Genomic DNA, 288,358 nt, shown 5'->3' on the forward strand with positions numbered 1-288,358 from the left:
AATTTATCTTTATTAATACTGTTGAAACTGCTGAAACAGAGACAAAAATTAGCAAGACATGAGTATGACCTGTTCTGAAACCCTGAACCTTTTTTTTAACCCTTGTGCCATCCTATGACATTGACGTGTTCTCCCTACCATGACAAAGGTGGATAAAGGTGGAGATGATTTCATGTAATCCATGGACATCAGTGAAGATCACAAATCACTGAAGAAAAAGGTTCAGAGCACTGTCTAGTGGGTCTAGATGACCCAACTCCCAATGTTAAAGTGCCTAGGATAGCACAAGGGTTACACATGATACACCTCTGCAGTGTAATTTTAGCTTGTCTTGTTAACTGCTTATTCTCAATACAGGCAGATTCTGTTTGGCCTTCTGTTTTACTTCCTTGACTTGCTAAACTAATGCAAATAACTTAAGGAGGCAACAATGAACTATGACTGTCTCACATGCATACCTAGGAAACCTGATCATAGCTCAGGAATAGAATGAGCCATTTCAGGACTTTTTTGAAATTCAGTGTCAACTTTTATTGGTTAAAGAGAACCTTTTTGAAAACATTCATGGTCATTAACAGATATAATAATCATTTAAATACAAAACAATTAGATAACTAATTAACACATTTTGATTACAAACCAGCTAAAATGCAGGAGCAGCAAGTGTTTGCTTTACAGTTTGCAATGTAAGGTGCTTGATTTATTGAGTAATGAATTCCCCTTTAGAGGTATAACATTGCAGAAATGCCAAAGTGTATGCTTTTTTTTTTTGAAATCCTGACCTTAGATAGACTGAACCTGCAGGTCCCAGAGGTTCTAGACACCAAAACTACATAAAAAATGCATCTCAAAACTACTGCATGTGTATTTAAAAAAAAAATCATATTTACCTTTATTAGTACCCTATGGCACTTTTCACAATAGCCCAATTGGTTCACATTGGAGGTTGTTTTGCAGGTCTGAGGGCTCATATTACCTCAGGTGAGGACCAAACTAGTGAGTGCAGTTCTAGCTGTAAATTCAGCTTCAAGAGTGAGTGAACCTTGTGCAGTGTGAATACAGACAGAGAATTCGGTGAACCAAAAATTATTCAAAGGAAATAATTGCTGTGCAACATCAATCAAAAAAACCCAACATGAAAAGGAATTAAATCAAATAGATCTGAAAATGTCATGGGGTGCTTGATGATTTTTGTCACAGTAAAAGGACTAGTTAGAGGAAGAGACCAGGCTTGAGTAAGGAATTTGAATGTCAGATAAATAAGCTTAAACAAACTGTAAAACAAGGTGGAAATAATAAAAAGTGTGACAAAGCTGTTGACATTGCAATGATGAAGTGACAGCCATACATGTAAAAGCACTGAGGATAATTAACTTAAATGAAGACAGCAGAGGATAATTAACAACTTAAATCTGGTGTAACTGTGAAGGAGAAAAGACAGAACCGGAAAACAGAACATGACAAAATCCAAGAAAACATATTTGAAATCAAACAAGGCAAACAAAAGGGCTTAAGCCTTGGACATGATGCTAAATCCACTCACGTATAAAATCAGACCATTTAACCATTTAACAAACCATTCCTTTTTTAAAAACATTAGCATGCCTCCTCCAATCTAACAGGGCTCTTTTAGTGTGAAAAATTCCTTTCATGTGATTGGCTAATTAGAAATTTGCGTTAACAAACAGTTGGACAGTTGTGTCTAGAAAAGCCAGTGAGCGTATATCTCTTTTGTTTAGCCTCTTTAGTATTTTGATTGATTCCAAATCCTATTAAAATATTCTAGTTCATTTCACCTGGTAGATCCAATTTCAAATAAATTTCAACATACATATTGGCTTTATGCGGTAACTGATGGAAAATAAAAATGAGATTTCATCACCCAAAACAAGGAAATTATCACAGTTTCGGTCACTGATTATGTTTTCCTAATGGCAACAGGTTCTACAAAGTGTTTGTGCTTTGGTTTCACAATGACTAGTGAAAACAGAAATCCATTGTCCTCCAAGATCCTTATCGCTGTAATGCATCCTGTAATGTTGACTTCAATATGGTTGGAGCACTTCTAATCAGATGTGAATCCTGCCAAACTGAAAGAAGCTGATGTAGGCATCAGGACCACCACTGAAGGCAGCTGTGTCTAAAACAAATCCTGAAACCTTGCACATGGACACAGAGCAAGACTAAGTAAAATAAATAAATAAAATAACTGGCCTGATAATGCAGTGAGCTCAATTAAAATCAAAACAACTGGTTTAAAGTATCTCTTCACAGTTTTTATAAATTATAAATTTTTAAAATGATAGTCAATGCTCCTTTTTGGGACCATCCTCGAGTGGTCATTTGAAGAACAGCAACACTTGAAACTTGAGAATGGAACTCTAAGGGTTTGGGGTTTGTTTATTTTTCTGCTCAATCGTCTTTAACCTTTGTGCTATCCTAGGCACTTTAACATTGGGAGTTGGGTCATCTAGACCCACTAGCCAGTGCGCTGAACCTTTTTTCTTCAATGATTTGTGATCTTCACTGGTGTCCATGGATTACATAAAATCTTTCCACCTTTAACCACCTTTGTCATGGTAGGGAGAACACGTCAATGTAAGGGTAGGGTCATCTAAGATAGCACAAGGGTTAATCAGAAAGACGGTTGAGCGATGTAAACTCTAGTCAGGATGGCCATCTCACTTCAGACTGCAGTACTGCCACTCAGAATCTACGAGTGACCATCTGCCTATTTGATCCATGTCTGTGTTTTTACACGTTATTCCCCACCTGCAGCATCTTTATCCTCCCTTTAGCTGGCAAAAATAAGCTGGGTTTTTTTGTTGAGAAATTGACTAAATATTTTACATGCATAAGCTATTGTTGTGAATCACATATCTGGTACAGTCTTCTTTGTGTGTTTGGTTAGGTCCATCAAGGTTTTTGTTTGTCCTTTTAGTCATGCCCTGCTCAATTAAGGTTACAGTGAGAATTTGCTGCACTTTCTTTGAATTCATGCCATTTAACCCCATTAAAACATTTTTAATGTCATTGTTTCTATTTTTATTTTATTTTTTGAATTAACAATGCCAAAACGTAAAGTTTAATGTGTTGGTAATCATTTGTGTTGTAATTGAGTTGCACACAGATCCCAGAAAATTTGATTTACACATAAAAGGATTTCTCTATGTGACTGCAAACAGCAACCTGTGCAAGCTTTTTTGTGCTTTCAGGGGGACAGAATAAACATAAACCTTTCAGTGCTGCACACAATCAACTTCTCTTTCAATTCTAGAGGAACATACCGTAAAATTTGATGAGACACTTCACATAAAATCAAACAGGAAGATTTTTACAAGGAAGACGTGTTTGTTTACCAATGCTTAGAACCATATCCTTTGCTCCAAGAAAATTTGCATGGCAGTTAAAGGCAAAGCTTTCCAAGATGCCAACAGTGATCCATGGAAATCTTAATTTTAACAATGACAGCAGGTGTCCCTACTTAAAACAAATATCAGTGACCTGCCTGTTGGGTCTTAGCAGTGTAAATAAATGCTCATAAATACCTCAATGTGATCTTTTGGAATTATTCGTTCTCATTGTAATCTTGACAGCTCATCCAACGGTTTCAGGGGTAATAGCAGTTGCAGCCAAACTCAACTGACTGAAACTTAGATTTTAAACTGTTGAATGAGATAAATCTCATATCTTATTACAGTCAGCTGCAGACTAGATGTAATTTCCAGAAATACAGTAAAAAAAGGTTGTAATGGTAATGCAAGACTTTTTTATATTAAAAACTTCAATGCTGCACTTTTTTAGACAGTGTGATGTATCTCCTATGCTTTTTCAGCTTTTTTCCCTTCCTGGCATTTAGGCAAATGGCCCAATCATGACTCAGCCTGTGAAGCAGTTGGTGCACCAGCCACATGCCTCAGCTTGCAGATGATCAGAAAAAAGCAGATTTTAGTTGAAAGCACTAAGACAGCATTTAATTGTAAACCCAGAAAAGCTTCAGATGACAAAGAAACAACTTCAACAAGATTGTGTTGAGGTATTTGCATGATTGACATTATTCATGTCACATTTTTCTGTCAACAATCAATGTGGCTTAATGTTTATTCTGGCAGATTGTATCTAAAACGCAACAATTTGGGGCTAAATATCAATTTATTAGGCACACTTTGAAAGGGGTTTGACCTTATACAGTTCCTTTTGCATGGTTTTAGCAGGTATTAAAAACATTCTTACGCATTTTGATGTGTATCCAAACTAAAGTTGTTTAGAATATGTTGGCTGCACATCTGTGATGTATATCTACTGTTCCACCAAGGTGCTGATGAACTGACCCGCGGTGACGGTGCAGGACTTTGAAGTTCAGGTATCTCTCATGCTCAAAAAAACAGTTTGAGATCATTTGTCAAGTAGAGCATTATCCTTCTGGAAGTAACAATGAAGTACACTCAATCTTGTGATATCTCCAAAAAATCATTTATTCTGTCATTTTATAACCCTTGCAGCACCTCGTGTTCAAATCTGTCTGCAGAATATAGAAAAGATCCTGTTTTCTTAAATGTATTCCATTAAAAGGTTCCATCAGCTATGATCTGCCAAAAACAATGATATGCATCTCACTGGAAGCATTTCAAACTTCAGATAAAATCACGTTTGACTGGGACATTAAAAAAATGAAACCAGAGGGAAATACCTAAACCATAAATGTGGTTTTTCGGTTGGTTTGAGAACAGCAACTCCTGTGGTTCAAAAAAATAAAAAGTACACAGAAAAAAGAGAAACATTCAAACATCAAATAGCATAGATAGAAATAGTATGTTTTTGTTGTGCTTATCAGTGTCACCCTCAATATACCCTTCCCTAATCTGTCTCAGGTTGCCTGGGACTCTCAATACAATGAAGTGGGTTTTGAGTAAATGAATGCAAAAACAGGCTTTCAGGTCAGTTTAGTATGTATCACTTTAAAATAAGATGAAGCTTAAAATCTGAAAACATCTCTCAGCAGAGACTGGCCTGGTACATTTCCTATGTGTTTAACCCCTCTGTGAAGAAATGATTTGTCATGAAAGCAATTGCTGAGGATCCAAAAGTAGGAGACTGAAAACCTGGTGTCAAAATATAAAAAACTGTGAGAACTAAAGTAGGACATTACCGAACGGAAACTCCCCCAAACTGACAAAACAGAAGCTCTGATGAAGACCAAATAATTATTAATTGAGTCACAGAAAACCAGATATTTCGAAACAGAAACATGGTGCAATCTCTAACCAGAGTCATGTTTTAGCTAGAACTGCTCTAATGGTGGATACGGGCGAAAAATAGGCAAACCTGTACAGGGCACTCAAGTGGTCCACACGAAATATCAAGATTGTAAAACACTCTGAAAACCTGTAGGACGTAAATGTTCATGCACATTTTTTTCTACAGACATGCTGCAAGCGACAGGTCGTTGCTAACACATAACACATAGGGTAAGTAAAGGTGATGTAGGTGAGATACAGGCATATCGTACAAATTTTCATATTTTTTCAACCTTAAGCACTGAGCAGGGAGCCGGTTAGTGCTGTTCAAGTGAGAGGTGTACCCACCTTCAGCGCCTCGTGTCCTTTGGGCGCTCTGTGCTTGCACTCTGGCTGTGACAAATGTGGAAATTACATGACCAGACTGTTTGTGTAAGCATCCTGCAGGCATCTTACAAGGCGCTTGCGTATCACCTGCACACTCTGTGCTTGCAGCAATTGTGCACGGCCAGTCTGGAGCCAGAACTCGTACTTCATTGATGAAAGGAGTGCTGTGTACAAGGCACTGTACAACAGCATCACTTGTATGCATAACTGCATGCAACTTACTTTATCCTTAAAAAACATAGCACAATAGATTTGCCACATAGTTGGCAACTGTACGTTCCATTTTCATGACGTCCCACAAAGTGGCCACATGAGCCTGAAGGGAACTGCAAGACACACCTGTGCTTCCTTTAAGATGCAACCGCTCCTGTGTACGACTTTCAAAAATCCACAGCACATGTCAACCCCACTTGTGCATGGGAATAACCCATGCTATTTTAGGCACTTCAACATTGGGAGTTGGGTCATCTAGACCCACTAGACAGTGAACCTTTTTTCTTCAATGATTTGTGATCTTCACTGGTGTCCATGGATTACATGAAACCTTCTTCACCTTTATCCACCTTTGTCATGGTAGGGGGAACACGTCAATGTAAGGGTGGGGTCATCCAAGATAGCACAAGGGTTAAGGCGTAAGGTAAAAACAAAACTTAAACACTATCAGCACAGTGATTTTTAAAAAAAGGAAAAAGCAAAAATAATTGAATCACTACTGGTTCATAAATAATCCCATTAGCAAAACAAAATCTTTAAAAAGTGATCATAGCTAGTCTATGGCGCGTGCAAGTAATATTGACGATAAACATTTTCAACATCATAAAACGTTTTAGTCAAGTTTTATCTCACTAACTATGCAGGACTTTAGCATTCAGAGATTGCTTTCATTTGAAAAGAAATAAAATGGGAACAGCATTTTTGTCATAGTCTTTTGCAAATAAAGTAACTCTCCTGTTTGCTGACTCACCATAAAGATCAAGATTACCATTTCTTATGAACTTTTATTTAAGTGCAATATGGGAGTAGAAACTGGCCCATTAGGAAATGACCTTTCACTGTTTATTTGTACTATGAGATCCTAAAGCTATAAGCAATTTCCTCATACAAAAAAGTTGGCTCCTGCAGCCCATCATATACCTGCAGAGCTCCCCACCCAGACAAATAAAATCTCTAATCTAATCGTATTGACTTCTGTACACCACAAGATCCTCTATCAACCAGATGGTGTATAAAAACACACAGCTTCTTCCTGTGTTCTTTTTTTTTATTACAGTGCTCATTAAAAAGAGGGAAAATTTCTGAATCTACAATGAAGTAAAAATTATATTAAAGAAAAACTGTTTGTGTCACTGATGGGTCATGTTGCAATCTTGTGACAAAGACAAGACTTTCTTGTCTCAGATCAAGAAACTCAGAAATGAGTTTCTTGATCTGCTTTGTGGGTCCAATTGACTTAGCATTTACATAAAGCAAAAAATCTGATTTGTTTTTTCAATATATTTCTGCATTCATAATGACAAATAGTTTTATTTTTTTTCTCATTTTTATCCCACAAAGCCTAGAACAAAACTTAAACCCTCCAGCTCTATTACACATAAAGAATAAGTTCAAGTTTGGGTTACAACTAAAAGGTTGTTGGAGGCACCTGTGCGCATTTGATTCCTTCACTTGAACTTTCCTGAAGCCCTTAAGCTAAAACCTTGTTTGACTTGACAAAGATGATGGGCAGTTATCAAATACAAAACTATTGACTCAACTGTTGTGGGAGATAGCAGATATGATTCAGGTTTTGCAGAATTCATGCAGAGACAAAAGTCAATATTTGTCTTCAGTTACCCTGTCACTCTGTCTGCACAAGCCTCATTCAAATAAGTGCTGGAGGCCACCCACAAGCTCAGAAATGGTCTGTACTAAAAAAAAAAACAAGCCATGTGGTCGATTTGGTTATTAAAAGTGGACTTTTCTTTGATGGACCTACATATCATTTTAAGTACCAAGTTTTGTATTTGATTCAAATCTTTCAAATAATCTGCAGCTTGTAGCAGACAATTTTCTTTTAGAATCTGCTACAGAAGTAGAGCTCATCTAAAAAACAGAAGAAAAAACTAAAAACTGGAGTGTTTGTTTAAGTGCCTGCCAACAGTTCTATGGAAGCGGCTGCCTGTGTTGTGGTGTGTTTCTATCTGATGAACTGATAAAGATAAAAATGACTCAGGATATTGAAAAAAATGGTTTTGTTGTTGTTTCCTGTTATCTTAAAAGCCATTCAAATAAAACCCTGGACTAAAAGCACATATATTTTGTTTAAAAATGAGATGTTCCTGTGAATTTCTCTTTGCCTGCTTTTTGTTTTCTATTGCTAACTTATCTCTTCTGTTCTACAACAAATGTTCCTGGGATTTTTAGTTTGTGCAGTTTTCTGTATTAGAACACATGCTCTGAGAATGTGTGCGCATTTTATTCCTAGTTTCTTGCAGCAGCTGTTCCTTACTTTTTTTCTCCATCTTATAACAAATGTTCCAGGATTTTTTGTTTCCTCACCGGCTTACTTTTTCTCATTGCTGCTCCATCTTTTTGTCTTAAAAATGGATTTTCCAGTAACTTCTGCGCCACTCTTTTCTTTCCTGTCTTCTCAGAACCTAATTAGTCATGGCAGATGGTCAACCCGTATAGAACCTGGTTCTGCTGGAGTGTTCTCCTCATCTTTCATTTTGAGAGAGTTTTTTTAAACGTTTGCTCACTACAGGAGGAAACAAGCGCTTTATACGTATTTTTATTTGACCAGAATAAACAATCTGGGGGAAATTAAAAATTTGACACATTTCTTGTGGGTTTAATAAAATAAAGAATGAACGTTCCTCGACTGTGCTGCTCATCAGAAAAGGTAGATCCACTGAACATCAAAAGTGTGGAAGGTTTAGTTGATCCGTGTGTAAATAAAAACAAAGAAAAAAGACATTAGGTGTGACATTTCCTGTCATTAAACTACAAGTTGATGGGTCTTTCAACTAGACAAGGACCACAGCACACCTCGATGACAATGTGACTCAAAAAAAGAAAGAATATTCACATTAAAAAATCCATCACAAAGCTACTCTCTGACACTTTAAGATGTTTGTGAACACTACATTAGTTCAGTCAAAAAGAATGGAACACACTTCCAAAATCTTATACTGCACAGCAATACACACATTTTAATTCAACGTTTACCAAAATGAATGAAACAATGAGTCTAACATATTTGTGACTAAAATAAAATTAAACGTTTTGAAATTTTACCAAAAAGATTGAGGAAATCTGAGCAGGCATACAGTAAATCAAGGCCAAGTCAAATGTATACACCGGCACACAATGCATTTTTGAAAGAAAGAGTTATACATGGTTGAAATTGTATTTCACAAACACAGCGCTGTTTAAGCCTGTAACATATGAGTCCCAAAAATCAAAAATATGGCTAAAAATGTCTAAATGTTCACATCCTGGCTCATCCTTTCCCACAATTCTTTGTTGTAAACTTAAGGTGCTTAAAGCTTTATTGTTATAATCAGACATTCAGTATTCATCTCGCTCTTTGCCCTAAGACCTGCATTACACTAAAGCGCAGGCTCTTGTGGGGTGGCCGTGGTGCAGAGGTGGTTCGGTTGACCTCTGATCAGAAAATTGCTGGTTTGGTTCCTCCGCTTTCCTTGGGCAACAAACTGAATCCCACGTTGCTCCTGGTGGTTACAGGTTGGCACTAGTGCCATGCAGCAGAGCTTCCATCAGTGTGTGATCTTGTAAGAAGATTAAAAAAGCACTATATGAGTATTCACCACTTTCAGCTGCAAATCATTAAAACAGTTGTTTTTTTTCTTAGATTGTTAACATGTCATACTAAAATAATATGTTGGAGTTTTGCAGAACAGAATGATCAAAAACATCTTTTAGATTGGAAGAATTTGCAAATCAATCCACTTGTGTCTGTTGCTTTTTGACTTAAAAGATATAAATCAAATTCTAATCTCTGGCGAGTATATAAAAACCCATATAGGAAATGACACACAACCGAATCATAGTTTCAGTGATAATTTATTCATACAAATCCTTAATCATCATTAACGAAAAAAAAAAGAAGCTTTATGCTAACCATTTCTCCTCAGACAAATGTGCTATCTTAAGACTAAACTTTCATTTCATCAACTCACAACCCGCACATCACAGGTCCACACATCAAACCACCCAAAACAAAACCGATCGAGCAATATCTAGACTTCTTTACCGCTCGTCTTTCTCTCACAGGATAACATTTTCACAGAGGGTACCACACCAACGATTAAAAAAAATATATCTGGTCGTGACCAAGAGGCAACAAAGAACAGTGCATCCTGTTTAGGAAAAAACGCTCAGATGATTCTCTCTACAAACAACAGAGCAAAACAATGCCGGTCAGTTTTACAAATGAGCACACGATGAGGCAACAGACTACAAATTATTTGAAAGACATTTTTGATGCTGCAGAAAGATACGTTTGAAAGACATGACATACAAAAGTATTTTAAAGTTCCATAACTTGCTTTTAAATTTATTTCCAAACAAATGATACATGAAAAACACAATAAGACTTCATGAAAAAATGACAAAGTTATGGTAAAACTTTATGTCACAGCTGGCAACGTCAAAATAAAAGGTCCTTTTGATTGTTTACAATCTACATTTGTGAGCAATTTGCTTACAACCTGTCATTTTGTGTGGTTCTTTTGGAAAAATGCTGGTATTACAAGCTACACAAAAAAACAATTTTTCTTAAAAGCAGAGTGCAAATAGTTGTTACCGGTACACCAGTGTTACTGATGCAAATGGGTAAGTCTCTGATTCCGATGCTGGAACTGCAGCTTCTTATCAGTGAATATTATTTACTTATCCGATTATTAGCTCCACCTACTGGCTGCTTCTGGGATCTTTTCATTCTGCAGTGCACAAAATGAGACGAATAAATAACATCAGGGTTCATGACGAATGAGTTCATTCTAATGGTGCAAAAATCATTCAAAAAATACTTTTGAGGTACAAACCTATTAAAGCTTTCAATAACGATGCTGTGTGTTTCAAGTCATCCCTCATCCAGACAGTATACATCACTTTTGTGGTCAATTCAGAGAAAGCAACAACGTACATGCACACGCGCCTCACATTTACATTTAACGCACATACTGAAAACAGGAACTCAGGCAAATACAGTCGTTCAACAGGCAAAACTGATTTTAATGGCTTTTTCGACCCTTCTTTAGAATTCCCTCAAACTCACTCATATCCTTTTTGAGCGTCAGCATCGTCAGAAAACAAGACCCTCCCTCCCTCCCCCCAAGATGCTTCCCCCATGCAAGTTTGACATGAAGACCTGCAGGGTGGGAAGCTTCAGGATTGCACAGATTAGTGTTTTGGTCTTTTGCTTGGAAACACTTTGGGTTCCTGCACAAGGCTGCACATAAGGATATCTTCTGATAAAAACAGTTTGAGGGGGCAAATGGCATGATTCTTAATAAAAAGGTTCAGTTGTGACCAAGTTGCTTTGAAAATTATGATATTTACTGATCTATTCCCCTCAGAAGAGCCATATTAGACCGTATTTGATGAAAGCAACAACTCTTAATAAACCTAAAATCAAATGTCTGGCTGTTTTCTACTGTAACTCTTCTGTCAGAATGTGTCAATCAACACAGATGTACAAATGATAATTTAGGGAGAAATAGCACGTGCATGGTAAACTTTGATTTGACCCTCTCCCATTTGTGTTTAGACTTCATGAAGAACTTTCCAGAAGCCAGCCCACACATATATGGAGGTAACACAGATTTCAGTTCAGAATTGAAGAAGAAAACGTGTCGGAACCTAAAAACCAGCTGAATTTGCAGCTACTTGTTCTTAATGAGATGAATATATTCCAGACTTGTGTAGGAACCCCAGAGAGAAGATATCCAGTTGTCTATTGTCAGCATTTAGGCAGAGAGTTTGCGGGCGGGCGGGGTTCCCTTTAAAGACAACATAAGAAAGAGAAAAAAGTGAACATGTCCTCAGGGATTCGTAGCTTTCACACATTCAGATCCAGGCGTTGACATCAGGTGGGCTGCGTTCCAGCGCCTCACTGTTGTTTGTGTTTCTGCAGAAGGAGGTGGCGTGGGGGGTTTCAGGGAGAGTTGTTATGAGTCATTAGAAAACAACTGTTGCTCCCCTCTCCAGCTCCTTCACACCTTTATGTGGCCAGAAAGTTAAGCTCCGCGTTGGTCTCAGGGAAGGAAGGGGGCAGCTCTGTCAGTCTAACTCTGTCCAAAGGGATAAGGACCGTGAATACCCTAGAAGACAGAAAAAACAAAAACAGGGGGTGTCATTCATAATATTGAGGGGTGCATTTAAAGAGTAACTGATATTGTGTGATTGGATAGCAGCTTCACACACATTTTCTACAAAGTTGAGAAACCTCTGGTATTTAAAAGGGATACTATAGTTCTCCATTGAAAACCTGCTGCATGCCAATGTCTTTACCTTGAAAGTGTCAAACAATGGTGCTAAATGTACAAAGGATTTATTGTTTTATTACATGACACCAGCTTAGTATCAGCCAACCGAAAGATTCTTTTTCATTCTTACTTGCTTATTGCAAATTAAAATGAGGATTTTTCAGTATTTTCAGTTTTTTTGCTGTTGAACCGAAACAAAACCATGACCCAAAAATTGAGGTTTAATTGAATCGTGGGGAAAGTGACATCCCTAGGATTTAAAAGGAACCATAAGGAGAAAACTTTCCTACACAGACAATAAGATTTCCTAAAAGCCTTTTTAAATGCTAAAAGAATAGATTTTGTTATCCTGTTGTCACCATGCGCCACTACAGAAACAGAACTTCATCCTCAGATCTTTCTGTGTTTCAGGGCTCCATGTATTTTACTTATTCTTTATTTTACTTTAACATTTGATTTCGTCTTTTTGTTTTTTTAGTTGCATCTAAATAAATGTTGTTCACCTTTCTGCCAATCCATTCAGGGGTTGCCAGAGTGAATCAGCTTTCACTGATTGGTGGTTTGGAAGAGATTTTTACGCCGGATGCCTTTCCTGTCAGAACCCTGGATTTTATCCGGGCTGGGGACCGGCACAGGGAGACCCACACTTGTGCTCCCTTCGCATTCTTGATGCAATGAGCATTTTCATGTGACAGTCCTGCCATTTCCTAACTGAACCTTACAGCCGCAAGTTGTGTCTAAATAAATGAACTAAAGAAAGATCTAAATCAAATTGGACTGTTTGAGTCCTTTGACAACAAATCCGAAATCTACGTTGTTTGTTTGTTTGTTTTTTGAAATCAGGTGACCTGATCCAACCTTTGCAAACGTGCCCATTAACCACATCAGAAGTAACAATGGCGTTGATATTTGGGTCGACATACCTGGCCGTAGGTCACCATGGAAAGATTGGTTTGGAGACCGTTCGGCGCTCTATTTACAGCACTATGAGACAGTCCGTTCTGAGCCTGCGGGATCGGCTCTTGCGTGTGATCCCAGGCTCCAGCGGGATCTCTGAAACTACTGTCAGCTGCGTCGTGCTTGTTTTTCTGCGGCGAAGCAAAGGGGTTGAAGTCTCCCTCCACGCTGCGCTGCGGTTGTGTGTTGAATTCTGTCTCAAAGGAAGAAAGCTGTTGGGTCACTCCAAGGAGACCACCCACTTCTACGCTAAGAATAACCCAGATTACGTCTGTGAAAGAAAAAGACACAAGTTTATCATTGAAAACTACATCCTTTTTTATTATCTTTCAAGAAAACGTTCTGCTTTGTTAGGTTTTGTGAAACTTTTCACCCTTTAATTTTTTTTAAATAAAAAATACCAAAAATAATCATGAAAATTGATTCTGAAACTGACTCTCCATGAACTTCTGACGCCTGAGAAAGAAGTTTGGCCGTTAAACAAAGTTTCAGAAATATTATATGTATTCTGTTTCTTTTCTGCTATAAACTGTTTGGACTTGTTTATCCATGATAAAGATGTAGATTCTGATTCTTCATAGATAGAATGGGAGATGCCACACAGAACGAAATGATGTCACTCGGGCCACAACAAAACAGCATCTAGACATCACATGAAATAAAATCGATGGTGAAAACCAAAGTGTAGAATTACAACTACAAAAACTCTAACAGAGGGGTGAGTCAGCTAAAGTTAATCATTTTAAGCCCATTTATAAACCCCAAATAATCTGTAGACCAGTGTTTTTCAGCCGTTTTTAGAGCCAAGGTTACTTTTTCATTGGCAAAAATCACAAGGCACACAAGCAACCATAAATGTAAAAAAAAAAAAAAAAAAGAAGAGAATCTCTGTAGTCTGTAGAATGATTGGTGGAGACAGTTTAAGGGGTTGGACTTTTCCAAAATTGGAGCTATGGGCTAAAGTTGTGTCTCAATCGCAGTCCAGTCATTCTGACAGGAGTCTTGAGTGAAAATCAAATAAACACAAATGATCTTTCATATTTTTAAATACCCAGTTTTATGCCTGTTTGGATGAACAAAGAACGGATATATTCAGCCAATGGTAAATGTTTTTTAGTCCCACAGAACACCAGACTGTCTCTCATAGCACGTTAGTCTGGTTTTAAACACTGATGTAGACATTCTGGAACTGTTGCTAAATCTGATACAGGGACCTGATTCTACTAAAAATGTATATATTTTAGATTTTTATTCAACTATAGAACAACAATTTTTTTATTCAGAGCAATGTACCAATAAACCTTTTCAGTTACATCTATAAATGGCTAAAATCTGAACCCCGTTAATGCTCAGCAAGCATTCATGTTCACAGCCTCTCTGTTATCCACTTTGCATGTTTTGCTCTGTGAAATCAAAATTTCCTGTTTTTGGTGTTTTTAACATGTTCTTGTAGCATTTTTCTCATGATGAAACATATGTACAGAGAAAAGTACAATTAAATTTGCAAAGTTGCTGTTTGACAAAGAGCTTTTTTTTGACAATCGGCATGCTACAAGCTCCACTATCTTCTATTGCATCCAGTTGACAAATCAATTAATGTATGTCTTTGTTTTCCTCGACCGAACTGGCATCTGGCTCCAAACTGTACGGCTGAATGGCTCCAATATTGCTCACCATTTTTGTTTCACTGTTAATGTTAGTTTTGGGTTGTGAGGGGCTGTAAGCTAGCAGGAGAGAGTGAAAACAGATGGATGACGGGAAGTGGAGCAGGCTTACTCCACACCAGCAGTTCCTCCCACAACTAAGAAATGAGTTTCTAATAAACTATTGCCACTCTGGAGGAACAATGTGTGAAAATAACATCACAATTGTTTTTATTTTTGCTAAAAACAGCTCAATCTAAATTAAAATTTCTGTTTCAAGTTAAAAAAACTTTTCTTGTGTGTTCTTGATGTAAATGTGGGAGAATTAGAGGAAAAATATTGCTCTTTAAAACACAGCACAAGCACCAATACTATAGTTGACTCATTTCACAATGCAAACAATTTAAGAGCATCCATTCTATAGTACACATAATCCAGAAAAATACTTTAAAAACAAACAATAAAGTGACTCCTACCTCCATAGAATAATCCTGTGGCCGTGCACATTCTCCACTGGCCCTGGTACATACCAGGATTTGTGGGACTTCGCATTTGCACACTCACATCTGTCATTTCCTGTGGGTCTAAAGACTTCACCACTACTGTGCTTATGTGCCCAAACTGATCCCCACCAATGTACTTTAGACAAACTCCAGGTGGCCACAGTTCTGAACCTGAACAAAACATAAAGTAGAAACAGATGAGGAAACAATTTATAGCGCTCTCTCTGCGTGTGACATCACAAGAACCATGAACCCCAGATGCCTTCAGATCAGGAGTGTGTACCTGTGTTCTGTATCCTCCATGTTTTTGTGAACGGTGTGTCGGGAGGAACAGACTCCCCTTCCCCGATCGTTACATCTCCAACAAAGGACATGGCCGGTGTGTTGACATTAGGGCTCTCAAAGTCGTAATATGCACCAATAGCAGCCTGCAAGTTCCTGTTGCAAGACAAAAAATGCAAATTTAATCATTTAAACACCTAACAGCCCATGTATGCTCCCTAATACTGTCCAACTCTTTAAAGTCCCACTCCGATCATATTTTGATTCATTGTAAAAGCGTACCCAGTGGTCTTTCAACTACAAATATATAGATGTTTTCTAGGACTTAGTTTCTGCAGAGTGGCAGGACTTTATTAGAAATTTGCCTCCAAGTTGTTGGTGGGGCCGTTGGCGTGGAGTAAGTCTAACCCTACTTCCCCTCCATCCATCCGTTTAACTTTACACTCTCTCCGGCTACCTTGAAGCCCATCACAACCCTAGTCTAACATCACAGATGTAACAGAAATGGCGAGCAAGCTTGGAGCTATCCAGCCGTACAATTAGGAGCCAGATGTCAGCTCAGGCAAGGAAAACAAAGACGTACATGGATCTATTTGTCTGCAAGTGGATGTATCAGAATGGAGCTGAGCAGAGAGCTTGTGGCCTGCCATTAGCTTCTTCATCACAACTATGAGCTTCATCCAACACCATATTGGTTCACAGCGATCTGAGTGAATAAAGAAATACTCAGAAATGCAATATTAACCTTTATTTTCTTTCTAAGTACGGTAACACCAAACACCAAAGACACTTTTCATAGGAGTGGGTCTTTCAATTCTGCCCCATAAAGAGGAGCCAGCCTGGCATGCCATCGGTCACTGCTAAAGCCTTCCCTCCATACGTTCATCGTCTTTTGTTGTCCACCATTGATCTATCACGACTGTTTACGTCACCGACCAGCGTGCGGGACGCGGCGCTGCCTTCAGCAGAGGCTCGTCTTAACTGGCTCCTCGCGCTGTTATGTAACACGGCTCACACCATCTAAACGAGAGTTTCCTGCTAGCCTACGGGCCCCTTTATGAACGGACTCCTTATTTTCAATTGTTGCTTTGATCTAAACTGCAGCTCTAGAAAACTTTATCTTTCTGCTTACGGTTGCCATTGTTTTATCGTAAATTAGTTGTCGCTCACCATAACAGTTTGTTATTTAACAGTGTCTAGGTGCTCGTGAACTTAGCATCCTGTAAAATTGCCTCAAAAATGGATTATTTTCGATTGTTTTCTACATTTCTCGTAAGCTACTAAGCTAATTGTGCAGCTAGCCGACTTGGGGCCCTTGCCTCCCCGCACTCACCAGTTGGTCATGTCCAGGAAGAAGGCGCAGCCGGCTGGGTTCAGCTGGAAGCCCAGCAGCCTCTGAAACTCCGAGATGAGGACGTCCTTGTCCGTGGTGCCCATGCAGCTGAATTTCTGCATGAGCTCCGCGTCCACGTCCATGTCCGTGCCCTCCATGGGTGGCGGGAGTCCCGTGGCGGAGACGGGTTCGTACGGGAGGGAGGGAGGGAGGGAGGGGGGTCCTCTCTCAGTTAACTCCGAGGCCTTATCCAGCCATAACAACCCAACAACAACAATCGCCAGTGCGCATGGCACAACAAGGGGGACGATGTTTGACGTTACAACATCGTGAGTGTCATCTCCGGACGTCATCTGTTGCTATTTGGCGGCATCTTTTTCATTGGTTTATCAATGGAATTTGTATTTCTCATTGTGGGGCTCACTTCTTTGATTTGGCATTAAAAACTTTATTAATTTCTGGGAAATTCTTCATCCATAAGAGCAGATTTTTAAAAATCAAACCATTAGTCAATGCATTTCATAAACAGATAATCTGTATTTTAAATCGCTGAAATTCATGAAAAACAAAAATGCAATAAAACTGTCACAAAAAGATCACGTTATAAGACAACAATCCCTTATATTGTGAGCTACAATTATGATGCTATGTATTTATTTTTTCTTTGTATCTTATTCTTTTTTCTTTAGTTATGTCCTTCTATTGTAGTTATCCGAATGTGTAATCCTTTGAAGTTCAATGAAAAAAACTATGATTTAGATATTTTGTTGACCCCCCATCAAGTTCCAATTGTAAATAAATGTACACTTGTGAGATAATCTGGGAGAAAATGAATTTCTACAACATTTTGTAATGCAGTAGTGGATTATAATAAATGACTTCATATCTCACTTTTTTCCTACCACACAAAAGCACTATTAGGTATTATTTAATGTTTATATTCTTCAATACGACTTGAACTTCTCTTCAAAACTTCACTACAATAGAGATTAATTGTAAACTATTAAAATATTTGGCTGCTTCAATGAGTTTAACATTTTGTTTGAAACCATTTTTTAGTTTTATTGTTTCAATATTCATTTCATAATCCATATTAATTGGATTAGATCAAAGATGGGTCGCTAGAGCGGATTCCAGCTGTTTTCCTGCAAAGGAAAGGTGTAGTCTGGACAGATTTTCTATCAATCACAGGACCAAATAAGAAGGCATTTAAGCACACACACACACTCAAATTCAGCCTTTGGGGGGAGCTAATAATAATAATAATGTTTTTAACATGTGATGGGGAGAAGGGGGTGCCTAAAGAAAACCACCGTATAGACATATATGTGTCAAGTGCACAAATATAGGACTAGTGCCAACAACCACTCATGTAGTTTTTTATTATAACATTAAATTAAATAGTTTGGTGCAAAACGAACGTCAGCAATAACAATAAACCCCTGCTGAATACAATGCAACATTGTTTGCTTTTGTTATAAATAAACAGGCATTATTAAAAAATAATGTGGAAAACAATACATGTATATTTTGTTGTGTAGGTAGATCATCCCTTCTTTTTGCATCACTTTAGGTTTTAGGGATCTGTGACTGGATTAAAAAAAGATAATTATTTAAGACAAAATTAAACTGGCCTGGTTTAAATTTATCGTACATTTTTGAGCAAAATATAATTTGCCATTTATAGCAAAGATATTGGATTCCGTTAATTGGCTATTGGTAAAACACATGGCGGTTTAATGCAGCGGAACTATCTACATCTAGTTCAAGGACTCCTCGGGAGAGTTTAAGAGAGCACCACAATTGTACCGTCGAGGGAGGTTGTTGGGAAACATGCCTAAGTAAGTTTGTGTTAATTGTGATTCTTTTGAAAATTTTAGATCTTTTAATAACATTTACTTAAAGAAACAGTCATCATACAATCGCTGATGCTACAAGTTCTGAAGTAACTAATAGTTTTTAGCGAAAACCGGTATCAATCCTGACGGGATCTGTCTATTTTCTGGAGCGAATCTCGGATGTTGTCGAATGACTAAACATTCAGACACATACCGTTGTGTTAAATGTTTAATTTTACATAATTACAAGTTTAAACAAATCGTTTTTCAAAATGCGAAATATATCAAATAAACTAGATTCGATGGTAGTTTGCCCGCGTGTGTTTTCAGTCACAGCTCGTTCTTTTGTGAACATTTCTTTCAGTTACACAGACAAAGCTAGCGCTACAGCTCCGTCTGTCGTTAACCCATTTGTCTTTACCATTTAATTCTGTTTGTGTTTGAGGGCTTTTATTGTTTCCTAACAAACGAATTACCTCGTAAGAAAATACTACTGGGCATCATGTACTTTTTCCCCCCTCCCTTTTTATTCAAATACTTTCGATTTATTTTAAAGCAACGTTCCTGGTGTCACCCCCAGATTAGCCTTTAGGACTTGTATTTATGGATTGCACACTCTAATTTAAATTAAACAAAATCTTTAGTACAGATGGATGTTTTTTCACGTTACCTTAATCTTTACATGGTTTTTCTTTTCTCTTGACAGGTTTTACTGTGACTATTGTGATACCTACCTGACACATGATTCGGTAAGTTTTGCTGAAATCTACTTCCATTGATGAAAAGCTTTAAAATATCAATACGGGGAAATGCTTGATCATTTCCTATTTCTTCTAGATTAATCACATTCCTCTGTTTATTTCAGCCCTCGGTTAGAAAGACTCACTGCAGTGGTCGAAAACATAAAGAAAATGTGAAGGACTATTACCAGAAATGGATGGAGGAGCAAGCACAGAGCCTAATTGATAAAACAAGTAAGACTTTTGGATTATCTTGTGCAATTAGGACCATTTCTTTTCATTTATTATTTATCCTCAGTTATTTGTTTAAAAAAAACAATAACATTTTTGGATTTATTGTTGCTAGATTTATGCGAGTAGAGCAAGTTTAGGGACATTTCGTCATGGAACTCAATGTATTTGATCATATTTTAATGCTAAGCTTTAACAAGTTTCCCAAGAAGATGGTAATTTCAATGTGAAAGGATCGTTTGGCTTAGCGACCATTAGTGCGTAGTATGAAGAATATTGGCGCAAGGACAAGTGTTATAAATTACATGTTCATTTTTGGATAGTGACCTTTGCTTGGCCTCCTGGACGATTGTGGTTTTATCGACGCACAAACTCCACAGGAACCAACAATAAGCAGGGATACTATTTTGTGGCGTCTTTGATTTTAAATAACAGAACAGATTTTTGTAGTAGGTTTTTGTAAGCTTCCTAATCGTTGATTGGATGCTCGAGCTCCCTTCTTAGTCTCTACATCAGATTACTTTGGCCCCCTTTGAGATTGTAAACCACTAATCCACATAAATAATGCAAAGCTGCCGGGTAAAGTGGTTTTCCGAAGAGATGTGATGTTTTTACACGCAAAATGCTTCTTGGCCACACAAAGCTAATTGTTTGCAATAAAGGTAACCTCAATAAATTGCTTTTTTTTTTCCACAACTTTTTTTAGATTTAGCTGGATTTACATCTGAAATTTGGAGCCAGTTTGCATTTTTCTTTACAAGTTTGCATCCATTCATTTTCTGCATTTGATTTTTGCTCGTCAAGAATATTTGTCTGATAGTTTTTGTCTGTGGACATTTTTCCTTTCTTTTCCCCAAAAGCGGCTGCATTTCAGCAGGGCAAGATTCCTCCCACCCCCTTCCCTGGTGGTCCTCCTCCAGGTGAGTAATCTGCTCTTTACCTTGAAAAAGGCTGGAATTCTTTTAAATTTTTAAGAAAAGGAATGTGAAAAGTTTTCATTTAATAAACACCTAAAAGTTTAGTGTCATAATCGAAGCTTGGAGAAAAAGTTAAAGGCTGCAGATGGTTTTCTTTTTTTGTATTGCCTGAGAATTAAATTTAGTGTAAGAAATCTCCCCTGATAGCTTTAATGAAATCTGCCGGCATTGGTGATCACACAGTGTTTACTGTCTGTAACCCAGCTGGACCTCCACGTCCAGGTATGCTGCCCACCCCCCCGATGGGAGGCCCTCCTATGATGCCCATGATGGGACCCCCTCCTCATGGGATGATGCCAGGTGGGCCTGGTAAGAAAAGTTAAAAGCTCGTTTGTGCAGTGGAACTTTTTTTTTTTTTTTTTTTGGTAAAAAGTATGCTTTTGAAAATGTAAACTGAAAAATATAAATCTTTGCTGCCCTCTCCCAATTTTAAAAAAGTTTTTGAAATTTATTTCAGTTAATTGGGAACTACCTATGATTGACAGTGTTTTGTGTTCTAAAGTTAGAAATAATCTGGAGGGAAATGAAACAATATTTTCCAATTGTAACTTGAAGTGAGGTGTTTTTACAGCAGAACTGATGCTCATACATACGTGACACTTTCTGCTACATGGGACTTGAACGCGCTTTATCTTGTCTCGTCTCCGTTCAATTGTAGGGGGAATGAGGCCGCCGATGGGAGCGCCCATGCCGATGATGCCAGGACCGCCTCACATGATGCGTCCTCCTCGTCCGATGATGATGCCAGTTCGGCCAGGCATGGCTTGACCCCACAGATACACAAGCAGAGTAGACCTTTGATGTTTACTAAAACTTTTCTGTTTTATTTTCCTTCAGGAACACACACGGTCTAGTAAAAGGCTCATCTGGATTAGGATCAGATATCTATTAATAACCAGAATTCTCAGATTTGTAATGATGCCATTTCTACATAATTGTTCATTTACTGGTATTTATTGCTGTTCAGCCTTTTGACATGATTTAGAAAACCCCTCTAGCCATCATTTTTGCTTTTTGTTTTTTAAATATATCATCGGTTTTAGTCTTGACTGGAATGTTCTTTTCACTCTCATCCTATTGAAACAACAAGTTGATTAGTTAACCTGACCTGTCATTTCAGCTTTGGGTTTCACGTGTTTTTATACTTTGGAAAAATAAAGGAATGCTTCCGTTTCAGTGCTTCTGCCTTTGCTTGTTGACCTTTTAAACATAATTAAGATTTTATAAAGTCAAAGAATTTTGATCTGAGTGGAGCTCTGGCTTTACCTTTAGGCTCAGTTTTGTGAAGAGAAGGGCTGAAGGTTAAATACCGCCTTAAAGTCCCACTCAGACCATCTTTTGATCTGTTGCGAGAACGTTCAAAGAGGTTGTTTTTAGTATGTCGCCAACATCAAAAAACATGTCACTTTCTAGAACATATTTTCAGCAGTGCAGCAGGAGTTCATCAGAAATTCACCACTTATTTGTAAGTGGGATTTTGGCTCGAATCAACCCTGCTCCACTTCTGGTCATCAGTCTGTTTACACTCCCGCTAGCTTACTGCCCCCCCCCCCACAACCCAAAGCTAACATTACCAGTGGAACAAAACGGTTTTGAGCAGCTGCCTGCTCGGACGAAGAACACAGAGACTTACATGGATCTATTAATTGCAGCAGAATGGAGTAGAGTAGGGAGCTTCTGTGTCACGCCTACTAGCCAATGGTATTTTTTTCCTCTGCTGCTGATCCACAATAATTTTTAAATAAAGAAATCAGAAACTTTTATCGTCATTGTAATTAATAAAACAACAAAATTGTAGCTGCCTTGGAGTGGTAAATACTATAAATCGAATTAAAAAAATGTACAATAGATGTAATGTAGAATAGAATGCACTGAAATGCTATTTTAAGCATAATTCTCTTCATATAAATGTCCATGTGAAAAATGCCACAAGAACATGTTAAACAATTTTCATTGGTAAGTTTTTTTGCTCTTAGAATGAAGTTTTTGCAGAAGCTCCTTAAAACAAAACTTTTGAATCGAAGCTGAGGATCAATATTTGCAGCAGAAATGTTCATGGGATCATTTCTATTCAACACTAATCAGTTCTAACTTTAAACCTATTACAGTTGGAAGCAGTTCTGTCTGTTGTCAAATACACTATAATTGAAACTGAAGCATCACAAGTTAAAAAACTAAACTTTTAATCCAAGAGAAACTTCAAATAGTTTTTTTTTCCTGATCAAGAACGAAAATATACTTTTTTTTATTTTAATTTGAAGCTTAGTCTCTGCCAAATAGTAGACCTATGTTCGGGTGACATTTCAATCTAGACCTAATAAACACGAGACGGAGGATGTGATGCAGGCTTGTTCAGCTGGTTTTGAACCCAACTTTCCACTCAAAATTCTCCTAAATCCTCTCAGATGTGACTCAGAGCTTTAAACCCTCATCTGCGCTAAGCTTTGCCCCACAGAGTTCTAACAAACAGAGAAGATGCAAATTTGTCAGATTGTTGTTTTCCTCCAGACAAATGAGAAAGTTGACCTAGCCCTCATTAGTTTACTCATTCAAGCGTGATGGAGGAATTACAGGTCATTACATAATAATCACCTACAGCCAGTAAGTCATTATCTCAGCTGACATTTGTATCTGCAACGCCTCACGATAACTCCTCGCTCTTCGACTGGGGGGTTGCAGCTTCAGTCTAAGAGAGTCTCAACAGATGGAGCTAGAGAGTTGTAACGCTTTGCAGCAGGAGCCAAGGCTCTGGAATGATGTGGAGTGACTGATTTTTGTGCTTCCATGCACTGTCAAAGTTCTTTGTATCTCACGGTCCCAGAGGACATTTTTGTGGTTCTCTGGTTTTGGAAATTTCTAGGCCACGTATAAAAAAGAAAAGAAAAAAAAAAAAAAAACGCAGAACAAATGTGTCGGGGGCAATAGCCATATGTTTCATGCTGTCTTTGCCAACTTCTGTACTCACATAGGACATGAACAGACTAAAGGAAAAGCTCTGCAAAGGCTGCCCTCAGTATTACATAGCAGTGCACCCTATCAGATAAGTCCAAGAGACTTTGATAGCTTACATGCGGCCTTTTGTCCCTCTATGAGAAAGCTTCCATGAAATGTCCCGTAAACATCCACTCTCAGCATCAGTGAGACAGAAATGAAACCACGTTAATGCACATTTTATGCATATAAGAGGCATAGGCAGATGCCCATGTGTCATCTTAAATCGGCTGAGTCTTTATGAATATTCAGGCTGGCCATGAAATAGAGTGTTGCCCTAAGGGGAATGAAGTGAAGTGGTTGAACGTGAGTGTGATTAGGGCTCAGGAATTAGAGGAAATTATAAGAAATCAGGATTGCAAGCCAGTTACTTCTGTGCCGGTCCCAAGCCCGGATAAATAGAGAGGGTTGCGTCAGGAAGGGCATCCGGCGTAAAAATTACCAAAATAACCATGCGAATCATCCACAACACTTTAGACATACCGGATCGGTCGAGGCCCGGGTTAACAACGACCGCCACCGATGCTGTTAACCTACAGGGTGTCGGTGGAAATTTGACTACTGTTGGTCGAAGAAAGAGGGGAGGCAGAAGGGTCCGTGGCCAGAGAGAGAAGGGAAAAGGCAGGAACATAGGTTTGAGAATAGGGACTCTTAACGTTGGCACAATGACAGGGAAAGGCAGAGAGCTGGCAGACATGATGGAGAGAAGGAAGGTAGATGTACTGTGTGTGCAGGAGACAAGGTGGAAGGGCAGCAAGGCACGTAGTATTGGAGGAGGATACAAACTGTTCTATCATGGTGTTGATAGGAAGAGAAACGGTGTAGGAGTGATTCTGAAGGGGGAGTTTGTAAACAGTGTTCTAGAGGTGAAAAGAGTCTCAGACAGGATGATGAGCCTAAAGTTAGAAATTGAAGGGGTGATGGTGAATGTAGTCAGTGGGTATGCGCCACAGGTTGGCTGTGAGTTAGAAGTGAAGGAGAGATTCTGGAGTGAGTTGGATGAGGTCATAGAGAGTTTTCCCAGAGGAGAGAGAGTTGTTATTGGAGCAGACTTTAATGGGCATGTTGGTGAGGGCAATAGAGGTGATGAGGAGGTGATGGGCAGGTTTGGTGTGAAGGAAAGGAATCTGGAGGGACAGATGGTGGTGGACTTTGCGAAGAGGATGGAAATGGCTGTAGTCAACACTTACTTCCAGAAGAGAGAGGAACATAGAGTGACATACAGAAGTGGAGGTAGGAGTACTCAGGTGGACTACATCCTATGTAGACGAGGTCATTTGAGAGAGGTTAATGACTGCAAAGTGGTGGTAGGAGAGAGTGTAGCCAGACAGCACCGCATGGTGGTGTGTAAGATGACTCTGGAGGTCAGGAAGAAGAAGAGAGGGAAAACAGAAAAGAAGACCAAGTGGTGGAAGCTACAGAATGAAGAAACTTGTGAGGAATTTAGGCAGAAGTTGAGACAGGTCCTGGGTGGTCAGGATGAGCTTCCAGAGGACTGGGAAACTACAGCAGAGATTATCAGGGAAACAGGTAGGAAGGTGCTAGGTGTGTCATCTGGAAAGAGGAAAGACGGTAAAGAGACTTGGTGGTGGAATGAGGAAGTACAGGAATGCGTCCAGAGGAAGAGGTTGGCTAAAAGGAAGTGGGATGTAGAAAGGACTGAGGAAGGTAGACAGGAGTACAAGGAAGCGCAGCGTAGAGTGAAGAGAGAGGTGGCAAAGGCCAAACAGAAAGCTTACGATGAGCTATATGACAGGTTAGACACAAAGGAAGGAGAGAAGGACTTGTACAGGCTAGCCAGACAGAGAGACAGAGATGGGAAGGACGTGCAACAGATAAGGGTGATTAAGGACAGAGATGGAAAGGTGCTAACAACCCAAGAGAGTGTACAGAAAAGATGGAAGGAGTATTTTGAGGAGCTGATGAACGAGGAAAATGACAGGGAAAGAAGGGAGGAAGATGTGGTTGTTGTGGAGCAGGAAGTAGCAGAGATTGGAAAGGATGAGGTTAGGAAGGCTCTGAAAAGGATGAAGAGCGGAAAGGCCGTTGGTCCTGATGACCTACCTGTGGAGGTATGGAAGTGCTTAGGAGAGACAGCAGTGGAATTTCTAACAAGGTTGTTCAATAGGATTTTAGAGAGTGAGAAGATGCCTGAGGAATGGAGGAGAAGCGTCCTGGTTCCGATCTTTAAGAACAAGGGTGACACGCAGAACTGCAGCAACTATAGAGGAATAAAGTTGATGAGCCACACAATGAAGCTGTGGGAAAGAGTAGTGGAAGCCAGGCTTAGGAAGAAGGTGGAGATCTGTGAGCAGCAGTATGGTTTCATGCCCCGTAAGAGCACCACTGATGCCATTTTTGCTTTGAGAATGTTGATGGAAAAGTACAGAGATGGTCAGAAGGAGCTGCATTGTGTGTTCGTAGATTTAGAGAAGGCGTATGACAGGGTGCCGAGGGAGGAGCTGTGGTACTGTATGAGGTTGTCTGGAGTGGCAGAGAAGTATGTCAGAGTAGTTCAGGACATGTATGAGAGAAGTATGACGGTGGTGAGATGTGCTGTAGGTCAGACAGAGGAGTTCAAGGTGGAGGTGGGACTACACCAAGGATCAGCTTTGAGTCCCTTTTTGTTTGCTATGCTGATGGACAGGCTGACAGACGAGGTAAGACAGGAATCTCCCTGGACAATGATGTTTGCGGATGACATTGTAATTTGCAGTGAGAGTAGAGAGCAGGTGGAGGAACAGCTAGAGAGGTGGAGGTTTGCTCTGGAAAGAAGAGGCATGAAGGTCAGTCGTAGTAAGACAGAATACATGTGTCTGAACGAGAGGGATCAAGGTAGAAGCGTTAGGTTACAGGGAGCTGAGGTGAAGAAGGTGCAGGAGTTTAAGTACTTGGGGTCAACAGTTCAGTGTGATGGGGAGTGTGGAAAAGAGGTGAAGAGGCGAGTGCAGGCAGGTTGGAGCGGTTGGAGGAAAGTGTCAGGAGTGTTGTGTGACAGAAGAGTGTCAGCAAGACTCAAACGAAAGGTGTACAAGACAGTGGTGAGACCAGCTCTGCTCTATGGGTTAGAGACGGTAGCAGTGAGACAGAGACAAGAGGCTGAGATGGAGGTAGCGGAGATGAAGATGTTGAGGTTCTCCTTAGGAGTGACCAGGTTAGACAGGATAAGGAACGAGTACATCAGAGGGACGGCTCATGTTGCCTGTGTTAGCGACAAAGTCAGAGAAGCCAGACTGAGATGGTTTGGACATGTTCAGAGGAGGGATAGTGGATATATTGGTAGAAGGATGTTGGAGATGGAGCTGCCTGGCCGGAGGGCAAGAGGACGGCCAAAGAGGAGATATATGGATGTCTTAACAGAGGACATGAAGTTGGCTAACGTTAGAGTAGAAGATGTTCATGATAGAGTGAGGTGGAAAAGGATGATTCGCTGTGGCGACCCCTGATGGGAAAAGCCGAAAGAGAAAGAAGAAGGAGGATTACAGGAGTCTTAACAGAGGGAATAAAAGACACTTGTGAAAATCTATGTTTCATAGTTTGCATGAAGACCATAAAATAAAAGTAAGTTCAAGCAAAAACTATGTTCTTTGAATGAATTTTGGTTAAAATTCAAAGATATTTTAAGAATTTAAATAGAAAAAAAAAAAAAACATATGCACAGTGGGAGTGCCCCCCACCCCCAAAACAATTTTCCCTCAGATAAAAATGTGAGGATTGTTTTAGTCAGTTTCCTAATTGATCATCTGCACTTTAACCCATTAAAAACTGTACGGATGGCTAGCTCCGATATTGTTCGCCATTTTAGTTGCACCTGTAATGTTAGGTTGGGGTTGTGAGGGGCTGTAAGCTAGCGGGAGTGTGAGTAAACAGATAGTTCTCAGCTATGGCTGACGGGAAGAGGAGGTGGGATTGCTTCATGGTAACAGTCCTGCCCACAGCTCAAAGGCACATTTTTAATGAAATCCCGCCGCTCTGTAGAAACAATGTCCTAGAAAATGACAATTTTCTTGATGTAGGCTAAAAACTGCATGATCATAATAAAAAGACCACTGGGAACGCTTCAATGAAAAGATGATTGAGTGGGACTTTTAAATTACTAAAAAGGACAAAAACTCCTAGGTGGTTTTAGAATGAAATCTTGGCTCTCAGTTTGAACTTTTTCCCTAAGTTCTTTTTTGTTTTCTGTAAGGAAATTGTTTTAATTTAATTAAACTTAATTTGATAATTTTCACTGTAAGATTAGTAAGATTTTAGAAATACAGTGTCAAATGTAATAATAATAATAACAATAAGCTTTATTGCAGACTCAAGGTTCATTTTCACACTCAAAGAAGTATAAGAACAATGATACAAAAAGTGTGAAAAAAACAGTGTCATAAAACTATAAAACTCAATGACATAGAAATATAAAAACAATGACATAAAAGTATAAGAACAGTAAAATAACCAAGTATCATTGAACTTAATAAAAACACTAAAAGTGAATAAATCAACAGTTTTTCTCTCTCCATAGGATGAAATTAGCAGGCGTACATTAAACTCGAAATTAAGCAGAGCAACAGATACTAATCTTCTGACGATGAAGTCTCACTTTCAACTCAACATCTATCCATCACTGAATCTGCTCGGTCCCCACTGAATCCTGGGAGCAGAAACTTGGAAGTTTAACCGTCCAGGCCTCCAGCAGCACTTTTCCTGCTTGTCTGAAGTCCTAGGCCTGTTACCAGACCGGCTGGGGGACATAATCCCTCCTCTGCCAAGATAAAGTTCTCTGCTGAAGCTCTAAAGGGAGAGGACTTGTGGGAGTATTATTGGGTTCGGTCTGTTCTTAACTACATCAACCAGCTCCTTTCCTAATGTAGGAGCAGGACAATAGGAATATTTTTTTTTCTTTTCATCTAGTCATTTTTAAGGAGCATTTGCATTCCCTTTAACTGTGGGCAAATTTTGTTTTACAAGTTTTGCATTCTCTTTTAGATTCTGAAAAGGTTGATGTGCCGTTAACATGAATGGTTATACAAAAATAAAGAGCTGAAGGCTTAACATTGTGAAAAAAAATGTAAAATGAAGTTTTGTTGCAGGACTGAATGAATCCTAAATCCACAAATATCCCCCAAAATCTAAATAAAATGCATCACTGAAGGTCTCTGCATCTTTTTTTTTAATTTCATCACAGTCTCTTAAATGATTTATTTTTCAGCAAATTGTCCTTGAAACTGTAAAATGTTTCTGTGGATTATTGAAGTATGATAGTTTTATTGAAAACAACTGGATTGGCTAGTCTTCAGTTATATGCCGATGCACGCTGCATCAGAAATACACGTTTTTCACAGGTGTTTTCATTGTGGCGGCGTGGCTTACGTTCACCTGGTTGATATTCTTGTCACAGGTCAACTTATTAATGTCAGGACTATCAGAGACGACAGGAGAGGCTCTCACAAAGCGATTCCCTGCAGCCCCAGGACCCATCAACAAGGCTGTGCACCATGGAGGCTTAAGAAGGGCCGCCGATTGATAAACTGTCTGTGCCAAGCAAGGTTGACTGACTGACGGCCAGCCGGATTTGCTCAGGTCCACGCTCTCTGCAGGATTATTCTGCTTTACATTCAGGATGGTCCATCCTTTTTTTTTCTTTTTAGTAAACCAAACAAAAAAAATCCTCTGACTCTTTAAAACCAATTGGCAAATAAATGCACGAAGATTGAAAAGATGCTCAGGCATTTGGCATGTAAGGATGATTACAGAAAGCACAAAAGAACAAGGAACCCATCTGCAAAACCAGGATTTTAGAAAGCTCTACCAATCTGCCTCATTCTTTTTGTCCCTCCCCTTTGTCTTTCTCTATCTTCATCTCGTTCTTCTGCTCCTCCTCCCTCTTGTCTCGTTTTCTCTGCTGCCCTGCTACCAACACTACTCTGTAATTTAATCCATTTAGTCATGGCTCCAGATCAATATCCATTTTCTGTGGCCGCAGGGAGAGCTGCTTGAATATGCTTGTTCCAGACAGCGGTTGTGTTGGCCAGCAGGAGCTCCCATGGACCCGAGGGCTGATAAAGATGTACTGCACCAGGGAATCCGAGGAATTAAGCAACGCTTGATTCTAATCTCTCATCAACAGTATAAAAGGGATCAGTAAATTTGCAGATGCTTTGATTAAAAAAGTTCCTCTCAAAAATATGATCTTTTATGGAGGTTCTGGGATGAAAATGACAGAAACACAAGATCATTTCAGGCTAATTGGAGTAGCAAGTATGGGTTGAGTTTGAACTGCAAGTTGGTAACAGTGGAGTTCGTAGCAGCATTTCTGTTATTCTTCACCTTCCAGGATTGATTTACAGTGAGGGCACTGCTGGGATACTTGTTAGTTTACTCCAAACATTTCTGTGCCAAGCTTTTATCGTCAAGCTTTTTAATAAATATCTAAATATGCCTGTAAAAACCAAACACAGTTTTGGGGACATGAAAATGTCTCACTTCAGCATAAAACTGCGACTGCAGCCGCTTGCCAACGGGCAGCTGCAAGCACTGTGGACACTGACAGTGACTCTCCTCTATCTGTTCCACTCTGCTGTGCCTGGCTTTAAAAATAACCATGTTAAATATTCATCTGAAAGCATTTGCATGCAACGTAATTTGAGGTTGAGTTTCATGAAGTCAAAAGGACGAGCAAACACTTTGTAGAGAAAATGTCCAAAAATAAAAATAAAAGGTTAAATTTGTCCGAATAATTTATAAAGGTTTCCACAGAAAAAAAGTTTAAACCTGAAAAAGATTATTGAAAATTAAAATTTGTTAGCAATTATCCAACATTTGAGAATTTGCAATAAGAAGATGTAGTGTGCTAATCAAGGATACAGAAACATTTCAGAACGTTGACAACAATTTGTAAAATTAGAATATTAAGACAAATTAGGTGAAAGGTTTTTTGGGGAAAAAGGATTTTCTAATTGATTTGACACGACCAAAAGCTGTGGATATTAAATTCCCCCTCCAATCATCTTTTAATCCATTGCAAAAGTGTTCTTGGTGGTATGATTGTGCTGTTCTATTGGCAAAATCTCAAAACCTGTGTCGTTTTCTAGGACGTAGTTTCTGCAGAGCTTCAGGAGGTCATTAGAAAATGGCCTCAGAGTTGTGAGCGGGAACGTTGCCTGCTCATATTTCCCATGAGTCTTTTGTTTATACTACCTCCTGCTATCTGACAGCCATTTACAACCTCAAGCTAACATTAGCGGTGCAACAAAAATGACGAGCAGTATGAGAGCCATCCAGACGTGTACAGTTTTGAGGCAGATGCCAGCTCAGATAAGGAAACAAAGACGTACATGGATCTATTTGTCTGCAAGTGGATGTATTGGATTGGAGCCAGGCGCTTGTGTCTTGGCATAGTAGCTTCTACTTTACACCTACAAGCTTTCTCAAAAACCATTTTTTCATCTCCGCCCGATTTACCATGATTTGAATAAACAAATACTCAGAAAATGAATTTAGAATTTAATTGTCTGTATATATGTCCTCCTTAAGAACGTATTAAAAACACCAAAAGTACAAATTTGAGTACTTTAGGACCTAAGTACCTACTTTAGTACTTAAATTGTACCCAGATCATTATTAACCCTGTAAATTTAGTGTAATTGGTTTGTATTCTTCAGTCTTATCATAAAGGGAGAAATACGTAGCTTCATGAAATGAAATAAACCAAACTGTATGAAGCTTGTGAGTGAGTTCCTGCAGAACAACACACAGGGTGTGTGGATGAACATTAGTATTGGGTTTTACGATGCTCATACTCATGAAAGCCTGCATCAAGGCCGTGAGCTGAACTTGTTTTTACAACAGGTTCTGCTATGGAAGGAGCTTAAAGTCCTCTTCTCTCTGTACCAGCCACACAGACCTTTACCTAAATATGTAGGGTCCCCATCTGTGCAACATTTCCCTGCCATTGAATCATTTATTGTCATCTCCTCTTTTTTCTAGCCTGGTTATATCCAACATTTAGCTTGAAAGTTAACTCAAAAACTGGACCTAAACAAAGCTACAGACCCAAATGCTGTCAAAGGTTCATGCATCATGGAAGACTTTGCTTTGTTTAGTGTAAACCCTCTCGGGATTCTTTTCAGTTTTCTGACTTCTGGTCTGATTGTAGGACATGTTTCAGTCCATCTGCTGCAAAAAGCCCGTTCAGATCTGGACCAATCATTGCAAGGTTCTCTTCTCTTTCATTTTTCAGTGAATACAAGACAATCCGGTCTGCTCTGCTGGCATTGAAGTTCCAAGAAGTGCAGGTGGATAATTCCATGAACGGCTGGATTTGTTTAAGATGATGGCCAGCAACAAATAGTTTCTTTTTGTCCTTTTTCATATTATCATATTATATTACACTACAGTGGTACTGTACTTAACGTTAGCTTGATTCAAATGATATAATACTGCCATGGTGATTTCCAACTTTTTCTTTTTAAAGGAAGATGATCAACCTCTCTGACATGAAGACAAATGGAAACTTCAGTCACATGAAGTGCAAACTTCTAGAGTATTTTTGTTTCATCCAATTCAAAAAGTCTAAATTTGGAACAACATCCCTTTATAAATGTTTCATATACCCTTACCTCCAACTTGAGGAGTTAAATATTTTATCAGTGTCCTCATCATCTCAAACATATGGTTTTTATCCATACATGCATATGAAAGTAGCTGCAGATGTAAGCCTCTCTGGACTTTCTATGGTTTGGAGGCCATGTTCCGTCACAAGACTTTTTCAATCCTCTTTTTACTCCACGTTCCTCTACTACTCTAATGTGACGCATCCATTTGTATGGAGCTCTTCCGTTACCCATACGTTCTTTTTTCTTTTTACACTAGTAGCTCAGTTGTTAAAAGCTGAAATAGTTAACAAGTTTAACCTCATTGGTCAGGTGAGGTCTTCTTTCTGGAAGTTTCAGTCAGTGGGAGTTTCTACATGATTGTGGAGCAGTTTGCCTGAAATGGATTTCTGCTGTCACAATACAAACAGATTCAAAGCCTTGAAAGCCTCCAGGAAATTCCAGTATGTTGGGAACATGCATCTAATGACCATCATAGTGGACACCCCCCTCTCTCTGGACGCTTTTTGAAGTTATATTTGTATCTGCAGCAAAAGTCACACAAAACAGAAACTTTTAAGCATCTCTGACCAACACTGACTCACCTGTGTGCAAAGTTAGACCATAAAATCACAGACAAAACTGAAATGAACCAAACTTTATATTTCTTGTAACTTCAGACTCAACTGCCGTGTTTTATGAGAAGACAAGTGCTCCTTCTTTATAGGGATGTTCTCACACTACTTTAAATCTGGTTGGGCTTTGTTTTAGTTTGAATTTGTTGGACAAGAAGGCAGATGAAGCACCCAAAAAGGACTTATTAGATGAACTTCGATTAAAAAAAAGAATTTGACAAATTGATTTGTAAGGTTCTACAAAATTATTTTTTTAGGACATGCACTAAGTTTGATTTATTTATCAATTTTAAGGTTAGCTTAAAAAAACAGGACTCTGATCAAAATAAATCAGATTTGACTATGGGTGTAAATTCTGAAGCAGGAAAAACAATCCTGTTGTCGAAATGGATTGTCTTTTATTTTAAGAAAATGTAGCCTTAAAGCAAAGGGCAAAATACATTTTGGCATTGTTGTTTTGGTTCTCATCAAAAGCTTGAGATCCTCCCACCGGTTGGTTACTTTCATTTTCATATGAAAGCAGATGAGAACACATCCACAAGAAAGTTTAAGATAAGCAGGTACAACCAGCGTGACTGGAGCTTACCTGCAGAAGATGGGGGTTTTACAAATAGTTTTCCAGCCTCTCATATTCATTGAAAACTGCCTGAAGGATGCCACAGTTTCTCCCTGGAAGCCGTATGTGCAGTTACCTTGGCTTATCTTCTATGCTGAAATGCTGCTCGATCCCTCTGCCAGTCAATTTGCACCCCAAGGTGAAGCTGAAAAACCCATTACCATCTCAGTCACTCATGTAAAAAGGTGTTTAAAGAAGAACAGAGCTTCTGGAAATTAGTACAACTTTTATCTAAATACAATTGACGTCTTTCTAGAGTAACGCCTTGTCCTTGCATTTCACTTCTTGGAGTGTGTCACAGATTTGAGTGAGATAGCAATGCAGCAAATTACTCTCTTTAGTTTTAAGATGCATGAAGGAGCCTTTGTCAGCAGAAACTGCTTTCATTTTACAAGTGCTAATCTCACCTTCTCTGAGGAAGCCAGTTGGAATTTTGCAGCTGTAGTTTTACTGTTTTACAAGAAGAGGACATAAAACAAGAAGATAAAAAAAACAAAACAAGTTAAACTGTTAACAAAAGAAAATGTTGCAATGATCACTTATCTTCTTCCTCTTTCGGCTTTTCCCATCAGGGGTCGCCACAGCGAAACAACCTCTCCTTCAAGGATGAGTCGCATGGTTAACTTGGCAATGTTTTACACCGGATGCCCTTCCTGACGCAACCCTCTCCAGATATCCGGGCTTGGGACGGCACAGAAGCAGAGAAGGGAATAGGGAGCAGCCCGGATTCGAACCCTGGTTTCACAGACGGAAGGCGCCGCAAACCAGCACGAGTTAAACCGAGCAATGAGCACTTATATATCTGGAAAATGTCAAAGGTAATAATAAATAAAAAGGAATTGAAAATGAATTAATAAAATGTAGTCATTACTTTTGAACTCTTGTTCAACAGAACCAATATTGTAACCAGGTCTTCACAAAAATGATGGAATTGTGAAAACAAAACACCAAAAATAATGAAACCACATAGACACTAAACTATAGTGGCTATGTTGAAATTCCTTTACTACTCACTGCATAGTGCAGTAAATGCATTCGCCAACTTGTAGTGCTGTCCGAATCTACAATTTTAATTTCGAGTGCCCCAAAAATTACCCAGAAGTGCTCACTAGACGAATATAGACAATCCATTGCGATTGTACAATTTTTGTGATTTTTTTTTATTTGAATTTACTTTTTTTAATAAACAATCAACATTTTCATCTTCAGAACACATTGGATTTATAAATAGTTATCGTCAAATGCTTGTATTTATTAGATTTTTACTTCCTGAAATCTGTGATGTCATATTCTTCATTGTAGTGAGCAAAGTGTCCAGATTGCTGTTAAAATCCAGGGCACTAGATAGTTTAGTGGTTAGGGATTAGTGTGGTAATTCGGATACACCCTATCTTTCCTCCAGTTAGCACCACAGGTACAGGTGCAATTTAATGTCTAATCAGTCTATCTGCCTGAAGAAGAGTGACAGTAGTATGATGTTTGATGGTAAAGGCTTCTGGACCATTTTGAAGCAGTCATGTGACGGCAGCTGGTTTTTGTAGCTGAAGACCCACAGGGCTGTGGCTTACCTCCACAGATGTTGCTGCAAGAAGACTGGTGAAAACCAGGGGAATAATTCATATTTATGGTTGTCCAAAAACCTATAAGAACCTCCGAGCCAAATTGGACTTCATTGACGACACCTCTATTGAAACTGATCACATGAGAACACATTTTGACAAGCTGCAAAGCATCTGTCAGTAAGTCCTGTGGACAAATGACAATTTAGTTAAGGAACAGCTTTATGTTCAGGAACAAAAAAAAAAAAAAACACCATAAAAATAAAACAGTCCCATTTATGAAACATGGAGGAGGCTCTGTTATGGTGTGATCACTTCCACCTGATTTACTGCATCTGGTTGAGTATCTGTATAGCCTGCAATAAAAACTCGTGATCTAAATCCAAAAAAACATCTCTAGAAGTTTTGGAAATATGCTGTCAGGAGAAAGTACTCTTCAAACTGAGACTCACAAGAAGTGGCCCAGAATACCTGTTTACACAAATCTTATTAACAGTTACAGATTCTTTCTTTGCAACAATTATGTTAACAAACTAGAGGGTTTGGGGAACCATCCTTTTTATCTATGTCTGCTACATTCAATTGTTTTTAAAAATGACAATGTACAAAAATACAAATGCAGCACTGTTTGATTTTGTAGTACTTTTGTATCTATTGAATTGCATTGTACTTTATCTCACTGGGGGAAATTCACTCATTATGGGAGGTGATATTATAATTACAGCTCACTAGATATTGAATCAAACAAACAAGTAAATATATATATTTAATTGCGCATAATGAAAATAATAATAATAATAATAAAAGGGTCTTCATGCACCAGATTATCATGACTTTTGCGACTTTCATGTTATTTCAGTGACTGTTTTTTCAGGAATAGAGGGCTATAAAAGTTGTCTGTTTCTTTGTATCTGCACGGAAAAGCACATCACTTTGACTTTTCAAACACAAACTTCAGAGTTTGCAAATGGGTTTATACCATTTGATGGCAGGGCTCTTTCCAGACTGGCCCAAGAATACGAGCAGCTCGGGTGGAACTCTCCCGAGACTCCTGAATAGCTTCTTGGTTCTGGTACCGAGTTGCCCTTTACTCCAACAACAAGCCAAATTGTTTCTAAAATTGGTTTCCGCAGAATGTATTTTTAAAAGCACGGGATCCCCACTTTAAACCGTATAGTGCTCAGAGGCTAAAATAGCTAAAAGCTTTCTGGTTGGACACTGAGTGTTGGAGGATGGAGACAGATTTATGTTGGGCAATGAACCTCATTTAGGCAGATTTGTGCCACTTTGAGAAACAAACAGCTCAGTATGACAGTAATTTTTGTTGCTGACGTTCTTATTTTAGAAATTCTTCCTCCGTTAATGGGTTTTTTAGCTTTATATTAATGATTAATGTCTTCATAGTCAAAATTAATCTGTGTAAAAGTGCTGGGTCATAAAAAAAATGAGCTGCCTTGGTCGGGCATTAATTTCCTGACTCACAGCTGAGCGTATCGAACCTGTTTGATTGATTTATGACTGCTAATATCATTACTATCATTTTTGATGTACATATCAAGAACTAGCTAGATATGGAGCTTGTCAAGGGCAGCTATTATGGTGATGTCACACTGGAAGTGACCTGGCTGTGAACCGTCAGCATTATCTGCAGATGAATTACCCCGCCTCTTCTTCTCTGCCCTCCGCTGCGTCTTCACATCTCTTTTCCCTTGCTCTTCTCCTAATTTAAATGTCCATTCTTCATTCCCGTACAAGGCAGACTCAGTTCATCGTTGCATGTTATACTCGGATGAACACTTAATCCAGTTTTCTTACATTGAAATTCCAAAAGAACTGAATATATTTCATCTGTCACTGGTCAATCTTCATCATCCTCTCCACTCCTGCTATGGAGGCAAGTTCAGCCACATTGCTTTCACTGAGCACACGGACCGTGAACGCAACACTGTCGTGTTGTGTGCCGCTGGCTTTGACACAAAATTGTAGCCCTGCATGCCACATACACATGCAATCATGAGCTCATGCATCCATACATGAGTGGTGAAGGTGAAAGCACAGCTGTGTCTTCTCCCATTCGTTTCTTGCTTTGATCCTGATCCTTTAGGCATGTTAAAATGGTCAGATGATTCATGCTATGGGCAGAATTTCTGGCAACATGCAATTCTAAGCTGCAACACCAAAACACTTCGACAAAAAATTAAATTACATAGCTAAGATTCAGTTTTCTTAAGGGAGAAATGATTTGCATGAATGATGAACGTTCTTGTTGTTTAAAAACTCTGCTGGTTCTAAAAGCTTTCAAATCAGACTTCTGTTGGTTCTCTGACTATTTGTGACAGAATGGCAGAAGTGTCTGTGCTAAAGTGACCAGTCTGGGTCTTGGTTTGTTTGTAGTTAAAGGGTTTTATTTTTCACAGTCCAACATTTTTCTCAATATCAAACTCCATCCACAACTCCTCTCCTCTTAGCAAACACCTCTGCTTATATAGCCTCAACCCAATTGGTTCAAACCATTTTATAAGGAATGCAGGGGTTAACAACTAAACACCTCTTTCAAAAATGGATTCAACTGGACATTCAAAATGTCCGCCAAGCAGCTTAACAAACCTTTTGTCCAAAACATGCCCTGGTGAGGAAGTTGGTAAGCAATGAAACAGGTAAACTTAGATGGACACAAGTACACACAAGTAACAAATACTACTTTGTTTCTGGTTCTGCCATAAACTGGCCTTTCTTCAGACAGTAAGGATCTATCACACCAATTTTTTGTGATTTTTGATGATAGATTGTGAGATCTGCTGGCCGTGACGGCCATTGATATTCCCCAATTACACGTTTGTTTACACGTACTTCCACCATTGGCCTCTAGCATTCACCTCAAATATGGCAGGTGGGCGGTGCTGGTGACTAATGATGTAATTGCCACCCCTCGATGTGTGAGCAATCTGAAGCCCCACCCCTTTGTGCGTTAAACCAGTGCCAGCTCTGTTGCATTGAAAGTAAAGAATAGAAAAAGAAGGGAGAAAACGGATATGGTCAAGAAAAAAAAAAAGCGTAAAACATTTTTTTAAGTGAAAAAAAAAAAAAATTACCGGTAATCAACTATGCAATTTAAAATTTGCATTTTATTCATGCATCTTCTAAACCCACTTTGTCCCTTTCGGGGTCACGGGGCTGCTGGAGCCTATCCCTCAACAAAATGTTGTTGGTGTTTTTTTCGCTCATATCACTGAAGTAGATTCATGTGTTTGTTAGGGCCCGAGCACGGAGTGCAAGGACCCTATTGTAATTCGAATGTTTATTATTATTATTAGGGCCCGAGCACGGAGTGCAAGGACCCTATTGTAATTCGAATGTTTATTATTAGGGCCCGAGCACGGAGTGCAAGGACCCTATTGTATCTGTAAGAGTTATTATTATTATTATTATTATTATTAGGGCCCGAGCACGGAGTGCAAGGACCCTATTGTATCTGTTAGGTTTATTATTATTAGGGCCCGAGCACGGAGTGCAAGGACCCTATTGTATCTGTTAGGTTTATTATTATTAGGGCCCGAGCACGGAGTGCAAGGACCCTATTGTATCTGTTAGGTTTATTAGGGCCCGAGCACGGAGTGCAAGGACCCTATTGTATCTGTTAGGTTTATTAGGGCCCGAGCACGGAGTGCAAGGACCCTATTGTATCTGTAAGAGTTATTATTATTATTCTTTTTCTTCCGACGGAAGAGTCGCCTTTTTGAGGCCTTTAACATACCCCAAAACTCACCAAATTTGGCACACACATCAGGAGTCGCGAAAAATTTCGTATTTTACAGGAGATTGGCATGGGCGCAAAAAAACGGCTCGACAGCGCCACCTACAGTGACATTTGTCCCGAGCCCCCGCATATGCTTTGACATACAAGCTTGATCTTTTCAGGACATGTTCATCAGATAGAAACCTACAAAAAAGTCTCTTGGTACCAAGCTGTCAGTCGCACAGGAAGTCTGCTATATTGGTGTCAATATGTCATTTTTGCTCTATTTTGGACATTTGTAGGCCTCCTTCTAGAACGAACTCCTCCTAGAGATTTATGAATAATGACTCCAAACTTTAATTTTGTAAACTAGACCCATGTCCGATGTTAAATTGCGAAGCTTTAAAGGTATTACGGATGTTTGTGACCGTGGCGGCGCGTCGAACTTGGAGGTCATTTTGAAAACACGCCATGAAAAAGAAAAATGGCCATTACTCAGCCATGCAAAATCCAATCTGATCCAAAGTTGATATGCATGATTGTAGTCTGACTCTGAACACATCAGCAGTGAAAAAATCTGGAAAAGGTGTAGCGCCACCTGCTGGCAAGAGGAAATGACATGTTTTACTTGGAGCATCACTGCTCCGAGTAGGATGAGCCGACACACCTGAAAATGACGTCCACCTGTTGAAAAGCCATTGAAGTTTACCCTGACAAAAAACCATAACTTTCAATGCGGGGGTGTGGTCGTGACAGAGCGGCAAAGTTGGGCGTCTCGCCATGCACACAAAAGTTGCTCTCACGTGCACATTCCTTGTCCAATCTCACTGAAATTCAATGGATATGATGAGGCTTCTATTCTGAACCCATGGATATGACAATCTTGGACGAGCTCTATAGCGCCACCTAGTTATTGCATTGGGCACATTCTGCCCTGTATTTTCTCTTTGCTTTGTCCGATGTGCATGAAATTAAAACTGGAGATACTCAGAAGGGTCCTCTCTCATAATCTGAAGTTTCATGGGTGTACACCTGACGGTGCCTGCGTAACAGGAAGTGGTCGATTATGTGCACCCAAATAATAGAAATTTATTATAAATCAGCCGTTTGTCTCAGGAAGCTGAGATTTCAGAATTAGATGCCTTTAATAACCTCCAGCTTTGATATGTAACACAATAGGGTCTATGAGAAACTTCATACCTCTTTTTTTCCTATGCAATTTTGGACTGAACAAAGATTTTTAGCATAAATTCTGTTTAGGTTATCAGCACCAAAGACTACACTAGAATAGGCATTTATGTGCTACTGCTTCCTAATTTTTTTCAGAATGATTGAAGTTACAGGTGACATCTTAGAGAGCATTACATCCAAAAAGGTCCGAAAACGTCTTTTTAGGCAAAACTACAAACACCTATTTTTTTTCATAACTTAATCATCATATATCAACACCATTTATTTTTTTAAATGTAGGGATCTGTGTTTGCTGCCTTCCATATTTTTTTCAGAAGTCCAGGTGAAACAGATGATTTAAAAAAAATCCTGATTCATCCCAAAACCTGTGCTTTTTCCGTCTGGACTCCAAACAAGTGTGTTTTAAAATTACTTATGCTTCAAATATCCACACCAAGTTTCACACGCATATAGCTGAACATGTCTAAATGCTTCTTGAATATTCTTTACAGATATAAAATGAACTGGTCAACTGTAGGATGTCATTTCCTCTTACATGCATCAGTCTTTTCCTCATGCTGCAGCCTGCTCCTCAATCTGCCCTGTTGCTGGAGTCAAATTCCCCCCCCCCCCACACACACACACACAAACACCAGCTGCCTCTTCATATGCTAACTAACCCAGAAGTGAGGTGACAATAGTTTAGACACAAGAGGGAGGGCAGACTGCTTTTTCATTTGTTTTGTATGTCTTTCATAGATTTTTATGAATAATCATTGCTTTTCTAGTCATGTAAAATGCAATTAACTTAATATTTTATCTTTTTTTTTTTACAAACAAAACATATGAATGTGCTCCAAAACAAAACCCAACTCTCAGTACAGTTCTACAGATGTAACATAAGACTTAGACAGTAAATGTCTCTTTTATCCTTTTTTAATCAATGCTGCAACTTCTTTTCCTTAATATAAATCCAATGAAATTAAACTACAAAACCAAAAAACACAACCTATAGCAAATTTCTCTAAATAAATTATGTGTATATACAATATGTAGCACTTTTAAACAAAATAATAACAAATCCTTCCAATACAAGCACAGAAAAATGGAACACAAAATTTAAAACCCAAATTTGAAATGGCAATTTTAAAAAGATAATTTTTTCAGCCTGCTAAAAGTGCACAATTGTAAAAGCTCTTTTATATAGACAACTGTTTGGTTGCTTAGAGCTCTAAATATAAAAACAATGCCTTTATGGACGTGGCACGGATGGCACGGATGTTCAGCAAGGTAAACCCCAGGAAAGCGGCGGGACCTGATGGAGTTCCCGGAAAGGTTCTGCGGGCCTGGGTGACGTGATGCTGTAGTATCGCGAGACCCAGCGAGACGAGTGTGGTGAGTCGACTCGGCGGCGCGTAAGCATTTGAACAAACATTTTCGATCTTGTTTTCATTTTTTCCGCCATATTAAAATATTTCCGGCAAATTAACATAACCTGTTAAGAGTATTAAGCTTCTGTCAGCCTGGAGGACCTGGAGAAATACATCGACGAGTGCTACAATACCTGCGTCATGGTGAAACCCAAAACCGCCACCACCACCCCCTCCTCCAAGCGTGGACGGCCTGAGGACTCTCCCGGGGCTGCGTCCTCTCCAGGCAGCGGCGTGAGCGATATCCTGGACTCGATTGATAAAAAGCTCTCCAGCTTTGATTGCCGCCTCAACTTGCTGGAGATCCTCCATAGAGAATTTCAAGGTCTGCGGGAGTCTCTGGAATTCAGCCAGCAGCAGGTGCGGGAGCTCGCAGAGGAGAACCAGGCCCTCAGAGAGACCGTCAAGACTCTGAGCAGCGACACCGCTCGTCTCTCCGAGGAGAACCGATCAATCAAGGAAACCCTCCTGGATCTTCAGTCAAGGAGCATGAGGGACAATCTAGTAATCTCCGGGGTTCCAGAGGAGGCAGGAGAAGTCCCCGAGGCCATGGTGAGGTCCTTTTTGGAAGACCATCTGAAGATCCCCAAGGAGGAAGTCCAGAAGATCTCCTTCCACAGGGTTCACCGGCTCGGAGGGAAAAGGCCGGACAATCAGCGTCCCCGTCCTATTGTTGCTAAATTTGAACATTATAAACAAAAGGAGCAGGTAAAAAGCAGAGGACGCGAGCTGAAAGGCACACATTACAGCGTGAATGATCAGTTTCCAGGCGAGATCCTCCGCCGGCGGAAAATCCTCTTCCCGCTGAGGAGGAAGCACCTGTCTGCTGGAGCACGCGCGGTGGTTGCCGTTGATAAACTTTTTGTGAATGGCAAGCTGTTCCGGGACCCAGAGGTAACACCCTGGCTGTGCTGAAGGCTTTCAGAGGTGCACTGACATCTGCGCCGCCCAGAAGAAACCCGCAAACTTATTTAATTGAATAGGAAATAATCGGATCATCAATAATCCACACCTCTCAGGAAAAGTGTTTTTTCTTTCTCTCACATTCATGTTTCTGTTGTTGTTTCGTTGTTTTTGTTTTTTGTTCTTTCTCTTTTCCTCTCTCTTTTCTCTTGTCCCCCCCCCTTCCCATGTCCTCATATGTGAATCAGGTAAAGTCAACGCAACCACGGTGAGTATTTATTTATGCACGGAACGGGCGCGCGCGCATACTAGCGCGCATAAGAGCATGCACACGCGATCCAGCACACACACGTTGACAAACTGCAAAAACCTCACTTAGGCTCACACAGGACGCACGCAACATGCAGCTCACAGCCAAGACACGTTCACCCACAACGCACAGCGCTTGTCAGTGTAGCAGGTACGCACAGCGGGCACGCGCACACGGACGGGCACACGCACTATTTAGCCTTGCACTCTCCCGGTTAGAACAGCTATGAACAGTCTTAACATCGTTAGCTGGAATGTGCGTGGACTTGGCGCTGGACCAAAGAGATTGAAAGTGTTAAATCACCTGAATGATCTTAAAGCAGATATAGCTCTGCTGCAGGAGACCCATTTATCTTTATCAGCTGGTAATCTCCTGTGCTGTTCCCAGTATCCAGTTATGTATTCTGCCAGTTTCAACTCCAAACAAAGAGGGGTTGCAGTTTTGATTAAGAAAAATGTTACATTTACTCATAAGGACACAGTAACTGACCCAGAAGGCAGATTTGTAATCATTAATATATCCATTCAGAATAAAGACTTTTGCATCGCCAGCATCTATGGTCCGAATGTTGACGACTCTTCCTTCTTTCACAGATTCTTCACCTCACTCTCAGTTCACTCTGACTCCACAATCATTATAGGAGGAGACGTCAACCTTGTTTTGGACCCTGAACTTGACAGACTCAGCACAGCAGCAAACCAGCGTACATGGCGGTCTGCAAGTATTCTAAAGCAGTACATGAATGATCTGGGTCTCTGCGACGCTTGGCGCTCATGTCACCCAAACACTAAGGGGTTCACCTTTTTCTCTCCAGTTCATCATTCACACTCTCGTTTAGATTATTTATTAGTCAGTAACTCCCTTTTGAAAGAAATTAAAAGTTCCAACATTCATCCAATTATTATCAGTGACCATGCACCAGTTTCTGTTACTATTTCAAGGGAAGTACCCACACCCTCAGGTTCAACCTGGAGGTTTAATACGTCTCTGTTAAAAGACCAGGAATTTATTGAATTCTTTAAAAAAGAGTGGGAAACCTTCTTAGAATTCAACAATACTTCTGAAATATCACCAAGTATTCTTTGGGAAACAGCAAAAGCAGTCATGAGAGGGAAAATCATCTCTTATTCAACGCATAAAAAACGCAAAGAGAAAGCAGATTTATTAGAATTAGAAAATAAAATCAAAACCCTGGAGACTGCTTATGCTGCTTCTGCACAGGAACACATACTGGGCGACCTGAAAAATTTAAAGCTGCAGTTTAATGACATCATCAATAAACAAACACAATTCCAGATACAAAGGCTTCGACTGGAAAGATATGAAAACTCGAATAAATCTGGCAAATTTCTAGCTAATCAGCTTAAAATTAATAAAGAAAAATCAACAATCGCTTCTATTATGGACAAAACAGGGAATGTCACCCATGACCCGGTAAAAATTAATAATGCGTTTAAAGACTTTTATCAAAACTTATACACTCCACAGATCAATCCATCAGAACAAAGCATCAACTCATTTCTTAACAATATAAACCTGCCCAAGTTAAACGAAGATCAAATCACAAATTTAGACTCTCCGCTCTCGTTGTCTGAGCTTCATGAAGCTCTGTTACTTATGCCTAACAGCAAAGCACCAGGACCCGACGGCTTTCCAGCAGAGTTTTATAAGGAATTCTGGGAACAACTGGCACCAACGTTTTATAAAACGGTAAAATTTATCAATGAAAGCCAATCTCTACCACCTAACATGAACTCTGCCAACATTATCCTTCTTCTAAAACCAGACAAAGACCCCACGAGTCCTTCAAGCTATCGCCCCATTTCTTTAATTAATGCAGATGTAAAAATTATCTGCAAAGCACTAGCACAGAGAATAGAAAAAGTCACTCCTCACATAATTCACCTTGATCAAACTGGATTCATCAAAGGCAGACACTCGGATGACAATGTCCGCAGACTCGTTAACATAATAGACTTTGCCACCATCAAAAACCAGGAAATGACTATACTATCACTGGATGCTGAAAAAGCCTTTGATAGAGTAAATTGGAAGTTCCTCATTGCTGCCCTCCATAAGTTTGGGTTTGGAGAATCATTCATCAATTGGATCAAAATATTATATCACAACCCCAATGCATCAGTTAGAACTAATAAACAGACTTCCAACAGGTTTTTTCTTGGAAGAGGAACTAGACAGGGTTGCCCACTCTCCCCCTCTCTTTTTGCAATATTTATCGAGCCTCTAGCTGCAGCAATAAGACAGAATGAGAGTATCAAAGGAATTAAAACCAAACACAGCCATCATAAAATTAGTCTCTATGCAGATGACATATTACTGTTTTTAAGTAATATACATTCTGTAAATGAAACGGCAACAATCATTAATGAATTCTCTTCTATATCAGACTATTCCATTAATTGGAATAAATCTGTTTTATTACCACTGAACAGTAATGCGGAGCAAGGACCCACAATACCAGTTAAATCAGGCAATATAAAATATCTAGGTATTTATTTTCCCCCCAAAATATCAGAACTGGTGCAGCTAAACTACACCCCATTACTGAAAAACATACAGGACGATCTAACACGCTGGACCAACCTGCCTCTGTCCCTTATGGGCAAGGTAGCCACGGTAAAAATGAAAATCTTACCCAAAGTTAATTATCTCTTCTCAATGATTCCCACACAACCGCCATTAAAATGGTTCAAAACATTAGACTCATCCATATCAAGCTTTCTATGGAACAATAAACCTGCAAGAATTAGTCTAAAAACTTTAAAATCTGCAAAAAGCTGTGGAGGATTAGAATTACCTAACTTCCACAATTACTTTCTTGCAAATAGATTACAATATATCTTAAAATGGTTAAAAAATAATCCAGAAACCAACTCATGGTTAGACTTGGAACAGGCGTTATGTGGAAAGATCAACCTGTCAGATCTTCCATTTATCAGCCAAATAGTTAAAAGACAGGATTGTTTCAAAAGTACCAATATAAATGCCACCTTAACAGCCTGGTGGGAATTTCTCAAAATATCAAAATCATCAATTCAACCGTGCAAAATGACACCCATCTGGAACAACCCAGACATCCTCATAAACAAAAAGATTATCCACTTCCCAGCTTGGCAAGCAGGGGGCATAAAACAACTAGAGCACATAATTATTGATAGAAGATTCATAACTCCCCAGGAACTTCAAGACAAACATGGAATATATAACTTCTTGGAATATCAGCAACTTAAATCAATTATTACTAAAAAGTTTAAATACAGAGACAACGATTTAAAGCTACCAGATGTAGTTACCACTCTGATCAATTTCACAATGAATAAAACTCTCTCCAAAATATACAAACTTTTATGTAACTTAGATAATAATATTTCACTTCCGACAACAAAATGGGATGCGGATTTGAGCATCAGCACAGATGAAAGCTTTTGGTCAGAACTTTGTCTAAACACCTTTAAACTGACAAAAAGTCCAAATCTGCAGCTAATCCATTTCAAAACTCTTCACAGAATTTACTACACTGGACAGAGGATGTTCAAGATGGGTCTCAGTAACTCAGACATTTGTCAGCACTGTGACAGTAATCTACCCGACAATTACATGCATGCACTGTGGTTCTGCACGCCTGTCCAGGCTCTCTGGCAGCAGGTATGTGCCGATCTATCAGTCTGGCTTAAGGTTTCAATCACAGCTTCACCGTCACTTTGTGTGCTTGGTGACATGAGTGCCATCGATGTAGAAGGAGGATTAGGCTCTATCATTTTCATAACTCTTTGCATTGCTAAAAAAACTATTTTAATAAATTGGAAAAGCAAGAAAAATATAAATATAAGTCAACACAGAAATCTGCTGCTTGATCATATCAGCTTGGAAAAAATGTCAGCCCAAGGTTCAAGTAACTTTGAAAGAACTCAGTCTCTCTGGTCTCCCATAGCTAACTCCGTGACTTAGGGGGTGGGGGGGGCCTGGTCGTCGCCGCTCCTTGCCCTTCTGCCGTGGGCTGGGGTGGGGGTCGGGGCCTCCGGTGCCTGGCGGGGGGTGGTGGGGGCTCCGTTGGTCGGGGGGTCGGGTCCGGCGCCTGGGTTGGGCGGGCTGGGGCGCTGCGTGGTCCTCTGGGCTTGGGTGTGGGGGTGCGTGGTGGGGGGGTGGGGTGGTGGTCTGGCTTGGCTTGGGGGGGTGGTCCCTTTGCCTGTGCTGGGGGGGGTTGGCGGGGGGCGCTGCTCGGGGGGGGGCCCAGCGGCGCTGGATGGGCTTCCCACCTACACCTGGGGCTGGGATCGGCCCTTCCCTGGCTCTGGGGCGGGACGGGACAGCCCTCTTGGGGCCCCCGGTCGCTCTGGGTGTCATCCGCTTTGGCTGCGGGGTCTGGGGGGTGGTGGGGTGGGGGGTCTTGTCGGCCCTGCCTTGTGGGGGGGCATTCTGGGGGAGGGGGGGGGGGCTCTATTGGTACGGGGCAGGGGGGGTTGACGGGTCGGGGTCTCCGCTGAGGCCATCGGCGGTTTCCCCGGCCGGTCGGCTGCCTCGGTCCCGTCGAGGCCTGACCAGAGCTCTTCCAGGGCCGGCGTTTGGGGGTGGGGGCCTGGGCTTGCTCCTGGGGGGGGCCGACGCTTTCTGGCTCCTCTCTCTCTGTGTGGGGGGGGGTGGTGCTGGGCCTGGGGTGTCGGCGCCTCCGGGGGTGGGGCCCCTGGGCTGGGTGGGCCTGGCCCCCTTGCTGGGGGGGGGGGGGGGGGCAGCTGTCTGACCACCGGGGGACAGTCTACCAGCTGTCCCCAACTTACCCCCTTCCTCATATAACCTCATAATAGGGTGAGGGGGTGGGGGGCTTAGCCTGCGATGAGCCTTGGGGGGGGGGGTTTACTAGGCAGTGGCCCCCCTCCCATGGTTGCCGTATGGAGTGGGCCCCCCCTCTTTCGGTTTTATTTGCACCTTAGACATGTAGGGCCCTTGGTAGGGGGGGTGCTTGGACATCACTGCCAGCAAGCAGCGGATGTCCTCCTGGCACCCTACCCGCCAATTTTAACCACACCTTAGACATTTAGGGTCCCTTGGTGGGGAGGGTGAGGGGACGTCACTGTGAGTAATCAGGAGATGTCCCCTCAGTGCCCTACCCGCCAATTTTAACTGCACCCCCCTTAGCACACACACCCCTCCCCCCTCAATATATACATTCCAACATAAACACACACACATGCACACACACACCCTCTCAAACACACATACACGCACACACATTTTGCAAGGAAGGTGGGACCTAGGACCATCTGTCCCCTGCCTCTTCCCTGGTGGGGGGTACGGGCCCCTTTGCAACGGCGGCCGTGTCCCCGGGGTGCCGGCTTCCTGTGCCCGGCGGTGCTCTCTCCGCGCGGCGGGGGGGTTCACATTACATCTGAGCCGGGAGTGTTCGTGTCCCTGGGGGGTGGGTTCTGGTCCTTGCTCCTGGGCGCTGGGCCCCGCCATATTTCCAACTGTGGCCGAGCCTGGTCGGGCCATATTTACAACACCCCTTGTGGGCCCTCTTTTTTTTCCCCGGGGTTCCCCCCCTCTTGGGCGGGGGCGGCGGGCCCCTGCCCCGCTCCTCCCTGGACCGGCCGCGGGCCGGGCGGATGGCTGCCTGGAGCGCGGAGCGGGTCTCCCTTGGGGGGTCCTGGCTCGTACCTGGGGTTGGGGCGGGGGGATGCCCGGAACTCCTGGGTGGTGGTGGGGTGCCCGTCTGGGGCTGTGGGCGTCCGTCTCCGGTGGGGCCCTGCGTTGGGTTCTCCCGGCGCGGCGGGGGGGCTGCTCTCCTGGTTGGGCTGGGGCGGCGCTCTCTCTCCCTCCGTGCTTCCCTGCTCTCTGGCTCTGGGGGCCTTGCGGCGGTCCTGCTGGCCCTGGCCTGGGTGGCGGGCTTGGTCGCCCGGGCGGCGGTTGTTCCCTGCCGGTTCCCGTGTGGCGTTGGGGGGATTCCGGCTGCCGCTGCTGCTGCGGTGGGGGTCTTGGGGTGGGGATGGCTGGGCACTCTCCCTCCTTCTTTCCACGTTCCACCATCCATTTTAGAAGAACATAAACACTCACCTGAGCACAGGTGTTAGCTCACCCTTGCACTTACAGTTTGCATGACTGAATGACTGAAATATTTCACACTAGTTGGTTTTAAGGCATAAGTATGCGTGTGAACACTATCTGTTTTGTATATATGTCGACAGGTGGACATTTTTTGCAGCTAGCAGGTGTGTTTATAACATTTGAGTGTGTGTGTGGACAGGCTCCGCCCTTATTGTACTACATTTGAACGTTACCATAATGATTAACAACCAGTAAACTTGTTGCTTTATGCTGCTTCATGGTCTTATCCCCCTTCCCCTCCTATTATCACCCCCTACCCCCCCTCTCTCTATCGTCCCTCTCTCTTCTTCCCCTCTTTCCTTTTCCGTCCGGTCCAACACCAAAGATTTTCAGACATGATTGAAATTAATAAAGTCTGGCCTCAATTACAAAAGGGGTTTATCCAGACATACCTTTGGTTTGTCTGAAGATTAATAACCCCTCTTGTTAAAGTAAAATCTGTTCAACACAAGAGGCCCTCAGCTCTCATCTGTCTGCCCAGCTGTTGGACAGGACAAGTTAGAAAAAAAAAAAAAAAAAAAAAAAAAAAAAAAAAAAAAAAAAAAAAAAAAAAAAAAAAAAAAAAAAAGGTTCTGCGGGCCTGCGCCGATCAACTCTCCCAGGTCTTCACAAAAATCTTCAACCTGTCGCTAGCTCAGGCTTTCATCCCTGCTTGCCTGAAGTCATCCACTATCATCCCGATACCCAAAAAGTCCTCATCCACAGCCTTCCTCACGGACTTCCGCCCAGTTGCACTCACTGCTGTCATCACAAAGTGTCTGGAGCGGCTGCTCCTGGGACACATCAAAGACTCCCTCCCTCCAATCTTCGTCCCCCACCAGTTTGCTTACAAAGCAAACAGATCAACGGATGATGCCATTTCCATCACCCTCCACACTGCGCTGAGCCACCTGGAACACAGAGACACCTACGCCAGGATGCTCTTTGTGGACTATAGCTCAGCCTTTAACACAATCATTCCTGACATTCTGGTCAACAAACTGTCTGAACTAGGACTCCACCCACTCACCTGCACATGGATCAAGGACTTCCTGACAAACAGACCACAGACAGTCAAACTTGACCCCCACCTCTCCTCCACCCGGACGCTGAGCACAGGCTCCACACAGGGATGTGTGCTGAGTCCTCTGCTGTACACACTGTACACAGCAGACTGCAGACCAGCCCACACCAGCAACACCGTGGTGAAGTTTGCAGACGACACTACTGTGGTGGGGCTGATCTCTGGGGACGACGAGACGGCCTACAGAGACGAAGTCCTGAAACTCTCAAGGTGGTGTCAGGCTAATAACCTCATCCTGAACACCACCAAGACCAAGGAGATCATCCTGGACTTCAGAAAAAACAGAACAGATCCACCCCCACTCTACATCGATGGAAACTGTGTGGAGAGGGTCCACAGCTTCACCCTCCTGGGCACCACCATCTCTGCTGACCTCACGTGGTCTAACAACACCATGACTGTCATCAGGAAGGCCCAGCAACGCCTGCACTTCCTGAGAAAACTTAGGAGGAACGACGTCAGCCAGGAGCTGCTGGTAACGTTCTACCGCTCAACCATTGAGAGCATTCTGTCCTATGGCATCACAGTGTGGTTTTCCCACTGCACTGAAGCAGAACGGCAGAGTCTCCAGAGAGTGGTAAAGACAGCGCAGAGGATCATCGGCTGCCCCCTCCCCTCACTGAAGGACATTTACCAGTCTCGCTGCCTCAGCAGAGTGACTAGCATCACCACTAACTCCACCCATTCTGCTTTGCCTCTGTTTGAACTGCTGCCCTCTGGAAGGAGGTACAGGTCCATCAGAACCAGGACAAACAGACTAAGAAACAGCTTTTTTCCATAGGCAATTATCATACGGAATGCACATACGTCCACCAACCACACCTCACTCTAATTTTACTACAATGCGTGCAATATCCTGACTGTCTAACCGGGTCACTGTGCAATAACTTGATATTTATTAAGCTGTGCTCACAGCAACTCATGTAATTCCATTCTATTTTATTCACAAATATTTAATATTTAACAGTTTCTGTCCATATTGTTCATTTTTTGTTAAGAGTTGTAAATACAGTATTTCTTTTTCTATTCTATTTTTATTTTTATTTTATGTAACTCCTTCACTCCAAGGCTGCTGCAATTTCATTGTATCCCCATGTACAATGACAATAAACGATTCTGATTCTGATTATATCACTTAGACACAGATGGAGAACCATATCAACTGGATTGGTAACAGCAACAACCACCGACCAAGCCGGCAAGCCCTGGCAGAAAAGATCCCCACAAGAAACACTGCAGGCTGTTCCATAAAAAATATAGTTTTACCATTGCCTTGCAGATCACAGTTGAAGTGGTTTAGTTTTCCTAAAAAAATTCAGAATGATTGAAGTTACAGGTGAACTTTTAGAAAGCATTTCATCCAAAAAGGTCCGAAAACGTCTTTTTAGGCAAAACTGCAAACACCTATTTTTTTTGCATAACTTATCTTTCAAATATCAACACAAAAAAATTAAAAACGGTAGGGATCTGTGTTTGCTGCCTTCCATATTTTTTTCAGACTTAAAAGTGTAACAGATGATTTATAAAAAATCCTTTTTCATCCAAAAACCTGTGTTAAATCTGTCTAGACTCCAAACAAACATTTTTTTATGGTAACTTATGTTTCAACAATCGACACCAATTTTCACACACCTATAGCTGAACATGTCCCATAGCTCCCTGAATATTTTCATAGATATAAAATGAACTGGTCATTGTAACATCTAGCATTCTAACATCTAACATCTTACATGTCAAAGCCTCTCTCAGCCTGGCTCTGCTGAAGGAATCGTGTTACAACCCCGCCCCCTCCTGCTGGGACCCCTGCTATGTAAATTAGCAAGCAGTGAACAGAGAGATGAGGAGTAAGAATGGCCATTACTCAGGCAAAAATAATCCAAAGACAGCCAGTTAAACACTGAAAGACATATTTTTTCGGTATGTCTTTCATACATCTTTAGTATTAAAAACTCTCCAAGATGAATGTGCCTGACTCCACCTGCAGGTGGATCACAGACTTCCTGACGGACAGACAGCAGTATGTGAGGCTGGGGAAGCTCGTCTCAGATACTCGGACCACAAGCACCGGATCCCCCCAGGGCTGTGTCCTTTCACCCCTGTTACTCTCCCTGTACACAAACAGCTGCACAGCTGGTCACCTGTCTGTCAAACTCCTGAAGTTTGCTGACGACACCACACTCATCGGCCTCATCTCTGACGGAGATGAGTCGGCCTACAGGAGTGAAATAGCCAGGCTGGTGTCATAGTGCAGCGCTAACAACCTGGAGCTTAATGCTCTGAAGACAGTGGAGATGACAGTGGACTTCAGGAAGGCCCCAGCCCCCCTCCCCCCTGTCATCCTCTGTGACTCCCCGGTGACCTCTGTGGAGTCCTTCTGCTTCCTGGGAACCATCATCAGCCAGGACCTCAAGTGGGAGCAGAACATCAGCTCCATCACTAAGAAGGTCCAGCAGAGGATGTACTTCCTGAGGCAGCTGAAGAAGTTTCACCTCCCTGAAAAGATGCTGGTAGACTTTTACACCGCCATCATCGAATCCACCCTCACGTCCTCCATCACAGTCTGGTTCGCTGCGGCCACGGCCAGAGACAAGGCCAAGCTGCAACGCGTCATCCACTCAGCAGAGAAGGTGATCGGCTGCCACCTCCCGTCTCTCCAGGAGCTGCACATCTCCAGGACCTGGAGACGGGCAGCCAGGATTGTAGCCAACCCCTCTCATCCAGGACTTAATCTCTTTCGGCCCCTCCCTTCTGGCAAGAGGCTCCGGTCCATCAGGACCAGGACCTCGCGCCACAAGAACAGCTTCTTCCCCACTGCAGTCAGCCTGCTGAACAGTACCCCAACTCCCCCAGGTGACCCCCCCTCCCCCCCCGCCCACCAAAGGACTGTCGGTGCCACTTACAGGCCCCACCATCCCAGCCCATCTGTGCTCCCACTTTAATTCACCTTACTCTACTGTATATAGTGTGTTGTTGTTGTTAACTTAATTTTTAACTTATTCTTAATTGCACTATACACCAAGTCAAATTCCTCGTTTTGTAAAGTGCGCTCTACTGAACCTGGCAATAAAACTTTTTCTGATTTCTGATTCTGATTCTGATTCTATTAATCATTGTTTTTTATTCATTCAAAATGCAATTAAATCAATATTTTATCTTTTTTCTTTTCCTTTTTCTTTTTTTTTTATCTCTTATATCCTTTTTTATAATCAATGTTTGAACTTCTTTTCCTTTCTATTGTCATGGTTTCAGTTTGTTGTCTTTTTTTTCGCTTTAGTTCTTGTTCTGTCTTGTTTGGTTCTGTTTCCTGTTTTATTTTGAAAGGTTTCCTGTCTTGTCATGTTTCTTGAGTTTTACTTCCTTTGGTCCCCATCTGCCCTAATCGTGTTCACCTGTGTCTTGTCTGCCCTGTCTGTATATAAGTCTTGTCTCTGCCTTCCTCCTGTGCTGGTCCATTAACTTCTGCTCATGTTGATCACGTCTTCTTGTCTGGCGTCCATGTCCCTTGCCATGCCACAGTAAGTTTTTGTTTTTAGTTTTGTCATCCTGCTCTGCAGCGCTTTTTGTTAGTTAAATAAACCCACTTGCCCTGAACCCGTTTGCCTCCCGTCTCTGCGCCTGGGTCCTACCTGCTCTCGAGCCTCCCCCCCACACGACATCTATACATCCAATGAAATTAAACTACAAATCAACAAACACAACTGATAACAAATGTCTCTAAAAAATGATGTGTATATTTGCAGAACCTTAAAAACGCCAAACAAATAACAAATGCTTCCCAATTAAAGCACAAAAAATGGAACACAAAATGTAAAACCCAAGTTAGAAATTGCAATTTGAAAAAGATACTTTTTTCAGCAGCTTTTCAAAATCAATCACCAATTCTACTCTTCTGTGGATGAAACAAAGAACTCCAGAACAATGAAGCCATTTCTCTAAGTCTCTGTCACCTTCAGTTTTAAACAAGGTCTGTGAAAATCCACCATACATTGGTCACATGAACTCAGAGACCTGCTAAAAGTGCACAATTGTAAAAGCTCTTTTATATAGACAACTGTTTGTTTGCTTAGAGCTCTAAATATAAAAAAAAATGCTTTTCTATCACCTAGACACAGATGGAGAACCATATCAACTGGATTAATAACAGGGTGGCATGTTTAGACAACATGAAGCTGTCCATCACATTTTTGACCTAAACATGTAAACACATCCTTGGCTCTGCGGTTAGGAAATGGTATTTGGGAATCTCTTTATACCAGGAGCCAGCCTGGCCATTGGAACATCGCCACAGTGCCCATCCAGACTGGGACAGCAACGGGGTCCACTTCAGAGCCGTGAGCTGCTGTGTTTAACTCCAGCTGTCCCAGCAAGGGAGACAACTGCAGCAACATCCACTGACCAAGCTGACAAGCCCTGGCAGAAAAGATCCCCACAAGAAAAACACTGGCTCAGGCAGGCTGGTCAAAAAAAAATAGTTTTGCCATTGTCTTGCAGCTCGCAGATCAAGTGGTTTAGTTTTCCAGTAATGTCAGTCAAGAATGCAAGTTCAGATTCACAATGTTCATATTCACCATATTCAACAGACATCTCCTCCAATAGCACCTTAAAAATCCTGTGCTGTTTTGCTTTGCAGCTGAGGTTGTTTACGATTTTCAGAATAAGAGTCATTATATGTCCAGAGCCAATCACTTCTGCACATAAGGCCTGCTGGTGAATGACGCAGCAGTAATGCAGACATTTTGGAAAGTCTGGGTCAGCTTTACAGTGAGTGATGAAACCTGTTTGTCTATTGATCATAGCAGGAGTCCCATCTGCAGTCACTGCTACCAGCTTTTCTAATGGTACCTTTTTCTGCACAAAAACTCCTTCACCGTGTTATACATTTCAACTCCTCTTGTAGTTGTCTGTTAGGGCAGATGTGTCAGGAGTTCTTCTCTTGTGGAAACCAAAAGCTATGCTGTACTGTTGCCGTCCACAGACTCATCACACTGGACGTTAACCACCTGCACTTTGCAAGATCCCGGTCCAGCTAATTGGCCAAGTTATCAGACATAGCTGACACTCATCTAGACATTGTAGTGGAAATTGAATGAGTTCTATTGTTCTCATCCTTAGGGACAGTGATAGCAATTATCATCATTGCTTGAATTTTTTTCATGCTATATGCAAAAGTCTTTGTCCCTTAAGGCAACAGATTACAGCCCCCCCCCCCCCCCCCCCCCAGGCTGCTGTCGTATTAACAATAGCTTGGAGCTCCAGAATGGACAAGAAAAAACGACGAGAATGGCTCGAGCTGGGCGTTGCTCACGGGGCGGTCGCTCGTGCCATGCGGTCGCACGTGCTCGGGCCCGCTAAATGCTACTTGTAGCTTTAATTATTATTATTCTTCCGACTTTTCCGTTGCCTTTTTGAGGCCTTTAACATACCCCAAAACTCACCAAATTTTGTATACACATCAGGAGTCGCGAAAAATTTTATATTTTATAGGAGAATGGCATAGGTAAACAAAAATGGCTCGATAGCGCCACCTGCAAAATTTGTTTTCGTGAGCACCTCCATATGCTTTATAGTACAAACCTGATTTTAACAGGGCATGTTCAACGGATAGAAACCTACAAAAAAGTCTCCTGGGACCAAGCTGTCAGTCGCACAGGAAGTCTGATATTTTGATGACAATATGTCATTTTTGCTGTATTTTGGTCATTTGCAGGCCTCGCTCTAGAACGAAATCCTCCTAGAGATTTGAGAGTAATGACTCCAAACTTTGGTTTTGTAAACTAGACACATGTCCGATGTTAAATTGCGAAGCTTTTAAGTTTTTATGGATGTTTGTGACCATGGCGGCGCGTCAAAATTGGAGGTCGTTTCGAAAACACGCCATGAAAAGAAAAATGGCCATTACTCAGCCATGCATAATCCAATCTGATCCAAAATTGATGTGCATGATTGTAGTCTGACTCTGAACACATCTGCAGTGAAAAAATCTGGAAAAAGTGTAGCGCCACCTGCTGGCAAGAGGAAATGACATGTTTTACTTGGAGCATCACTACTCCGAGTAGGATGAGCCGACACACCTGAAAATGACGTCCACCTGTTGAAAAGCCATTGAAGTTTACTCTGACAAAAAACCATAACTTTCAATGCGGGGGTGTGGTCGTGACAGAGCGGCAAAGTTGGGCATCTCGCTATGCACACACAGGTTGCTCTCACGTGCACATTCCTTGTCCAATCTCACTGAAATTCAATGGATATGATGAAGCTTCTATTCTGAACCCATGGATATGACAATCTTGGACGAGCTCTATAGCGCCACCTAGTTATTGCATTGGGCACATTCTGCCCTGTATTTTCTCTTTGCTTTGTCCGATGTGCATGAAATTAAAACTGGAGATACTCAGAAGGGTCCTCTCTCATCATGTAAAGTTTCATGGGTGTACACCTGACGGTGCCTGCGTAACAGGAAGTGGTCGATTATGTGCACCCAAATAATAGAAATTTATTATAAATCAGCCGTTTGTCTCAGGAAGCTGAGATTTCAGAATTAGATGCCTTTAATAACCTCCAGCTTTGATATGTAACACTATAGGGTCTACGAGAAACTTCATCACTTGATTTTTTTAATGAAATTTTGGACTGAACAAAGATTTTTAGCATAAATTCTGTTTAGGTTATCAGCACCAAGAATTCAACTTTCATAGGCATTTATGTTATACTGCTTCCTAAAAAAATTCAGAATGATTGAAGTTACAGGTGAACTTTTAGACAACATTTGATCCAAAAAGGTCCGAAAACGTCTTTTTAGGCAAAACTGCAAACACCTATTTTTTTGCATAACTTATCTTTCAAATATCAGCACAAAAAAATTAAAAACGGTAGGGATCTGTGTTTGCTGCCTTCCATATTTTTTTCAGACTTAAAAGTGTAACAGATGATTTATAAAAAATCCTTTTTCATCCAAAAACCTGTGTTAAATCTGTCTAGACTCCAAACAAACATTTTTTTATGGTAACTTATGTTTCAACAATCGACACCAATTTTGACAGACCTATAGCTAAACATGTCCCATAGCTCCCTGAATATTTTCATAGATATAAAATGAACTGGTCATTCTAACATCTGGCATTCTAACATCTAACATCTTACATGTCAAAGCCTCTCTCAGCCTGGCTCTGCTGAAGGAGTCGTGTTACAACCCCGCCCCCTCCTGCTGGGACCCCTGCTATGTAAATTAGCAAGCAGTGAACAGAGAGATGAGGAGTAAGAATGGCCATTACTCAGGCATGCATAATCCAAAGACAGCCAGTTAAACACTGAAAGACATATTTTTTCGGTATGTCTTTCATACATCTTTAGTATTAAAAACTCTCCAAGATGAATGTGCCTGACTCCACCTGCAGGTGGATCACAGACTTCCTGACGGACAGACAGCAGTATGTGAGGCTGGGGAAGCTCGTCTCAGATACTCGGACCACAAGCACCGGATCCCCCCAGGGCTGTGTCCTTTCACCCCTGTTACTCTCCCTGTACACAAACAGCTGCACAGCTGGTCACCTGTCTGTCAAACTCCTGAAGTTTGCTGACGACACCACACTCATCGGCCTCATCTCTGACGGAGATGAGTCGGCCTACAGGAGTGAAATAGCCAGGCTGGTGTCATAGTGCAGCGCTAACAACCTGGAGCTTAATGCTCTGAAGACAGTGGAGATGACAGTGGACTTCAGGAAGGCCCCAGCCCCCCTCCCCCCTGTCATCCTCTGTGACTCCCCGGTGACCTCTGTGGAGTCCTTCTGCTTCCTGGGAACCATCATCAGCCAGGACCTCAAGTGGGAGCAGAACATCAGCTCCATCACTAAGAAGGTCCAGCAGAGGATGTACTTCCTGAGGCAGCTGAAGAAGTTTCACCTCCCTGAAAAGATGCTGGTAGACTTTTACACCGCCATCATCGAATCCACCCTCACGTCCTCCATCACAGTCTGGTTCGCTGCGGCCACGGCCAGAGACAAGGCCAAGCTGCAACGCGTCATCCACTCAGCAGAGAAGGTGATCGGCTGCCACCTCCCGTCTCTCCAGGAGCTGCACATCTCCAGGACCTGGAGGCGGGCAGCCAGGATTGTAGCCAACCCCTCTCATCCAGGACATAATCTCTTTCGGCCCCTCCCTTCTGGCAAGAGGCTCCGGTCCATCAGGACCAGGACCTCGCGCCACAAGAACAGCTTCTTCCCCACTGCAGCCAGCCTGCTGAACAGAACCCCAACTCCCCCAGGTGACCCCCCCCCCCGCCCACCAAAGGACTGTCGGTGCCACTTACAGGCCCCACCATCCCAGCCCATCTGTGCTCCCACTTTAATTCACCTTACTCTACTGTATATAGTGTGTTGTTGTTGTTAACTTAATTTTTAACTTATTCTTAACTGCACTATACACCAAGTCAAATTCCTCGTTTTGTAAAGTGCGCTCTACTGAACCTGGCAATAAAACTTTTTCTGATTCCTGATTCTGATTCTGATTCTATTAATCATTGTTTTTTATTCATTCAAAATGCAATTAAATCAATATTTTATCCTTTTTGCTTTTCCTTTTTCTTTTTTTTTATCTCCTATATCCTTTTTTATAATCAATGTTTGAACTTCTTTTCCTTTCTATTGTCATGGTTTCAGTTTGTTGTCTTTTTTTTCGCTTTAGTTCTTGTTCTGTCTTGTTTGGTTCTGTTTCCTGTTTTATTTTGAAAGGTTTCCTGTCTTGTCATGTTTCTTGAGTTTTACTTCCTTTGGTCCCCATCTGCCCTAATCGTGTTCACCTGTGTCTTGTCTGCCCTGTCTGTATATAAGTCTTGTCTCTGCCTTCCTCCTGTGCTGGTCCATTAACTTCTGCTCATGTTGATCACGTCTTCTTGTCTGGCGTCCATGTCCCTTGCCATGCCACAGTAAGTTTTTGTTTTTAGTTTTGTCATCCTGCTCTGCAGCGCTTTTTGTTAGTTAAATAAACCCACTTGCCCTGAACCCGTTTGCCTCCCGTCTCTGCGCCTGGGTCCTACCTGCTCTCGAGCCTCCCCCCCACACGACATCTATACATCCAATGAAATTAAACTACAAATCAACAAACACAACTGATAACAAATGTCTCTAAAAAATGATGTGTATATTTGCAGAACCTTAAAAACACCAAACAAATAACAAATGCTTCCCAATTAAAGCACAAAAAATGGAACACAAAATGTAAAACCCAAGTTAGAAATTGCAATTTGAAAAAGATGCTTTTTTCAGCAGCTTTTCAAAATCAATCACCAATTCTACTCTTCTGTGGATGAAACAAAGAACTCCAGAACAATGAAGCCATTTCTCTAAGTCTCTCTCACCTTCAGTTTTAAACAAGGTCTGTGAAAATCCACCATACATTGGTCACATGAACTCAGAGACCTGCTAAAAGTGCACAATTGTAAAAGCTCTTTTATATAGACAGCTGTTTGTTTGCTTAGAGCTCTAAATATAAAAAAAATGCTTTTCTATCACCTAGACACAGATGGAGAACCATATCAACTGGATTAATAACAGGGTGGCATGTTTAGACAACATGAAGCTGTCCATCACATTTTTGACCTAAACATGTAAACACATCCTTGGCTCTGCGGTTAGGAAATGGTATTTGGGAATCTCTTTATACCAGGAGCCAGCCTGGCCATTGGAACATCGCCACAGTGCCCATCCAGACTGGGACAGCAACGGGGTCCACTTCAGAGCCGTGAGCTGCTGTGTTTAACTCCAGCTGTCCCAGCAAGGGAGACAACTGCAGCAACATCCACTGACCAAGCTGACAAGCCCTGGCAGAAAAGATCCCCACAAGAAAAACACTGGCTCAGGCAGGCTGGTCAAAAAAAAATAGTTTTGCCATTGTCTTGCAGCTCGCAGATCAAGTGGTTTAGTTTTCCAGTAATGTCAGTCAAGAATGCAAGTTCAGATTCACAATGTTCATATTCACCATATTCAACAGACATCTCCTCCAATAGCACCTTAAAAATCCTGTGCTGTTTTGCTTTGCAGCTGAGGTTGTTTACGATTTTCAGAATAAGAGTCATTATATGTCCAGAGCCAATCACTTCTGCACATAAGGCCTGCTGGTGAATGACGCAGCAGTAATGCAGACATTTTGGAAAGTCTGGGTCAGCTTTACAGTGAGTGATGAAACCTGTTTGTCTATTGATCATAGCAGGAGTCCCATCTGCAGTCACTGCTACCAGCTTTTCTAATGGTACCTTTTTCTGCACAAAAACTCCTTCACCGTGTTATACATTTCAACTCCTCTTGTAGTTGTCTGTTAGGGCAGATGTGTCAGGAGTTCTTCTCTTGTGGAAACCAAAAGCTATGCTGTACTGTTGCCGTCCACAGACTCATCACACTGGACGTTAACCACCTGCACTTTGCAAGATCCCGGTCCAGCTAATTGGCCAAGTTATCAGACATAGCTGACACTCATCTAGACATTGTAGTGGAAATTGAATGAGTTCTATTGTTCTCATCCTTAGGGACAGTGATAGCAATTATCATCATTGCTTGAATTTTTTTCATGCTATATGCAAAAGTCTTTGTCCCTTAAGGCAACAGATTACAGCCCCCCCCCCCCCCCCCCCCCCCCCCCCCCCCCAGGCTGCTGTCGTATTAACAATAGCTTGGAGCTCCAGAATGGACAAGAAAAAACGACGAGAATGGCTCGAGCAGGGCGTTGCTCACGGGGCGGTCGCTCGTGCCATGCGGTCGCACGTGCTCGGGCCCGCTAAATGCTACTTGTAGCTTTAATTTAAATTGTAGCTTTTCAGCATTTGTTTTTTAACATTTTACACTTTGTGTATGCAAAGGTATGCTGCACATTCAGGCATCTTTCCTGCTATTTCTTGCTTTGATAGGATAAATTACTGCTAATGCAGGATTAACATTTGTGAAAATCTACAAACTGTAAATTTCCAGTGACAAGAAGTTTTTAGAATATGTAATATGCCAGTTACAAATTATTATTTAATTCAGTTTTAACCTAAATTTATCAGTTTTAAGAAATTTCAGATGATTTACTGTAAATTCATACTTTGCTTTAATTTTGTTTTTTAGTAAAGGTTATTCATGAAGTGTGCTGGTATATTATCTGTGCAAGTGTTATTCTTTTAAAGTAGTCAAGCGTTTGCTGTTTACCAAAAGTCAGTAAGTCCCGACACGTCTGTATTTTCACTGAGCCGGATGGTGACAGTTCCTAAGGTGGAGGAGTCAAGCGATGGAACAAGGAGTCAAACCAAATCCATCCCCCACATCAGTCAGCTCCACATAATGTGTTGCAATTATCTGCTGGCACCACAGTAACAAGGCCAGCTGAAATTAACCTCGAGGTTTTCACCATCCTTTTAAAAAGCAATACTTATGCCATCATGTGAAAATAAATGCATCCTCTCTTAGTTATTTCCAGTACAACAAGAAAAAAAATACACAATAGGGTTCTCACTATATTCAGATGAAAACAGTTCATGAAAAAATAAACCTGAAGACAATACTGGTTTGTGTCATGTTAGTCAGACTGTCTTTACTTGGCAACAGATGAATCTTCCTCAGCTGTCACCTAAAAATAGCTCATCTTCACAACAGGGTAGAATTAAAAAAAAAGACCAAAAAAACATATTTTAGCTCATTTTGTTGAAACAAGAACATTTTGTGAAAAAGCAAAAACAAATTGCTTGAACATTTACAATTTCTTGTGTCTGTTATTTAAGGGAAATTGACATGAGGACATTTTTGAATATGGTTTCTAACCAGCTCAGTGTTCTGGTGGCAGATCAAGTTCATCAAAGATTAACCAGTGCTTGACTGTCCGCATTATGGATTGGTTTGGGGGGAACAGCCCATAAAGAAATGGATCAAATGGGGTCTATTTTAACAACTTATAGGACTTAAACCCAAACTGCACTTTTATTTTGGCTGTCTGTCTCTGTGTGTAATTTTGCAATACGTCGACTTGCCTAGGAGGTACCTGTCCACCACCCCTAGCTAGAAGGGCTTCTGAAGCCCCTTTGACCCCACTGAGAATAATGAAAATGTACATACTGTATGGATGATTGTAAGGCAGGGGTGGGCAATTATTTTGGCTCGCGGGCCACATATGGGTTCTAAAATTGGATAGAAGGGCCGGACCAGGAGCAGATGTGTGGAGTGAGAAAGAAATAACATGGAAAATCTGGGTGAAGACATTTGGATTAAAAATATATATTTTAAAACAGAGTATTTTAGAGTTTTCAGGTTAAAACTTTTGTTTTCATTTTAGAGCCAATTGTACCTCGTGAAAATGTAGAGAAATGCTGCATTCATGTGGTGTTTGAATGATCGTAAGAATGAAAAACATCAAATCTTCCAACACCACATGGATGCTAGAGCAGGGTAGGGCCACAATAACTCTTTCTTTAAAACTTTAAACTTCTTTTATCTTTCTTTTATTGTAAAGCCCTATACTACCGTTATATTAATTCATGATCCTTTTAATAAAATAAAAAAAACATTATTTATGAAATAAAAAATGACCAAATAACTCTTTCAAAGACAAAAAGTCAAGAAAAAAATATATTCATAAATTAAAAAAGAACTCACTGCACACTTTCTACACTTTTCTCAGACAGACATAAACATTTTCACACTTTTCTCTCTTGTTTAAATTCCCAAACCTTCATAGAAATTAGGTCCAGGGTCTGAGAATGCAACCAAAGATCTGATCGATCAAAGATTTCTGATCTGAAGAGCTCCGCGTTTCTGTACAGGGGACAGGACACAGAACAGGTGCACTGTTTTAAAAAAGCAGCATAATCGCTCTAAAAGAACGAGCTAAATCGGGAAAGATGAACTGCGACATAGAAAGATAAGACTGTCTTCTGTTCTGTTTGACAGGGATTTTAGAGGGTTTCAGGTTGGAGCACAGACTGCAGAAGGGGGGAATAAAATGTCACATTCTATGCGGGTCTTGATCGTGTGGCCAGATAAAAAAAAAAAAAAAAAAACATGGGTCTCTGATATTGTTCAGTGGGCTGGACCAATCATGGACGCGGGCCAGATCCAGCCCGCGGGCCGTAGTTTTTCCACCCCTGTTGTAAGGATATACCAGTCCTCATTGTAATAAAATAAAAGGAAAGACCCAAAAATACCAAAGGAACAGAAGTAAAATACTGCTTAACATAACCAAACTATGAATGAAAGTTTAAAAAGGTGACAAGACAAATGGTTGAACAATGATTCATGAAAAGCAGCAGACTCAAAAAACATTGAGAACTGATAAACAGAACAAAAATTAGCTTTGCATATTATAACATCAAATCTAATGCATGGCAAAGAGGAAAAGCTCAAAATGGAAAACCAAAGTCCTCAGTGTTAAACTTTGAACAGAAAGCTTAACTTAAAGGAAAACAAAAGCACAGATCCTGAGCCTTTGTCTGATTAAATCTTAGAGCCAGTGATCTGTCAACATTTTGGACTCTATTTCAGCTTCTATTTTGACATTGCTAACTTTTCATTGGGCATGGATAAAGTTCACTAAAAAATCAAGAAAAACTCGATGTGTTTCTCAGCATTTAGATACATTTTAGAGCAAACTATATTAACTCACAAAAACTAGATGAGATTGTGTGTAAAAATCTGGCAAATGTTGCAATATTGCACCAGATGGTTGCAATAAACTAATCTACTCTCTACTCTAAACTTTTATCCATCTTCCCACAAGCAACGGCTTCACTTCTTCATTTTGTGTTAACTGAAGTGTTTTGAATATCCACTGAATAACCAAATGGGAATTCTAAGCAAGCCGAGAAAAGATTTTGTGTCTGCCCTGCAGTGCTTTTTTTGCTCTCTTTACTTTTGCAAAGATGATGGATATCCAGCGCTACATCTTCATTCAGCCATGCACACTTGCCCTCACATTTCCCTGCTGAGAGGTCAGCCTTTTTCGTGTCTGCTGGAAAGCTTTCACAAGAACCACATCTTTAGCCAGTTTGAGCTAGCAGCAGGTAGTTTAGCTTTGCTGTGGTTTGAAGTGATTTATTTTTTTATTCCTGACTTTCATGTGTCTTTCACAATCAGGAAGCTTTTGTGGGTGAGAATTTTAGATTGTTAGCTAAGAATTTTAAAATATTTCAAGGTGGATGTAACAAAACTGCCTAAGTGTTGCTTTTATTTCATAATTTATACATATTTAGTGTTTTGAATCTGGTTTTTAACTCATAAGAACCCAGAACTATTGCAAATTATGTGTAACACACCAAAGACCAAGTGACACACAGAAGACATTTCTAATGTGTTTCTGTTACAGTGATGTCACCATGGGTTGAGCTTCTAATGTTAATCAAGATTTCACTTTTTTTGAGATTAGGATGAACTCGATCTATTTTTGCTTTTAAAAAAAACACACATTGAGACTTACAGTCAAATAATTGACATTTAACGTATGTCACTGACAGCTACAGTATTAGTCTAATGCTGTATATTTACCAACATGCAGGAAACAGCAGAAGACATCATAGGATGTTGATTTATGCAGCTTTATTTCAAAGCCTCTCTGAAGGTAATTGACTTCCCAGGTTGATTAACTTTATTGGATCTTTACCCAGCAGTCTCATTCTCTGTCTCAGTAACGTCAGCTGATTAAGGTGGGAACTGCAGGGCATTGAACTGCTGAAATGGGTAATGATTTATACCCTTGTTGGTGGGAAAAGTGTCATTAAGATATTGTGCAGGATGGTTATACAACTGTGGACTTGGGGATTTCTAAACAGTTTAGTGGTGTAAAACCCAAGCGAAACAGCAATTCTATGCACGTGAAAACATGCAAACCAGTGTGAGTGTTTACTGTACAAGCAGCTTTGCTGTGACTTGCACATTGAGCATGTCTTTGTTGGAGAAGAGTGTTCATGAGTCACCATTGTCTTTAGCCGGAGGCTCAGCATCCAGCCGGCTGAAGGAGGGGATTGGTGTTTTATTTTAGTCTCTCTAACATGCCGTGAAGACATCATTATCTTGAGTATGTGGTATATTCCAAAGCGTCTGTTGTTCAAAATGCCACCGAAGATGTGAATGACTCCAACATTTTACCTTCATAGAGATTATAAATGTGTAAAGCAGCATGCATCATTAGATGTGGCTTATGTTACTGCCAGCCTTGGCGGGATGTGGTTGGATGCATTGCCCTCGTTGAGTGAATAACGTTATCTTTTCTGTCATGCTCGCAGCAGCACTGCCAATCAGGAAGGAGTGAGCTTGGCTGATTGAGGTTACAGGGCACACGAGCTCTGTGCATTGCTCCGGTTGCCTTTGAATACTGACGATGTCTCACAAGAGTGTGTGTTTTTTGTCAGCATCAGCTCCCTTTGAGGTGAGTCATACATAGCAATAGTGTTTGTGAGGTCTAGTTATCATTCCTGACATAAACATTTCTGGTTGTGACATTATATAACCCTCCTGTCTTTGTCCACAATGACTTGGTCTGTTAATTCAGAGAACCCAATAAAACACTTAGAATTAGGGGCGTAAAGATACACGTAGTTGAACCGAACCATTTCGGTACAGCAGTTTTGGCTCGGTTCACTGCTGTACCGTTTCGGTAAGTTTTTCTGGGTTTTTTTGCCGCATATGCAGTGTAACGACCCAGCTGCTTTGTCACTTGTCCTGTATGGGAACACTTTGGCTTTGTTGGCAGTATCCATAAAGGGAAAAGACAATTAGATAAGTTGAATGCTGTGTGTCGACATTGTTACACAAAGCTGGCATATGCCACAGTAACACATCTAATCTGTTAACGAACTTAAAACGGCATCAACCAACTGTAACAATCGGGTCTACAAGAAAAAAAATGTGCAAGTAAAAATGTTGTTTTTTTCAGGCCAGTGTTAAGTATCCAAAGTTTTTGGTTCCCGGCAGCTAATAGTTTTTCTTGTTTTATTAAGCAGATCACCTACATAGGTCAATTTTATTTATTGTTATGTAAAACCAATAAGTGCATTTTGTAAGTAAATTGTTTCTACCTTCGTTTTTTGTACACAAAAAAATACAGAAAATATATAGATAAAAACTTTATTTATCTCCCAAGGGAGAAATTTGTGTGTTCAGCAGCAAAACACACACAATAAATAACGATAAAATAATAGTTCATAAAATAGCCGTTCATATCAGGCAGATTTTTTAAACAGCAGTTCCGAACCGAAGTGAGCGACCTTGGGAGCATTTCGGGCAGGCAACTCAGGCAGGCTTTTACTTAGGCCACTCCCCTAGGGTGGGTCAGTTAATCAACTCACCTGTGCAGCATCCTATTTAAGTCCAGGTGTGTAAGTTGTTCATCCTTGTTTACTGCAGCACTGCGTTATCTTCAACACACGGTCTGGTTTCCGCTGTGTGGGCTTTCATTCGGTGCTGGTTTTGTTGTGGTGGCTCTTTGTTTGGTTTCTTTTCTGTTGAAGCTTTGCACATTTACTAGTTTAAACTGCATTTGGATTGGTCAGTTATGGACTTGTCAATTCTGTGAGTGTAACGAAGTGGCATTTGTTGCTGGTGTGTGTCAACTTGTGTCCACTCAATTTTACCTGTTTTTTCTGCTCCCCTGCTTCCTCACCAGGGCATGTTTGGACAAATGTTTGTTAAGATGCTTGGCAGCCATTTTGAATGTTCAGCTGAAACCATTTTGAAAGGGGTGTTCAGCTGTTAACCCCGCATCCCTTCGGTAATGGTTTGATCCAATTGGGGCAAGGCTATATAAGCAGAGGTGTTTGCTCAGTAGGGGGAGTTGTTTTTGAGAACACATTGGACTGTGAAAAATACACACGTAGATAAATAAATAAATTAAACAAAACTGTTGGCTTCACACAACCAAGACCCTGACTGGTCACTGTAGCACGGCCGCTTCTGCTCTTCCTTCACAGTGTGATTAAAAACGTAAATAAATCAGTAAAATAGTTGAGTCAGCCCTAAGGTGGCCTCTCACACGTTTTTGGGTTTGGCGCGATTGTTTGAGAACTGTCGGCGCCTCGGTTCCTCCATTTTGTGTGTGGGGGGGGGGGTCATCAGCATCTTATTCCTCGTGATCCATCCAGTTTTTTGTTTTGCTTTTTGGCTGACCTTGCTATCTTTGATTTATTCCACCGGACGCAGTGCAGGGCTGGGGATGGCTGATTTTGCTGATGCTCCCTTTGTTCTGCCTCTCCATTCCTCCCGGTGGCGTCTTCTGGCTTAGGTGGGTTTTGAAGTGTTATGTGTCAGTTTCCTTCGGCTGTTGTGTATGTCGTGTTTTTGACTTCAATTTTCAGAAGCCCTGTGCTGGACTTAGTGTAATTCTATTGGGCCCTTTTGTTCTGCATTTTGTTTTTTGAAATGTTTCTCTGTTCTATTTTCATCGTCACCAGTCTTTTGCGACTCCGTGGTTGCAACTCATATTTTTTGGATCTCGGTTTCTGCTTTATTTAAGGAAGGGGTATGGTTCTCTGCCCGTCTGGATTTATTTCTGCATGAATCTCTAGTTTGTGATGCATGCCTCTCTGTGATCTCTCCCGTTTGTGCGGCACGTAATTTATCCCATCTTTGGAGGTGAGATATGACTCGGTTGCTACTGGGCCACCCGTATTTTGCTGTGTGCTTCCTTCCCCACTGTCATCCGTTCATCTTGTTTTCTCATTCTGGGTAGTTCCTTCCTGGGCCCCCGTGTTCCCGTTGTTCTGGATTATTTGTTTTGCTTTTCTGGTCTCTAATTCTCTGCGCTTAGCGTGGTTTTGTTATAACGATGTTTGTTTTAGGTCTTCGGTCTCCCTCCACTTGTTTGTGGCTCCACCCTCTTTTGGGGGAGAGAAAAATGTATGAAAACTTGTTTTATGAATCTTCGACCGCCTGAAAATGTTTGGTTGCTAATCCAAACGTTCAGCTCTAATGGTCCATCAACTGCTCATGTGGTCCTGAGATTCAGCTGTGGAGGTTATTACAAAGCTTATTTCAAGCGTGCGATAATAAATAGTAATGTGCCATCATTTAACATGGTTTAGTGTTAAATAACTTATATTACGAGCTAAATTCCTGGCTGTAGAATTTTTTTACTGATGCTCTCTAGTTTCAGTTTCAAGAGTAAGAAACATTTTGTTGCAAACTAATCCTCAGTCTGCCCTGCTTTTTAGCATACTTTTTAGCTTTTAGCTACGTAGAGTATCTCCTTTTTAGTCTTATTCTTAACCGCCTCTACATGCATGAGGTTCAGCCATTTTAAATACTATCAGACTCTATGATCTCTCTTCAATCCCAAAAAAAAATTTCTTCATTATGGTTTCCAGGCACCCCTTTGCCATTAACTTCATGTTATAAATGCTTTTGTTGTCTTCCTATTATGAACCAATGATGTCAAGTATGTAACCTCAAATCTAGCCGAGCCGCTGTCCATGCTACGTGGGATGGCGACCTTCCTCATCTACGTAATCTCCTTGGACCTTGGTTATCCTTCTATTCGCCTGTTCCTCTGTGGCCTTCCTAAGGTGCGCCCCTCCGGAAATGAATAAAGGTTACTTCTCTCTTACTATTGGTGCATATATAAAAATATATATTTTGGTGATGTATTACGTGCAGGTTCCATATAGACTGTCTTTCTTGTTGGAATCTGTGCTAATGGCTTTTTATGGTACCATGAATACACAGATAGAACCTTCTCTTTAAACTCACTACTTGATATCTCTTTTTCAGTGTTATTAAAAGGACTTTATTACCTTTCATCTTAAGCTTTCTACACTAATCAGGTCTATTATTTATGTATTCATTGCCAAGACTAATACTGCTTTGTCTATCTATGCATCGCTTCCTGAGCCTGTGATCCATACTCCCTGGTCAGCAATTCAGTTTCTGGAGGATGATGTCAAGCCCTCGACGAAGTCGGATGGTTTCCTAGTTCCAAAGTCTCTGCTCGTCCTGCAGCTCCCCTGCAGATTGTTGCCCCTTCACCTTGATCTGGATATGCAACGACGACTGCATTCCACGCACCTACTCTGCACTGAAGTGATGGGGTGGTAAACCTCTTTAGAGTTTCAATGAGTTATCTTACTTGAATCAACTGACATGTTAGTATCAGAATGGCATACAAAATCTCAGATTATATTTTATTGAAAACTATTTGCCGGGTGGAAGCCTCAAAATTAAGACGTTCTAAGCTGTGTTACGATATGCTTGTAACCTGAAATTCAAGGTTACTTAGGCTCGTATCTTATGAGCCGGATGGAAGCATAAAAAAATTATAGCATTAAGCTCGTTCATACTTCTCAGATGGAGAATGTCAAAGAATGTGAAAGCAACAAAGTATGTGAAAGAAAACTAAAAGATGTGAAAAATAAATATTATTACTACTGCATGAGTTGTCTGACTGAAGTGAGTGACCTTGGGAGCATTTCGGGCAGGCAACTCAGGCAGGCTTTTACTTAGGCCACTCCCCTAGGGTGGGTCAGTTAATCAACTCACCTGTGCAGCATCCTATTTAAGTCCAGGTGTGTAAGTTGTTCATCCTTCTTTACTGCAGCACTGCGTTCTTTGCCCCACCCTCCTCCCCGGCTTCCACCTGTGAGCTCAGTTAGGGGTAGTTATTACCCAAAAGTTTATGGAAATTTGTCTCTTGGAATTGCACGGAGTTTTATGCCAAACTAAAGGAAAGTGAAATGCAAAGTTAAAGCAAGTGAAATGCAAAGTGAAAGCAAAGTGAAGTGCAAGTAAAAGGAAAGTGAAATGCTAACTTGAAGGAATGTGAAATGCTTACTCGGAGGAAAGTGAATGCTAACTTAAAGGAAAGTGAATGTCAAAGAATGTGAAAGCAACAAAGTATGTGAAAGAAAACTAAAAGATGTGAAAAATAAATACTATTACTACTGCATGAGTTGTCTGACTGAAATGTACCGAACCGAGCCCTATGAAATTCTGAATCGAACCGATTTGAGATTTTAGCGTATCAATACACCCCTACTTAGAATGTATATGGTTTTATGATTTAGTTCTAATAATTTCAGGAAAAATTATCAGCATAAAAGTGTTTTCATGGTTCTCGACAGAAAAAGCCCAATTACTTACATTTCCGTTCCATTCAGTTGTCATCTATCCATTCTTCCATCTTCTTCCGTTTTTTTTCCCTTTCGGGGTCACGGGGCTGCCGGAGCCTATCCCGGCCACTTACGAGCAAAGGTAGGGGATACCCTGGACAGATCGCCAGTCTGTCGCAGGGCCACATAGCACACACCCATACACTCTCACACTCACACCTATGGACAATTTAGAGTTGCCAATTGACATATGGAGCATGTTTTTGGACAGTGGGAGGAAGCCGGAGTCCCAGGAGAGAACCCACGCATGCACGGGGAGAACATGCAAACTCCACACAGAAAGGTCCCCCATTGCTGCTAGTTGTAATCTAGTTATTACTATAATTATGTCAAACTTGTTTTACTTCACTTATTACCATTTAGTCCCATTCTGTATGTTTTGTAAAGACCAAATTCTAAAAATTCTAGGAAAATAACCTTACAAAAAAACTGTGTCAGAGTTTCTTTTGATTTAAAGCCATGGTTGTGTAGATGGAAAGAAGGACTTATATAATGCCAGGTTTCTGAGGTCACACCATCTTGGCAGCATGACATGACACAGGTCCCCAGCCTTGTTTAACATGGTTATTAAGTGCTTCATGCCATATGTTGCTAATTCACAAAGTCCCACTGTGATCATCTTTTGATCTATTTAAAAGTTTTCCCTGTGGTCTTTTAATTATGATTATACAGTTTTTAGCCAAAATAAAAAAAATGTAACATTTTCTAGGACATAGTTTCTGCAGAACGGCAGGATTTCATAAAAATTCACCTCTGAGGTGTGGGCGGGAATGTTGAGGCAGGATGTAAGCTCACCCCTACTACCCAATATCCATCTGTTTACATTGTCTTCAACTTCATACAGCCCCTGATATCCCCAACCTAACACTAACTCTGCAAAAAAAAAAAGATGAGCAAATAATAGAGCTATCCAGCCGTAAAGTTTTGAGACAGAAACCAGCTCAGACAAGGAAAACAAAAACGTACATGGATCTAGTAGTCTATACAAGTGGAGGCATCAGAATGGAGCACATCAGGGAGCTTGTATCCTGCTAATTGTAGTTTCTACATCTCACCCCCAAGCTTTTTCCAACAGCATTTTTCCGTCTGCTCTATATTCATGATGATTTTAATAAGAGATACTTAGAAATTGAATTTTAGGCCTAATTATATTTTTTTATTTGTCTGACGATGGAAGACAATTTCTATCGGAATGTGTCTTTACATCCAGGACTTCCCTTTATTAGAATCACGATGAACAGAAAAGACATTGAAGAAAATTTTGTGATATGAATGGAAGTAAATTCAGACATAAAAGTGGTTAAAAATGGAGGCAGAGCAAGCCTGAAAGTTGATGTAACACACCGAATAAGACAATTACGCCACTTTTAAGCACTTTTGCTTGATCTAAAATATTATCACTGTTCTAAACAATTTCATAACAATTCAACAACTGCTGTTTTGGATGTTAAGTTTAATAACAGAATTTATTTTGGAGTCAGACCATGAAGGCCAATTGCCAGAGAAGGCTTAAATAGAGTGTCTGTGATCGAAAATGACCTTCCTCCAAAAAGAACGCATTATAATCAATCAGAATGGTCTCAATGGTCTTAGAATAAATGTTCCCAGACAGCTGATTTAAATTACTGGCAGTCATCATGAATAAAAAAATAAATCAATATAGATCAAGAAGATTTTTTGACACCAGGCCGTACATGATGTTTGTTTTTAGTTTAAAGTTGGACTTTTTAGTGGTTGTCAATTAAATTGATCCCTTTGAAAGGAGCCACAAGGGTTTATTTGAGAAAACCCACTATTTTGAACTTTAAACTGTGGAGATAAAGGTGGGGGCTTGTTCTGGATGAGTTAATCTCACGTTTCATTAAAAAATCCATCTGGTCAGATGTTAAATGCAAGTTAGGAATGAGAATTTTCTAGAGATTGAAGCGTGCAACAAAAAATGTGTGGCCATACAACGGCTCACCTCGCAATTTGGACAACTTAAGAGCCCGCCGTAACAAGAGATCATAACAAAGAGAGGCAAACATATAATTGTGTCAACTTTGACATGACAAAAGATGACTCAGACCTTCAGATGTATTGAAATTTTGCACAGAAAATTAGATCATGTATCTGTTGTGCTTATCAAACACACCAATAGCAATGGTTGAATGGAGCAGTGCCTCTAGTTCTGGTTATCACTTCAAAATGTTGAAATATCATACAAACTCTTTTCTCCTACCTTTTTCAGAGAAAATACATTTTTATCTTAGTAACCGCATACACACTCAGCACACAAAGACAACCCGACAAGAATCCTGACTCTCCCATCATAAAATGGAGCAGCCACCCAGTGCATCAGTAACCTGATTACCCCAGCTGTCAGTCTGAATAAGGCCAGGCTTTAGGATCCTGCTGTCCTCTCTTCAATATAAAACCAGTCCTGCTGAAGTCTGGAAACAACCTCAGAACAAGAACAGAAAGGACCACAGCCAAAGAGAAAGAGGCTGAACATTAAAACCTGGGTAAGTCAATGCAATGAAGAGAATTGTTCATTCTAAGTTTCTAAATATTTCTAAAGATTTGAGAGAATTCCATTTCATATGTGTGTGTTAGCTAGTTTACACAGGGAGAATGCTCTAATTTATTTGCCGTGACCGCTTTTGATAAATAACCAGATAGAGAAAACTTTAGATGGTGGGGAGAAAGTGTAAGAGGAGGGGGCATTACAGAGAGGAGGGGAACAGGATAAAACTACCATGTAGATATCACTTTTTGTTTCTGTGCACTCTATGTTTCACTGTCTTTTCCTTTAAATGAAAAGAGTTTAAATGATTTATCAGTCTGTGCATTCGTGTTTCATTGAGTTGCGTCTTTCTATGTTCAACAGTTGCCTTTTCAAGTTTCAAACATAAAGACTGTGATACAGACTGAGTACATCATACTACTGCTGGAAGCCAAAGAAGACCCTTGGCTGCTTAAAACAATGGCAGAACGTTTGTCGGACAACAATCCCACCAAGATGATCCAGAACCTAAATGCTGACCTGCAGGTTCCCAGTCAAGCTTCAGCTGACTCTGCATCTGAATCAGTGGTGAATAGGAGACCCACAGACCTGGGGCTGACTCAGAGCTTGTCCAAATCAGACTCAAACCTGCTGATGTCACCACTCAAAGACGAGGACAGAGGTCTGAGCAGCTGCAATGGATCTGAGTGTCACCGCAGCTCTGGACAGCCACCCATGGATCGCTCGCCTTCCTTTGCGACAGAGTGGGATGAGGTAATGCTGAAGCTTCAGGAATGAGGGAAAGATGAAAAAACAGAGAGGCACTGTGGGCTGTGATTTTCTGAAAGTGTGTTACCACATGTGGATGGTTAAAATAATCAAAGAGTTTATAATATAAAAGCTGTGCACAGTTAGTTAATAAGAAGACAAATGATAGCAGCATTTTACAGAACAGAGAGAGAGACAGGGGAGGATAGCGGCAGCAGCATGAGCGGAGTCCAGCAGAATCAGCGATAGTGTAACTTTGCCCAGTCTGTTGGCGGAGGATGCCTGCAAGCAAGTGCTTGAATGCATGAATGGCTTGATCACTTGCACCGACCTCATCGTAGCAGCCCTGGCATCCAAGCCTAATTGGGCTTGTGCTGTCATTCTACATCCACTCAGTACGTGTCTCAGGGGCCGACCCACGCTTCCACTGTCTCATCCTGCTCTCTTCTGGCTTCTTTACTTCATCTTGCGCCATCTACTTTCAGCCCACTGCGACCAATCCTTCACCCTCCCGTCACACACCCAAAAGCAATCATTTGTGATTTCTAATCACTTTGGAGCATCAATTGATCCCACCCTTAAGTGCTCCAAAGAGCCTGAAACAAACTCATGGTTTATTTGTAAAACTTCAATAGTTGAAGCCAAAAAAAGCATCTCCCTTGGTGTAATCATGTACTTTAGCTTAATGAAATGTCAAGCTGCCTGCTCAGCCATATGAGCTGTAGCTGCCCATTTTTCTTCAGCTTTACACCTTCAAGGAAAAGAAGCAAAAGCAGGAAAGGAGTTTAGCAATGATGTGATGACAAGAGACATGGAACGCCAGTTAAATATTCATCAGCAATGTAAAAGTGGGTAGGTAGCAAGTGATCCTGTCTATGGGTCAAGAAGAGGATACACCTCATGCTGCATCAGGGATGCTTCCACACTTTGGTTAAGAAACACACTATGCTGTCAACCAAACATTTGAAGCCTTGGTTTATAAATGTTCTCAGTGCAGTGTTTGTGGAGTTGCCCAGAGCACATTTACATGTTAATAAAAAATGGGGAGGCAGGGCATTCTGCTCGCAGAGCTGTTTCCCAAAAGTTAAAAAAACATTCCTGCATCCACATCTGTGCTACTCAAGCAAGTGTTAGCCAACAACTGCATTGACTATTACATAATAAAAAACGATTTAAGCTAAAAATAGATCATTACATTTTAATGTACATCATTAATTTGATGATGTTTAAAATAGATTTAAAGTAAAAATCTGTAAAACTGTCTAACACAAATAAGTTTGGTTGAATTCATTGTTTGGACTATTCTTTCATTGACAGGAAAAGCTCACAAGACAAATTTATATTAAAAATTAACTTTGTGAACATAGTCACATAGTAAATCCACAAATCACCAAAACGTCATCATATTAATGTCAGGAACTGCTTGTAGGAGGCCAAATATTAATTTGCACCTTGCTTAGTGGACTTAAATTCCCACTTCAATTATCTTTTGATCTATTGTTAAAATGTTCCCAGTGGACTTTTAATGATGATTATGCTGTTTTTAGGCAAAATCAAAAAATCGGACGTTATTTAGGACATAAATTCTGCAGAGCGGCAGAAGTTTATCATAAATTCTCCTCTGGGATGTGGATGGAACTGTTACTGCAGAATGAGCCTTCCCTTATACCCACTATTTATTTACGCTCTCTCCCGCTGGATCAAAGCCCTTATCACAACCCCAAGCTAAAATTAGCGGTGGGACAAAAATGGTGAGCAATATCAGACCTGTCCAACAGTACTGTTTTGAGCCAGATGCCAGCTCAGACGAGGAAAATAAAGACATATATGGATCTATTTTTCTACAAGTGGATGCATCAGAATGAAACTAAGCAGGAAGCTTGTGTCCTTCCCAACGTACCAGCTGCTTTGAAGCAACAAGGTTTTTCAAATGGCGCTTTTATATCTGCTCCTGATTCACCACATTTGAATAATCCTCTCCACCTTTATCCACCTTTGTCATGGTAGGTAGAACACGTTAATGTAAGGGTGGGGTCATCTAAGATAGCACAAGGGTTAAATATGTCAAAAAAATGGTTTCGTTGGAGATGGTCTTTTTAAAAATAAAAAAATAATCCCAAAAAGGGGAAAATTCAGCACTTTAGCCCAAACTTTATATTGTAAGACTCGTTTACTTTCACAGAACTGTAACTTCATTTCAAAGACAATAACATACATGGATATGTGTTCATGATCATCTGTCAAATGCATATTCCCATAAACTCTTGCCTCTTTTGGCTTTTATCTTGTTCACTTTCATTTAGCTGGCATACTTTTACGAGTTTTTGGATGATCTAGTGTTTGGATGAAGATTTCCATCATTACATGTTTTCTCAGTACAGTAAGCAGACATGTAGGCTGAGAAATGCCCTCACTGTGGCAGTTATTTAGAAATCCCTATTCCATCACAAATGGTGTCAGAACAAGATGGGAAGATATTGTCTATTTTCTAACTCCATACTAGGCTTTTTTTAAGGGTGCAAAGCAAAAAAAAATCGGTTTTGAGGCAATATTTTTTATTTTATTTCCTCAAATGATCTTAAAAGACCCAGTGTAAAGCAAAGGTTCATCCAATAGTTGAGGAAAACTGAGACCACTTAAATCAAATTGAAAAGAAAGAGTATTTTATTTTGGTCTCTATGGCATAACTAGATTTTTAAGAAATCGACTGAGTTTAGCTCTGTTTAGTAAATGACAAAAAAGGTCATGCTTTACAGTGTGCCCCTGCACTTATGACAGTAAAACAACAACAGCCTTTGAGTCAGACTACTGTATCCCACGCTGCCCTGCTTCATGGTTGTTCAGGCTGTGCTGGTTCAGATGTCCTGCTCTGCAGCTATTGGAGTCTGCTCCTTCCCCACTATTCTGAAGATTTGTTTGGATTGAAATTAAGGGATAAAATAAAGAAAGTGCTAATCTTTTGACTGTAAGACAATGAAGCCCAAGTCCAACTCCAAAATATACATAAGATTAATTGTTTTGGTACATTTTTGTAGAAGTTTCAAAGGACAATCTGAACCACTCAAGTATAGTTGTCCTGTGGGTCATCTCTTTTAGTCTCCTTTTTACATTTTTTAAATGTGCTTTTTCAAACCTTTATCAGGTTTTTTCACCTTTTCTCTTAAAGAAAGTCTTTTCATGCCTATCTTTTATTTATTTTTTTGCTTCTGCTTCTTTTTCAGTGTTTTGTAAATTTTCAATATACATTCAAGCAGAAATGCAATCCCAGGTATGACTGGAGCTCACAGACCATTTGATAGAGTAGCCATACGGTGATGTTTTTTCCTGAAATCTTGCAGTCATAAGAGGTTGTGCATTTCCTGTTAGTCATAACCTCGACATCAAACATGAATTCATTCTATCAAAACACAGGGTGAGTGGTGGGCTGGGCTTCAGCTCGGTAACACAATCAAGTGTATCTCTACTAGCTCCCATGGACAACACAGCACTTGAATATAATGCCATCATTAAAATGATAAAGTGTGAATTCAAGAATAATTTGTAAAAACTTTTACTGCAACATTACCTAATATAGCATTTGCAACTTATATACTGTATTTAATCAAGCAAAGTAGTAAAAGATTTCAATGTTCCTCTTTGAGTTTTGCTATAATCTTTCCCCCTTTTTGACAATGACTAACTACAATGTGGAAACCAAATGAATCATAAAAATTGTCTTTTTATGAGGTAAAATCATTACATTTAAAATCAAGAACCTACCTTCTCATCTATCTAAATATGGAAGCAGACAGAAGAATGTCCATATTAAATTGCAATGGAAGGATGCCATCCAGCTCCCAGTCACATGTCAAAAGGACGATTTGCTAACCCAACATAAACTGACAGGGTGGATACAGGACATCATAATGCACCATCCGAAATCTAATTTAACAGACATGCTGCAGTGCTCACCATGCATCTGTCTGTTTTTTGCTGAAGCCATGTAAATGGGGTATACATCTTTAAGGTCTCCCTCTGAGCATTTACTGTGATTAAAATTTTATTTTTCTGCATCGGAGACAGATGTAAAAGAGGTAAATCATTCTATGTAAAACACTAGCAACAGTTTAATGTAAATTCCTGTATGACTGAAAACACTTTTGACGAATAATGCTTAAAAAAATAAAATTCTGTGATGTGAAGAACATCTTGTTCTTGTTTTGATGGCTTTGAAACTTTAACAGAGGCTGGAAAACCACAAAGAGTGACAAATATTATTTGGATTAAGATTAAATATTTATTTTGAAATAGCATTTTAAACTGACCTTTTAAAGGTCTTCTGCGATTAATTTGTGTTTTAGGTGTTTTTAACAACTTTTAGTAGTATTTTTCTGATGATAGAGGACATATATAAAGAACATTAAGCTCAAAATTCTTAAGAGGAAAATCAATAGAAAACAGTAAAATTATCTGTCCTTGCAAGTTGCAACAAGTAATTTTTACCTCATCTGAGCTGGCCAAAATCATATAATAAGAAATCAAAATATAAAAACAAAGATTCAAAAAAGGAAAGATACGTTTAAAAAAGGCTAACTATAGAATAGAATAGAACTAAATAGAAAAGGTTAGAATAGAATGACTTCACATTTAATGTTATAAAGCCCAATAATAAGCATTGTTCTGCTAGTTCTAAGCACATTGTTTTTTATTTTTTGAGTTTTATGTACGAAACTGTAGTTCATTTTCAAAACAGAAAACTAGTGGAAATTACCCATTTTAGAACAAAATGAGAAGACGATCTTAATACAAGCGGGTCCATCTCAATAAATCCCCATAAAATCCAAAACTAGAACCTATTCTGAGAACATAAATATAAATCTTTGTTTATAAAAATAATGACAATGAAATGCCAGCAATGTAATTGTCAACATCTATTGAACTTTAAAATAATAACCCTAAAATTGAACCAAAAATAGTGATCTCTGAATTTTTTTATTCTTGTTTCCAGTTTTTCTGTTGTCAATAGTTTGGAGAAAAAAGGGTTTTGGCTCATTTTAATAATAATTTCCCTTATTTCCAAATAATACCTCAGATGAGACAAAAAATATTAACTGTAAAGATTTTGAAACACTATTTGTTTCTATTTGTATTTGTATTTTTTTTTCCAAATCATGTCTCTGGAAGAAATGACAAAAAAACATCAATAAGAAGTGTGAGACAAAAATAAAGCCAGGTTCCTGGCATTGCAAAAACAGAAACACCATCTGTCTCAATGTCTGGACGTCCCTTCTCCCAGTAGAGGTATCCACTTTACTGTGTCTATTAACGGACCAAATTTCTGATACAGACTGGATGAAAAAAAAAAAAACTTTTACTAGAAGACACACATTCAGATAAAGACATGAAAGCAACACCTTAGACCTCACCTTGCGAACGGCACACGGTGTGCTGTGAAGCAGGCCATGTGTTTTCCCTTGCTTTCATCTCACAGAGCTCATTTATCTATAGAGTGGTGACATAAATGATTGAAATACCTCAATGAAAGCAGTTCCAAACACTCAGCAGAAAATACTGCTGCTCTGGCAAGCTTTACTTTGGACACCAGTGGATCAGTTTTTACTGCAAAATCTCACTAAATGAAATCTTATTTAAGTTGAATCTCTCAAGTCCATCACTGTGGTAACAAACTTTATGTATCTTTATGTGGGACAACACGTGAAGACAGTTTCATGTTTTACCAATAAAAAACACCATTTTTACAATCTCTTTTTAGAGAGACCTACAATTTTCTCAACACAGTGTTCGAATGAACTGGAGTCGATGAATATTTGATAAAAAAAAAGTTTGCACCTTTTTTTCATTTGTTTGCCTTCACACTTGTTTTGACTAAGCTGCCTGGATACATCATGAAAATACAACAAGGGAGCAAGTGTTGCCTGGGTTGAGACCACAAAGGGCAAAAAGCTGGAAGAAGAAAAAAGTCCTTTAAATGTGATTCATTACTTTCTCCCTGAACCTTATTTACAGACCAAAACTTCACAAATTTCACCTAAGTTCACACAATCACATTTTTTCCAGTGACAACACTTAGGTCACTTCCACTTTTTGAGACACTGAATTACCTATATGCTTTCACATTGTTGCTGAACACACCAGAGTTCACTTGCAAGTTAACTTAGATATTCTAGGATATAGAATAACTTTCACACCTAAACAATGGAGACAAGCAAGAATTTTAACCATAATTTGAAGCTGGATAGTTTGTATAATTCCTAAAAGTCACAGACGATCTGTGAAAAAGGAAAATGATGGCTGAATTGAAATTGAATTAAAAAGAAATCAGGCAGTTCTTTGGCTGTTTCCCTTTCTTCAAAATTAGTGTGTTTTTTTATTTGTGAAGAAAGTACTGTGGAACGATTCTTGACCAAAACAGCTCTATTAAAGTACTTTTAAAGGGGTCTTAGCCCGCTCATGTATAGTGTTTGTCAATGAAATCAAAAAGTAACACCACTTCTTGCATGCTGCAATATATAATTTAATGTACACCAAATAATTCTGTTCAACAGCAAGCTATCTTAAAACTGTCTTTAGTTAGGTAAGTAGAAAAGGCACTGCCAGGACTTTTTTTAATTACAAATTAAAATCTTGTGTTTTTTTCTGAAAAAATATGTAACAAACAAAAAAAGAAAATTTTCCTTAATGACATCACCCTCTAAGTAGATTTCTCTAAGTCACGAAAACCCCATGTGTACTTTGTTTAGCTGAAAACGCATCAGCTCTTCTGGGTGGCATTATATATTCTGGCCTTTGTGTACTTTGGGCCCACTGTCCCATCTGTCCTTATTGACAGTGATACTGAAGCAGAGCTTTCATTTCCAGCACAGTGCCAGTAAAGAAGGAAGCCTTTTTTCTAAGATTATTACATCCAAGCATCATTTCCATTATGCCTTTGGCTTTCAGCCATCATTTGTACTCAAGGGACATTGGCAACAATGTTCTTTCATATCTCTAAAGCACGTTGTTTGAGATGATTTCACATTATCTGTATTGTGTTAGCTGGCATGTAAACAGCATTTGAAAGAGCAGAAGATATTGTTTTCTGGTGTGATAAAACAAACCAAGAAAATGATTACTAAACTAAGCAGGACAGATGGATCCTCTCTAGAGACTACAGACAGTGAAACTTTCTGTTACTATTCTGTTTCTATTACTATGACAATTTTTACTACTACCACTACTACTATTACTACTACTATTATTACAATTAATACTACTATTCCTTTCTGTTACTATTACTACCATCTCTACCAGACCAGTTCTAGTGAGTCTGAGTTTTCTCCCAAGAAGCTGCTCACAATTTAAAAATAACTTGGTGGAGAAACCCAGACTCTGCTTCTTCTGCAAAGCAATACTTCTGCTTTTATTGGAGAACAACATAACATTTAATCAGTTTTCCCAATTTCTTAATCTCAATTGTAACAATTGACGATCGTAAATATAAGATGTAATGTCAGTATGAACTGCCCATCTTGTAATGAAGTTTCTTTTCAAATTTGACATCAAGGCTTAAGAAAATCGATTTATCTTTTATGAATAACATTATGGAAAGAGTACTAGCAGAAGTGAAATATATTCCAGAATGACTTTTTTTTAAAACTTCTTTTTTCTTCTTTTTTAGACTTGAAAGAAGCACGGAATATGAAAGCCAAACACTTGATCAGAGGAAGCCTTTTTCTGGTTGTTTCTTGTGCAATCAGATGTTGCCACATGCTCAACCTTTAAGCAATCCATCCATGCCTTAAAATGTCCCTGTACACTTCATTCAAAATTCATGAATCTGAGATTCTGCATCTTCTTCACTGATGTTGCTAAAGCTGCTCAGCCTGCAAGTGATTAAGACTCTTTAAATAGTTGGATTGAGTAATTAACTTTTCAAAAAGGATCTTCCTGATGTCAAAAAACCTTTTGTGACTGTTTTTTATATGGCTGTAAATGGGATTAACAATTAGTGTTTCACCAGTGTAACTTCAAAGCAAAGCAAGGCTTGTAACACCTGGATTTTTTTGGCAAACTGGGCTAATTTCTTCAGAAGTTTGAGAATATTATACAACACATCCTGTTAAACACTGACTAGGTGCCCAAAATGATTGAATACAAGAGTATGACATCACAACTTGAGCTGATTGTAATTTTACTGTTGGTGTTCTTCAGTGCACTTACCATTATTAGAAAGCTAAATGTTGTCAATTACATATTGATAAAGAAGAAATAGTGGATAAACAGAGATAAAAAGGGTCTTTTTATTTGATGCTTGTGAGCTTTCTGACATGTTTGAAGCAATCCTGGTGCAGAGCCAAAACAGCACAGTGGGTGGCTACACCTAATATTTGTTTCATTTCCATTTATTACCACAATTTTGTTGAAATAAATAACATCAGGCCCTACTTTCCTCATTTTAAAAATTGTTAAGAAAGCTGTGATTATCTATCTATAAAAAAATACTGGAGCAACAAGAATTTTTTTTGTTTGTTTGTCTTGCAAGATGTGACATATATTAGTGTTTCATCTACAATGACATTTGCTTTCTCAGAAAGGCGATTTGATAAAGATGCACTTAAAAAGAAATATAGTTCTGCCCTGGTATGTGTCTGTGTGTGCGTCTGTGTGTGACTGTGATATAGAATGTAACTGGGTTAATTCAAAGAGTAATGTGAGGTCTGTATTGCTGCAGGCGTATGCCATGCATCCCACGTGCCTCACTTCCAAATGAATCAAGGCTTTTCCACAGTGTTGATGCCACGAGCGAAGTGCACAGGGCTTTTTCAAACGCTAAATATTACATCAAATAAGCCTGGCTGTGTCTCTAGTGTCAGTAGTGAAATCAGAATAACTTCTTTTTTCTGCCTTAAAAATTGCTGATTCTTAGTAGACTAGCAGTTCTAAATTTAGATTCGAGTCGTATTTGCAGTTTTTAGCACTTGGGGTTTTATTTATTTATTTATTGTTTTTGCTTGTGTTATATATTTTAGACCTTACGTAAAGTTTAGATATTTCAAAATAAGATGAGCCATTTTAATTTGCCTTTTTAAACCTGATCACTAATGCTTCAGATAAAAAAGGGAAAAATGAAACAGAACAATAGAGAGCATCCCAAACAAGACAACAGAAATTGGTCTAAATGTGATGACATGAAAGTCTCATAGAGGATTTCAAGATAAGAGTAAGGTTTTGTGTTGTTTTTATTTTAAATTCACTCTTGCTTAATCTTAATAAAATAAATTGGATGTCTCGATCCAAGAAGAAACGGCAAAGACAATGCATTACAACATTTAATTTAGAGTTTATGACAATATCTCTCCAAAACGATTTTCACTATTTTTTCTAAGTATTTCAATGGAATTCCACTCTTCCTGCAGATCGTTTATAAGACCAGGCACTGATGTTGAAAGGCAAGATCTGGATCATTGTCTGCTTCTGTGTGGGTCTGCCAAGTTCTTCCACACCAAACTTCTCTTTTTGTCTTTGAAGTCACTGCTTGATCTTGGTGCAGTCTTTCTTTCCCCAAGCTATTTCCACAAATTTGGAGGCATGTTAACCAAAGTCTTCTGCTGTTTTTAGGATGCGCCTCTTTGTTTTAGGTTTCTTGCTTGTGTTCTTTATGTTATTAAATTAGGTTAAAAAAATGAAATATGTCAAAATATGCGCCAATTTTTTTGGGTTTGTTTTTGATTCAGGTTTTATTTCCCCCTCGTCTTGTTAACATCTGGGATAAGCTGCTAATGAACACAGCTGCTTTAACTTTTAATAAATTCCCCTTGGTGTATTTAGGTCCATGCGTTATGTTGTTCGTTGCCAGATTCTTGTCTAAAACCAGCAATGTGGTTCTTCCAAAGTCATCTCTCCAAGATTTTGTAGTTTGCAAAAGCCTTTTTATCAAACATCAGGTTTATGTATGTTAGAGCTCTGGAATCACCCGATCAACAGACCTTGTTAATGCTAAAAGTACCTTTGCCCGTGTAAAGTAATTGAGATGAGCCCTCCCTTGTGTGCGACTGTGAGTGCAGGAGTATTTCTCCAGCTTTTAAATTGATGTAAACATCACAGTGAGAGCTGTGTATTTGTTAATCATCCACTTAGATCAATGAATGTCCTTAGCAACTTGTCCTTGGATTTCACTGCGTCACAAGCAGTGTCTAACCCCCCCCCCCCCCAGAGCCCTCCTTTGAAACTTGAGCTACTACTTGGTTTGTCAGACAAATAAGCAAAAGCAAACAAATAACCCAGAACTGTTTTTGTCTGAAAATCCAGAGCCCTCTTAGATAAACATATTTGTGGCTCTAAGCCCCCAAACAGCTCTTTTCTGTAATCTTCTGCATGCAGCCTTGTGCACTCTTAACCTTGTACTGAGCTATTGCTGCATTGTGGGAAGCCTGAATAGTACAGGCCTAACAGGGAAACCACTTAGTCACAAAGCAACATGATATCTCAGTTTCCCGAGGCTCAGTTTGTTCACTTTGGCTGGTCACTGAGTTTTTTTGAGGGTCTGAGTAATGTGGAGTTTGTCAGGATTCTAGATGGTAAGTCACCTTATTACGCAGCCCTGCTTTTGCTGAGTTGTAGATTACTCATTGAGCTGCTGTCCACATCGGACTGTTGGACTGTTGCTTGTAATCAATCACTGCGAAGCAGGCGGACTTCTTCCCAACACTCAACAGCATCAGCATCAGTACTGGCTCTTGTTTCCATCTCACTCTTTCAGTGTTCCTGTGTTGTCATCTTTGGGTAGGACAAAGGACGGAGGAAGGTCTTTAGTCGCTTCATTTACACAAATGTTTATATAAACTCCCTTTTCTGATCATTTGAAGCTAGAAAAATCGGGTCACATTTCATGTATGTGGGAAAAGATCATGAATTTTTTTTTGAACTAATTTAGCATGCGATTTGATAAAACAGATTGTTAGAGAGATTTATCACATTTTTGGCCTAAAGACCTTTTTTTGGCCACTGATGATTGAGTTTGATCAATGAATTGAATGCAAAAATGTCCTCTACAATCTGTTTCCACATGCAAAACTATTGTTCAGAGAGTTACTTTGTGCACAATTAATATTCTTTATTCATTTGATGTTTCAGTGAGGCAGCAGTTAAGTTTGATGGAGATAAAAACCGTGAACAGTCCTCCTGATGATGTTAAGTGTCTGACATTGTTTAAGTCTTTTCAGTTTCCAGTATTATAGCGTCCTACTTCCTTCCCAATCTTGTTAGAGAGCTTAATTTGTTATTATTATTATTTTTGTTTTAATATTAATAATAATTTCCCATGTCCTATTATCGGTAATTTATTCGTTTTTTTTATGTAAAACACTTGAGTTGTGCATGAATGTTGCTTTACAAATAAATCTGCTGCATTGTGTTTCACTGCTGAGTATTGGAACAAATGTAAAGTGAACTCACATCCATGTTTGCTTTTAAACAGATTGAGAAGATCATGACGCTGATTGGAGCGGGCATTGAATCGACTAAAACCACACAAGATGCATCGAGCTCAGGTAATACTCCTAATGGGGTTTTTGTCAATATTGTTATGTCTCTATCAGAAATAGATCTACCATGTTCAAAGAGTTTTTTGAGAATTAAATCAAAATATCATTGTGACTGCTGTAGATGTTTACCCAAAAATGTAATGAATCAAAGTTGCCAATTTCTTTATTATTGTAAGAATAACTTGAATAAAGATAATGAAAATCAGTTGTTCCCAAACTCCCTTTTGTCTGTTTTATTGCTCCAGTCATATGTTTGTTTAGTTCCCCCCTGGATGGTGAGCTTCATTTAGTGTCCCCCAGGTAGAGCAGTGGGAAAAGCCTGCTTGCATCAGTTCACTTGCTGAAGCTCTGTTCAACAACTCCACTAAGTAGATTTCACCCTATTATGCAACAGCTCTTTAGCCCCTCCTCAGTTAAAATCAGATGCAACTTCCATTTTTTTAATTCTTCCATTTTTAGGCAAAAACAAAATATCTGTGTCATTTCTGCAGAGCAGCAATAGTTCATTAGAAATTTGAGCAGGACAGCTGGAGTAAGTCTGCCTTTATTTCTCATCATCCCTTTGTTTACATGCTGTCCCACTAGCTAACAGCCCCTCTCAATCCTTACCTAACATTTTTGCTATAACAAAAATGGTGATCAATCCGCCAACCCTTCGGCTGTTGGACGACCTGCTCTACCGCCTGAGCTAAACCGCAGCAAAGTGAAATTCCACAGGTTTTTGGACAGCACCAAGAACTCACATGATTGATAAATAATTAATAAAAGTAATTTAAAGTTTGGAATAAAAAAACAAAGATGATGACATGCATTTTTACTAGTGTTGCCTCTACTCACCCAATTTCTATGTGTATGATTATGCAAATACATATGCAAATATAAATATGGTTGAATATGAAAATAAAACAAATAGTTAATCATGAATATTAAATCTTCCTAGATTATAGCTGAGAGACAGAGATGTGGGAAACAACAGGATCTTGACTTGTCTTGGTCTTTTTGCTTTTCCATCAAATACCATAAAGCAAAGCCAGGGAGGTCCTAAAGTTATCTTATATAAGAGCAAATATGGTGTTTGTTTTACCTCGCTACACTTATAGGTGTGTTCTATTTTTAGTGCTCATGTGAAGAATGCCACGCTGAAACTGTCCCAGTTTCAGCTGAGTCATACGGTGACTGCCAGGATTTAATTGGAGATTGTGCTCAAGTAGCTTTGGAAGCTGCAACAAGGCTTTTTTTGCGGCTTCTCTTTGAGTCTTTTTGTATAAATGTCACTTTTTTCCCCCATCGCAGTAAAAAGAGAAAGCAGGTACTTTTCTAAATAATTAGGATATAAAGAAATATGAGAGAAGGAAAAGAAATATGTGAGCTGTGAGAGGAAGAAACAGATTTTCTAAGTGTGGTCCACTTTAGGGTGTAGAGTTTTATTGGACTGATTTCTGTGTGTTCCATCTCTGAGTAGTCATTAAAAATTGTCTATGTATCTATCACATCTTGCTTTGTTTTGGGTATTGTGCATCACATTACATGTTTGTGTCTATTTATTGCCACAGCAGTTCAGTAGCATCTTGGTTTCAACTGTCCTCTGCCAGAACCTTGTAAATGTTCTTCAGAAGGCAATGCAGCTTTTTGTGCTGTAAAGTCTTAAGGTTAGAGATGTAGCGGGTGGTGAAACATCTCAAAAGTAGAGCCAAAAACAGAGCAATGTTCTATATTTGGATTTAGGATAAAGTCATAGGGACTTTTTGACCAGCTAAAAAAGCTTGGTTAATCTGTGGGATAAAACAAGAATATTATTTTCTTGTTTCGTGGAAAACTTTAGTATTTCTGAATGAGCTGCAGCCTCAACAGCGTTGTTTTGAAGAACTGATATCATGCATTATAGAGAAGCATGAATCAAATTCTCTGAACTTGACAAAGAAATTTGACAAAGAAATTTGTGATTTTGTCAGTTATGATACAAAGACTCTTAAGGTGAAACTCGTTTTCAGAAACAGTGAATTGTTAAAGTGTATTACGCCGTAAACGCAATAGATAAGGGAGGCTTTCAGAGGTGTAAAGTACTTGAGTAATTTTACTTGATTACTGTACTTAAGTATTATTTTTGGGGATTTTTACTTTACTTGAGTACAATTAAAAATCAATACTTTTACTTTTACTTAATTACATTTTTTTAGAAAAAAAAGTACTTTTTACTCCTTACAATTTTATTTACAGTCAAAAAGTACTTATTTTTTGGAGATCACTTCATTCTATTTTCCCTTGCTATTACCAAACCAATTGAATTGCGCTGATGCCCAGTTTAATTTAAATGTTATTTATTCTGCCTATGAAAATCGTTTTCACATTATATGAAATTGGTCAGACATGTTCATTGGTCCTTTGGAAGTGACGTCATGTCACATCTATTACCACAATGCACAGCACCTTGACCTGGAAATTAGGGAAATTATAACAGTCAATCAGTGGAAGAAAATGGAGGAAGTATGTGATTCATCAGCAGCTGCGAGCAGCACAGTCCAAAATCAGCCACAGGATCAAGAGCACCCGTGGCCGTATCTTCGCGAATTCTTTTCTTTAAGTGGTGTAAATAAAGATTCATTCAAGATGAAATGTGTCCTCTGTCTCCCGCTTAATAAAGAAATATCGGCCTTCAAAAGTTCGCCATCAAACCTAAGGAAGCATATTGAGGTAAGTACATTAAGTATTTTGTTTTACTGATAGTTTTTTTTTTTTTTTTTTTTTTTGGGTGTGCATGTTTTGACGTTGATGGCGCGCCTTTTATATGTGTAGTAGGCCTATTTTCACTAATGCATGCGATTGACAATATAAGGCTCACGTAATAAAATGCTAAAATGCATTTGTAATTGGTAACGTTAGGTCCACGGGAAATTTGGCGCCTATTGCAGCTTTGAATAATCATTATCATTCCGTGCTCTCATTGTGTTTGAATTCATGCAAAACACAAGAAAACCAAGCGAGAAATTTTTTTCCAAACATGTTGTATTGTCAAAACGGTAACACTTTACAATGAGGTTGATTAGTTCATGTATTAACTAACATTAAATAACCATGAGCAATACATTTGTTACTGTATCTGTTAATCTTTGTTAACGTTAGTTAATAGAAATACAGATGTTCATTGTTTGTTCATGTTAGTTCACAGTGCATTAACTAATGTTAACAAGATATAAAGTATTAGTAAATGTTGAAATTAACATGTATACGTGCAGTTCATTATTAGTTCATGTTAACTAATGTAGTTAACTAACGAACCTTATTGTAAAAGTGTTACCATCAAAACTAATGTAATGAAATCAATTCACCCTGTCATGTCAGCCTTACAGTCCTGTGTTTTTGTCAATATAATCAGAAATAAAATTAATGTTTGATTGTCACTAAATGCTACTGTATTTCTAAAATCAACAAGTATTTAACATTATAAAGTGTGCAATTGGCTGCAAATGTCAGTTTTATTAAAGGGTTAGTTCACCCAAAAATGAAAATAATGTCATTAATGACTCGCCCTCATGTCGTTCCAAGCCCGTAAGACCTCCGTTCATCTTCAGAACACAGTTTAAGATATTTTAGATTTAGTCCGAGAGCTTTCTGTGCCTCCATTGAGAATGTATGTACGGTATACTGTCCATGTCCAGAAAGGTAATAAAAACATCAAAGTAGTCCATGTGACATCAGTGGGTTAGTTAGAATTTTTTGAAGCATCGAATACATTTTGGTCCAAAAATAACAAAACCTACGACTTTATTCGGCATTGTATTCTCTTCCGGGTCTGTTGTCAATCCGCGTTCACGACTTCGCAGTGACGCTACAATGCTGAATAAAGTCGTAGGTTTTGTTATTTTTGGACCAAAATGTATTTTCGATGCTTCAAATAATTCTACCTAACCCACTGATGTCACATGGACTACTTTGATGTTTTTATTACCTTTCTGGACATGGACAGTATACCGTACATACATTTTCAGTGGAGGGACAGAAAGCTCTCGGACTAAATCTAAAATATCTTAAACTGTGTTCCGAAGATGAACGGAGGTGTTACGGGCTTGGAACGACATGAGGGTGAGTCATTAATGACATCTTTTCATTTTTGGGTGAACTAACCCTTTAATGCTGTAATCAGAGAGTGTATGTGTAATTGTTACATTTATTGCATACAATATAAATATTTATTTGTTGTTTTTACAGAGAATGCACCCAAATTACCTCAAAAACTACTCTAAATTGACAGCACAGAAGAGAAAGATCGGGACCTCCACCCATGCTTCCAGCAGTAAGCAACTGAAAGTTGACTCAGTTTTCCCAGTCAAACATGTGTCTCCAGTCACTGTGAACAAAGCTATATTAAGGTACATCATTCAAGGACTTCATCCTTTCAGCACTGTTGATCTGCCATCATTTAAAGAGCTGATTAGTACACTGCAGCCTGGCATTTCTGTCATTACAAGGCCTACTTTACGCTCCAAGATAGCTGAAGCTGCTCTGATCATGAAACAGAAAGTGACTGCTGCCATGAGTGAAGTTGAATGGATTGCAACCACAACGGATTGTTGGACTGCACGTAGAAAGTCATTCATTGGTGTAACTGCTCACTGGATCAACCCTGGAAGTCTTGAAAGACATTCCGCTGCACTTGCCTGCAAAAGATTAATGGGCTCTCATACTTTTGAGGTACTGGCCAGTGCCATGAATGATATCCACTCAGAGTATGAAATACGTGACAAGGTTGTTTGCACAACCACAGACAGTGGTTCCAACTTTATGAAGGCTTTCAGAGTTTTTGGTGTGGAAAACAATGATATCGAGACTGAGGCAAGAAGGTGTGAAAGTGATGACACTGATTCTGAAGGCTGTGGTGAGGGAAGTGATGGTGTGGAATTCCAAGATGCCTCACGAGTCCTGGACCAAGACGATGGCTTCGAATTCCAGCTACCAAAACATCAAAAGTGTGCCTGTCACTTACTTAACCTAGTCTCAAGCGTTGATGCCCAAAAAGCTCTCTCAAATGAACACTACAAGAAACTCTACAGATCTGTCTTTGGCAAATGCCAAGCTTTATGGAATAAAAGCAGCCGATCGGCTCTAGCAGCTGAAGCTGTTGAATCAGAAAGCCGGCTTCAGCTTTTAAGGCCAAACCAAACGCGGTGGAATTCAACTTTTATGGCTGTTGACAGAATTCTTCAAATTTGCAAAGAAGCAGGAGAAGGCGCACTTCGGAATATATGCACCTCTCTTGAGGTTCCAATGTAAGTGTTTTTCCCCTCTATCGATGTAAACAAATGTGGGTTGTTTTTGTTTAATACTCTTTGATTATGCTGATTTCTCCTGTAGGTTTAATCCAGCAGAAATGCTGTTCTTGACAGAGTGGGCCAACACAATGCGTCCAGTTGCAAAAGTACTCGACATCTTGCAAGCGGAAACGAATACACAGCTGGGGTGGCTGCTGCCTAGTGTCCATCAGTTAAGCTTGAAACTTCAGCGACTCCACCATTCTCTCAGGTACTGTGACCCACTTGTGGATGCCCTACAACAAGGAATCCAAACACGATTCAAGCATATGTTTGAAGATCCTGAGATCATAGCAGCTGCCATCCTTCTCCCTAAATTTCGGACCTCTTGGACAAATGATGAAACCATCATAAAACGAGGTAAATGAATGCAAGCAACATACACTTGACGAATTCTAATCTGGGCAACCTTTGAGCCATACCAAAATTATTCTTTTATTTATTTATTTTTGCACTTTTTAGGAATGTTATATCCCATCTTTGGCTGTGATCTCAATATGAATATTGATGTAAAGTATTCTTGCAGCAGGTTGTAGTTATCCCTCAGTGTTTCTTGAAACCAAACTCATATGTATCATATGTGGTTTGGAAATGCAGTTAGATTTTATGCTAAATTAAGGGATTTGCATGATTTTAGATGTAGATGACTGCACGTAAATGTAGTTAATGACAAAATCCATAAAATTTGTTCCCAGTCAGAAGCCCCTCAACCAAACTTTTCTTTGTGTCTGCTCACTGTGCTTGTAGGCATGGACTACATCAGAGTGCATCTGGAGCCTTTGGACCACAAGAAGGAATTGGCCAACAGTTCATCTGATGATGAAGATTTTTTCGCTTCTTTGAAACCGACAACACATGAAGCCAGCAAAGAGTTGGATGGATATCTGGCCTGTGTTTCAGACACCAGGGAGTCTCTGCTCACGTTTCCTGCTATTTGCAGCCTCTCTATCAAGACTAATACACCTCTTCCCGCATCGGCTGCCTGTGAGAGGCTTTTCAGCACTGCAGGATTGCTTTTCAGCCCCAAAAGAGCTAGGCTTGACACTAACAATTTTGAGAATCAGCTTCTACTGAAGTTAAATCTGAGGTTTTACAACTTTGAGTAGCGTGTACTGGCATTAGATTGTCTGTCTTATAGTTTGATAATTAAATACAAACAGTTCTAAAGCAGGATAAAACCTTGTATGCATTTCATTTAATGTTTTTTGAGATTAAAAGCTTAAACAAGAATCTCTAGTTTTCTTTCTTGCTTTTACTTTTACTTCCTTAATACTCAAGTACAATTTTAATGGAGTACTTTTTTACTTTTACTCAAGTAAGATTCTAGCCAGATACTTTTACTTTTAATTGAGTAAAATTTTCCCTAAGTACTTGTACTTTCACTTGAGTAAAATTTTTGAGTACTTTTTACACCTCTGGAGGCTTTGAATGTCTTTTCCGAACGTCACTGTTTGCTTTTATATAAAGAAAAAGAACATGGGAGTGTCGCTTCAAAAAACCTAATCATTCTACCGACATCAAGCTACAGACTTATCGGAAGCGCTCAAAAGTACCTTCAGAATAAAACGCTTGCGGTTTTTCGAAGTAAAGTTAGTTCCAACACTTGAACTCTAAATGGATCACAGTTAGAAGAACTGCCATTCACTGTCATTGTTAGATTTCAAGATTTTCCTTCTAGTTTGCCTAAATTCTGCACTTTTGGGGCTGAAGTCAAATCTAATATGAGACAATCACAGGTGCTTTGACTGTGGGCTTAGAGAAAACCAAATAAATGAACTTACAAAAAGGGGTAGTAGAAAGAGAGTAAGAGTAACACAAGGTATCTACATGGTTTTGTGTACAGGCGCACACTGATATTTAAAGGAAAAGTGTACGCCTTCACTCTCAGTGAATTAATTCGGCTTTGCAGCTCATTTTCTCCCGTGCTTGGGTGTGTTGTCAAGGAGCTGGGGTTTTCTCCCTCTCCGATAACGAGAAACCAAGGACGGATTACCGCAGGACCAAATAGGTTGAAGCTTCAGCCAATAGCAGTCTGTCCAATTTTTTAAATCTAGGGCTTTTCTTTATTATATCTTTGAATCAGTTAAAATAATTTCAAAGGTGTTGCAATAAAGTTTATAGTAAATGTCAGTGTCTGAGTTGGACGTTTAAAGATTTTGTGTAACAAACATCAAGAGTTGATGACATTTTTCATTATAAAATGTAAGCAGAGTTTATGATAATGAATTCTAAACACACTTAAATAGAACATAAGATTATTCATTAGGTCAATTGAGTTTTCTGACTGATTTGCTTTGTAACTGTAGGCATGTGATGCTGTGGCGCATTAAACTGTGTGCTGGGCAGAGCACATGTGGTGCATGAGGGTATATTTTGCTGTGTTGTTAATTGCCACTGGCAATTCTAGCGACTGTAGTCATGACAATCTGTCCATGACGAGCATGGGCTTTTTTTCCCTATGAACATAGATATCAAAGCACATTTCTTAGCTATATATAAACAAGTGAAAATACTTGCAAGGAATACAAAAGCTAGGTTTAGCCTGTTAAAAGCGAGTGAGATACTGACCAGATTTCCTCGGAGAAGCACTGGACGGTCAGTGATTAGGCCGGTCTACCATTGGAAGTAATGTTATTCCAAATGAATAGGGGGAATTGGACAGTGTGATGATTAGTTTTTACCATCCTTTGTCTGAATGTTGTCATAAGAATTTAATGTAGCGTTAGGCTCAAGATGAAGGTGTAAAAAAGAAAAAGCTCATAATTAGTCCCCTTCAATCCCTCTTACTTCCTATTACCATCTTATCACACCCAAATACTTAATCACCTACTCCTCTATTAGTCTTTCTTCATGTCTTATCTCTGTCTCTTGCTTATTCCCTCCCTCCCTCCGTCCCTCCCTACTTCTCCTTTGCCATAAATCTGCTTCTCATTCCAAGCAAATCTGACCACAGTGTCTCTTCAAATGAAGAGCATTGGTCTTGTGGAGAACTGACGTGCATCTGCCCTGGCCTTTACCTGAGCTGAGGAGCACCCATATAGGTGGCCAATTAGGGCAGAGGTTGAATCAATAGCCCTTCACTCCCTTGGTTCTCATTGCCTCTTCTTGCCCTGTCTGCCAAACTGACTGGCTGACTACCCATCTGGGAACGAGTGAGGTGATTGCAGGAAGCTTGAAAGCCTGCGTGATTAAGCTCTGCCTGTAGCTGAGCCTTGATAGCTCCACTATTGGACACCATGAGCAAAAAACTGAAAAATGAATTGATTTATTTGTGGTTTCTGTTGTAAATGTCTGTTGGTGTGTTCTAAAATTGGTAGAAGTGATGGCAACATTTGGAATTACAATGAGTTATAGTTTTTTGCTTACAAGAGTAATGAACTTTGATGTCTTCCGTGTTTCGTCGTCAACAAGGATATGAAGGAGAGGGTTCTAGATGGCTTTTTGTTTCAATACACCTTGCTGGTCGAAAGAAACAAATTATCTAGCGTCTACAGGGAGGGAATGAACCTCCCTTGGGGTTTAACATTGAAGTTTCAGGCGTTTTCATCCTAACATAAATTAAAATGGAGAAAGGATTCATGATTTTGGGGCTCCTTGTTGCTCGCCTGTGACGCTTGTGCCCTTTCTCCACTGGCAAGCTCAGAGTGCCTTTGTGCAATTATAATCAGTGCGGTGGATGAAAAGAAGGGGAGACGTATATGGGTGAGGTTCGAGAAACGAGCAGGAACGAAATAGAAGGGCACGGCAGAATGGTGGATGGGGGCAGAGAGACAGATGATGGAGGGAAGGAAAGCGCATGTTTGCATCTGTCTCTGTGTTTTAGATGGAGTGAAGGAGAGAGTAAGGGAGCGACGGAGAGAAAGGCAGACGGAGGGGAGCTGATATAGTGGGAGAGGGAGGTAGAGGTGGCTACGTGGAGCAGCACCCCACTTCATCAGGCAGCATACAGCAGCCCTGCAGTGCGATCACACAGCATGGGCATGGGGCTATGAGAGCGGGAGAAAGAAAGCAGAGAAAGACGAGATCCAGGAGGAGGGGGGAGTGAAAAAGAAGAGCTTGAGGGATTTGCTCGGATGAAAAGGGGGGATGATCACTTTTCATCCTCTGCCTGTCGTGGATGCTGGAAGGACGTGGCAGCAGGGGCTGAGGTTGAGGCAGGTCTGTGGTGCTCTGTGTTGAAGTGGCCGGCATCAGGACGCTCTGCCCTGTAAGGGGTACGCTCTTGTGTGTGTGAGTGTGTGCGTGTGTGTTCCAGGAGCAGCAGCTGTAACTGCATCTGCACTGCCTGCATGTCTCAGACAGGCAAGGGATGCAGCAAACCTCTGCCCTGAGCACAGAGAGGCTGCTAGCTGCACCCAGCGAGGAGAAGAACCGGGAGGGCTGGGACTGGATTTCGAAGCTTGGTGGCCTCAAAGAGGAGCTGCCTGGACCCACACAGAGGTCCTGCAGTGATACTTGCTTCAGAGTCAGGAGGATCACCTGCCGCGTGTTGGATGTGAACCTGGATTTAACGCTTTGAGAGATGAGAGGCACATTCTTTGGCGGAGCCGCACAGACAGCAGCCTGCTGAAGAGTGTGAATGCTGGGCAGCACTGGAACCACCAAGGACACTGAGTTTTTTCCTACTAGGAGATTCAACAAGGAATATATACGTGGATTTCATTTTCAATGAGGATTTTGGAATCGGCACACTGTGGAAATCCCAAGCCCTTGTTTCTTTGATGCAGGATTTACAATATGTCTACCTGATGTTACTCCGTGTGGCTCTGGAGTAAGGACAGAACACGCTTTTACGCAAATGTCTATTCCTTCATCAAAAATAACATGAGTACCTCAATAGTACTTAGTATGCTGCTACCATCATTGTATGAGCCTTGTCCTAGCTCTCAAAGAGGTTGACCAATGAAGCCATGGGACTCAGCCAGAGCTTTACAAGTATGTGGTGAAAACGATGTCCCTCTGGGGGAACTAAACACTCGCTTCTGTCCTAAAGAAGTATTTTTGTGATTTTAGCGTAAAAGACATCTTTTGGAAAAGTAAATAATGTAGGGTTTATGAAAAAGCCTGATTTAGTGATACATCTTTTTTCCTGTTTCCCCTCATCCTAAAAAAAACAGCAATCCTTGTTATTTGTAACGATTAGCCTTGTTTTGTTTCCTGGACGAGCTAGAGACACTTTTCCGCACTTGCTCATCTGCTAGGTAAAGGAATGCTTAGTGAACCCTCTTTGTTGGATGATGCCGCCATGGCTCAGTCCAACAAAACTAACTCCACCAAGCGTCAGATGAGCTTTCCTCCCCGCACTACCTCCACCCTCGCCTGACATCTTCACTCAGTCTTTCTAACACCAGTAAGGTGTCAGATTAGCCTAGTCAGTCTCCTGCAGGGCCCGAGCAGTGCCTGCAGCACTTCCTTTCCTCCTCCTGTGTTTGAATTTAGCCGGGCCCCCGCCTGCACTGTGGGAGCCCCCTTATCCCTGGCCTGGACCCTGTCTCCCCCCCACCTTGCCTGGTGCTGCTGCACTCGGCTCTGCTTCTGCTGGCCGAGGATGATGTGGCAATGCCATGTGTCGTCCTCTGAGTGCCGCTGCTACCGGCTGAACGGCTTCTCCCTGCTGAAGCGCTTCCCTCTCTCGGCAGATGGGGCCTGTGGTAAAGCCCTGGACCAGCCGGTGGGAGAGTGGCTGGAGCACGTGGGGCTGCCGCAGTACGAGAACAAGTTTCTGCTCAATGGCTTTGATGACCTACGATTCATGGTGAGTCACCTGCAGCATGTCATCTATGTGGGTCGCTTCCACTTTGCATCAGGCAGACCCTGAGTCGGGCCAGCATCTTTGAGTGTGTGTGTAACAGTGCTCTCCTCACTCACCCTTGTCTCCAAGAAGCTCTGCCCCTCTTCTTCTACCACTCCTTCACCGACTCCCCCTTTCAACGCTTCCCCTTTTCCCTCTACAACTCCTCCTCACCTCAGTGCATGGCACAAATCAACAAATATTTCTACCCCCCCAATGAATGCTTTTAGAGAGTATGGTCTGCTGCCAACTGCAAGACAAATGACAACAAAAAGCAATTATTTTTTTCTTTAACCCTCCATAGCTTTCTATAACATGATTTTCCTTCACTTTGCAGTGCAGTTACCTCTTCACCCTGTAACACACCATCTCATATCCAGCTATCAGACTTGCCCCTACTGTAGATACAGCGAGATGACCAGTGCTCCAGTCCGCAGGTTGACTGCAGTGTGCTAACGTTCTGCCCGGTTGCTCACAGACTCATATAATCCTCTAGTCCTCATTCTGCTCACTGTTCTTATGATGCTAATGAGACACTTGCAAAGGCTGCATAAGGTATGATTCCTCTGCAGCTGCATGCTCTACTGCTGTATTTATAGACAGCACACTCGCATTTAGTAGAACTTCATTTAACATGTGTGCATTCAGATTTGTGGTTGTTCAATTTATTATTTAGCTTGTAAATAAAAGATCAAATTATGTAATTTTTACTAAAAAAACACTGAGTTAAAAAAAGAGTCAACATAATATTCTGCAAATGGTTTGCATTTTTCAAACAATCATGTTAGATTACATATTAATAGTTTCAGACAGCTGCAGCTTCACTGATATCTAAAATCTGACTAAAAGCGTTATCATGTTTTGGGTTTTTTCGTTGTTGTCAAGCCCTTTTCTGAGAATCTTAACGGCACAGTTGTCAGGGACTGTTAAAAATATCACTTTTCCGGGTCATGTTTCCCTAAAAACATTGGTTGTAAATAAGTAAGCCCAAAGCGTAAATGTGGACAGAGATCTTTTAACACGAGGGGGTGTATGTTACACCAGTTTGCCACTGCTGAACTTAGAAATCTGAGACCAGTGGGTTCAGAGAAAAAAAAAGGACATCGTTTTACAAAGTGTTCCAGTAAAAATGAAAGAAAAATACTCCCCTCACTTCTATTTTTCTGTCTAGGAAAAAAAGGAGAGTCATGTCAAAACATATTGCAATACTTTCAAAACCCTTTTCAGAGGAAAGTGTTACACTTTAATAAAAGTGTTGTTTCTGGGAACAGACCATGTCTGGATAAAGTAATTTACAGCTCTTTTCTTTTTAACCTTTTTATATAATTATCTGTTACTGTTGGTGATGAGGTAGTCAAAAGTCAAAGATGTATTTGAGGCAATTCAGCCACCAGTTGCCATGATTGCACACCAGGGATCAAATTATTAAACTAATCTGCTCAAATCATTACATCAACAGCTCATAAAACAATATCAGGCATTTTTGCAGCTCAGTTACCCTCAGAACTTTTAACTGTGACTTCAAAGTACACGCATATTGACAAATAATTAACAGTAAAAGCAAAATAGATCACAAAAATGAAAAAGTGGAAGAATTAATAAACAACAAAATTATTTTTTGATCAATTAAAAGATGTGTTTTCAAAACAGAAACTGCTAAATTTATTTTGAAATTCTATATAAAAAAGATAATGATAAAATAAAAAATCTCATTTTCTAAAATAATAATCATATTTTAAATGATTATTATTATTATTATTATTATTATTGCTGCTGCTGCAGTTTTAACTCCGTACATTTTTTTGGCCTCCTTTTTAGGAAATAGAGCATCGAGCTTGGGGAAAAAAGTACACATAACACAAAATTCTTTTTAATTTTTACTTTAATGTTCTTATAAAATCACAGGCAAATTATTTTTAGCTAAATTTTCAAGCTGCAATAAGATTGTTTGAAAAGAACATTATTTGAGGCTTAGCCTTTCATCCTTCGAGGATCTTTAAGTTAGGTTGCTCCAACAACGGTTGATTCATCTTTGACTTTGTTTTACTAGTCTGCAGCTGATTTTCAGCGTTACGTGTTCATGGTGAAACATATCATGAAAGGGCAAAATCTTTGAGCAATCCTAACCAGAAACAATGTTACCAAGTCTAAATAAGAAGAAAATGAAAAGTAATTCATCATCATCATTACTTTTATTTACAATGCGCTTTAACACAATTCATTTTTTTTTACAAAGCACAGTATATTAAAAGAGAAACATTATAAAAAACAAAATTGCTTTTTGAAGGCTGCATGTCATGAATATTCATAAATGTCAATGACTTTTCCTTTGTATTTTACAGTTTAAGACATGATTTTCCAATACATTTTAGAATACAAAAAACTTGTGTACAACATGACAAACAAGAGAATAGTAACAATGCTTAAAACTCATTTAATTGCTGATTATCAAAAGGCTTTAGATGCCTTTCTGACACATTTCTTCTTCACCCTTTGATTATAAAATGGCCCAGAACTAATTATACCGCATTCGAGTGACTGAAACGTTTTTTTGTCACTTGTCCAAAGTGCAAGAAAACTAACTTCACTGCAGCTCCTGTGTCTTTTAATAGAAAAAACTTAAACTTACATCACAGTGAACTGACAAAGAAACCCAAACGATTTCTTGATTTGTTCTCACAAAGACAGTTAATTTCCCAACATTTGATACAGATTTTTACCAAAAGTTGTTCTACGTTTGGTTGAACTGTTGGTGACAAACAGCTTCTGTCTCTTCTTGCATGAATAAATATATTCTTGAACAGTCAAGACCCAAACAAAATGCCCTTCAGGGTCTCTGCCCTAACATCAGTCCATCAATCTGTCAGAAAGGAAACAACGTGTGCAGCTTTCTTTTCTGCTGTACAGCTACCAAGAATTCATTACACCCAGTAGCTACAACTTCGACACACGCCAGGGAAACATTCGTGTTTTAAGAAAAAAACATCCCACAAGATGGTTCTGACAGAAGACGGATCACCAGGTCTAAGAGGAAAATGTCAACTGTTTTAAGTAACTGATGGAGAAGATGCAAAGGGAGAACAGCTTTGATCCTTTGTAAAAAGACCTACTAGTAAGGCCTAATGCATTTTTTTCTTTTTTTTTTTCAGGATTCAAAGTTAGCTTTGATACTTTATTAACTTTGCAAAAAGCTATATCCAGAGAAAATTTGCAACAAGCTGCATTTCATATTGCATTTTCTTGATTAACTTTTTATAAGAAAATATAAAATCTATACATTGTACTAATATTTTTTGCTTACAGTAAATGGATTTGGAGGGGGGGGGCACTGCTTATACTCAATTTTAGATTTATTTGTCTCAAAACCTGTTTTGTGTGTAATATTTAATCTTCTCATGAGGGATGGCTCACACTTTAGTACTTTAGCTAACATCATTCTACGGTGGCCCTGAAGTGCAAGTCACATCACAAAAACATGTTAAAGATTACAACTACAATTAAAATTGCTGGATGTTGGATGGTGATATATAGTAGTACAAATCTCAAAAGTTTTAGAAGTATGCAGTATTGAAGACACATTTGAAAAAAACGATATTTAAAAAATCAAACATCATCATCCAAACAGCGATGTCCAATAGTGCCGATACCTACCTTTCTGGTTTCATTTTTAAACAAAATTCCTTTACATTTTCTGGAAATTACTTCTGTTTTCCGAAACAGTTCATTTTTATTTCATTTCAGTTTTTTGGAATTGTGTTTTGATTTCTGGGATTTTGTTTTGATTTTTAAAAAAATGTTGTTTTATTATTTGTTTAACTTTTTTTATTCGTTTTCTTTCATGTGTTTTCGCGTTGTGTGATGTGTTAATGTAATTTTTACTTCAGGACCACTATTCCGTTCTTGTGCAAAGGTACATCTTTCAGTGGCTTAAAGTATTTTAGACAAAAAGGCAAAAAATTGTGATGCTCAGCCATAATTTCCTATCAGCTTTATCGGCTCTGCACACTTTGCAAAAATGTGTTTTTTGAGTTCTATTTGGGGTTCTGCTGTAACATAAAATTTTAGTCAGAGCGTAGCGTCCCTCAAGTTGTGTGAAGGACTGGCAGGTATATGGTCAAAAAAGAGTCTCATGGAGCAGGATTTTTCTTGTGAAGAAAGTGTTATATATATTTTCCAAAATATCTATGCTCTTTGTTTTTAGCAGTTCAAACAATGAAATGTAAGACAAATGGCAACATGAAAGAATTTTTCCTCCAACCTATTCTCTGCTATGTAATGTTTTATTATCCTACAGCAAACAAAACTATTGCGTTTACAAATTTTGATGTATTCATTTTATAATTGCACTACAATTATAATTATTACCATTTAACAAAAAAATAATAATAATTTTGGTCAAATTTGGCTGGAATTACCGGCATGTTTTGATAGAAAATATTGTGTTGAAAGCTGCGACATTCATTTACATCCCATAGCTAATGTGTCTTCTGGGCGTCCGTGAGTCTAATAGTTTGTTCAAAAGACAGATTTCCCATGGACATTCAGAAGAATGAAGAAGCTGAAATCAAAGAAAGGTCAGTGCAGTTAGACAAGCACTGAGACTGTTAAAAATGGTGCCCTTTTAGAGGACATGCTTCAGATGCAATCAGTCAGGATTCATTTGTGGGACTCTTTGGGAACCTATGCTGATCAGCAGAGGGCAGCACAGTGGTTCACCTTCAACTAAAGCCTCATTAAATTCACTTAACTACCGTATGTATTAATGTTCCCTCAATAGTTTGTTGTTGTGTTGAGCAAATAGTAATGAGGCATTTTCCTCAGCTGTCTTTTCAGGTTCTCTTACATAACACTGCAAGAGTCTCGGAGTCTCTTACTCTACTTACCAAGCAATGATGTCATAGTGGAAGATGTGCTCTGCTTACTTAAGTTTCTTTGCGACCACTCACCATAGCAAGAGAGCAGGCTTTCGTCAGGAGAATGCAAGGCTTTCTGCATGTGACGATTTCCCTGAGATGTGGCTTTTGAGGTATCATAAATTATGAACCGCTTGTGTGCCCATTCTCATAATTTTTACACGACGATAATCATTTTGTGCTCCTTTTCTGCTACTAGAAGTGGGGCATCCACAGTTATCATTCTTCATGCTCTCATCCGCATCCTAGTAAAAAACGCCACATTTCTCCTTCTATTAATAAGGCCTTGTTGCTCTAATTTCCAAACGAATGTGGCATAGAGTCAAACTGTGCAGTAAAGAACACCCCTAGAAGTCCCCATCACGCATTTCCATTGCATCTGCCCTGCATTAATATTGCATCAGACTCCGCAGCCCCATTTCTTTTTTCTCATATGACATTATGCGTTGCTGAACACATTCATTTTAACAGACAAACCCGTTTTTTTGGAAGTTTAATGTTGTGCCCACTGATGTTTCGGCAACAGAATTCGATTTTCTGAACAGTTCGTCTGGAGCAGATCAAGTAGACAATTCTAATTTAGTACTGCCCTAACGGAGTGCATTTGCAGAGATGAAGGACTTCTACCATGGCTACATCTACAAGTCATATCAGATTAAATCAAACTACCATAGCTCATAAGCTATGTAAGAACTGAACCATACATTACTGTCACATGTTTTAAATGCAGCATGAAATAAGTTTTTAGAGTCTCCCGAGGCATCATCATACTTCAAGCTGTGTTAATAAAAGTGCAGAATCTATTATGAGCCTCCATGATGTCCAACCCCACTTTATTTTGATCTTTATGCTCGTGATCAGTGAGTAATAATTTCCCCACAGCTCCCTGATACAAACTTGTGTATCCTGCTTCATTGTGCTCTAAACCCGGTTCAGTGAGAGCAGACTGAGCAAAGACTGCGAAACATGTACACGCACAAACACTGGCCAGGTGAATCAATCTGCAACAGTCCACAAGGAAAACACTTCGCCATGGCTCTCCAAATACAAAGAACAATAAAATAACTGGAGGTGTGAGCTGATGTGCAAACAGAATAGACAACAACTGCATTTTCAGTCATAGATTCAAGATCCACAGCAATTATTTTCATGTTTCTTCCAACTTCTAAATCAAGCGACTGATAGAAAATGTCTTGAAATATGCATGTACATGCTTTCTCCACAAAGAAACACGGCAGCAAAAGGAGCAGTCGCTATGGAGGCTTTGTTCTCTCCGAGTCGCAACAGATAAAATTGATTAGTCTTGGCATGCTTAGTTGATTTGACTTCATTGCCCTCCTACTCTGTTGTCAGTTGCTTAATCTGAAAAGTGCATGTCCTCGGTGCAAATGTTATGTATGTTAAGAGCAGCGTCAGTTTCATTGCAGTGTAAAATATATTCTGATCCTCCAATTAACCTGAAGGAAAAAATCTAGATGCAAATTGTGTTTGAATCTTTCCATGACTTTGATGTGCAACGTGATAAAAGAAAAATGTTTTTCATTGGGATGGTTTTGCACCATATCCTGTATATACTCAAAGTCAACGTGTTAGTTTGTCATTGCGCTTTACTGGTGTTTGTGCACATGCAGGGAAGTAACGTGATGGAAGACCAAGATCTCAGAGACATGGGGATCACTGACCCGGGACACAGAAAGAAAATTCTTCATGCAGCACGCAATTTGCCCAAGGTATGGTTTATTAATCACATCACTTATCTACAAAACTGACATGTGTTTATATTATAGAATAGACACAAGTAGCTTGGTGAAGTGAAAGTGACATTGAAAGTGATAAAAACTATAAAGTTCAACTTTAGTGGGAAACCTTGTCAGAATCAAAAATGTATATTACTGTATTTTCTGCACCAAATTAAAAGAAGCACCGTCAATAAATGGTCTATTTTTGAACTTAACGTCAAATGTAAGACGCACCAAACTATAAGGCACATCAAGAGAGACAAAAGAGTCAAAGATAAATTTGTCAGTCAGACTTTATTCACTGCATTCAGTAACTCTACAACTTGTTTGTAACACATTAGCCACATTAGAAGCTTAGCTATGTTGGCATATAGTACCTGTTACTCCCAACGTTGTTTGCAACACGTAAAAAAACAGCCTCTCAAAATCGCTTCAACATCAGTAAACAAAACCGAAATGAATCCATATATAAGATGCTATGGAATAAAAGGCTCACTGTCCTTTTTTGAAAAAAATTGAGATTTTGAAGTGCAGTTTATAGTGCAGAAGATTCGGTAGGTTACAAAATGTTTGCAGCACACCTTTATCAACAATGCAAAAATTTTTATTTAGTTGCTGTTAGGTCTTCCATCTTTTTTACATAAAGTTGCAGAGTAAGATCCTTCAGCCTTGTTTCCACTGAGTGTTATGGTCTGGTACGGTATGGTAGGGTAAAGAGTTATACGGTACAGTCCAGTTAATTCTGGCAAACGTTTTGACTCATTTGAGCCTCACTTCCACCGAGCGGTTTGTTTTCAGGGCGCATTCGTGGTGTAAACCGCTGGAGTGTCATTGTGTCATTGTAGTGCGACAGCAACAACAATGGAAGTCATCCAGCAGCTCGTCCTCTTATTCATTTACCTCTGGTACATTGTGTATAACAGGAATTTAGGCTATGTCCCAAATCCTTCACAACTCACTACATAGTGCATTATACAGTGTGTTTGCTATTTTGTAGTGCTGTCCGAATCTACAATTCCAAAATCAGTGTACATTGATGCTCACTAGATTGGAGATAGAATGAATATAGACCACAATGCATAGCGTTTGAACAATTCTTTTAAAGAAAACATATTTAAAAGTATCTTTTTAATGAAATAACATTTTCATCTTCAGAACACAATGGATTTATGAATGGTCGTTGCAAAACGCTCATATCAATAAGATTTTCACTTCATGAAATCGATGACGTCATATTCGCCATAAAACTAGAAAAAGTAGTGAGCATGATGTCCGAATTGCTTTTAAAATCCAGGGCACTACATAGTTTCACACTGTATGGTTTTTCAGTAGTTCGGGAGTAGGGTGGGAATTCGGACACAGGCTTAATTTTGTTTGAAAGAAGATTCGGGCGGCTGAGAATGCTACAAATGTTGGAAACATTAGAGGGCACTGTATTGGCGCTTTCTAATGTCGTCATCACTTTCTGCCAATCAACGGGTGGCTACAGTGGCTCTGCCCCAACCGTTCCGTTCCAATTTTCAATGGACCTACAACTGATGGAGGGGGCTCCAAGAGGTACGGCTTGGTACTGTTTAGTGGGTCCATTTTACAATGGAAACACTCAAAATACCCAATCTTACCGGACCACTTAGTGAAAAGGAGGCATCAGTTAGAGTTCAGTCAAAACTTTAAATTAAGAAAAATCAATAAAGGTTAATGCTGCCTTTTCTTTACTAAAGCATACTTTGACCTAAATGGTCAGTTGAGGTACAAATCCTGCCAGGACTGAATGCTTTTAGGTAAAAGGGTTGAGTTTTTCTACCAAGTTAGTTGAATCAAGCTAACCAGATACATACATATTTTGAGCTAAATGCGGAAAGAAGTATATACCTCGTGTTAGTATGATTACTATTGCTGAAGTCCAACAATTTTTAAGTATTGGGATTTTTAAAAACGGAAAAGAAAAGGCAAAATTAAAGGACTGATGGAGGCCAAGCACTTTCCAGTGGGCTGGAATCACACAACCTGCTGGCTGGTTGCTGGTTGTGCCATCATCCGTGTTTTGAAAAAATAGAAACATTGAAATTAAATAGAAGCCAGATCTTTCAATCGTTAAGTCCAAGTTAAAAGCTACAACTCTGGCTTTCATCCATATCTCTGTTGCTACAGGTGAAAGCATTGGGCTGTGATGGCAGCACCTCTCTTGCTTCCTGGCTGGATGGACTGGGCCTCCACGAATATCTGCCCAATTTCCTCACAAATGGATACCGCACACTGGAGTGTGTCAAGAACTTATGGGAGCTGGAGATTGTCAATGTAAGAAGCCCCTGAAAAGTGCTCATGCACTTTACAGTCTTCAGCAGTCTGTCTAGTTTCTCTGTGACTTCACACTCGGACTATAAGTACCAGGGGCCTCATTTATAAACTTTGCGTACGCACAAAAGAAGGCGTACGCCACTCTCTACGCAGTAGTTGATATTTATAAAAAGCAAACTTGACGGAAAAATGTGCGGTCCTTCACGCAAGCTCTGACCCAGGCGTTCGCACAAAAACGGGTGAAATGAGAAACGGCGACACCGTCGGCAGATGGAAGAAACACGTGAAAAAGAAAATGACAATACTGCCTCTCATAAATAACATGACGACTTCACAAAGCAAGTCTTACAATTAACAGCCAACACGAACACCCGTTTGATCGATCAGCAGTGAAACAAACAAAAAAAAATCAAACGAAAATTACAACAGAAATTCAAATGAACACTTATTTGCAAAAAGAAAAGTGAAATATGTTCTGCAATATTGGCATGTTGTGCAATTCATCCTCATAAATAATATAGTTAACAGAACGAAATAATGTACAAAACTGATATTCTCGTCAGTGTGTCCGTCTGGCGGAGCAGACAAAGGTGTGGGCGTGCGGACGGACGGACAGACGTACTAATTGTCCACTGGGGAAAGTTGTTTTCATATTAAAACATTTCTTCATAAGCTACGGAATTATGGTATTCATACATATGCCTTTAGTTTGTTTTATCTTTGATAAAACAATGTATGGCGTATGTCTCAACCATTCACAAAGCAACAAGAAATAACATTTGCGCTGAACAATTTCCCATTTCCACGTGGATTATTATCGACATCTGTAGCTTGTCAGATGTAATTAAATGGATGGAAATAAAATGCCCCATCACAATGCGTAATGACGCACAATGGCTGATCTTGCGCTCTTAGAAGATGTGGCAAATGGAAGAATTCGGAGAGAACGCATTTGGACAGCAAGAAGACTTGCTGGCAAACGAGGACGACTGGCTTAGGAGCCGGTTCCGACTTCCCCGAGCCGTCCTGTTGGACCTCTGCTGGCTTTTGGGCCCGGCGTTACCGGAGCACTCGGAGGAACCACGCGTGTCTCCCGCTGCATCTGCCGCTCCGGTGCCCCCCCCCCCCCCCCCCCCCCATGGCAGACACACTCTGGCGATGCAGCGCTAGACGTTTTTTATGCCTCGACTTTGATGTTCGACCATTTCTTTTTTATTTCGGCCACGGTCCGAGGTTGTGAGGCTACAGCATTTACGGCGTCTGGAGGGCACAGTATCCAGCATTTTTATAAGGTTTTATAAATGAGGCCCCAGCTTTGAGTGTAACTCATTACAAAAGTACTACTTTTTGCTGAATTTTCGCTAATATTTTATTTGCATGTTTAATAATGTGTGTATTATAACAGACCACCTAAAAAGTCAAGCTCAAAAAAAGCTCAAAGCAGCAAGACCATGCTTTTAACAGGAAGCATTTGTGTGCCTTCTTATTTTAGTCATGGTGGGGTGAACGAGTCCCAGGTTCTCTATTTGGTTTTTTACTTTACCAAGAATAAATTGTTAGTTTTCATCATTAAACCCTTTTTTTTGCCTTATACATGTACTGCCATGCACTGCATGGTGATGTAGTGGTTAAGACTCTTCCCTCACTGCAACAAGGCCCTGGTAGAAGTCATAGCTGGGACCTTACTTTGTGGAGTTTGTATGTTCTCTCTATGAATGAATGGGTTTTGGATGGATTAGTAGTGCAGTACTGTTCTGAGAGAAATGTGTAAATAAGGCATTACTTCCTATTAATAACTAATCTGTAATATATTACAGGTTGGAAGCAACTTCCACAACACTGATAAGTACCCACAGATATTTGCATAAATCTGTGGTGGAAACATTTTCAGAATCCCTCATCAAAGCACGACAAGGAGATAAATCAGGATGGCAAATGATGCATGACGACACATGTCTAAGCTTGAAGCTATTTTTGGCTTTGAGACTTTGTGATTGCCTCTGAAAATTAGCACTAATTGCAGAAAATGTTTTGGTTAAAATAATTATTTCTGGCTTAAGGAGCAGAATGTGTCATTTTAGTTTAACTTGTGTGCCAACTTAGAAATTGTAAGTATGTTTGAGTATGTGTGTAGTTTAACTATTACCCCTTTAGGTCTAGTACAACAGTTCAATGTTTCTCTGTCTTTGAGAACTGTGACTAAACTATTTAAAAAATAAAAAAAGCTGATTTGCAGATGCAGTAATTTTATGAATAACATTAGGATTTCAAAGGAACTTGCCCCAAAATACTTGTTTACCAGGGCTGCAGTGATTCATTTGAGCAACAATTTGTGGTTGACGATACGATTCATAGTCAATGTTGGTTCATTTCATAAAGTTTACCCCAGTGTAGTTTTTCCTCATCAAGATGATACAAACAGAACAATATTAGGACATTCTACCACACTGTGTGGTCACACGTCTTTGCTAACTAGCTTGATCATGTTCATATGTGTGTCCGCTGTGATGCATTTGGTTGCTTTTACGTTATTATGAAATAAAGCCACTGTATCTCAACCCAAATGGTATTTTCCAAGACCGATATTTATTCAATTTATTGCATTTTGAAACAATTTAATAAGGGTATAAGTTGATTAAAATAGATCACATGTGTCAAACTCAAGGCCCAGGGGCCAAAAGTGGCCCTCCGTGTCATTTTATGTGGCCCGCGAGAGCATAAAGGTTTTTAATTTCCTAAAATTAAAATAAAAAATTGGTGTGTATTTATTCATATCTAGGGGGAATCGGACTTGAAATATCGTATTGGGCAACTATACATTAGGACTTAAACGCTGTCCATATAACCTAACCTGTCAGAATCAAATGTAAAAGGATTTATGCTAAAGTAACGAGTAAACATGTGTTTTCTATGCGACTGCAATTGTCACTTTAAAAATTTATAATAAATTAATAATGAGTTATTTAATATTAAGGAGTAGTTACATTTAATTTTCATTACATTTAGTTACATGTATATGTTATATCTGGCCCTTTGAGGACAGTCGCTATGCTGATGTGGCCCTCTGGGAAAATGAGTTTGACACCCCTGAATTAGATTAACAACTTGCCTCACAAAGATCGATCTGTCTTGCAACATATAAATTGATTCATCGATAAAGTCAATTAGTGGTGGCATCCCCTATTGTCTACCATCATCAACAAGTGTGCAGGCCTATGTAAAAAGTCAAACTTGGGCAGTAATCCAAGCAGGTTAAATAAAATTCAAACACAAGCATTAAAATTTAGTTTACTACTATAACGTTTTGCACCGATGTGACATGGGAACGCTGTGTTGTTGCTGAGTCAGACATCTGTGCAACTGTTAAATTTAAGTCAGAAAAAAAGAATGCTCCCAAAGACTTTTTTCACCCTTGTGCTATCCTTGGCACTTTAATGTTGGGAGTTGGGTCATCTAGACCTACTAAACAGTGCTCTGAACCTTTTTTCTTCAATGATTTGTGATCTTCACTGGTGTCCATGGATTACATGAAATCTTTCCACCTTTATCCACCTTTGTCATGGTAAGAATACGTCAATGTAAGGGTGTGGTCATCTAAGATAGCACAAGGGTTAAACCTACAATAGAATGGTGAAAATGATGGATGTATTGCAACAGTGCAGTAATTGCACATTTCTCAAGCCTCAACCAAGATTTTAATACTAAAAGAGCTTGGCACAAATAAAACTAATTTTCTATAAGCATGTTAAATATGTCATTTTTCATTTAGAATAATGGAAAGCATTGTTTTGAGAAAATGAACGCCATGCACAATTTTCTGTTTTCAAAGATATAAATATGTACGATTTTTTTAAGTATGCGCATTCATTTGTCTATGACTTCAGCCGCGCTAAATGCAATGACAGAAGGGGTAAAAGCAGTAGAAACAGCTGCAACAGCAATAACTGGAAAGCACCAGGCAAGCACACTGCCAATGCAGTGTTTGAGGGATGGTGTCCAGCGAACTGCGATGCAGAAAGATGGGGGTGTGAGTGCAGGGCACATTACTTTCACTTTGCACTGAAGCGGAGCTGCCTCTGAGCATCTTGGCAAGACTCACTTTGGCCATTACATTCTCTACATCCTCTTCAGCATATTACAGCAAATGGCATCAGGCTTCAAGTTGATCTATGAGCTTGGTTACATTCCCTCATAATCCCAAGGTTCCTTTCACGGCACTCATGAATTTTGGTCTCACTGAGATTTTTGTGGGAATGGTAATGAAAGCAGCTTTAGATCTGAAATTGGTTTTCCTGCGTTTTTGACTTTCACTGAACAAATGATTGCAGCCATCAGCCAAAAAAGAAAAATGTGAATCTGCTTGCCCGTTTGTCACAAGAAGGATGTTGCATCAATCACTTTACGTTGGATTAGCTGGCCAAATAATGAATGTCAACATCTAAATGTGCAGTGTTGGGATAATAGGTTTTGACCAAATGGCATTCCTCCTGTTTTAGACACGTTTGCAAATGTGGCATTCGTCAATAAAATATATGCGTTTAGAAAGATCTATTCATGTTTATTGCCTTTTAAGGTGGTACGATCGTATCTCTCTTGAAAAGCAATGTCCATAACTGACTCCTGAATAATAGAGTATTCAGAGAAGGACACAGAGCTGTACTTTATGCTTGCGGCTAAACAGACTGAGACTGAATTATTGACTCAAGCCATTTTTGTTTGAATGTGGATGGCTGCCAGTGGAGGGTGCCATGCCAGTGTGTTTTTGGATGTATCTCTATTAGCTTTTTTTGTACAAATTTCTTTTGCTTAAGACATTTATCTGACCCTGTGCTCTGATGTTTTCTACTGTAGGTGATTAAGGTTGGGCCTCTAGGCCATAGAAAGAGAATCATTGCTTCTCTAGCAGAGAGACCCTATGAAGAAGCTCCCTCCAAGTCCCGTCGTCTGTCGCCAATAATGGTAAGACCAAAAGTTGAATAATTACAAATTAGGAAAACTCAGATTATGTTGAAATTTCTAGATTACTTTGTATTTAATAAGTTGTTTTTTTGTGTTTATTTATTTATTTTCCAGTAGATGACAAAAAGTTGAGACAGAATTTTTTTTAATGTCCGTTTGCTTAAGCCAGTGTTTCCCAACCCTGGTCCTCATGGGCACACGGTCCTGCATGTTTTCCATGTTACCCTGCGTATGCACACCTGATTCAGCTCATCATCAAGCTCTGTGAAAGCCTGACAATGACAGTCATCAGAGGCAGGTGTGTTTAAACAGGGTTGGATTGAAGAAAACATAGGACAGTATGCCCTGATGACCAGGGTTGGGAAACACTAAAGTCACACCAAAATAAGAGCATTGTTAACCCTCTTTTTTTTAACCTTAATTGTTCACATCCTGAGCTGAAAAAATGGATGTTCATTCACAAATGAGTTTAAAGGATGTCTCATAAAATATATTTTGATTGCTTTTTAAAGACAATGATTTGCAGTTTCCATACCATACCAAGAAAATGATATAATCTCTCTCAAACGTACAGTGAAACACAAAAAGGCAGGCTTGTTTTTATTATATCCACAGCTTCAGGTGCACCACTGCCAGACATTCCTTCAACCATTATGTTACAGAAACACAGTGTCAATGGGAAATTGGAGGTTATCTTACACATGCCAAATGTCTACAATTGCAATTCTAGCACTGCTTAAGCTTTAAACACACCAGTCCGAAATGACAAGAAGTTTTGGCAAAAATGTGTTCAGCAACTGCTTTTTCTTTCCCCCAAATTCAGTCCCAAAGTCCTTGGATTAATGATGAGCAGTAGTGAACAGTAGACGCTTCGGGTTATTTAAGTATATATATAGATGCCATTGTTGAGCAAACTGGTCTAAAAGTCACACAAAGTTAGTAAAAAGGTTCTCTTAGATTATTTAGCAAGTTTTTGTACCACAACAGCGTTCCATTGGGAAAAAAATATTTCTGAAGTTCATGCAAATTCTGTTTAATGAGACCCTTCAGTGCCATTACTGTATGTTTACAGCAGTTAAATGGCCAGAAAATTTTTTACAGACTGATTAAAAGGCCTGAAAACAATAAAGATTTTCAAATAAAACAGATTATTTTGTCCATGATTGAGCTCTGATGTAAATCAGCGAAAGTACAACAGTGTCACGCCATTAATCTTTTCATCTTTTCATCGTGTGTTTGGCAGTTCCATGACCTCCTGTCTCAGACCACATCTCCTCTCAGCCAGATGGACCCCTACACCAGTCGCTCCATGGACACGCTTCTCCCCTTGTCTGAATCTGACCGGAGGCGGAGAGGAGTGGACCAAGACTGTAGCATATCTCTGAGATCCTATAATGAGAGGCCACGCTCTGTGGTACGCTCTGTTTTCTGCCACTTGATGCTGTGTCAGAAAAAAACAACAAAAACAGCCATAAACCACTGTCAAATCAAAGAACTATAAAACTAAAACTGGAGTTTTTGTTGTGGTGGCAGAAGTATGTGGCGTAGCATTAAATCATCAAAACAGAGCCGTGAAGTCATAGTTTATATAGAATGTTCTATTAAATGCCTATGTTTTGCAATTAACAACATGTTTTCTCTAAGATGGTTTGTTCTCAAATTAAAAGTGAAATTTTGAGAAAAAAATTAAAAAATGACAAATTAGCAACTATTTTCATTCAGACCCTAAAAGAATTAGAAATACAGGAATATGGCATAGACTCAACAATCTGGTCTGTCACCGTTTTGGCTTCAATCAAACTAGCTTTAAAGGTCACTCGCAAAAATTTGCTCACAAAAAATGAATCAGAGAGAAGACATATTTGGCAAATTTGCTCATTCTTTTATACAAGTTTAATATGTCAGCAAACATAAAGGCAAAATACACATTAGAAATAGGAATTCCGGTAAGACTTTTAGAAAAATGTTGGATGCTGTTTGCTATATGCTGTGAGCTGTCACAGCCCAGTGACATATTACCCCCAAAGTGTGCCAAATTGGCTGAACTCCTTTAAGTCCAGTTATATAACAATATGTAAACTAATACATCAAAAGACGGGATAAACTCATCTGTCAAAAACACATGGAAAAAAATTCTAATATAAAGTCACTTCCTATGCATGAGGGTTTTTCTTTGGGATTATTTTCCTTCTACGCAATAAAAAATAAAAAAAATGAAGTACTGCATTACTGCCCTTCCCTAAAGCCGCTGTTGATCTTCTCTGATGTCATCAATTTAGTTTAGCCTTGCTGAACACTGTGTTTTTCTGTGGGAAAACGGACCAAGAATAACTCTGATCAAATTTGACCATTTACTAAAGGTCAGGCTGAGACTCTAGCAGTCAAGCTGGGATGCTGAGCGTCTGACTCACTGAGGTCAGAGACAAAACACAGAGGAACTTCCACAAAAACAGGCAGCGTTACACAGCTTATGAGAGTTTGACACAATTAATCAATACTATACCATTAAAACCTTAGTGTGTGAATACTATATACATTTTGTTGTGACGCGTGATTTATAACAAAACTAAGCACTTCTCATGCTGGCCTGAAGGCCTAACATGCATGAATATTTATAAGTCTCAAAAATGAGTCTCCAAAAAGTGCTGAGCAAACAGAGCTCACACTAATACAGAGCAGTCAGGGATACTTTACAGACATTTATAGTTGTAAGTCAGCGGTTACAGATGTAAGTATGTGACAATTTTGTTTGAGTTTGTCCTTTTGACCTGTGCAGGACAGACACGGCGATCGACACAAAGAGTCTAGATCGAACTTTCGGTTGACAAACCACTCTGCCACATACGCTACAGTTTCCGCCTGGCATCACCAGCCTGAGAAACTCATCCTGGACTCCTGCGGCTATGAGGCAACAGTAAGATACTGTTTTCACATGCATAACTTTATCAGATTTCCGTGCTGGTTGTTTTGTTTTAATGACTGCATTTTTTTGTACTAAAACAAGGGTTTTGCACACAAGGTTTCAATGTGAGTAAGAACACAATGGTGAGAAATGGATTTTTGTTTTTCCTTTTAGTATCTAGGATCATTGATAATCAGGGATCTGCGAGGGATCGAGTCCACTCAAGATGCTTGTGCTAAAATTAGGGTACGTACCTCTGAATGTATGAATCTTATTGACCTTAAAAAAAAAGAGACGGATTCAACTTAGCTACACTTTCTGGTAAATCAAAAGTGATCTTTAAAGGAAAAGGTTACAGAGCAAGAACAAGCCCGTAATTCAAAAATGAACACAATTTTACACGTTTTAGTTGTATCGCCATGTCTATTCCAGAAATCAAAGGATTCAAAAAAGGGTCCAGTGGTCATACTGTCCATTACCTATCGAGGCGTCAAGTTTATTGATGCAGCCACAAAGGTACGTCAAATTTATGGAGTTTGCATGTATAAAATGATGTGTTCAACCAGGATATTAGTTATGGTGTGGCTGCTTTATGCCCCAACACTCCTTTTCCTGCTGTCTCCATCAGACCATAGTTGCAGAGCATGAGATCAGGAACATTTCATGTGCTGCTCAAGACCCAGATGACCTCTGCACTTTTGCATACATCACCAAGGATCAGAAGAGTGGTCACCATTTCTGCCACGTCTTCAGCACTGTGGAAGTGGTGGGTGAAGTAACTTTTGTCCACTTTGATCAAGCCAAACCCTTGCTGCTGGTTGTTTTAGCCACAAATCTCTCTTTCTCCATGCCCAGACCCAGACCTATGAGATTATCTTAACACTGGGACAAGCATTTGAGGTGGCCTACCAAATGGCGGTTCAGTCCAGGGCAAGACAATATGTGCCCCCATCATCTCAAGGCTCCGAATTTGTAGAAACTAAAGCCAGCCGTCCAATGTCTCAGTCCTGGAGCAGCATGCGAAGATCAGCGGTGAGTATCTGTGAAATGCAGTGAAGGTTTGAGCACTGAATTGCTAAAGTGTTTGTAAAAAAAACACAAATGGCAGACAGAAGGAGTTATAATTCAGGAAAGTACATTGACCACCAAACCAACTCTTGCTTAAACCTCAATGGACAATCTACAAAGAAACATTTCCTCTGTGTGTGTGTGTGAGTATTTGTGTGTGTGGTAGTAAAAAAAAGATGAGTGATTACTTTGCTTCCAGCTTGCTCCACAGCTCTAAGAGTTGCTCCAGTCAGGGGTGATTTTCCATTTCTGCATATGTGAAAGTGATGAATGAGAAGTTTAATTTGCTGCTTACAGGCAGATGATTGATTTCTTCTGGGAGTTTTGTGGGGGGATCAGCCCTCCTGGTTGGACCCACCCGCTGCATTAAGTGTTCACGTAGACTGTCGGTGACACATTGATGTATTGACCTCTCAGGGGGAATATAATAAGTATTAAGTGATTGCCGTCACCTGAGCGGGCTGCACCACTGAGGGTTTGAATACTGCTGGACAGCATGCTCATGCAGATTCACAAATCATTTTGCTTTACCACCCGTCACTAAGGATAATATATGAAGAGATCACAGAGATGCATAATGAGCTTGACTTGGTGTTTGAGTGAAATGAGAGGAGGATGGATTTCTGTAATCTGCAATTTGCTTTCATGAGTTTTTATTGCTTAAAAAAGTGTTGAGTCATGAAAAAGACCAAGTCTTTGAATCCATCAGGTCAGAACATAAAAATCAACGGCTTCTCAGCTTTGAAAATGCTGCAAATACACCTTGATGCATTAACTTGATGTTTTCTTTGGACTTAAAGATTATTTTTAATTATATAAATCTGCAAAAGAGCTAAATACATGAATTGCTCCCTATTAAGTAAGGGGTTAGGTAGCTGTCAAAATTATTTAATTAACTCAACGAAAAGCCACTTGGAAGTGTGTGCGTTAACACACTGCAAGAAAGAGAAGACATTACTTCAGAATAAGAACAAAAGAAGAACTGTTGCCTTACATCCATCTCCTTATGAGAGAAAGTATGAGAGCAGGCATCTCCAAAGCCTGGCTCGTCGAACAAATGGGACCCCTGTTCAAATGTCCTTCTTGATTGAATTACCTTTTAAGTCTTTGTAAAAGTGTGGCAACAACTTGTGGCTACTCACACTTCAGAAAAGAAGAACAGATTTATTCATTTCTGTGATCAAAATCACTTTTGAATGAGAAAACCATTTGTGTTATTTTCCTGTTCACGTGATTGAAATAAGTTTACAGTGAGCATTTACTAGTGAATAAAGTGCAACATTTTATATGAACCCAAATTTAATGTTGACAGAAGATTTATATCCAGACAGACTGTTTCTTTATTTTATTTCTGGTCTTTACAGCAATGTTGGTAAAAAATAAAAAATAGTTAAAAAAAATATCAAGATGGGCTTATGTTTTATGTGAAGAAATGAGAAGTATCCCATTGCAAAAATACATTCAGTAAACAGTTAATTTGCATTTAAGACTGCAGACAGACTTGTCAACCCTCACACATTTTCCCCTCGCTAAATCTGGCCCTCTAAAAGGTTTAGACACTCCTGCATCCTTCTGAAAAGTTACAAACAACTCTAATAACTACAACTCTGACCTTTCACACCACGAGGCAGTTGAGGTAAAAAGAACAAATAAGTGTTCAGGGGTTGCAAGTTAAAGTTTGTTTTACTGAAAAGAGCATCACTGCCTTTTTGCTCAAACCAAAAGCTGTAACCAGCTTAACTTGCCTGAATTTTCTTTTTATTGCAACCCCACATCTGTGGTACACACAGTAAAAGTAGTAAATGGTAGTAAAAGTATCAGTTCAGTGATTTGCCCAATGACATTTCAGCATGTGACCTGATCTTCCCCCTGGCAGTCAACTACACCAACCTGTGCTTCAGTGAATACCCACTGGCCTCAATGAACCAAGCATAATTTGGCTTTGTTTAACAATAGTCTTATAGAACAGGGTTTTTTTTCCTCAAAGAATGTTTTTCCGACACATGACAGCCTCAAACTGAAGGAAACGGTTTTCTCTCAAATTCTCCTGAAGGAGATAGTCACTATCTGTTGAGGGCTTTCTTATCCAATTACAGGTCTATGCATATTTTCTCACACGGCAGGTCAGCAGATTTCTTCTATACCAACTTGACAAAAAACGAAAGCTTAGAGGAGAAAAACAAACAAACAAATCAGCTCCTACAACAGCAGATGATCCATGCAGCATTCATAAAAGCAAAAAGAGCCCATGTAATCCTTGTATTTCTCCATGACACACTTACTTTTTGTTGTGAAGTAATTAGAAAAGGCTGTTATGGTGATGACTAAGTGTGCTTGTCAAATGTAATAACATCTTGGGTAATTTTGGCAGGATTGCAATTGCAGATGACCTGAAAAAGACAGAAGGGCTGCAGAGATACAAAGCAGCCGAACTGTGGCACGAAACTACCAAAATTAAATGTAGGTCACCTCGATGAGACGAGAAAACGGCTGATCTGAGGCACAATCATTTAGGAGGAAATCAGTCGTGGAACAAAGAAGGAAATGGTGATACAAAAGAATTTCAAGCAAAAAAACAGACCAATCAAACATTTGCAGAGGAGAAAATTATATTCTGCTTTTTTTTTGTCTCTGTTAACAAGATATGGAAAATAAAACTGTCTCTTATAGACCAACCATTAACGTAAAAGCATGCCTTTAAAAATCAGATACACTCTGCTTCACTCTTTTAAATCTCCATTTCTGCAGAGCCACATAATCAGCATGCCTAGAAGTCCACATCTGCAGCTGCAAAGAACTCAGCTGTTCACAAGTAGAGTCCAGGAAGCAGCCAGAAAAAAATGAAACTGAATTATTTACATTCATTTAGGTCAAAAAAAAAAAAAAAACAAGGGATGAATTGCTGCTACTGGTTTTCATCACTCAGCACCATGAAATGCCTCGTCCTCTTATTTTTAACATGTTTTTGTTCTTGTCTTCTCTGTCGTCCTGCTACCCAGGGTGCACCTCTGCTCGAATGCCGCTGCTGTCACTGTCACACGTGTACTACCCACCGTCCTTCCTTCCTCCCGTTGCACTCTGTTAGCCCCGGAATCCAGGTCCTTCTTTTTCTTTTCCTTTACAGTCACCATGCATCTGCTTCATTTCCTTACACACCGAATCTTACCTCAGTTCTTCCTTCCCTTGTTGCCGGGTTGCGGCTGTACACTTTGACACTTTTTTCCCCTGATATTTTTGACCATAAACATTTTCCCCATCAGTTTCATTTTGCTCATCTTCATTCATAGTTTAGACGTCCTAATTAGCTGGAGCTCTGCGGAGAAACTCATTCAGGAGACAAGGGAGTTTTGCAATGTGAATTATTTTCTGTACTTACTGTTTCAATGAGGCTTCAAACTGTGGTGGCAACACCAAGGGAGCGGAAGTTGCCTTCTGGATGGTTTTAGACTGTTTTTCTGTGTTTCAAGTCAGTGTTTCTCCAATAACAGGGAATTTTTCAGTGACTTTTCTTGTAGGTCTAGATTAACAAATGTAGAAAAACCCCTCTCAGTATAAGTGTCTTGACCTTCTATGCCACTGGTGTTGAATAGATGTCGCTTCTGAACTATGAACGAGCATGTTTTCTGTACTTTTGGTGTACTGAAGAGTATTTCTATTGTCAGTTGTCATCTCCTGAGTGGATTGAGCCCTCAGTGTTTGTGAATTTAACATGATCACTGGACTGTATCTCTCATCCACATGCACATGTGAGAGCTGACGACTTGTCAGTGTGGCGTGATGGCCTCCACTGCCGCACGACTCACGCCCTCCTCCCTCCTTCCCCCCCTGGCAGATCGACCCCCTGGAGATGGACGCAGACATGCAGTCCTTGGGCAGCACCACCTGGCTCTGTGATCACCGGGACTACAGCCGGCGTCCCGTCAGCACCAAGTACGAGACCACCATATTCTGAGGCCGGATCCACACCGCAGTTCCCTCACTGCACCTCTTCGTAGTTTCCTCTCCCCTTGAATCCGGCTCTCTATTTTTCCTCTTTGACACGAGAACACACACTCACACAGATGTACATGCGAGCCCCGTGCCTTCTCACTGTGATGGTAAAGCATCCCTCAGGACTGCCTACTCCTGCACCCTCCTTTGCCCTGCCCAGCAACCCCACATCAACCTCCTACCTGCTGTTGCAAACACCCCCTTGGCCTCCCTGAGCTCCCCCGACACCCCTGGCAGCCTCCTTCGCCTGTTGCTGCTGCAACCAATGATGGAGCTCTGAAACGGATGATCCCGGACTGACCTGCTTTTTCAGCCAAACTTCCTCTTCCTTCTCTTCCTTACAACTTGCATCTGCCTCCAAATCCCAGATAGCTCCCCAAGGTTGCATCTTTATTGTTCTTCCTCTTTTAAGTCATGCTTTCATTTATGTATTTATTATTATATTTTCAACAATTAATATTAAGCATGTTCATTTTTAATGTTTTGCAAGTTTCCAGTAAATTTTAAAAAGACAATATTGTTGCTATAATGCAGAAGGGGTCTGCTTGTTTAAATGTAAAGTGAACAATTTGGCATTTTGAGATATGTTTACTTTTGTTTATCATTACAATTATTTTTTGCAAAAGCTTATGTGGGAAGATTGATAAGAAGTTAAAAAAAGTATTTTTTTCATTTATTCCAACATATTTCCAAGGCCTACACTTTTTAGGAAATTTTGCAGGGGAAACCTAACTTATAAATTGAGATATTGCTGCGCTGTTGTCCATTTTCTAAGCGCAGGCTTTGTTTGCTTGTAAACCAACTTTGAATTTGAATCTTGGACATATTAGTCTGATTTAGTGAGTGAATATGAAATAAACAGCATCGATGTAGTCATGGAAATAGACTATTATTTGGGGCATCACATTTAAAATGTGCCAGATTCAATAGTATGATGAAACCTAATAAACAGCAGCTTTTCCTGTTTGCCGAACAGGGGGAATAATTATTCTTCTCAGGATAAATATATCAACGAGTAATTACCCAAACCATTCGACACACATCATCAAATGCTGCCCCTAAGCTCCAAAGTTATTAAAACGGTTTTACAAACTCCCAGCAACAAGCTAATAAACAAAATTATCAGCCTAATTTTGACAGTCAGTTTTAGTATGTTTTTTTTAATCTCTGTTAAACCAAATGGATTTGAACTCCGCTGCAGAAATCCACTTGTAAAATTTGCATCAGGGGATGTTGATGCTCCATCAGATGTGAGTTTTCCCCGTAAAACAAATCTGCTATTTGAAAGTGCTGCGATCGTCTGAAATTACATGTAATTTCAACAAATCAAAGAAAAAATAGAAGAGGATTTATTTCTTTTGCCTTTTCACTCAAAGGTTTTATTTCTGCTACATCATAGATTATTATGTTAATTAATATGCTTCTTATCAGTGTTCTCACAATGTTCATCGTTGCCATCAACAGACCCCTCTGTCTGACTGAACATCTGTAAATGAAAAAATGTAAAAAAAAAAAAAAAATTTAAATCATTTCATTAGAGTTGTTTTGCTTCAAGACAGTTATGATTTTTTTTTCTTTCTCCATTTGTAGCCTTTCCTGTCTTACCAGGCATCTACCACTGTGAGCCACTTTGGAGAGGATGCTTTGATAGCATGGGATGCAAGATGGACAGTTAGTCTGTGAAAGACAAAACAGCAACATGCAGCCGACAACCAGTTTTTTCTACTCATTTGTAAAGTACTAATAGTAAGACCACAAAAAGTTGATCACCGATGTCTAAACTCGAAGCAGACCGAGGACTGAGAGCTTGTGAATAACACAGGAGGACACCTTTCCTACATTTTATCGAGGACTACCGCCTTACGTCATGACAGTTACCTGTAACTGACCTCCTTCCCCTGCCCTTCCACCAAACAACTGCACGCCTCCGACCTGTTTGTAAGAGACATTAGAAAACACTAAAAAAAGACTTCACTTCTGATTTTTTAGAATATTAAATTGACTGTGACTGGCTGGGAAGACGTTTGTCCAGTGATGGTACAGGTTTGTCAGGATGAGTCTTTGGTCTGGCCTTGTTCTGCCCAGTGCCTGTCAGCATTAATGGTAGCACCAAGAGCCTGCAAGTCAAAGAATCCCAGAACTTCTCCATTTAAAAGAAAAAAAAAGTGAGGAAAAGCACTGTGTTGAGAATATAGCACTATCCCTTTTAAAACGTTGTTTTCGTACAGTGAAAGTAGGATTTAGTGAGTTTTGTGATACTTTTTGATAGGCAAGGCCAAACTAAACCCCTCTGGAAGAACTGATCATAAAGAGTCCCGCTATTTTTGAGAACTTGAGGCAAAAAACAGGGAACGAAAATCATAGTAGACTACAAAGATAATCAAATAAAGCATACTAACAAAAGCTTCCATAGGTCAATTCATTTGTAACTTCCACTTCATGATGACTTCTCTCCAATCTAGTGTATTGATGACCCCCCCCCCCCCCCCTCCCCGAACCTTTTTCTGACATTGCATCACTTTATGAATACACTGGTAGGTATCCATGTCACTGTAATGTAGAATTTCTACACGTGAAGTTTGTCACTTGAAAATAAATGGTGGTGAAAAACTTAATTCCACCACACCAAAAGAGCCAAATCTAAATGTCGTTCTGGTTTGATGGAATGGATTTGTTATGCTGGGATTATGCCACAATTTTTTTATAGTATTTTCTTCTGCACTGTGACTGAAAATGTGCTTGTGGAGTCGACACAAATCGGCGTCCTCCTGCGTGTGCCGACCCACTATGTGTGCTGTTTGCATTGTTCGTGTCTGTCCCCATTGAAGTTTGGACTGTTACATCGCTGGCCTCTGTCCTTGCTTCTGTGTGCTGCTGGAGAGGCGGGGATTGAGCCCCTCTCCAAAGGCAGTGTGTCTGAGGGGCCGACTGTTTAGATGTGGCCGCTCCATGTGTGGTACTGTGGCTGTGTCATTGCCACTCTGTTCTGACTGTTTTTGTTAGCTTCCAATGATGGTGCATGTTGGCAGCGTTTCTGTGTTTTGTCCCCTCTGATGCACTCGGCCTGAGCAGTCTTTGTATGCACTGTTGCGGCACCTAGACTCCTCTCACTCATCTTCCATTTGCTTTTTTTCTTCATGTTCCCCTTTCTGTTTACACGCAAATGCCGTAATTCACTCTCATCCTTCCATGTCACCCCAAAGTTGTTGTCTGGTTCTTCCATTTTGTGTGTTACCAGGACAACCTGCTCCAGTATGTATGCTTAATTAAAAAAAAAGGGCATTACACTTTATTGAACAGTTATTTGGAGCAAGTTTTGGTGGTATGATGCGGTGCCATGTGCATGATGCAAATGTTTTTAACGGCGGTTGTTTTCCTCGTGTAGCTCGCCCCAGCGTTCAAGCTTCCGGATACCAAGCTGTGAGTTGAAGGGGAGCAGCCGATGCAAGTGTGTTTGGGTGGGTTGAGTAAATATTGAGCAGAGCTCTGCGAAAGCAGAAGCGGGAGAAACAGAGAGGTAAGGTAAGGTGCAGCCGGCACTATTTAGGTTTCACTGCGTAAAAGCTCTCGCACCTCCACTGCCCCTGAAACGACCCAGACTCTGAGAAAAGGTCAACCAAAATGGGCCACGTGTATTTCCTGTGAATTTTTGATCTTGCCATGTAGGTTTAATTAATGTAGAGCACTGTCATCCATTAAATATATCGACCATTTATTGGGATTTTTCTCATTAAGGGCAAAGACAGCTAGTGGGATTTATTGAAGGCTGAGAAAATAAAACATATACATATAATAAAATAAAAAAGACTGTACCAGCATACATCACTTTGCCTATGGTTGTGAACATGTTATGGTTTATCACTAAAAAGTGATACTGTCTCAATTTTTAAAGCAATATTATAGTTATGACACTAAATAGTAAGAAAAAAATAGAAAAAGAGTCCCTCTGGAGTTCTGTTGTCAGTTTGGATTTTCTTTATATAACCCGGTTATCAAAAAAAAACCATCACAGCAGCTGTTAGAAATGAAAAATGACAGAAGAACATTGGGAATAATTGTACAGTTGTATATTCAATGATTCCCCTGCTGAAAGAATTGGTGGGTGGTGGAACTTGTAGTCTAAACAAACGATTAGCCCTGTTATTGTCTCTCACTTGCTTTATCGGCTTCAGAGTTGAGCATCTGACTGCTTGCTGTTCTTTACAAACACACACACCAGTCTATCTCTGTCAGTTTCACCATCACCCCCAGAGTCATGCTTGATTTATGCTTGGAAATAACAGCTTAAAAAAAGGTAGAGGTACCACAAAAGAATCTTACCTTTGTGCTCCTTATGATTTGTCACAGTGTTGCTATTTTCTTTATTTCACAATTTGCCGTTTTTATTTTGTTTTCTCTCTCCTGTGCTAAACTATCTGGATTAAAGTGTGTATTTTTGACTGAAATCTTTTGGGACAAATTGAAAATACATTTGAAAACTAATCAAATGCCCGAAAACTATCAAAAAGGGCTGCTCTGCTCTAAGACATTTATCAACTTTTTTGACTTTTCCCAGTAACGTCTGATTAGTCCTTTTTGGACTAAAGTGTCAGAGTTGGAGATCATAGACAGTTTAAATTTTTTTTCATTGCATGTGATGACTCACTGTGTGGATACAATCCCTCAAACTAACATTATATTACTCCCTTAGAAGTGCTTTTTATAGCTCCAGGTGTCCACCAGTATGTATTTAATTTGAAATGATGCAGAAATACTTGCTAACAGACGTAACCATTGAACTTTTTTGACTTGTGTTAGATGATCCAACAGAGTGAACCTCTGTTCACTAAACTGACAGAAAAAGGGAATCATCTTCATATGGATACTTCAAATTGGGTTATTTCAAAATTTTATATATATATATACATATATATATACATATAAATATATACTGCATCCTATTTTTGTATGTATACTAATAAATATTTAAAATGAAATGTAAGCCAGTAAAATGCTACAATCAGACTAATATTGCAGCAAAAACACTGCAAACAAAGCAAAGTTGAGCATCAGTTCTCTGTGGTGGATAAACCAACAAGAGCTTAAGTTTTTTAAATTCTTTTCATACTGAATGAAAATTGCTTCCGTAATAATATGGTAACCATTTGCCTGTTATCTGCATTGTGAAAATGAGTATCAATAAATATGCCTCAAAGAAATGTTCCTTGAGACAAAATAATTGGATTATATTAATATGGATTTCCAAGGATTTTCAGATGTTTGAAGTGAGAAATCAGCTACAAATCGTTTTTTCTTTTTTTTCTCAACCCATTGTTGGTCTGTTCTGTATAGTTGTCATTCCATCTCTAAACAAGTTTTTCTTCAATTCTTGATGCTTCTATTTTCAAAGGTTCTCTGTAATGTTTGAGTGTAAAACCTGAAAATGAATCCCATTGATTTTTGTTTGCAAATGAAACACAGCTGTGTTCATCATCCCCTTGTAACGCAAATAACAGTATCAAAACACATATATATTTATTTTATTTACATCTTTGGTAGTTTTGAAAGCTCAAACAAAAAAAAAGTGCATTTCATCTTTTTGTAAACCAGCATAAACCATAAAGACACCCAGCTACATTTGAAAGCATTATACAAAGTCAAATTTACAAAGCCACAGCACCCCCCCCCCCCCCCCCCCCAACATTACATTGTTTGGTTCTCACTAAATGTGACTGTTTCTTTCTACTGCAGTCTTAGTTTGTTTTGTGTACACAGATTTGTGATGTACATGTGCTATAATAAATATTCAGTAACTGCCTTATACTTTCATGAAGACTTTTCCAATCGTGACATCAAAGAAAGTATTCTGTTTCTGGAGACTGTAAATGTCAATTAAACAACAGAAGGACTAAAAGTTCAGCTGCCTCTTTTCATATTTGGAGTCTGATAACTGAGCAGTTTCACTTTAACCACCTCTAAGTAACTGTTTTTACAATCGATATTGATCCATTTAATGCAGCCTATGTGTTCAAGTCACACTAATGTTTTTTTCTGGGTCATGTTAGCGAGAGTCCTCCCCGGTTTCAGCCTCTCCTGGCAGCAGCAACAGCTTCCTGAGGATGGGAGCGTAGAAGGGACCGAATACTGCTCTGTTGAAGTGGATGATTCGCCCAAAGGCCGTTCCCAGTTCTGCTAGCTCAGCACTCAGAAGCCCGAGGGGAAAAGACAGCTCTGGACTCCTTTTAGCCGGGCCACCCTGCAGCACAGCCAGGAGGAAGCCCTGAACCCTTTCCCCTACATTAAAAAGGAGAGAGAGATGGAGACAAGTTCATGTCTTTCAGCAGCTTACGATGGAAATGTATGATCATGAGGAAGGTTAGTCCTCACATTATAAAAGAAAAAAAAAAAATGCTACATTTCTTCTTCTTTTTTAAAATTAGAACATCTTAATTTTCTGCAGCACAGATGAGCTTAACTACAAAAACCAATAGACGTCTGACCGATAAGTGTGCGAACAGGATTGTTGTGCCTCCACAGGTCTGATATCTGTCCTCTCAGCAGATCCTGGCTCTCCTGAGGCAGCGCTCTTGCTCCGTGGGTGCTCACAGCTTCAGTCACCTCCTGCAGTACTTTCTCCCCGACTCCCAGCAAGTCCGTCTTCAGGTCAGCTTCCCTGGAGCAGCAAAATCTACCATCAGACCAATTCTGCCTACTAAGGCTTAGTTTATGCCAACGTAGTGACAAGTGTCCAGTGTCATGCTTTAAATGAAAGAGGCACAAAGAGATCGGCGAGGCATGAAGTTATTCGATTCAAAGTGAAAAACAAAATTACTTTAGTTGGTAAATGCAATCACAGTAATCGAACTCTTTTTGCTGCTCTGACAGTCAGTTGCACACTGTTGTTCATTATTTTGCAGGAATTTCATTTTCGCAGAGCCATTTGCAGCATAGAACCATCCCTCTTTACCAAATTAGGTTGTTTTTTTTAATGGTAAAAAATGACTCAGACAATGTCTTTTGTAAAAGACCTCTAAGATGTTGCTGCGACTTTTAATGGGCTTCAATCTTAAAAACTGCAGTGCTCGTGTTAGTGTTGCATTTCTAATCCAGTTTAGTTTAATTTTCCAACTCCTATTCTTAAACCAGAATGGAAATAGAAACCACACACAAGTTAATGCATGTCGGGTTCAGGGCCTTTATGCATATTTGCTTACTTCGGAGTATTTTACTCCATAGACATTTAGATTACCAAATGAATAATAGAAGAAGCTTAGCTTGGATTTAATTGCATGTTGGCAGGCCTTGAACACACTTATCATGACAAGTCTCTCCTGAGCAGAAAGAATGAGGTTAGCTGGATCCTTCCTGACAAGCTAGCTGCCTCCTGTCACCTCCGCTGGTGTCCCTCTCAAGCAGCACTGGTTCTCCGTGACAGCCAGTACATGCATCAGTGTGCCCACCCCCCCCTCTTACCTGGTGTGACTGCCCTCCAGCAGGGCAGTGACAGACTGCCTGAGTTTACCTACAAACCCTTCCGGGAAAGGCACAGAGCCCTGAAGCAGAGTGCAGGTCAAGAGCAGCACAGACGCTTCAAGGACCAGCAGCTGGAGCCGCTGGCTCAAAAGGTCCACACGTGCTCGGTCCATCAACACAGTCTGCAGGAGGAAGACAAAAACCCGTCTTTAGGAAGGTCAACCTCTGGATTTTAACGGGAAAGATAAGATCTTATAAAGGAAACAATTGAAATATGAAGCTATAGTGAAGGAAAATAGGTTGATATTTATCTTCGACTCATTTCTTTCATTGAACAGATGCAAGCAAGAAATGTATGGATAAAAACTCAGCAAAATATCAACTTCTGTTTGATTTCATGTGACTTTGTCAAGCTGATGCATGTGATAAAAAGATCTGCAGCTGCTGCTCCACTGGAGCTCTAATCGGTTGTACATGAACTTTAACATCCAGTAAGGTGGGGAGTCGAGCATCGCGCCACCCAGTGTTCCACACCCAAGCCTTTTGCAGGGTGTGGACAGGTGTAATTTTTCCAGGCAACTGCTGACCTCAGGGTATTTCTGGTCCTGCGGGTCCCAGCGGAGCAGACGCATGTAAGCCCGGTTAAGAACTCCAGTGGGACTGAGGATACCCTGGTTGTCTGTGATGGGACAGTCAGGTGGAGCTGTGAACGCCGACGCCTCTTCTGACGCTGCGGCTGTCAGCCAAGCGGTGGTGTTTTCTAAAGAAGCTAAGATTTAAAAGAGAATTATAAAAGCAGTCCCAGATAAATACACATGATAAGTGACAGACCCACGATATAGTTGAACTATTCACTATATTTGAGAACTGGACTGAGAGATCCTTCAACCCCTCCAAATCTTGCTCTGCTACCTTTTTTAATATGTTCTTGATAATCATCAGTTTTATTCTGTAGTGCAAGTTATTCAAGTTATAAATTGACCAATGAGATGCATCAATAAACATAAGTGGTCTCACATCAAAAGTTCAAAACGTTTCATTGACAGATTCTCCCAAAGTGGTGTAGGCTTCCAACAAGCTCACTCTTGATTGGTGATAGTGGTTGCCATAGAAATGTTGAGTCAGACCGACTTGGACCAATCACTGCTTACTGGCGTGTTGTGAAAAAATGGCAACTGCAGTGACTTCATATTGTTGGAGCCGGGAGCAAGTCATTTTTTATGGGTGACTCCTTCAGGCCAGTTCTCTTATACAGTCAATGGGATGAACTAATTGTGCAGCTTTATGAAGTAGACATAGACTTTATTTTTAATATTAGGGAACAATAAAAGGTGATAAAACATTGTCATCAGAGCAGAAAATACATATAAATTATTTGTTACTTCATTAATGTGATTAATTTTTAAATTCTGCATTTTGATACTGACATATGGAAGCTATAAACTTGTTTTTTTGTGCCTGTTCTCTCATGATAATGATATATATTATCACATATAAAACAAGAAAACACGTTTTTTTCCTCAACAAATTTAGTTATAATGAGATGATAAAGAATAAACTTTTTTCGTATTTTTTTTTAAATTCCCAGCAAAACAAACCAGTTTGTCAGAGAAAATGTCAAACACCAGAAGAGCTGATCCATTTATTATTGATAACTTTAATTGTAGTCTAACTCAGGCAGATCTTGTTGGTCATAAACAACGTCCGAATCAGTCATTGTCATTTAAGAAGAAGGTCTGCCCGGCTGCAGCTGCGCAGGCGGCTGCAGTTCAGTAATTCTGCGGTGGTTGTCAATTTCATCGCTGACCAAATGAGAGGAGCGGGCCGTCTACACGGTTACAGACTACCGGTAATGCACGAGAGGTGCATGTACATGTCTCTATTCTGAGAAAACTAGTTTTTCTCGTGGTGACTAGATCGTAGATGATATCATGAGAAAATGAGGGGAAAAACAGAAAGACGGATGTTGTAATCATGAGAGAATGGTGTTATTAAAAGAAATTGGGTGAAATAAAGCAAAGTAGACCGTAGCGGCTGCAGTATTGACATGAGTCTACCAGTAACTCATTCTTTTCATAAAGGAAAACGATGAGCCTAAGTTTATCCACAAATTTCCGATGTTCAAATTTTGCCTGTAGTACATCAATGTTCAGGCAACCATGCAAACAAAAACACCCATTTTACTGGTCTTCATGGGTCTCAGCCGTTAAATCCAGCAAATGATTAAGATAAAAGAAAACACTGTTTCTCTCCAAATTAATTTGCAACTGTAAAGTCTAAGTGCTTCTGGGTTTAAAAACAAGACCAGGTCTGCTGTTATAAAGTCGAAATTGGATGTTGAGCGTGCCAGCAAACAGGACGGCATCAGCGGCACGAGCCTCTGCTGTGCCAGCGGTTTTCATTAGTCAGCTCTCCTCAGACAGCCTGAGTCAGAGTTCAGCGGCAGGCTGAATGGAAGGACGAAAACAGGAGGAAAAGAGATTTAGAGTGACAGGGGTCAAAACTGTGTTTAACTAGAATCCTGAAAAATGTAATTACCAGCACATACAGTCACTCATAGCATCTACCCCTTTAACCCGTTTTGCATCAGGGGGGCTGCAGGCTTCAGCACACTGGGGTAAAATCTTTCATCACCTGGCTGCTTGTCCAGGATTTGCTGGAATTTGGCCCTTTCATACTGCACAGCCTGCTGCATGAGGTGAGGCCTGAGGCTCTGGATGGTGAAGTTGATCATGTCAGTTTTCATCAGGCCCAAGACATGGAAAATGCCCCTAAAAGGAAGGAATCCATCGTTTTATTGCACACGACAATCAGCCACATGTACCGCAGCATTCAAAGCTGATGACAGCAGGCATTTCAAGAGGTGGTTTGCATAAAACAGTTATCAATAGCGCTTTTAAAGGAGGGCAGTTGGCTGCACACTCTGTAAATATTGCATGAGATAGCAGTCACCATCTCTTACCTCAGGAGCTCCACGGGGCCCTCAAGGTCCTGCAGAGCCCTGACCTCTGGGTCACGCACAGGAGCACACAGAGACGCCATCGTGTGAATGATGAATTCTGCCAGTCTGTGGAGGTCCAGGGCATTGTGTTCGACCTGCTGCCGGATCAGCTCCATGTCTAACACCTCATCCAGCTGAGCCCGCAGCCTGATGTGACCAGGCAGGAGCAGCGAGCCAAGCACCTGACGGGAAACAAGGCTTTGCTTAAGTTTCTGATCTGACATTTCACTGTGCTGTTTTCCCCTCCACAAAAGCTTCTCTGACCCTTTCAAGCTTATAACATCACACCATTTCATGACTCCCTCTGCACCACCTAACCTCCAGTTTCTGTCACAGAAACAAAATCCTCTCAGGATGATGCTGCCTTAGCCATGTCTGACTGTAAAAGCCTGACCTCCTGGAGTTTTGACTGAAAGAGGTCTGAAAATAACTCAGACAAATCACAGAGAGATTTTCTAATTCTGTCCGTCTAAAAGAGAGCTGCAACCACAGATTCATCTACACTGGAGGGATCATCTCTGATGTCAGCAAAAGGATTTCCACGCAGAGAAAATAAAGCCTGAAGCACAAAAACATCGTTTTTCAGTGCTCACCTGAAAAAAGTTAACCAAAACTGCAACTGGGTGGGACAAAAAGAGATACCCAAAATAATACAAACATTTGAGCTCAAATCAAATCAAAGCAACCATTTTAACCCCCAGACCCACCCTTCTGAGTTGTTTTGAAAAGAAAATCCAATGATCCCTGAAGGCAGACAGTAAATATGTATTTTTTTAACATATATAGTAAATGGGAAAGTGCTACTCATTGACTGTATAGAAGAAGTGGACTGAGTGACCCCTCCCCCCTCGCCTTCCAAACAGGAAGTACCCTCTGGTCCCAGACAGCCCAAATCCCATAGATTTCTATAGAGAAATAAACAGCTATTACTCACTCATTAGATTTGTCAGAATAACCATTCTTGCTCTTCTACCTTTTTTTAAACTTGTTCTTGCTAATCCTTATTTTTTTTCACAATATTTTTTTTAAGTGCAAGTTATTCAAGTTACAGACTGGCCAATCACATGCCTCAATATGTGGACGCACATCGAATGTTCAAAACATTTGATTGACAGATTCTCCAGAGCTCGCTTTCAAGTGGTAGAGGTGTGGTCTTTCAACAAGCTCTCCCCTGATTGGTGCGAGTTGTTGCCATAGAAACTTAGACTCAGCCTGACTCAGACCAATCACTGCTTGCTGATTTCATCTGGCGATTGATTTAACTTCATTCTGTGAGCCATTAGTTTATTAAACAGTCAGTGTGACGTTTTGCAACCTGTGGTCTTTTGAGGACATTTGGTCCTTCCTAGTTTGTGTAAAATTCACTAGTGAGAGGTAGTGACAAGCTCAATGGATAAAGTCTATTATAATCATAAGAAATCTTTTTATCTATTTATTTTGGTGTGTTGGTTATTTATTGTAACAAAGACCTTTGTTTTAGGTATTTAGTTGGACCAAAAAGCCATATTTTTAAACTAAGTCACCTTACGTTACAGACATTCACACAAAAACTATTTTGTAAAAGATGTAGCTATATTTCAGCCTAAAATGTCCTTTTTAAACACAAAAAGTTTTTAACTCGAATCATCAGCGAGGATATAGATGATTTTTTTTTCTGTTTTTAATGATATATTATTTATTATATAATTTAAGGTTCAACTTATTTAACACCACACGGATAAAAATACTGGATATATTTTGACGTTTTCTGTTTAACGAAAAATGACAGCAGATCTTTTCATGGACTCACACTTTTGACCTCCTGCAGAAGAACAACTGCATGGTTGTAGTTCGGAGGCTGGCGGTTCAGCTCTTCCTGGAGACTGTCCCAAAAAGCCCGGTGAACAATCTCCTTTACTCTGCCCTCAAGATAACAGATAGAAAAACAATTGGTTTTCTTTTTCCCTTTGGATGTAAAAACCAAAAACACATTGGATTTTTTCTTGCCTATTGTTGGGATCGCTCCTTGGTTCAAAGCAGAAGTCTCCATTCACCACTATCTCATGAGCAAGGCTCAAGTTGGAAACACAATTTTCCAGCTCCATTAAACTGGATAATGAGGTGGTGGGTGGACTTCCTGACACCACAGACGGAGAGAGAACACATGCACAGATAATTAAAATCAGCTCAGTGATAATAATTCTGTTAAAGCAATGCAGCCGGAATAAAGCCTCAAACCTGTAGGTGACTCAATTCTTTCCAGACAGGGGAGGTCAGCTGGAGCGTCACTGGAGGCTTCTGCTCTCTGATTTGACATTTCTGAAAGAGTCTGTGACAACAGATGTTCTAATTAACCGTCCACTCTATTGCAAAATTATTCTTTTTTTTTTTTTTACCAAAACATAATTGCAAATATTCCAAACTTTCTTTTGAGTTTTGCAGCTTCACCAGCAATGAACTTAAAATAAACAAAACAAAAGGTCAGCTCGCCAAAAATCTTTTGTAACCTTTTCATTATGAAGATATTAGATTTGAGATTTTTCAGCAAAAAGCATTCATCAATCAAAACAGCTTCTCAGTAAATGTTACGTGATGACGTAACTTGTCTACTCGAAACGTGCGCCCCGTAGTGGGGAAAAATACATTTTACATCATAGTTGGGCCATAAATCACTATTCACATTTTCATCTTTAGTGCACAAAAAAAATCTGTCTTCGATGAAGATTTGTTATTATTTAAATCTAATTGTTTTTAGATATTTTTTTAGATAAAAAAACAGGGATTTTTAACATATATGTTTTAACTGTGAAAAATACATTTAAATTCCTACTTAATACTGTCTTACATTTGCTAGAGAATTATTTTTCATTTGCAGTATTGTAAAGCTTTAAAATGAGAAGATAATAATTAAAAGGGGCGGTCATGGCTGTATTTTGTAAAAAAAAAAAAAAAAAAAAAAAAAAAAAAAAAAAAGACAAAGAAAAAGAAAGAAACAATATCTTATTTGGAATAAATATAAGAATAGTGCTCAACTTACCCAGAGTCTGGATTTAGGAGAATGACTTCCCTTGCTAAGGAGAAAAATGCATCAAATTGAAAATTAAACCAGAGACTGACTTTCAAACAACCAAGTTAGCATTTGAACGTAACTCAAAAGGGGGAAGAAAATCTGGTTCAAGTTCAAACCTGGGCTAAACCATTTAACTTAGCGTGAAGGGGGATAATGTGCATTGCTTATTACATTTACAGGAGTAATGACCAACAAAATATGCACAAAAATACTTACTGAACCTACAAAAGCCGAATTTTGAACAAACCTATAAGTAATACTTAGAAAATTATTTCAAAACTCTCCTAAAATAATATTTTGTGGTGTCGTCCATTCTCAAATCATAACAATGGGCGTGGCTGACAAGTTATTTCCTGGTTGTCAAACAGAAACCAGCGTTCATTGTGGTTTAGAAGCGTAGATGTTTCTTTTAACTGTTGGATGAACCGCTCACCTGTGAAAAGGTACAAATGTCAACCTCCAACAAAACAAACGTGCAATTGACACATTCAGGCTTGAGCAAACAGGGGAGCAAATTGGAATATTCCACCAATGGAAACGACTTAAATAGGTGCTTCGTCAAAATTCGCAACTGTAGTAGACGAAAAAGTTGGGCATTAACACTTAATGTAGATCTTCATAATACAATTTCCAAATATGTGTTCCAAATGTAATTTATTTCACAAAGTATGCATTTGTATGTTACTTTATAGTCGCTTTTATTTTAGACAGGCCTAGTAGTTCTATTATTTCTGCAAAAAGTACAAAATTAAGTTTGGGATATTGACCCTATTTTACATGGTACAAGCAAAAGAACCTAATAATCCAGTTGGAAGTAAGTATCCCTTACTCTTTGCGCATTTTTTAAAATATCTTTACCAGAAGGTGATGGAAAGCTCATGTTTGAGTTGTGGTTCTTTTGCAGTTAGGCCTACATTAGGACTATATTTGATTCTGATCCAAAAACACTTTAAAGACCCACTCCAAAGAGAATCGTGTTTTTGGAGGTTTTTTTGTAGCTTTTTTCTCATGATAGAGGACATACAGGTGAAAAATATAATAAGCATTTCTTAGTATGTTTGTGAATCAGAAGCAGCCAAAAAAATGCTGTTCCTTTCCGAAGCATCCACACGGATCCATGTACGTCTTTGTTTTCCTCGTCTGAGCTGGCTTCTGGCTCCAAACTGTCCAGCTGGATGGCTCCGATAATGCTCACCATTTTTGTTGCACTGGTAATGCTGTAAGCTAGCAAGAGAGTGCATTAACAAAAAGATTATGGGAAATGAGGACGCTCTGTGCCAACGTTCCCGCCCACAACTCGGAGGCAAATATCTGATGAACTACAGCCGCTCTGCAGGAACTATGTCCAAGAAAATGACAGTAAAAAAAAAAAATCTTAATTAGGTGACCGATGTAAAAATTGATCAAAAGATGATTCGGAGGTGGCTTTTAAAAAACCAAAAAACAACACTCAGCAAGTTATTTATGACTGTAAAATGTGATACAAACAGTTTTCATAAATACAGGCATTTTACAATGAATGGTTTAAAAAAAAAGGCTTACTTCTATAACACCACGAAAACGCAATTAAAGATCTTAAAAAAGGCCAATGTTGCTTCATACATTTGCATATTTTTAAAAATATTTTGTAAATTTATACTTCTATTTAAAAATAAAAAAGATAAGTTACAGAAAGAACAGTTAGACCCCTTTCCCATTCCTTGAACTGCTATGTACATATAAACCTTTGTGTTTCATAAATGCAACATAAGATAACCTCAGAACCATTCTTTTTGGAGGAAAATTGAAGACAGGAAAAAAACAAACAGTGGAAACCTTGGGGTAAATTAGTGTCCTCCACTGAAATTAGGACAGAAAATGTATTTCATCTTTAACTTTCCTTTAAAACAAAACTGTATGCAGTTTAAATCTACAGAGTAAAATTGGCTAAAGAAGCTGTCTGAATAGTGTCTCTGCTTTTAAGCTTTGTGTTAAAGTCTTATTAGGAAAAAAGGGAAAGGATCATATGCTGAATAAAAACGAGTCAATTAATGAGTGCCATCTTGTGCTCCCAGCAGCCATCTCCCCATCATTCGCGTGCCAAGAAAAGCGCTCAAAAACACCAATAATAAATTCAGACGTCACTCGTGTTTTGAGCTAAATCAGCACCAACTGTGATGCGGTGTGACCCAGCACAGACACAAATAATCAGTTGAAGTCCTCCCAAACGCTACCCTTTTCCAGAGCTCCACATGTAAACTGAATATGATGCTTACATGGGCAGCATGTATGTGTGTGTGGTATGATGGTTCTTCCAAACCAGTCAAACAGCTCTCTAACAAGCCAGAAATGGCAAGAAGAAAAAGGCAATGCACTTGCAGGTTCAAGTGAAAGGAGTCCAAAAATGAAAGGCTGTAGTGCAGTTAGTTATGTGTGCCGTCGGTGCTACAGTCTACACAAACAGAAAGATTCTTGCTATGAGTCTTTGAGCATGTTGATGCGTGCAAAGATCTTAAGTGCTGGTCCCAGCTTAATGTTCATGGTGCTCATCAAGTGGTCCTCCTTCAGTAAGAGCAAAGCTTGTCCATCTATCTCTTGAGAGCGAAACTCGTCTGCAATTTCCTGACAACCTGCGAGGAGAGAATGAGAAGACAATAAAAAAATAAATAAAAAATAAAAAAATCAGGATTTCTGGGCAAAATGCACATATGTCGAGCTTTCTTTGTGCTTCTGTAAGATAAAAAAAGTCTCTTGACCTGGCAGCGAGCGGATGAACTCGTAAACCTCTTCCACGTTCCACTTGGTGGGGTCGCTGGGTAGAAAGCGTTCACAGAGCGACGGGGCATCTCTTCCAGAGCCGCCATCCTGGTCCAAGGCCCTGCTTGGCTGACGGACAGGGACCTGAGCAGAGACTGGAGCGGGGGCGAGGGGGCCTGAGCTGGCTACTGACAAAGGAGACTGCGGCTCTTCGTAGCTGGACATGTCTGAACATGGACTGGACTCTTCCTGACTGGGCTGAGAGGCGTGTGGAGAGGACACTGAACCACCCTGGTTCTGTTGTAAGGGAGAAAGTTTCTGCAAAGAAAAGCCAGAAAAGACTGCATTGGTAATTATTTTGGGAAAACGGATTCATCCATGTGCATAGAACTGATCAAATAAATGGATTTCAAGCCTCAAAGAACAGTTTTAATGTTCCTTTTTAAAATATTAAAACTATCACTTATTTTATGCTTGGCCAAGGTTCCAATCCCTCTGTTTTGTATTTACTTAGAACCAGCACAGTAATTTATTTTTGTTTTACAGGACACAGGTTCTTTCTTCCTCTCAATAAACTGTGTTCCTTAACATTCTGATGTCCATTGTTTCATATGTTCTGGCCCCTAGACTGGGACAGGTTTGCCTGTCGGGCCGTAACATATTTGGGGGCTAGTCTGGGATTTATCCCGCTTGACCAGTGGCAGTTTTGTTTTGTGGCATTACTTATTTGGGGGTCTGTCTTTATACAGCCTGTACTGTCTTTGTCATCTGCCCTGGGTTTTTGGGCGCTGAAATGCGCATTTGTGACTCGTGTTAGCACTTTGTTTTGGGGCAGGTTTTTTTTGTGCCTCGTGCTGACACTTTGTTTGAGCCTTTTTGCTCATTTGTGTGAATGTGTCTGCACATCTTTGGACACCAGTTTGTAGTTTTGTGTACTGTGTCTGCTGCCCCTGCCTCAATTTTTTTTTTTCCTTTCTTCTCTCTTACTCCTTTGCTAAGCCCTGCATGTCGGTTGACTGAGGATCAACTGTTTTGATCTGAGTGAAATGTTGTTGGTCCCATTGGAGGTATTTTGGTTGGCAGGATGAGTTTTCTGGTCGGCAAAGCTTGTGCAAGGTCTCTTTATCTTAAGGAGCTTGAGGTTGAACTGCTCCGTTTGAGAATAAAGAAGAAGGAAGTTGGTTATGAGTTTGAAATTAAGGAGGAAAACCACAGGCAAATCTGCCTAAAGGAGCTCGAACTGCAACAAGCCACCTCAGTTGCACCACCTCCGTCCGTCTATGTGACACCATTTGATGTGGACAAATGTGTTAAATTTGTACCTCCACTAGGTGACAGGGCCATTGATGATTATTTTGCTCTGTTCAAGCATGCTGCTAGGGTGTTGCAGAGGCCTAAAACTGTCTGGCCACTTTTGCTGAGGAGAGTCCTACTGTGAAGGCACAGGAAGGACTGGTATCCTTGCCAACCATTGCAAGTCTGGACTATGAGAAGGTGAAGGCTGTGGTGTCACGTGCAAATGCGCTTAAGCCTGAGGTTTGCGGAGGATGTCATTTCGTATTTCTAGAGAATAGCGAGCCCAACTGTTCAAAACACAAGTGACATCTGAACCGTGGTTCGACCAAACGAGGCATTTGGCGTGTCATACGTCATCAACCGCGTGATCTGCGCTAGTTGACACACGCCCCGGAAGATTGTGCCGAACCACTCTGTTTCATGAAGGTGAAACGCGCGCCGAAGCGTCCGTGTCAAACGGGCCATCCCTAAGTTTTGTTATTTTAGATTTAGATTTTGTTAGGCAGCCTTAGCAGGGAGCTGCTGAATCTGACGGTCATGGTGACTGGGTCAGTTGTCTCCCTGACTTATTTTCTGTTTGGCCAAGGCTCCAATCCCTCTATTTTGTCATTTTTTGGGACCAGCACAGTAATTTTTGTTTTACAGGATACAGGTTCTTTCTTTCACTCAAACAGTGTTCCTTAACTTATTGGTGTCCATCTTTCATATGTAATGGCCACATTGTGATTTTCCCCCAGAATGGGACAGGTTTGCCTGTCGGGGCCGTAACTGTGTATTCTGACTTGACCCACTCTGTTTGCTTTACCCCTTGTGCTATCTTAGATGACCCCACCCTTACATTGACGTGTTCTCCCTACCATGTCAAAGGTGGATAAAAGGTGGAAAGATTTCATGTAATCCATGGGCACCAGTGAAGATCACAAATCATTGAAGAAAAAAGGTTCAGCGCACTGTCTAGTGGGTCTAGATGACCCAACTCCCAATCTCAAAGTGCCTAGGATAGCACAAAGGTTACGTGAGCCAGAGTTTGTTTCCTCCATCTAACGTTGAACTTTTAGCACTGGTTTAAAAAAAAAAAAAAAATTATCTCCTGGGCAGATTCTGGATGGATTTCGTTAACTAATCAGCAATTACATTTTTGTTTGTACACATCAATAGCAATTCCACTTTTAACTGCTACACAACTGGACTCAATTTGCCGAACTACAGAGATGAAAAGTAGAAAAGAACCCAGCAACTCATAAATTTTGGTAAAAGCAATCAAAAAGGGAGTAATCAAAAAATGTGAACAAATGACTGACTAATAAATAAATAAAAAACCCGACTGTAGAAAAGGGCTATATGTGGCTCTATACCTGCTTTTTGGCCTCTATGCTGGGCCGACCCTGGGATCTCCGGCGCCAGCGATTAGTTGGTTTGTTCCTCTCCGGACGAAAAAGTCCAACCCTCTTTGTGCAGCCGACATTATACCTGATGAAAGACCCAGCTTCACTGAGACTACACATTTCAGTGTAGATTTGAACAAATAAAAGGAAAGAAAATGAAGGGAACTTGCCTCTTGGCACAAACCACAGAGCAGAAGCGTTTGGAGCCTTTGAACCTGTAGGCAAAGTCTACCCAGCCACAATATTCACAGGTCAGCTTGGGTTCTTCTTTCTCTGCAGGAGGAAGAACAGCGGCAACATAAACAACTGATGCTCAATCTTTGAAACGAAATTCAAAAGGAAAAAAAGATCATTTCTAACCAGTAAAGACTATTTTACTTCCAATTAATTAAATTCTAGAACCAAAGCACTCAACGTTTGTTTTTTTATATATAAATAGAAGAATACAAACATTTATTCATCAATGGAAGGTAAAAGCAGTGAACGTGACTTCATCCTTCACATAGCCGGGTTACACATTTGCAGTTTTATAACAAATAGTGGTTAATTCAAATTTTAACACATCCGGTGACAGTTTTTCCACTTAAAGTTGAAGAACTGTCACCCATTCTATGCTTTTTATAAACTTCCTGCAGTGTCTCCTGACAGACACCAGGGGGTGGAGGGGACTTTGAGGCTTGCTGGTTGTTTTCACAGCGATGTTTCAAAGGACGAGTTGCTTTTAACTGCTTAAAGCGGTCACTGGTGTTGCTGCTATGACAGTATTTACTGCAGATGGAGCACATGGTACCACCTTTGGTTGCGAGTGAAAAAGAATTACCAAAAAAACACTTCTTTTTTTCCCCTCTCTCATCTGCAGTGGAGTTGGCTGCTCTGAGGCAGAGTAGTGAGTGAAAACTGATTTGCTGCCAAAAATCCCATGACATGGAAGACCAAGAATACACCTGAGAGAGGTTTTATAAACATTTAATAGCTCAAACTCTCAGGAGCAGAGAACAAATGGCATGTTTCGTTTAAACACAGTATGACAATATTTAAAAAAGATATTGACTCAGAAATATTAACCAGCCAATGTGCAAATGAAAGAATCGATACGCACATCCCTAGTGTGCACTTGTGCTGCTGTGTCAAGGCACACTGACAAACCACAGACTGGTTTACAGAGCAGGACGACATGCTTCCCTATTCCAAAATCATGAAAAGATGTTCTGTGATTTATTTATACAAATAAATTGATATAAACTCATGTTTCTGCAACAATAACCTCTATCTTGTTTGGTTTTCTGGAATCCTTTTTCTGTTATTTGGCCATAATTAAACATGTGTTAGTCCACACAGACCATGTGTTGAAAAACCACATGTGATCATGTGACTGATGAAGCTGTGAGGAAAGAGGAAGTTGTGCTTTTAGCAGGTTGGCTCTGACCAAACACAGGTTAAGTGGTTTGGTGAGGAGCTGCATTGAAATTCAGCTGGGGAGAGTTCACATGGTTGTGTTAACAAGCAGCACGTTAAGAGACTTGTTCCATCCACTTCCTGGAAACATACTTGATAAGAGGAATAGAAAACAGGATGAAATTGATTAAGTGAAAGCGTTGGCCTCACCTGGCTGGTTTATGTCCTCAGGCTCGGAGTCTGTGTTTGCCGCGTTGCTGACTGGAGTTTTGTCAGGGTCTGAGGACAGCTGATGATCCAGCTTCTTTGGACTGTCAATGAGGATGGGCAAACGCTCCACCTGGATCCAGTTTGGAAAAATCACAGTACGTGAAAACTACATCAAATGGGCAGTATTTCTGAGGTATAAATACAAGAGTATTTTTTTTAACCACACAGTTCATCATGAAAACCTTTCAGCTACTAATGTGACAAGAAAAACATATGAAAAATGATATAACTATATAGTAATGAGTTCCATGAATCCCTTATTTCCCAAATTATGCTTTAGCCATTAAATTATAGAAAAATACGACAAAGGTTTTATGACTTTAAATATGTGTACATTCAAAACTGATGAGTATTTACATCAACTGGCCAGCAGGAGGCAGACAACTCAAAGTCTTGATGCTTGTGATGCTCAGTTATAAAACTCTTCAAGGAAAAGGGATGTGAAGAGCGAAAAAAAAAAAGTGCATCAATTTTGGAAAAGAAAAAAAGGTCAGATTAGGCTAACCTGCTGCATCTATACCTCCGCTCATGTGTATTCTACCAGGGGTGCCATCTCCCTGAAACTAATGACGGATGCATGCGACACGCTGTCACTACAAGCAGCAACAGCGGGTTTGTGTTTGCCTGCTGTCAGCTCCCTGCAGGTATGATCAACAGAGATCCTGACTGATTCAGGGAATGCTTAATGTTCCTCTGCTCTCTTACACAAACGGGGAACGGCTCCGCTCCCTCCTGGATGACGAACCCTTCGATGACGTGTGTGAGGACCTGAGGCTTGACGATGGCCTGTGGCGGTTTGCTCTCTCCATTCTGTGGCGTGCTGCCCATCACGGTGGGCGCCTCGCTCTCGTTTCCGGAAGTCATGGCAGGAGGTGGGGAGCCCGCCGTGACTGCGCTTGGCCTCTTTGCAGAGTCAGACCCTAGCCAGAAAAACACATACATTAAACGTGTCATATTTTGAGAGAAATGCCACAGTTATGACAACTTTTTAAAATAATTATATATAAAGATTTAAGAAACTAAAACTCTTAAAAAATATATTTTACCTGAAGTGCACAACTCCAACCTTTTTAATATGTAGCCTAAGTTACTTTTAGTAGGGAATTACATCTATTAATTCCATTTGTAATTGTCTTTATTGATAATACCTTACAAACTTAGTTACTCAAACCTTCTGTTTACATGTTAGCTGGAGCTGTTATTTGGTATAAATGTTATTAAAGTAATGCTTATTATGTATGAAACAAACATAAGTCATGCAAGTCATTTATGGATGTTTTGCTTTGTTTCAGTCATTTTCTATAATAGGCATCAGTCTTTCTATAAGAATAATTACTATTTGATGTGTTTGGAAATGTTTTCTGAAGAGAATGGATGGTAGAGAAAACAGATGATTGAAGACGTTAGAGAGCTTTTTATACAGCATTTTTTCATCTGCTTCTGATTCATCCCGTTTTTAAAAAGGAAAAACTCAGAAATGTAGATTTAATCTGAATTATTTTATTTCATATATCCTCCATCATGAGAAAAAGGCTACAAGAACATGTTAAAAAAACCAGAAAAAAAACACAATTACTAAATATAGATCAAAGGCTTACATTTTAGGAACATGATTTGTTTTTTTAATAGCAAAAACGCAATTTGTGTTGTTTTATAGGATATTTGAATGGATTTAGTTAAAAAAATGTTTTTCTTGTATATATAAGTATATATACTTACAGATCAAACAGACTAAATAAGTTGTTTAAATAAAGATCCATTTTAAATTTGGATTCTTTTTTTTGTAAAACCTTCATCCCTGAGGGGCTGAGCCCCCCGAAAGAGGAAAACTCTGAACTGCCCCTGGTTCAAACGCCGTCTCTGAAGAACAGCGACGAAATGAAACATTTCAACGCTTCCACGCTTAAAGCGCCTCTTCCATTTCCCTCAAAAGCTCCAAACAACGACAACAAACACCGTCTATCATGTAAAAACCCATCAGCGCTACTCACCGCGCAACTCCCGCCTCGCTCGGAACAAAACGTGCGCTTTCTGTTGTCCTAACAACGCGGACGCAGGCAGGCAGCCGCCGCGGACGCCCACGGCGCTAGAAAGCTGCAGCTGCGGCAGGACCCGCCTCCCTCCCCGCACGCTTCCTCCCACGGCAGCGCGCCGTGAGAGCGGCGCAGATGAGTCCGCTTCAGCCGAGAACCCGATCCCGCCGCTCACAGTAGTGTCTGTCTCCCGTCTGACTCCAGCGATCAGCTTTTCGCGCCGACAGCGACATGTAAACACGCGGGGCGGGAGAAGGCTGCTTCACGCGGACACCAAGTGAGAGGAAACACGCTGCATCCCGGTGGACACCTGACTGGAAGCTAAACTTTACAACGTTTAACTTCATCTACTTTTACAGTTTTAGCTAAGTCCCTCCCCTAAAAGTAAAACAAAAACTCCACCAAAACAAACAGCCTAATATTTCAATGAGATGCAATATTCTCCATTGTTAACACATAAGAACTGGAGGAACTGAGTCTCCAAGTCCCCTCTAATCTGCTCAAAGCAGGAAACACTGAGGATCAACCTGCATGACATGAGGATGTCTACGCACACGCTTGTTACACAGGGGACTGGTTTGTGTGCAGAGATGTAGATCCGTGAGTTGGTGGACAGCAGGCCAGAAGCATTGCAGGACTCTGTTTACTTTGTATCTTCAAAGTGCAGCACATCTATTATTCTTATCAGTTTATGAATAGTCTAAATCTTCTGTTGCTGGACGACTCTTATGCTACAAGAATGCGCTAAACAGGGATTCTTAAAAGCACCTTCAGCCAACATTGTTCACACTAGACTGGCGCTACCTGAAACTAGTGTATGTACCTATAGTTGGAAGTGGGAAATATCGAAGCGATGGAAATGTTGTGAATCTTGCTCCAGGCTTTTTCTTTCTCTACTATATGACTTGGTGTCATATAATTGTGTCTAAGCCCAAACCGCAATTATTAATTTCTCATTGATGATCATGATTCCATGTTGGTGCTTCCTTGTTTTGAAAAGACTCTACCCATGCGTCACTACTAAATCCAAGCTCCTAATTGGTCAAAGTTGAACTGGTTTTACCTTTGACCCGTGCTCAATTGCAGCGCGTTTTTTACGTAGAGGGCCAAGAACAAACTCTAAAACGTGCGTAGCGGCATGTGATTGTGAGAGTTTTGAATGTGAAAGCCCAAAACGTGCATATATGTGTTTATAGGCTTTTCCTTGACAGAGGTCGCTTGAATGTGTGTTTCCAGCCCACAGACAGCTGAGAACCAAGAAGATATCAAATCCTGGTGTAGGGTGTGAAAAATAAACAACACATACTGACCCTCCTAAAGCTTTTGGAGGAGCCAAACATAATTCCTTTAAAAATTAATTCAACTAAAGCAACATTTAAAAAAGGATATGATTTTCTGGCATTAAACCAAATTGTGTGTACATTTTATGCCAGACATCGTCGGTGAAATAAAGTACTTTATTAATTTAAAATCTCTTTGAAATGAAGTACATACGTTTATTGTTGAAAGTTCAACTAGTTTTTATTTTAAACAAGATCAATAGGACCATAAACCTCAACATGAATAAAGACACTAAAGGAAATTGTTGCCATTTCATGTTTTACAAACCACACTTTCCACAAACTTCAGACTGAAACCTTTTCCTCACTCAGTCGACTTCTGAGTGGACATCCAATAAGCACAAATGAATGACATTGGCTAAAAGACATTGGCTAGTTCTAGGGAAGCGGTTAAATCTTTACCTTGTGGTTGAACAGGAGGTGTGGCCTGGTTGACTTTGATTTGATCTCCCATCTTGGAGGATTGCGATGAGGAGGGCGCAGGGTGTTGTTGTTGTTGTTGTTGTTGTCGCTGCTGTGTGGACGGAGGCTGACTCGTCTCTCTGACCACCAGTGAGGTGGGCTTGTCTTTATTTTCCTGAAGCAGTCTAGCAGCCTGAAATGAGCAACAAAGGACAGAAAACACTTATCCCAGATGAACACTTTTAAAATAAGATAAACCCAAGAGAAAAAATAATTCAGATTTTATTGATAGGATGCATCCTATCAATAAAGCCCGCTTGATTAATTAATTAATAGCAGGTGTTTGTGGTAACATGAAAATTGGGGTGGAAAACATTAGCACAGCCTTCAAACAGAAGCTTGTAAAGCTACCAGACTACAAGTGTCCCACAGCTATTTGGAATTTAAAGTTTAAAGAGAGTTCTAAAATGTCAAACGCTTCTAACAGCTGTAGATCTATGTTTAGACACCAAAATGCGTTCATTGAAAAGTCAGTGCGACGTTCACAGAAATGCAGCAAATAAAAAAAAAAAGAGCTGACAATCTAATGAAGAGGAAGGAACGACGTTCTCAAACACATCAGCAACTGGCTGAGCGAAAGCAAAAAATCAGTTACAACATCCTTGTTAAAGGTCAAGACTCAAAGAGAACAGTAAAAAAATAAATAAAAACTCAGGAAAGGACTTGTACAACAAACACAAAGCTTTTTCTGAGCTCAACATTTAAAATAGATTAGATGAAATAGAGTTTTAAAAGGTTAAGGACATAATCTAGTGAACCATCAGATATTTCATGTAGTTTAAAAAAAAATCATTTATTTTGCCTAAGTTAAAAAATCTTCTAAATTAAAAGAAGATCTTTCTTCTTCTTAAGCGACTCCACTGTCTGAAAAAAGCACGAGTTGGAGTGGAATACCTGCAGACATTAGTCTGTGAATGTTTGAAAACTGTAGCAATAACAGCAGAAATCATCAGACCTGGAAAACGAATACAATGAGCCCAACACCTTGGGTGTTGTTGGAACGCTTTGTTTTATTTTGACTAAGAAAACGGAATGTGCAAAAGAAAATGAGAAAGAAATTTAAGATCTGTGAACAAAAATGTAGAAAAAAGAATAACAATTTAGCAATAAAGGTAGTTCCAGCATGGTTTTTTTTTTTGACATGATACCTAAAACAGTTTTCTACCATTCTACAGGTCTCAAAGTTACAAAACAGTAGTGGTGCGTGCGTCTGTACGTACCGTTGGCTGGATCTGTAAATTGATGGCAGTGAGCTGGACGGGCTGAGCTTTGGCGTGGTTGATGGAGGAGTGAAGAGCGTGGGGGCTGATGGTGGAGTGGAAGATGGTGGCCTGCTGGCTGGGAGTGGCTGGTTGGTGAGGAGCAGGTTTGGGCAGCACGGGGACGGGGTGCTGGGATGGCTGAATGGAGGCCGTCTGCAGCAGCTGGCCTGCTGTCCGTTGGGAACTCTGACTCTGCTGCACCACAAACTGCTGTTGTTTGTGCTGCTGAACCAGTGAATGGGGCTGAATCTGGGTGTACGCTATAGAACAAGAAACAGCCACATTAAGTACAAAGTACCACAATTCTACAATGGTATAACAGAAAAATAGCTTTATTGTAGCTTTATTGAATTTCTGTGGATTCTAGAGGTAAAGATAATGTGGGCAGAAAAAGGATTTAAAAATAGCAAAATGTGAGTCAAAAGCAAAAAAATAAATAATCAGAACCATTGCTGCACATTCATAAAAAGAGAGAAAACGTGTTGACGTCTGCACAAAAGATCCTGGTACACAGCGCTGCCTCACCCCTGTGCCCCTTGCTGACTAGGTGTTTTATTAAAAGCTAGTGGAAAGGTTGCTCAGACTGTTGCAGTTCTGGCCTGCACCATTTCTCACAAATTGTTTCAAACTGACCTGTCACCACATGTCAGTGCCAACACTGTAAAAACACATCCAGAGCTTGTGAGGTGCCCCAAAGCCCCGAAAAGAAGCGCATCAATCTTGTATTGTGGCGGCGTATGCAAGTGAGAGTGCAGCCGCCGGAAGGAGCCTGAGGCTACGGCGGTTTTGGGAAAGCCTCAGGAAATGGCGGGCTAAGCCAAGTGTCCATGAAATCCTTCACAGAGTTGAAATTGACTCGGCAGGTCCCAGCTGTCTTCCTGCTCTCTAAAATCTCTGACAGGAAGCATCTCGACCTAGAAATGACTAAACCAAAAATAGGAAAATGCAAGAGTGAATGGGAAAGGTTTTGAATCGATTTTAATAGATACTTTTTAAAAACCTGTTCCTTCAGGATCCAAAACAATTGGGTGGAAAAGAATTGATAAATAGTGGGGGTTTTTTGTTTCCTTTTTAAATTAACAGACCAGCCAGACTGTTAAAAAGCAGACAAAATAGAGCACATCATTGAATATGCTCATTATAGCAACCATTTTAGTTGTTGGTCCGTCCATTTTTCTGGCGTTTTTTTCAACTTTCATTTCAACCACATGCTGCATTATTTCCATATTTTAAGCCCAAATCTTATTGGATTGAAAACGTTAACCTGTAATCTGGTTTGCTGTAGGTCTGCAAATTTATCCTCATCTGTAAACCCTAAAAATATACATTGCTACACAATATTGTATCAATAATGAATGATCTGACCTTTTAACTACATTTACTTTTGATCAAGCACTTTTAAAGCTGGAACATCAGATTTGATGCAAAGACTAAAGGAGCTGCTTGAGTTTGCTCAGAATGGATTAGTTATTCTTTGGGAATTTAGAGGAAGCTTGCTTAAACAGCAAACCCATAAATCCAGAGATTTCCAGCCACCGCAATAATGAAGCAGGGGGCTTTCCGAGTCAGAACACTGCAGTCACAACTATCCATACTGATGATTCCAGACGGGGTCAGCAGAGGAGTTGGTTTGGGTTAATGTCCTCCACGTTTTGAGCTTAAATATTGAAGTAACCCCTTGACTTGTATATAAACTTCCAAATCCTACAATCATCACAAAGCGGCGAAAGGCAGCATGATCTTTATGGGCTTCTAAAAATGGTTGCGCAACATCCTAGATTGAATCGGCATTCCTCTCTGAGATGCAGCAGGCGCTGGAAAATCCCTCAGTTTCCACATTCTCAGCAGCTGACACTTGGGCTTACTTTCATTGAGCACAGTGGGACTTGCAACAAAAAGATCTAGATATAAATAATCTATATATAATTTCTTTTCTAAATCATCTGTTGAATGAGGGGAAAAAAAACCTTATAGCAAAATGGATCAGATCCTTAAAGTGGAGCATCACAAGGTGTACTTCTTTAATAATAATTATAGGCATTTGTTTAATTAATAACAGATACTAGTACAATATTTTCCTTTTTTCCTGTTTTTTGAGGATTTTTAAAGGTTTTGCCTTCCTAAAGCTTTTCATAGTTATATTTGGAAAGATGGCAGGCAACACCACAGCTCCATAATCACGTTTTAGGAGCAAGCATCCAGTGTAGATCTGTTCCAGCCAATCTGTTGTGCTTCTGGGGGGTTCCCTGCTGCGGTTTTCACAGTCCGTGTTAGCTTTTTTCTAGCCAACAGGACACAATGAGTTCCTGCGCGGAGCCAAAACACTTTGTATTTTGATTCTCCCTCTGTTTCTCTTTTCATGAGAGAGCCAATCCTCTTTAGAAGAATTAGAGTAAACAAGAGTCCAAAACGAAGAGGAACCCCAATTCATCACACCTCAGTCTAAGACTGGAAGACTGATGAGTTGAATTACACATGAATGAGTGCAAAGGAGATGAATGACCAACAGTTAACTAGATCAGATCATTCATTTTGTAAAGCTACTTAAGGGAATACCTCTTTATCCCAAATGTGTAAACTTCAGATAGTTGTTCACAAATTAAAATAACTTTGATTTTATAACAACTTTTTAAAAGTTTTTTAGGGGAATTGCCATGGACATGTTTCAAGAAAAAAATTAAAGTGAAGTAAAGTTAATGAGGTGTTTTTGAAAGATAAAACTGACAGGTTAACCCTTGTGCTATCTTAGATGACTTACATCGACGTGTTCTCCCTACCATGACAAAGGTGGATAAAGGTGGAAAGATTTCATGTAATCCATGGACACCAGTGAAGATCACAAATCATTGAAGAAAAAAGGTTCAGAGCACTGTCTAGTGGGTCTAGATGACCCAACTCCCAACGTTAAAGTGCCTAGGAAAGCACAAGGGTTAAAAGTTACCATTTCAACCAACAACCTCAGTCACCAATTTATCTTGTAGGACAAGAGTTCACTTCCTGTTTGTTGGATAACTTTCTTATTCTCTTGCCCTCATCGGCCAACATTAAAAATCATGCTGTACTTGAGCAATAAAATAAAGTGTTAAAGTTGCAACTTTGCTTATAATAAGCAATTTGTGAACATGTCAGTCTAAACATCTTTGATTTTATTCTTAATACATTGTAAAGCTTCCGCTTCTCTAATAGTGGGTTTATGGAGGTGTATTAGTGTTATAGGGTCAAATTTCTTTAAAAAAAAAAAAAAACTAAAACAATGATTATTGTAAGCATTCCTTTGGTGGGACAGCGTACCTCCGAGCAAATGCAATTTTTACAACTGACACACTAAAACAAGCTCATTCAACATCTTAAAACTGTTAGCAATGTTTCAGGTGTCAATTTTAAATGAACTTTTAAAAACAGGAAGGGTGTTTTTGTTCAGAATCTCCATTAAAAGGGCTGAACTTTGTGGTGGACAACTTGTGTGTGAAAATGACGACTCCTTCAGGATGAAGCACTTCTTAAACTGACCGCAGTGAAGTGTAGGAGGGTTTTTATGGAAAATGTCTGTGCTATTCAGGAGGTGAAAACAATTAAATGACAAGACATAACTCCAAACCAGGATTATTTACTGTGCTCCCATTGATTACAATGTTACAGCCTGGTAAGGTACAAAAAGAAATTACCTTAATTTAGCATTCATCAACTAATTTAGATTTAGACTTTTATAAAAGTATTCGGTTCCAACACATTATCTCTCCTAATTCCATTTTAAACAGACTTGCTTCACAAATAAAACTAGACAAAAATATGTCAAAAGTTAACAAGCAACGGCCTGAGATAACTGGCAAAGAAAATTCAAAACTTTCAAACATGATATTTTCCGAAAAGTAAAATACTTAAACAACCTTACTCGGTTTACCCTTTTTTGCACGCGTGCATGCGTGGGTTTTCTCCGGGGACTCGGGCTTCCTCCCATCATCCAAAAACACGCTTCATAAGTAAATTGATTATTCTAAATTGTCCCTGGGTGTGAGTGTGAGAGTGCATGGATGTGTGATTGTGGCCCTGCGATGGACTGGCGACCTGTCCAGGGTGGCCCCTGCCTTCGCCCACAGTTGGCCGGGATAGACTCCGGCAGCCCCGTGACCCCGAAAGGGACAAAACGGGTTTAGAAGATGAATGAAAATCTTTTTTGTCCCTTTACATTTCAATGTTTTTATGTCAATTCCTGATGTTACTGAAGACTGTCAAAACTGCAGATCATTCTTTTTTTAAGAGATTTTAACCAGAGGGAGTTCAAACTGGTTAAAAAATAAACCCCAAATTCAAATGTGTGTACTTTGTGTTTTAAAAGTTTCTAACATACAATAAACACCTTTAAAATGACCAGAAAATACAATCATTGGCATTGAATGCCCCAAAAAGTATATATATTTATTCATATACTTTAAGTAATTTAAGAGAATAACTTTTTACCCGATTGCTTTTATCCACTAGTAGTTAAAGTTGATTATTGTATACAATTTAATTGTACTTTTACTTAAGAGGTCAGCTCCGCTTGCATGTGTTGTTTGAAGCAAAAGCTCTAAAACAGATTTTGTTCTGGAATCCCATTTTTCCATAAGTGTCATCCAGCATGTTAAAGGAGTATGGAGTCCCTCCCTGCATCGTTATGAACTAAAACACTTGTTAACTGAAACATATTCATCACTGTAGAAGCAGAGGTACCTCCTTCTAGTCCAGGACTCATATCTTGCCAAGTGAAACCCCTTTGAGACATTTTTTTGTGTCAGGCAGAAAATGTGAAATGTTATTTCACATTTCAAATGTGTGTTCATAATGACCCTGGCAGAGTCAAAATGATCCTAAACCTCTTGGAATTCTGTCAGTTCGCCCTGCAGCTTCCTTTACTCCTCATCAGTCGATTAGCCTCACAGCATCTCATGTGCACACCTGTCCCTTGTGGCTTGCTGCCATGGAAACCCAAGTTATTTTTTTCCCTTTCACTGAGACAGCAGGCAACTGGATTTTCAGCTTCCATTTGCCCCATTTTTTTACTGTATGTGAAGCATTTCTGAAACAAAGACGGAAACAGTTGTGCACTAACACGCTCTGATAATCCCGACTCCCCCTCATTTCTGCGAATGTGAGGGCTCAGAGACACACGCCCAAAGCTGCCAACCGCTGCATGCATCAACACCAGTTAAGCTGTCAAAGGTTTATAGCCATGTGCATACATGGCTGCTTTTTTACACGTTTGAACACAGTTTGCTTTATGAAATGCAATGTCTCATCCGGAAACACTCTAACCCAAAAACAAACTGGATTTAATTTGATGTAATCTACTTGTACTGCTGCCGCTGTACTCACACCCAATCTCCAGAAAAAAAGATGACTTTTAATTATGCAATAGATGTTCAAAAACGCCCCTGTGTGCCATTTTACCTACGAGTTCAGAAATGAACTGCTTTAGTTTCATCTCTCAGTGTCTGACTGGATTTGTGACACAAGCCTCAACATGTATGGAGTGAAAGCTCCTCAAAATATCAAGTGTGAATACATTCTCGTCTTATCTTTCCGCAAACACAACGGCACATTTCGGCCGTGTGTACGAAAGCGGCGTAAAAACTAGAATGATAGTTTGCTTACACTACACTTAAGCCTTGAGGAGTTATTGCTAAAGCAAACCAGGATTAGTGCCTGATCTTTACTGCAGGAGCTAAGCAATAGACCACTTACAGAGCTCAATCTTTGTCCCAACTGGAGTTTTCTCTGATCCCAATTAAAGCATTTTAGAATATTCGCAGCATTGGGAACCCCTGGTACGAAAAGATAAACTGGTGAGTAAATGCCAAGAAAGATTTTTAGACCAAGCTATGAGAGAGCTTCTTAAAGAAGACTTTCAAAACAATAATATACATTTATTTGGTAAAATAACCAATAACTTCAAGCCATTTAGCTGGAGTGGGTTTTTCCTCCATCCTGCTGTTGCATATAATATCTGAAAAAATGTATAAAACATATAAATATGGTGCCCATAAAATGATGCATGTGTACCACTCAAATTAGTACAACTTAAAAGGCAAACTGCATATTTATAAATTGCTTCTAGCTATTACATTTTCTGCCCTAAACGATGTCCCTATATGTGAATAGTGCTTTCTGCAAAGAGAAATTACTCACTTTGTTTACAAAATAGTTTTATGCCATCTATTTATCAGTTTTAAGACTAAATACTCATAACTTTACTCAATTACAGGGAAGTATTTTTTTTTGGTATGTTTAACGACCACTTACCAGGAGCGATGAGAGGCTGAGAGCTGACAGCAGAAACACTGCGGCTCATGTTTATAGCTCGGACCTCGGTAACAGCTACACTGTCCCCCTTCTTTCCTCCATCAGGGAGACCATCGGAGGTGCCGGCCTTGCCCCCGGAGGAGGACTGGGTCGCTTGGCTGGGATTCTTGACCAGTGAGGCAGGTTGAATGGGAACTGGATTCTGCTTCAGACTGAGAGCCTGCAAGGTCTGAGTCTGAGAGGAGGATGTGGTCGCCCCCTGCTGGCCACGTATAGCCAGATTCTGAACCTGATTCTATGGAGAGACATATATGGACATACTAAGGAATACAGAAGTTCATATAATTCTGTGCTTAAAATAGCAAGACATAAGAGAAACTGTTAATAAGGACACGTATTAAAGATTTAAGTACATAATTCAGGGTATCTTGATATCAAGGAACATAAACAAGAATATTAAGCACTTTGTGTTGTATATTATATAATGTAATGCAGAGAAAAGGTACCTGTGAGGAGGCCTGAGCAGAGCTGTCTGACTGCACAGCGGTTACTGTGGCAGCTGGCGTGAAGATGAGCTGTGGGGACAGAGGAACAGCCCGTCCCAGGTTCCTGGCCACCTGCACCAGGTTACTTTGCTGGGCCTGAATAGTACAAGGAGAATGAGAACCAGACAAACAAAAAAAGTTTATGGTTGAAGTTTGTTTTTTTGGCAATCTACCCAAGAGCTGAGAAAAAGAAAACATGGAGAACATTTTGGCGTTTAGTGTTGTTTGAACCAAAACAAGTCGGTAGCTGTGTTGAATTTCAGATCATTTACCTACACAATTTACAAGTAGGGTTGTGTTTACGCCCATGTGCAAGCTCATGTAAATGTGCCGGTGGCTGCGCTGTGCTCTCACCATCTGTGCACGCAGGTACATCTGTGCCTGGCTGGCTGTGAGGGTTGGACTGGATTGGCTGCCGAGCAGAACAGCCTGCTGGGAAATACTAGTGGGGGTGGAACTAATGCTCTGGGCCCGACTAATCAACTGAGCAGCCGCTGGGGAGGTGGTCAGGTTGATCTGTGGGGAGCAGATTAACCAGATTCCTTAAACATTTTTTTTTAATACTTGTGATTTCCATTCATGTCAACTCAGACCTTACAACATCAGACTTTTCGTTTCTGTTAAATGTTTCTAAACTCTATTAAAAAGTATGTTCGGCTATTGATAAGCCCAACTCAACCCCTTCTAGAAACCTTACCGTAGCCTGAGTGGACCCCGTCTGTTGAGATGAAGTGCCGTTCTGTGAAGAAGTTTGCCGGCCAGCCGCGATACTGGCCTGTCAAGAGAGCAGAGACAAACATGAGGGACAAATGTCAAACTGTAAACGTCTAAGGGTTATCAATAGTGGAAAACCTCATTCCTAAAGAGTGAGAATGAGAGTGACAGTTAGCTGACCTGCTGAACTGCAGCGAGGCTCTGCAGCTGGGCGGTGCTGAGGCTGTGCTGCTGCTGCAGAGCGGCAGTCTGCAGCATCAAATGCTGCTGCTGAGCGGCATACATCTGCTGGAGGTACTGAGCTGCTGTGTTTGGTTGTCTGTGAAACTGCTGAAGAACCTGAAAAAAAAATAATGTAAGTTAAACTTTCCGATTGAAAGCATTCAGCCTCTAGTGCTTTGTGTGCGTGTATCTGGAGTCAAAGCTTCCTTTTACAACGTGAACAAAAATAAAACTCAACAACACATCAACATAGTGATTTAATAAAAATGTAGAACGGCTGTTTAATAGTTTATATCAAGATTGAAAGAGAAAAAAAAACATTCCAACAAGGCTCTGAAGAGCCACCTTTATCTAACCTGGTGTGATCGGGATTCCTTTTGAACAGTTTATAGACTGAAACGTTACAAGCACTATGATATAGAACTCAGTCCTATGATGGGTAGACAATGAGTTTGAACTTTTCTTGACCTTTAGTTAGTTAGTTGAGCTGGGTGAAGAGTCATCACACAGACAGACTGAGAAATGAGCTTAAAAATGAGCTGAGCTGAATTAAACGCATAAAAGCAGCTCTCGCTGAGTGGAAGTGACCCTCAGTCTCGTATGATCAGAAAGCTGCTTGCAAGCAGAGAAATTTACCTTTTTGTTGATGAAAAATGAAAGGCTAAAAAAAAAAAAAAAGAGGGGGGACACAAACCAACAATAGCCCCGCTGTCAAAGGGCCAGCACGTAAAGGTTGAGTGGATTTCATTCTAGAGCCTGGATTATGGCTGTGTGTCAAATTGAGGATGTGATCTGTGAAATCATGGGCGACCCTGGACAAGGCTTAGACAAAGGTAGCACTGTTGGGTGAGGTGTGTCTCTCCTGAACTGAAGGTTTGCCCTAAATCAGCTCAAACATCGAATATCTTTGCCACCATTCCTATTTCCGCTTATTTTCGTTCATGCACAGAGAATGCAGGAGTAAAGCACTTCAACACAAATCCTTTAAAGTCAACACCTCAGTTTATCAGAAGGAAAAAAGAATCAACTCTGTCATCAACTTTCTTAAAATAAAATACCTATTCTTTTGAAAACAAACGTTAGTGGAGGTTTTCTGTGTAGGGCTGGAAGCACAGCCTAAAGTAAAGATACTAAAAAACACAAAAAGATTCTTTCAACTTCCATCAACTCCAACAGGTAAAGTAAGTGTGCTGCTCTTTGATGTGGCCTTACATGTGTTATTTAACCTCACCATTTCGGGTAACATCACAAATGTGAGTGTTTTACTGTGGCAATGTTCTTAAGGTAATGCAGGCCACATGCTGATTTGGTTTAAAGTTAGCTTGAGCTTGAAGCAGGCAATTATCAACTAATAATCCTAAATGAACTAGAATACCTGAAAACTACAGACCAGAGCTGCATTACAGTCTTTCCATGTTTTGTCAAAAGCACTTCCTGTTCCCATAACAAAAGAAAAATCTAAGGTTCCCACCCCATCAGATTAAAAATGTTGCACACAAACCTTATTCTAAAAAACAAAACAAAAACAAAGTCTCTGCTAAGTTCCAGACACTCACCTGTACCGTCTGCCTGTCAGGTATTCCACTGTAAACGGATATCTGGGGCATCGCTTGCCTTCCTACTGTAGTGCTACTGTTGACACTGCTGCTAGTGTTACTACTACTAGTAGTAGTAGTACTACTACTGCTACTAGCAGATGTAGCAGAAGCAACAGTAGTGGCATTAGAGGTACAGCTAGTGCTAACAGACGAGTTGCTGGCAGAATTGGTGGTGGTGGAGGAGGAAGATGAGGAGGAGGGGGTGGTGGCTGTGGTGGTGGAAAGGGTCCCAGTACTGTTGGCGGTGGAGGCAGGGGCCCCGGGTTCACTCTCCATGGTGCCCTCTGCTCTTCTCACCTTTGACCCCCGGCTCTTCTGAATGGCTCTCCTGTGCCTTGAACGGGAGAAAAAGAAAAGAGGATAAGGCAAGACCACGGAGCACATGTGACACACTGGCTAAACAGGTTCCAGCGCAGCAGAAAATGACAGGAAGCAGCAGCAACTGGAAAAACAACACAGCAGGTTAAATAAAAAGGATAAGAATCAATAAAGTGGAAGGAACAAAATATAAAGTCACAAAAAAGAAAATTACAGTTCGTGATTAAATGACAAAAAAAAAACAGATCTGTCATGTAAACATGTATATACATGTTTACATGTATATATTATTTGTGATTATCGCATTTCTCCTAAATTGCTTCTACTGGTCTTGCTGAACTGGTTATGTTCACTGACACTTCCTGTTTTGTCTTTTTTTGTTGTCATTTTTAGGGGGGGGGGGCATTAAAGACCAATCAAGTATCAGTATATCCCCCCCCCCAAACAAGAGCTTTTTAAAGCTGGTCTCCTCATTTGCATAGGAGGAAAGAGGTTCAGAGGGGCACATACGTGATGCGATGTAAAGTGGGAAAAAGGAGGAAACTTTGGGGTTTCTTTTTTGTTTTTTTAATTTAGAGCATAAATATGTTTTATGTTTGAAATTATGCAAACAAATGTCAAAAGGACTGAATTAACCTTTATTTTGAAAGAACAGAAAATCAGTATCAGACCCAATCAAATCCTGACTGGTCTCAAGAGGGAAATGCAATTAATGAGTGTGGGTGGAGGATGGGGTTTTTTGGGAAGGTTTCAGCTCAAATCCGTTTAAAAAAAAAAAAAAAAAAGGAGAAGGTGAAGGTGAAACGGTTAGCCTTAAGGTTAGAGGTGATCGCATTAAGTTATAGTGCCCATAAGGGGAAGGGAGCAAGTGTTAAGTATTAGCTGAGAGTGCTGGTTAAGGAATTAAATGGACTGGAGTGGAATAAGGGAGTGATGAAAGTAATTCAATAAGGAGGAATGCTACAGCGCGATTGCAATCCTTAAACTATTGCCTCCTCTTCCTCCTAATCATCGTTACTGTTGAGAAGATTAGTGGCTTTGGATAAAACTCTACAGCTCACTTATGCTACAAAGGAGACCCGGAACTGATGTGGGGTCCCACTGCTTCACACGTTAGCTAGAGATTAATAGTCCAAATAATCCTTTTATAAAAACATTACCATTACCCTAAAAATCTTTGTTTGCATCTTTTTATGAACATTATTTAAAAAAAGAAAAAGATAGTATGAAACAAAAAATACAAAGCTTTCAAAATTAGATCTGTATGATATTAAAAAAAGTGAGAAAGGAGAAACAAAAAACCATCACTGCCAAAACCTGCAAGTCTGTCTGTCTGTCTGTCTGTCTGTCTTGTATGCAACCATTTGCCTATATCCAGCAGTGAGTATTGGTTTCTTGTGTTTGTAAAGGGGAGGGAATCCCCTCTGGTAATGATGGCTTAAACCCTCGTCTCTGTGTAGAGTCAGACATCCATTAGTGAAGGGTGCAATGGAAAACAGCCACAACTCAAATCATGACTCTTCACCTGCAATCTGGCCCAGTTCGTTACTTGCATAGTTGACACTAAAATGCTGCAATGAAAATAACAAAACGCAACGAATAAAACAACAAAAACACACCATCCTACACGTTTATATGGATCTGCCTGACGAGCAGAATGATAAAAGCCATAAAGAGCCTATCAGACAGACTGGCTGGCACTACAGAGCTGACATCATAATAAGAAAGTGCAGGAGCCTCCGTCAGGGTCAGTCGTTCAGCCTACATACGGTCACATGACCCACATTCAAACAGCCCATGAATGACCCGGTCAGCTTCTCTGAATTGAGGTCTGACTTGTTTTTTATATCCAGCAGCCGAAAAAATGTCTATGTGCAAATGTGTATCATTTTCTAGCAAGGGGCGCTCTGCTTCTGAGACAAAGCCCCAACACATCCCGATGCTCCCTACCTCCTCCGACAGCCCCGTGATGCAGGGGTATGATGCCCCATCCCCCGGGAGCGTGTGGTCCTCCTGCAGGATGCTGCTCCTCTTTGTCTCCCTGACTGAGTGGCAGGCTGCGGCTGGAGGACTGCGTGAATGAGTGAGCGTGTACGAGGGTGAATCTGTGCTGTATTCAAACCCCCAGCCCCTCTTGTCTACCCCCAACACACCGCCGTACCAGTATTAACAACATAGTCTACCAACCAGGCCATGGCCTGCCTCCTGATTATGTGGTTACCTAGCAACAACCAATAGGGTGTCTATAGAATCCCCATGCAGAGCAGCACTTTGATTGGACAATAGGATGCTCACTAATGAATATGATGGAAATGATTTTACCGTTTCTCTCCTCCCCCTCTGATGCTTCCTGACTACTAATTTTCTTTAAGCATAGAGCTTTATACTTTATACAAGCAAAAAAGCAATAACCATGTTTAAAGGTAAACTAGAAGTATACTCAAAGTATAACAGAAAAGATCACTTTCGTTTTCAAGATGAATGTGAATTGCGTGTTAAACAAAGAATAATGGCACCGTTTTGGTTTGTTTCAACCCATTAACAAGCCTGACTGGTCTGACTGGATGAAGCCATTTTAGGTATTCTCTGGTTTAAAATTGCATTGATTTGGATCAATCAAGTATGACTCCCATTGATTATCATCTTCTCATTAGCATATAGAGTAGCTGGAGATCCAGCCAGCAATGGAAATCACACCTGGAATACAAAACTGCACAGAATGCAAAACTAAAAGAAGTAAAAAAATATTTAAAAAAAGGAGGGGGGGGTGTATCTGTAACTGTTAAATGATAAAACAAAAAATAAGGACCTAGCATAAAAAAAGACATACAATTAAAACATTTTTACTAAACCAGAATTTCAAAACTTCACCAAGACCTAATTTACCAATAAGTCAAAAAACGATTTAAAGTTAAAAAAAAATTTTTTTTAAACTGTTGAGGATAGGTAATCAAATAAGACTTTTTCTGTACCTTTGTTTTTTACTGTCTAGTATTATGGTCCATCAAATGGTCTAATCCATTTTAGGGTTTTACTACCTACCGGTACTTATTGTTGTGAGTGGCAGGCAAATAAAGTAGTTAAACTCCCACTCCAATCATCTTTTGATCCATTTTCCAAACGTTCCCAGTGGTCATTTAATCATGACTTTGCCATTTTTACCAAAAATCGTTTGTAGAATAGCCTCTGGAGAGCGGCAGTATTCATTATAAATTTGCCTCAGAGTTGTGGGCGGGACTTTTGGCGTGATGTAAGGCTGCGTCCACTTCCCATTATTCCTTCCTTTATACTCTCTCCCACTAGCTTACAGCCCCTCACAACACCAAGCTAACATTAGCAGTGCCATAAAAATAGAGAGCATTATCCAGACGTCCAGATTTGAGTCAGGTGCCAGCCAGGACGAGGAAAACGACATGGATCAAGTGGATGCATCGGAATGAAACAGAACAGAGAGCTTGTAGCCCGCCAACTGCAGTTTAGCAGTATGCTTAAAAGCTACAAGAGTTTTCAAACTATATTTTTTCACCTGCTTCAACACGATTTGAATTAGGAAAAGAAATACTCAGAATTGCAGCTTTAGTCTTAAATTTTCTTCATATATATCCATGAAAATTGCTAAAAATGCCACCTTAAAAACACCAACAACACAACTTGGTATCTTTAAACACTTTGCAGTGTAGGAAGTGAGGTCCCCATCCCCAAAGATTTGTTTTTTCCAGATTAATCTTTTCTTTTCTTGAAGTACAGTACAGATCAAAAGAGAATGCCAAGAGTGTGCAAAGCAGTAATCAAAGCAAAAGGTGGCTACTTTGATGAACCTAGAATATGACACCATCACATATCACCCTTTTTTGTTATGTATATAATTGCACATGTGTTAATTCATAGTTCTGATGCCTCCAGTGTGAAAACTCTTTGAATGAGGAGGTGTGTCCAAACTTTTGGTCTGTACTGTATAAACAACCCAAGTAGACTTTCTTTTTATCACTGAGTTGTGTGCTCCAAGTGTGGTACTCCTGTTCTCCATAACAATTGGTCTCTTCTTTAAAAGCTGATTGTTGGGAAGTGTGAGTAAACCAAGGTGCAGCAGGTAAGCCTCAGCTGGTTTGTAAAAATAGTTAGAGGCAAAGATTTAGTGGTTGTATTATCATGGGGCAAAAGGACAGGCAAGTTGAAAGGTTGTTGCAAAACAGCCAGCAAATTCAAACGACACGGTGTCTACAACCGTGTTGTAGGGGCGGCAGTGGAGCAAGCGGTAGGCCCTCTGATCGGATGATTGCAGGTTTGATTCCCGCCTTGCCCACCCATGTGTGGAAGTGTCCCTGGGCAAGGCGGGAATCAAACCTTGCCTCTGGTGGAAGGTTGGCGCCAGTGTTCGGCAGCGGAGCCGCCACCAGTGTGTGAATGTGTGTGTGAAAGGGGTGAATGGGTTTGTGACTGTAACGCGTTTGGGCCTGCGAGGAAAGTAGAAAAGCGCTATACAAGTATACGCCATTTACCATTTACAACAAGGTCATTGTGGCTGTACAGTTAAAGAACAACATCTTTTAGTGCAAATGGTCCAAACCAACCATAGATTTTTATTTTATGTATTTAATAAGAAAATTTCAATACTGTACCAACATTATTTTGTACCCTGATTAGTAGTGTCGTACGAAAGAAAGTCATTACAAATTCTCCCCAAAGTCAATACTATAACTCTGACAACAAAAAAGACTGAACGATAGAATCTGAACAGAGTTAAAAAAAAGGCACACCATCAAAGCCTGTTGTAGAGGGAAATGATTAGTCGGTAACACAATGACATGCCCCAGCGCCTTATAGTCCACCACAATTTACTCCATTTCAAAGCAATTTGGACTAAAATATGAAGCTTTCTTGACTGCATAAATCCGGTTAAAAATGTCGGTGTGTGTTATGTGTCATACCATCGAACAACTTTGTCATCTCTGCAAGTTCAAAGAAGAAATGCCTGACAGCAAGAAAAAGTGTGAAAATTAGAACTAACTGAATCCTTGGACTGACTACTGAGACAAGGCAGAAACTATTATAAACTGAACTTAAACAAATTCTTACTCTTCACAAAGATATAAAAAATAATTTATTAAAGTTTTTTTAAACAAAATAATCAGTGCGTCAGAACAACTAATCTCAAAAAAGACATTTGACATGACATTTGTCACATTCATGTGTTTTGTGACGTAAATAAATTGTCAGATTACCGTAACTAAAAAGTAAAAATGACATTTTTTTTTTAAATCAGCTGTTTATTTGGTTAGATTTCAAATTTCTGAAATATTGCTCATCTCTTTTGGTGGATCGGCTTATTGGTTTGATTCAACAAAACTTTGACCTTGCTTTGTGCTCATCAGAGCCACTTTCTAAAAAATGTTGAGGTGGGTGGGCGGAGTAAAATCCAGTCAATATGGCCGACTCATTTCAAGCGTTTTTTCTTTTAATCATTCACCACCCTCTGGATGACGTCAAACATTCTCTGTGCAGAATGGTTGAAAGAGATCCCAAAGCAGCTCTGGTCATGTCTCCATAATTGAGTCATCTGACTCGGTGGGACACCGCCACGCACAGCTGAGTAGACCAGAACAAAGAGGGCCTGGCTGTGTTCCAGGTCAAATGTAGCGAGTGTTTGCACAATTCCAGGGCAGAAGACATCACACTGTGAACAAAACCATTTGACTCTTCAAAGGCCTGGTGGAAATGTTGTTACTCTGATCAACTGATTATCATTTTTTAGCAAATGTAGGGGATGCAAACAGAAAACTATAGCAACAGAGAGGAGGCAACTATACTGAGAAGAGGGAGAAGATTTTCTTTGCTGATCTATAAATACCACAAGTTGATAGTTTTGGCAAAGCAAGAAGATTACCAGCATGTTTCAATTTAGATTTCTCCATCAAAGCATTCTCTCAGGCATCTCTTCAACACACACATAGAAGAAAATGAGGTCAAATTTGAGCAGCGGCACATGAACTTATATTTACACAGCTGACATTAGGCTAGTGACACCCCCAGGACAGAACGTAAACACTCCATTTTGGCTCCTATTAATTGCTTATTTCTTTATTTTCTTTAAAAAAATGTAAAAGAAAAATTAAAAAAAAAATCAAAATTTAAGGTCAACAATTATGTAAATCAACCAAATAATAACTACAAAGAGAAACAAACAACTACTTTAGAGGACTAAAAATGTCAATAGAATATATATACATTTTTGTCAATATATATATTTCTTTCATTGTGTTGTTTTGGAATAGTTTTCAAGAGATATTCAGATTTCTAAAGCTGATCTATTAAAAATAATTAACATTTCAAGTGTTTGCAAATAAAGGGAAATAATTTTGTTTGAGAGAGACACACTACTTGTATAATGGATTTAACTACCTTTTTTTTACTTTTCTGAAAACAACTGTTGGTAAATTGTTAGAAATTATATTTAAAAAAAACATTGCAAACTTTCTGGTGACCATTAGGTAAGAGCCAAAGCAGTCCTACATGGGCTTCTTTTGCACATTTGCATGCGAGTCTAAATACACAGCCTATAGTGAAACATCAGACAGTTGAGCTCTCCATTATAAGCCTCATGGACGACATTACAAGTGAATAAAATGTGGGTCTGGACAAACAAACGCTGTGTCCATCTGTTATGTAAATGAAGATCTCTCAATGAAACATTGGACACATGTGTGCATCTCCCCGTCTTGTGAAAACACACAAATCTGCTTTGAATAAAAACAACAAATCACACAAAAAATGGTTTGAATAACAGCTAATGCCATTAGATCAGGGGCCAACAACAAGAACAGCAGGATTTCTTTTTGAAAGAGATTACTATTTAATTCATTCATCTTCTTCAGTTTGTCCCTTTCTGAGTAACGGGGCTGCTGGAGCCTATCCCGGCCACTTATGGGCAAAGGCAGGGGACACTCTGAACAGGTCGCCAGTCCATAGCAGGGTCACACATATCACACACACCCATACACTCTCACATTCACAATTTGGAGTGACCAATTAACCTATGGAGCATGTTTTTGGACAGTGGGAGGAAGCCGGAGTCCCCGGAGTAACCCACGCATGCACAGGGAGAACATGCAAACTCCATACAGAAAGGTCCCCCATTGTTGTTCTGTTTCAGGTCAGGCTAGCAGAAAGTTATTAGCACAGAGCTGAAATGGGGTTTATCTGCTGAGAGAAGTCTTCTAAATCCAGAGGTACCACGGGCAAAACCACCCAGCATTAAAGTCTCAACGTTGAACTTTGTAAGCTATTGAGCAGAAAATATGAAATGAATTGGATCCAGTTTGAGAGCTGAGGATTCCCAATCCAGAAAGAAAAGGGCTGACTTTTATGAGTCAACAGAAAAAGAAAAATCAAAATGAAAAGGTTGCACTTATCAGATTTTTGTGGAGTTATTAGTTCAGTGGAGTTCCACTGATGGGAAAATAAAAAGTTGGAAGAACGGTTTCAGAGCTTTGAGTATACCGGTACTCGGCTTTGTGTACCAGCACGTTTAAATGAGACCGATTTTTTGGAGCATGAAAGAACACAAGAAATAAGAAAACAAAAAAATCATGAGCATGAATATATCCAAGAACTCAAGTTGGCAATATATTTTAGGGCCAACAATAACAATAACCAGAGAAGATGAACTTTATCAAGGCTAAATAATGTATGATTTAATACCCCATTTAAATGACATATACATCTGACATTTATAAATGAAGGCAATCTAAATGGCGTATACTTATATAGCGCTTCTCTACCTACAAGGACAAAGCGCTTTACAGTCCCATTCACCCAGTCACACACACATTCACACACTGGTGGTGGCTCCGCTGCCGAACACAGGCGCCCGCCTACCACCAGAGGCAAGTTGGGGTTCAGCGTCTTGCCCAAGGACGCATCGACTCATGGGCGTACAAGGCGGGAATCGAACCTGCAATCTTACAATCTATACAGACTTTAGGACAAAGTCTGTCTGACATAAATGATGTAGGGCTGCACAATATGACGAAAACTCGCAATTTGCGATATTAGTGATCAATATTGCGATGAGAAAATAACTTGCGGTACATGAACAAATAGTAACACTTCTTCTGTGTTGCTGTCAGCAGTAAAAACTGATAAACATGCCTACAGTGCCCTCTAGTGGTTGTTAGTGGGACACAACCGCTAAAGGGCAAGCGGCTGCGAATGGGAAAATTAAATTTATGAGTCAAGATCGATCGATTACATAAAAGTCCCTCTTGAGTTTCAGCCAAGAAAACACAACTTAAATACTGAAACGTATGGTATGTAATTCTAATACACGGCCCTATCAAACTACTGACCCCTACCTAGCTTCAATGGGGAATACATATTTAACCACTTGTATTTATCCTCAATCTTGAATGAAAGTTAAGTATACAAAAAAACAAGATTTCTTTCAAGTACAATTTTGTTTGCAACTTTTTTTATAAATGCTAGTTGTTTTAGTACAAGCGGCTGAAAACAAAAACATGAATTTCCTTTTGCTGCAGTAAATCTTTTTCAGTCTCAGTGACCTATTCATCCATTCAAACTCTCCTCCATTCCCTTAAAAGCGATGACCTTCATCTTTCAAACACTCTGATGTTTAAAAGTTCGCGACCTGTTGCCACAAAGTTCCCAAAGGGGATTCAGCACCTGACCTGCATTCATCAACATTTCAGAAGTGAACTAACGAGGCAAAACAGAGTCTGGTTCAATTTAAAGCAGTGTAGTTCAGCTGTTCATAACAAACAACGCATTTAAACGGCTCCACACCACCACGCGCTCACTTACGTGCAGAACTGAATCCAAATCACATAAACAAGGAGCTAAAGCTAGCTACACTTCAAATGCAATCATTGATCACAGGCGCCTTTTTCTTGTCGTTGATAAGCGTGTTATCGATTAAGTAAAGTTGTGATATGAGCTTAGCAGAAAAAGCTAGACGTGAATCATGCATGCTTCACCTTTGGGGCCCCGTGGACATTAGCTTCTAGGGCCGATTAACCTCTCACGTTCCGACTAAACACAAACACGTTGTAGTGACTGACAACGAGCCAAGCAACATAACCGATGCAGACTGGCAACATATGTCACTTTACCCTTTTCCAAGCCCTCGTAGTCTTGTTCCTCCTTGTGGCCGAGCTTCCTTGGTGCTGCTCCAACACCAACAACATGTATCTGTGGACGGTGGCTCGCAGCGCCCAACACACTCGGTTCGGAGTAGCAGCAGCAGAGCAAGAGAGGAGGTGGGTCGAGGCAACGCTCTTGATTTGCATTCCAATGTGGTGACGTCAAAGAAACTTAGCCAATAGACATCGAATGTAATTTCAGTCCCGCCTCTTCAGCTGTCAATCATTAGCACCCCTCCCCGTACAGAGCGGCTGGCCTGTCAAATTGCTAGAGCTGTCCTGATCTCCATAGTAACAGTGGGGTTGTGGTTCCTGCACGCGCCCCTTATATGCTAATGCTAATGCGTGCTGCTAAAAGAACTTTAAACGCACGTTGTGGATTCCCCCCCCACCTTTTAATTAAAGTTCAGTTCTCAATTGACATTTCAAATTGCAACTTAGAATTCAGTATGACAATTAGTCTTCAAATTCACATGTATAAAAATCAACAGCATTTTGAATTGTCGTGGGTTTTTACTAGCATAATTCAAATAAAATGCATTTTACAATTTCCCAATCAAAGTTATAAATTGGTCATGCATTTTAAAAATGCATTTTGAAAGGAACAATTCGGTATTTTAAAATGGCAATTAAATTCCTTTGTTTGTTTTTAAGTCATTTAATTAAAATATAATTAATTCATTTAATTAAAATTACTGAATTAAATTTTCATTTTTATTCATTCATTCATTCATTCATTCATTCATTCATTTAAAAGTAACATAAAAGCGATTGCATTTTTATGTGCCATAGTGTTTATGTGTCAAAATGCAAAAGTTTGTTTTTTGTTGTTTCTGCATTCTTGACCCTAGCAATCGTACTCAAAGCCATAGTTAGTCTTAAAGTTATCTTCATATTATCTACAATGTAGTGGCATACAGAGAAAGGACTGAAGATTTAAAATTTAATCAAAAGACTTTTACACAAATGTATGTCACTAAGCAGCCAATTTACTGATTTGGCAGAAATTGTCGTTTTAAAATGTCTAAATTGTCTAAATTTTCTATTGTAAGCTATATAATGTAAAATAAACTTAACATTTTATTGTTTTGGTTGCAAGCATTTCTATCCAAAAACTAAAAAATATTACAATCCTATTTTTACTGATAATGTTTATTCCCTTTATTCTTTTCTTTTAGACACAAAATCTATCATTTGTTGACGAGGAGCTTGTTTTTTTCTTCTTTATAGGAAGAAAAATTCAATTTTTAGTCCACAATTCTTTTTGAGAATGTTCTTCTTTATACTAAATAAACTGCATTTGTCTTTGTGGTTGTCTGCTTCATTTATTCCACTCATAAGACCACAAGCATAACATTTGTAATGTGCATCCAGATGGAAAGAACCCAACATGGAGCACGATGAATTTCTAATGTTTTAGTGAGTAGCTATTGTGTTGGCAGTAATATAAGGAGGGGGGACATTCAAATAGCCTTCAAATACTGAATAATTTATCAGAATATGATTTATCCAGTTGGCCCTTGAGTTAATTATATGCTGTTTCATTACTCCCCTGATACCTTGCCTGCAGCATCAGTATGAACGCAGTAGAGTTCCGGTAACAGTGTTTATACCCTGGGGACACTTTATGGGCTCACAGTCAGGCGGATTGGTGCATGATATTAATGCTGTGGCAGAGGTAGCTACTGAATTCAGCTGCTCAGCCGGACTGGAACGTCTCTTCCAAGAGACGTTGAGACAGAATTATGGATTGGATAATGCGCTTTCCATTTCAATAAACACAGGGATTCAATGTGGAGGGTTTGCTGGAGTTAAAGCTTTAGACACAGATCAAGTCAGTGAAAGCACAGAGTCAATCGTTCAAATATTGTTTTAACTTCATAAATGGAGAGACCTTTCAAAGCTATAATATATGCACATTGTAGAAAAGGGAAAATGTTTTTATTAGAATTTTTATTTCTTTTTAAAATGAATTTTTAGTTAAACTTCAGTTCAACGAGACAAACATCATTTCAATGAACTGAAGCCTTTAGATTTTGTAGCGTAACCCTACACAACAGACTCTTTAATGTATAATTTGTGTCACTTTTCATCTGCAGATGTCTGATTTTTTTTAGCCTCACTAAAAAAAAAACTATTTGTTTATTGTAATTAATAAATGAAGATTGCTAAAAACATTCAAAAATTAAATTTCCTGGCAAAATCCAAGACTTGGACCTTAGTTACCTTCAGGTGTCACTGTTCTCTTAGTTTCCATCCTTCACTGTATCTACCTTTCACACACAACATTACTACAAATTGAATGTGGAAACATCTAAAGAGAAAAAAAACAAAAAAAAAGCTGTTTACCACCATGAGAGGATTTTAAAGCTGTTTTTTTTTAAATTAAAAATAGGTGAATGCTTTTGCTTTCAGGACTAAAGTGGACTAAGTGTTCTGAGAATTTTATCAGGAATAGAGTTCAAATTAAAATCTAACACAGTATAGACAGTGTAGATAGGAAAAAATACAAAGTGGGGTTGTTGTGAAGCCTTTTTTAATCTTATTTGTAAAATCAAAGCAGTTTGACAACCTTTTACTTTACATTCAACCTTGTCATTGTTTGTTGAGACTACAAAATACATAATAAATATCTTCCAGTTCAAATATAATTTTCAAAAGATAATTTTTGCTTTGCATTTCTGTCGGAATTCTTACTTAATTGTCTTCATGTCTCCCTGCTTGACTGTCGGTATTTTTGTCTGTTGTTCCATCCATATTCTATTTTCATTTCTTATTCTATTTATGTGAAAAATAATCTCATGAGCGGGTTTTTGGAAGTTTTCATTATAATCCTGCTTGAGCCAGATAGCAGGCTGCTCTTATCCCAGACTTTAAATAAAACAAATTGTTTGAGTTACACTGACATGGGGTAATATCTCCCTATCATATTTTTCTAGATTTGTTTTCTAACCTATACATATAACAAGACTGATGGTTGTTTTGCATTTCCTCTATCAGTTGTTCATAACTTCAGCAATTTTTAAGTTTTCAGCCAGACATCTTGATTCAGGAGTGGTTGTCATCCTGGTCTTCCTCCACTAGAGGGAGCCATCAAAATTGACGTTTCTCTTTTGAAAGTTTCTGAATAACAGCAACCCCCCCCCCCCCCCCCCCCCCAAAAAAAAAAAAAAAAACTTGCAAAGCCTGATTCTCTGACTAATTTCACAAGTTGGTAAAGATAATCTCTTCCTTAAGATGACACAGAAAGTACAAAGTCCAGTACTTTTTACAATAAAGGAAAGATTTGGCTCTATAGTCTGATGAAACGTTTTTTCCTGTTTGTCATCATTGGTTTGGCTTAAGAAAGGTCTGTGGACAGCTTTTAGCAGCAACGTTTATTGTTCCACAATTAAAACAATGAAAATTCCTGTGGATAAAAGCTGCATTTGGTAGCCTCCACCCTGGCTGGACCTGTCATGTTTGTTTTTCTGAATTTCTTCAAACAGCATTGGCCAGCACCTTCATCTAACTTTGAGTTGTTTTCTCTTCATGAAAGGGCTTCGAAATGACGACAGAGGGGCCCACGGCATCAAAGATTGATTATTAGTTCAAGAATTACTCAGTTTTCTCTCATTGTTTTATAGCACCCTGATTTGTTTCACTGCTGTTTGCTCAGTGAGGATGACTATTGTGATAGGAAGGATATTTAGTCTGATTCAGTCCCAGCAGACGTCCCCTCCCAGCTGCAGACAAACTTCACAGCGAAGGTTCAGTGATTACAACAATCCTTTTCCTTGACCCCTACACCGGACACTGAATCATAAAGCAATATTCACAGAGTGTTACATAACTTTTTGCTCCATAGGATAAACTATTTATGAAGCAAGAATATGAATGTTTTTGAAAGGAAAAACTACTCTTTATCTTGTGGGGTCAAAATGACCCCACCTTTACATTGACATGTTATACCTACCATGACAAAGGTAGATAAGGTGAAGACGATTTCATGTAATCCATAGACACCAGTGAAGATCACAAAGTGTCTGGGATAGCACACGGGTTAATGAGGAACCGGTGCAGCAGCTCTTTGATCTAGTCATAATACTGATTGACTTCTATTCCAAAAAGTCAGTTTTTTTACATCAATTTATTTTAATTTTCTAATTTTGGCTTTTGCTGTTGGGTTTACAGCCAAATTTCACATAACATACCTGATCCTTTAATTATTTTTGTTGGCTAAAAAACACATTTGTTAGTTTTGATAGATTTTTAATGTTTCATTTTCTCTGAACTGTACTTTTGATTTTGTTGTGGCATTAAAAAAATCAATGCACTGGATTTATATCAGAAAGCAAAAAAGCGTAATTTAAATTTCATGCGCCAATGTAGGGTACGGCAACCTGGTCTTCATTTCTGTACATGTTGTATGTGTTTTGATAGTAATAAGACATTTGATTGCAGACAGAAAATGCTGGTTTCATGCGGAGACAATCAACTTTTCTAACTTCATGCAAAAATAAAACAAGTTGGAAAGAAGATGATTTTACGGTAGTAAAAAAAAAATCCCCAAACTAAGAAAAGATTATTCACATGATTTTAGACCAAGTTATTATTCATCATTAGTAATGTAGCACATTAGTTGCATGACCTTTTGAAACTCTGCTACTTTGTGTGTGGGAGTTCAAGGGACAAACTTGCAGAATCCAGCCGAACAGCATGATGAATACCAAAATTAGAGGTTAACACCAAGTTATGTTTTCCTAGAAGTTTATCTTTTCAAAGACTCAAAAGTCTTTGTTTAATTTAGCTTCATGGTTTTTAAGGTAGAGCTTTCTGCAGCTCAAAGGAAATCGTATTTCAATTTTTCCCAAATACATCCCATGTGCAGCAAACGCAACACCCTGCTGGATTAGCTAATCTGCTAATTCTCAGAAAAAAACCCTGAAAGAGTGAAGCAAGAGACTTTCTCCTTCTCATTAAAAGTTTAACGTTTTAAGAAGGAAACCGGGCACCTGCAGAAATGTGGAACACATTGATTCAAGGAGACTGAGGGAAACCTGTGGCGGATGGGACTTTGGGAGGGGGGCAAATGAGAACAGAAGAGTGGAAGGCCATTATATGAATAGATCGAACATATGTGTTTCAAACAGTTTGATTATTGTCATAAGTATTAAAACAGCTGGGGTGGTGTCAAAAATCTTGCTTTTGTCATTTTTGTAATGCTTCAAGAAGGTAGTGTTGATGCTCTTGTAATCTTTGGCAATAACAATACTAATTTCGACTCAAAAATTGGAGGGTAAGTAGGGGATCAAGCCTTTTTGCTGAAGGGGCACCTGCCCCCCCAGGAGCTTCATCCCGATTCTATGTTTATTAAGCTGTCAGCTTTATCTAGTAGTGTGTCTATATTTTATCTAATTTGCTGCAGTTTCATCTCAATTAATATTCCTCTGTTTGACCCTGTTGTGCTGTGAATGAAAATAACTGTTTTCTTTTTTGCACTGTAGCCTGGAGGGTCCATCTCCTGCTAAACAATGTGTTGCTTTAGTTCTTCTTCTTCTTCTCAAGTGATGGTTTGTCAAAAACATGCTCAATTCATTTTTTAAAAGAGATCAAATGCAGAGCATTCCTCCTTCCCATTCCTGTCACTGATGGATTATCTAGCAATCCCAATTTGAACTGTAGAACTCGCATTTTGTTGATTGACCAATCTCAGCTTGCGTCAATGTCAGCCTTGTATCGGTACCCAACTCTTTCCCATAACTGACACTTCCACATGCACACTTTGATCAATATATCACTGTTGATGCACTGCATTGCTCAGGCCTTTGAAGGTTCTGTGGTTAGAACTTAATTCACAAAGTTCTGTCTTTATCCAGAGGTATTAGTGTTACATATTTATTTCTCACTTTTGTCCCCAAAGTTTAAGAAAAATGTTGCAAATACACTATCTGACCATTTCAACAGAAAGAATCTCTGTTTGGAGTGACTGTCACAGCTGTATCTCTGCAAGTGGACAGGTATAAAACAGCAGTCTCATGATCTGAATAAGCAGGAAATACAAAGTATCGGTACTGCAGTTAATACAAAGATAGCAGGCACTGAAAAACCTAACATGCATCAGTAGAGGTGCACTAAACTGGTTTATGTAATAAGCAAACAAGATCTACTCTGGAATTTTACACACCAGACTCATCCATGGTGTACCACAGGGGGCTTTTCTTGATCCCACATTGTGTACATGCTTTCATTATATAACAATGGCTAAAGAACGTCTTTAACTGTTTTATTCTATTGTTAGTATTAAAATGTTCCCATTTTTCCAAATTACCGTTCAGATAAAATGCATGTATAACAAGTTGCCCTGAATTTGGATTCAAATAATTTAGGCTTTATTCACTATTTGCTTAATTTGAAGCTTTTATTTTGAATAATTTGCTAATAAATCGGTGTTACTTAAATCAACACAATTCACAATTGCTGGTACAAATTCTTAAAGAAACTATTCTGGATTTCTGAGGTGCACAAAACAAGTAACCTTTTTTTTGCCCTTTTTTTGTTCTTACATCACTTGTACTTATTGGAGGAAAAAGAACCACATCCTCTCCCTGTGTTTATTTTCAGATGAGGCCACGTGTTTTGTTTAAGAGGCATTAATGGCAACACCAGCATGAGATTTTGAGCAGCTTAAAGTTTCTCCACCTTCCTGGCAGAAACTGAACCGCTGAAGACTTCCAACTCCCTCATTATTTCAATTTCTGAACACCCAATCAAAATAATAGGATTCTTGCCCCTGCCATTATGACATGCTGGTCGCTGTGCATTGATGTGTGCAGCCGAACAAGAGGTCCAGTGTTTCACTTGGGTTTTACTGCCAACAACTTCCCTGACAGTTGTTTGTTTTCTCTGATTTCTCTTGCTTTTGTGTTACATGTTGGTTCAGTTGAAGGACAGGTGAAGAAAAATGAACAACAGAAACGTTTATAGAAAAATGAACTACTGTACACCTGTCCTGCAAGGGTTTACAATCAGGAAGAAAAACGATAAACTATTGAGTCGTGATTTTGATTGTGTGAAAAAACTGGATTTCTCTAAATTGAATGTGTGCACAAACAACAAACAACCAATTTTTTTTGCATGATTTTAACAACAATCATGCAACAGAGATTGTTGTTAAAATGTTTTGTTCCATGGGCTTCCTACAGACATCAGTGATGCAAAGCCCAGCAAAACAAATTTCACAGAAAAACATCAATAATCTGACCTGCTCGTAGTCCAGATTCTACTTATAAAAAGAGACAGATCAGTGCAGAGAATCGGATTCTTAAGTAGCATGAACCCTGCATTTGACAAGAAGAAAGGAATACAAATATTTTCACAAGAACAAGATTGTGCCTCTTTTGTTCTGGACTGTTCATAATTGAAGAAGCTATGCGGCTGAGCAGCAAAACGTCTTCTAGATGAACCTTTAAAGTCCAGTTATGCCCAAGGGGAGAGAATCCTGTTAGAAAATCACCTGAAGGACCCGAACAAAGACTGACTAGGATTGTAGTGAACTGTTTTGTGGTTGTTGTTGTGTGCTGCTGTATTTCAGCAGTTCAGAAAAATATGTGGGGTCCAATGGATGTCAAGAGAGTAAAGTTAATGAATGATGGGAAAAAATATAAAAAAGAATAAAGAAATGTAATAAAGAAAGAAGATGGCTGGACCTGTAATTAAGAGACCAGTTGTTTCCCTTTCGGCTTTTCCCATCAGGGGTCGCCACAGCGAACGAGTCGCATGGTAAACTTGGCAATGTTTTACGCCGGATGCCCTTCCTGACGCAACCCTCTCAAAGCAACCGGGCTTGGGACCAGCACAGAAGTAGAGAAGGGAACAGGGAGCAGCCCGGAGTCGAACCCTGGTTTCACGGACGGAAGGCGCCGCAAACCAGCACGAGCTAAACCGGCTCAAATTAAGAGACCAGTCATTGCCACATGTCTCAGTTAAGGCGTGTTAGCTTAAAAACCAATACATGTCCACTTGCTGGCCAGTTTTTAGGCACACCTGTCCAACGGCTCATTAATATAAATTTCTGATCAGCCAATCACAAGCTAGCAGCTCAATGCATTTAGGCATGTAGACATGGTCAAGATGATCTGTTGCTGTAGAAACCAAGCATCAGAATGAGGAAGAGTTAACTAACTAAACCTTAGTTAAAGTCATGGCTTGCCAAAGGAATGGAAACCAGTGCATTGCCATAATAGGGATAGGTGCAAGGTTTGTGTTTATGTGTGTGTATGGATTTTATGTCAAGGGATGAGATCAGCAGCCAGGACACGACAGCAGTTCTGCTCTTCAGTCATGATGACTAAGTGTTGGGGTTTGAGCATAGGAAAGAAAAACTAAAAAAAATATAAGGTCAGAGTGTGAATAACTTGTAACTGTGTCACATGCTCCATGCACAGTAAATGAACAAATATATTCTCAAATGGACTAGCTGATACACCATCCCTGTTGCAAAAAACTTTAAAAGATGCATAACCCTGAAAACAAGAAGTATCAAGTTTCCTGAGGCTTCCTGAGTTTAGATTTACACTTCTGACAACCCCTTTGTGAAATCACACTGTGTAATCAATTATACCATCACAAATCGGTTGTTTTGCTGAGTGGAGATGCTAATCATTAATTATTATGAAAACGGCAGCATAAGCACAGAGCTTAGTCAAAAACAAAAACAAAAAAAAAACAAAGGAAACCACAGAGCCCTGTCTCTTTATTTAAACACAGCGGTGGCAGTATCACCATTAGGTCCTTTTTTAGGCCCCCTTTTTATTCAAGCTAAATAGTATTTAATAAAAAACATGTTTTTATTTTTTTTTATTTTAATGACAGCTGCGTTCACACTAAATGTGATTCCCACATCAGGAGCATTCAGTTTGAATGTTAAGTCAATGTATAAATGCTATCAGAAGTCCTATAGTGGAATTTGAGCGTTGGGTGCGTCGCATTTTGGGCTGACTCAGCTTTAGCCCATGATTTGTTGAGATCAGCAAGTGGAGTTCAAAACCAACATGGAGGAAAAAAATAAATATTAAAAATAAATCTGATTTCTCAACATCATCTGCGTCTTCCATGCATTGACTGTATATGAAACATACAGCTATACAGTCAATACCTCCATGTAGTGATGAGGATAAAAATGTTTGGCGGTAGGTCTTCCTACACGTGTCTGGAGCCTCAAGTTTCTGAACACATTTTTGGACAAGCGTCAAACAGCAAATTTGACGTGAGTTGAAAGAGAAGCATCTGACACAAATTGATTCAAATCAAATTGTGTGTGTGAACGCAGCATTACAAAATGTATTTTGTTTTCAACACCAATCCATCTTTGCAGGAAATTACTTTTTTTTTTTTTTTTACATGACTTGTAGTTGGAGTTTAACAAGAAAATATATTCCAGTTCTGCTGACCCAGACTTTCAAATAACTTATTTATAGTTTAAGTTTCTGCATGTTGTTTATTATTACTTATGTTAGGCCCTTTGAACAGAATTTGGTTCCAATCTTTAAATTCTTGCTCTCCAGATATTGATTTCGTAAAGTCATCACCCTAAACTTTTGTTTTCAGAGGAACAAGCAAACTGACGGTTGTATATTTCCTAACATTTCTGTAAGTAAACACTGCAGATATTGCTTGAGAAGGTTTAGCATACATTGCAGCAAACAAACATGTCTTCAACTCCTTTCAACAACGTCATAGGCCATGTCCGAATTCCCACCCTAACCCCTAACTACTAAAAAACTATACAGTGCAGGACTTTGTAGTGCCCTGGATTTTAAAAGCAATTCGGACACCATGCTCTCTACATTTTTCTTTTTAAAATTGCGAATATGACGTCATCAATTTCACAAAGTGAAAATCTAATTGACATAAGCGTTTTGCGACGATCAGGAGTCCACTGTCTTTTGAAGATAAAAGCATTGATGGTATATTGAAAAAATACATTTAAATACATTTCTTTTGGCAAAAATTGTTCCGACGCAATGCTTTGTGGTCTATGGTCGCCAAACTAGTTAGCATCGATGTACAAAGGTTTTTCGCAGAGACTCGTGGGAAATTTCTAGGGCACTCAATTTTGGAATTGTAAATTCAGACAGCATCGCAAAATGGCGAACGCACTATGTAGTAAGTAGCAAAGGAATTCGGACACAACCATAGTGCCTGATCACACATGAAAACCACTTTTGTTAAACTAAAACAAAATGACTGTGCTTGCATGTTTGGCATTCTGACTAACCTGTTTTGAAAATGGACCGTCAAAATATTGTTTGCAGGGCAGGTCTGTGTGTAAGTAAGTGGAGTAAAGGCATGCTGTGGGAGTGGTTCACGTTCAAGAAGAACAGAGGTTTTGATCAGCTCATTTGTGGGGGCGCTGCGACAGACTGGCGACCTGTCCAGGAGGCCCCCTGCCTTCACCCACGAGTGGCCGGGATGGGCTACGGCAGCCTCGGGACCCCGAAAGGGACGAAACAGGTTTAGAAGATGAACGAACGAACGAATGAATGAATGAATGAATGAATGAATGAATGAATGAATGAATGAATGAATGAATGAATGAATGAATGAATGAATGAATGAATCATATGTGGGGTGAAGTTGGCTGTGACGTAAGTCTGATAATCAGACAATGTTCAAACAAGTGCGGCCAGCAACAGTGTGGCAGAAGACAGCAGAAACCCTGCAAAATTCCATTTGGCTCGTTTCCACTCTTACCTCATTTGGCTTGGGCTGCAAACGTCTGAGATGCTCCAATGAATTTCGGCAAGCATCACAAAGGTTCACCGATGCAATTTGACATCTATTTTTTTATTCGGCTTGGCAGCAGGGGTAGTTTTTTTTTAAGGATTTTCCATTAAACGGTTTAAACCCAATGACCTTTAGAACGTAGGTGTGTTCTTTGTTTGACGTCATCATATTACAGAATCTTAACTCATTAAAAGACTTCTCATAAGGTTGCCATGATACCTGACCTAAGAGTTTCCTCTGCAAAAAAAAATCAGATCATATCTAAATAACATGTCTGTCTGTCTGATTGTGTTTTCCAAATTTGAACATTCCATGATTTCGATCCTATTATTCTTCTGCTTTGATGGCGTGTTTGTTTCAAACCCTTTTTTCTTTCAAACCTAGGAGCTGTTTTCTGTTTCTTAATTCTGTGAACCAGAACATGCAATGTGCGTTTGCATAGCAACTCCAGCAGAGCGACAGCATGAAGTCAAAGAAACAGTAAAACGCTGAATGCGCCTGCCACTAACTTTAGGTCCTGTTGGTCAAAGACTGTTCTCAACAATACCCAAAGGTCATGGGAAAGTTAACTATAAGACATTTAACAGAAAGAGTAATATTTCATACTGGCGCGCTTTGTTCCTGTATGTTGTAATTACTGTGGGATTACACATTCAGCTCTCATTACCCCTTTATGCACCTCACCAGCATCTTAATCGGGGCAGCCTTAGGGCCTCATGGCACCGGGGATGCAGCTTTGGGCCGAGCATAGAAAGGAAAGGAGTGAGTCAGCATTTCAGAGCCTGGTCTGGCTCTGCGCCTGTTGCCTGGAGTACTGGGTTTCCACAAGACCAGCGAGCAGACTAACAGGACTGGTTACTATGAATCAAGACCTTGTTTGATGTAGGAGGGTTTGCAAACAGGGATGAGGCAATTTAGGGAGGAAAATAAAGTGGGCATTGAGTGCTGCTATGGGCTCTCTGGCTGGTTTGGGTTGCAGCCGGTTCATTCTGGTTACGGTAGTTTTTGGGTTGGGCCCAAAGCAGCCAGGGTGCCAGCAGCCTGGGTAACGCTTAAGAATTCCCTTTTGCTAAAATGCTGATTAAGGGTTCTCAAAATAACACAGCTCATCTCACAAACTAAAAGGACTTTGTAAAAATTAGGAGTAGTTTAGTTTATTAGGAGTAGTTTAGTTTAATTTACTCCAGTTTAATTTACTCCAGTAAATTAAAAGGTGATTTTTTTGTGTGGGATTTCATTAAAATATACACGTTTTCCAACATTTTTTTTTTTATGAAGGATAAATTGACGAGAGCTGAAATGTTAATGTGACATGACTGAATGGGGAAAAGGCTGCAGACAAATGTGGATTTTGAGGCCTCCTACAAATGCCTTTGTTCACATCTGTGCTGTATCTCTTGGTTTCGCAACCCATCAGGCACAGGCTGAATTGATATGAATGGCATTGAGAAAGGGGCTGAAGAGCACAGTTAACATGCCAGCTTTTTTAAAGGCCACCACATTGTTTGGCAAGCTCAGTTATTTGTTGCTCTGCTGAATGGAGGTGTTATTTACTTATCCTGCGCAAAAGTGCGCACGACGATTTCAACACATCGTTTTGCATCACTAAAAATGCTTTCTGGTAAAACTCTATTTTCTTTCTACACAAAAGGTCTTGTGGTTGATACGTTTACTCAAAAGCTTTATCTTAAATTCCTGAAAGAGTCTAATTTTAAAGATACACCAGAAATATTCCAGACATTTCTTTACAATAACATATGCAATTAAAGTACATATGGAATCCAAACAGCTTAAAGATCTGCATCATCTTCTAACTAGTTTAAACTTGTCTTTTCAACTTATTTTTTTAATTTTTTTAGTTTTTTTACTTTAAGAACATCTGCTTACTTGGTTTTTGATCTGGTGGATAGAAATTGTGGGGATACCAATTCCATTTTTAAATGCTATTTCACCTGGATCCTTATCTGGGTTGTTCATAGCTTCATGGGTAGTTTCTGTTTTTAAGTATAAATGGTGTGTTTGAATTTCATCCAAACGTTTACTCCTTTATTTGATTGCTTGACACCTTGAATATATTTTAGCTACAAGATTCTTGTGTTTGGTTTGACACCGCTGTGAAGGTTGAGGAATAAATAAATAAAGCATTTCCTAACTATTTTAAATAAAAGTCAGTGTTATTTACTCTTGTAATTTTTTTGAATTACAAGAAGATGACATTACAAAAAGAAACAATAGTAAAAACATTTAGGGTTGTTTTTCAGTTTAAGATTAAAATTATAAACAAATCCAGTTAAATGGAGACAAAAATTGTTGATTTGACTGTGTTTTTAACTGCAGATCTGTTGTTTTTATGTCAGTTTGCAAAATCATATAGCTGGTCAAATCACTGCGCTAACAAAGGATTGTTGGATATGTGTCCGTTTTACAATGAAAACCACTACATCTCTAAAATTAAACAGCTTTCAGCCTATTAAGTAGATGTATAATTGTAAAATCAATTTGTGTTTTGCTGTTATGAGTGAGCCTTAATGTGTCTTTTAGGAACTGCATCTACTTATACATACTGACAACAGCCTGGACATTTGTAGAGAATTCAAGAATTCTAAATGTTAGCAAACATCCAATTAGAGGAACAGAACCTCAAATTGTTTCTCTGGATGGCTGGAATCCATCTCAGTTATGTGGACTATGTAGTTAATCCCAGAGGTGAATAACACCAACACATGAACAAACCAGTAGAGCTGAGCTTATGTGAAGCAACAGCTTTCCCTCCCCTCATTTCCTGCATCAGCATAACTCTGCTGGCTCTCTGCTGAATGACAGATATTGAGCAGTAAAACAGCTACACCTGCCTGGAGGTATCTTGAAATAAAGTTCCCAGTCATACGCAGCTGAGAGGGATTTTATTTGCCGGAGATTTAGATTCTCACAACAGAGATCACGTTGTTGGACCTTACGTATGATCTGAGGCCTGAGAGCAGTGAAAATGTGTAAACGGTGTCAGGTGATGACAGGGTTGAGGCCCTAGGAGAAAGGGCAATGATTATGTAAGGGTTTGTTGAATAAAATGTTCTTATGATTAATGCTTGTTGTGTCACCTAAAGCTATAGAAGGGTTAAGCTGACACGGCACACATCAAATCAAATCAGACTTGATTTCTATAACACTTTTCCTATAAAAACATAACACAAAGTGTTTTACATTAAAACACAAGATAAATAATATTTTTTTAAAAAGCAAGAAAATTCAAATTCAAATATCAGAATAGAGCTGTGAAAGAATAGGCCTGGAGCAAGACTTGCAAGATTAGCACCGCTTCGACATTTCACACCAAGCCTCCTACAAACCAGCAGACATGCAAACAGTAAAAAATAAAAAGATGGCCCTCCCTGCTTGTCCAGTGTGAACACCAAGGCGTGTTCATGAACATGCTTGAAAATGCGTTCTTGAATGCGCCTCACATGCCTGCTGTTGATAAGCAGTAGAAAGACTGAGGCCAGAATTCAGACCAAAGCTGTGTTTTCAGCTGTTTTTTTTGGGGTTCTTTACCAATTGAGTAGGAACCCCATGACCTTTATGTTTTAAAGGGAAACAAACAATGTTAGTGAAAGGGCTGCATTGTGCTTTATTTCTGATAGTTCTGTTTGACCAAGCAGAGCCAGTTGAATAAAGAAGCTGGTGTTTCTTTTGCTCTGACTGGGTAGGAGTTGGTGTTCTTCAAGGGCAAACTGATTTTTCTAATCCCTTCCTGCACAGTCAGTCACAACCTTATACTTGACAAGTCCTGTGACTGCAGAAGAAAAGTTTTTAGGTGACAACAGACCTGAATAACTTGTAATGTAGCATTTAACAGTAGATGATCTCATTGATTGATGATGAGTTATGCAGTTACAATGAATACAGGAAGACATTTCATCCAAGCGTCATGAAGGCTCAGTTGGCTGCTTGTTGAACTGGTGCATGGGGAATTGGGGTCCGTTCCCCCGGGTACTTGATTAGCTTCATTCAGTGTGGGTCCTTTGGCGAGGCCCGTCGCACTACTGTGCAAAGGGTGTGTAGGTTGTGTCAGGAAGGGTACCTGGAGTGAAAATCTCTGCCAAACTACCTGCATGAATCAGTGAAAGCTGATTCCCTGTAGCAACCAAGGTATATGCCGAAAGGTGAACAACAGCACACTTCATCCAATGTCAAAGTCTACAAGCGATGCTGGGGAAGACTTAACGTTTATCAAAAAATTCTTAATGCAGCTAGAGTTTTTTTCAGATTTTCGAGATGTAAAAGAACAAGTGGCTAGATTTGGGGAAGTGTAAACAATTTGATGCTTAAAGGGGTTAAAAAATGTCATTGTCATCAAACTGAGTGGAAAGGACTCTCAAAGGGACATCCAGGACCCAGCCTTAAACTGTGATCTGGGTTCCTGTTGACTGTAGATACAGCCTACTGTGTTATCCGAGAGGCATGTGACGGCACAGTGGAAATATTTATCTCTTTCGCAGAGGTAGACGTTGGTTGCTTCAATGGCAATGAGTGAGTGAGGGTACATATATAGACCAGGTTATCGGTCACTGATGATAAGCTTTACTCAGTTGAGATTAGACAAATTGATGTTCACTCTAAGGCACGCACTCTAAGGCACGTACCTGTTTTCCTGCAGCAGCTCTGTGCTCAATATTCTGTGGATTCTGCACTGGTGGGCTGTAGGGCTGTAGGGCTGACGAAACTACAATTTCAAAACCTGGTGCAGTAGAAATTTACCAGAAGTCTCTGCTAAAAACCAGGGGGCATCGCAGTTCTCTAGATTGGCGAACATAGATGACAATGCATTGTGCTGGAAGGATTTTTTATGTGAAAAATTCAGACAGCGTGCTCACAATTTTTTTTGATTGCCATTGAAACAACCAACGTCAAATATGATGTCACTGATTTCCTGAAGAAAAAGCCTTATAAATATGAACAGATTACAAAGACTATTAAGAAATCCAGGGTGTTCTGAAGATAAAAAATTGGATGGTTCAACATTTTTACTTCATGAAATCGGTTACATTTTACTTGTCATTAAAATAATGTTAATTCTTTTTTTAAGTAGTAAATACAGGGCAACAAATAGTTCCAGACTTTATAGTTGGGGAGTAGGGAGGGAATTTAGACATATCCAAAGGACGGATTTACTATCAGTTTATTACAAAGGAACAAGATGCATTTTCATCTGAAATGCAGAAAGATCAGCAATACATCAGCAATAACTGATTGAATTAAATATTTGCTTTGGCTAGTTGATAAAAGTAAATAAAAAAACTGATTAAAACAATTAAAGTCAGTGTGAATCAGCAAAGTCCAATGCAAATATGTTTACAGCAGGTAAACATATTTAGAACAACATGCTGACAATTCTGTGCACAGTTTGTACGTCAGAGTCAGGGGTCACCAAAATCAGCAGTTCCTGTTCTCCAAATGATTAGTTCAGAGGTCATCAGTGGTTGGGATGTGTCAGTCTGGAACAAAACCTCTGTGCAAAAACTCTCTCAATAAAGACATGGAGAGAAAAAAACAATTGATTCAAAAGTCCTTTAAGTTGTGAAATTGTTGTGAAAGGCATTTTCTCAAGGATAAAATAGTTTCCATGGTTTTACAAACAGTCAGTCCCATTAGTGGATACCGCAGTCTTTTTATTGATGGCAGAGTTTGGCAAATGAGGTTGTTAGCCAGTGACATTCCAAATACAAACACTTAAAAACATGTGTGGCAGGTCATTTATCGCCTTTAACTACAGGGATTGTAAGGAGAGCGATTGATGGAGAAGTTCAAGAAAAGATGCCAGAGCCTGTAACTCTTGTCTAGTGGAAAAAATAAATAAAAACACAAGGTCCACAAAGAGAGCAGCACCCTGCACTGACATACACCTTGCTAGATTTAAAGTTCAATTTAGTGCTTACAGGATTGGATTGGATTGGAGTTATTTTTTAAAACCACATTTGACGCACACAAGTGGAAGCAGGAAATGTTTTCTGCTCGCAGATTTCTGATTGATTTCACGATGAAAGGGAGTCTTTGATGCATTTGTTTTGCTCGAGCACAATTCAGAGTGTGGATCAGTGAACAAACTTGTTTATATGATGGTCACAAGCCTAGACTCTTGGGAGTGTCTGTGTTACATCATCGCCTTAATTCATGGAAGTGCGTAGAAAAATTATGTTGCATGAAGCATCCTGCCGTTGAAATTCCTCTTGTAAACAGGATAAGTTTTGTTCATATAAAATCAATATGGGGACAGAATTGTCCATTTTCATCAGAAGTTTTCCCAATTGACGCACATCATGCAAAAGTCAGAGCATTCTGACTTAGCATGGGATGCATTTATATAAACCACAGCCCTCATTTTTACTTCCCAGACTGTTAAATTGACCACTTAGTACTGTTCTCACTGCTGAAACATAAACTGTATTTGGACAAAATAAGGGTTTTGATGACACATTTTGCCATTAGATTAAACCATTTTAACAGAAAAAGATGAAAAAAATAATTGAACCAAACATAAGATAAGTGACAGCATGAGGAAATCCTGTGCATTTTGTGGGATTTATAAAATTGAGAGGGGAATTTTTGCTACATTTGAGGCTCCACCTGTGTGGAACATTTTGAAAGACAAATGCTGATAACTCACAAATTGATTAAATCATGTCAATCATCTCTTGTTAACCGACACTGGCTCCGCTAAACTGATGTGACCTAAACCAAACCAAACAATCACATCAAAGACTTACATCAGTGAAACGTCTTCAAGAAATCAGATACTCTATAAACACGTGGCACTACATGAATGTGATCCAGAAACAGTCCAAATTCTATTAGGGATGATTAGCCATGTTGTTTGACCTATAGAAAGTAGCACTTCAGCAGAGCTGGAAGTAGCGGAGATGAAGATGCTGAGTTTCTTTTTGGGAGTGACCAGGATGGATAGGATCGGGAATGAGTACATCAGAGGGACAGCACGTTAGTGGTTTTGGAGATAGTTAGAGATGCCAGACTGAGATGGTTTGGGCATGCCCGGAGACTAGAGCTAACAGGAAAGAGGTCTAGAGGAAGACTAAAGGAGGCTTATTCAGTGAATGAAGACATAAAGCTGGTGTTCGAGTAGAGGATGCAGAAGACAGGGTTAGACTGAAAGAAGCTAAGTCACTCTGGCGACCCGTGAAGGGAAAAGCCGAAAGGAAAGGAATATTTCAAAGCTGCACAGAAATTCACAGAGAATATGATTTATAATGGAAACCGGGTGTCATGATCACAAGGTTGAGCAGGCCCATTTGCTAGAACCCAGATGGAAAACAGGAGATAGAACTGGATTAAATGATTTATTATCCCAGAATGTAGATGGTGATCGGATGATGACCAGGGGTTAAGTATGAACGATGTTTGTCCAAAGGCATAGCAACTCTTGAGGAGAGGTTGGTAAGTGTTGCGGGGTTTGTAGTCTTGGCTTGGCTTTGCATTGTGTCGTGGCTTGGAATCGTGACGTGGGTCAGAGACGTGGCGTGGCTGGAGGTTAAGGATTTCGGAGGACGTTCAGCTGGTTTGGGTGGAGGAAGGACCCAGGTTGGCACATATGGAAACAGTCCTGTGGACGGGGTACAAAACTAGTTTAAGCAAGGATAGCATGAACTAAATGGCATGACTTGGGCTACGTTCACACTGCAGGCTGAAACGACCCAATTCCGAATTTTTTGCCCCTAAGCGGCCCAATTCCGATCTTTTCATGACAGTCTGAATGACACAGATCCGATCTTTTCAATTGCGACCCAGGCCCCGTGGGTTTGCCGGCCTGATTCCGAATTGTAGCCGTTCTTTTCAATTGCGACCGCCGTCTGACCGGCCAGGCGACTTGATTCCGAACTGTACGTCATCGACACGCAACAAACGTCTTCATTTTGCGTTAAAGTAGGCAGGAACGAGAACATCAACCATGGTGGACGATGCTGCTGAGATCAGTCAGTGGAAGGGAAGCGAGATCCCCGATTGGATTAATATTTGGGCTGATCGCTCTTTTCAGGCCAAACTCCAGGGCTCTTATTGCAACTGGGCGGTTTTTGAAAAAATTTCCAGATAAATGGCAGAGCGTGGTGTTGAACCTTTCCCGCGATAACTTTTTTTTCTTTCTCCCCTTTGACCGTGCTCAAGCGCGGGGGACCCGAGGCGATCCTCCTCCTCCTCCCTGTTCTGATCCTTAGATTCTCCAGAACGGGTTAATAAAGAGTCCATAGCATTTATTTTGGGGGAAACCTTCTTTTATTACCGTCCTCCGTAACACACAACATGAATGCGCGCACACACTGCCCCCCCCCCCTATTCTCTATCGCGGCACGCGCTTGCACACACGCGGGCGAGCGGCTCCAACACATACACATTTCCATTCCACAACAGTGGGTACAGACGATCCAGACTCCATTGCCTTCTTAAAATGAGAAGATTGTAATTGTGCTGCTCCTTCGTGAAAATAAATTTAATATTACAAAAAGAGCTCCGCTTTTGACAACACTGTTGTTGACATCTGCTCCGCAAACAAGTGACGTCGTTCACCGTTGAGTATTCTTCTGGCTTCTGCGCATGCGGGTCTCGTTTGGGTCGTGTCACGGTCACACTGGAGATCACAAAAGTTCGGATTTACTTGGAAATGTGAACGGTCTAGCAAATAATTCGGATTTTTTCAAAAAATCCGAATTGAGCATTAAGCCCTGCAGTGTGAACGTAGCCTAGGTGACCAGGTAAGCACCATAGAGGGGCAACAAAGTGGCGATGAATGCTGGTGAAGATTCCTCTTAAGTAGAGCTGATTGGTGATGAGGTGAGTGCCAACAGCTGGGACCAATCTGAAGAGCAGAGCAGAGAGGGGAGGGGGAGAACTCCCGGAGGCAACATGACATTGATTTGGAGGATTTGAATAAAGTATTTCAATATTTTTCAGTCATTTATAAAACACAAAATGTGTTAGAAGATTTTTTACCCCATTGTTTTATATATGTAATATCTGAAAATAAATGTAAAATGACTTCTTGTGAATAAAGACTGATGATATACATTGAAGAATGTGTGATCTACTCCTTTTCCTAAAAGTAGAAGGGCTAAAATAAGATCATGCTTCAACTGACTTTTTTTGTCAAACATGAATTCACTCCAGCTGTTTTAAGAGTTTAATGAGACTTTATCCAAACTAAAAGGACTTGTGGGGGGAAAAAAAGGTTTATTTCATTGGTACACTAGATTGAATAGAATGATGCAATTCATAGTTGAGTGCATGCAACTAAATGTCAGCTGAGAAAGAGATGAGAAGAGAGAGAAACACCAAGTGTGTGTCATCTTTGTCCACAAGCGTGAGTCAACGAGTGTAAACATATATTTTTAGATATCTCACATACTGTATGTGTAAATTAGGGCGTGTAATAGTTTAAGAGCAAAGGTGGGGGTAAGTTGAGGTATTCCAAAAACTCAGAAATAGACATTTCCTCTAGAGTGAGTGAAAAAAATGCCCTGAGTGTCCTTCAGTGGCACAAAGGCCAGTGATGGACACTCCTGAAAGAGAAGCAGAGCCTACGTGCCTGTGGGCACAGACCAGATCCTGGCTCTTATTGTGAGCAGGAGAATTTGAGCTGCCAGTGGAGTCAGATGAAAAGTAGCCGGGTGTTGTCAGGCACATGTGAGCTCAACATGCATATGAGGCTTTGTGAGAGGGCTTGGCACATAAAATGAAAACAGAAGGCAAATGTGCAATATTAGACTCTTACTGTTATTTCAACCAACAAGATGCCGAATTTTCACACAATTTTATGAGCTGGAGGAAAAGTATATTTTTATGTTGTTAAAATAATCTTATTTAGTCTGATTTTTGAATACTTTTTTTTTAATATATATATATATATATATATATATATATATATATATATGTATGTCTTTTTTAAATTTTTTAGAATTTTATGAATTTCATGACATTTACTTGTCATTTTGTCATTTTCATCCAACAACAGTTCTGGTTTTACACAGTGTATTTTCAGAAAGCATGTCTGCACTTGTAACATGTCAAGGCACAAAGCCAAGAAAGCAATTCCCAGCATAGGAATGCATTGGTAAAGAATTGCTGCTTCCTATATTGGTAAATGAGTTGAAAACGACTTTTTGCTCTTAATAAAGAGTTTGTGTGGGTTAGTTTGTATCCCATCGTTGTCTTTTCAAAGGGCCAAGGTTTAGAACAGGACACAACAGTTAATCTATTTGACTAAGTCGTCTTCACCATTTAAACACAAGAAAGATTATCTCGACATTGCTGAGTTGAAAGACTAAAATGTGTGCGCTGGACAAGATTAGGCAAGATTTGATCAAGATAATTACAATCCGAATTTGAAAAGTTACTTTTAAATGGTTGAAACAAGATTTTTTGGTCTGAAACAAACAAATTAGAGAATTTAACTTGCTCAACTTTTAAGCCTTGACTTTTTGTAGTTTTTTTTTGCTGGACTTAACTATGTAGAAGAGGTCCAAGCTCATGAGTAACCAGGGTCTAAGAATTTTCTTAAATATTGATGATTAAGTCCAGTGTCACAAGATTTTTCGAAACTTTTTGGAAATTATAATTTAAACATTCCTCTTGTAGCTGGCGTTTTGTCGCTCATCTAAGTAGCTTCTTAGGTTTAATTCAGCAAAAGCTCTTTGGAAGAGCTACAAAACATCTCTTACATGAACTTTGAAATTCCATTTATCCTGAAGAACAGAATCCGGTGTTAACATGACATGGATTATTGAAAATCTTCACAGACTCCATGTAAACCGTTCTTAATAAGTTCTGTAAACTGGCCTGTTCTCTCAGCAGAGGCTTTCATTAAATTTGGGCAAAGTGACAGGCAAACTGAGTGTTTGATTTATTATACAATACCATCCTTCAGAAGACTGACTCTTTGTTCCAAAAAATAATGTCTGTTATTGTTTTTGTTGGGATTTTCAAAGGAATTTCAGGTTCGAGCAGAACAATAACAAACTGTTCCACAATTTGTCATTTCTTCCCGTCGTCTCGTCCGCTGCAGTGTGAATACAGACGCTCTTCCTCCTCTGTCATTATGATTATTTTCCTTCACTTACAGTTTGGTTCAGCCGGATACCACCCTTCCACATGCAGCAGGGTGAACAGATGCAGTTTCATCTTTTTTAAGGGGATTTAATTTGAGCAGGCTTTTGTTTTGCAACGTTTTGAGCTATATTTTATTAAAAAACAAAGAGAAGAATCTACCTTTGGTGCAACTGCCTTCCTGTTTGACCGTTCCCTCAATGTTATTATTGTTTTTCCATGATAAAAAAAATGTGAAGGGGGATTCTAACTCACTTTCAGAGGTATGGCGCAAGAACATATGTTTCCTTTAGGCTGTCAGTATAAACACTTTCCCATTTTTTTGTTTTATTTTTATTTTACACACCTCAGGTCTTCAATGTGAAGCCTAAGGTGGAGCAAAGCTTTTGTTTTTCTAAATCGCCCTGGTAGCCAAAAAATCCCAGATCACAATGAAGAGACAGAACAGGGAATAAAAACAACCTTTTTCACCAAAGTGATAAAACTATCTGTGAATTCACTATCAGTCATGGCTGAATGGTTGCAAAATGGCACAACTGTGTCTGAAATTGCACGGACATTTTTTTTTCTAGATTGAGAAACAAGTGTAAGAACGCTGTCTGGGTAAAATACAAACACAGTCTTAGTTAAAACCATGGCTTTAATTTGGAAGTTGGAGAAATTGTGTGTTGTTTCAGATGGAATCAGTTTTTCATTGCCGTCTGAAGATTGTTAAGGTTCCTCCCTATTTCAAACAGGGAGTGCTCTGACCTCTGTCTAAAGCAAGGACGACATCTTACACAAGTTACTACAATTCCAACACTAATCACAGATTTTTTACTTTTGGACCATAGCTCTTTAGAAATTATCCATTGAAAAAAAAGGAGCATCAGATATTGTAGTGATGGGTTTGTTCTTTGTAGCCACATTATCAATGTCTTGTTCAGGGGTATGCAACCTCTACTGCTAAAAGAGCCTTTTGGTCCAGTTTCTTACTGGCCAAAACCCAACAACAACAACAAAGTCAGTGTTTAGAAAATACACTTTATTAAGGCTTTATGGCCATTAAGCCATTTGTGTATGATGTGCAGCTCTCAGAAATTTACAAAAATTGAATTATGTTCTATATGTAACCATTTCAATAACTTTTTTTTTTACTTTTGACAGCACTACAAGTTCCAAAATAAAACCCACCTTGTGTTGTAGAAGATCCTCTTGCTGCAGCAAATTTACTTGAATTAAAATGCAAGAAAGCTAAATGAAACATAGTGTTTTTCCATAATTTCCTTCATCCTTTTTCTCCTTTTAATTTAGAATATAAACATGACAACATTGATATAGAAGGCTTTTTTTTTTAAATCTATGTGTTTTAAGATTATTCTGATAATCAAACTGCTCTTATATTTTGTCTCAGGTATCTGACATGTTAAAAATCTATTGAAATTATATAATTTACTAAAAAACAAATAATAAAACCATTCAAAACCATTTTTAATTGAAATTGTTTGCAATTTTTAATTTGCAATAAATAAATAAAATAAATGGAGAGTGAGAATGATTTTATATTTCTTCTGGTTTGTGTGTCCACAACATCAAACAAAAGAAAAAGTCCTTTGTCAACCTGATTGCTGAGCTCCACTTTCACATAATGTCTGCTTATCTTGGTAATCGAACAGAAAGAAGTGGTTTGGTAAATGTTGCTCTGTGTTATAGTCACTCGTCTTTCCTTTTACAATTTTTTTGATTTAGTCCAAACTTAAGTTTAACAAAAGTTGACAATAGAGTATACATTTTTTTTAAAGATAGAAAGTTGAATGGATCACAGTACAATTTGAGTATGGGTGAGACAGGAAAGTTGATGGAATAAGCAAATTCAAATGTCAAATTTCAATTTTGATTAACAACAATGGAAATTAAATGCTATTAGTATCAATTAAAATACTTCTTGAATAATTTACATCTAGTAAAAAGCGCTGGATAATGATGCTCAATCTATACAAGTCACCCATAACCATGTCTTTTTTGCTAAACTGACAGTAATCACTATACCCACCTCCTATAGTGTATACTACAGTAGAATGAATTGTTTTCGTTCATGTAATAATCATAAATCTAATATCTTAATAAACAGATGTCATAAACACATGTATTATTTTAAATGAAAAAAGACATTTTCTCAAAATATAATGTTGTAAATGCGGTAAAACGATACATCTTTAAAAAAAATTAAAGTTTCGTAACTGGATTCTGGCTCGACTTTTTAGTGTCCTCCATCGCGTGCCTGTATATGCGGCACGCGCCCATATGCTGTCAAAACATAGAGCGCACGCTCATTGGCTGCTCAGAAGGACGGGCCTGTGTGTAGACGCGCCCCTCAAGTTACGTCAAGCTAGTCTTTATAGGATAGCTCATCTTCTCGTCGTTGTGGACTTTTCGGCAAAGGCCGGGCAAGTGGAACTACGCCGGTGAATTCAGACTTTCAGAAGACTTTTCATCTACGCAGCAGCTGATGCTCCAAGAGGTTCGACCAAAGAGTGAGACAAAGTAGTCAGGGCTCATTTAATTAGACCGCCCGCTTCAGCACAACAACAGTGGGACCGCTCGTGGAACGTCTCGCAATAGAAACTCTAAAAACGAGCGATTTTTGAACGAAATCACCGAAGATTCAAGAGACAAACTGAACCGTTGATATCTTTGAAAGTGAAGAAGAAAATCCACTCAGTAAAATACTTCAGTCACTTCGCCACAATGGATTCCGGAAAGGTAATTATAATAACACTGTAATAGACCTGTATGTCAGTTTAAGTGTTTTTGTGTGTGTTTTTAAAGTTTTTCTCCCAATGTCGGTGAGTCTAGTCCACGAGGCAACCGCACGCGGCATCAATACCAACCAAACCCTCACGGAATTTTCCGTCCAGTTACGTCTATTGTTTAAGTCAGTAGCTGAGTTCTCTCTAAACATAGTCTCACTTTTTTTGCACCATATTAGAGAGTTTCCTTTTTTTATCTTTAACGTTCATATCTACTAATACCTATACATCTAATTGCCCCGTAGTTCTACGAGACATTAATTATTTCACGTTCAATGTTTGTGTGACGTCACTACAATGAGGAGGAGCAGAGCTGTAGCCTCGCGCGTGCTTTTATTGGTTTGGGGCGCCACTTCCTGTAACTCAGGTGCTGTGGTGGCACGGCGCGAGGGGGCGTGAAACATTACGATAGGAAGCTAAACAGACGCAATAACCTGCGTTTTATAACAGAAATGTGAACCTCTTCATCTGCGCCACAGTTTGGTTTACTACTGTGTTTTTTGGAAAGCGACTGTAAAGGGAATTTGACGGCGTAGCACTTGTTAAACTGCTCCAGTATAATATAGTCCAAACTTTCCATCCATCCATGTTGTTTGATTCTTGGTCATTAACCTCCACTCTAGACCCCCCCTGTCTTGAAATTTGACCATAGAAAACAAACACACACAACATATAAGCATCTAATTTGCCTATAACACAGGACATGCCCTAATCTGTCTCAGATTTTTAATTTTAGCTTTTCTTTTTGGTTTTGGGCCGAAACATTTTTTAAAGCATAAAAACTCTAGGAAGGAAGGTGTCAAGGAAGTGGATGCCAGTAATCAATCACTCAATAGCCCTGTCTCCAGCTGGCCATTTACTGACAAATTCTATGGAGTCAAGTCAAACTCATAGACTTAACATTATTCCTCTTCCTCCTTTTTTAACATCAATGTGAGACCCCTTATACCCTGTGGACAGGAGGGAGGCAGGGGGTGACATTGTGGTCATAAAATTCTTCTCCAGCCAAACATCTGGGGGAGTTTGTTGTGGACGTGATTCCCACAGTTTCCATTCTGGGTTGTAAGAGTGACTCTGCACATTTCCTCAGAGAATGAGCGTGCCTCATGAACATGCAGCCACCAGATCATGAGTGTTAAAACCTTGAGTTCTCTTTATTTTATCTCTGCAGCAGTGTTCAGCGGGTTTTCTTGCGTCTGGGGTTGCTGTGCGTGCAAAGAACCATCTTGTGTATGAGATTTAGCTTTTGTATTGACAGGTGTAAACAAAGTAGTCTTTAGTTTGATCTGCAAGTTTAAACACGCTTGTTGATACACTTTGAGCTGATTCTGTTCATTTATGAACCTTTTATAGAAGTAGAACCTTGAACAATGAAATGTAATGGTTGCCCACACAATAGCTACGTTCACACTGCAGGCCTTAATGCTCAATTCCGATTTTTTGAAAAAATGCAAATTTTTTTGCAAGGCTGTTCACATTTCCAATTAAATGCGAACTTTTGTGATCTCATGTGTGTGAATCCATTTTTTCAAAAAATCGGAATTGAGCATTAGGCCCTGCAGTGTGAACGTAGCCTAAAACTGACATTTTTTGTGGTGAACGATGAACTCAGTCTTAATTAAAGCTGCCAATTACTTTCCATAGTCCCAATTTTGGCTATAATTACATCAGATTCAATCCTTTATGCTCTTTTATCTTTTAGCTGTTTGCCAAGTTCGCCTCTCCTAAGACTGTCCAGGAAATTTGCTTCCATCTGCATGACTGCCCCCCTTCAGTTCATCTCAGTGTTACTGACAGGCAGATTGTAATGAGGCATAATGAGGCTCTGCCACAGAAGTTAATATTTAAAGAACTGTAAGGGTCTAAATGACAAAAAGCAATCATTTACATTTCTTAAAAAAACAGAAATGAAATCTTTCATCAAAAGATGATAGTTTTCCAGAATTTAAATGTTATAGGAGAATCTTTTTTGGACTGCGGTCATTTAGATGAAGACAGAACATTTTTGTTTTTTTATGCACACAGATGCAGCCATTTTTAATTGAATGGCTGAAAGAAAAATCCATTGTAGAGAGTAGTTTATGAAAGAAACTACGGTATGTTGACAGACGACAGAGAGGGTAACAAAGATGAGCAGGTTAGCAGGGTTTGATTGTGGTCTTTTTTAAAAGCACAATTTTCACCAATTTTGGTTATTTCAGAAGGATCTGCTATGAATTATTATGAATGATTCTTCATATTACTCAAATAAAAAACAGTAAGCCTCACAGTTCTTACTTTTATCTGTGACAGCTCTAACATGTTCCTGCTTTTGATAGATAAGGCGTCAAAGCTATTTGGTTACATGGTAATGGTTCACATGACAAACACGTGACAAAAACAGGGGGGTGCCCTGTATTAAACATTGTGATAGAATGGTTATTGATTAAATTATCAGAGGTTTATTGATATTTGTTCAATGGAAACGTACTAAAAAACCCCTGCTTGCCTTCACTTCAGTGATTTAAGGCAAACTGTTGCCTTGAAAGTTTCTTATGTCTCGCAAATAGTCATCTGTCATGTCTTTTTATTCCTTTCTTTAAGTAGCCTGATTTGATATTGAAATGTTTCTCACATATCATAAGCTGTAAAGTTTTCCTGTAAAGTTTACAGGTTTTTTAATGATAAGTTTTCTTTTAGTTGGCCAGAATGTTCTGCTAAAAAGAAGTCTGTAGTCTGTTTGGTGGCGGCACATGGTACGTTTCTCGATAAATGTGTAATCCGAGACTGAAGGAGTGACGTGTGAAGGGACGTGATCGTACCGGCGTAAGCCAAGGCCATTTAGCTATAGCAGATGTGTGCAAGGGAAGTGAAACACACAAAATTACAGGCTGCTGCTGCTTCATTTGCATGGCTTACTCATTCAATAAGAATTTCTCAGAATGAGCCCCGACTCTGTCTGCGTCAATGCAAAGAGGGTCAAGGACTTTTTGCTGTTATTAGAGATTCTAATGTATCAGTTGTATGATTCTTTATTGTTTTATTTTGACTCTTTTAGTAGCATTAGAATTTTTACATTTTCTTTTATTGTGTTCTTAAAAGCATAGATATTTGTGTCTTAAATAACCACTTATTGAAAAGTTAAAAAAAAGAGAGAAAACACATAATGTGGAGCTGTTATATCTGAGATCTGATGATACTGAGTGTTGTTATGAAACAAACAGATCAACAGGCAGAATTGTCTGCATCTTTAGCCTTGAGAATACATTCTGGCATTGGTTGTAGCTGTAAAGGTTCTCTTCCAGTGCTTCTCCTGATATCCCAAATGTGTATCCTAACAAATACATCCTTCTAAAAATAAAAAATACCCCATGATTCAAAGAGGGTAGGGTTCATTTTATTTCTTTAATTTAACTGAGAATTTAAAAGTAAATTGTGACTTCTGATATCTGCAGGCTGCTGTGTTTTACTTGGAAACATTTTTGAAACAATTCCAGTCTGCAGTAGGGTTAGGGTTATGATCAGACCTTACCTTTAGCACCAATAAGGAGCTTTTTTCTAAGAAAATACTTCCTTTAAAGAAATCTCAGAGTAGATTTTTAAGTCTCATTTCTTCTTTCTTTCTTTTTGTTAGTTTTACTTTCAACAACAAGGAAACATTTCTATTCATAGTTTATAAGGCACTTACATATTTGTTAAATTCAAACCAAGGGATGAACATTTCTCATCAGTATATTGGGTGATGTGTATAGATCTTTGGCAGAAATTCAAAATCATTCATTTCTAGTTTGTGGTAGTTTATTTTTTATTTTTTGAATAAATACTCCAAGCACAAAAAGTACATGTTTCTGGAAATACCCAATATTGTGACCAGGAAGTTGTTGCAGATTTGTGCCACGATAAATTCATCAGCCAGACATTTCTGTAAGATCTTAGGAAATAATGTTTCTGTCATTAAAAAAGTCATCATTTTGCTTTAATATTGAAAATCTCATTCTTTTGTCTTTTATGGACAGGAATATTTAAGAATTGTAGAAAACAAAATACAAAACTTCTACTATTCTATTTTAAAACATTTTTCAAAGAACGTATTACACATATTACACAAGCAATGTGCTTAAAGCAAACCAAACCCTTCTGTGATTATTTTTATATATAATTTATTGTGTTATCTTTGCTATCTAGTTGCTTACTATGTAGGAAAAAAAAAACAAAAAACAACTGAATGCCGTGAACTGCTAGTCTAACAGTGATGCAGGAATTTCAGTTTTATTAAAGAATCTGTCAGAAATGTTGACATTTACAGTATCAGACCATCTAGTTTAGGATCAGAGAAGACTTATTCTGTAAAAAGATGGATAAATATACAAGAAGATGGAAAGTTCCTTTTAAATATTATGTCATTTTTTTTTGCGCAAAGGAGCAACAGACCAACTTCAGTGGAAAATGAGTCACAATGAAACGTGTAGATTAGCTGACAGGTTGAGGTTTGTGTACGTGATCAGGGAAAGGCAAGCATGGCCGATTTTTGTGTTCATAAAATGTTTGCACAACTCTCCCTGGTCCAATTTCATAGCTTGCCACAAAACCTTATTAATAAGCTGGTGCTCAGTTAGGGATGTATGCTAAATGAGAGCTGAGAGGCAGGGCTTTGTGAACTGCAGCTATGGCTCAATAAAAATATCCTAGCTAAGAAAGATAAACATTTACATGAATGTAAACAGAAGGGTTTACATAAAGACATTTTATGGGACTAGGTAAAGCATTACTTTTCCTCATCTCTGCTCAATATGTCCTGCTAGACTCCAGGAGAGTTTTTTTATATCTTTAAAAAAATGTAGAGAAGTCTAGAAGCTGCGGTTGTGTTTGAGGTTGGCGAGGTAACTCTTTAAGAGTCCTCACAGAACAATAGCAGAATCATCATTGGCAGCGTCCACACTCATTTCTTCTTCCTTGGGTGTGACTCCAATGTTTTCCTAGTAATGACGTTTTGTCTTATGCTCTTCTAGTATCTAGTATGAGGAAAGGTGGTGAAATAACCTCACCTACTTTTCTTTGTCAGTGTTGAACTATAACCAGTTTGCTGGCATTTTTCTAGCTCAAGATTCCTTTTATTTTGTTAGTCGCTTTGGGTAAAACTTGGCTACTGTAGGACTGACTGTAGAACCTCCAATGATTTACTGTACATGGAAAAGGTTAAAAGCTTTTCTCTAATCTAAATTTACACAGTTTGTAGACTATGGAGCAGTGGTAGTTCAGAGAACACCAGTGAAAGTTCAAGAATAACAAATTCAAACCCCCATCCCAGAATGTTGACAGGGGTGTGTGTAAATGTGTGTATAATGTTCTGTAATGTACCTAAGCATGTTTTACATGCACTTGATGACCTTCAAAACAGCAAACCTTATTGGCTGAGAAAAGGTAGGCAGGTCTTTAGCCCAGCCTGTTCTTTAAAATGAAAGACTGCCTTCAAAAAATAGCTCTGAAGTTTTCTTCCTCATTTTTATCTTCTCCTTCTTTAATTTGGTCAGAGCTATGTCTCTAAAACACTTTAAGAGTTACTATAGATGATTCTCTCATAAAAACTCTTTATTTAAAAAGCAGCTAGTACCACTTTAGTGGCATTTTCAAGGGATTACTTTGAACATTTCAAATACTTTCCCAGGACTGTCTCTGTAATGAAACCTGAAGGGGCTGGGGCTTTACTTATCCTTTCCTGATACTTTTATGAAAAGTCCAGACATTTTGCCTAAAGCATTGAATGAAACTTGCTCCTTGTTCATTTTGGCTACCTTTGTAAAGAAAATCTCTTAATTCTAAACACAGTGGGAGTCTTCTGCCTACAGCCAAGTTGCCTGAGATCATAAATAGTGGGTGTGTTTATAGGCAGTCGCAAAGCCAGTTTACTACTGTTTTTTTTTTTTATATTCAGGGAGGAAAATATGTGTTTTTCCTCTTTTCCTTCTGCAATAATGCACCGAACACTAAATGAACAATAAACAAAATGTAAAAGAAGAATATGCTTTCCAGTCATTTTATTTCACCAATTCCCACATCTCTTTTTTAAGCCTTTTTTTTCATAGTAGAAAAATAATAGAAATAACTTTAGAAAGTGTGGATACTAAAACTGTAATTGAAGCACATAGGAGGAAGTAACGATCTATGACTCCACGGGCTGGCTTGAATTAAATCATAATGAAGAGGACGCATTCATGATCCAGAGGAACACATTTGCTGAATTTAGAATTCTCTTGAGGAATTTGGCATCAACAGCCTAAAGTGATTACAATCCAGACTGTTAAAATGTCTGGTAAAATGGTGACAAAGATGTCTCCCTGGTGCACTTTACGTTTGTGCGTTACCACTTTAGCTTGGGCTTCATCTAGCCCTTTCAACATGGCATGCCACAAATATATTGAACAAAACAGTTAAACTGTTTAATTTTTGCATTAGAAAATGTTGCTTTATAGTCAGAAATCATATTGATTATATAACAAAATGTTTTTTTGTATTAGCAGCCCAAATGGCCAGTGGTAGCAATACAAAAATGACTCAAATGCAATTCGCTTTATGAAAGAAAAGAAACAGAAACTTGTGGTTTTGGTCATTATTTAGCCTCGTGAAAGCTTGATCTTTTGTTGTCAAAATATAAAGGTGCGTGGTGCGAGTCATGAGACTCAGTAAAAAAACAAGTTTAGCCATAAATATTATACTACTCATCCTTAAGATTCAAAAGAAGAAAGTTTTCTACTCAGTTTTGACCAGATTTAAACATATACTTCATTCTTGGACTGATAAATAATGTTTACATTCTTGATTATTTCTGTTATTAAGCGTAGGAGCTCTACAGTCAGGATAAAAAGGCTTTATATGGGCCCAAACAATCACATTATACCTGAAAGGCTGTCGCTTGCCTGTTCAGGAGGAAATGCATAGCAGGGCACACCCCCCATTGTTTTTTAGACTCTCGATTGGAAAATAAAAAAAGAAATCTACAGGCATATTGGACTCTATTAAACTCAAATTTAAAACAAACTTTAATACCAGATGCATGAACATATATTGTAGAATAACCTTCCAGAGGAAAAGCACTGCAGTGATGAGATTCCTTGTATGTTTTTCAGGTGTTTCTTTTTTTTACCCCCATAAACTCTTAAACCCAAAATGTGGCAAGAAAATGTTTCAGTTGGGAATTAAATTTCACCGTTGGCTCTGTAACGAAAGGCTGAGCCAAATGAATGTAATTGTAATGTCAATGAAATGTAATGTTGCTTCTGTCTGGAATATCTGTTCACATGGCAATTTTGGACTAATGAATGAGTCAAAGCAATGAGAAAGTGGCGGCATCACCTCTGCTCTCTGATCTCCTACAGAAAATAACCTTTCCGCTGTTGATGAGTGTTGGAACAGCTGTCCTTGGCTCCCTGCAGTTCGGCTACAACACGGGTGTCATCAACGCTCCTCAGAAGGTGAGTTGATTCAAACTGATAAATGATTAAAACTATAAATGTAAGTGCTGAAAGACTGGTTATGACAAAACAATGATGATAACCTTTAAATCACTTTGCATACTTAAAGTTGATGTAGTTACCACACAAACTGTAGACTAGCTTGCTCAATCAGAGAACATGGCAGAAAGTGGAAGGTTTGGGTTAAGAGGTGAGATAATAATAGCTACATTATGTGCAGAGGAGTACAAGGACATCAGTACGAACAGCCTGTGCAAAAGACAGCGTCTCTGCCCAAAAATGGCCGTCCCCTGAGCAGAAGCCAGGAGGGAAAAGGCAACAAAATAAAAAAGAAAAGAAGAGTTTGAAGGAGGGAGAGAACATGTGCGTGTGGGGGTTGTAAAACTTATCCCCATAGCAAAAGATAAATGAAGAATTGGATTTTATTCCTCCCCCAAGAGGAAGTTTACCAAAGATATTAACAGACAAGTACAGTAAGGAAACTAATTTCCTGGAGAATGTCAACATTTCATCACATGCCTATAAACTGCTGTCTGCTCGGTTTGCATTGGTCTGAAAACACCCTGTGGCTACACAGCTGTCTCTCCACCCCTGACAGGTGTGTTGTCGGTCAGGTCAGAGGTCTGCTGCTTTTAAACGCTATTGACTTTCCTCAAACAGCTTCACAGTGAATTCATTGTGAAAGGCTGTCTTATTTTTAAAAAGTGCTTGTCTAGGCACAAACAACCTCGTCTAGTCCTCATTATTACTAGATTTCCTAAAAACAGCTTCTTTTTAAAAATGAAGATCTCATCTATTACTAGATTCCTTAAAAAAGGGAAAAACCTCACGGGTGAAGGTTTACACAAACAAATGGACAGATTGAAAGAGAGAAACTCTCTCTGAACAGATCTACGGCAATTTCAAGGTAAAACAAAAACAGTGATTAGTGTGGCGTTTCATCTCTGCCATAAAGTGTAAGGGCGTAAAGACAACTGAGCGGGCGTATTCAGGAACTGAATGAGGAACCTTACAACCGTGCAGGCACAATTCTAACCGAGCGTAAAACCCATATTTTACAACTGCTCGCCTGAGAGGTGAGCCCTCGCCGGTCAATTCTCCTTTGGGCCCTTGCTTGGATTTGCACTGTGTTAAGGGGACTTGGGGGGCAGTATTCAGGGGTGTGTGTGTCACTTGGGGGCAGGAACCTTTCTGGTTGATCTGATTGGCCGAAATTTGCATGTCTAATACGATGAGGCAGCGGGGCGGGACTTTCATTTTTCAGAGCAGGGGGGCTAAGGTTCACTCACTCAGTTCCTGAATACGTCCGCTCAGTTGTCTTTACGCCCTTTCACTTTATGGCAGAGATGAAATGCCATACATGAGGTTTTAAAGCCCAACACCCCATAGATTTTTTTTTAAAACAATGTATTTTTTCCTGATATTAAAAAATTCCAACATAAACATTTAGGCTCTAGTAAGTACATTTTGTATTGCTGGTTATTATGCTTTAAAGACATTTGAATGAGACCACAAGTTCTTTTGCAGGTCAGTGTTTCTGAGCAGTTTCTTTTCTGCTCAGTTCACTAAGATGCCACTCCATCCATTTACAAATGTGAAGAAATCATGACACGGCAATAACAATTTGCCTGGATATTTGTTTTGTTTATTTCTTATCTCGTTTTTTTTTGTTTTCTGTTGCAAATTAATTTCCCTTGCAGTCCCACATTAATAAAAAAATTAAAATAAAATAAGTATTGTATTGGAATAACTGTTGGCAGCAGCACTGGGGATTATCCCTCGTATGTCCAGTTCACGTGTGGTATAAAAGTCTCGTTGAATGCGATGTGGACCGTTTACGCTTTGTGCTTCATGCACTTCTGATTAGACTCTATGGAGGGCTCTGTTCCAGCTGTCCTCAGCTGTCCTCAGCTGCTCTCCTGCTGTCCTTGTTCCTCAGGAACACTTCAGAATACCTATTTAAAGTCCAATAGACTCATCAGTGCTTTATCTTGTTTTACTTTTCCTTTATGCTTACTAACAGCATGCCCTCACCTGAAACAACAGCCTGCATTTAAAGGTTATTCCACTGTTTTGGACCATCTCAACATGTTTTAGTACTTCATGAAGTAAAGACGATTTCATAATGTATTATTTTTTTTGAAGTATTTGGAATGACATTTATAAAACAATTCTATAATCCTGTTACATGAATGGTTATTTTAAAAGAACAAAGGTGGAATTTAAAAAGTAAAAAAAAAAAGGGAAGCTTACATTGAAAGTAATTTTATGCAGATTTCTGCCTAAAAATAATTGCTTTTAAAGAACATGTATGCATGTTTTCATTAATATTATTGTTGTATTGTCTTAATGAAATCCTGACTAAGATCTTTTTCAAACCAAGTCCCACTTAAATGTAATTTATCTTACTGTATCAGCATTTTCTACATAACTACAATAGTGTTATCCAGTAATTGTAGGAGTAATTTTGTGAATTGCAATTAAACTGATATAAACTATATACTATGAGTGCTTGCACATGTTTAAGCAGCATACTCCACTCTTCTAAATAAGGGGCAGATGACGAGATGAAGGTCACAAGTACACTATTTGATAACATAGCTGTGATATCACTATGCAAGGTCTTGTGAGTGTAAGGCGATAGTAAACATGACCCGGGCTGTGAGGTCATGGTGTCACTGCCAGCTCGCATGTGTCCCTCCACCATAGGAAAGCCCTTGACAAGTGATAGTTTGGCTATTTACCCGCTTCATTTTATTACCACTGGACTTCACTGAGCTCTGGTACATGAAGATCTCTGGTAGAAGGCCAAGTTCCATGGGTTTCAAAACACATGGCAGAGGCGGGGTGGACATTTGGTAATAATGAAGGAGGTCGATTGGGGTAACGGAGTTGCAGGCGGTCACAGACAGGGAGGGTAGGTTCTGTGGGAGGTGTGACTGTCATGCCCATAAACAGACACTGGTGTTGCAGCTTAAGCCGGTTTTCCAGCTATTCTGGGCGTGTTTGACAACAGTCATCTGTGTTGACATTTAAGCAGGAGGGGGGGGCTGAAACCTGACGCTCCATCAAGACGACTAAACTTCCTGGTTTGTCCTCAAGTTGGAACGATTACGCAGTGCTGCCACCAACAGGCCACTATTCAAAAAGAGTTTCTACATGATCTGATTTTAACAGACTTATATGATTACACTATAGCTGTAAACTTGTACTCTTGACTGTTTCTGAGTTACAGCTGATCCTATTGTCAACCTTACTGCAGTCTGTTCAGGTATTTTTTGTGAAATAACAACAGATTCTTTATTGTCTATGTGCAGATTATTGAAAACTTTATCAATAACACATGGTTGGAACGTTACCAAGAGCCCATCACCAAGGTCTCCCTCACGGCCATTTGGTCCCTCTCTGTATCCATCTTCTCTGTTGGGGGCATCGTCGGCTCATTTTCAGTTGGACTCTTTCTCAACCGCTTTGGAAGGTAAACAATAAACAAAATTTGTCTAAGCTAGTAAAGCTTTTATGCCGAAGGCACTGTAAAACTTTATTTGTGGAAAAATAACCTTGTGTCTTTTCTTTGATGCCCACAGGAGGAACTCAATGCTCATGGCCAACATTCTAGCCTTCATTGCATCTGCACTAATGGGTTTTTCAAAGATGGCCAAGTCATGGGAAATGCTAATCGTTGGTCGTTTCGTGGTTGGCCTTTATTCCGGCCTCTCCACCGGCTTCGTTCCCATGTATGTGGGCGAGGTCTCCCCAACTGCTCTGCGAGGCGCCCTCGGCACACTTCACCAGCTGGGTATCGTCATTGGCATCCTGATGGCTCAGGTCAGAAAACATAAAACACAAGCCATACGCTCTACTGCACTCTCATTAACACTCGCCGAATGAAGGAAACTGAGAAAAATCTTTTTGTTTGATTTTAGGTGTTTGGTTTGGAGGTGATCATGGGTAATGACCAACTGTGGCCATTGCTCTTAGCCTTCATCTTCATCCCGGCTATAGTGCAGTGTATTCTACTGCCTCTGTGCCCAAAAAGCCCTCGATATTTACTTATAAACAAAAATGAAGAAAGCAAGGCCAAAGCAGGTGGGTTCAACTTACAAGAAAATCATATTTTTATCATTTTTTTAAACCCTTTTTCATTCTAAAGTGTGCATTAATGGAAAGTAGGTTTTGCATGTTATTAATAATATGAAGAATTTTTGATGTTCATTAAATATAGAAATATAAACTCTATGATTCTGACACTAGAACAATTTTTTTTTTTTTAATCTATGAGTACAAAGAAAAACTGCAAACTTGAGGAAAAGAGAAATTTAACTTACTTAATTTTGTAAAATGTTCTTTCCAAAACAATTCCAATTATCTTAAAATTGATAGAAAACTTTGGCAAGATCTCTGGTTATACAGTCAATAATACAAAATCTGCCATTTTAGTACTTGATGAAAAACAAGCTAGCAATCCTAACTCGCGGGCTTTATCATTCAAACTTGTGGATCATTTTACATATTTAGGTATAGAAATCAGACGTAAACTAAACGACGTTGTTAGGGTTAACTATGAATCTTTGATAAATGAAACTACAGTGTCTGTTGATAGGTGGATGTCCTTACCTCTGTCCTTGATGGGAAGAATTAATGCTATAAAAATGAATATTCTCCCCAAAATGTTGTACGTGTTTCAGAATTTACCATTGCCCCCACCTGATGATTTCTTTTCAAAAATCAAAAAACAATTTCTTGCATTTATTTGGAAAAATGATAAAGCACGAATTCGGTTATCCATGATGCAACTGCCATATAACCAGGGCGGGTTAAAATGTCCAAATATAATTTGGTATCATTGGGCTACACAATTAAGATCAATAAAATTTTATTTTGAAATTATTGATGCCCCCCAGTGGAAAGAAATGGAATCTGTTGGTCTAGATTTACCACTGCCATATTATCTTTATTCAGATACGATTTTTAATTTGATTAAGAAAACTTCAAATCCAATTGTTAAATACATGATAAAAATCTGGTCTAGGGTATACAAGCATACTAATGAAACTAATAACTTATCTTTGTACACCCCAATTTGGGGAAACCAGTATTTTATCCCAGGGAGGGCAGATATTATCTTTCAAGACTGGTCTTCGAGAGGATTAAAATCAATACAGGATCTATATTTACCAAATTCAGAATCACTAATGTCCTTTGACGAACTGACATGCAAGTATAACATTGATAGGAAATGTTTCTTTAAATTCCTTCAGTTACGGAGTTTTATTAGAGAAAGGCAGGGTAATCAATTAGCTAAGCCAAAAGAAACATCACTTGAAAGAATGCTTACTAAAAATAGTCGGAATAAAGGTGCCATATCCGAATTTTATGATCTTTTGTTGTCCAACTCTAAGGAAAACTCTGATTTTAAATTTAAGGCCTGGAATGAGGATCTCAAAACAACCTTGTCAAAGGAAGATTGGGAGTTAGCTTGTAGCAAAGTTCACAAACAGATAATCAGTACTCGGTTTAGGCTTCTGCAATACAAGTGGCTTATGAGAACATATATAACACCAGCGCAACTGAACCGATATGACAGTCATATCCCAGATATCTGTTGTAAGTGTGCTGAGGCTAAAAGGACTCTCTTCCACTGCATGTGGCAATGCCCTGAGATAAGACTTTTTTGGGAGGAGGTTAGAAAAGCAGTGGAGATGATTGTTTCAAAAACTGTTCCAACAAATCCTGTTATGTTTATTCTAGGTATATATCCTTCAAATCCCAAGTTTAGTAAAAGCGAACAAATTATGATTGACATGTGTTTTTTACAAGCAAAAAGAACCATTGCAATGTTTTGGAGAAGAACCTGTAGGCCCAAATTGACTCACTGGGTGAAACAGATGCTCGTAGTTTTTCCATTAGAAAGGATTACATGTATTAGGAAAGGAAAGTTGGAACTGTTTGCAGAAATGTGGGGTCCTCTAAAAAGTTTTGTGAGGAGTCTTAATTTGGAGAATGGATCTGTGGATGACCAAGACTAACTAAGAATACTCTGTAAACCTTCAGTATTTAAAAAAAAAAAAAAAAAATGTATTTGAAAAATGTATCAAAAGATGGCTTTTTTTTAATTTCCTGATTAGTAAAGGTTGATCTGTTTTTTGTTCTTCTTGTTATTGTTTAGTTTTTTTTTTTTCTCTGTTCTATTTTGTTTATTCTATTTTAGTTCACATATACAAATTGGATGTAAAGCTTGTGATTATGGTTGATAATGTACCAAAAATCAAAATAAAAACAATATTACAAAAAAAAAAAAAAATGTTCTTTCCAGTTCTGAAAAAGCTCCGAGGCACCAACGACGTGAGCTCTGACATGCAGGAGATGAAAGAGGAGAGCCGGCAGATGATGAGAGAGAAAAAAGTGACAATCCTGGAGCTTTTCCGATCACCGCTTTACCGTGAGCCCATCTTCATTGCTGTCATGCTACAGCTCTCCCAGCAGCTTTCTGGTATCAACGCTGTGAGTCTCAAGGCCCCGAAACAAAATGAGAAAGGCTTCATCTAGGTTCTTCCGCAGAAATAATAATCATTTAAATGCACTGACATGTCCATTGTGTTTGTTGTGCTGTCTAGGTTTTCTATTACTCGACACTAATCTTTGAGAAAGCCGGAGTGCAGCAGCCTGTCTACGCCACCATTGGAGCTGGTGTTGTTAACACTGCTTTCACCGTTGTGTCTGTAAGTGCAGCAAATACATCTTTAACAAATGGAAAACTGAAAGAACTGTTGTCACCACATTTAAAGAAACGTTTGAAAAAGTGAGATCAGAGCACTTCCTTCAGACTTTATGCAGACGTGACAGGTTTGTCTTCTTTTCTCCAGTTGTTTGTTGTTGAGCGTGCGGGACGTCGGTCTCTGCACCTCCTGGGTCTGTTGGGCATGGCTGGAGCTGCCGTCCTTTTGACGATAGCCTTGGCTCTGCTGGTAGGTTTTTTCTCAACAAGCACCAAAAAAGATGTTTTTCTCAATTGATTTAGTTGTTTTAATCTGGTTTCTGCAGGATCAGCTTGAGTGGATGTCTTACGTGAGCATTGTGGCCATCTTTGCCTTTGTGGCCTTCTTTGAGATCGGACCAGGTCCCATTCCTTGGTTCATCGTGGCGGAGTTGTTCTCACAGGGACCCAGGCCCTCAGCCATGGCTGTAGCTGGCTTTTCTAACTGGACGGCTAACTTTATAGTGGGAATGGGCTTCCAGTATGTGCAGGTGAGCATCGTCTAACCTTGATAGCAAAACAAGGTGTGAACAAAGGCTGCTGCTTTGAAAGGATGTCGAATGCAATACGAGAGCAACCTTTTGGAGCAACTTTTCATTCAACTATGTCTCAATGCACAAAGACCCAACATTTATTTCACTTTACATGTAAAGTACATCAAAGCTGCAGGCATTTGATTAGAAATGAGCAGTACAACACTGTACCCAGTCTCATTAACTTTATGATTTCAGTCCTAATTGGCAACAATAGTTTATAATGAAACCTAAATGAGGGATGGAACCATGTACTACAAAGAAATATTAAGACAATACAATAAATAACAATAAAGATTCAGAGCACAGAGATCAAACTTGCTGCCAAATACCTGAAAAAATTTAAACAGGCTGTTTGTACAAGTTCCCCAACCATAATCTTACTCTGGAATTCTACTCAAATAAAATGAGTTTCTAAGATGTACAAGCTGTGTTTAGTAAATATGACTTAAAACCTTACAAAGTCTTTTTTACTTAGTTTTTTTAATATTGAGCCAACTTCACGGAAATAAGTTCAAACAACACGTGTCAAAGTCTCAAAAGATCTGGCAGCGAAAGGTTTGGGAGATACCATTCGCTTTGCCTGTCTGGTCAGATTGGGGTTTAAGTTTGGATTTTTTTTCTATGTTTTTTGTTGTCTAGCTGTTTTACTCTTTAACTAGTAATTTAACCTGTTAGGTTTATTTCTGTCTGGACCGTGGGTTAGAGGGAAGGAGAGGAAGATGACCAAACCCCTGAAAGATATTGGCTCTATTATTCAAGTCAGAGTTCCTGATATTTGAACTCCTGCCCTGCAGTGCGAGACACTACTGGGGTCATTCATGTCTTTGATATGGAAATGACAAGGCGTGTTGGACAAAACTTTATCATATGTGAGATCAGTAAAATCATAGAGTAAAAATAAAAATGAGAACCAAAGTCAAATTGACTTTTAAGTTTTCTTGTCACAAAAACTAATGTAAAAGAAGTTAAAGAAAACATTTTAAAACTTGGTCTAAATGACGTGAAGACATTGAGTTGAACAAACTTAAGTCAAGTTGGTTGACCCACAAAAAGTAGATTAAGTTGGAACAACACAGTTTCCTAGTGCTGAAAGACATTAATTAATTCCATTTCATGGAAATCATTTCCAAGATTTTTTTATGTTCATTAAACAGTGTAAAGCGTGCAACATTTCACTTTTTGATAACAAGCATGGATGCAGGTTCATGATGCTAATGGCTTAAGAAGATCTGTGTGAAATGAAAATGACCTTTATCCCCCGGGCTGTTTTCACAGGAGCTGTGTGGTCCCTATGTCTTCATTATCTTCGCTGTGTTGCTGCTCCTGTTCTTCGTATTCACCTACTTCAAAGTGCCAGAGACAAAGGGGCGAACGTTTGACGACATCGCTGCCGGATTCCGTCAGACTGCCGGCGGGGGAGGAGAGAAACTCAATCCAGAGGAGCTCAACAGCTTGGGAGCTGACTCTCAGCTCTAAACAACAACAGCCCACAAACTTTCCTTTAAGAACCTGTTGCAGGCCGAAAGCGAACTTCAGAGGTCTGTTTACGATGAAGTAGACAGATTATTTAGGATCATTTTCACCATGTCACCACATTTCGGAAGTCGCCAGCAAATGCATTGCAGACCAGCGCGATTCGCCATCTCCTGTAGCTCTCCTCATGTTGCAGACAAAGAAATGAACAGGATGGGCACCGAGTGCCAATTTGGATGCAAGCGGAGGGAGGAGTTGAGCGTTTGGAGATGGAGAGTTTTTAAACAAAGTATTTTTTTAGAAGGAAAGGTGTCTGCATCAACCAACCAGCTTTTTTAATGTATCTTTTTTCACGGTGTATGTTACTGATCTATGTTTTTAACTTCTTGTTTTCTTTTCATGTTACAGCACAGGGTGTTTCTTATTGTAGGACTAAGTTAACTTTGCTAAAAAATATCACTTCATACTGTAATTCTGTGTCACTGTAAACTTCACACTGTAGATGCTGCAGAGATTTACCGTCTTCTCTCTGCAGGACGGGGCTCGGGCTCCTCCTGGAAGAAAAAAGATATTATTGTTCTTACTGACTGCACATGAGGTTATTTGCAGAGATAATCGGAATGCTCTCTAACCCCAATTCACCGTTTTTGTAAAAAATACTCTGTTCTAGAGAACATTTTATTCCAAAACATCGTCACGGATGGTCCATTCCTGCATTTGAACGCCATTCCTTCTGAACAAATTCTGACATTATTCATCTGAGATGTGGAGGTGAAAGTCATCTGCTGAACAAGGTGGTCATATTTAAATGATCTTAAAATCTTTTAATGCAGAATAAGAATTACAAACTGGTAACATTTAGCTAAAACACAAAAGTCAATTTTAGGTCAAGAAAGTGACTCGGTTAGAGCTGCCGTAGTCCTGGTTTCAGTCAGGATCTGTTCTCTGAACGTGAAGCAGAGAAACCATGCGGACCAAAAAGTATGTCGGCCCCTGAGGAAGATTTCCATTGTTATGAGCGTGAGTGTCATGAGCATCGGCTGAAACCCCACCAGCAGTTTTTTAAAAATTCATTCTAAGTAGGCAGCATTTTTTAAGCTTTGATGCAAACGAGGAGCTGTGCTATTAAAACTGAAATGTCCATCACTGTGAAGCTTTTTCACGCGTTCACAAGCTGCTGTTTCCTTGCTGTATCCCAAGTGACCCCCCCCCCCCCCCCCCTCCTTTTTGAATGCCTTCTAGTTATCTTGTAAGCAGCACTTTATTTTTCTGTTGAGCGCTGAGTTGAAATGGGTTCCTTCCTTGGAACTGTGAGGCGGCTGAAATGCTGCTGATGGATTACTCTGTTGTATCCTACGATGGAGAATGTGTGGAGTTAGTTCACATCTGTCAATATCTTGGTCATGTTCTGAGTCAGATCCCTTTAACGCAAATAGCAAAAATGGACAAATCATGCCAGAATTGGCTGGTATATCATAAAAAAAGCACTGCAACTAAACTTTGTGCCTTTTTTTCACAGATTCCCCAGCAAAATCATGTAACTGCTGTAACTGCACTCCCCACACTGACTGATGTCATGTTGATGTAAACACATCCAGTCTTCTTGGGCATTGACTTTTGTATTAAGTGACATGTCATGGTCAAGGAACGCTGCGTTTAAGACACACGATTGTTTGTAAATATGAAACCCAGGTCACCTGCACCCACTCCACTGATAGCAAATATTTAACTTGGACATCGATTTGTGTATTTTTTAACTTCATAGATAAGTTATTACAAGTATATTACTGTAGATCTTCATGTGTGTAGACACAGCCACCTTTTTTTTTTGGTGTGATGCCTAAAGATGTTGCGGTGTTAGATTTTTACATGAAAGGATTTGAGTATGTTGTAACTTTAGTGCACAAAACATTGTAATATTTGCTATAAACCAGATGTATGTGTGGTGTTGGAACATGAGCCTATTTTGAGGCTTATGACATGGGCAATGCTGTATGCATAAATGGTTTAGTCAATAAATTAAAAAAGTAAATACAAATCTGTTGGTGTCTGTCCCCCCCCTCTTTTTTCTTTTTGTATTGGACTAACAAAAAACAAATCATAATTTTATATGTAAAATGATTTTTTTACTTACAAAATTACGAAAACAATGATAGGGTTTTCAGTATACCTCATGAAAAACAATCGACAAACAAAAAAGGTAACAATGAGACAAAAAAACCAAACAAACATTAAAACAGCCAAAGAACTGGAGGAAGCGTAAAGTTAATGACATTTGACTTAGTAAAAAACACTAAGTAAAAAGTTGATTAACTGACCAAAGATGAAAAAAAGAACTTTAGCAAGAAGTTAAACTAAAATGTCTCAACTGAACAAATTTGTCAAATTTCTTTAAAAGCATTCAACCTTGTCTGTCCTCAGGTCTTCCTGGGTAACAATAAAAATCGCATAATTAAATGTCTTGACTGCCACTTTTCCACCTTTTAAAACTTTCTACTTGAAGACCTGAGAGCCATCAAGACTAGACCTGCAGATTTGCAGTTTCTTTAAAAAAAAAAGGATTTGTTATTTTCGTATCTATATTGTGCTTCTTTTAGTGCTTCACGTTAAAAATAAAAGTTAAATTCGGAAACTATTTCAAAACATTATTTAGGAAGAAGATACAGTACATGTGACCTTTTTGTGAAAATAAACGTGTTTTTATCCAATTGTCAGAAAATGACAATAAAATGAATGAAGGTTTGTTTCAATTTGTCTAAAATATAATATCTGGCCTAAAGGTTACTGGGTTACTGAACAGATTCATGTAGTACGTTCCGATTCATGGCTCAACAGTTTTTAGAAAAATGCTTTTGCAGTTTGTCACTTTTGATCCAACAAAGTTTGAAGATTGGTCTGACTTTGATACACACAGGATGAAATGAGGGTTTGCTACTGAGCTTGTTCTTGAGCTTTTCTTGGTAAGTTTGCGTTAGGCCACACGGTGAGGACCTCAATATCATTTAGAGGAGTTAAAATTAAATGACTTTCATTCATGAGAGAAAACCTGGTTTCTCCATGGAGTATATTGGCACAGTGCTGCCACCAGCTGGACACAGCTTTGATAAGGTGATATTTATGTAACTACAATGATCCAAGTACCACCATGTGATTTATTTTTACAATATTTAGTTTTAGTTGTGTGCTAAAGACATCATCATCTCCCTCAAAAAACTGTGTAGCAGAGAAAAAGCATCCATCCATCAGCGCCTGTTTTTTGAACTTTAACATTCTCATAGTGTCTATGACTTTTGCACCCAATGTCTGGCTGTTTTACATCCATTGCATTTAAAAAAATCAAATCACTTTGCTGTACATTATCTTAAAATTTAAAATTGTAACAATTCTAATCCTATTGTTTTGTTTCATATTGTTATCCCTTGTGCTATCCTAGGCACTTTAACATTGGGAGTTGGGTCATCTAGACCCACTAGACAGTGCGCTGAACCTTTTTTCTTCAATGATTTGTGATCTTCACTGGTGTCCATGGATTACATGAAATCTTTCCACCTTTTATCCACCTTTGTCATGGTAGGGAGAACACGTCAATGTAAGGGTGGGGTCATCTAAGATAGCACAAGGGTTATCCTGTCTTATGACGTGCGCTGCTGACCTCTTGGCCAGGTCACCCTTGCAAAAGAGATCTTGATGTCAGTGGGTTTTACCTGGTGAAATAAAGGTTTATAAAATAATAAAAAAAGAAATACAATATAAACAAAAACAAGATGATACAGTGCATCACAAGGGGTCTTTCCATACAAATCTCAAATGATCTCTAGTTTAGCTGTTGTGAGTTCAAATTGGAAGCAATTTCTAGCTGTACCTAAATTAATGATAATGATAATTTACTGTTTTTAAGCAGTTTTTTTGTTATTCTAATTTTCAAATTGAGCTTGCAATGCTTCAAAAAAACACCAGAGGGAGTGATGGCTCTATGATCAAGAATTTCCATATTCTGAATTCAATTTTAAAGTATTTCACCTGTATTTACACTTTTTGAGTAAAAGATCCTTTATTTGTCTTTTTTTAGGATAACTTAGAAAGAACTGAGAAAGTAAGAAAATTCAGTTTCAATTTGTTTAACCCTTGTGCTATCCTCGGCACTTTAACGTTGTGAGTTGGGTCATCTAGACCCACTTGACAGTGCTCTAAACCTTTTTTCTTCAATGATTTGTGATCTTCACTGGTGTCCATGGATTACATGAAATCTTTTCACCTTTATCCACCTTTGTCATGGTAGGGAGAACACGTCAATGCACGGGTGGGGTCATCACAAGGGTTACTTTGAAAAACATTTTTTAAAGGCCTGGCTGCAAGTAAAGCCAGTTTCAGTCAGGTCAGGCACAGAGCCTCTGTCAGTAGAAGTTCCTCACATAAAAGTATTTCACAGCGGAGAATCATGTGGAGCCTTTAAATCCGCCTGAAACTGATTGTTTGAAGGGGAAAAAAGAAATTACGAGGACCAAAAAGAGTGCTAGCCTTGAGGAAGATTTCAATTGTCATGAAAGTGCTAGTCACCGCCATTGCCAAAAAATCCCAGCAGTCTCTGCAATTCACCAAGAGTTCAAGAAAGTAGCCACTTTGCTGTGAAGCAAGGAGAGTTGGTCCAAAGGACTGAATTGTACAGGATTGGGTTGCTTTATCTTGACTTCCTTTCTATTCAAGCTGCAGTCAGTCATTGCTGGGTTTGGTGGAATTAGCCCTTTTTTCTAAAGATTTATTTGAGGAACTGCATCATTTACAGTAAAATGTCTTCAAAGCAGATGCTGAGTCAGATCTTTTCATTCTTATTATGGTTGCAACAATGCTGATGGATTACTGTTTTCCTTCATTTCTATACATGTCTCATGTCTGTTGCAGTTGTTTGCATACGTCCTGTCAGTGCAAATACAACAATATTGAGTCAGATTTGAACATTTATCTATTAAAAATAGTTCAGTCGTTACAATGATCACTGATGTTATACACATAGTTGTCCTTTGTTTCAGTTACAAAAGCTGTAACTTTTTCTTCATGGTTGTGCCATCTTACTAAGGTGTGTTGTTTTTGCAGTGTCTTGTATGTATGTTTTCATCTGTTCAATAGTTTTGTTTGTTTGTTTTTGAACAATCTGTGATTTACTTTTACATTATGTAATTTTATTTGTTTGCTAAAGGCCCCCTCCCTCATAAAAAATGTGTATTAGAGAAAAATGGTCCATCTTTCAGCACCTGTTTTCTTGATTGCCTTTCTATACAAGCTGTAGTCATTCATTGCAGTGTTTAGTGGACTTAGTTGTCTTTTCTAGAGACTTATCGCATTATTTACAGTAAAATGTCGTCAAAGCAGATGCAGAGTCAGATCTGTTCATTCTAAAAAATGATTGCATTTGAACATATCCTTTATAATTGAAGCGACCAATTGACCTTTAGAGAAGAAACACCTTCACCCTCACGCTCCAGAGTTGGAGGAAGGAGCTGGTGGACGAGGGTGTAATGTGAGACCAAATAGTGCCAGGTAGACTGTGGTGAGAGCAGCCCTGTTATTGGGTTAGAGACAGAGCCGGAAGACGCAGAGCTGAAGATGTTAAGGTTCTCTTTGGGAGGTGGATAGAATCATGAATGAATCCATCATTGGGACAGCTGGTGTCAGATGTTTTGGAGATAAATGCTGGTTTGGACACATTGAGAGTTGGGACACTGATGTCAAAAGGATGCTGAGGTTGGAGCTGCCAGAAAAGAAGCTATGGAGGAAATCCTGAAGATGCTTACGGATTTAATCAAGGAGGAAATAAGGGTTGTTGATGTGATTGAGGGGGATGCAGAAGAGAGGGTCTGGAAGAGGCTGATGATTCATTGTGGCGACCCCTTAAGGGAGAGGAAGAGGAAAGGCAAATAGACTGAGCATTTATGGCTTTATAAGCACTACGTATGGTTCATAACCATGTTTTAAGTTGTTTTTGGTTTATTTTTTGTGATTTATTTGAATACTTCTGTAAACATTTTAGTGAGCCAGCTTGATCGACTTATTCCTATCTGTTTACCTGACAGACTGATGACCTGCCCAGGTTGTACAACAGTATCCGGGATAGACTCCAGCAGTCCTGTGACTTCAAAAGGGGTTCTGCGGTACAGAAGATAAAGTTAAAGTCAAGTTGAAGTTCCATTAGTTGTCACTAAGGTGTGTGAAATTTGTTCTCTGAATTTGAGCCATCCCCTGGGGGATCCTATCTAACATGTAAAGTTACTAGATAACCTTTGAAGCATGATTTTGGACTGTAGAAACATGCAAAGTCCACACAGGAAGGTCCCAGTCCGGATTTGAACAGGGACCTATGGGGCGAGTGTGCCAACCATCCTCACTGTGTAGCCTGACGGACAATCATTTAACGAGAAAAACTATTATAATAAAGCCAAGTTAAAAATATAAAAATCCTCGAAGGGGCAGTGTATCAACCAATTCAATTCATTTGGCTTGAAAAGAAAAAGTAAAGCACAAAATACTAGCTTTGTATCATCAACAATAAATTCAAGGATATCTGAATATGTATTTTATGTCTCTTTAAAAATCCATTTTCTAGCTAGGTATCTATGAAAAATAAATAGATTTTCACTTGTGTGAATGGCTTTAGTATTCCTGTAATCACCTTCTGAGACATTCTTCACTTCACTCTTGTCACTTCTGTGGCTTTTCATTTTCCCATTTACCCGCCTCTTTCATGCTCTCCACAAAAGAGCTCTTACAAACACTAAAAGCTTATTGTTCACCACCATATGTAACCTTAACGTTTAACCTATTTTCATTACGGTCTTTCTTTTCCCACATTAAAGTGCATACAGGCAAAACACATTTGAATGTCCTGAATTTTAAATAATTCTCAAGGTTGTGGGGCGATAAGATGCAGTAGAGGTTCTGGCAAATTTGAATATGTTAGATCAGGTTTTGCACATGAGCGATTATCCTCGAGACAGCATCAAATCCAGAGGTCAAGCCTTCAGATCACCTGCTCCTGTTATTACTCACTGCCTCTTCTTTACATCGGGAGGGATCAAAAATTGTAGGAAAATGGCCCTACTGGTAAATAATCTGACGGTACTCTATTTTCTCTTCATTGAAAGGAAAGAAAAAAAGTGCCAGAAATATTATGGTGAATGGAAAGTTGTACTTTTCAAGTTTGAGACTGAAATGGCTCAATTTCACCACTGGATAAATTCAGGTGAGAACTATCGTGAATCTGAAAAACAGCCCCAAAGCTGCGTAACAACAACGGTTTTTGGAGCATGCAAGCCTGCTGTGAATCAATATCATGCATCTTTGGTTGACTATGAATTCTGCCTCTGTTCCATAAACAACAAAATCCAAGAGCTATAAACGAGTAGCATATATGCGAACCAGACTTTAACCAAGGACAAGATGAGACGAGGAAAAGTTGAGCATTAATATTGATGAGCTGAGACGTGTATCAGAACGTATGAGTACTGACTCAAGGTTGATATGAAGAACAAAGCAGTCCGATAAAAGGTAAACGCAAACTGTCTGGGAGATGGAGACCTGACTGCTGTCGTGTTTTAAAGAAATAAAAAGTCACCTGAGAGCAGATCTGGATTATTGCTGATTGCAGAAAACATGGAAGCATCAATCTGACATTTAGCTTCCGTTTGCTCTGGAGCTTCATTCTCAGCAACCACAATGTACAGATAGGAGGTTTAACAGGGGACTGAACAATAAAAAAGAAGTCTGTTCTCTGGAAGAAATGAAGATCAGACTAAAAGAGTGGACTCAGGAGAGAACAGAAGGAGAAAAAGCTGATATAAATCCAATGGCCTGACGTTCGCGGAGGAAAGTTAAACCTTTTTTACCGAGAAGATATTCTCAAATTGAAGTTAGCTCTCACTTTAACACTTTTTTTCTTTTACGTTTTGAAACCGGGACCTAACTTTAACCTATTTTTTTAACCATCTATTCTACTTTTTCTGCCACTCTTCTGGAACCAGAACACGGGGGCAGCAGTCCAATTTACAATGCCAAGACTTCCCTGTTTCTGGCCACTTCTTCCGGTTTCTTTGGGGGAGATGTTCCCAGGCTAGTGTCAGGAATGGTGTGGACACAATATGCAAGTGTGGACACAATATGCAGGACGCAGAAAGCTCGGAATCAAAAGGGTTCCTTTTTATTTCTGAACTAAACATATAATAGTTTGAAATGCTGCCAGATGCTCGTAGCTCGTAGCTTTGAAAACACACAAAACAATCCGGCAACGAATGTAAGGAAGACTGAAATTATAAAACAAGAAGAGTGATTGACCAACAACAAACAGGTACGCACAACAGGGAGAACCGGTGATAACACTGAGAATTACACTGGGAGGGAGAAGCCAAGACACCTGAAATGAGAGGACAACAGGAAGTAACAAATAACCCAAAATTAAAGCAAACAACCCCATCCTGGCCCCAGTTAGAGAAATTATCAGAAGTAAATATTGATAATAGTACAAACATTTAAGGAATTTAAACTAAATATGACGCAATTAGTGGAAATTTATAATACTGTACACAGCGACTGGGATCTTTTTGTGTGGAGTTTCCATGTTCTCCCTGTGGATGCATGGGTTTTCTCCGGATACTCCAACTTTCTACATTTTATTTTTATATGACAGCGATTGCCTAATGGTTGCTGACTACTGAGCACTAAACACAATCAAAATATATGCAAAAAATTACACTGCAAATTACACCGATTGCCTGCTTAAGAATAATCTGACTGGTGAAGTCCAGTTTCACCTCAAAAGCTACAGCTTCTCTGGGTTTTCTTGTTCTCACATACTTTCCTTCTCTAATTCATTTTAGTCCAATTTTTGCTTCAGCTTTTGATTATCTGTTTGTGGAACTTTGTTTACCACACGGTCATTATTGTAATTCCCTTTTGTGTGCAGTAAATCAATTCGAAAGTGGCTCCACACATCAGCAGGAGATGTGCCATCTGTAGGAAGTGTTTTTTTCACATGGTACATGATAAGATAATTATTAAATTGAGAAAAATCAGCAGAGCAGACTGAGTGTTATGGGATGACAAATTCAAGCTTAGAAAACATTACACATCCCTCAAATGAATAAGCTATGAAACAAAGATGTGATCAACATATGTCTCCAAGCTGATCAGGGATAACCATGCAAAATATCTTTAAACAACTATTTCGATTAAGTTCATGATTACTTTTTGAATAAATACGTAAGGAACTGTTTGCTTTCATGAAGGAGGTATAAATGTTGGTGCTGTTGTAGGTGCTGTAGATGTTAAAATGAAGGAAAGGCGTATAAAGCTTTTGTGAAGCTCCACATTCCTGAGGGACAGGATGGTAGACCGCCCTTTAAAGCCCAACAGATCTCTTGAAGCAGAGTGTTCACACTAATCTCATGACCCACATTTTAAATCCAAATGTATCCAAGAATTTAAATAAACGTGCGCTGGAGCGTGTGGTGCCTAATGACAGATTGCTCTTCAGTCTTCACCTCTTTACTCCTGTCAGGAGTCTGGCATTTGAGCCCCCCTGTTGCTATTGTCATTATTGATTGTGTGGCGCGCTCATTAGCCCGATGCACCCACTGATTATCACATATATTAGTCTCTTTCACTTCCTCTTAGCAGTGTGAGACATCACGCTTGATTGTTTTTTTTTTTGTTGCTTTGTTTTGTTTTAGAACTGATTAACCATATTGCAATGTGACTCCAGGAGCTCACGAGCGCTATAGGTAATGTTAAAATGCAGATAAAATGAATAAAACAGGTTTGAAGTCATTTATATTCCACCTATTGAGTAGTCCTGTTGATAAAGAAAATTGTTTGGGGAAATCATCTGATTAAAATGTAATTCTTGCATTTTCATGGTGGATCTTCTACTCTTCTTTTATGAAAACCCAGACATTTATCTTCCATTTATTTAGCACTCAGTGCCATTACAAAAAGAAAACAATGATTTGGTATGCACAGTGTGCGATAAATGAAGAAAGATGAGCTTGATGAAGTCTGCAAAGAAAGTGTGATAAGATAAAGAAGATGAGGGGCGGCAGAGAGCAGCATTCTCTCTGGGGTTAAAACGGCTCCCAAAGAAAATCCCCATTAAATCAGTATGAGCTGTTTGAGAACAGGCTAACACAGACTGTGGCGATTAAATACTAATGAAGTGCATTCCTGTATGCAAAATTTATTTCCTGTGGAAAAAATATATATATTCAGGGAGCAGCTAATCAAAAAGTAACCAGTGAGATTTTGGGTGAAACATTGTTGTGCAAAACACCAAATGCCAGTTTATGCATAAGACAGAAAATACATTAAGAACGCCTGCAAAAGCCTCCCACACCATCTTTATTTCTTTTTCTGGCAAGAGTTGACATTCTTATAACTGAAGAGAAGATTTTAAGCTTGAGAGAAGATCATGACTCCAGAAGCTATTTAACCTATTAGAATTTTTTTTTTTTTTTTTTACAAATATGGAGATTTAGTACAATAAAATCATGATTATGTCCAACACAGAGCGGCGGCCATCAAAATTAGCATACTGTACGTTTAATCAAAAAAGAAAAGCTGGTGCTTTATGTTCACACACACACACACACACACACACACACACGCACACACACACACACACACACGCACAAATGCAAACGCACACACCCATACACACACAGAGAATATCGAGAATCATCCCCAAAATTCCCCCCTGCTGATAGCAGCTGTAAGTAATCAAGACTTTACAAATGTTCTGTTGCAAAAGTGCAAAACATACTTTAACACATTTCACAGTTTTAAGAATAATGGAGAGTAAACAGTTGAAACATTTTTATTCATCTTGGACATTTGAAGAAAGTTACAGAATGAAAATGCAGATGAGAGGCTATCTGATATTCCAAAAGGAAAACGTTTTCTCAGAGGGGGATAAATACCATCAAATATTCATGCATATTTACTCTATTGAATTTCTGTTCTAGTAAATGTACACAACACACACAAATGAGTTGACACTTGACCCTTCAGCTTGGCAGAACAAGAAGAGAGAGGTGAGAACCGAAGTCTGAAAATGCAGTGTGCCTGACAACTTTTCTGATAGCCTGTCCCTTTTTTTGTAAATATAATAAAATAATTTTCCCATTAATGTTGTTGTTACTGCAAGACAGTTAAAGCAAATTACGTTACAATTGTCACTAAACCAAATGTGATTTAAAAACCCTATATTTAGGCTGCGTCCAAATTTTTAACGTCACCCTGTCATGGTTTGGGTTTCTTTGCATTGGTTTTTGCTTTCCATCTTGTTTCTGTCATGTTTGCGTTCTGTTTCCTGTTTTATTTTGAAATGTTTACTGTTATGTCATGGTTTTGAGTTTTACTTCCCTAGTCCCAATCTCTCCTGATCATGTTCATCTGTGTCTTGTCAGTGCTGTTTGTATTTAAGTCTTGTCTCTGCCTTCCTCTTGGCTCGTCTATTATCGTCTCTTCCCTTCTGCCATGTATTCATGTTTTGCTCTCAGTAAGTTTAGTTTTGTTTCCCTGCTCTACAGCGCTTTTTGTTAGTTTAACAAACCCCTTGCTGTCATGGCTAGCTTGATGAAACAGACCCAGGCGCTGGAACCCTGAAGGAAAACACAGGTGAGTTAAGGGGTGAGTAATAAAGTTTATTTCTCTTGACGTAGCGGGAGATCAGATGATGACTCATGGCGTGACTGGAGGTTTGTTTGTGGCTCGTGGCGTGACCGGAGGATTCGACCGTTGCTTGTGGCGTGACTGGAAGTTTCGACAGAGGCTCGTGGTGAGACTGGAGGTAGGCTGAGGCGTGACTGGTAGGTTCTCTGACGTTTGGATCTGTGAGAGACGAAGACACAGGTGACCACTCGTGAGAATGATGTCCTGAGGAAGAGGCAGAAAGTGAGACTCAGGCAAGAGCTAGAGTACATGAACTAGAGATATTAGTGACCAAACTATGCACCATCAAGGGGTTTACGAACTGGCGATGAATGCTGGTCCAAGATCTTTTTAAGTAGGCAGGCAGGTGATGAGGTGAGTGGTAACAGCTGTGTCGCATCAGGAACCAAGCAGAGAGGGGAGGGGGGAGGAGAGCTGACAGAGGCACCATGACAATTCCCCTGGAACCGTGTGCCTCCCGTCTATGCATTTTGGGTCCTTCACGCTCACCACCCCTTCCTGACACAACCATTTGCAGAAGTACATTTTTCAAAGACTATTTATGAATCTACTGTGTTCTGGTGATGAAAGCTTGGGTGATTTATTTAAGGTACATTTACGTACATTTTTTTTCAAATTGTTCAAACGCAATCCATTTTGGATATTTGTCAGTCTATTGAGCATTGATGCACACATTACTGCTGTCTGTGTGAGGCTAGTCTAGCAAACTAGATTTTGTTTAAGTAACAATATTCTTTGAGTATGTGAACAAGTGCATGCTTTTGCAAGTACCGTGTAATGTAACCACAATTCCTTTATTCATCAGTGGTGAAGCCTGAATTATCTGCTGCAGCTGTGAGTGTGAGCAGTGGTGGATCAGGGAGGACAGAAGGGAGCCGGTTAAAAAGCTGTTGATGTGATAGAACGCACCCCTCTCACTCAGCAAGGGAACGCTAGTTGTTTTTTTTCCCCATTTACTTTTCAATAATTGAGGGTTGTTCTGACAGTTGTTTCCCAATAATTGCCATTTCAGGTCATCATTTATTTATTTTATCATATGAATGTTTTTTTTGTGTGTGTGTACAATCGTTGTCTCCATTTTTTAACTTTTTCAAGTCAAATTGCAACCTGTTTTAAACATGCTTGTTGCATTGAAACTACAGAGTTTAGAGTTTAACAATACCTAACAGTTGCTTTGAGTCCACATGTTAAAGCAGTCGCTACACACCTTTAAATCCATGTTAAAATAAGCTTAAGACATTCATGTTTACCTTGTTTGAGATTTCAAGCTGTTAACAAGATTTATCGTCATCTGAACTGAACATTTTGCCAAAGGTTGAGCCTAAGATGGGTTACCATGACACTCTTATAACAGCTCCTTGTTGGTGAAAGATTGGGTTCTTCTGAAGCATTATTGACAATTAAGTAATCACTTTGTTCATTTTAACTCCTGACAAATATTATTTGATGTTATTATGTTTTGTGTGTAAAGAGTAAGTTTGTAAGGATTTAGCATCTAGTTAATCTTTCCGTGGTATTTTTCTTGGTTTTAATCATGTTCTCTTTTGTGTTTTCCCTTCTGTCACAGTCACACCAGATTCAGGTTGATATTCATCCACAGCTGTATTCATTTAAGTTTATCACCCCATAAACAGCTGATCTTCAGTTCTTCATTGTCGGGTCATCTGTTGTCACCCTTTTAGTTCTCACTAGATTTAGTCCTGTTAATGTTAATTATGAAATGTAGAGGTTTTAGTCACAAAGCCTGATCTCCTGCATATTGGGTCCTACACCTCCAGTTCTTGACAAAAAAAAATCATTTTGAAATGAAATAATCATAATTCAGTCTACTGGGCTTTATTTCCCTTAAATAATGAAGAAAAAAAACATGTATTACGGATGAAGTTTACTGCTTTTTAAATTGCAGATTGGTTTAATAGTTGGAGCTAAAGGCGTAATGAAGCAGACCACTAGGAGGCGCGCCAGAAGACCTGAATCCTGTGTATTTGAAGTACATTCTATTTGAGGGGAAACAAAAGTAAAAATTGTCATAAAATTCATTTCCTAAAAACCTTCCACAATTTTATTGCTAATGTTTTTTTTTCTCGTTTTTTTTATGTATCTAACCTCATTATTTCCTATCATGTAATAGTTTTTTCATAGTTTCAGGCTGTTGCAAACATTGACAGAGGAAACACGCTTGCATGGGATTAATGCCAATTTCCTTTATGCTAAAATTGTAGCCACTCTATGAACTGGAGCGATCTTTCTGACAGTGCACATCAAGTTAGACAAACTGTGACAGGTTGAGCTATTCCTGACTGACACAGGTTGAGGAATACGACAGAGAAATGAACGTGAGATGAAGTGTCAGCAGCAGCAGCACTGAGGGAAGAATGGCGAGGTGAGGTGGACACATCAGCACAAGAAGCTGGCTGTCTTACAGACTTGTGAACATTAAGGTTATGTGCAGGAAATTACTATTCATTGAAAACACAGAAGGGGCTCAAATACCTATCAGTTGGTCCATCCATGCTTCCATCAACTCTTCAAAAAAAAAAGAAAATCAGCTTAGACAGAGACAGCAGTCTGAGCCAGTGACTCTTTGGGACTTTGCTGAATACTGATGCAGAGCAAAACTAATTCCAATTAGTCTGTCTAATGCATTGCTGATGGACACGTACAGTATGAGTTTTGTGTCTGCAAGGTGAAAAGCAAATCTGACATTTTGAGGAGGCTGATGGGAAGGAAAAAGTACAAGAGTTCCCCCAAGCTGATCCATTTTCTCCTCTGTGTCTGAGGTCAGGGGAATTACGAGCCTGTTTGTGAAATGATCGCTCAGTCTATTTAACTCCAATTAGTATGTCTGCCCGCACTTGTTAGTCTTCACAACAGGAGTTTTCTATAGTATCTTTGCTCATACAGACTTTCAAATTATTTTCAGTTTTTTATGGGAAAAAAGTTACTGAGCATGTCTGAGACAACACATCTCCGTCACTGAGTTTGTTGCCAAGATTTCCAGGGCAGTGAAGATTATAATGATATCTTCCTCATCCACATTCACATCTTTCTGCATTTGGTGTCACTCAGAAAAAGTCCAACCCCTGGAAACAGGAAGGTAAAGAAGAGTGGAGACTTCACCTTCCACAACCCCGCTGCTGTGAAAAGATAGTGATTTTGTATAATAATGCCTTAAGCATATATGATTGAATTTTAAAAAGTGCAAAGACAGAATTTCATGTTTCTCCAGGTTGTTCTGTTGTTAATTTAACCCACTTTCAAACATTTTTAATATTTTGTTGGTATCAAGAGAGTGTAACTATCTATTGCATCACAATTTGCAACGAATACCAACAATAAACACCCCATTTGAGATTTAGTGAAGGGGAATAACAGGAATCTTTAATTCAGACCGTGCTGATGCACTGCAGAGAGAAATGAAGCCAAGCAGGGTTAGGAGTTATGAATAATTCAGCAGCTCCACCACAGTGAGCCCTGGTTTCCCATCCTCCACTCCACTAGTCATGATCCCAGAGGAACCACGGTGGGATTGTAGAACAGTTCAGATGCTGCTGCACGTGCCCCCTAGTCCGGCCTATAAGAGGAGAAGATTTTTCTTGAAGCTCAAGATCATCACAGAAGAAGAATCTGTTACAATGACGGCAGTGGAAAAGTTTCAAATGAGTAATTTCTGCTCTTAAACTTACCTGTTAGTCTTTTTTCAATTTCTTCAGTGGGTGCCAGAGATCCAGCAACCTGCTGGGAATGTGAGAAAGAGGCTGAAAATGCAATGCTGATGCAAAAAGCAGGTCATCTGATGAAAAAAAAAATCTCAGTTTAAAAGGAAAGAGGAAAGATAAACAGACACTTGCATGCATTTTACAGTCAAGTGGCTCAGGTGAACATACAAGCCTTTTAGCAGGAGACAAATTGTAGCAGAGAATTGAACAGACTTTCTGCTCTGATACTTTTGTTTTCCCTGCTGAGATTCACACAACACCTGTGTTTTTTTTTTCCTTTGTTCCTTATTGTCTTCATCTGCTAGTTAGTGGCCATGAACTGTGAACAACAAAGTCCATGCGAAAAGGTCAGAGGTGGGCTGGTAAAGTCTGTAAAACACAATGAAAGCATTAAACAGGTAAAGGAGATAGATTCTACCTGAAATGATTAATCACTTTAGCTTCAGAGGTTATCTGCATTTTGTTATGCGACAAGATGACCCCTGAAAAAAATAACCTTGAAATGGCAGCTAAAACCTATTTTTTTGATATGAATCAAACTTTTCTTGGATCAAGTTAAATCTTTTAAGATTTTTTAAAATCGCAAACTTTTCATAAAGGAAAAAAAAAAAAATTTCAGTGCTTTTTTTGGCCATATTTGAGCGCCAACAGGTTTGTTTATCAAAATGCTGAAACAAAATGGCAGCTTCATCAAAAGAAAAAGAAAAAACACTTATAATTCTCTAAAGTGTATTTGGTGTTTCATAATAGGAGGTCAAACTTTGAGAATGTGTTGAATTTGTTGCATCAAAGGTTTGATGAATGGATGAAGAAACGAAAAACATATATCCTGCACAAAATAATAATTTTGTAACTTAGTGACTGCAAAATGAAAATTTTCCAAATGTTTTTGGAGCAACTTTGGAAAGTTTTAAAAGAAAATCATGAAAAACCTATTAGATAATAAATGTGGAAAATTTTTTGGCTTCTGGTTGAAAAAAAAACAAACTTCAAGCTGTGAATTTTTTTTCTGTATTTTTAAAAAATATACTGATTATTGTGGCTGCTGACTTAAAAATGTTTCCGACAGTAACAATGTAAAGTATCATAGAACAGTCAAAATCAGAATCTTGTCTATGACAATGTGAAATTCATATTCTTTGTGTCTGTATAAAGAATATCCCTTAAATATCACATCAGCATAATAAATCATATCAATGCCATAACATTCAAAGTGTCTAAAGCACTAATAATTTCTTAGTTTTTTTGTTATCAGACATGTGATATATTGGAAACGTACCTGAAAAGTTTTGACGGAGACGTTCCGTCTTCATCAGTCGTCACAAGATGGTCGGGTGTGATAAACAGCTGTTGTTGTGATCATTTGGATAATGTATTAGAGTTATTTTTACATAACTGGATGCTATGAGAGCCTTGTTTGACAAATGGGTAATACGTTTCGTACAACAAATGAAAGATCTTCTAATCTACTTAAGGTGTTTTTTGGATATTGTGGATTAAAAAATATTTAAATGAAACTTTTGATTTTTATTTTTCCAACATGGGTTCGTACGTTTTTCGATATGTTTTTAACAGGGAGATCTGTACTCCTTTATTTTCTCAACAGTATGACTGCTCCCTTTTCACTGGGATAACTGGAGCAAACAATCTCACATTGGGGTTTTGTTTTTCCTTTGCTGGATAAACCTCCCAATGCAACCAAACTGTGTGACTCAGACTTGGTGACTGTGAGTCCACTGCACAGCTTCCTGCCCCACACTCAGGGGACCCAATTATGTTTGATTGAACAGTGTACAAAATACATCAAAGTTTCCTTGCTTATGTTTGTGTGTGTGTGTGTGTGGGGATGGGGGGGGGGGGGCAACATGCAGTTACAGTCCACAAAAAGACAAACAGAACTCACACTAAACTATGATGCATTTTTTTATAGTTGGTATACCTGAGCAGCAACAGCCATCCTTGCAATCATGCCCTAATATTCACAAACATTCATCAAACTGAGGTATCAGGACGATGACCTGATAACAGTCGTGCGATGCCCACCTCTATATTGCAAAGAGCGTTCGACCATGGAAGAGAAAAGTTTTCTTTTATTCATGACAATGCAGGTTTAGCTGAAGCTGACATCATTCCATACATTGATGTAAGTTGCCATTGTTAATAAAAATGAAACAAAAAACACACACTCACACATTTGTGCTGCCCAAAATTGTAAGTTGGGACAATGCTGGCTCACACCATCCTCAGGAAGAACAGAAGTGAGATGTAGGGTCCTTTCCAGTCCTGTTCAAAAGATCCAGTTTGTCAGGATTTTTATGGGAAATGAGCAAAGACTTGAGATGAATTCAATGTAATGCTGCTGCACCCCTCAGAGCTGGCTGTCAAGATAAAAAAAGGCAAATTTGAACATCCTTCACCTTCATTAAAGAGACAGTAGCAACACCAAGACACAAAGAAGTGAATAACCTTTTCTAAAATTGTGTTGTCAGGGTTTAATTTTCAAAGCCACTACAGTCTTCTGCACCTGAGGCTGGCCATGCAAACCCGGTGGAAGTCAGGTCAATGTTAAATCTGCACTTTAAAAGATTGCAACAAGAGGATGGATGATTTTTAAGAATGATGACATCAAATGGATATTCTAGTGGGATTTGACCAAATCTTGCACATGCAAAAAAAAAGCTTAAATTTTACATTTTTGATAAGTTTTGACAGGTTTCATGCTCTTAAAAGATTTGAAATGGTGCCACCAATCTTCAGAATCTTTTGAAAACAAAAACCTATTCTGCTGGAGCCAGTTGTGTAACTGGCTTCTGCAGAATCCTCAACTGCAAGCATAAATAAGTGAGTGCCTAGCCACACCTAAGATGAAAACAATACGTGAAATGAGTATGTTTAATATTTGCTCCTCTTCTTATTTTAGATGTCTGAACTTGTGAAATGCTGTAGGCACTACAGGCAGTTTCCATGTTTGAATGTTTTTGCAGCCTTAGTTAGTTCAGAAGAAAAATAGTAAATCGAACTAGAAAATCTAGTTCAAATACACAACAATAGCAGGGAGCTAAAGGCTCTTGTATTGTAATGGCGTATACTTATATAGCGCCTTTCTTCCTACAAGGACAAAGCGCTTTACAGTCACAGACCCATTCACCCAGTCACACGCACATTCACTCACACATTCACACACTGGTGGCGGCTCCGCTGGCAAACACAGGCGCCCGCCTACCCCCAGAGGCAAGGTGGGGTTCAGTGTCTTGCCCAAGGACGCTTCGACTCATGGGCGTGCAAGGCGGGAATCGAGCCTGCAGTCTTACGATCATGGGTCGGCCGCCCTACCGCTGCACCACGGCCGCCCCGTTATTGTCTTCTGTTTAATTTATTATAAGCTGCAAATTCAGAAACTGTGTTTGGAAATTGCATTAGTTTGACAGCACATGCTTCCAGTGTTGGTACATTTCTTCCTCGGAGCTTCTTCAAAGCCACGGCAAGAGCAGAAACGTGTCACAAGAAACAGCAGGGATTTATTTGTCGACTCATTTTTACGACAGATAATTCTTACAGTCATCCTTGTTAATACAAGGACTTTTGATGAGGAATTTGCATTGATTTCCCTTTTGCATAATAATAATTCATGTATTTGCTTTGGTTTTAAATGGAAGCTGGTTCAATTTTGTGTTTATCTTTCACAGACAACATACTAAATCCCTGTTATGCCGTGAAATTACACAAATGTGGCAAAATGTGTTTTTTATATACATTAATTAAAATACACTGCAAACAAGGGCATAATGATAGCTTTAATTTTGAGGAGTCTCAAAATTAAAAACAGTGTTTTGCAGCCTTGTGTCATTATCAGGCCTCTGCAGAGCTCGATGAGGACCTAAATTCGACGTGTTTGGGTTGTGTAGAAAATATGTTGGGATGGAGGTGCTGGGGAGCAGGCTCTGAAAAACACAGCCAATGGATTTAAAGAAGGTAAATGTGTTCATCTGAGTGGTAGATGAGCACAGATGGGGTGGTGGATGTCAGGCATCTACAGTAGATGCCCCAGTTAGGTTGTGAATGGCCCCTGATAGGAGACTAACTGGGAGAGGAGCATGTGCAGCATCAAAAGCCAGTCTAAATGCATCAGGCCAGAGAGTTCATGCTGCCAGATAAAAATGCATGTAGTCTGCTTCCTGGTTCAGTTTTTTGGATGGTTTGCAGTGTGCCAGACGCCATTGAATGTGAGCATTTACCTGCTCGAGACCCCAAAGAAGACAGCAAGCAGGAGGAAGATTTTTCCCTGACACGGTTTCTGAAAGTTTGGGGGGAAATTCTTTGGTTATGCATACTGACTGTTTTAGCATGAGTCTGAGTGACTGGTCTCAGACAATCTTGGAAGTGAAAAGACTGAATGTGGAATCCTGGGCAGGCGTGGTTACACATAGTCTGCAGTTGTAAGGCTGGTTGGATGTTCAGCCAAATTCTTTGAAACGCCTTTGGAGACGGCTTATGGTAGAGTCATGAAAATTCATTTTACGAACAACAGCTCTGGTGGACAATCCTGCTGTCAGCAGGCCAACACCACCCTCTCTCAAAAACGTGCAACACGTGTGGCATTGTGCTGTGAGATACAGCAATTCAGAGTGGCCTTTTACTGTGCCCAGTCTAAGGCATACCTGTGCAATAACAATGCTGTCTCATCAGCATCTTGATATGGTACATCTGTAAGGTGGTATGGATTATTTCAGCAAAGGAGAAGTGCTCACTAACCCAGATTTGTGACCAATATTTGAAAGAAATGCTTATTTTGTGTTTGTAGAAAATGTTTGAGATTGTTGAGTTCATCTCATGACAAATGGAAGCAAGCGTTGGATTAAGGCCCGTACACACCGGGACGAATATTCGCCAGGCGTTATTCGCCAGCGTTTTTCGCCACGTTTTTTGTGTTCACACCCAGGCGATTTTCGCTGACGATGAGTGGAGTGAACATGCAATTTCATTCCCTGACATTAGATGGCGCTTAATGTAAAACAGAAATACTCCTGTACACAAGGTGGCGCTGCGCAACTTTACGCTTCTTAAAGTCGCTTTTCAATTAAAAGAAGAGAGCAAGTATTTACACGCTTGTCAGAATCAAACAAAGAAAACATGAATATTTCAAGCACCAGTTGCTCCAACTGGTGCTTGGTTCGGGGATATTTTAGAATGTCCGTCATTATTGCTTCGCGGCTGTGTAGACGCTACTTGGCGTCTATCTTCTTCGCTGGTATGTGTGCTCAGCAAGGCAGTTTTGTGTTTGAGCGCCCCCAAGTTGTGTTTTACTGTAACTTCAGAAGCTCCAGACACGTGTGCAAAAGCGCCATTCTCATTGGTCGAATAGATTTCGACGCGACGCGTCGAAAAAAAAAGACGAACCCGAGGCGTTTTTTTTTTTTGACGCTTTGGCGCTTGGCGTTTTTTCGCCTCGGTGTGCACACTCTCATTGGTGCCCTTTGTTTAGTCACGAGGCGTTAAACGTCGGCGAAAATCGCCGGCGAAATTCGTCCCGGTGTGAACAGGCCCTTAGTGTATAAACATATATATGGCCTGGTGCCAGAACCATTTCCTACGGATTGGTTTGTTTTTCTAAAACTGACAATTGTGGGTGTGGGTGGGTATGTTTTGAAAAGCCGTTGGCTGTTTTGATGAATTTTTTTAGAGCTCAATTTTGCTCTATGTAGCAGCATGTTTCTTTAGCAAGTAAGTTGAAAGAATAATATTTCAAACCCTTTTCTCTACCAACTAAATTCCTTTTTTTAGAAAGTTTTTGAGGTGGGCGGAGTCAACTAAAATCAATGGGTCCGAACCAGTTTGTTGGGCTTTGCAGTGGAGAGACCAAGAGGAGTGTTCAGACCTTATCTGTCCAGTCCATCTATGTTTGTGGGCCCACTCTGAAAAATACTCAGCTGTCGGAGGTAGATAAGGAAGATAAATTCAGAAGGGCTCCGAGAGCTGGTCATGAAAAGAAGTACAAGCACAGGGGCAGGTTCTAATTAGCCAGTGTTCAACTTCCACAATTAAGAAGCTGCACAGCCTTGAGGAACACTAACATGCTTAAGAAGTTAAATTGAATTCCTAATCACTGCAAACACATACAGTTCCAAAATCTAAATTGTAATGGAAAAAAGTATCTTTCTACTAAACATCATTTCACCCCTACTCCCTTCCCTTCAAATTGTTTGAATTTTTTGAGGGTTTTTTTTGTACCTAATTGTATCTCATTTTGATTGCAGTTATTAAAAAAAACAAACTAGTTTAATAAGTGAAAATGACTCATTTTAGAGCAAGACGGAGACAAAATGAGAAGATGTTCCCAGTACAAGTTGTCCCATCTTAATGAATCCTCGTAAAATCTAAAACTAACTCTTTTTCTTAAGACTTAAATGTAAATAATTGTTTTCAAAATAATGACAATAAATGCCAGTCTAACTTGTCAACATGTAATGATTACTTCGTAAAATATCATTAAAATTAATCCATACATTTTTGTGGAATTTGATGTTTTTCTGGTCTTAAATCTTTTTTTTTTTATTGTCAAGAGTTTGGAGAAAAATAATTTTGACTAGTTTTTATAATAATTTCATTAGATCCTAGCTTCTAGATCCATTCCAGACCAAACACAAGGTTCAGGACTCGATCTAGACCAAATTAAGGGGACTCGGTCCGGATCAATTGACTTTTCCGGCCTAAATGCACCCTGACACAACTTAACAGCTAGTAAAATCTCATGAATGTCTAAAAACAAGGTTTTCAATCTTCTCTAGTATGAAAAAGTTTGCAGCACAAACCACTATGATCCTACTGAATCATGTTCAGAGGTAAGGCCAGCAGCAGCCTGATTTATGAAGCATAAGACAAACATTGGATTTCTTTTTAAGGATTGGAGACATGCAGCAAAAAAACAAAAACAAATCTGAATTCTCTGCTCAAAAACATTTATTTTTTCAAGAGAAATCTTTTTAGAGCCTTTCTCTCTCTCTGACCTGAAACAGTATGTGACCTGAACCCGGACTTGTTTCCGAACAAACAATTGCCGTGCACACCTTCTAGCCCACACACACATCAACACGCAGAGCTCTTCCTCTGTCCTCCCACATGCTATTCCTCTCTGCAGTTCGAGTTTCAATCTCTGAGAAGTGGTGGGGGGGTGTTTGGATGAAAGCTCCTTTTTCATAGGCAACCAACAGTAATACTCCACCTTATATTACCAGTACAGGGATTGAACTGGGGTTTTATCGATCCCAGGCTCAATGTAGTGAAGTTAGCGGCACGGAACGGCAGATGAAGATCAACAAACTATTCAGAAGAAAAAGAAGAACTTCAGCGAGCAGCAGACAAGTGCAGCTAAGAGATCTTGGAAAAAAGAAATCAATATGTTGAAAAACAGAAGACCTCACTTGTCACTGTACTACAAATCTTCAAGCATGCATGAAAAATCCTATTTTGGTCCATTTTCTTTCTATCCGAAGATGAGCTGCATACTTTTGCCATTAGCATGCACAATTGTGCTTTTAGAAACCCACCTGACAATCTGTCAGCAGGGTTTTATAGCCTCTAGTTCTGTGACAACAGCTTCATGGAGGGATTTTTGTAGAACTGTTTGCACGAGCATCCCTGTACACTGCAAATTTTGTCAATCTACCTAAGATTATTAATCTTAAAACTAGCTGTAAAATCTTATTGATCTTAATTTTAGATAAAAACAGCAGCACGTGTAAGATTATTAAACTTGTTTTAAGAAAAATATGCATTACCTGTCTTGATCAGTTTGTAAATCTAGAAAGTAGTCATTTTACATGCAAAACAAGAAAAAAACACTGCAAGCCTGATTTAAGGACAGGAAAATGTCCTAATTTAAGTTTATTAAACTTGTTTTAAGACAAAAATATGCATTACCTTTCTTGATCAGTTTGTAAATTTAGAAATTAATCATTTTCCATGCAAAACAAGAAAAAATACTGCAGGCCTGATTTAAGCACAGGTTAAGGTCTTAAGTTTATTTTAGATGTAACCATATTATCTGATATCCAAAAATGTACTTGAATACTGATGTTCAATAGCTCATCCAATATTTATAGGATAAACAATAGATACGTATTTTTGTTTTTAACTGCAATATCGTCATCAACATTATATTTGATCAAAACACTGATTTTGAAATGATATGATAACCAAGCTTGTTTTCAGCATTTATAAACGTAAGCAAGATTAGGTATAGCTAGTTCATAAGCAAGAAGGTCTCTGTTAAAACAGTGTTTCATAAACCTGGCTTCATGACAATGTTGTCTGTCTTGTCAACAATCCATTGTTACCACAAAATCTTTTGTGTAGGTCCAAAAGTAAGTATTGTTTTATTTGCAGAAATGATAATTAGTGACCTTTCACATACATATTTGTTAATATTGAGAACAAGCAACTTCACTCTAACAGCATGGTTATCTGATTTAAATTTAAATTATAAACAGTACTTTGCAATCCACAGATGATGCAATCATAATTCTACCGCGCTTGGTTTGGGCAATACCAACTCAATATTTTGTGCAAAGATCTATTTTGAATCGAAAGATTGTACAAATCAGACAATGATTATCTTCCTTAATAAAATAAGTTATTTGTTATATCAACCAAGGTTTACGTAGAATATTTGATCTTTTAAAATATGTATTTTTCATGTTTTGTCGTAATTTTTCAATGGAACATTCCGGCGGGCACAAGCAAAAATGGAAAAGTCCATTGTGACCAAATGAAGGGGGATTAATATGTTCAGAAGACTTGCTTAAGATAAACTAGTAGAGCCAACACGTTATATGCTGTTTTATAACTTATTTATTTTCATAAAGATGGCATAAGGAAGTGTATCACAAAAAAATTAATTCTATTTATTGCATTTTTGGGATACCCTTTGAGTATTTTCATATTCTGACAGACCCAGCGCCATCTTGTCACATTTGCGACGTACATCTGATGATCCAGAACATGACGAGGACGAACAGGAAAAACAATTAGGAATATAATATTCGGCGGACAAGATAAAAGGAGGTAAGCTATATTAAATTATATGACATAGAATAAATCACCATTACGCTCCACGCAGCTGGTAAAGATTATAAAGTGGGTTTAAACATCTTGAGAAGCAGGCTAACTGAGCAACTAGCTAGCTTGCGCTAGCACTATTTTAGCTACTCCGTCACTTTTTTGTAAGTATCCTGTATACATCATAAGTATACTTTAAAATACAATTAATGAGATTTTGGTTCTGTTTAAATATGTTAAATTAATTTTTTGTTTAGTAAAAATGTATTTCAGTGTTAAGAAGTATGCTATTGTAGTAAGCTAACTTGAGTTATTGCTAGTCCAATACTGCTCAACTGTAACTCAGTTTTATGCTAGGGTTGCTAGATTGGGCAGTTTCCCACCCAAATCGGCCAGTTTGAAAGACTGTTTGTCATGTATGCTTGATGATCTTAAAGTTAGAATGAAAACTTGCTGTTATTAAAAATTGTGACTTTAACATTTTTAAGTTTGAGAGTTACTATTGTTGGCAGAAATTAAAACACAATTTTTGATCACTTCTAGTGAATAAGGATAGTATGCAAGTACAAGCTAGGCATTATAAAACTCTGCAGGAAATGTACAAAAAGTAGAAGCCCAAGCTGATCTTAACAGTTTTTTGATCTGGAGTTTCAGGCCAAACGAGCTTACATTGATTGTGGAGCCATAAGAGGAGATACCAGAGCTTCATCCATCGTGGATGTTTATCCAGAGAACTGCATCATGTAAGTATTATGTAAAAAGTATAAAGTAAAATTTTAAATGTATATATATTTTTCATCTCTTGGTTTGTCATTGCAGGTGCCTAGAGAAATGCTTAGAGTCCTTGCTCCCCACTATGAATTCATTGAGGAAGTCAGAATGTGATGGGAGGATTGCTGCGCCAGGGTCATTTTACAAAGTATGAAAGAAGGCAATAAAGCCACCAATCAAAAGGGATAAAAGTAAGTTTATGCCTTTTTGATACATGTAGTTAGATGCGTGAATGCTTCTTCTCAGAAAACACTAGGTTCTATGTGTTTGTTCTTCAAGAAGTAAAATTTATTTTATTGTGTTTCAGTGGAAGCCAACTTTGCTCTGGTGAAGGCCCTTCCCATTCTCTTTCCCCCAGTGGCACCTCCATCAAAGAAACTGGGGTTTGCTAGTGAAGCTTTACTGCATGTTCAGGAGGTAAATTTTTATTTTTGCCCTAAGCAGATACATAAAGAAATTACTACATTGGAGATACTAAAGGAAAAACTTTTTTCTGCTTTATAGTCAACAGAAGATCCAAACGTCTTCATCCAGAAAAGAGGCCTGTCAAGTCCAGTCTTGGTGTTCGATGGCTGTAGATGAATCGTTGCTATTGGTTTGATGCCAGTGACGTTTGAAAAAGAAAAGCTTCACGAGGGTCTGATATCCTAAATGGCATATTATTACACACTACATCTGACCTACACAAATTGCGTGGCCACCCTTCTGTCATTCAGACAGAGATCCTTCAGGATACAATTCACAAGTGGGACATCACCACCACATGAAAGAGCATTAAAGTAAAGAATTTGTTGGAAGGTAAACTGCTTTTGCAGTTCAATGTTTATGTCTGTTCTTTAGATGAGTATTCTAATTGTGTTGTTAAAGAAATAGTTGTATTCCTAGTGCCTTTGGGTAAATTTGTATCACAAATCTCAGTTTGTAAGTTGAATAAAAGAATCGAAAAGTGAATTTGTTTTCATTCTTTTTAGTATTGAAACAAGAAAAAATATCTTTTGCAACAGCTTGTTTCAAGATGTATTTTCTGAATTTTAGTAGGCAATAAATTTTAATCAAGCTCCTATATCCTAGTTTCTAGTTTTTTTGTCTTAAATTACTGCTTAAAATAAGTGTTTTTGCCTAATTTCAAGATTTAACCGATTTACTATGGCTTAGATATTTTTACTTAAATCAAGACATCTTGTTAAGTAAAATTTACTAGCTGCATGGACAGATAATTTGACTTATTTCTAGTCAAATTCTACTAAAAACAAGTACTTTTTTCTTGAATTAAGATGGTGGTTTTTTGCAGTGTAAGAGCAGTCCTGTTGACTGACAGCAAGAGTGGAACAAAAATCCTAGTCAACCTGTTTTAGTTTCGAAATGATCAGCTTCTTGCAATTCTGCAGACGATTGTCCTCTATTTTTCACAACCACGAGAGTGGAAATAAACATTTTCAAATACACAGATGAATCAGGTCCTTGAAAAATGTCTCTTAAAAATATAAGAGGCAGCTGAGTGGCTTTCAAAACAACACATGCAGTCTAAAAAGCCCACAACCTGGTGGAGAAAAAGCATCATTAATGTCCAATGTTAGATTTTATTCATCAGTCTGTCTCCACTCTCCAATCCCACATGTGAACCAACTGGTGTGGAGTGCAAAGTAAATGGCACTACATTCTTTCATGGATAATGTGAAAAATGACTGGGATTTATGCAATTAAGCGGATTTTCAAAACTGATGTTTTCAAATTAAAATTCAGACTTCTTTTAAGAGACAATAAAGCCTCCATCACCAAGCATCGCACAGCATAGAGAGCGCAGCAGGGAGTCACTAATGCGCCTCTGCATGATTATTAAAGAGCTGAGGCACAACAACCACTGCCAGCACTTTTTCATTCCCCATCCTTCAGGGTCACCGTGCCTCACACTCTCAAAAGCGAGCGTGCCCTGACTCATGCAGGGTCTACTCATTCTCAAGTTACAAACAGGAAGGACATAATGTTCTCTGGTTAACATGAGAGCTCAGGCTTGTGCAGAAATGGGACGCCCACTTGCACCTTTAGTATAACTCAATAGGAGGATTTGTCCTCATTTAACGGGCCTGTTGGACAACACCACTGTGAATCTGTAGGGCAAACAAACCAAGTCATGCAGAGACGTGAGAGTGGAGGAGAAAAATGGTCACATAACCAACATTTGAGTCAGACTTATTTTTTTTTTTTTTTTTTTAATGGTTTATTTCAAGCAATTAAGTGGAAATAATACACAACAGCAATATAAACATCAGTTATACATTCATACAGTAACTAATCATACTTAGGATAATTAGACATTAATAAATATTGCTTGAAAGGGAGTGGAAAGAAGCGAACTTATATAATCCCACCCCGTTATACTATAACCATTTTATTACATGATTTATCAAGTCAGACTTATGTATAAACCGAGACTGAATGCAATGCATAAAATTTTAAATTGAAGAAATGGAGAATTTTGTGTGGAAAGGACAGAGGTGCTCTTTACATAACCAATATGATACAGCCTCTGCAAAACAAACACCATGTAAATTACGCCGTCCTCACAGAGGAGACAGGAGACGCCGCCAAAAATGTGAAAAGGCATAAAAAAAAAACAATCTGATGATGCCCGAGGAGAGCAAATAAGCTAAAGAGATCACAGTCTGGATGGGTGAACGTTTGTCCTGGGAGACTAGATGTCATCTGTGGATAGAAATATCCATACCGTCTCATGAAAATTCTCACTTGCAGCTCTTTCCTCACTGTTTGGTTGTACAAAGACTACCTGTTTTATACTTTCTTTAGAAATATAGAATGTGTTTGGGTCACCTTTACGTGTTACTGAAAATTAGTGGACCAAAGTAATTAGAGTGAATTTTTGAAAACTCATACCTTCTGCCAATTTGGACTACTCAAGTATTATAGGGGAATTCTGTATTTCCAGATGCTAAAAATAAAATGGTTTTGATTTAAAGCAAAGTAATGTGACTGAAACATTATGTCAAGTTTATTTTTCTCGTTTCCTTCCACAAGTTAACCACTAAACATCCTCTTATACATCGTCTTTTTTTTCAATGTCTTTTGTCATTTTATCTTCATCTTAACATCTCACTACGGAGTTACATCACTGGAGTCCCTTCTGACTCCCTGCAAGTACTACTGGAGTGAAACTCTAATTTACCCCAAGGTCCTATTGAAAATGTTACACTCTAAAAGTCTTCTTCTAGTATTTTAATTCTATTACTGTTTGAAATTCAGGTATTTGTTTAGTGTACTTCAGTCAAACTCTATTTCTGTTAGATTCTTTATAAGGATTACTGTAGTGTTTGCATGTTAAGTAGTTACCTAAACAAACCAAATAAAACAAAATAAAAATCTGTCGTAGACCTATGCTGGTTAGAATGTGCATCACTTATCTGCAAGCTTATTCCTGAGCATCATGCACAATCACAGTGTTTCTAAACACTAGCTATCATGGTACTAACACTAGGTACTTATTTTGTATCTGCATGAATATTTAAAACATTTTTTATAAAAAAAAAACCTGCAGCTGCCGTTTGAAGTGGGAGTGTTAAAACATGAGTATCTGCACGCCCCACATGTCCAGCATGAAACCTCTCCTGCTCATTATCCCTGTTTTGAAGAGAGTGGAGTGACAGTAAAGGAGCTGTGAGCAGAAAGCATGCTGACATTTACCTGAGAAAAAGTTTTTGTTCTATCCAGACCCAAGGTCAGAGCAATAAATATAGATCCGTTGGGCAGTCTGGGTCCTCCCACCAGCAGGCAGACGGTGTCCTTGCTAAGCCCACTGGAAAACAAATGGGTTTTGCAAAATATTCTGTGATTTCATTGATTGTGCAGTGCCGGAGCTCATATCATCAGAGAAACCATGACACAGCTTGAACCTGAGACACAAAAGTTCTGTTCTTTTGTATTGTGAATGAAAGATCTAGTGGCTAAAGCATCAAGTCTTTCAGCACCAAATCTTTCTCTAAAGCAGAGTTGGCTTATTTTAAGTAAGTTACAGAGAAGTGTATAAACAGATATGAATCATTGTGTTTTACCAGCTTCTCTGTTTCAGAAGCTAAAGTGAGGGTTATTTGCATAACTCCATTATCTAAAACTGTCCTGCTGTGCTGTAGTGGAGTTTGTATGTGTCTGACATCTGGTTAAAACCGCATGTAGGTCCTCTTAAGTCGTTTTGACATAGAATCCTGATAGAGACCTTTAAGTCTCTGCTTGCTGAAGATGGAGGATTGAATTGAATTAAAGGTTTAATGTGATCAGCTGATCTTATTCTTTGAATGAAACCAGCTTGGTGCTTAAAGTGTTCCTAGAGGTTGACAAGATTACAAAAGCAATTTTTAAAAGCAGTGAAATGAGATTAGGAGCCTTTGTATTCTAAATGCTACCATGCTGACAGACTCTATAGCGAAGAATGAATTAAACACCATGAGATCTAACTTTATTTTGTTTTTGTGTGCTCTAAAAAATCCTCAGTGTTATTAATTTTTCTAATTCATGCTCAGGAGCTGCGGTGCAGTTTGTATTCGCTCTTGCAAACGCACTTTTTCCTTTGCTTTTTCTTAAAGTCCCACTCTGATCATCTTTTGAGCTTTTTTAAAATTAATAAGTTAAAGTCCTGCGACAGACTGGCGACCTGTCCAGAATGTCCTCTACCTTCGCCCACAAGTGGCCGTGACAAGTGACCCCGCAAGGGACAAAACATTTATGAATAGGAATGAATGAATGAATAAATGAATGAATGACTAGTTAAAAGTCTCTTAATTGTGATTATGCAATATTTAGCCAAAATAAAAAATAAACAGAGTAATATTCTTGGACATAGTTTCTGCAAAGCGGTAGCACTTCATTAGAAATTCGCCTCTGAGTTGTGGGCAGTACTGTCGGCGGTAGCAATCCCACCCACCCTTCCCCTTCCCGTAGTGAAGCAGAGCAGAGCAGGCAGCTTGAAGCCCGCATAGCGTAGTTTCTATGTCACAAATAATCTTTTTTTCAAACTGCTATTTTCCTTGCTTCCTATCCACTACAAATTGAAAAAAAATAATTCTCAAAAACCATCATGAGAACATTTGGGATTTGACCAAAAACCAGATTTTCATTGGGGTGGGAATGGTACGTTTTCTAAGAGGATGGTCAATTTATTTCACAAACCAAACAAGAGCTGCTATTTCACTGATACATTTTTTAGATAAATAATGGAAAAATAAAAAGCCCAAATAAACGGACACAAAGTTGAAAATATTTCAATTTAACAGAACTTTTCCTCCATTTGTTGTTGAAGAATCAAAGAGGTGGTTTTTGCAGTCGGGCTCTGCATTAGAATCTGTCATTTGAAAACAACAGTTTTTTTTAACAGCTTAACAATCAACGTCTGACTCCGCATATATGATTCATTATCCTGGTTAAACAGGAATTGGATCTAAATTTCTGGCAGGTCGGTGAAGCGTTCACAATTCCTGTTAAAACTCAGTATTTTAGAATGACGTGAAATGACTTGAAAAATGACAAGGAAACCACAGAAGAAACTCTGGTGAACATCTGTCATTGTTTGCAGCAAAGGTGATACTTCTCATATTCTACGCAGAATGCAATGGGGTTTTTTGTGTTGGAAATTTGAATTTATTTATTTGCAAAGCATGTGCATACGTGCTGTGTAGTTTGTGTCATTTGAGCTTGTACACAGATATCATGGTTATGTCTCTTCCAGAGCCCTTATTGCCAAATTGTATTCTAGAATTTCAAATACCTAATTATATTCACAGGCAGAAATTATTTTAATCGATCTATGTTAACATATTCTTAGCTCTTCATGAAAAACTAAACTGAGTCCATCAACTCTGGTTTTCTGGAGTCCATGCATCCTATTACATCATTATCTTTAATAGAAATATATATATAAAAAACTGTCTTTTAACCTCTGTATGTATTTGTTCATGAACTAAATAATTGTTTTAGTTTGCACAAAGTTGTCAACCATGAACAATTGTTTTTTAAACCGAATGGGCTCCTATTTGACACTTTGGAAATCATAACCCATTACAAATTCATAGCCAGATAATCAAAAAACATTTATTTAATTATCTCTTTGTTAATTTATTTAACCAGGAACTTTTCCAATTCTTATGATGTCTAGTTTAACAACTTTATAGTTGTAAGTATAAATAAAATGGCTCACTACTGTGTGATTGTTTATCCCCATGTCACTGCCTCCATGACCACAGTCCATGCTCTGAATATCACATCCAATTTTGCAGATTAAATTTTCCCTATCCATAAAAATCTATTAGCTTTCCAGTTAATGACAGTACAGAGCTATAAGAGATTATTGAATTGTTCTTGAGAAGCTTTAGCTGTTCCAAAAAAATCAAAAATAATTTGCTGAAGATTTGGTCTTAAAACCAACTGGACTTCTAACTGAATTGGCACAATTTTAAAAAAAGTGTAGTTTTTGCAAACTAGTAGGTCGGCAATATTGGAACAATTCTAAATACTCGGCTTCTATGATGTGATAAAAAATACGAACAAACACCAACTGGGAAAAAAATATGAAAGACAAAAAAATGACAGTTTGGGCTGAATGAAATCTGTGTAAGGCTTCACATTAACAAAACCACAATGTCTTTAGCTTGTAAAAACATTCACGTCTGATCATGTCAGGAGCTTATACATATGTACACTGGACGGATCATGCCTGAACAGTATTTTGAATGGCTGCAATGAATCCTAAAGAGGAACCTGTGTTTTCTCCGCACAACCTCAACAATATTCTGAAAGAAGAGATGAGGCAGTACGAGGTGACAATTCCTTAACCCATTGGACACCTGAGCTGCCAATCAAACTCACGCATGTAATCAGGTCTAATGAAAACAATTAAGTAAATATTGTTGTTTTCCAGATTCAGATGTGTTGCAGTTTGGCCAGTCTTTTGTCTTTTCAGGGGCCTCCACCTGATCCCCCCTTGCTTGGTCTGTCATCTGAGGTTGGTGGGGGGTTGGATTTGGGTCTGAACCATGAGAATGCAGGGCGGCCAGTTGATCGAGGGCTTTCCTGCCCTCAACCATGACCCTTTCTACCCGGCTGCAGGTGCTCTTGTAAAGGCCCCTTGGAGCCGATCTCTGAAAGGATAATGTCTGGTAATCTCGGGGATGAATGTTCATGGGTTTCTTGACTGTTGGGAGGTTTGGGATGCATGGCTTTGTGTATTGTCTGTTCAGAAAATAAACATAAAAATAAACAATGTTCATGAAAAGAATTTAAAGTGTATCTCTGGCTATCTGAATGTGGGGATTGTGGTCCTGGATTTGGTTTAGTCAGCTTTATTGCATTGGTTCTTGTAAGGTTCTGTTTACCTTCTGTCAGTAATACCAAGTTTAGGTTCATCATTTCAGTTATTTTTTCTAAATATATATATGAGTGTATGGTTTTCAATTCTTTATTGTCAGGTCATCTGCTTTATATATTTCCGTTTATACCACGGTGCACGGTGGCGCAGTGGTTAGCGCTCTTGCCTCACAGCAAGAAGGCCCCTGGTTCAAGTCCCAGCTGGGGGACATGAAAAACACAACATCAATGGGGGACCTTTCTGTGTAGAGTTTGAATATTCTCCATGTGCATGCGTGGGTTCTCTCCGGGGTCTCCGGCTTCCTCCCACCATCCAAAAACATGCTTCATAGGTTAATTGGCAACTCAAAATTGACCATAGGTGTGAGTGCAGGAGTGAATGGGTGTGTGTGAGTGAGGACATTCTACCCTGCAACAAACTGGCGACTTGTTCAGGGTGTCCCCCCTGCCTTCGCCCACAAGTGGCCGGGATAGGCTCCGGCAGCCCCGTGACCCCGAAAGGGATAAAGCGGCATAGAAAATGAATGAATGAATGTTTATACCACCAAGCTCAGTCTCCTGCATTTTGGGTCCTACATCTTGGATTCCTCATTCTAAAACTAAATTTTAGGAAGCTGTGGAATTCCTTTGCCTATATTCAGAAATAGCAATGTTTGCAGTTTGCTTTATTTGACAAAGGAGTTTCAGCTTTTGGTCTTTATATGCTGCCACCAGATTCAGTTTTTTCAGTAGAACAATACAAGGTTCGATAACAAAAAAAATAAACTCTAAGTCCAAACAACTGAAAAAAATAAATATGAAATATCTTGACATGCATCCAGGTACACACAATGGTTGATCACTGATACATATTACCGTTGATCACAAACAGGAAACAGAAAAGCAAAATAGCAGAGATAATCTAAAGTCAATCAAGACAATAATAACAACTTCACCAGAGTTCGGCAGTTTCAAAGTGACTTTTGTCACGTGATCATTGTAGTTACTGTTAAAGCCTAAACTTTGAATAATTGAAAAAAAGTTTTATTTTGCACAAGTCTGCAAGGTTTAGAAACTGTTCATTATAAAAGACCAGGAGTCAATTTGAAATAGGAATACAGAATTTAACCACCAGTTATAAAGTTTATTTAGGGTCTCTAAATGAGATTTCTGGTTCAACAAAAAAAATTACAAATAAATCAATTATCCTATTTGTTTCGGAACTCTACATTTTATGTTCAAAAAGAGCAAATGCATTTTTCTTTATAATTTGATTAATTTTATGAATTTTAAATGTATTATTTTAAATAAGGACAGCTAAACATAATATTACCTTAATGTGATAATACATATTTTTAATTTGCTAGATTGAAAATGTTTTTACCTTTTCTGTTAAAATCCTGTTTCCCCAGCTGCATTCTCAGATGAGTTTTGCAGCTGGATTTGCTAAACCGTTTAGCTTTCCCACAAAGCTTTACGTGACACTTCTGGTTCTTGAATTTAGAGAAAAAGAAATCATCTCCTTGGTAGTAAGAGCTCTCTGACAGTCCATGCATGGTGATGTAGTTGTGCAGGTGTTATATAATGTAGTGTGCACGTTATGTGTTATGTAATATCTATATTTCAATGCTGACTGTGCTCTGGGAAGGCTGGCCTTTTTGACAGTTTGTGAAGATAATTGTCACATCAACACACGTGTGACAATCAAGCCCATCGAGACGACTGTTGTTATGAATTTGGGCTATACAAAGAAAATTGAATTGTCTAACAAATATAAGAGCCACTTATTTATTTAGGAGTTTTCTTTTTTTTTTTTTTTACTGCTTTCAGGTCCAAAGAGACACACAAAGCTAAATACAAAAGGTAAAATGTTTGGCAAATCTAAATAAAATTGAAAATGCAGTAGCCTACAGAAAGTGTAAGAAAAGGTTGTTATTATTTCATATCTCTGAAATGCAAAAGGTTTTCTCATCAGATTTAGACATTTATAAAGTCCTCAGTTGGAAAGTGCAATAATTGCATAACTAGATTCTAAAATCGCAATTTTAATAAATCAACTAACAAAAAATAAAACACTTCCCCTTTTAAAATGGAGCTCAAAATATGGAATCACAAAAACACTTTGGAAAATAATGTATTTAGATGTAAATTATTTTCTGAATGAAATGTTTTGTCATTAATCTAGAGTCCCTTAGATTGGTCTAATGGTAATGAAGGCTTACAATGACATGAATTTATTTTCAGATTACATGTGGTACATTTGCGGTAGTTTATTTCAACACTGCTCTCTTGTGGAAAAAGACTGGATGAAGATTGAAGCCCAGGAGACGTGGGGGATAGAATAATGAGGTCAAATTGTTTCAAGAAAGAGAAATATGTGCAAACACTCAGTTTGGTAATTTCCATAATTATCACTCAGAAAGGTCAAGAAGACCCAATTTTGTTCTCGAGCACAGAAGTCAATCCAATTTCTTAATTTAACAAGATGGTCAGATGACCATCAAACATGATACAGACTGACAGAAACGAGGCAAAGGAAACACGAGAATGAATTGAGCCACAGCGGAAGTCCCTAGCACATCCACAAACGTGTTTTCAGGGCCAATAAATCCTTTTAGCGTGTATGGCAGTTTTTTTTCTGCAGCTACTTGCTTCCCTCGTCGACTTCAGGCGCAGCTGGAGATTAACCATCAGCCAACCATCAGAATCCAGCCCGAGCACTTAACTGAGAGACTTCCCTAAAACAGAATTGAGAAGATCTCCAGGCTACATAGCAGCAGAAGTGGGACAACATTATTTAGGACTGAGGTAAAGTGCTCTTCATTAAAATGCATGGAAATAATTCTGTTACACAAGAGATGCTCAACCACTGCGGGCTGTTTGTCATGTTTTATTGAAGGGCACAGTCAGGAGGATTTCCCTCACAAGTCTTACCAAGTTCAGATCAAACATGAAAACACTTGAATGGAGTGTTTTCCAGCAGCAGGTTTCAAGCTGGAAAATAAAAGCACAAAAATCAAACTATCTGTTCTTAATTTTATAGTGTTTTTATTAAAGTGCATCATAATCTTTTTTTCATAGTACGAGTAAATAAAACCATTGATCAGATATCTGCAAAGCTTCCACAATTGACTTAAACACTTGTGAATTATTAATTGGTTAAAATGTCTGATAATCTTAAATGAGTATGTGTGTGGGAAGCATATTTCTCCAAGCAAAGCACTCTGACCATGGTGGCTGTTAGCTGCAGCTGTGAGAGCTCTGCTGCAACATAACACAACTGCACAATTACTGAAACATGGAATTGCTTCTCTAAGGTTGTGTTACTCCACGCCTGCTTGTAATGATAGGTGTGTGCATGATAAGCAGGCTCTGCATGCACTCACAGAAATATTGTTGCATTCAGAAGTAACTGCTCATGACAAATGCATGTTATGGGTGCTTGGCAGCTGATTGTGATCTTTGATATTCAGGTTGTCAGGTTGCTCCTTCTGGATGTTAATAGTAATGATACATTTTATATATGAGGTGCCCTTCAGACACTCAACCTAAAACAATTAAAACAGTTCAAACATTAAAAGTACATTTAAAGAACACATCACAATAGACAGCATATGAAGAAAATAAATACAGATGACAAAAATAAACTCATAAATAGTAGGAAAGCCTAAACAGATAAGATTTGTTAGTATTCACAAGATTAAAATAAACTCGTATTGCAAATGTTGGGCTAGAGTGAATTCCAAAGTTCTGGGTCAGAGCAACTGAGTGTGCTATTCTCCATTGTTGTTGATGTTTTATTCCTCTTTGCTGCTAAGTTTTGAACAAGTTAAAGTTTATAGAGACTATTCTGTGGGAGACCAAACAGGAGGAGATGTGATGGCTGTTCCTCTGAGGGGCCTTTAGGTATCTGGGGCCTTAAAATAGACCCCAGGCATCCAGTGGCCTGTGGTCTTTGTACAGGCTAGGTCTCATACTCTGTAAATGTTTCTTCTTGCTTTCCAACAGTGGGGGCTCCAATGATGATCTCTGCGGTGCTGTATCTCCAGAGGTGGGGTGGGGTGAGGTTTTTGGGTTGGGGGGTCTGGGGGGTGCTGGCTGATTGTGATGCCGTACTACCTACCGCAAGCTCAGTGCACACCTTGCTTTCTGGATTCATTCATTATAGCACATTATAGCTGTAACACAGTCACCTGAATGCGCCTACCTGTTCACCTCTACAGAAAAATGGATGTTTGTATGTATGCAGACTTGCCTAATGCATTGGATATGTATACATTTGCATTGCTATGTGCATGTGTTGGAGTTGTTTTGTGTTTGTGGTGACTACAGTTGTTTGTGTGTGTATCAGGGTTGTGCAAACAATGGCTATATATGTTTTGTGTTGTTTGTGTTGATATTCGAGGGTGTAGATATGTGGTTGCACAAAAATATAGACCATCTGTAAACATTTATTTATGACATGGATAAAATTAAGCTTCAAACAAGTTTCATTGTCTATTTTATGTAATCTCGATTTTATCTAGTTTTTATTTTAATTGTAATCTGTATCTCCCACCCTGTCCCACCTCTCCTTTTCTGCCAACCATTGTTTCCTCAACTTTTCCCTCAACATCTGCCTCTCCCTTTTCTGTCTGATCCATAACCTAAGACGATGCAAAACGAAGAAAAACAATATTCAGTAAAGTTTATTTTCAAATACAAAATGGGTTTAAGTAAATATACATATCTTTTTCGAGGGCTAAGGTACCTCAGATGCCAATCTGAGGACCATTATACCAGATTGATGGGGGGGGAAAAGAGACCATACAGTCCTCTACACACAAAAAAAATTCTCATAACTAGAACCATGAATGGGCAGCCTGTGTGTAACCACAACTGGCTTTCAGTATTGAGCCTCACATCCTTTTGAAAAAAACAAAAACTATGGTGTCTTATAGGGTACAAATCATCATATGAAGATGGGTATTTACAGTAAGTGCATAAAGTGAATGAGTAAACTTGAAACAATATTGTGGAACAATGCTCTCTTGCTTTAACCCTTGTGCTATCTTAGATGACCCCACCCTTACATTGACGTGTTATTCCTACCATGACAAAGGTGGAAAGATTTCATGTTATCCATGGACACCAGTGAAGATCACAAATCATTGAAGAAAAAAGGTTCAGGGCACTGTCTAGTGGGGTCTAGATGACCCCACTCCCAATGTTAAAGTGCTTAGGATAGCACAAGGGTTAAAGTGGGACTGGACTGTGGAACACATTTCTCCAACAAATTACTGCTATATTAGTTTTTTTTTTCCCACCATATCACTTATTCTAAATAAGTAAGCTGTGCAGCTTTCAAAATGTTGTTAATTCATATGGTCTTGCAAGACTATTGACTGAATGTAGAGGAGTCAACAAAGGCAGCTGACAAATGTCATGTTATTGTTTCCAACCCGAAGTGTTTTGTGAATTTACCCAAAGAGAAAGCGGAAAATAAGTATTCACGAAAAAGGCAAACACAAGGGACACCTAGAGCCTGTCCATGAGGCCAGTACACCTAAAAAAACAGCAATGTTCCACCTCAGACCTACTATGTGCTGTTAACATCTTTATGCTGTCATATCAGCAACCCTTCTGTCATTAAAAAAAAGAAAAACCCTTATTCTTCTGGATACAAGAGTTCATGTTAGTGCTATTGACAACATGACAGCTAAGGATTTTCTCCCCACATCAGTGGTACATTACAAAACACAAGCTGAGCTAAAAACGATTGATTCTTATCCTATGATGTGTGACTTCAAAATAATGTTTCAAAATATTTTTTTTTCACTTTCTTGATTGAACCATTTGCAGTTGGCGATTCTTTTTTTGTTTCTATGTGAATTTTCTGTACTGCCACAGACAGGAAGTTTTTTACCTAGGGGGTGCCTAAGGGGGGAAACAATCTGATAGACATGTTAGAACATTAAAGACGGATGTTTTAAAGGCGACGGCTGCAGCAAGGAAAACATGAATAATTATAGGCTTTTGTTTTCTAAATAATACAAAAAAAATAGAGAAAATTGGCACAATTATCTTTTTTTTTCCATATAAGCCTAGAATAAGTGAATATAATAAAAAAAGGCAGATGTCCTTTAATTAAGCCACAATTGCTGCATGGAGGTGTTGTATTGTTAGTCCATCCACAAAAGCTAATTGTGTGCAAAATGGGCAGCAAGGAGAAAGCTGGAGTTCTCTCAGCGTGAAAGCTGAAAGGTAAATCAGCAGCATTTCCTGCCAGGAGTGGATGGATGGATGGATGGATGGAGGAGTGGGAGAAGGAGGGAGCGCATTGGGCGGCGGGGAGGGGTCACGTGACCGAAGCAGCATGTGCACTTTAAAAGAACGAGACTTGAAGCATCAGATGGGCGTCGCAGCATCCGAGCATAAGCATTCAGTGTCCGAGAGAGGAGGCTTACCCAACATCTACCCCATCCTCTGCTCTGTAACTCCCCTCCTTTTTTGCACCTGTGCTACCGGAACAGCCCCTTCAGTTAAGCTTGGAAGAAGTGAAGCAACTGCCCCACCTTCAGCGCGTTCTTCTTCCATCCCAGCTAAAGGAGGAGGAGGAGCACGCCTGTGATTTACAGAAAAGGTAAAGAAGTGTTTTCTTTCAGTTATTGGAGAGACTTCCTGCTTCTGTTTTTCTAATCCATATTAATTTTTCTGACTGCATCGCGCAGCTTGGGAACAACTCCGCGCGACTAGAAATGATCTGAGCAAACATTGTGTTTCTTAATTAATAATAAAACGCGTGCGCGCGCCGTGTCTCCGTGTGAGCAGCTGACAAAGGAAAAGCAGAGGGAAGAAAAATGGCATTGTAGTTGTCATTTATAGCTGCTATCATTATTTTATGACAAAATATAACACAAAATCAGGTGCTTTTGTTATTCAACAACAGTTTAAATCAAGTCATAAGTCGGCCAGTGAATAAATATTAATAGCCTATTAGATACAAATTACATTCTATAAATTTTACATTCATTGTTATGTCATAACTTGTTACAGCACAGAAAAGTTTCTTTTAAAGAACATTTCTCTTCTTCAGCCATTAACCACTCATTAATTACTAATAATTGCTGATTTGTTGGTCATTTAGCAGCTGCTCCATGTCAACATTCCCAAACAACAAGACTGCAACCTAAAGATGTGTGTTTCTTACTCAATATGCATCACAAGCTGGTATACACAAGCTGTGGCAGCACTCGCCGTGCATCGCCATGCATCTGTGCAGTCATTTGACTGAATAGATCCCCCGCCTCTGAAAATTTGGAAATCGCTGTGGAAAAATCAGCAGGTCTTTGCAGTGTTGGCAGGCCTGTTGCATCACCATTCCCCAAAACACAGCTTTGACTCTTTTCATTTTTTCTTTTTCTTTAAACTAACGTTTCAAACCAATCTCCACGCAGCCTGATGTCACTGGGTGGTAAAATGCTGTTTACTTATTGGATGACTGCATGCACAGGTGTGTTCATAACCTGAGAGACTGTTCAATTCATTAAATTCCTACGTCTGCGAGACTGGAATAAAGAATAGTAGTTTTTATATTAATGTATGATACTTTCTGTTGAGCACCTGGGGAACACATTTCTCTGTGCATTCTAATGACGACCTACTTAGTCAAGCATGCACAGAATAGTCACAGATATCCTAGATGCCCAGCAGGCAAACAGGCTCAAACTACAACCTGTTTGCAATCTCAACAGTCCGTTTACTCAGTGTCAAATCTGCAGGTGTGGAGTCCCCTTTACCTATTGCATTGAAAATTACAGTTGCAATTTATAGATCTTTTTCAACTTTTGTTGTTGTTTGAACATGGATTTTAAAAAAGCCTTTTTGCTCTGTTTTTCTTGACTACAATAATTATCTTAATCTGTAGATGCACACATTTTGCCTCAAACTAGATCAATCTATTTAGATATGGCCAAAAAAATCAAATTTGACAAAATGGAGCAAATTGGAATTGAATGTGCCATTTAAAAAATAAATTAGAAATGATATTGCACATGTTGTGTTTTCATTAACATTTTATTCAGCCACAATTGCTGCTGTCCTTCACAAATAAAGACTCAATGACATCACAACACAGAATATTAAACCACACAGTTGGATACAGATAAATGTCAAAGGCACTCCTACTTGATTAATTGGAGATTTGCTTTTCTCTTATTTGTTAACTTGAACTCATTAAATCTTGTATTTCATTCGGCACTGAGAGGGATACATTGATAATTTATAGCAAAATATTTCCCTGAACAAGAAATTAGTGTTTTATCTACTTTGACAGGAATAGATGCAAAAAGAGAAGCAAAAAAAAGAAGAAAAAAATGACCAACTGTTTTAATTTGTGTATAGAAAGATGCCCAACAGCAGTCCTGTATGAAGCATTTTCAGTAAACGTTCACCAAAACTCAAGATGCACTTGTCCATGATAATCAGTATATTAGTATTAACATCATTCATTGGTTATATAAATACAACTCCTAAATCCAACAATGTTAATTGGTTTCGAATTTTTTTTTTTTGAATTTGAAATGGTTTATTTCAAGCAATCAAATAGAAATGATATACAAAAGCAATACAATCATCAGTTATACATTCATACAGTAACTAATCAAACTTAGGATAATTAGGCATTGGCCATTACCTTCATCTGTCGGTGTGATTCGTAACAGATTCTTTTTTTTTTTTTTTATGTTTTCACATTAAAGACAGTGTAGTTTGGTGCATTTTAGGACTTGTTGCGGAGTAATATATTTTCTATGGCATGCTGAAACAGACAGTGCATTACTAAAGGCTTGTGAGTGCCTCCTCCTATAGTTTTTATTTTCTCCCACTGATCCTGCGATGCTGCAAAATCCGCTCCAGCGTTGCTCCTTTCATACTTATCTCAGCATGCCATTATCAAAAAAGGCAAAGGCAGGGACTCCCTCTGTCATTGCTGTATGTGTCATGGGTGACCGAGCAGGAACGTGATCCAAATGATGTATTATGACATTTTGCAGTTTGCTCAAGCTGTAAACTTTTCCCTGAATAGAGGCAGATCAAAAATATTGTAGTACCTTGAAATCATGATGTTGTCTGAGGAAGCTCAGCAGGGTATAGTGAGTCTTTGACCTCCTGTGACTATCAGTGAGTTCCTGCAACTAAATAGAAGCACTTTCCAGTGTTTCAGTTTCAATACTGGGAAAATGCCGAGGGTAGGGTCAAGAAGGGCATTTTTTGGGGAAAGTAAAGTTGCATCATACGAGCAAATTGTGGGGTGATTTGCTATGTTAACTCATGAAGGAAAAAGTCAGTGAAGGATTCCCTTTTGTGTGTCTTGTTTTGATACATTTGGACTCAGATCTTTCATCTGATGCAAAAAAAAAAATCAAACGCTCTAAAATGTTCGCATCAAATATATTTATGATATAAAGATGCTCTCAGACAGATAATCTTTAGAACATATCACATTTTATTGCGGAAGTCAGCAAGAAAGTGCAAAAAACCAGGAGTATTAAAAAAGCAGAAAAATGACTTAACTTGTCTTCACTGTAAATTGAATTTAGATATTTGAGTTTTTATAATGTTTTAACGTAATTCAACTGGACAAGCTCTTGGTCATGTTGTTCGTGCAAATTAAAATTTTAAGTCAAATACGTCTCAACTAAACAAAACGTCTTACTATGAGAGTTTACATGAGTACAATCTTCTTTTGGCCCTTCCAATTTGCAACCATTAGATGGTGCTAAGCTGGAAAACGTTTGCTTTTTGCTCAGAAGAAGAAAAAGCCTCATGAAGTCTTCTTTAAGGTCAGACTCCATGTGTTAGGGTTTAAGTATGTAATCATCACCATAATATGATTGTTTTAGTTCTATCCTTTAGTAAGAAAACAATGACGTGAAAAGTGCTGACTATTCAAGATATGATGTTCCTGTCAGTGGCGGTTTTTGATATGGGCGATGTGGGCGGTCGCCCAGGGCGGCACTTCGTGAGGGGCGGCAATTGCCGTGCCCGATGCGTGCGTTACGCACATATAGTGCTGTGCTACGATAGATGTCTACGATATTCAAAGAGGAAGTTTGCAGCTTTTAATTTGAAATTGCTTCAGCTGCCGACACTCAACACTATTATTTTGATACATCAGACTGTTAAGAATGTCTTCATCCTATTTGCTCTTCACACTTATGGTGCAAAAAAAAAAAAAAAAAAAAAAAAAAAAGATGAAATAACTCAGAGTGAAACAACGTAAAACAGGCACATGAAAAGGAATTGGGCAGAACAAACACCTGTGGTCAACCAAATTTCGACAAAAGCAGGCAATGGGGATTATTTCCCACAATTCCTTGCTCTGACACGGCAGACCCGACACGCACGTGACCACCGCCTTCTGCTGCAAGACATTTGTGGCCACACCTCTTTGCGGCAGTCTTTGGAACTTAAGTCAAAAAACTCGAGAGGGGGGCGCAACTCACCGGTGGCTGGCTGAATCACACTAACAGGTGATTGGGAGTCTTTTTCTATCTGACAATCAACTCTGGGCCGCAGCTGCGCCTCCCGTCATAGAGACGGAGCCGCGTGTGTCAGAGGGAAGGGGAGGGGGAGGGTTGGTGGGCGCAGACCATTTTTTATCGATTGAGGTTTTTTGGAGGATTTCTACTGTTTGTGTTGCACAAAATTAGGGAAATGCCAAATATTTTTTGAATAATCCCACTGATGAGTTCTATGATTTAGTCTTTAATGTCTTATAAGACCTAAACATATTAATCACAATAAGTTTTTTTTTTAGATCTAATCCCTCTGATATGTTTCACAAAGACACACACAGGACGTCACACATTAAGAAATTAATGTGTGCGCTGGTGGGGTTACTCGCCCAGGGAGTAAGTCAGTGTAGAACCGCCACTGGTTCCTGTACTGCCTGCTTGAATGACCCACTTTTATGTTATCAACCCCTGCCACCAATAACACCAGACTGGATACACTGGGAAGGCAGAACTCCTCTGTGACAGTTCGCGCTATCACAGACCGATTCTTCTTCTGCAGAAGGAAAAAGTCAGAACCCTGACACCATGCACAGTGGGACAGTGGTTAGCACTTACCCTACAGGGAGAAGGCTCTGGTTCAAATCCCAGCCAGGACCTTTCTGTGTGGAGTTTCTATGTTAATTCCACCTGTGTTCCTTCCATACTACCAAATATGTTTCATAAGGTAATATATTACTCTAAATTGCCCCAAGGTTTGTGTGTGTGATTGTGAGGCCCTGCAACAAACTTTGTGTACCCTGCCTTCACCCAACAGTGGCCAGATCAGGCTCAGGCAGCCCTAAAAGGGAGGTAGCAGAATTAGGAAATGGATGAAAGGATGATATTTGAAACCCCCTGCTTAACACAATTTAAGTTTTTAAATGAGTTAGGAAATATTTAAGTTATAAGAAAACCAAAAGAGTACTTTTGCAAAACAGGATATATTAATTTAATACAACAAAAGATTATGTTAACGCAAAACATCAAGATGGTGACCTTGACTTAAAATTTAAGGCAGCCCTTTAACTCATGTTTCTATGTGAAAACATTACTCTTTGTTTTACAGTATAAAGTAGAACCAGAGGGAGCTGTGAACAAAAGAGCAGACAGAAAATAAATTAGTCTACTTACTTTTTAAAAAAAAATTACTAAGTAATTTATATCCACATAAACTTTTGCTCTTTCTCTTCTATTTGCTTTTTTCTTTGTCCTTGGCTGTTTATTATCACCAATGAGTTTACAGGTAAAAGCATCTCTTTGCAGGAACATTTACTGCTAAATTTACGAGGATTTGTTTTTAAATATTCATTCGCTTTTGAAACTCACAATTTTATGAGAAAATTACATCTTCTTCCCAAAGTGTTAGTATTGAGAAATATCTTATGTTATGGGTCTGTACAGCTCATCTTGTGGCCCATTTGATAGCACAATAAAAGCTAGGTGGCAGTGTTGATGTGCTGCACATTGTTCTTAAAACTTCCAGTTTGCAGTTTGTTCTATATCAGGCCATCCAGATTGACTTTTCAACCTTTGGAGAAGTTAATAATAAAGTAACTCCATGTTGTCATTTCTGCACAAGCATTTTCTCACAAAGTGCAGATAGTCTTTCAGGCATGTGTTGGTCATTAGAGATGCTTGTAACCTTTAGTGGCTTAGATGATTGCTAATAATTACCCATAAAATAATCTGTTCTCTCAGAACAGAGCTTGCTGGTTAGCATGTGCATCAGGCATCAGAGAAGATTGCAAATATCTCCCGATGTAAAGTAAATATTTTTAATGACCGATTTTGAGTCGGAGCCGCAGGGATCTGCTGGGTTTGTTGCTAAGTAAAAACTGAAACCTTCAAGGGCATTATGTTAAAGAAAAGCTCTTAAAGTGCCACAGCATGCATGACCGTGCTTTGCACAGATTGGCAGGTTGAGGACGTTTTTAATCAAAATCTGCATTCAAGAATTTCAGAGGCTGTGTTTGACACACCCCGAGTCTGTGTGTGATTAATCTGGGAGGAAGGGCGCCAGTTGTTACCGACTTGCTGGAGGTGCTCCTCCATTATTCATGAATGTACTTTTATTTATTTATTCGTTTCTTGTTCTTTTTTTGTCCGTCATTTTGTAGTAGTTGTAATTTGCTTCTGTGCTTTGAACTGATCAAGAAGAAATGCCAGAAATTGTCTGGGATTATTGAAAATGTCAATCTCTGCAACAAAGGAGATTCAACCATCACCTATTTCAGATCTAAGTTATTTTGAAAATCATTATTTTTCATTCATTTCATTCAGGCTCTGGACTTGTTAAAGAAAGAAATCTCAGCTGAATGAACACTTTTGGACTTATTTCAGTAGGGAATATCTGTGTGAAAACATACAACCAACAGTCTGGGTATTTAAAGCAACAATGTGTGAAAGCTATTACCGCTATTTTTATTCATTAAGGACCCAATAAGCGCTTCCCATCTTTCTTCAAAGTAAATAGAAAGCAGAATGTTGCATGCGTTTGGGGCAAAAAAAAAGCACATGATCACGTTAGACACAGCCTGTCAGATGCTGTTCATGTCTCAGAACGTGACTCGTTGCTCCTGACCAACAAGTGACCTACTACTAATTACACATCCAGACACTTTTTGTGTACACATGCACATCCACAAATGTCATTTAGATCCTCTGCATGAGCTATGAAACTGAATGGTTTCTTTCAGCTTTCTTACTCTATGGCGAATTTAACAATTTAATGCAAATGTTTGCAGGTTCAGGCAATCAATGCATAAAAACACAGGTGCAAAAGCTTTGGGCTCCAACGGAAAAATGTTGGTCACGCTATGGCTACTATGGGTATGTAAATCAGTGTTTAATTTTGTTTGAGTAAAATATTTCCTGGCAATTTAAGATACATTTTTATTTTGCTCGTAGTAATAATAGTAATTATAATAATTTAGTACTCCCAAAGTCTGTAAAAAACCTTTTGCTGGAGCTGCACTGAGCAAGAATCAGTGCTGCTCAGCAGGTTGCGTCAATGCTTAAACCATGGTCCGGCTGAATACTCGATTCTGATTGGCTGCTGGGTGTGCATTAAAACCTGATAACTGCACGGTGAAAAAAGAAGTTCCGGTCACCTAGCTTAAATGTTTTGTATCACTGCGCCGGGTTCTTTAAACCAACCTTTTGCTTCATCATTTGGACAAAAACAAGCGGTAAGAGGTGAACTTTCTCTCTGAACTGATGCTTTATTTAACCCATTGGAAAGATCAGCATATATATATCGCCGAATCTTGACTGCAGCGGTGGTGTTACGTGATGCGGCGCTTGGAGTCGGACGATTCAGGCTTCCACGGCGTGCGTTAAAAAGTAATAACGCACACTTCGTCTGCCATTAACCCTTACATATTGCATTAGGAGATGTGGGAAAAATGAACAGTTTGAGGACAAAAGCCACTTATAATGAGTGAACCTTAATTAAGGATTTTTTTAAAACAAATTTCAGCATGGAAACACTGATGTAAATTGGTGCTTTATCCTGTAGTGTAGAACATTCAATCCACTTCTCTCGGTTACATAGACTGATAATGCAACATGCAAATGATAAGGATTAGAGACTATTTCTACATTTTATATTGAAAATGATCTCAAATTGTTACAGTTTCTGTTTCTTTGCCCTTGTGGTTTGTTTCCTTTTTGTTCTGTGATGCTTTCAGTTCACTTCCTGTTTTATTTTGTAGGGTTTCCTGTTTTGTCTTTGTTGTGAGTTTTACTTTGGTTCCCCATCCTGCCTGATTGTGTACACCTGTGTCTCATTTGTCTGTATGTATTTAAGTCTTGTCTTTCCCCTCCTCCTGTGCTGGTTCATAGTTTGTAATTGTCTCGCTCCCCCGTTTTCAGAGTTTTTCGAGTCTCGAGTTTTGCCTGCCTGTTGCAATGGTTTTGTTTTGTAGTTTCCAGTTTTGTTATTAAACCTCCATTCCCTGCATCCTCCTGCCTCCTCTCCTCTCTGCGCCTGGGTACCTCCCATTCCCCCCGTAACATTATGGACCAGCCAAATATGTACCCAGCAGAGAGTGACGTTGGGTGTTTTGGAGCATTCTGCCAGGAGGCAGACGAAGAACGGCCGGACGAGTTCCTCTACCCGGGCATGAGGGACATGCGGCTCCTGGAGGCATATTGCCAGGCGGCAGAGAGGACCAGATGCCCCTGGTCCCCGGTCTCCGGTTCCGTTTTCGAGGGGAGTCGCCTAGCCTCAAGAGGAGGTCGCCGTCACCGCCGCCCTCACCGTAAGTCCTCCCTTGACTCCTGGATGGCGCTGGACAGTCTCCGGCCACGGGCCTTCCTGGAGCCTCTGGACCAGGACCTGTGGCTGTGGGAGGACCCTTACCTGGAGGAGGAGGGGGTCGAGTCCCAGTGGACTTTGGAGGGTCAGCTCCCCGCCTCCTTCTTCGACGGGCCTCGTTTGGCTGTGCGAAGGGGCCGTCGTCGTCGCCACCGTCCCTCTCGACGACCCGTTTTGGTTCCGGAGGTGGAACTGGAGGCGTCCCAACACGGTCCTGCGTCCAGGAGGGAGCCGGACCCACCACGACCCGTTCCGGCTCCAAGGAGGTTGCCGGACGCATCTCTTCCCGTCCCTGCTCCTAGGAGGGTTCCGGACGCACCACGACCCGTTCCGGGTCCGAGGAGGTTGCTGGACGCACCACGACCCGTTCCGGCTCCGAGGAGGTTGTTGGACGCACCACGACCCGTTCCGGCTCCGAGGAGGTTGCTGGACGCACTTCGACCCGTTCCGGCTCCGAGGAGGTTGCTGGAGACAACCCCTCCATTTCCTGCTACGAGGAGGGTGTCGGACCGTCCACGACCGGTTCCGGTTCCGAGGAGGTTGCCGGACGCCACCCCTTCCGTTCCTGCTGCGGACCCCGAACCCGAGCCACCTGCCGCGGACCCCGAACCCGAGCCGCCTGCCGCGGACCCCGAACCCGAGCCGCCTGCCGCGGACCCCGAACCCGAGCCGCCTGCCGCGGACCCCGAACCCGAGCCGCCTGCCGCGGACCCCGAACCCGAGCCGCCCGCCGCGGACCCCGAGCTGCTGCCGCCCGCCGCGGACCCTGAACCCGAGCCGCTGCTGCCCACCGCGGACCACGAGCCCCAGCCGCCCGCCGCGGATCCCGAGCCCGAGCCGCCAGCCGTTTGCTGGTTAGACTGTCGATGCTGGTTGGCGCTGCCTCCCGGCCCCCCTCCGGATCCGCTTCGCCGTACAGGGCGGTCTCCGGGCCGTCCTCCGGACCCGCTTCGCCGGACTGCTGTTGGCCCTTGGATTGGCCTTTCGGGCCCCCTCCTCCTGGACTCTTGGAGGAACCTCGGTGCAGTTCCTTGAGGGGGGGGTTATGTTACGGTTTCTGTTTCTTTGCCCTTGTGGTTTGTTTCCTTTTTGTTCTGTGATGCTTTCAGTTCACTTCCTGTTTTATTTTGTAGGGTTTCCTGTTTTGTTTTTGTTGCGAGTTTTACTTTGGTTCCCCATCCTGCCTGATTGTGTACACCTGTGTCTCGTTTGTCTGTATGTATTTAAGTCTTGTCTTTCCCCTCCTCCTGTGCTGGTTCATAGTTTGTAATTGTCTCGCTCCCCCGTTTTCAGAGTTTTTCGAGTCTCGAGTTTTGCCTGCCTGTTGCAGTGGTTTTGTTTTGTAGTTTCCAGTTTTGTTATTAAACCTCCATTCCCTGCATCCTCCTGCCTCCTCTCCTCTCTGCGCCTGGGTACCTCCCATTCCCCCCGTAACACAAATAGGCTAAAGTTGGAATTTTCTCCTTGACTAATTTCCCATACTTTCAAGATTTCAAAGGAGCCCAGTACAAACCAATAATAAAGTCTCCCTCCAGTTGTCCATGTATACAGTAGATGTTGGAATTAATCAGGTTCCATAAAGAAATTTCATACTGTAGTCTTATATATGATATTTTTTCATTTGGTAAGAATGAAACCCTTTTATTATTTGACCCACAATCATGGTATACACTTATGGATACTGATAAAAGTGTTTAGCTTTTAGCTTTAGTTACTGTGGCGTTGTTTTTGTTGAGTTGCTTTTACAACACCGGGGACACTGACTTGTTACTAGCTAAATATTTTGATCATTGAAACGCTTTTCCAGTGTGAGTCTCTAATGTTGAGCCTTAACCCAATCCAAGTCAATTAAGTATAAAATTAACCCTTTAGAACTGGAGATGTCACAGGTGACAACTAAATAACACACTCTCTTTGACACACCGTAACTCTTTGACCATTTACACTATCGCAGTGAATCAGTTGATTTATATGGCTCGCGTAAACACTTCACTACTGTGAACTGCTGCATATCAACGCAAGGCTTCTGTTCTTCGCTCCAGAATCTGCTGGAATTACATGAATTTGCCTCAACGGTTAAAGAGTTAGTTAAAAGAATAGAAATTTGGAGCTAAAGCTCTTGTATTGAATGGTTAACTAGCAGGATCCAGTTTGTATGCAGCTGTGCTTTTATTCCTGTACATAAACAGTACACACTATGTGTTAGTAAGGCTGGCACACCTCGGACTGTAGCTGTAACACTGTATTAGCAAGTATTAGTACAAGCACCAGTTTTTTTCATCTTTATGGTGTTACGATAAAGTGAACACAGTTGTTATATCAGTTTAATATCGTGCAACAAGATACTTATTTATCTTATTTAACATCAGGTTGTAGCTGGTTTTACCTTTATAGATGGCTGTCTAAACCTGGTCCTTGAGATTTAACACCCTGCTTGTTTTCCAGCGCTCCATGCACTGATTACTGCTAATTACCTGGGGCAGGTGTGTTGAGTCTGTCAGAATGTGAAGACACCCAAGTCAGCTTATCAGCAGCAAGCAGGGCAGAGAGAGCAGGAAAACAGGCATGGTGGTAGACCTCGAGGATCAGTGTGAGGCAGCCCTGCTGGATGAAGTAATGTCCTCATTATCCGTTTTAGGTTGGTAATGGTCTGAATCCCTACAATTTCAAAAACGCTTAAAGGCCCGTACACACCGGGACGAATTTCGCCCGCGATATTCGCCGACGTTTAACGCCTCGTGACTAAACCAAGGGCACCAATGTGAGTGTGCACACCGACGCGAAAAAACGACACGCGTCAAAGCGTCACTTTTTAAAAAACGCCTCGGGTTCATTTTTTTTATTTGACGCTCCGCGTCGAAAACTATACGACCAATGAGCATGGCGCTTTTGCACACGTGTCTGGAGCTTCTGAAGTTGCAGTAAAACACAACTTGGGGGCGCTCAAACACAAAACTGCCTTTCTGAGCACATATACCAGCGAAGAAGATAGACACCAAGTAGCGTCTACACTGCCGCGAATAAATAATGACGGACAATCTAATGTCAGGGAATGAAATTGCATGTTCGCTCGTCTCATCGTCAGCGAAAATCGCCTGGGTGTGAACACAAAAAAACGTGGCGAAAAACGCTGGCGAATAACGCCTGGCGAATATTCGTCCCGGTGTGTACGGGCCTTAACTGTATTAAAATTTGGTTAAGCTAGTTGAAAAGAGAAATTATTTCTCATAAAGGTCACAGCAGTAATAGTCAGAGTATTACAAACCACGGGGTTAAATGTGACATAATACATTTTTTAAATACTACTTGCAGCTCACAGACCCCTGCATCTCACTGCTGCTGAGTAGGGAGCAAAGCAAACAGTTCTCTCCATGTGGGCCTTTGCTGTTGAAGTTTGTTGAGCTGTGTGTAATACGGCTCCTGTGTGGTGACATGTCCTATATAATCTGTGTGCTTCCTCTTAGAGGTGTTTGCCCTCAGACCACCCTGCCTTTGAGTTTAAGTGAGAGGTACAAGTTTGTTTAAAACAAACCCCCTGCTCGAAAAACAGACAGAGCAACTAGGTTTGTTTTTTTTTTGTTTTTTTTAAGTGTGTGACATATCATTGAGCATTACATTTGCAAATGCATTTAACATAAAGTGTCCAGTTGTGTAAACGCTGTGAAATTCAGCCAGTAAGGATGAGCTATTACCATAAATATTGCCATATTCATTGACGTGGGTAATGATTGATCAGAATAAAAGTTCAGGCTGGGGGACCTCAAACAGAACACCAATGGGTGAGCTTCCTGTGTAGAGTTTGCATGTTCTCCCTGTACAATGGGTTCTTTCCGGGGACTTCAGCTTCATCCCACCGTCCAAAAACATGCTTCATTGGTAAATTGGTTACTCTAAATTGCCCCTAGGTGTGAATGTGAGTGTGCATGCTCTGAAAAAAAACAGGTATGTTGGATTTACATTAAAAACAAATATGTACATTGGTTGTGTGCACTACATTTTTGTTTTGAAAACATATTTTTGTCACATAAAGATTTATATAATTTTTTAAGTTAAAACGACATATATTTATCACACTTGGGTGTGTGATTTGTGGCCCTGTGACTGGCGACCTGTCCAGGATGTCCTCTGCCTTAGCTTGCGAGGGGCCAGGATAGGCTTTTGGCGGCCTTGTGACCCCGAAAGGGACAAAACAGGTTTATAAGATGAATAAATGAATGAATGATTGATTTGGCTTAGGTTTTATGTCAGATGCCCATCCTGATACAACCTTCTGCATTTACCCAGACTCGGGACTGGTACACAAAAGCATTGGATTGTGCCCCCTTGTGGTTGCATCCTAGTGTTTCCATATAGGAGTAACTGAAATTTTTAAAAACAATAAATCCGTGAAGGGTAAAAAATAGGAAACATTTGTGTTATGAGGTCTTAAAATTAATGGTCTGTGCCTATGCTTGTTTTAATGCTATATATATTTCTTTTTCATTTTGATTGATATTTTTTTGTCTTAATGTTTAGTTATTCTTGCAAGGATCAGACCACTCAACATTGTATTGCCCTTGAACTACGTGGTCCCATTGTTAAGTTTGACGCTAATGCCTCTCTGTTTTCTTTTTAAAGTTGGCTTTGTGTGAGTGTGACTTCCCCTCTGCCTGTCTCTGTTTTTATCTTTCCTGATTGTTGCCACCTGTGTCTAATCAGACCCTGATTGTATATCTAGGCCTGTCATTTTCTCTTCTTCTGTTGTTCTTTTGTTCTGTTTACTGTGTCCTTCTGCGTTGACTCCTGAAGTTTAGTACTCGCCTTTTTTTGTTTTTTATTACATTTTCCCTTTGAGCTGCACTTTTTTTTAAAGAACATTTCAATTGTCCACTGTCCTTGTTTTGCTGCACTTAACCGTGTATGCGAACAATCACATAGCCACAAATCACACATCCTGGTAAGTTGCCACTTTTAAGCTGGCTAGATCAAGCCACTGCCCTATTTTCCCCACTCTTGACCCACCTCCAGCCCGGCTTGTCATTTTACATTGAAGATTTTATTTTGATATATGGATATTCCTTTTTTTCCCCTAATTTTTTTTATTTTTATTTTGTGTCATTTTTAAAAATGTAATTTTTCTGAATGATTTCTTTTGCTATTTCAATTGTCATTGTGATCTTTAACATATTTTTACATGTTAAAGATGATGCTTGCAAGAATAACAATTAAAGGTGAAGAAAAGCCATCTATGTGAAACATTAAGATGAAAAAACATCAATCAAAATGAAAAAAAATAGCATTAAAACAAACACATAAAAGAATAACCTCCCATTTCCAGACTATTACCAACAGTCGCACTAATGCATTTTTTACCTTAGGTTTGTTCCACAAATAGGCATATCTATGTATGACAGACCATTAATTTTAAGACCTCATAAAACAAACGTTTCCTATTTTTTCCTATCGTTAACATGTTCAGTGATTTGTTGATGTTATTTGCACTTCAAGGGCTACTGTGTTCCTCCTTCAGTAAATCATACTAATGTAATTTAATGGCAGATGTTATTTTTGTCATACATCTAATACAGCAAATGGGGCTGTCTAAACTGAAACTGCGGATTGGTTATTCCATACCGGTCTGTTTGACCCATTGACTGTTTAAAGGAAATGGACCGACTGAGTGTGATGTCACCCATAGAAGATGAATTGCTTCCCATTTCAACCAAATGAAGACAATTCAGGAATAATATTTTTGTGATACAGACGTCATGCTTGAATCAGTGCATCAGCTTTCCTATGACAACCACTCTCGCCAATCAGGAGCATGTTGGAAGGCCACACCCCTACCACTTGAAAGTTGGCTCTGGAGAATCTGTCTGACGCAAGACTACATACTTTATTGAAGCATCTGATTGTTCAGTTTATAACTTAATTAAATTGCTATAAAGAAAAAATATAATCAAAAAAATACAAGTACCAAGAACATAGTACAGCAAAAATGGCTATTCTGACAAATATAATGACAGTAATAATAGCTGTTAATTTTTCAACATAAGTTTATAATTTCTGTTTTTTGGGACCAGCAGGTATTTCCCATTTGGAAAACAGGGAGGAAATGAATGGGAAATACCTGCTGACATAACAAAGTGAGGAACAGCCACTTCCAGGAAGAGTCTGCACTGCCAGCACCGCCCCCAGGCTAACACACACCCACTTTCTCTGCGGAGATAGCAGCGATCAGCAAAACACTTTCATTTTTTATGCACAATATGCCAGTCTATCTTTGCAAAAGTTCAAATGCTGCTAGTTTTTGTGGGACAAATACAGACACGCTGTCATGCCTAAGTCAAGAGATCCAGTCGTCTTACTTACCGGAAGGAAATGAACTGTGAAAATAACGCATATAAAAAAAAAAAACATTCTTTAGTGTGCCAAAGGTAATATATTATCATATATCTGGACATAGTTTACTTGAGGCTTAGGAATAGCATAATATAGGCCCTTGAAAGGAGTTTTGTAGCCAGATTACTGCACCATACAAATCTGATTTGATTTGATTTATTGATTTATTTCAAGCATTGTAGTCAAAGCAATAAAGAATTTACACATATTTATCAAAGTCATTACAGAAATGTTGAAATGCATAGTTTAAAAAGACATAAAATAAAACAAAAAAGTCACTTAAATCACATTTGCCTAAATAAATACAGTGATCATTTACTAAAGTCAAGTAGAGCTTGATTAATTGCTTGAAAGGGAGGGGGAAGAAGCGAACTTATATAATTCCACCCCTACTGAGTTAATTCATTTTATTGTTTTACAGTCTTTGATAATTTCCTTCTTCCAGTAACAGAAGTTTATGTATGTACATAGTAGGTAATATTAAGCTCCAACCTTTTTATTTCCAACTCTTTTAAAGTCATAAGATAGGTTTACCCAACAAGGATGCTGTTTGATGTTTTATCAATAATTGGTCCTTTGATTACTTTTGCGGCACCAGTCCACACCAACATGGAATCCATTATCCTGCAGGTATCTGCACTCCGACAAGGAAAATGTTATCAGCATTTTCTCTGCATAGTTGGCTGTGCGAGGCACTGCACAAGCCATTATCACACTTTAGGATATTTTAATTCAGTTTGCACGTCCATTCGCCTCTGGAAAATGAATGGGTGTGTGAATATGATCAGTTTCATCCTGATTAAAGGATGAACCATCCATTTAAATCCTGTGCACTCCCGAGGAACATCGGCTCTGATGCTAAATCTGATTTCAAATTACATGGTGCGCCTGTGTGGAGAGCTGAGAGCAGCAGTATTGGTCATCTGTGAAGCTCAAACACCAGCAATTAATTGATCAAAATCTTAGTTGGGGAAACCTGACTATAGAGTCTATATTACTCTGCTTAAATTATCTTTTGTCTTAAAAATCTCCTAAGAATTCTTCACATGCCAAATTTCCCATAAGAGGAGTATTGTGGAACTGTAACTAGGTCAGAACTTTTATTTTATTTTAGATCAGATTGATATGGTGCTGTATATGTCTTTTTTTTTTTTAGAGATATCAGCCTTATTGCACCTACAAAATATCTTATTTCATGGTTGTACTAAATATTTTTACAGCTTCCTTATTGCACAGACACTTCAGTCTCCTGTGATTCAAATTTCTGACTAGCAATGTTTACCACAATAAAACAAGATGTATAATATTCATTATTTAAAGCATACTGTAAAACAGAAGGTTGCAGTGGGTGCTGTTAAATAACACAAACAGTTGCAGCCTTGAATTTGTGTTTAGGTGGTGGATGACACATTCCTTATGGTCTGCATTGTAAAAACAGTTTTTCACATGGACCCTATTCTAATGTGCACGAACATTGCAGGGTGCACTGCTATGGATATAACAAGTGAGGTATTTTTTTAGAACACAGAGGAGTTGGAGTACATTTTTTTGTTTTGCATAAATCATGACAAAGCTTCTCAGACTGAGGTGCAGTGGGCACGGCACTGGATTAGAAACATACAAGACACTGACTGGCTTTGCTACATAAGGGTGGTTACTTCAGGAAACTGGTGTAAAATGCCAAAAAAAATTACTGTTATTTGGCTGTTGTGAACCCCAAAATGGGATGTATCTGAAAAGTTACAGGATCTAAATGTTATAGTTTTATTGCTCTTCATTTTTGTATATGGCTCAAAGTTATATAGTGCTTTTCTACCTTGATTATCCACAAACATTCACACACTGATGGCAGCTCCCTCTTGTCTTCAAATGGTCTGTTTGTGCAGTCATGAGTCGCTTGATTGAAGAAAAAAGTGTTTTCTCGGAAAACGAACCTGAAAAGAGTTTACTTGCTCTCTTTTTTGAAGATTCTGGTCTCTGTAGTAATAACTGTAATTACGGTACTGTGATTACTATTCTTTTGTGCTATTGTCTTCAGTTCTTCACTGGGGTTCAAAAACCTAAACTTGGTGTTTTTGTTAAATGGCTTTCTTGTTCAAAAGGAGATCATATATTTATTTGTCACAGATGTTTGCCGGGTAATAAGTTGCAGCAGAATTATAAAATATAATTATAGTTATCAAAATAGTTTTTCTAGTCTTTTATTCTTCTGTAAAAAAATGTGTTGCACCTAAAATAATTCATGTTATTGTTTGTTTGCAGGTAATGATGAAAGATGTCGAAATTTAAAACTATAGTTCAAATTTCTGTGACACATGCTAACGTAGAGCAGAATAGTAGGAGACTGACTAGACTGACTGATTAAATGTGTTATGCTGTTAATGCAGCTAGAGATTATTTATTATTAGAGATTAATTATTAGTTTTAATTATCAATTAAAGCTAGTCTGAAAGTAATGGGGAAAAAAACTAAACTAAACTAAAACTAAAACCTAAATTAGAACCACCTGTTTGAGGTAGTTACCTGCATAAAAACCCCTGTCCACCCCGTACAATCAGCAAGACTACAACTACTAATATGGCCAAGACCAAAAAGCTGTCCAAAGAAGAAGTATATCAAAAACATATAACGCACACCCCCAATACACGTCCGCTGCACGCTCTCACTCCTCTTTCTTTCACACGCGCGCGGTTTAAGCACATACACATCCTCATTTTACAACACATGTTTTAATGTGGGCACATGCGGCTTATAGACAGGTGCGGCTTATGTATGTACAAAATGGTTTATCCTTTAAAAATGTAATGGGTGCGGCTTATAATCAGGTGCACTTTATAGTCTGGAAATTACGGCACACAAAATATGTATGATTTTTAGCAAGTTTTAGCAAGTTAAACATTTATTTCTGACCAATAAGCAAGAGTTTAAAAAAAAGTCCAAAACCACAAGTAAAGCATTTAAAGTTCTAATGATAAATGTTATTTATATACTATTGGGTATTGAGCGAATGGTTTTACACATGTTCTGTATAGAGAGAAGAAGATGTAGACATGTAAAACTCTGGGTTGATTGGATGATTGTCTAAAATAGGTCCATCCATCCACCCATTTTCTTAACCCAGCTACGGTACATCCTTTTCAGGGCCACAGGGTTGCTGAAGCCTGTCCAGGTTACTTTTGGGCAAAAGTGAGGTACACGCTGGACAGGTCACTAGTCTGTTGAAAGTCACACAATCACTCCCACACACATGCAGACCTAGGGGCACTTTACAATAACCAATTAACCTATGAAGCATGTCTTTGGACTGCAGAAGGAAGCTGGATGGCCCAGAGAAAACCCACCCATGCACGCAGAGAACATGCAAACTCCACACATTTTGCACCAGGGCCTTCTCTCTGTAAGGCGAAGGCACTAACCACTGTGCCACCGTGCAGCCCCTCTTGATAAATATATTATTAAAAAACAACAAAAGATCAAACAATTCCTCTTCAGTTTAGTAGCATAGCAAAAAAAAAAAACTAAGCTTAACTGAGATGTTTTAGTTGTAAATTAACACAGCAGCTTAATATATAATAATTGAGCCATTGTAAATACTAAAAAAACTTGAATTATTCTAAACTTAAAATATTCTAAACACTCTGCAGAGTTGCACAGCAGCATCTGACAGGAGCTCCCTTTGATCTGTGATTGATCTGTACTTGTTGACAGTTGTTTATTGATTTGGAAACTGGAATCCTTTGCAGCTTCTCTGGACATTGCCTTGTACCCCCAATAAATGGTGCATGTTCCTCTGGAGGAGGCAAAGGGGTAATGGATGACTGTGGAACTGTTGAAAGGTCAGAAGGCAGGAGTGAGCTCCTTGATAAGAGTCATGGTTCTCCCTGGGGCTGATGCACTACGCTGGCGGCACAGTTCCTCCCATTACTCATTCCCCATGAAGACCTGGGCTGTTCCAGCTGTAATTAAGCAATGTGGTGACTGTCACCTCCAACACACACACACACCTACACACACCAACACGGACGGTGAAAAATAAGGCTTTTTCAACACCACACAAAATATCAAAAGAAACCTACGACAAACTTTTTTGTAGACTTTAACATTGGGAATGCAACTAACTAATACTACGTTTAAATCAGGGGTTCTCAAAGTTTTTGTAGCAGAGGGCCAAATGAAGAACTCTACATTAGACGGGGTCAATTTTGGAGAAAAGAAATGGATAAAGAGAAAAAGTTGTTTTTAATAACTTTAATGACCAAGTGTCATTTGTACAGCTAACCATGCCCTCCAGATGTTTTCCCAGTTGCGGTCAGAGGTTGCTGCCCAGATCTTCTACTCGTCTAGTAATTGTATCATTTGACAGACTTATGTCTTCAAACTTTCCCTTTTGCTCTGGACAAACAACGTCCGCTGCTTTCAGCATGCAGTCTTTTTACAAACTCCCCGTCACTTAAGGGCTTGCTTTGCTGGGCCATTTCCAAAGCCACAACATAGCTAACTTCTGTCACATCTTCACTGGATTTAGCCATTTTTGTAAACATCTGCTGTGCAGCATAGCCTCATTGTTGTTTTTGGAGCTTATTGTTGCGCACTTCACTGGTAAATTGGCATAGATTTTATGATTTGTAACATAATGAAGATTTATATTGAATACTTTTAGCATTGCATTTACCTGCTCACGTGACATGAGCAGGTAAATGCAAGTCACGCGCACATGACTTTATCCAGCCTTTTCTCCTCGCCAACACAACATTTTTCCTCAAAGGAACTTGCTCTGGCTCTCTTTTATTGAGGGCCACAAAAATATTTTATTGAGGGCCACAAAAAACCAACACAACGAGCTTCTGTGTTGAAGGCAGGATCCTTATGTGCGTTTGTTTTCTTAATCAGTCATGATTTCAATGATACAAATTATAGATATACTGATGACTTTTTTTTATTTGTTGTGGACATTTTATTAAAAATATTAAAATAATAAAAGTAGTTAGAATAAATAGAATTTTTCTTTTAAAAAAAGGCCTGTACATTAGGTTAAAGCTCTTTCTTGAAGGTGCTGGTTGGTTAGGGGCCTTCAGGTGGATTGGCAGAGAGTTTCCCAGCTTTGGAGCAGTCGGGCAGATTTCCCACAGCAGCGGTGAAAAGTTAATTCTGAGGAGTAAAAAGTGATGGGTTCTGGTGAAGCAAGAGATCAGAGGTTAATTCTCAGAGAGGAATTCCTTTGGGTAAGTGGAAACCTTTCCCCATGGGTAAGGAGGGAGACCCTTTGTTCAGTTTTTGCAGAAACAGCGAGACAGTTCAGCAACTGAGGGATGACTGTAATGGGCTCATACCTTTGCTCCTCATGAGGATCCTGGCATCACAATTGTGGATGTATTGTTGTTTGTGAAAACTCTTGATTGGAATTTCTACAAAAAGAGCATTGCAGATGTGTAGTTTTGGGGAGGAAACAAAATAGTGAACCAGTTTGTCTTTATTAGAGAAGCTGAGTGAGGAGGGCTGAGTCTGGAGATGTTCTTGAGGTGCAAGACTTTTAGAGATGTTCGATATGAGCTTCAAAGTTGAGCAATGCATCTAACTTTATTTTGAGATTAATGACAACAAAGGAGAGTTGTTGGTGTGACTAGAAAAATTACCTCTGCTTATTGAGGAGTCTCCAATCAGTATTCAAATCAGGATTGCTTCAGTTTTTGAGCAGTTTATTTGAAGGAAGTTACCTTGCATTCAAGCCTTTATCTCCTCCAGGCAGGATGTGAGGGCCAAGATGATGGATGATGACTGTGAAGAGATAAAAAATGTGTTTGAGTCCAGATTGACTTCTGTACTGTTGGGTAACGTTGGTGTAGCATTAGAATTTCATGGTCCTGATGAAACTACAGAGGAGAGAGATGTATTGTAAGTAAGGATTAGAGCTGAACCGATTGCTGAGCCTTGGGGAACACCACTGGTGATGGGATGAGACATGCAACTCTATTTACAGAAAGAGACATTCCAGTCGGTCTGGGAAGTATCAAGAGAAACAGAAAAGAAGTGGCTGAGTCCAATTGTGTGATGGAGACATTTTAGGAGTATGTTATAGTCAGTGGTGTCAAATGCAGTTGAACAGGAGAACAAATAATGTACCAGAATAAAAATCCTAAAGGTCATTAGCAACTCTTATTAGAGCAACTTCTGTGCTGTGTCCTTTTTGGAAATAAAAATGTTTCAAAGAGAGTATTTGAACTGAGGTGGCCATGGAGATGTGTAGCAATAACTTTTTTCCAGAACCTTTGATATCAAAGGAAGGCTATGAAATTGGTCCATAGATTGCCAAGTGTTTGGGATTAAAGGTGGAGGTTTTTGATTGCTGTCTTTAGTCTAGAAGGAACTTTTGGAGAGAGTAGTTTCTCATGGCTGTGGGGCTGACAACAGAAATGTTTCTGTTTGTGATCCAGAAGACGCTTTTCTTACTTTCTAAAGTATGTTTTTTGGAAAAGGGTTGAAGCAGTCATGCTTTCAAGCCCTTGATTTCTGTCCACAGAAACAAGTGATGATGGACAGAGCAAGGCAGATCAGACTGTTGAGGTTTTATTTTTGAAGTGGGTCATGGAATGCTTGCAATCTTTGTTTGTAGAAGCTGTGGATGAGAGAGGTTTTGGGTTGAGGGAGTTATTCACAGTAGAAAATTGTTTTTAGAGTTGCCTGGAGTGCTTTCACTGATGTTGGAGTAGAATTTCTCTCTGGCCAGCTTAAAGAATTTCACATAGGCCTTCTGGTGGTTAACCTGTTCTGTGAGTCTTCTCAATGTACAAGTAACTGGAGGAACCTCTCTCTTTTTGAATTGTAAATATACAGTTTTTGGATGATTCCCAGACTCTGTTTGTGTCATGGTATTATTATTATATTTATCATCCTATAACTTGATGATTGGTTGAGTTTTCATAGCTCACGTTTTGTTTCAGTTATGTTTTGTTTTCTCCTCTTACTGCAAACCTGGACCAAGTTTGAGTTACTGTTTCTGTCGATTACACTCATATGTACGTAAGTTCCAGATTTTCATTTGTCATTACTTAGTTTGCCAAAGTTATGTTAAAGTGTCCTTGGGCAAGACACTAGCTGCGTTTACACGGACAAAAGTAATCGGAAAGAATGCCTGATTGGAAGAAAAATGCGTCATGTAAACACGCCGTTCGGAATACTCTGCCCCGATCAGACTCGTTCAGATCAAAATTTCTTTCCGATTGAGATAGGTGGGTTATGCCGATTGTTTATCTGATCGTGTTGCATGTAAATGGTTCATTCCGATCGTGTGTCACTACAGCTCTGGTTTAACGTCATGCATAGACTGTGTTTCGCTCCAGAGAAAGCTTTAGAGGTCAAACAGGACCGACCGGCTGCTCTGCGAACGCCCGGTGCGAAGCGCCGCTCCGCCCTCGCCCCGCCCTCGCCGCGCCCTCGCCGCGCCCTCGCCCCGCTGGCTCTTCGCCTCTCCCCTCTCTTACACCCCTCACTAATGCGTTCTGTTGTTTTGTTATGTGTGGGAGACTTCGGACTGCGAGCCGTCCCGCCGCTTTGGGTTAGCGGCTGCCAGACTCAGGAGAACCGTGTGTCCGACCAGAGCTTAGACTTCCAGCTCACACAGCTGCTTTGGGGCGGTGTGTGAGCTTTTCAAAGCAGAAATGCTCAGTCCTTAGAAACTGTTCAAACAATCACGTGGATTTGTGTTTCCAGTCGTGTCCCGACTAAATAAAGGCTGATGGTATTCCCAGATATTTACGTGCAGCATTTCCCGCATGGATTTTGTGTTCATCAAAGGCTAAATGTGTTAGCGATTTCCTACCGCTTCTTCCAGCTCCGTTCTCCCACAAAAAAAAAAAAAAATCACTGACAACACAGATTAAAAATTAAATGATGAGCGAACAGGCGCTTCATAATAACCATAACATTAATAAAACCACGTTTAGAAGATCATCTCGTATATTACCGAGCTGCTACAAATATGTATATGGCAACTCAGTTTGCCATATACAGATGGATGATGGGAAATGGTAAACAGATGGATGATGGGAAATGGTAAACAGATGGATGATGGGAAATGGTGGGGGGCTTGCTCTGCACTAACAGTCCCACCCACAACTCAGAGGTGAATTTCGAATGAACTCTTGATGCTTTGAAGAAACTAGGTCCTGGAAAATGAAAGGTTTTTTGATTTTGGCTAAAAATTGCACAATCATAATTAAAGACCACTGGGAATGCTGTTACAATAGATAAAGATGATCAGGGTGGGATTTTAAGTTCAGTAGTTTTTTAAATGTTTTGAGTTTTTAAAGTTTAAATTTTCTTCTATTAATCCCTGTCTTCTGACAGCAGATGATAGTTGTTGCATGATAGTTTACAAGGCAGAGTTTTACAGCAGTTTCTAGAAAGTGACCAACCAGGTCAATGTCAAGATAATCGAAAATGAAATGACTTGTAGATAATTAAATCAAACATTAAAATACAAATTAAACAGTCACCTTTTTTTAACTCACTTGTTTGACAACTCAACGTAAACATTTGGAAATAACTGGCAAAATTCAATAATCAGTCATTATTACTTTACTCTGCAGCTCAGTTTACTACAAATATTAAACCAGACAACGTTACATCTAAATTTTCTGGTAAGGTCACAGTGAAGGCAGATTTCTTTATCAAGAAAGTTATATTTATTTTATTGATTTTTTTTTCATGAAAAAACATTTAAACATATCACATCCACATTTGTTATTTTTTGCATAAATGTCAAGTTCGTTATTTTCTAAAAAGACTAATTACTTATATTGTTTTACCATTTATTACGATTAAGACCACCAATAAGACCACCAGATTTAATAAACCTGCACTTTTTCTTCCAGCATCCATATCTAATGTTTTTTTTAATCTCAAACTCAGAACACTTTTTTTTATATTTGCTTGAGTAAAAAGAAAATAACCTGTTTTACTCTGTCTTTTTGCCAAAGCTTATTGTTTCTTGACTAAAAGCTGATCCAGTCTTTGTGAGAGTGACATCCACAGCAGTACCAGTTGGAATCAGTCAGGCAGAAATCTCAGAGGCACAAAACACTTGCCACTCCTTTAATGTGTAATTCAATTATTTAAGCTGTCATTTAGAAAGGAGCTAACAGTCAAGCTCTGTCTAGCTCAGTTTAGGATGTAGGTTTTTTTTTTTCAGTGATGTCTTACGTAACAAAAGCACAACATTGTTTTAAGATTTTCAGACACTAAAATCAGCATAAAAGCAGGAAAAAAGGGCGAAAACAGATCTGAAAGCTGGAAGAGACTCTGCCAAATGACTGTGTTGCAGCTCATGACAGCACAGACAGAGACTGGTGGTTTGTACCTAAACTATCTTAAAGGTGAAACAAATGTCATCAGGTCCTTCGCTATGGAATCAAAGAGCTGATGCTAAATCCAGACCAGATATGTGAAGTGAAGAACCATAATGACAAACCAAAGAGAGGATGTTTAGAACAGGGAGACTGAACCTTGGTGTAAATGTGCATGGCTCACAAGACTCCAGGAGGAATGAGTCAGAGATCTTGTCTGTGACGATCTGTCTCCTCTCGTTCCACTGCATCCCCACAAACCTCTATCCGTCTCCTGTTTACACCCAACCACCCATCTAAGAACATTTTGAAGCTGTGTGTTTCTTGTCACTATTAGACAAAAATGCTGGGTGCGGGGTTGAGAAAGGGCTTTCGTATCCATCATGCTGTCATCTCGTTTTATTTTTCTTGAAAATGTGATGGCATGAAATGACTTGTTTGTGCGATGAATTTTCATTCTTGTCATTCTGCAACTTTTCTATTTTTTTTTTTTGGCTCTTCACGTACTGTACTTTTAATTTGGGCGGCTGTTTTATAATGTTGTTGTAGATTTGCCAAATTTACAAATTGTACATCCAAAAATTAAAATAAAGAGCAAAAGAATGTTGTTAGAGACTCTAAGAATTCTATACCAGATGTGCTTCAAATAAAACTGATGTTTTAATCTACTTTATAGTTGTTGCTTTTTGAATCTCCTTCAACTGCTAAATGTTTTCTGAGATTTAAAAAAAAATTGCCACGAAAATCATTTTTAGCTTTCACAAAACTTTGACAGTTATTAATATAAATCTTTGCATTATATTTGTTTTTTGATTAGAATGAATAAAGTATTTTATGTAGACAGTGAAGGACACCATTGGGTGTTGCAAATGGATTATTTTGTTTTTTTCATGTCTTAATTTGAAATATTTTTTTCCAAACAACTTTCAGTTTACTGCTTTTTTCATCACTTCTTTTGGTTTAGATTTTGACTGTGCTTACACTTTACATATATCTTTGTGTGACGTTTATATATGATGATAATACTAAATTAAATGCTATTAAATAATAAAAAGCAATTTTTTATCACTCCTCTAATGATCAATTCACTTGCATTTCTTTTGCTGTTTTGCTGTTCAGTCAGAGCCAGTAATGGCTGATGCAGTTTTACTTGGATTCCTTGTCAAACTGGGTTAAACAATAAACAGAAACAATGTTTTATCTTTTTATTTTATTTTAACATTTTTACATTCATTTTTATTCATTTTTGTGTAGTTTTATTCATTTAATTTCTGGTTTTGATCTTACATACCTTAACAAGTAATTCATGAAAGATATGTAGTTGAGTGTTTAGTTTAACAACAGTTTAATAATGCTTTACTGGAAAGACATTGAGCCTCACAATGTACAGTATATGTGCCACCATCTTGGTCCAAAAGTTGGTGATAAGAGGATATATTGACAGACTAATTTACATGCACATGCACAAACGAACACATTTCAAACATATCATTCCACCATGCAAATGTCTGTGTTGGTGCAGAGGTAAACATGCACCTGTGCTCAGGTGAGTGTATGTTCCATAAGATATATAACAAGAGGAAACCCTACACACAGAGCAGACGGTGCAGCAGCAAAATCATTTAGAGCTCTCTAGATTCCAATGACCAGAGGATGAGACTAAGGGGCATCTACCCCCGGACAACCTGACACCAGAACCCAAAATAGGCGTCATAAGGTTCCACCATGAAACCACAAGCACCAGAGAGCAGAGGGCCACAGGACCGGAGTGTGATCCCCAGCTCGGACACAGATAAGTCCGGAACTGCCCTGGTGTTTTACACCCTCCCAGCTACCAGTCTTCTGTACTGTTGTGAAAATGCCTATCTATAACTACAGTCTTTAAGTGAGTTAAACATACAATGTACGTTTGACATAAACATATTATTTGTGCTGTAATTTTTCAACAGTTTTTTGACAAAATGGCCTCCAGATATAGATGCAATGAGGGCCACATCTGGCCCTTAGACTGTATTTTGTCAATGTAAAATATCTAACAGCACTTTAGAAAAATACATTGGTTCTTGTCTGTTTTTGTTTTATATTTGTGTTAATGAACAGAAAAGAGATTCCTTCTGCATCTTCTGTATCCTGGACCTCAGCACGGCAAATTGGAAGAAATTGATTGGAACAACAGGGGGGGGGGGGTTACTTGTGTACAACAGTATACTTATTAGGTTACTGCTGCTTAAACAAGAAAAATAAATTGCCTTTTTCTGGACACCATGTGACCCAGTTGTGGAGTGTCCACATTCTGAGGGGGAGGTTTGGGGTTTAATTCCACTACTGGGTCGTTCCAAATGGTTTATCCACAGGACCCAATGCTTCCCTCTTTGCACCTATCATCCAGGGTTGCATTGGGGGACAAATCGCCAGCTGGTTATGGTTTCGACAGGAGGTGGGTCAAATTTAGAGGGAAAAGCAAATCATGCATTCAGGTGTTTTGATAATTTAAGGCTCTGTTTTAATCTACATATGAAAAAGTCTAACATTTACCCTATAAAGGAAAAAAAATTACATTTAACTCCATTTGCTCTTTCTATTGTGTTCTCCTTTAAAGTATTCAAAAGTTATTGTCTGTCGAGGACTTCTTTCTTTTTTAATTAATGTCATTAGAGCCAAGAATAACAATAGCCTAGCATATTGAGGATATTGAGGGTACAGGAAGTTGACCTTGTCATACAGACACAGTGTGTTAAATTATTGCCCCTGGTATCCATGCAAAAATTAAAGTGTAAAGTGTGCAGTAATTTTGGATTGAAAGTAATGATTACAGCTGATTGTTGTCTCAAAGATCGTAGCCAGTTTTTCTTAAGTGAGTAAAAATTGTCCTTTCGTTATATTTGTATTTATTTTAGTTTCTTGAGAAACCTGCCATTTCAACTGCTCTTGCATCTGTGCACAGCAACATTTTTTACACTGATGACTCAATGTCGCTTTTGACTTTTTTATATCTCCTTTTGCAGCAACATTTGGTTCCAAAAAAAGAAAGAAAATTCCTTTAAGCTTGGTTAATAATTGTTTCTATAATTATTCAAAAGAGAGAGAAAAATATCTTTAGTAATCAATAGTGTGGCCTTTTCTGACAGCAGGCTTTTGTGTACGTTTTTTTAATTGAGTCACCCTGAAAGTCAAGAGTGAGACAAAAAGAAATCCCTTATAGAGTGATCTCCGCCATTTTCTCACTAATGGATGTTTCAGCGATGTTTCAGCTGCATTTTATTTATTTATATAAATGTGGAATGACTTTTAGGATGTGAGAATTTCTACCTGTAGATATTTTCTCCCCTCTTTTTTGTTTTCAACAAGTAATGTAGGCTACAAATGCAGATGCTTTTTCATTATTATTATTTTTTTTATATAAATGAAAGCAAGCTGCCGTCCTCTTTAAGTAGCTTGTCTTTTTCATGTCTCTTAAATGGTATGGTCCCATCCTTTTACCATGAAGTATTTGTGGTGACAATGAGCTGTAAGGTTGTTCATTGAAATATTGAACAGTTGGTGATTTTTGTTTTTTATATAAGTGTGCTCCATTTTCTTCTTTTCATTCTTATCAAAAATATAACTCCTCTGAATTTTCAAAAATGTTACCTCCCCATGACCATGTATTTATTTATGTAAGTGTTTGAATTGAAAATATTCAGATGAAGGTTTTGGGTCATTATCTTGCTTAGGGACATTGTAATGATGTAAAGCTTGAGTGTTACTGTTGTTTCTGGAAGATCATTTATGTCCTGAACTGCAGAATAGCCATATATAAAAAGTAGGTGCTTCTTACACCAGATTTTACTTTCATGTTGTTAAAGGCCTCACAATTTCAATGATCACAGCACAGTGTTCTGTGTTCTAAATGTTCACTGGAAAAATTAAACAAGCTTTTTTGTTGATTTTTTTCTAAAATGACCCTACCACAATGGGGACTCTAAACATCAGTGCTGAGTGAAAAACCAACATAGCTGTTTGTTGCTCTTGCGTTCCTTTGAAAGATGGTTGCAAATGATGCAGTTATCGTTGTAGAGATTATTCAAACACCATCTTTTGTTTGAATTTGAACTCTCTGGTGAGGCCTTTATGGATCAGTGATATGTCTGCTTATGGGAACTTAAAGAGCAGTTTCAAAGGAAATTGTTTATAACACTTTCTGGGGTGCAGTTTTGAAAAAAGAAAAAACAGAAATACACTTTGGAGCCTGTTACCTTGCACAATTTCAAGACAACTATGATATTTTGTTACTTTCCAGAACGTTTTACCCTTAATATTGAAAGTTTAATATTTAAAGTTTTCATGCATAAATTTCATCCTAAAGGGACAGTCTTTTTGACCTTACCTGTGACCCTTATCACTCATTTCCTAATGTAAAAGGTCAAAGTTAATTCTCCTACAAGATTTCTTGCCTTTACTGTGTTTGAACTTGAGCCTCAGGTCCTGCATATTGAGACAGTAATTGTAAAGACAATGTTGACTTCAACAAGCTGCGTATTTTTGTTTTGTGCCTCCTGGCTGCTCATTGTTCCTCTTTCTTATCCTCCGAATGTTTTCAATGCCGGCAGTTCTCAGGGACATCTGCCCTTGCCAGCCGCCTCAGCCTGTTTCATTTTCTTTATTGTTGGGTTCTATCAGTCCTCTGGGGACGTTGGACGTGGCACACCATTCAAAATGTAAAAAAGAAAGCATTACTTTAGTTTATTTAGCCTTAAAAAGGGGCTCCACAGCATGTACTCAAGCTGATTATCGTAGTGCTTAATGTTAATATTGTTCTCGGTTGAGTAAGATCAGAGGCTTACAGTTTCTTGTGTCACAGAAGCACCACATCCTTGTTTACTGCAGAGGCTTTTGTAGGTTGTAACATAACGCTGATCCTTTTCCTCAGTCCTTTTCCAATCTGTTGTGGTGCGATGTGAGAAGGAGCGAAGCAGCTGTGCTTTGTGGGAATCTAAGTGCTGCTACATATGATTCAGTGTAGGAGGCACTTTTATGGAGAGCTTTACAGTTGACTTTTTTCTGTTTGCGCCTTTTGTGCTAGAACTTTATAAACAGGAAGCTGTGTTGACCCTTGTGGACCAACCACTTCAAGCTTAAAAGTTGTTTTTCTGTTTCTCTAAATATGTACAGGATTTTGTAACTTTGGCAACTTGTTTTGCAGGGATTTGCTATTAATGACCAAAATATCAAAGGTAAATTCTGAATGACCATTCCCAAATGACAGTTATTTTTAGCTAGATGACAGCAGTACCTTGGTAGCTGAAGGATTGTTGTACCAAAAGTTACAACAAATAGTAGGTAGGTAGCATTTTGTCATTATTACATTACAGAAATGTAAAAATGTAAGATATTTTTAGGCACACCGTGTTTTCTTTAGGTTTGTTTTTGGCTCTGAGGTAAAATTTACACTTTTGTTGAAATAAAATGAAAGTTTTTGCTCCATGCATCTACCTGGAGCACGCTGGTACGATTGATCTTCACCGGGAACAGCAACACAAGTTTCCTTTGGCCCTTCAAACATTCAACACATTTTCTAACTTCACTGTTACAATACTCATAGATAGTTACAATTGGCCCAAATCTCATCTTTGAAAAGGGAAAATTTACTTAATGAGCTTAATCTACGCAGAAAAAAAATGTGGGGTAATATTTTTATGTAACAGTATCAAGCTTACATACAAAAAAAAAGATGGGGTTGTGTTATATTTCGTTTCGGTTACCACTTGATACTCCTTTATGCATCCTCTGTTTTACGGAAAGTGTTTTTTTTTTTTTTTTTACATAATTCTGTAAATTGTTGAAAAAAACAGTTTCCTAGAAAAGCTTCAAGTTCTGAATATTATATCACATCTTTGCACTTGTGGGCGGGAAGTCATTGTGCATCGAGCATAGATTTTTCTGACTAAAATAAATGTACATTTAGCAAACTTTGGCTTTTGGCAAAAAGATTGTGAATCTCAAAATATCCTTATAGAACCACAGTCTCACAATAGTTTTGCTTGGGTAATCCTCAGATAAGTTTATCTTTCTATTAAAACTAATTTTCAAATCATACAGTGATTACATTATATAAAATACACAGGAAAGAATCCTGGTTTACTGATGTATTGTTTTGCCTATGTAAATATGCAGATGGACATCAGTTCAACGCAGCTTTATAAACAAACAATGTTGGTGAGCTGTTTATATATGTACACAGGCACTGTGCATCTGATTAATGCTAACGTGTAGGCAGAAAGCAAAATGTTTTTGTTTCTGTTGCACAGCCATGACTGGAAGGTTTGTTTCTCCAAGCTGCTTGACGCTTGAACAAATAAGGGAAATGTATCAACAAAATGCAAATGTGCAGTTTGCTGCGTTTAATCTAGTTCAGGGACTCCTTGGAAGTCTCAGTACAGCTCAGAGAAAAATTTTGTTTTCCAAATGGAGCCACTGGGATTTACATCATCATTAGCGCTTGATTTGTTTAGCCTTAAATCCTTAGACATTTTGTGTTTCAATTCTAATTGTGCCGTCTCTCTCCATTTCAAATCATAGATGATTACCCCATTTCTGTCATTAGGATAGTATGATTAGTCTTGTGTTTGAATTACCGTAGTTATCTTCTGTGGTTGATATACCTCCTTTTTGTTAGATTTGATTAATCTACCCAGCATAAATTTTGTTGATAATGGACCTAAAGGGGATTCGTGTAATCAAGAACATTCATTTAAAATGTGCCATTACTGGTTAATTAACAGAAGAATTTTAATCTACTTTAATCAACATTTTTAGGTATCTGTGTTTTCTTATGATGACTGCACTCATAGAAAGAATAAAACTGTTTTTGTCCTAGTCATGAACTCTTTACATGCTTTGCAGCCCTTATGTTACTAAACAGGATTAATGTGCGGATCTCCAAGAACAGTGCAGTAACTGTGCTCAATGCATCACCCACGGCAAAAATCTGCTGCATAATTTTGACAGCAACAGATGAGAAAAGCTTTAAGATGAGTAAACCTAGTTTACATCTAGCACAATGCTCTCAACACAGTTTTACATCTTTCCATTTAGACAAATAGAATATAAATTGCATCATTAAAAAACAAAATTTTGCCCTTCATATTAAAAATTGAATTGTTTGGGATCCATTAAAGAAAAACAAGGACAAAATAACATGATAAAGCCTTAATGACCCACTCCAATTAAAATAGGTTTTTGCATGTGTTTTGACATATTTCTGTGGCATTTTTCTGATAACTGAGGACATAAATGAAGAAAATAAAGCCTAAAACTGCATTTCTTTTTTTTTTTTTTTTTTTTTTTTTTTTTTTTTTACCTTGTCCTGTCCAACAGCTGGGCAAACAGATGAGAGCTGAGGGCCTCTTGTGTTGGACATATTTTACTTTAACAAGAGGGGTTATTAATCTTCAGACAAACCAAAGGTATGTCTGAATAAACCCCTTTTGTAATTGAGGCCAAACTTTATTAATTTCAAACATGTTTGAAGATCTTTGGTGTTGGACCGGACGGAAAAGGAAAGAGGGGAAGAAGAGAGAGGGACGTTAGAAAGAGGGGGGGAAGGAGGGTGATAGTAGGAGGGGAAGGGGGATAAGACCATGAAGCAGCATAGAGCAACAAGTTTACTGGTTGTTAATCACCATGGTAAGGCTCAAATGCAGTACAAAAAGGGCGGAGCCTGTCCACACACACACCCAAGTGTCAAACACACCTGCTAGTTGCAAAAATGTCCATCTGTCGACATGTACACAAAACAGATAGTGCTCACACGCATACTTATGCCTTAAAACCAACTAGTGTGAAACATTTCAGTCATTCAGTCACGCAAACCGCCAGTGCAAAGGTGAGCAAACACCCGTGCTCAGGTGAGTGCTCATGTTCTTCTGATATGGATGGTGGAATGTGTAAAGAAGGAAGGAGAGCGCCCAGCCATCCCCACCCCAAGACCCCCACCGCAGCAGCAGCGGCAGCCGGAATCCCCCCACGCCACACGGAAACCGGCAGGGAACAACCGCCGCCCGGGCGACCAAGCCCGCCACCCAGGCCAGGGCCAGCAGGACCGCCGCAAGGCCCCCCAGAGCCAGAGAGCAGGGAGGCACAGAGGGAAAGAGAGGGCCGCCCCAGCCCAACCAGGAGAACAGCCCCCCCGCCGCGCCGGCGGGGGGGCTGGGGGGGCTGTGGCACCAAACACTGCATTTCTGAGTGTTTGGTGTTGCCATATGTTTCTTATATATGCACTGCCAATTTATAAGGACAATAGCATGCAACGCGCAGAGCACAACGGGCAGAACTGAAGCAGCGTCAGACATCGAGATGACAAGTTAATGTGTTTCTAAGTTGTGCATATTTTAGAATAATGTTTACAAAGATTTAAGCCAGTTTAGCTCGTGCTGGTTTGCGGCGCCTTCCGTCCGTGAAACCCGGGTTCGACTCCGGGCTGCTCCCTGTTCCCTTCTCTACCTCTGCCGGTTCCAAGCCCGGTTTGAGAAGGTTGCGTCAGGAAGGGCATCCGGCGTAAAACATTGCCAAGTTTAACATGCGACATGTTCGCTGTGGCGACCCCTGATGGGAGAAGCCGAAAGTGGAAGAGTTTACAAAGATTTATTTGGAAGTTGTAGCTTGTTGAACATGATCTGTACTGTTTGTTACAGTTTTCGCTCCCCATTTTTGTTGCACAGGTAATGTTAGATTGTGATTCTCAGGGGCTGTAAGCTAGCTGGAGAGAGAGTGTAAGCAAAGAAAGGATGGGATAAGGGTGCAGGCTTACTCCATGTCAACACAACTCAGAGGTTATTTTCTAATGAACCTCTGTTGCTCTGCTGAAACTTTGTTTTTTCATTTTGGCTAAAAACGGCATAATCATAATTAAAACACTACTAGAAATGCTTTTAGAATAGATCAAAAGACGATCAGAGTGGGACTTTAAGGAGAAAATGTTTTTAAAAATTATATGAGTAAAACAGAAGTGGTAATGCACATGAAATCATCATAAATGTGACTGCCATAAGGGATGAACAAAAAAGTTTATAACCTGAAACAAAGGGGAAAAAATCTGTATTAGAGACCAAAAAGTACAACTAGAAGTTTTCTTGCTTTGAGTAAAGCTTTAAAGTTATGTTCTTACATTGTTTAGAGTGAACTAAAAGTACAGAAACTCCTCAAGGATACATTAAATGTAGAATTTTCCTCTTTTTAATAAGCACAGTGTTTCACTAGTGCTTTCAACCAAACACGTAGACTCACACACATTTTCAATTTGGTATTGAAACTCAAGCGCAGAATTGTCATGGTGGCTTAGTGCTGGCATTAACCCTGCAGTGAAACAGCTTCTGAGCTTCCATTAACATCCACAATAGAATGGCCCTGCTAATTTTCAAAACTCCACTTTAGCAATAATTGATATTCATGATGTGTGTTCCTGCAGCTACCAGTTACATTCAGAGTACACAGCCTTGGGGGCTGTTGATGTTTTAATCTGCTCAGAGAAGTGTGCCACAGTGAGCAAATCTTTCCAGCCAATGCAAAATATGGATTTATTTAACATGGAGAACAGGTTGTATATACCTGAATGCCGCAATGGCAGACCGTCTTTAGTTAAATTAAAGAATAAGTAGACAGTGTTTGCTGGTATTCTGGTTTATATATTTGGCAATAATGTTAGTGAGATCTTAAAACTTCTTCTCACATGTGGTGGTCATTACACATAACAGCTGATTGGCATTTAGCACAACATGTTGTGTAGATGTTTACAGGTCCAAAAGAAATATTCTTTAAACATCTTCGTTCGGTCTATCAGAAGCTCAAAAAAGCGAAAAAGCTGAAGTGTAAAAGGCCGGCAGAATGCCAAACAGCTACTTGGTCTGTGATAAATGAACTGCTCTGAGGACTTTTTTCCCACCAAAATCAGAGAGAAAAAAGGCATGAAGTTGAAGCTTTGCAATGTAATTGATTTGTAAATACAGCTTTACTCTGAGCCAAAGCCTCTGGGTATCTGGGGCTCAGGAGGTAAAGGAATCTTTGGCTCCTCAGTCGTTTAATTGTACTTGAAGTGTCCTTGGGCATTCGCTGAACCCCATTGTCCTTGATTCCTTCATGAGTGAGCAGTTTCAAAGTAGTAAAGCTGCGCAGATAAAGAAATAGTGTGATTGTGGTCTTTAAGAGAAATGAGGCCTTAAAAACAAAGAATGAATGCACCACCGCTACACACAAGGTCTAGTGCTAGCAGTTTCATCAGCATTTATTTTATATTTTATTTTTTTTAAATTGACTTAATTATCTCTAAGATCTGATATAAACATCAAAACAGAAAGTTTTTTTGTAAATATGTTGGGAGAAAATGATGTTGTTATGTAGTGGAAACATTTCCCTGTGATGTCCAAGGTTATTTGTTGAGATTTGCTCCACCTGCGCTGCATTTCTAACATCCAGTACCTTGCTCCATTCACAGTGAGGCCACAGCTTTCCTCTTAAATGACCTGAACCACAATGTGTCCCACAAAGAGGTTTCACAGTCTCATAACTCAGCCATCTTTGCAGGCAGAGTCTCTCTTCTCGGAAAATACTTTAAGAATTTAAGCAACATTTAAAGGCTGAGTGAGGCGTATTTGTGTCATTGTTTGTGATGGAGGACCCATAGGCGGGAGACATGACTTGTTTGTGTAAACTGGGCCTTAAAAATATAAAAAATGTATGACTAAAAATTAAGATAGATAAACCGTGCGCACGGATTAATCAATTGTGCTTGTACTGTTGCGCAATTGTGCACGCGCACACTTTGCATGTCTCTGAGCAGAGCAGCCGGACTCGTGACTTCATGTCTACAGGCAGGGGAGGGTGCTTTGTTACCGTGTGCGCAACGGAGGAGGTTTCGGACATCCTTTATTTTGTCTGGACCCGACTGGTAACACAAATTCACATGATTGTTTCCACGGTTTATCAGGAATGTTCATTCAAAGCCGCCTCCGCCCGCCCCAAAGCTCAGACTCTGCTTGGACATACAAATCTCCCGAGACATACGGTTCTTCTGAGTCCAGCAGCTCGCTCACGCAGAACAGCCGACAGACTGCCGTCTGAAGCACATCGTAACAAAGCACCCTCCCCTGCCTGCAAACACAAAGCTAAGAGTCCGGCAGCTCTGCTCAGAGGTATGCAATGTGTGCGCGTACACGATTGCGCAACAGTACGAGCACAATTGATTAAGCCGTGTGCATGGTTTAGTAATCCGTGCGCACGGGTTATCAGATTTTTTTTTTTAACCACTGGCACCTGGAGGGCTCCGTAGATTTAATCAGGTTTTTATGTTTATTCATCCATTTTTGATATTTTTAAGGCCCAGTTTGCACAAACAAGTCATGTCTCCCGCCTTTGGGTCCTCCATCACAAACACTGACACAAACACGCCTCACTCAGCCTTTAAATGTCGCTTGAATGACAACCTGTCACCCGCCTGAGAAAAACATTTTTGCCTTAGGGGCTCATCAAGTGGTCTACCACTTTGATATTTTGTGCAGGCCACCTGCACCATTTGTCCATTTTTCACCCACAGACAACCCATTTTCACCCATAATGGCAGTTGTGACTAAGGCTTTAGCAAATTACAGCTTTTTAAGCAACTTATTGAAACATAACTTAATAAAAAACTATTTGTTGCATAATAGGGTTCATAAAAAAACTCATCATATTGAACAATTACAGTGATTATTTTCAGCTTTTTTTGTGATGTGATTTTACAAGGACAATGTCAAGCAACTCTAGCATACTTTTAATGGAAAACACAAACACGTTTTAAGCTGTGGTTGTTGAAGAAGCCCCTCAAGGTGTTTGCCTCACAGTATGCAGCATTTTTATGAGGCGGATGGCACAAAAATTGTTTTGAGAAATGGATCCAGTCCCTTATAGTGACCTACGACAGACATACATGAAGAAAATGAATTGTCTGATTACCTCTGAAAGTGACCTGGACAGTTTGTACATTCTGGCCTGAGTATGTGCTGTCAATGTGAGACAGAAAGAATGAGAATTCAAATTGTGAATTGTCATCATCATTTATTTATTTAAAAAGCACCCCTTCCACCACCACCCAAGAAGGCCCAAAGTGTTGTACACAGGGTGAACAAAACTTTATGTGATGTGCAACAAGACAAACATAGGTTTCAACTTGAGATTTGGACTTGTATGTTACTCGTGCATCGACTTGAGATTCAAAGTTTAGGAATAAATAGTTTTTTTTTACCAGTACAGATCTAACAAAATAGGTTAGGGTCTTTTTTTCTTCTTTTGCAATTGTGGTAGTACATAGCAAATGCTAATTACTCCCCTGTGGTTGTTTCAAAGTAATTATGTGACACTATGTCAAAACTACAAGACTTGACTTGAACTAGCAAAAAGTGACTTAGAGGCACAAAAAAGTGGAGTAGAACTGAGCGTAAAGATGAACTGACAATAATCTGCAGATGCTGAACAAAGGAAGTAAGGAAGAGCTAAATCAGTTTCATGATATCACATGATTGAAAACAGGGATGAAAATAGAAGAATTTCCCTTAGGCCAGAGCAAAGGGTCATGTAGCCTGTGTGTGGTAATGACAGTCATGTTTATCATTTATTATTGAATCAACACCACAAAATAAAGATGACAAAACATTTTTGTGGAAAAATGAATAGAAAGTTGATGCAAAAAAGCAAAAGAAAACACATTTGTGGACACTACAGTGGAGTTTATATGCTGGTCAGACTGGCTGGCAGACATTCAGCCTCTGCCTGAGCACCAGTCGTTATCATCTGATCTCAGGGGGACATAGAGGATATTCATTAAGACGAGACATGACTAATGCCACTATTATGGTAATTAATTATAACCGAATGGGACACTAAAGTAAACAAAGCTTATTTACAGTTACATTGAATGTATCCCGGACGTCACACATGCAAGTTTGTGGAATTTTTAAAAGGTTTTTCAGCATCTTATTTCCAAAAACCTATGGAGGAAGCCTGTAAAAAAAAAAAAAAAAAAAAAGTTAACTAAAAGGCAAAAAGCTCTTCTGTTGCCTTTTTGGCCTCCTTTATTTTAAGCTGTACTCTGAAGGACCTCAGTTTTTTTTAGCAGGCACAGTCTGCCTGCCACAGCCATAAAGTGCAGAGTACTTCTAAGAATCCTCTCTTTCAAGGGATGCTCTTTCCATGTTTACTGTTGTGTGGGTGGTTTTTTTTTTTTGTTAGTTTCCGTGCTGATTTGGAAATAGTACTGGATCTGGTTGTCGGACAAATTGTCGGAGATTTCCCCAGGTGACCCACTGGAGAGTAGCATTTGAAGCGTACTTTTGGACCACTGAAATATATAGGTGGGTAAGACTGCTCCCCGGAGAGGGCCAGTCACCTGCCCTCAGTTTCTTGTGTTGGAATGGTCATCCAGCATTCAGGCTTAAAGGTATTGATCAAAATCTGTTTTTGTTTCTCAGAAATATTGGCAAACTGGTTTTCCAAGGCAAAAAAATAATGGCATTTTAAACAACACGCAAGGCTAAGTAGAGGTGAAGTAGGTGGGTAACAGGCGTGTCATGCAGACATTTTTCAACACCCCACAAATCCTGTGGATTTCGCAGGGAACCTGTTAGTGCTGTTCAAAAGATAAGTGTGCTCCTTACCTGCAGCCTGTTAGGATTTACGAAATTAGAAAATCAGTGTAGTTTGTGTATATATCTATATATATAGATATATACCAGCAACACCCATATGTCATAAGTGTATTCAACTTACATTATGCTTACAAATACCACAGTAAACTTACCACACACATGACAATGGTTGTTCCTTGAGGTGGCCATACAAGCCTCAAGAGAGCTGGAAAACACACCTGCTCTCCCCTTAAGACCCTCTACGGGCCCGGACCCCAAAAACCTCTGACGTCCGTTACAGTTCAACACCTTATATGGGTGCATGTGACTAAGGCTTTAGAGAGTAGATCTGCTGCAGTTCTTACAGTCTACCTTCTGATCTGCTCTCTACATCTATTTCGCCATACTTGTTTTGTTTGCTTTTTAAGCAATGTAATATAACTTGTTCTTAATTAAAAATAATGCTCATCAGCTCAATTCTTTCCTTAACAAAATAAAGAAGACCCAAAATCAGAAGTCCTTGAGTTATTCTTCTAAAAAATGTGGTCTCAGCTCATTCTTCTTCTTTACCCTGTAGTGACAGATAGCATGCAAACAGTGATTCTGTGTGGGCTCAAACTCCTCCTGGATTAATATTGACAAATGCAGAAAAATGACTGCTCCCACTCAGCTGTGTCGTCTTGAGAGCAGTTTGTCCTTCACAGTAACACAGTAAATCTGGCGTCTTCTACCTCTTCTGCTGCATTGCTCGCTTAGTTGACCTCTGCTGTCAGGAGGCAAGGTTTTCTGACCCTTAGGTCAAAAAACAAGGCAGGGAGTGGTGTCAAACCTGCTATTTGAAATGACTGATGAGTCTGCGGAGAAGGTTTCATGGTTCAGGTCCTATGTTTCATTGCAGGGTTTTGTGATTTCAGGAGTTTTCATTGATGGGGGAGTTTTATAGCAGGTAGCACAGACGAGGCGTAGTACTTTTATCTGACCTTGGAGAGGAGATGTGATCTAAGTTTCCAGGGTCATTTCTCTGATTCAGAGAATTTCAGAGTGTTATTAGAACTTTATAAGAAATGCACATTTCCTACTTTTATTTGATATCCCTTAGGTCTTCATTAAATAACTAAATCGTATCCAATAGGTAAAACAAGGCACTGATTTAGACATTTCACTGATATTCACACCAAATGAATTCATACACTTGTGTGTTTGCAAAATACACATTACATTCAAAATGAATCTGTGTGAACTCTTCAACTATGTTGCAACTTTTGATAAATAATGGAACACTTCTTCAACTGCATTCACTAAGCCTCCCCTGAAACTGCTTGGAGTTTCCTTTGGGAGCCTCGTCTTTCACTTTGAAAATCACTGTTCTATTTTATTTTGCTGAATAGAAGTAGGTGAGGGATGTTTTATCAAATCTGGGTTTGTAGCACTGCATCTCATTACAGTCTCTTCAAATGGCAAGTGAAAATTCTTCATCCTTTTCATGCACCCGCTACATGTTTCATTGAAGCAGCAGTTGATTATTTTGGCAGGCTACTGTTGTATTCTGCAGCTGAATGGATGCTAAGGTTCTTTAAGGACATCCAGCTCCTGTTTACTGCTCAATAGCTGCTAATTTTTAGGCAGTAATCAGGTGTTAAAGCTGTAAAATTTAAGTTTCTTTAAGTGATTTTTTCCCCCAATACAATTTCACCACAGATTTACCAGATTCTTGAATATTTATGTTAAAATGTTTGGTGAAGTTCTGCCGTATTGAAGAACTTATATCTAGATTGTATTTCCTTTTTACAGAAACACATTCTCGCTTTCTATTGATTATATTTTCTAAAGATTATAATGATAATGGTAAAACACAACCCTAAATCGTTGCGAGTTCTCTTCACTATTTTGGAAAAAACAGCCAAATTAAATAGAAATTTGAATCAAATGTGTATCAGATAGAAAAAACGATTACCTTGTAGTTATTAGTTTTTTTTTTTTTTTGTAAAATCACCTTTAGACATCCTGAATTATATGCAAATGTGTTCTAAATTTGATAAAACCTTTACGAATGTGACAGAATTAGTTGCTTCTAAATGTCTTTTGGTTATGCATGTAAATTAAGATTTCCATCGGTATCTGTGAGCAAAACTAATTTAGCTGCTTGTTTTACTTGTCCCCAGCATTAAAGTGTTTTTTTTTATTTTTTTGTGAACTGTTGCAGTTGGAAGCCTGTGCTGCTGGGGAACACTGAGAAAGCGCATTAGAAATGTTTAGACTAAATGAAACGGCAATGGCTCTTTTATCTTGTCACTAGAGAGTTATCTTACACGGACAACTGCACACGTTGAGACCACATCCTTCCAACACTGAATAAAAAGAAATCAAATCTTTGGATAACTGTTTTGTTAGGAACATGATTAGACTGTGGAAATATAAACAATTAAAGCACCAGACACACAAAGATCCACTTTCATTTGCAGTCTTTGGGTGACAAACAAGTCTGGCCACAAACTTCTATATATTAGTCAATCTACTTCAACTAAGCACTTTATTCTAGCTGCAACCTTTGTGTCAATGACAATAAAACCCCATTTCCTCTGGCCAATGCTTACTAAAGCCCTGTAGTGGTGAATAAGAGGAATGTGGTGTTTTACTCCTATTGTCATCAGCCCTCAGGGGAACTCTACACTTGAACTCATCACAGGTCCAACGTTTAATGTTGTGGTCTCTCTGGGGAGGATTTCTATAGCTGTATAATATCAAGTTTAATGGTTTGTCGTCTTTTACAGTTTTCCTGATGAGACGGTTGCAGATCTTTGCATCATCTCTACCAGACAGTAAAAAAAAATGAGAAAAAAATAATAATGGAATAGAAAAATACTAGTTATAGGTTATACTGAGCAAAGTAGTTGTTTGTATTTGAAGACAGTTACTCTCCAAGTTCGTTTTTATGTTTTCAGATTGACAGTTATTTGGAAAAAAAGGTGAGATGAGGAGTTAAAAAAATGTGATCCCTGAATTTGAAACTTGGAATAGAATATAACTGTTTTCGTACAAAATGAATCTGCAGTGATCAGACTTCCTTTTTTTATTTTTTTTATTCTCAGTCACTCATTTAGTCCCAGCACATGTATAATTTTCATTTGATCATTTTTAAACTTTATTTTTTATGTATGTGAGCTCTTCTGGAAATCCTGCCATGCAGCAATTTTGCTTTACCCTGAATAAATTAAAGTTAATCAATGTTTTTAAACTTTCATCCAGCTGCTTGCATTTTAGTTCTGTTTTCATATTTCCTTTTAGAACATAATAACGTGATACAAAGTAAAGACAGAATCATTCCCGTTTCATATTTTTCTTCCTTTTGATCAGAGATGTCTATTTTTATTTCTGGTCATCCATCATTTGAAATTATGTAATGACTTGAGGGATTAGCTTTTTCTTAATGGAAGTATTTTTAATTTAATTCATAATTTAATTTATAGTGTTAACTATTTTGTACTAGAAAGCATTCAAGTGAATGTGGTTTAGTCTTGTTGTCATTTATACTTGCACAGAGACTCTGCTGTCACTGCTGAGACTGGACCAGGTGTCAAACTCCAAAGGTTTGGTTGTTACGTCAAGGTTTCAGCTTTAGCAGAGAATAACTTCAAAATGGTAATTTTTTCTGATTGAAGGTGGAGTCTGTGTTTTCGCATGTCTTCATCTAACATGTCACATTTTATTTTAAAAATCTTTCTTTGAAAAGTTAAAGAAACATATCCTATTTGTTGTGTTTTTGTTTTACCTGAAAGGGTTTTACTGTATTTGAGAACTTGGGCAATAATAATGAACTGAAAAGTAGATGTTTATTTGAACTCCCAAGTTGTTTTTCATCTTAAAATCAGCATTTGTGATTACATGCATTTGTATTTATGACACCCTTTATGATCATTTATTTTGTTCTTAGTGTTCTTATCTTCTTCTGACAGCATTGTGTAGCTGTTCACAGCTGGACCCTACAAACCTTCAAAGGGTCAAAGCCAGCAGGCATTAGACAAAAGCTGCACCTTCAGATTTGGTGCAGCCCAACACAGAGAATGAAAGCAATCAAAAGAACAGCTTTGACTTTTGATGCTGCAACTGAGGTCAGAGACCATTAGCAATCCCCGCTAATACACAGTGCTCCAGGGCAGCTTTGTGATCACAGAGCAGCATCTCATGAAGGCAAAAGGGGTTTATTTTATTTTTTTATCATTCATATGTTGACAAAATGCTGTTACAAAAATGAATAAAGCCATAGACACATCCCATAGGGTTTAAAAAAACATTTTTTATCATCTGAAAAACAAAATCAGCAGGTATTTCTTCCTGAGCCGCAAAGATAATTTACTCTATAGAAACTTTAGTTCATTTTGCACAATCATCATGTCTGAATTATTTGCAGGTTAGCTCCATTGTCCAAAGCGTATCCATGCCACAACTCTGTGCAATGTGGACATCAACAACAGACCACAAATGAACAGCAGGGTTCTTTGTCCCGGAGACCAGTGTTGCTGGGAGACAGGAACATCCTCACTGTCAGCTGCTTTGGATGAAATGATCTTGTTGAGCTGGTTGGTCACTGTGACACATCTTTTTTTTTTTTTTTTTTTTTTTTTTTTAACTTGTCCTGTCCAACAGCTAGGCAAACAGATGAGAGCTGAGGGCCTCTTGTGTTGGACATATTTTATTCTAACAAGAGGGGTTATTCATCTTCAGACAAACCAAAGGTATGTCTGAATAAACCCCTTTTGTAATTGAGGCCAAACTTTATTAATTTCAATCATGTTTGAAAATCTTTGGTGTTGGACCGGACGGAAAAGGAAAGAGGGGAACAAGAGAGAGGGGGGGGTAGGAGGGTGATAATAGGAGGGGAAGGGGGGTAAGACCATGAAGCAGCATAGAGCAGACAGGTTTACTGGTTGTTTATCGTTACGGTACGGTTCAAATGTAGTACAAAAAGGGCGGGGCCTGTTCACACACACTCAAATATTATCAACACACCTGCTAGCCGCAGAAATGTCCACATGTCAACATGCACACAAAACAGATAGTGTTCACGAACGCATACCTATGCCTTTAAACCAACTAGTGTGAAATCTTTCATTCATTCAATCATGCAAACTATTAGTGCAAAGGTGAGCTAACACCTGTGCTCAGGTGAGTGTTTATGTTCTTCTAAAATGGATGGTGGAATGTGAAAAGAAGGAGGAGGAGCGCCCAGCCACCCCCACACCCATACCCCCGCCGCAGCAGCAGCGGCAGCCGGAATTCCCCCAGCGCCACCGGGAACAGGCAGGGAACAACCGCCCCCCGGGCGACCAAGACCGCCACCCAGGCCAGGGCCAGCAGGACCGCCGCGAGGCCCCCAGAGCCAGAGAGCAGGGAGGCGCAGAGGGAAAGAGAGCGCCGCCCCAGCCCAGCCAGGAAAGCAGCCCCCCGCCGCGCCGGAAGAGCCCAACGCAGGGCCCCACCGGAGAGGGACGCCCACAGCCCCAGACGAGCACCCCACCACCACCCAGGAGTTCCGGGCATCCCCCCGCCCCGACCCCAGGTACGAGCCAGGACCCCCCAAGGGAGACCCGCTCCGCACTCCAGGCAGCCACCCACCCGGCCCACGGTTGGTCCAGGTAGGAGCAAGGCAGGGGCCCGCCGCCCCCGCCCAGGAGGGGGGAACCCCGGGGAAAAAAGGGCGGCCCATAAGGGATGTTATAAATATGGCCCGACCAGGCTCGGCCATGTTGGAAGTTTGGCGGGGCCCAGCGCCCAGGGGCAAGGACCAGGACCCACCCCCCAGGGACACGAACACCCCCGGCTCAGGTGTAATATGAACCCCCCCACCGCGCGGAGAGAGCACCGCCGGGCCCAGGGAGCCGGCACCCAAGGGACACGGCCGCCATCGCCAAGAGGCCCGCACCCCCCACCAGGGACGGGGTAGGGGACAGATGGACCCAGGTCCCACCTTCCTTGTAAAATGTGTGTGCGTGTATGGGTGTTTGAGAGGGTGTTTGTGTGCATGTGTGTGTGTTTATGTTTGAATGTATATATTGAAGGGGGAGGGGTGTGTGTACTAAGGGGGGTGCAGTTAAAATTGGCGAGTAGGGCACTAAGGGGACATCTCCTGATTACTCACAGTGATGTCCCCTCACCCTCCACACCAAGGGGCCCTAAATGTCTAAGGTGCGGTTAAAATTGGCGGGTAGGGTGCCAGGAGGACATCTGCTGCTTGCTTGCAGTGATGTCCAAGCACCCCCCCTACCAAGGACCCTACGTGTCTAAGGTGCAAATAAAACCGAAAGAGGGGGGGCCCACTCCATACGGCAACCATAGGAGGGGGGCCACTCCCAAGTAGCCCCCCCCCAAGGCGCATCGCAGGCTAAACCCCCCACCCCCTCACCCTAATATGAGGTTATATAAGGAAGGGGGTAAGTTGGGGACAGCTGGTAGACTGTCCCCCGGTGGTCAAACAGCCGTCCCCCAGCCCACCCCCAGCAAAGGGGCCAGGGCCACCCAGCCCAGGGGCCCACCCCCGGAGGCGCCGACACCCCAGGCCCGGCACCACCCACCCCACACAGAGAGAGAGGAGCCAGAAAGCGTCGCCCCCCCCCGGAGCAAGCCCAGGCCCCCACCCCCAGACGCCGGCCCTAGAAGAGCTCTGGTCAGGCCTCGACGGGACCGAGGAGGCCAACCGGCCGAGGCAACCACTGATTGCCTCAGCGGAGACCCCGACCCGCTAGCCCCCCCGACCCGTACTAATAATGGGCCCCCCCTCCCCCCCAGAACGCCCCCCCACAGGACAGGGCCGACAAGCCCCCCACCCCACCCCACCCCAGACCCCGCAGCCGAAGCGGGTGATACCCAGAGCGACCGGGGGCCCCGAGAGGGTTGTCCCGTCCCGCCCCAGAGCCAGGGAAGGGCCGATCCCAGCCCCAGGTGCAGATGGGCAGCCCATCCGGCGCCGCTGGGCCCCCCCCACCCGAGCAGGGCCCCCCGCCAACCCCCCCCAGCACAGGCAAAGGGACCACCCCCCCAAGCCAAGCCAGACCACCACCCCACCCCCCCACCACGCACCCCCACACCCAAGCCCAGAGGACCACGCAGCGCCCCAGCCCGCCCCACCCAGGCACCGGACCCGACCCCCCGACCAACGGAGCCCCCCACCGCCCCCGCCAGGCACCGGAAGCCCCGACCCCCACCCCAAACCACGGCAGAAGGGCAAGGAGCAGCGACGACCAAGCCCTCCACCCCCTAAGTCATGGAGTCAACCACAGGAGACCAGAGAGACTGAATTCTTTCAAAGTTACTTGAGCTTTGGGCTGACATTTTTTCCAAGCTGATATGATCAAACAGCAGATTTCTGTGTTGACTTATGTTTATATTTTTCTTGTTTTTCCAATTTATTAAAATAGTTTTTTTGGCAATACAAAGAGTTATGAAAATGATAGATGCTAATCCTTCTTCTATATCGATGGCACTCATGTCACCAAGCACACAAAGTGACGGTGAGGCAGTGATTGAAACCTTAAGCCAGACTGATAAATCGGCACATACCTGCTGCCAGAGAGCCCTGACAGGAGTGCAGAACCACAGTGCGTGCATGTAGCTGTCGGGTAGATTATTATCACAGTGCTCGCAAATGTCTGAGTTACTGAGACCCATCTTGAACATCCTCTGTCCAGTGTAGTAAATTCTGTGAAGAGTTTTGAGATGGATTAGCTGTAGATTTGAACTTTTTGTCAGTTTAAAGGTGTTTAGACAAAGTTCTGACCAGAAGCTTTCATCTGTGCTGATGCTCAAATCTGCATCCCATTTTTTTGTTGGAAGGGCAATATTGTTATCTAAATTGCATAAAAGTTTGTATATTTTGGAGAGAGTTCTATTCATTGAAAAATTAATCAGAGTGGTAACTACATCTGGTAGCTTTAAATCGTCGTCTTTAATTTTATACTTTTTAGTAATACTTGATTTAAGTTGCTGATATTCCAAGAAGTTATTTATTCCATGTTTGTCTTGAAGTTCCTGGGGGGTTATGAATCTTCTATCAATAATTACGTGCTCTAGTTGTTTTATGCCCCCTGCTTGCCAAGCTGGGAAGTGAATCATTTTTTTGTTAATAAGGATGTCCGGGTTGTTCCAGATGGGTGTCATTTTGCACGGTTGAATTGATGATTTTGATATTTTGAGAAATTCCCACCAGGCTGTTAAGGTGGCATTTATATTAATGCTTTTGAAACAATCCTGTTTTTTAACTATTTGGCTAATAAATGGTAGCTGTGACAGGTTGATCTTTCCACATAACACCTGTTCCAAGTCTAACCATGAGTTGGTTTCTGGATTATTTTTTAACCATTTTAAGATATATTGTAATCTATTTGCAAGAAAGTATTTGTGGAAATTAGGTAGTTCTAATCCTCCACAGCTTTTTGCAGATTTTAAAGTTTTTAGACTAATTCTTGCAGGTTTGTTGTTCCATAGAAAGCTTGATATGGATGAGTCTAATGTTTTGAACCATTTTAATGGCGGTTGTGTGGGAATCATTGAGAAGAGATAATTAACTTTGGGTAAGATTTTCATTTTAACCGTGG

The 288,358-nt window shown here is 39.4% G+C and overlaps 7 protein-coding genes and 3 long non-coding RNA genes across 43 annotated transcripts in view; 7 read left to right on the forward strand and 3 right to left on the reverse strand.

Annotated features, from left to right (window-relative positions):
- Nucleotides 1-9,670: 9,670 nt before the first annotated feature.
- ilrun (inflammation and lipid regulator with UBA-like and NBR1-like domains) lies at nt 9,671-17,320 on the reverse strand. Its single transcript, XM_004068830.5, has 5 exons — nt 16,834-17,320; nt 15,502-15,656; nt 15,192-15,389; nt 13,039-13,343; nt 9,671-11,950 (listed from the first exon to the last, which is right to left on the reverse strand). The coding sequence occupies exons 1-5, from the start codon at nt 17,184-17,186 to the stop codon at nt 11,915-11,917; spliced, it is 1,047 nt and encodes a 348-aa protein (XP_004068878.2). The 5' UTR covers nt 17,187-17,320; the 3' UTR covers nt 9,671-11,914.
- A 1,231-nt stretch (nt 17,321-18,551) lies between these two features.
- Nucleotides 18,552-21,795, forward strand: snrpc (small nuclear ribonucleoprotein polypeptide C). 7 transcript variants are annotated; one of them, XM_020703249.3, is made up of 7 exons: nt 18,552-18,674; nt 19,378-19,420; nt 19,537-19,645; nt 20,503-20,562; nt 20,824-20,928; nt 21,278-21,376; nt 21,457-21,795. In XM_020703249.3, exons 1-7 carry the CDS (start codon nt 18,667-18,669, stop codon nt 21,471-21,473), a joined length of 441 nt encoding a protein of 146 aa, XP_020558908.1. In that variant the 5' UTR covers nt 18,552-18,666; the 3' UTR covers nt 21,474-21,795. The 7 variants fall into 7 exon arrangements, with proteins under 7 accessions (XP_020558908.1, XP_078803442.1, XP_020558909.1 ...); XM_078947316.1 differs by having other exon boundaries at nt 20,824-20,926; nt 21,273-21,376; XM_020703250.3 differs by having other exon boundaries at nt 20,824-20,919.
- Nucleotides 21,796-66,786: 44,991 nt separating this feature from the next.
- LOC144992312 (uncharacterized) lies at nt 66,787-69,100 on the forward strand. The gene is made up of 2 exons (XR_013656179.1): nt 66,787-66,960; nt 68,133-69,100. It is a non-coding gene; the product is annotated as an uncharacterized LOC144992312 (long non-coding RNA).
- A 3,167-nt stretch (nt 69,101-72,267) lies between these two features.
- anks1ab (ankyrin repeat and sterile alpha motif domain containing 1Ab) lies at nt 72,268-123,477 on the forward strand. Of its 10 annotated transcripts, none has more exons than XM_011475017.4 (16): nt 72,270-72,342; nt 72,708-73,097; nt 84,547-84,619; nt 95,559-95,674; nt 102,255-102,353; nt 104,514-104,660; nt 109,512-109,619; nt 110,863-111,033; nt 112,396-112,533; nt 112,696-112,767; nt 112,954-113,037; nt 113,150-113,287; nt 113,377-113,553; nt 116,589-116,687; nt 117,422-117,519; nt 119,170-119,433. In XM_011475017.4, exons 2-16 carry the CDS (start codon nt 72,804-72,806, stop codon nt 119,201-119,203), a joined length of 1,848 nt encoding a protein of 615 aa, XP_011473319.2. In that variant the 5' UTR covers nt 72,270-72,342; nt 72,708-72,803; the 3' UTR covers nt 119,204-119,433. The 10 variants fall into 10 exon arrangements, 7 of the variants coding, with proteins under 7 accessions (XP_078803432.1, XP_011473319.2, XP_078803431.1 ...); XR_013656038.1 differs by having other exon boundaries at nt 72,271-72,342; nt 117,422-117,960; nt 119,170-123,477; XM_078947306.1 differs by lacking the exon at nt 116,589-116,687 and having other exon boundaries at nt 72,268-72,342; nt 119,170-123,477.
- Nucleotides 86,662-91,149, forward strand: LOC111947448 (uncharacterized). Of its 2 annotated transcripts, XR_013656045.1 has the most exons (4): nt 86,662-87,304; nt 88,820-89,877; nt 89,963-90,279; nt 90,667-91,149. It is a non-coding gene; the product is annotated as an uncharacterized LOC111947448 (long non-coding RNA). The 2 variants fall into 2 exon arrangements; XR_013656044.1 differs by lacking the exon at nt 86,662-87,304 and having other exon boundaries at nt 88,405-89,877.
- LOC101168362 (T-complex protein 11-like protein 1) lies at nt 123,083-131,184 on the reverse strand. Of its 2 annotated transcripts, none has more exons than XM_004068952.5 (10): nt 131,049-131,184; nt 130,250-130,340; nt 130,019-130,148; nt 129,822-129,930; nt 127,994-128,214; nt 127,666-127,802; nt 125,619-125,800; nt 125,032-125,213; nt 124,059-124,231; nt 123,083-123,852 (listed from the first exon to the last, which is right to left on the reverse strand). In XM_004068952.5, exons 2-10 carry the CDS (start codon nt 130,326-130,328, stop codon nt 123,620-123,622), a joined length of 1,446 nt encoding a protein of 481 aa, XP_004069000.1. In that variant the 5' UTR covers nt 130,329-130,340; nt 131,049-131,184; the 3' UTR covers nt 123,083-123,619. The 2 variants fall into 2 exon arrangements, with proteins under 2 accessions (XP_004069000.1, XP_011473324.1); XM_011475022.4 differs by having other exon boundaries at nt 129,822-129,942.
- A 1,346-nt stretch (nt 131,185-132,530) lies between these two features.
- On the reverse strand, nt 132,531-162,386 carry phc2b (polyhomeotic homolog 2b (Drosophila)). Of its 2 annotated transcripts, none has more exons than XM_011475025.4 (15): nt 162,062-162,386; nt 152,577-152,952; nt 150,979-151,137; nt 150,782-150,859; nt 150,439-150,600; nt 150,046-150,180; nt 149,540-149,834; nt 143,219-143,520; nt 141,939-142,131; nt 138,869-139,083; nt 138,104-138,233; nt 136,669-136,771; nt 136,469-136,583; nt 133,817-134,135; nt 132,531-133,690 (listed from the first exon to the last, which is right to left on the reverse strand). In XM_011475025.4, the coding sequence occupies exons 2-15, from the start codon at nt 152,892-152,894 to the stop codon at nt 133,536-133,538; spliced, it is 2,679 nt and encodes an 892-aa protein (XP_011473327.1). In that variant the 5' UTR covers nt 152,895-152,952; nt 162,062-162,386; the 3' UTR covers nt 132,531-133,535. The 2 variants fall into 2 exon arrangements, with proteins under 2 accessions (XP_011473327.1, XP_023810740.1); XM_023954972.2 differs by lacking the exon at nt 162,062-162,386 and adding an exon at nt 154,887-155,151.
- A 23,886-nt stretch (nt 162,387-186,272) lies between these two features.
- On the forward strand, nt 186,273-205,002 carry slc2a1b (solute carrier family 2 member 1b). The gene is made up of 10 exons (XM_004068833.5): nt 186,273-186,703; nt 194,103-194,198; nt 197,516-197,676; nt 197,786-198,026; nt 198,125-198,287; nt 200,515-200,702; nt 200,816-200,920; nt 201,065-201,166; nt 201,243-201,446; nt 202,767-205,002. Exons 1-10 carry the CDS (start codon nt 186,689-186,691, stop codon nt 202,965-202,967), a joined length of 1,476 nt encoding a protein of 491 aa, XP_004068881.1. The 5' UTR covers nt 186,273-186,688; the 3' UTR covers nt 202,968-205,002.
- A 22,067-nt stretch (nt 205,003-227,069) lies between these two features.
- Nucleotides 227,070-229,171, forward strand: LOC111947449 (uncharacterized). Of its 2 annotated transcripts, none has more exons than XR_002873290.2 (5): nt 227,070-227,455; nt 228,098-228,192; nt 228,269-228,411; nt 228,528-228,637; nt 228,725-229,171. It is a non-coding gene; the product is annotated as an uncharacterized LOC111947449 (long non-coding RNA). The 2 variants fall into 2 exon arrangements; XR_013656180.1 differs by having other exon boundaries at nt 228,104-228,192.
- A 12,767-nt stretch (nt 229,172-241,938) lies between these two features.
- The window catches only part of rap1gapb (RAP1 GTPase activating protein b), a 127,120-nt gene continuing 80,700 nt past the window's right edge, over nt 241,939-288,358 (forward strand). For 12 of the 15 annotated variants that reach the window (XM_078947281.1, XM_078947288.1, XM_078947290.1 and 9 more), the window contains exon 1: nt 241,939-242,186. The gene's annotated coding sequence lies outside the window, so the exon portion shown is untranslated. The remainder of the gene's footprint in view (nt 242,187-288,358) is intronic. The other 3 variants (XM_078947303.1, XM_078947304.1, XM_078947276.1) reach the window with 2 other exon arrangements.

The sequence above is a fragment of the Oryzias latipes genome, chromosome 5 (assembly GCF_053564925.1).
Source record: "Oryzias latipes strain Hd-rR chromosome 5, Olatipes_Hd-rR_3.1".
NCBI lineage: Eukaryota > Metazoa > Chordata > Actinopteri > Beloniformes > Adrianichthyidae > Oryzias > Oryzias latipes.

Excerpts from the sequence above, each read along its gene's own strand:
- ilrun (XM_004068830.5), bottom strand. The coding sequence starts at position 17,186 with ATGACGTCCGGAGATGACACTCACGATGTTGTAACGTCAAACATCGTC. Across the intron at positions 15,390-15,501 it reads ATGGAGGATACAGAACACAG|GTTCAGAACTGTGGCCACCT; the intron begins GTACACACTCCT and ends TGTTTTGTTCAG. Across the intron at positions 13,344-15,191 it reads CACAGGATTATTCTATGGAG|ACGTAATCTGGGTTATTCTT; the intron begins GTAGGAGTCACT and ends TTTCTTTCACAG.
- snrpc (XM_078947316.1), top strand. Across the intron at positions 19,646-20,502 it reads GAGCCTAATTGATAAAACAA|CGGCTGCATTTCAGCAGGGC; the intron begins GTAAGACTTTTG and ends TTTCCCCAAAAG. Across the intron at positions 20,563-20,823 it reads CCCTGGTGGTCCTCCTCCAG|CTGGACCTCCACGTCCAGGT; the intron begins GTGAGTAATCTG and ends TCTGTAACCCAG.
- anks1ab (XM_011475017.4), top strand. The coding sequence starts at position 72,804 with ATGGCAGAACGTTTGTCGGACAACAATCCCACCAAGATGATCCAGAAC. Across the intron at positions 104,661-109,511 it reads GGGAGCTGGAGATTGTCAAT|GTGATTAAGGTTGGGCCTCT; the intron begins GTAAGAAGCCCC and ends TTTCTACTGTAG. Across the intron at positions 111,034-112,395 it reads ATGAGAGGCCACGCTCTGTG|GACAGACACGGCGATCGACA; the intron begins GTACGCTCTGTT and ends TGACCTGTGCAG.
- LOC101168362 (XM_011475022.4), bottom strand. The coding sequence starts at position 130,328 with ATGTCAAATCAGAGAGCAGAAGCCTCCAGTGACGCTCCAGCTGACCTC. Across the intron at positions 125,801-127,665 it reads AATCCTGGACAAGCAGCCAG|CTTCTTTAGAAAACACCACC; the intron begins GTGATGAAAGAT and ends TTTAAATCTTAG. Across the intron at positions 124,232-125,031 it reads CTGGAGGGCAGTCACACCAG|GGAAGCTGACCTGAAGACGG; the intron begins GTAAGAGGGGGG and ends TTGCTGCTCCAG.
- phc2b (XM_023954972.2), bottom strand. The coding sequence starts at position 154,927 with ATGGGGCATCATACCCCTGCATCACGGGGCTGTCGGAGGAG. Across the intron at positions 142,132-143,218 it reads ATTTACAGATCCAGCCAACG|GCTGCTAGACTGCTTCAGGA; the intron begins GTACGTACAGAC and ends TGCTCATTTCAG. Across the intron at positions 139,084-141,938 it reads ACCTCCTGTTCAACCACAAG|GGTCTGACTCTGCAAAGAGG; the intron begins GTAAAGATTTAA and ends TTTTCTGGCTAG.
- slc2a1b (XM_004068833.5), top strand. Across the intron at positions 198,027-198,124 it reads TTGGCATCCTGATGGCTCAG|GTGTTTGGTTTGGAGGTGAT; the intron begins GTCAGAAAACAT and ends GTTTGATTTTAG. Across the intron at positions 200,703-200,815 it reads AGCTTTCTGGTATCAACGCT|GTTTTCTATTACTCGACACT; the intron begins GTGAGTCTCAAG and ends TGTGCTGTCTAG.